Source organism: Plutella xylostella, chromosome 22, assembly GCF_932276165.1.
Source record: "Plutella xylostella chromosome 22, ilPluXylo3.1, whole genome shotgun sequence".
NCBI classification, from domain to species: Eukaryota; Metazoa; Arthropoda; class Insecta; order Lepidoptera; family Plutellidae; genus Plutella; species Plutella xylostella.
The window spans coordinates 11,740,958-12,007,536 of NC_064002.1; the positions used below are offsets into that span (position 1 = coordinate 11,740,958).

A 266,579-nucleotide genomic window follows, 5' to 3' on the forward strand; every position below is an offset into this window, starting at 1 on the left:
GCATGAATGAAGTTTACCTGGAAGGAGGCAGCAATTTAAAAGTTGTGAGAGACAGATGACAGAAATTGTTGGTCTTTGATGCTGCCGTTTTGCAGCGGTTCTTAATAATTTAATCAAACTCATGCTTCAGCCTGCAACGCATAACAATAAAGTGGTTAAGAAACTGCCACCAATCAAACTGTTCCGTTGTCATTGATTCCAATTATGTACTTACCATTATTTTGTTTTCCATAAAATTGATTGGTAAGTTTGTTTTATTAATCTGTAAATTAAAGTATCCAGCAAATGCTGTGTAATTTTTTAAAAAATATAAATTATCGTTGTAATTGACCTTTGCTCACAATCATCTTTATATGAAATCCTATAGTTACCTGGCACGTTTGTTACTAATCATTTTACTATGTCTAGAATATTGATTCCATGCTGATTTCATCCATGCTTTAAGTAAGCTAAATAAATAAAGAACTGTTTTAAAATACATCCCATCAACAGAGCCCGTCCAAAGAATGGGCCGGATGGGACGCAAATTGTTCCAACACCGTTACATTACCTCCTACTTATTGAGCCTTCATCCAAACTGTGGGAAATATTTAGACTTTCTTCTTCTGATAATTTTGACAGATTTTTTCGTCGGCTCCTAAACGTTTGTTAGATCACGTATACGTTTTTTGTGTATCGATTTTAAGGATCATTTGAAAGTGTTTGGGTCCTTCGTTTGCTGGGAACTTGACGAAAGACATTCAGCCCGATTGACAGTGACAGGTAGTTCTTAGTTAAAAGTTTTTGTATATTTTATCCTTCGCTGATTTACTCATCTCATACGTATACAGTGTGGTCTTCGATCCTAAAGAAAAAACATTTAATTCCCGTAAACATTAAATAAGCAATTCGTCCCACGTCGGAGAGTACCTAGTGAGAGTGAGTGTGAAGCACTCTCCGCTGGTCTACGAGAGGTCACGCTACGCGACTACGGGCTACAGCGTAGCGCTACGTAACGCCGTTAGATGAAAGCCTTCGCTACGACCACACATAGAAACACGCGGCATTCCATGCACTATCAACAAACCTTGACTGATAACAAATACAATCATAATTATTCGTCGTAAATACTAAAGATAACAGACCGACTGTCCGGTAGGTGATCTTTATCGGCTATCTTTCACGAGGAAAACTGAAAGAATGTTATCATAGAGATTCCTCCACTATCGGCCGATACCGGCGCCCGCGGCCGGCGGCGGCGCTAATCGAGCAATCGACGTTAAACCTACTAATTACGATCACAATAGCCGGTCCAGCTCGTAAATTAATCATCGTGCGAGATAAATGAGACGCGTGCAGGAGCGGAGGCACCGGAGACTATTTCGGTGTAGGCGGGGCGCTGAATCAGCGGCGGGGGCAGTCGCGCGCCGGCCGCGGACCTGAGCGCACGTGCGAGCGGGCGACAGCGGCGGCGATGGCGCCATGAGGACGAGCGGCGCGGCGTGCTGGGCCCTGCAGCTGCTGGCGTGCTTCACTCTGGGGCTCGCGGCTCCGCGGAGCCACTACTGCGAGCGCGCCGACGTGGCGTGGCGCGCCTACCGCGCCCCGGCCGCCTTCGAGGCGCGCGTGCAGTCGCTGGCGGGCGACCGGCTGGCCACGCTGCAGGTGCGGCGCGTGCTGCGGCGGCAGGGCGGCTGGCCGCGCCGCCACGCCGTGCTGCGCCTGCGACTGCCGCCCACCGACAAGGACGCCTGCACTGGACGATTTGAAGTGCCGTTAAAAAATAGACAGAACTACATCATATTCGCGGAGCGCGCGGGCCACATGGCGGTGGCGCTAGGCCCGCCGCTGCGGCGCACGCGCAAGCTGCTGCGCCGGATCCGCGCCGTCTACGCCCCGGGCTACAGTGAGTGTCTCAGTGCGAGTGAGTGTCGTGGCCACGCGGAGCTTGCAGGAACTTGGAGGAAAATCGAGGACTTCCAGGGTCGAGGAGATCCCCTCAAGAGGAGGTCTCCTCGGTCGCAGGTTGCATGATTTCGTAATATTTACCTCTGGAGAATCACATAGTTACACCATATCAGGGTAGCTTTCATCATTCATCTGCACCTCTCTGCATCACAATTCTCTTTCGTGTCAAGTTCTGTGTGGGCACGACACCCAGGTGCATGCCCCTAGACATAAGATATATCATGTACAAAACTTTTCCACTTATTTTCAGGAAATATTCATACTCTAGCAAACTACTGATACTACACAATTAATAGCAAACATACTGCGTTACAATAATCTTTAATCTAAAGGACCTATTAGCGTGTAATGTTCCAATAAAGTTGAACAAATACACAATAAAAGCAGGTGTATTGTAGAAACAAGCAACCATTATAAGTCCATTTTAGGCTTCAGAGTAAATACTTGTTGAGACGCATTCGAACAACGACCTTAACTACGACGTGCAGACAACATACAGTCTCAACTTAACTGGACAATACAACCAAGAACAACTATAAGAAATACAACATCGATACGACCTTAAAATATCACCGATACAACCCACTAATTGACCATAATGATAACATCTTCCCTATACAAAATCATAGTAATGCATACAATCTAGTCAAAATCAAATTTCTCGTTGTTATTACTACATCTAGCTAACCCACCCAACTTGCAAACATTATAGTAATTAAATAGCTTTCAGTCCTTAATTTAACAAAATTGTATCCAAAACCTGACATTGATGAGTTTATCAAACAAAAAAATTGTTTCAACCAAGCATTATAAGTGAGTCAAACGAGGTCAAAGCCGTAGTAGGCAGACTTATTAATGCACCCTTCATAAACGCTCAGGTGCATAAGGAAATGTAGCAAACGCCTTTACAAGCACGCGTGGCGAGGCGCTAGCAGGCTTGTTCAGACATTTTATATTTCACAATCATGATACAGTATATTATGTTGAAGTTTAAAATATTAAGGATTGAATGCAATCTTCGAACAGAGATGAATTTATTGTTATATTCGTCCAATGGTCTCTACACAATTAAATAACAAAGTGTGATCAATGAATACACCGATACATTATGCAAAGCACCGCGCCAAATAAACATAAACATATAAACGATTTTTAACGCCACCAATCCAAAGACAAGCAGCACCGATAGGTCGTTAACTATGCAATAAATATTCTACCCGATCTGCTGTGACTCATCGGTAGCCAATTCTATGAGAAATTAAATTATTTTTCGTCATCCTTGGTTAGGTATATGACCTGACCTCATCTGTAATCTCATTGTCATTTCAAAACAGGGTTTTGGTCAGAGTATGGGTGACGCTTCATTGATTGCGGAAATTAGTGCGGTGAAATCGGAAAGAGGTCACCATCCAATAGTTCTCTTTGTAGGTGTTCTGTTTGAGCATGGTTCATGCAGTGAGGATTAGCCACGGTCTTCAATGGCAGTGACGTCATAGGACACGCTCTGGTTCCGACCTGTCGCTGCTCAAATGTAGCGTTAACCTTTGTTACGTGAATCTTCTGTACGCTGGGAACGTCTATGATTTAATATCTCATTGTTTTTTTGGCACCTGCTCGTCTTGCTTCGTCGTTCGACGGAAGCACTTCGTCAGAACTGTCAAAATAAAGTTTTGATTCATCCATGTCCACTGTATCGCTTAAACTAGACTCGTTATAATTCACTTTCGTTACTTGCAAAAGCAATCGTGTAACAACTGCGATTAGATCACACCGCTTGGTTGGCTTAGCAAATTGATCAAGATATTGTAAGGAAATAGTACATGGGTTTAATTGCAGGCGCATCGTCGATAAATAGATGTGATTATGTTTGTTCGCGCGGAGTACGTCGATTGTAGGTTAAGCACTAGTAGCGGCGGAGTGTTTTCCTTGGCTCGTTGCTACTCCAGGGTGGTTCGTTGGCGATTCGCTATGATAATAATACTTCTCTGTTTATTGCTTTCAGTGCTTAAAGTTGCCTTTAAAATTTTAATAGCTATCTTAGAATTATCGTTACGCACCGGCAAATATCCATTATTTCTGCCACGGTCTGCCGGCTTCGTTGTCGTATTTATATTTTTCTATGTGTATATTGTTATATTTCAACATCTCGGACGATCTTATCATTATTTATACGTTTGCATGTGTCAGTTTATTAAAATCTCAGGATATTTGGGTTAATTAAAGTCATGTTACATGATTTATGTAATCAGCCTCTCTGAAACATCAAGGGGCTCAGCGTCATTGCATGTACGCCTATTTACATTCAAGAGCGATCATCCACCACTCAGCATCCCTGAAACACAGATCATCCACTGCATTGATTTTGCTAGGCGAAGTTCTTCACTTCTTCCTTTCTTTTTTCATGCATTTTTTGAGGCAAACATTTTATACATCAGTTTTGCATTAGCGAGCGCTGATTTTAAATGGCTTTTTCGATCATATATTTATTTGAGGCATGTATGACTTTGTTTTTTTTTTTAATTCAAGCTCCATCTATATTTTCTATGTATTGGTAGGTACTATATAAGTATTGTTACTGAAATGACTGTCCGTATTAAATTTTTAACGTTTTATCTGAGTTTCAGTAATTCTGTTTATTAAACTGACGTAGGTACGTTTTTAATGTTTACTTACAGGGTTTTAATATTATTAACCTGGTGTATAAAAGAACCACCTTCTAAATCCCAATAGTAACATATCAAACTATATCCTTGTTCACAAAACTTATACTTTCATACTAAATAATCTCCATAATTTCCCAATACGCTAGATTTATCCACTCAACATTTATCTACGTCTAGAATAGTAATACAGTTTGATTCACCCATAGCCATAGCATCATGAGGTCCGATATGGGTGTCCCCATGCCTACGGCTGCCCGACACCCGATGACAATGGCTTGATGGGATTATAGCTGTCATGGCCTTGTTATTGATCCGTACATCCGCGAGGCCGCAGGTTCGACGCCAGACTGGATCCATTTTATTGCTTACCATAATGATGAAGCGGCAAATTAATTAATGTGAAGTGTCGCGGCATCACTTTGTGTATTGGTCTAATCATATTATACTTAGTACTTATTTTATCTTAGTAAGAAAATATCAGATGGACACGTCATTTAATAGTTCAGCAGATACTAATAAAACATAGCATTGTAAACGATAACAAATCACTCATTTGTACAAATCAAAAATAAAATCTCAGAGTCGTAGAAATCAGCGCCAGTCGCTAATAGACCATTTCCAACACTCCAGGCGGATTCTTGAGGAGTCGGAACATTCAAAACACATCATCTAAATAGTTCCCGTGGGTTTTTTGTGCGTCCCATAACATCGTCTCACACGTCTCTCGATTGCGACATTGTCACCTCCGCAATTACTCTCTAGTTTACGCATATCATCTAGAACACTTATTGTCACGTTTCTAGAGTAAAAATATATCGTAAATGCCGCGAGAGCAAAATTTATAAGTTTATCTGCTTCATATTTTCCATGTTTTGGCGAAATTACTGCTTTAAAATTTCATCTGTCAACACCTATGATCTATACATCAGCGTTCTAATCCAGGCAAATCTGAAACATGACTTTTATAACTTTGGTTCTGACTTCTGAGTCAGAAGTGGCCGCGGCCCGCGGGCCCGCGTCGCTCCGTCGATGTAATTTATACGCGGTGTGGAATTTTTATCTGTCACATAACGTCGTCGCGGCATCTCAGATATTCCCAATTAGATGTTGGGAATAGATGAGGCTAGACTGTGATCGTGATTCAGCTAGTCCCTAGGTAGCCGGTAGCGCATTTTTGGGGCAGAAATGTTGATCTATGTCTAGCTTTTCCACTGCCGTTGTTTTACGTTAACATCCTAGCTGATAAACCTACATCGAAATATGGTAAATTATGAAATTATTAACCCAATGCTTTGAAAGTTTGAGTCCCATGAATGTATTTACTTAAAAACGCATTCACCCTTTCCAAACCAACATTAAAGTTACACAAGTCACTGTAACAAACGTTGAAAATATCAGTAAAGCTCATCAGCCAATGGCGCGCCGCTGCCACTCTACACGCGCGGGCTAATAGTAGCTATACGTTCTACGCGCCAGGAATAAGTCCGTCTAGTGCGCACGCGCAAAAAATACGCACCACCGACACCGTCTGTCCGCCGTGTGTCAACGACTCGTGAGTCAGGCGAGGTGGCCCGGAGTGGCCCACAAGAAACGAACTTTGAACCGATTTTATTTCTTACGCCATTTTGATAACTGTTTGTTGCTACTGTGTTCGATAGGTTCTCTAATTAGGTAGGGTACTCGTAGATTATCGAAAAATACTGCTTAAATTATTAGCTACTTACCGTAATAAATTTGATTCAAGTAAATTAGAATTTAGTTTTCTCTAATTTACTACTATCTATGTATTAATTATCAAACTTACAGAAATGTTGCATTGAATTAATTTCATCAATTAAACTACAAATTAGAGTCTACAATAGCAAATTAAATTTTTAACGTTGCAATGTACGTAATATCAAAAACACACAATAATATTCAATTTCAGGAGGAAAGTGTCAGTGAGTATTATGATGATGTAACGCGGAGGGTTAGTCATGTTGGCAAGCTTTCAGGAGTTCAATAACTTTATTTTTTTATGAAATATCCCGTTTACTGACCAAGTGACCCGCGTGCTCGCGTCTCAGGGTGACATTGTGAAATTTTCAGAACGTATTTCTCATCGTCAGTTTTTTTTTATATAATAGTGATACAAGTGTTTTGGGTAAGGATGTTATGGGAATGGATAGACGGCCTTATAGTTAAGCGATCTCGTATCATATCATACTTATGAAACTTCAATACATATACGTACTGTCCTTTAAAAAATAAATAATAAATAAATAAAAGTAAGTTTCACTTAAGTAGAGTGAATAGAGTTGAGTAGGGGTAAAACCTCCGACTAAAATACTAACTGTACCTCACCATTAATTTACCGAAAATCTGACGACAGTTTTATACATAAATATTTATAATATAAGCAAAAAAAACATCGCTGACATGAAAATATATCTCGTTGTTGTCGGATAGCATGCTATTTACGCGTTTGCACATGACGAGTAGCATTCGAACAGTCACTAGGTCCGTTCGTACTCTATACAGTAAACATTTGGTAAGAAAATGATTAATAGTGCGATAAATACAATTTTATCTGAAAAATAAACCAAATATTCCGACAGATTAATTCTGTCCCTTTCAGTTTGGCAAACGACAGGTTATAGCCGCGTTTACACAATGAGTATTCTCAGGCCTTGTCTATAACCTATACCCAGTTCGTATGAAAATAGCGTTACACATAACGAGTACCATCCAAACAGTCACTCAATCCATTCGCACTCATGTACCGCCCCTGAGATGCGAAGTTCGCAGCTAAAGGCGCTGCGCGAGGGGCTCCCACCTGTAGTGCATTAGCGAGGGCCACCCGCGCGCCGCCTCATCAGCCTGCATCAGGCACTACTGAGACTGCGGAGTTCAGCAACTTGGGGCCGGTTTTGATCCGATTGTCCCGCCAACAGAACGATACGTCACTTAATCGCGGGACAATCTACTGTTAATGAACCGTTCGGAAACTCTCAATTTAATATCTGAGATTAAAAATACAGTGTTTGTTTAAAAACCGGAAAAATTCATACGTATGCAGTGTTATACTTTGTGTTGCGTCAGTTTGTCCAGCCAGCCGAGGAGCTGCCTGCTGGAGGGGGTGAAGAGTGGTCTGTATGGAAAACACTAAACCGCCTCCGGGCTGGCGTTGCCCGGACGAAGGACAATTTGAGGCGATGGGATATGCTCCCAGCCAATGCCAGCACTCTATGCAGTTGCGGAAGCTTCCAGACTACGTCACATCTTTTAGAGTGTCCTAATGCCCCAAAGTGCAGTCAAGGAGACCTGATGAAGGCCAATGATCTCGCAATAAGAGTAGCAAAACACTGGAGGAAGTTAGCTTAGTGTATTCACACGATCGAAGAAGAAGAAGTGTTATACTTGACACGTGACTGGACTAATGGTTAGTAGTGAGTGAATACTCGTATCACGAAAATTAGGTACACTCGTATAATCAGGTGGACCAGTGCACTATAGTTAGAATAGTTAGTTAGAAGGACAATAAAGGTGAAATTTAGCTGCGGTGTCAGTAGTAAAGGTACACCTATTTGTACTGATGTTTGTAGGGAGTTTGATAATTGTAGCTTTATTCATTTTCAACAATTGTTTACTAACGACTGAAGGTAAGAGATTAAGATAATCCAAGACTTCATTTTTTAAAACATAATAACTGACATTATGTCATACTCTTTTTTATGATAAACCTTGCAAACTCTACCCGTCTCAATAACAATTTCATAATGACAAATAAGTCCAAGTCGAAAGTCACAGTGGTTACACCTCACCGCATAAAGCGACAGGCAATATGAAAATGTATGTAGTTAATATCATACCCTGATGAGAACAAAATGTCTTAATACCGAAGAGGAATGACACTTAACTCACACGGCTTCAAATTAATAATTTTATAACATTACTTTAATACTTACTTAATATCTTCCTGGTTTCATAATGTCACCTTGGACAAATTAATCAAGTTATTGTGGTTATGTTTCTTTTTATTTGAAGCGTACTTAATACGCTAATAGGAACTTTTTGCCTTAGTATGTTGGATTTGGCTAATCATAGATTTACAATTCCACTTGTTTGTTAGATGGATAAACTTTAGATAGATAGACAGTATTCTTAATTTTTTTCGTGTTATTAATGTTTTTGACGTGTTGTGTTCAATGTGACTTTTGATTCATGTTCATTTGTTTCAACTATAAGCAAACTTTTCCTTCACTCTGCGTGAACTGTCCAAACTTACACTCGGCATACAATATTTCACGAAGATACATAGACCAATATCTCATTACTTGTCAGCGTTTTTAAGATGGCTACAGCGATCTGTCCACACTCTGCCCTTCGCCTCGTATCAATATGTAAATGATAACAGCAGGTACTCTTGCGCAACAGAATCAGCCAAGTTTCATCTTAATTCCCAACCCGTTCAAATGTCGAGGTTGTGCCCTACCTTTTTTGGCATTTAGAATTAATTACACGAGGGGTCAACTCGAAAGTGTTGCGGTGAAATTGTCAGCGATAACCTTTTTCGATGACTTACCTACTTATACTCTGAAATGTTAAATGAACTTTGCTGAATGGAAATGTGAATTGTAGAGTAGGTAACTCTACAAATAATATGCCTACTTACCTACCTATACATACCCTACATAATATATTATAATATCAATCAGTTTTTTAATAATGGTTATGAATGTTACGGTAACTTTTGTACCGATTTTATTAAGACATTTACAAGATTATGAGTTCATGGTTCATGCCCTTATGTTCTGATAAGGAACCACTCTTCAATCAATTTGCGACCTTTACACACACCCTGCATGATTTATGCGAGTAATTAAAAACTTTAATTCAAAATGTACCTACTGGTTTGCAATTAGGTACCTACTATGAATTAATTTATAATCTAGTTATTTTATATGTAGGTAGAGTTTTATTCGGTAGGTTCTGATTATTATATTCTGGTAACTCTGGAGACCATTATTTTACAAAAAGTATTTAATTTGCAAAATAAAATAGCTTTGCATGCATGTTTATAAAAACCTTGCTACTGATTTATCCTAAACTTCCCCTCATAACTTAAAAATTTCAAAGTTGGTATTATTATAACGTATTTATTTATTTCTTTACTAAACAATGCAGTGTTATATATTACAAAACAATTCCCACAAAACCAATATGTTTCGTTTAACTGTGGGTAAAAGTTGTCAGTTTCTAAAGTATTAGTGACATAGTACAGTCAGGAGGAAAGGTAACCTGATCCCTCAGATACATCATCAGAGGGTCAGGTTTATCTGTCCCTGACTGTACCTAACACAGACAGACAGACAGACATCGCGATGTCCTCCGCCGGGCGCCATCGCCGTAATAGGACAAGTGGTTTTCCGAACGAATGGAATTCAAAATAGTGGATTTGCAACGCAGATTTTTAGTATGCAGTTGTCAATTCACGTTTAAAAGGTCTCAATAAGAAGGAGGTAATTAGGTAGGTATGTGATTATAGCTTTATTGTGAATAATAAACGGTTAGGTGAAAAAAAGACAGATTCATATTTTTGTGGCCGTAGCTGAGAGAATAATACGCTGTACATTAAACGTAAATACATTTAAATCTAATTCGTAATATACAATAAGATGTTTCAGTGTTGTAGAGGTGAAAGAAAATAATAGGAAAACAAACATTTAGTTTTTCAAAGATAAAGCTCTACTCAGTATGTCCTCAATCTCCCTTCTAGCCACTTTCAGCTTTTTTTCTTCACCACACACAAACAATATAATACAAGTAATTTCAGTTATCTAAAAAATCTTATTCATTCCAGTTATTTCAGTAACCCTGTTGATAGTGAAAATGTGTAAAATCAATCCCAGTCAACTTTGCTTTATACTCTCTCTAACTTTATAATTATACCACGAGTTACGTAACTGAAGTGGCTCACACTAAAATATTATTTTAGGAGTTCACAGACCGACTGACTGAGGCTCCACACCCGTACAAATATACACCTTATGTATATGGATGTTAAGGCATTGTTTTCTTTCCAATTTATGAGAGGACTTGTGTCTTTTTGGGCGTGAAAAGGCGTCATATGTCGCATATCACTCAGCGTGCAGCTTCCTTTGGACAATAATAAAGAAAAAAGTTCAAGAATGCGTTCGAATTGAGATGCTTTTAATATGATGGCTTAAAGGTGCTTTTTGAATGTTGTGACTGAGTGAAGATTTTTTGGTTCCGAAGGAAAATCCGCTAGCGATACTTGCATACAGTCTGAAGCGACTCAAAGGTACCAACAAATTTCAACCCCAAATCAAAATATTCATTTATTAAGTCTGAACTCAGCCTATGGCACAAAACTCCCTAACTTCTCTTTAAGTTTGTTTTAGCTATTTTATCAACATTAAAACTTTATAATACATAATATGACACGAGTTAGACTGTGTTGTTTCTAATGTCTACGGACATGCCCTTAGCGTAGAACGCTGACCGACTGTGTGAACTCCCTTACCCTATAGATTTTCACTGCACACAGTCACTGTAGTCAGACTTATTGTATCTCACTCCGTCTATATGGTCTTGGCCTCTTGGATAAACCATTATTGGCTGGATGAGGAAGACCGAGGACAGTGGAGGATTACGGGCTGATAAACACACTGCTCTATGAAGCCAACACGGATCCAAAAACCCACAACCTCAAGAAGATTTCAATCTCAGCATTCACTTTACCATGTATCCGTGACTCTTGGTCCGCACCGACCGAATAAAACTCTTAATCCTTCGCAATATAGTGCACATTAGCGGAGACGTTAGTAACGGGTCACGACCGAGGTATGTGTTACAGAAGTGATGAGAGGAAAAACTGGTCGATTCCTTATTTGAGGGTAACGATTATTGGCTGCTCGAGACTTGCTGCCAGTAGCGGCCTGACCGGAGGCCTTAGCAGGGACCATTTGACGTATTCGATTCGAATTTGAATCCATTTCGTTGTCAAAGACTAAAACGCCTTCTGTAATGTTGAAGCTTGAGGCTAAATAACTCGTAAGATTGACGTTATGTACTCGAAGAAAACTAATGTAACATTATCAAATTGTGATGCAATATCGGTTATAATTACGATAAGTTTTTACAAAAAACACACTTTGGATAGCAGTTAAAACTGAATTGAAAGCTGAAATTGGCTGTGCAGCCCTGAAACTAAGGATTTTGCTACGAAGTCGATATTTATTACCGATATGTATACCTAATTAAAAAAATTTAAAAACCGACTTCAAAATACCACTAAAATGTAAGAAATAATTTAAGGTTTACACAAATTCTACTCGTATGAGACAGTACAAATATACCTAAGCAGGAACTGTTCTTTTTTTGAAGTCGGTTAAAAAACAGTTATGGCGTTCAGAAGTTATAAACTAACAACTTGGATAGTCCACCAGAATAAAGAAAATCAACTAAAAATTACCTAGCTACCTATGTAGTTTCTTTAACATGCGAACTTAAATTCCGATCCATATGTCTCTCAATCGATTCCAACACGTCAAGTTATAACTCTATAAAGGGTTTATTGATTAGTGCCGCGACAGGGCCGAGGGCAAGTCGCATTAGGACAGCGCGTGCGCCAGTCGCGAGACGAGCGAGTTTGGCGTAAACGAGGCATGGATTTTCCACCTGAAAAAAAAAATAACAGTCCCTGGCATTCTTGAAAGCTTTTTGTTTATGTCAGGTCATGACATAAGTGTCTGAAATAAAAAGAAGGTTAAACATAATTTTTTTCCATATATTCTTCTTCATGGTATCCTTGTACCCCCTGTGGGGCAAAGAGCAGACACAACAGTTTTCTATCCCTGTCTGTCGACAGCAGCCAGCTTAACATCGGACCACGTCATTCCAACATCTCGCATCTCCGTATGGATAGAGCGGCAGTTTGTAAAATTTCCCTATGCCTAACTACTTTGAAAAAATATAGCTAGAGCCCTATGATATTTAATTTTACATTAATGTGTTCAAAGGACTCATCCTACATTTCATAAATTATATATTTTTTCTAAAGATTACTATGTCCATGTGTATCTCAATCTACCGTTGCAGTTCTCCTCACGATGTTTTCTTTCACAATGAAAGCTTTTGAATTTCTAAATATTAGATTGTTTTGAAGACGGAACGGAATAGCTATGTATACTTGTACAACAAGTCTTAATACAAGGAATCCCTCCCGCTATGACAGGTATATCTTCATAAACTAACACAAACCATAGACTAAACAAACGCCTGTCTGTTGTAGCAACAGCCGCTTCCACCAACTCACGTTGAACCGGATTAACTTATGTGTCGTTAAACTTGTTAACTCAATCTTCCTTAATACAAAACTATATTAATTTTGTAAGTACAATTGTAATTTTATGGTAAAGGAAAAAGTTATAGACAGATTCTATGGGTCAAATACATGTCCAAAATGGCGACAAGTTTTGCTGAAAATTATGGCAATTCTGCGAAAAACAAATGGAAATATTACCCCTACCACTTTTTGGCCATTAAAGATTAAAAGCATAAGCAAATACTAAGCATAGGACTCGGACATAAATACAATAATCTATTAAAACCCAAGGGATGGTGTTTATTCACATTTAACAATCTTATTTAAGATAAAACGGTAAAATCGGACCTGAATTTGAAAATGTATCTTGAAAGTTTCCTTTTCAGTACAATAATTTCACTCGCTATGATTTTCTTGGAAGTACATTTACAGCTATTGAAATCGTTAGAGCCGCGAAAATTTACACCGACGTGTTTGACTGATGCGATGTTTGCAGTAGTAAATTACATTTACGAGTTAATTTGGAATAATTTTGATTCTGTAATAGATTTTGATTAATCTGTGAGTGTATAAACTGATACGGCTACAGTAATGTAATGTACTTAATAAATATTGTTCAAAAGTCATGTACCCTGACTGACCCTGTTTCCTATTGCCCTGTATACTTGACTAGGACTACATGTATACATTGCTTCTTCCTACATCACCGCTTACGTTTACGGAACACGAGTACTTTTCAATGTGATCCCAATAATGTATATCGTGAACATATTAAACCAATTTATGTTAACAGCATCTATAACTAACTAGGATTTGATCGTGTGCCAACTTCACGCCAGTTTCTTAAGTGTAAATATAGAACTTATAGTTTAGGAGATATATGGAAATAGGAACAAAACAACACGATGGTAACATATTTTCAGTGTCTGGCTGTCTCTAGCTCCCAGATTCCGAAACGCTATGTCGGTTCTTATTCAGTTAAACATCGATTATAAGATAACGGTCTTCTAGTTATTACATATATTTTTGCTGTAGACGCTATAGTGTAAAGTTATAATATTTTTTATTATATATCTTGTCTACCTGCTTTTTAGATACATACCTATTTCTTCCGCTTATAGCTAACCCCTTTCTAATGTTTCTTTCTTATAATCAGTAATCCACTTTAGTTTTTATTGTTTAATTCGTCGTAATCGTTGTGATACATAGTTTAGTTACAAATAATTTTAAAACCTTGCCAGACCTGTTGGCAGCAGTAGAGTCTACGAACCTTGTCCAATTGTACTTACAATGTTGAAAAAAGATTAAACCAGTAGCTATGCAATTAAATAATTAAATGTTTATAAACAACTACGTACTTACATAGTATTTTATCAACAATAGGTATTCATCACTCGTACAAAAACTTTTTATCTCGAAGATTTGAATAATTTTGACAAGTTTATCATGCGTAAGTAAATATTGAAGACAAATGTTAGTTTTAATAATACTTTTGTCGTGAATTTGTCATTATCAAATTGTAACATCCTGTAACTATAAATATCTCAAATACTGAACTAGATTTATAAGGAAATTCGCGGAAATTTTAACAAACAGTACCTTCTAAACTAAAATTAAATAACGTAAACAAAGTTGGAATTACTAAAAGGGACCTGATGAATTTATGGTTCTATAGGTAATATCCACTATGTAAACTTGTGAGGTCATTGAACTGTCCAGTAACTTTTACGTCAGAAAGCTTTGGATGAGTTTCAATTTACGAACGATTATTAGGTAGGTAATTATATTGTTATAAAAATCAAGCTTCGCTTTGCCGTTAGAAGTTTGCTTTAAGAAATTCAAAAATTATCATTCTTTAAAATTACGACTTAATAATTTCATGTTCAGATGAACCTGTATCAATAAATAAATTCTTTATTTAGCCAAAAAAGTATTCACTGAAAACAATACACAGTGGGACCTGCACTAGGAAAAACCTGTAACCAATCACCAATCAATCGAAAACATGACAATAATATATTTATGCCCATAAATTTTTAGGTAAAAGTTTCTATTGACGGTATGGTAAAAACGAAAACTTATCATTTAAATATACCAAAACAACAAATTGAACACTAGATTCTCGGTACAAAACCGCGCTACGTTTGATGTTGTTTCCGCGAATGAAAGTTTCCGAATATTTTCTATTTGTTTATTATTGGATACCTCTTGGCGCCGCGTCTAGGCTCTGTTTACGCAACTACGCAATCTAGATAGCTCGCCACTTTGTCTATGCCTATTTAGCTAGATAGCTTTAGGGGAACATCAATAGTTTCGTGCTATCTATCGTGAATTAGCTGATGATAGGTGCATAGATTGAGGGATCGTCATAATATCAGAGTCTAGGTGTAATATAAAAAATTAAAGAAGTTTATCAGTACCCTAACCCAGAATATCATCGTCAAACGTATGACGTATTTATGTATCTGTGTAGATATATTATATCACCTCTCCGATATCCATAAACAGGCTCTGCCTAGCTTGAAGTCAGGTGGCCGTGTGTGAGATGTCCCCACATAGGTACAATTATTGTTGTTTTTGCTATTTATTCAGAATCGATAAAATATAAAGTATGAACTAAGGCATTATCTACCACCTATATATCAGCAGCGGAAGCATATATCACGTTAAAAAGGAGTTAGTCACTACATGCAATACATTATATACTGGGTATATAAAAGGAGAACTCTAATAAATATGTAACTAGAATCTAACCTTTTACAAATTGCTGCTTTGTTTAGTAAGAGACCACGCTAACTTTAAATTATATAAAATATTTTATTATATTTAAATGACCATTTTTTTTTCTTAGAATATGAGATATAGTATTTGAATTTAATCGCTTTCTTTTTGTTTTTATTTTATTCGGAAAACTAGAGACTTATAACAATGTATGTAGCTATATCTTAAAGTATAGTTTTCACTTTTAATGACTCCAATTGGTGAAATGCTTTTGCCATTCGTTTTGATACGAAAATTTGTAGTTTACAAAAAACTCAGAAACTTAATGTGTCACTCTTCAGCGACCCAAAAACCCCACAACAAAAAAATACGTCTTACTTACTCGTATAATATTGTACGTAGTACAGTGCAGATACAACGAAGTTCAAAATCACCGCAGTCAATTCCTTACACATTTCATTCCTAATCGGTAGTCGTATAGTTTATTCGAATCGTAAGTTAGTTGTTATAGAACCTGGCAGTTACGTCATTCATTTGTTTTATTGTATGTTTGACAAAAGCTTGTTTAAATGTACATAGAAATAATTTTCAGAGTCTAGGTGTAATCTAATTGAAAACACCGTAACATATTCATAAAATACAATATTGGAAATACTTTCTTGTGTTGTCCACAGTTCACACATAGAACATCGCTTTTTTTCGTCACAGGTTCAAAACATCATTCGATATGACAAGGACAAAAATAACCTGCGCAGGCTAACCTTACCTTTCAAAGCGCTTTATTTACGATACAGAAATGATCATATTATTATGTGTAATACCTATGCCCAACAACCCAGGTCACTCCAGCTTAAGAAAAACTAAGTCTCGGAGCGTTGTGGCACTAACTCATTGATTTAAAAGTAATTTTGACGTATAGTGTAGTGCTGTGGTGTGTGACCCTGATTGCTATGTTGAAGGTCCCGGGTTCCATCCCCGGCCGGGGCAGTTATTTGTAGGTATAAAAGACAGGTAATTGTACTCGGGTCTTGGGTGTCATTATGTATCTGTTTAGATTGTAGATATATCAACTGTATGATACGCATATTACAGGTTCTGCCTAGCTTGGGGTCTGATGTGAGATGTCCCCACATACTTATAAAAAGAAATGATTGCATGACACGAACTCTCGTTCGTTTTGTGTCAACCTAGAGTGACCCCCAGAAACTTAGCTAATAGAGGGTTATTTGCAAACGCTGATTTATGAAGTGTTGAGTATATCCGCCTGAATTCAGGTGGAGGTCTCGAAATGAGACGTATTATGCTCTATAAGTAACCCTATTGATTTTATGATCTATTAGATTTGACTGATTTATTAACTCGGTATTCAAAGTAAATAAAACTAGGTAGGTATATTTGCATGATAATCAAAACGTTTTTGATTTGATACGATAGTATACTATGTGATAATGAATAAGGCAGGTTTTTTTTAAAGCTGTTGCTTTCATCAGTAAATACAATATTGATGCATAGATGCCAGTAACTGAAAACCTATACATACTCGTAATTATAATACGGTTTTACAATTTCATTTTAAACGCAAATTTGCAAAAACCCTATTCCTACTTACAAAACAATTGCTGCCACACCCTGTATATTACACGATCTCACTTGTCTATTTGTAATCGCAATGTCAGAGCGTAGTCGGTAGTCACAAGTCGCACTAAGAATACACTCAATAGTCATCGGTGACTAAGGTGACAGCCATTGTTACTAAGCGCACTACTACTATAGTACTTACACAGAATTGTATCAGTTAAAAATATATAAAACCACCACGGAAATAAAATGTTTCTTGTATAAAAGTGTTACACGAAATCAATAAATAACTTGTGCTATTTTCGGCATATTTAACGGATACGTAACATTCTAAAACTAGAGTGCAGGTTAGGTGCGAACCAATATAAAAGCACATCATAACATATTAATTTGGGCTCTTATATACTACATAAGCTTTACTGTGTATCCTGTCACTAAAGTGTTGTTGTTGTACACTTGATGGCAATTAAAATATTTGATTTGATCTTATTATGATGGTCTTGACTATCTATCTATTTTGATGTGATGATTATCTAGATTTCAGGGTTGATGCAAACTTTTAGGAGTTCTACCGATGAGTGATAAATCTGAATGCAGCGTAGCATTTTCGATGTCGATTGCTAACGTTCTTAAGGTATTTCCAAAGACAGATTAGACTAGATAGAAGTTTCCTATAGGCATACTTAACACCGATCTATTTGGATAAATAAAGGGTTGATAAACTCTTTCATAGTTCGAACTCCGACGTCACAGGAGCGAGATCCCGGCCTCAAACTGATAACTAGAGCAAAAAGTATTTAACAAGATGTTAACCTCAACCTCAGGGCACGCGGCGCCATTATTACTGAACCCGAGCTTTGCAACGTATAACCACTAATACGTGCGGCTTAAGAGTTAAATTTGAACAAATAAATGAAGCTTACGGTGGCGTTCACTGTACATGTACATATTATATTTACTGTCCGATGACAGATCAAAGACGCATACAACATATTGGCGTATTTTAAACTCGTGCGCATGTGATGTGAGGTGGCTACGTGAGTATTCCGTGTTCCAAGTCTAAGTTTGATAGTTTTCACGGTAAAGAAAAAGTTGTTTTATTTAAATTTACAGCCCCTAGCCACTGTTTTTAATTAAAGTATGTTTTGGCACTTAGGTAAGATTCAGGCTAGGGGTTAAAACCATGAAGTATTTCACAGACTGTTGTTTTTTTCGCCGGTGTCTGCGGACGGTAGACAAAATAGACGTTAATTAGAGTGTGCAGACGCTCACGGCCGTCGACTTCCGGCCACAAACGACACTTCAGTAATCTGTGACGAGACGAAACACACAGAGTAGGTTAGAAATCAAATAAGTACTTACCTATTTAAATTTTGCTACCGCACCACCACCGGACATTCGCAATTCTAAGCAGCCTCACTCGCCTGTTAAACATCTGTCAGATCCATAAAAGTTACGTCAAATACCTACCATACCATTACCTATAACACCAAATTAGCGTTACGGATATAAACTTAGATAGTCTCCTCATTTGTACCATGAGTAACTTCTCGATTGAGCCACTCGATTCGAAATAATCGGTCGAGGACATTAACAGATCATCTGCATTCGAGTACTCGAGCACTGGCGCACTTGAGTATAGGGTAGCTGGCGATGTGATGGTGGTACACATGGATTAACAGCGATACACACAACATAGACTGATACGCCCGATATTATATTAGTCAAAACACCGAGGCCTTCGGGCAGCTTAAAAACATCGGGTTGACCAATTACTCGAAAACTGGGGACTTGTGGTTCATCAACCCTCACTAGGCTACAACTAAACAAGGCCTAAAACCATTCCAATGAAAGAAGGAGACCCGTGCCGCAGCAGGGTTGTTAGTTGTGATGAAAAACAAAAAATGTTCTAAATCCGCCAGTGAATGATACTGTCTTACTTGACACACACACACTACAAAACTATCCACAAATTAAACAGTAGTTTAAACGTAAAATACATACATACAGTTCAAATCTCTACTGTAAGTACCTATGTATAATTTATAGGTAGGTACTTACTCATATTATAACTTTAAAAAAGTACTTACTTAATTTAAAAACCCAAGCATCATAAAAACGAACTACTTAAAAAGTGGTAGTAGTCTAATGAAAAGAGTTTAAATAGCTCCTGAAAAAAATATTTAAATGCAATTTGGATAAATATTTTATTTTACTACGCCATTGGTGGTAAATATTCTAAGATCGTAAATTATACTGAAATACTTTCGTTTCAACCAGAAGCTTCTTTCAATGATTGTATTTAGAAATGATTGATCATCCTATAATACTTTACGATTTACGATCCCTTTTTATTAAGGCAATATTTATGAATAGATATAATTTTAACACCTCCAACCTTAATGTGGATGTCGACAATCTTTATTTTCCATACAAGCATAATAAAGCAACAGACTTCATATATCACAAATAATTTAAACTAAACCGACTAACGCAGTTTTTTAAACTAACTCAGAGGAATACACGATATTTGATACTTTATAACAAAATATACCTATCCGTAAGAAGTATTTATTCCAACGTGTAGAAACCAAAATTGGTTTTATTCTTTGATTTTTCCAATCAATATCAGCATTTAAAGTACAAGCAAAAACTAAGATGGCCGACTTAACACGTCTTTATACTTAACGCATTAGCATTCCGCCACCTAACGATCTTATCATCCAATGCATCTTTCCTTATTCTCTAAGGACGTATAAATTTACCACAAGTAGGTAAAATAATAAAAGTGCAAAACAGATATATCGGTCGCCTCCCCGGTGGCCATTAAGGCAAATTACGCGTTTTGGCTTTAATCAGTCTCTCGGAGGTTGGTTTATGGAGGGCATAAATGTCTGACGAGACGTGGTTCGCTGAACTTTGACGAAAACGTTTCAAAATAGAAAGGAGCGCTGAATGGCAGCTTATTTACTAGCTGATGCCCCATTGTTTTCTGTTTTGTTTTATCTTTCCTGAAAAGTTACAGTGAGATCTCTATCTGTACGAGTATTCAAACACAACTTGTATACCTACTATGTATGTAATAATAATAATGTGATATTTAAGTAATAGAATAATTTTATGTGGTAAGATTCGATAGGTAAGTACTTATGGATTTTACTGGCGGATTTAAGGATTTCAGTCGTGCCATGATTCTTATATTGATTACTAACATGTTAAACATAACACATATGCTATATATATATATATAGAGCAAATTTCACCAAAACATAGCAGCGCAAAAGTTACAACACATGACCCATAAGACCTTCGACATTGGACCCAGCGCAATATTCGCGGGCGAGCTATGCACCTTCCGACCGGAACAGAGATAAGGGCACGTAGACAAACAGCCAGACAGCCAACTATGCATATCAAGTGTCAGTGGGGTCACTCTACAGTCTACTAAAATCATTTTCCATAGTAAAAAGTCACGTGACCAGCAACTAAGTTTCCATGGAAAATGTTTTTTTTTTCACGAATTTTGAAATTCTGATTTCAGTTTTGGGCTTAGATATAACATGCGGCACATGTATGCGGTTTTCGGCTTAGTATACCCTTTTTGCAACACCCTGTATATGACGAAAAACGAATGTTCGAAGCGCTGCTGCGCGAGCCGCGACTCTTTTTCGTTCTGCCAAACGTGCCGTTTGCACCAGAGCTCTCGTTCGTTCGTATTTCGTCAATATAGAGTAACCCTTCAGTGCGCATATTCAAACTGTGTCTCTGGTATGCCGAGTGCGACCTACAGTACATTGTACAGTGCTAATGGCCAGTCTCAGTATCCTACGTGTACAAGGTTTGCATTGACAGTTCTTGTACTGTCAATTATATTTATAGTACCTATATAAAAATACTGCAGTAAAACGCATTTTTTCTTGTTTTGCTCGTATGTTCATTGGCAAATTTTACAAAGGTAAACAACAACAGAAAGTAAAGTTGGCAGTCAGAAAGTTAAGATAAGTAGGCATTTAAACACTGAAAGGAATAAATAAAAAGCACCTCAAAACTTGTGCAGACATGTTAACAATCCCGTAATGAAGTGTCGAAATTCGCTGCAACATAATCGTCGTTTATTTTAGCGCTCTTTTAAAATATTCGCTTATTTTTGGAAAATCTCTCGTGTATTTTTGCCTTATATTGTAAAGCTATAATTTTCGATCTTAATTTTAAACTTTGCGTTAACAATAAGTTTATGATTAAGTAATATACTCGTAGAATAGGAAAACCTCTATATTCCTATGAATACTAATTGACTCTTTACAATAACGGACTTGCAAAGCGTCAACGATGTACCCAACTACCCACACAAAATTTGTAACTTCCTCTTCAGAATCAAGCCGACTTTTGAAACAGCTATCAAATTTATCGAATCCTTTGTATGTTTTATGATTGCACGGGCAATTTCAGACTCTATACCAGTAACTAAAACGGGAAAATATGTAACTTTTCTGGTATATCAATTTAATAAGTACTTAATTAAAGAAATTAAAGAAAGGAAATGCTAAACCAGTAAGAAGCAGTAAGAACTCATCCATGTAGGTGTCGATGATTTCAAATTCCAAGTATTTCGTTGATGTAAGGTGTCAAAAATATGAATGTAGCGCGGCCGAAGCCGAGTCCTACCTACATTCATCGTTCGGCTGCCAAAACTCAACTCGCAACCTTGACCTACCTCCGCCAGTCCACTACTAATTACTACTGGCATTGGAATCTAAAATACTAGCTTTTCTAAGTCCTCATAACTAACTCACCTTTTCACTATTATCATTATCATACAATGATCATCCTCTCATGGATATGCATCTCAATAGACGCCCATTATCTTTCAGTCGTCGGACTACCACTTCACCATTATACTTTAGCATCTGTCGGTCCACTAGTTTACTCTGAAGGCCTAGCATGTGGGCAAGAATTTGTACATTATGTACTTAGATACAAATAAGACATACTTACTCTACACCCAGTAAATTTTATACATCAATCAATCAACGAAACGACCTATACATAAAATAATTCTACTATTCTAGTATACATACAAATATAACTTTAGACTATAAACGCAGTACAGAAGCACAAAATACACGGTGATTAGCTCGCATGTACCGGTATGAAGCGTTTTTTATAAAGACCATTGTTTCACCGCCATGTCACTGTCTTTCCCACGGACTAGACAACTTGACGAAACAAACAAAACTGTGCAGCGATTTTGCACCAAACACACATGTACAAAACGATTATTTTCAACTAAACGCACTGCAAATGTACGTTGCAAGGCGGTAAAATGTCCCAATTAGCAAAGAGCTCTTGAAAATACTTAACCTGTACAAAATAGAAGATCATGTGACTTTGGTGGACCATGAGAGATTTTTTGTTGAATTAATTATAGCTAGTTTAATAAAGATATGACCCGTGAATTTATGGGGTTATACACACATGTTTGATAACGCGTTGTTGTGTTACTATACAAAACTAACTATTCTTAAATTATTAATTATTACATTAAAATCAAAGCTAATTCAATTCATTCAGTACCAAAAACCAATAATAAAAAATATTAACATTAATTTGCCATAAAAAAAAATCATTTATTTGTAAACTCGTAACTTTCGCTAATTATCAACCGTACCGACTTATAAAAAAAGTACTAACCATAGACTGAGGAGTAGGCATCAGAATACGCGATGTCTGCGCAGGTGTAAGGCAGGTGCGGGCCCGCCCCTGCCCGCCCCCGCCCGCCCCGCGGCCCTTTCAACTCTTGTCTCTGGTCTATGTTGCAGCCATATTTGTTTATTGAACCTTGGGTCAACTGCCCTAGTCCTAGTGCGGAACTTAATTAGATTATAATAACCTTCTCGGTGCCCGGTGATGGTGACTACGGTATAGAATTCAGGCGCAACCATAAGTTTATGGAAAACATGAAAGATTTTTCTATGAGCTGTTCGCAGTTTCAATAACTGTTATACTGTATCGATGACTGGCAGATATTTACACGATCATGAACAATTTTGTCACATAAAACGTTATAATCGAAAGAGTTATTGTGCAGTATAATTACATAAGTATCTGGATCTGCGCCCTAGCTATCGTAAGTTGTCCAGTTAAAATATGTAGTGTAATTAATTCAACGGTTGTGCTAACATAGTATTTTCACATGTTCATTAACATTACGTCCATTACATTACTCAAAACAAACAAAAAAAGCAATTTGACTTGCATTTTTATTAGGGTTCCGTAGCCAAAATGGCAAAAACGGAACCCTTATAGTTTCGTCATGTCCGTCTGTCCGTCTGTCCGTCTGTCCGTCTGTCACAGCCGATTTACTCGGAAACTATAAGTACTACAGTGATGAAATTTGATGGGAATATGTGTTGTATGAACCGCTACAAAAATATGACACTAAATAGTAAAAAAAAGAATTGGGGGTGGGGCCCCCATGTAATGGCACATACATGTAACTGAGGGATGAATTTTTTTTTTTCGATGTACATACCCGTGTGGGGTATCAATGGAAAGGTCTTTTAAAATGATATAAAGTTTTCTAAAAAACATTTTTCTTAAAGTGAACGGTTTTTGAGATATCAGCTCTCAAAGTCGTAAAAAGTATGTCCCCTCCCCTCTATTTTTATAACTACGGGGTATAAAATTCTAAAAAAAATAGAGGTGATGCATGCTAATTAACTCTTTCAACGATTTTTGGTTTGATCAAAGTATCTCTTATAGTTTTTGAGATAGGTTGATTTAACTGTAATATTATATTTGCTGCTACGGAACCCTTTGTGCGCGAGCCCGACTCGCACTTGGCCGGTTTTTACACCTGCAATGAGTGAATATTATTTATTTATATGAAGAACGAGTTATAAAACAAGGTAAAGGAACAAAAGAAGAAAGAAAAGCTAATATGAAATTTCTGCCACGCTTCTTCCGTGTTTTCATGCGATTACGAGACCATAAAGATAAATATCTACATTTTTACCCCTCTGCGGTCAAATAAAGTTTTAATTGCTACAAACAAGGTAGCAAAAAATGCCGGTGCCAACCCTTTCTTCAGAACAGATCTAGATCAAGTTGCGCAACCCTAAAAGCTGAGTTTAATAGTACCTACTTAAAGTTTGCGAAGTATTCGGCGCGTGGCACCTCGCAGCTGCCTGTATCGCATCTGCCGTCTACTTACTGACGTTTCGCGCACGCTTCGCAATTCAAAAATATTATTCCATATTTCGATTCGTGTTGTTTTCTTTTTTTGACGGATTATTTTACTCGTTGCCAGTATTGCCAGCCAGCCATTGGATACGTAATTTATTAATTTAATTATTTATTGTACAAATATAACCATAAGTGTACACTGGTGGACTTACGCATTTTATTTTCTACCAGTCAAGCCACATAATAATTATATCCAATGAAAAAATTTAGGAAAACTCTTCCTTTGAGAAGAAAACTGAATCCTTCCAAACGCTTTACGCAATTGTATGTATATGTTGTAAGGGATTAACCCTTTTATCTTAATTTGGTCGTCCCTGATGGTGATTGGTGGATCGTGACTGACTCGGCCGAGTTGAAGCGCCACCTGTGCGCAGGCGCAACTGCTGTTGCAGGACTACGTTTGAAATTCTTTGCAAATGCCGAACAAAAGTTTACATATTCATAGAAGTTCCATTTGTTAGCTTGTTTCATTACAAGACAATAGAAAATATCGTAAACCAAAATACAAATTTTGATAGCGACGCGACGCTATCGCTAAAGCATACACTAGGCAACGTAAAAAAAAACACTCATTTCAAATTAAAGTTTCGATCTGACAGTTCTTAAATTAAAATGTACGCCTATAGGTAATAATAACTGTAATTATTTCAAGAGTAACCTCTGCCGACAGTCTGACAACAATGTTGGCGTGTTTTGATCTCACACTCGATACAGACTATCGTTATTGCTATTTTGACGCGTTCGCCCGAGTTCACTGCAGAGCCACTTCCTGTAAACAGTGCCGAAATGTTATGAAGTGAGACTATGCGACTAAATTGAAACTTGCAATGATATAATAATAATAATAGGCGTAATAACAATAACGGAAATATGCTATCATAGTATAGCAAATCGTCATGATTCATGCACCTTAGCATTTTTTCAATATTTTCGATTGGTAAAAAAATTGCTATTGGGATCCAATCGCAAGCAATTTGTTAGGTTACTAATTACCCATTAGGTACAAACAAACTGACTAAGGTCGGACGTTGAAGCCAGGTTTTCATTACGGTGCTTAGTCAACCCATCACGGACTGTCATCGCGACCTCTTCACACCAAGTAGGTAATACGCTTTATTTATAAACTTTTTACGCTGATAACCGTAACTCGCCGTTTCGCAACCGAAATAACTCTGGCCAATTTAAAAAGTTTTTTTCGAAAAGGGAACGCGGGCAAATTTGTTTTTTCGCCGAAGCATCATAACTGCAAACGTGTAATGAATGAGGGGAGGTATGTGTAAAGGAATTTTAGTAGCGTGTTTCATTAAGAAAGTATTAATGTGCACATGATAAATGTTTTCCTTTTCGTTGTTTTGTAAGCTAGGTCTCAGGATTAATTTAGATGTTTGAACAGGTCAGCAGCCGGCTAGCGGCTAGACACAAACACGGGAAACTCTAGCTTTCCTCGACACCTGTCTCTTTCCTACACACCCATTTCCGTCTTACTCTAAAAATACGTGCATCCCTCTCATTCAGTAGACGAAAATAATTTTCAGTCGCGATCCCTGATTTACGAGAGCGGCAAACGAAGCTAGGATGACTAACAAGTCTAATACTCTATTCTTACTTTACGTAATTTCGCGATGCTTAGTTTTGAAGCTTTCGTTTAAACCGTTGCCAAGATGTCGCGTCGATTAGGCATTGTTGTAAAACGTAACAGACACAAACGTTTTCAATTTTCGTTTAAATTTCGAACAATACAGATTAGGCCGGAGAGTTACGGCTTTAAAAAAGGAATGAACTCGCAACTGACGCTTCGCAAAAAGCCGATGGTTTGAAAAAACGTCGACGGGAGTCAGGAGTCGTCCTCATCATGTCCGATATGGAGGCCCTCGCAGCGCCAACAGGTTCTGGCGGCGGCGCCTTAGCGGCTGCACAAAGAGTCGCGAGGTATTTATGTAAATCGTAGAATCCGAAAAATGCCGCGCCCGCTTGCGAGGGCAAAAACAATGAGACGGACTGGAAAAAACCGTGAGAACACGCAGCGAAAGTCAACCGTTTTTGCCTTATATTTTGTTGCGAATCCCACTTTGTTTTTATTGATTTTTACGACGCACCTCACCAGTCTTACTGCTCTTGTTGCAACTAATTTGCATAATTATCTTTTAATGGCATTATCTTGTTAAACTTTACACCTAAGACCCGAATTCCGATAAGATATCCTTTAACTGACCTAACACTACATAATTGGTTTGAAAAATAAAGGATTAAGTTACCGGCGCTACTATAAGACAGTGTGCTACAGATACGCTCCGAAAGTCATTGTGGACCCTAAGGTGTTGGTGATAAGGTGTTTTAGCTGGTTAAGGGATTTTGTAGACAGTAAATTAGATTCTGACAGTTAAAATCCGCAAAGGTACCGCGGCTGTCAAAAACACGGCGCCGAAGCATCGAACGTGCTTTAAATAAAACATAATAAATTGTAAATTTGAAAAAAGAAAATTTCAACATTTTAGATTTAGTGCAGTCAGGCTGCGAACTGGTGCTAAGCCGACACTTCATTCGAAAAGAGAGGGAGAGGGAGAGGGAGATATCAACATACCCAAATGCATTTTTATCAAGTAACAAAGCTTAGGTAGTATCCACCTTAGGCAAAACTGCTAATGAAATCTGCTACAGCTCATATGTATGTATGTTTATATTATATTCAATAGTTTTAAATAAAATAAAATTAAATAATCGACTACCTATGACCAGTAGTAAACATATAATTGCAAACCCAGCAAGATCTAACCTAGTAAAGAAACAAAAACTAGTTACTTTTCATACAAAATATTTTAAACATTTGCGCAGTGATACATCAACGCAAACTTGCAGCGGCTTTCAGTAAACCGACTGTATGAAAGGAGGAGTCCTAACTTTAAACCTAACCCACGTCTAAGGTTGCCTTTTTGTTCGCGCGTCGGCGCGGGCGCAGGCGCCGGCCCGGATAACGGAATGCTTTTTGTTCAGCCCTAACTGGATCCTAATTTTATTTCTCTAATTTTGGCTAGCTTATTGTGTGTCTGTTGTGGTGGGGATTATGGAAATTAATTTTCGGTGCTGGTGATTAAAACTCCTTGGGAAATAAGTTATGATTGTTTAGAATATTATCAAGAAGCGTTATCTATGTATTTGTAAGTTCTTTTAATTCACTATGAATGAGTTTTCAGTATCCTTTACTCTCAAAACAATCAAAACACTGGTTCAAAGTCAAATATTTAGAGCATTCAATTTATTTTTGGCACAAACGTAACAATTCTGTGACACACTTTTAAAAAGCTTTTCGGTAAACAAAACATTAAAATCATATCTTATTCAGTCACGCTGGTTATGATATAATTTCTACAAACGAATAGATGCAGAACAATGATTTAAATGTATATTAATTCAGGGATTCGATCTATTAATTATTTTCTAAGCTCTAGGGACCTCCTGTTAGATTACAAACAAAAAAAGCGCTACATCAAAAATTTCTCGTAACAATTGTATCAATAGACCTCACAGCTACAGAAATTCGAATAATGTCATCAGGATACCACCTCAGCGTAGCCGTAGGTACCTCATCTGAGAAGCCAAAGAGACCGAAGCATTTCTAATACAAACTTCTCCTATAATATATTTCACTATTTGCTCAATACCTGATCAGTTTACCGCCAGCATAGAAACAAATGATGTAGAACGAGATAAACACACAGCGAGAGGTGGAGTTAGAAAGAGAGAAGACGAAACACTTGCTATAACATCGGTAAATGATGAAAGTGAGGCAGGAATACCAATGAGCCCAAGTGACAATGGCTCGGTATCCAAAGCAAACTGGGTTAAAAGGTGAACTGACATTACTGTAATTAGAGGTGTCGATGCTTTTAGTGATGCAAATGCAGGACGATTTCATTATTCTCAAAGGAATTTCTATGTTTATGTTACAAATTCTTACAGGACTTGAAGAACCCAAATAAAATTCGCCATATTTGTACAAAGGCAGGCAAAAAGCCTCATAATTAAAAGCACACAAATGCAAACCGATCCCCACCAAAAACACCTCATCAATTATCAAATAACCTCTTAACAAAAATGTCGAAGCATCTCAAGTCTAATTAAATGGATTGGTAAAAGAGGTCTTGAAATCGGTGGTTTTTGCCAGCAGGCCCATAATCGTCCTTAATCGAGCTTTAATTAAACCGATTCGTATCGATTTAGGGCCGTGGGAGATGCCGGCACGGACGACGACGGTCTGTGAGGGCGGATGACGCGTTTTGGAAAACGAAAGTATTTTTTGGGCTCATTATTTGTAAACCCCCGATCGACGAGGGGTGTTGCAAGTTTGTCGTGTGTTGGCTACAAAGACAGAAAATATTTTTTTGTATTATGATTTTTAGATATAATTAATAAATAACCATCCGTTGGGTCATACGTCAAAAGAGATAATGAAGTAATTTTGTTGTGTTTTCATGTTCATAAGTTTCTACATATTTTTTATGACAAATATACATGCTCTGCTATTAAAGTTCAATTAAACGAAATACGAGCGATTTATCAAAAGTCGCTCTCCAAGTGGCTAGAGTTTTATAACCCGGTGAACAGAAACACTCATCGGACGCACTAAATCCCGCATATCCTCAAGCTTTACCGAGTAACCCAAAAATTGGAGCACGATGAAATAAATTATTTTTAAATTTTTCTCACGATACTTTCGTCTCCGCTATTCAGATTCACATGACGATTGCTCCGATGGCTTTCTAATTCAGAGAAAGGTTTCACGAAATCTTAGATTTTATTTTTATTGCAATCAAATTGGTACGTCCTGTGAAAGTTTCGGCATAGCAACATGTGTTGCGACCTCTAAAACGGAGTCATCGAACTCAGAAATATTTACAAAATCGGGTAACGTACCATCTAACACGCGAAGCCGTCTAGACCCGGTGCATTCCCTGGAATCCCTTATAAATTATACAAAACCTTGCTACCATGTGCATGCTCTAGAAATGTTTGAATTATAAACAAAAGCCCTAGAGGCGGACAGCCTAATTGCGGAGAGAATGCTACCACGCATGACGTCGACATGTCTTGAGTGAAACAGTGACTAATGCCATAAAATTACTATCGTGTTAAGTATCCCAAATATTTTATGTTAAGGTAAACTTCGGCTGCATCTGAATCATTTCTTCATCTCTGGATTGCTAATCTAAATTATTATCATCTGCATACTCTTTTGAGGACGAGTATGTAGAGCTAACAAAATATCGAGTAAACGTATCTAACCAAGGGTCAATAGTCGTCTCTGCCGATGTGACGATCTGAGGCTGTTCGAACGGAAAAGTTTATTTAACATCGAAGAGACTGCCATGAAAACGGCAAAGTAAATAAACCCCACTTTTACTGTCTATAGTACGTTGGTAGTATTGCAATGCGCTTATCGTATCCTCGCCATGTGTGGACGAACAAAAGATTGTATTGATTTTGCCGACTGCACCCTGTTCGATCGATTGTGCGGCGGTCGCATCGACGATTAGCTACGATCAAGGATATTTTGCCCATTTATTATGTCACTGCGTATATTTATGGTATAAAAAACAAATGCGTAATAAATATGTCATTAAATTTTGTTTCGTCTATGTATTGATTAGTAATTACTAACTATAGTGACACAATATACATAAAATTGTAGAAACAATTGCAACGCTGAACAGGTTGTGAGGTTAGGCTGATGATTTTAGATTAAGCACGATACTCGACAAGTTTGCAATATCAACGATAAATAAACTAATCCAAAACACAAACATGCAAAGCCGTATGTAACGTTACTGCTGCAAATACTGTTTCCCAAACACAAGTCTGAAAGATACTGCACCGCAACTGGTCGCACACGCGTCGTGCGCGCGCGCAGCTCGCAAGTCTTCATTTAAAAACAATTCCGCGGGGTTGCCTCTCTTGTATAACTGTTTAAGGAGCGGTCGCACCAAACTGGGCGCTAACTAAAAAACCGCGACCGAGTCTAAAGGGAACCCGAATGTGGTAAAAAAAGCTCCGCCGTATCGTAGTAGAATGCCGCCCCGCGCCCCGCGCCTTCCCCGCTCTCTGTATAGTACTACGGCTTTTTTCTTGCGCCATGTGTGTGTATAGTATTGCGCTTGTACGCGTGCACCTGTTTTGGTCGTGTGGGGTGTAGTCTAGTTGTGAGTAAGAGGAAAATTGTGGTGTAGGTCCTTGCTGGCAGTGATGGGTGTGAAGCTATGCAGTTTGATTCGCTACTCGTGATAAATAGCGATAGAGTTCAAGAACTTACATAGTTGTATCAAATAATTGCTAGTATATTGAGTATTTAATGCTGTGCTTAGTTACTTAAATAGTTTTTTTTACATTGACTTTGCATGATTAGTTGATTACCGTTACATTGCAGTGGTTGAAATTGTATTATAGCTTAGCAGAGCTGTTTGCCTGTAAATATCTAGAGCAATTACTCCATAATAGTCTTTGGATATTTTAATTCATTGCATATTTTTCTTTAAATCTCGAAAAACCTACATACTGGCAGGATCGTGACCATTGAATCGGCAAACGACTTAAAGTGCCAAAGAAATTGAAAATAGCTAATTGAAATGCAAAAAGTATTCTTTATTTTCATCTGAAAACTGTTCTCATTTGGTCTCGAGATTTAATTACGACAGAGACATAATACCAGCTCCTTTGCCAATATACACAAGAAAAATCATTAGCCACCGTCAATCGCAACGAAAACAGTGGGACTCATGCGAATTTCTCGGGAAGAAACTGACTCATTAGAAGCACAATTTATAGGAGAATACCTTGGAACAAGTGAAAACGGAGATGAGGAATTAAAGTTCTTTGGTACTTACCAAGTAATATTAAATTATTACACCTTCGATCGTGTAATAATAATGCCATGAGGTTTAGCCGTACTTTTAATATTTTTATATTTGTAACAAATACTGAACTGTTTTGAAAACGATTTTCTAATTACTACTTACTAATTACTTCGTGAATGTTATTTCATTTTGACTTCGCCATAGCGCCTCATGTGAAATTCATATGCGTTTCTGTTCTTGTTGAGCGGTGACAGAGTGTTCTAAAACTTCGAAGTTCTAACTCAGAATACCATCATCACAGTCGTTATTTCTTTACTGTTTCTACTAATGTAGGTATCTAATCCGTTCCAGTCTAGTTTTATGTTTAGTCACTATTTACTAGCACAAAATTTAGAGCACCGGTTCTTTTCATAGCCTTTAGTCGCTTGTTCTGCCTTCAAGAGTGACTTCAGATTCAGTTGGCAAAAGACGGTGATTCTGCGGTCACGAGTTATACTGTTCCGAAGGTGATTGGAGATTTATTGGGATCGCATTAAATGTCTGTTTCTCTTCCACAATTAATTTGACATTCCTACACTTGGCGCGATCTGAAGGTCCTCCCAAGATAGGGCTTTCGATGGTCCATCCATTTTGGTTGGTTATAAGCGTGCTATGGCAACATCTATCCTTAGGGCTCCTTTGCGAAATGGTTGACATGTGATTATGGGAATGGAAAACTGTCAATCTTCACTAGTATATTTAGCACTGACACTCCATTTATTTCGTATTAAAATGTCGTTGCCTACAAGGAGTATTGGGTCCGTACTAACGTACGGATGATAATAATACGTAAAATATAGATTAAAAAAACAGATCAATTTCCACTTAAAAAACCGGCCAAGTGCGAGTCGGGTTCGCGCACAAAGGGTTCCGTAGCAGCAAAATTACAGTTAAATCAACCTATCTCAAAAACTATAAGAGATACTTTGATCAAACCAAAAATCGTTGAAAGAGTTAATTAGCATGCATCACCTCTATTTTTTTTAGAATTTTATACCCCGTAGTTATAAAAATAGAGGGGGGGGGACATACTTTTTACGACTTTGAGAGCTGATATCTCAAAAACCGTTCACTTTAAGAAAAATGTTTTTTAGAAAACTTTATATCATTTTAAAAGACCTTTCCATTGATACCCCACACGGGTATGTACATCGAAAAAAAAAATTTCATCCCTCAGTTACATGTATGGGGGTCCCCACCCCCAATTCTTTTTTTTACTATTTAGTGTCATATTTTTGTAGCGGTTCATACAACACATATTCCCATCAAATTTCATCACTGTAGTACTTATAGTTTCCGAGTAAATCGGCTGTGACAGACGGACAGACGGACAGACGGACAGACGGACATGACGAAACTATAAGGGTTCCGTTTTTGCCATTTTGGCTACGGAACCCTAAAAAACAGCAAAGTACCTTAATCTAGATAGCCTGGTAGAAATAGATGTTAAGTAGAATTGAGACGTATAACTGAGACACCTGTAAGAATAGCCTATTCACACTTGATTTACAACTTCTTTAATCAAGTGCTTACACATGAATAGCGTCCAACATCATAATTCCTCTTGTGGTCAGGATTCCAGTAATAATAATTGAGTAAGAGCTTTTAAATTTTACGACTGCCTCCGAGACCGACTGCCTCCGAAGACCACCAAGTTGGCTGGGAGAAACTGCTGTTGGCACTTAACTTTCATTCAAATTTGGTTCATTCACCGGTAGATTCATGAGGTGTATTTTTATCCCTGAGCATATAAGTATACATGGAACAAGACGAGGAGAAATTAAAAAAAAACAACAAAAAAACAATTCGACAATGTTATGTTAGTCCCAATGTAATAGGGGGCGGGCCTATTGCCATTGCTAGGTGAAATTAAATCATGGTAAAAAATATATCGGCACTTAGGAGTATATAACATTCATTGTAAGAATTCGCTTACTAACTTTGGTCCTCCTCCCCAGAAGAGATCACTTTAAGCTATTAGAGACCTATTGTTAATCATGGTGCACAATACTTATAGTTACAAGATGGCAAACTCGACTTTTAACTGCCGCTCTATCAGTAGTAAAACTGTAGGTACTTGTTATTCTATGGTAGTAAAGCTTTATTAAGTTATTTTATATATTTTTGTTATTGTATCTAGACTAAACAAACAAAATATAATTACACTTCGAGTCAATCAAAAGCTCGTTCCTCACGTGCGCGCGTTTAATGAAGCATTTTTATACGTTACAAATAAAGTAATAAATTGGGAACCGACGCGGACGGTCCCGGCATAAAAATCATTTTACGACCATAAGAAAATGCTTCAGAAAAGAACACACAAGTTGATGAAATGTTTGGGGAAAGCTGTTCAGTCGGTAAGGTATTATAAAAGTAAGAGTTGATAAATCGTTACACTATAATAGCAATGTCACAATCAAAGTGCTTTTTATGCACCTAGTCTTTATAATGAAGGAAACCCCAAAGAATTACACGAAAACTCCTTTCTGTTGCTACGTATCCAGTAGCCACTTTAGGTACTCAATATCAAAGGCTGACTAAAAGTCTATTGTACAGTGATTATAAATAAAGGTTTATTTCCGACGCGTCCGTCTGTCTGTCCCGTCTTTAATTACCGCGCGTATATTTATATCTGACAGAACACTAGCGCCCTCTTTATTTTGATTGCTGGATAAACAATTAAATTCTATTTTACTATCGAGCTTTGAGTGCTTCAAATGTTATTCAAGCCATAAAAGATGGGAGAAAAATAATATTTTTATAATAATTACTGTTGTTGTCATTTACTTTAAAATTGTTAGTAGAGCCATGCCATCTAGTGGTGAGTAGCGGAAGCTTGACGAATAACTTAGTTTTAGGACCCGGAATCCTAAAGTAAGGAAATATAATTTATTATGTACATAAGTCCGTTCTTAAAATAACATGTTATTTAATAATTCTATATACACAATGAATTTTCAGTTAGTAAATATTCAGTAACTGAAAGAGTGAACGAATTTTCATCATAACCCTTACGAGTATACGTACTTAGTTTTTTATAAGGTAGTTTGCCTACTCTGATTTGAGGCACTTAAAGTTTGTATTTAATAAGTACACAAGTTATGAGTCACGGCACTTCATTATTGAGTAACGAGCTGAAAAGCGTGAACACACACTCACACGACAACCACCGATTTTCAAACTTACGTCTTGAGTGAAAATTTCACCGATATCTACAGTCATCTCATGCAGTACTTAACTATTTTCAGAATATAATATTTTGGTTTACAAGGTACACCATCAAGATAAAGATGATCAAATAAGACATATATTATGGACTTTAAAATTTACCCTCATCTCCCTCTACCACAGTAGAAAACAACCCAATATGCTCCCATAACACTGCAAAGACGATTCCAAAATAGGTGTAAGTGCCTCAACATGCCGTCAGACAGACAGAGTCCACAGTTTGGAAGGCATTGAACCGGTGCAGAGGCCAAATCCAACGTTGGCGAGCCGCCAGCGCCGCTCACCTGGCCGGCCCACTTCGCCTTCCGTTCAGATGCAATCGCTATCCAGTATCCAACATCTTCGAAACGCCTCGTGGTTTTGGATTGAAGGTTGGCTGATACAGACCAAGGGATCTTTGGAATAATTAGGTTAGAGATAGGTTTATAGAAGCGATGCAAGTACTCAATCTGTCATGTGTTAAAAGAGTTTTAAGAAGATTGAGCAGTAAGCTATGGATAATAAACTTAAAGAAGACTGCAATAGCATCAACATAGATGTAGGTAGGTATCGATTAATTCGTTTGATAGTCCTACGCGATTTCAGAAGTAATAAATCAAGCATTTTAGTCATATTTAGCAACGGAAATACCGAGATTAAACCACTTGACGTCATCAGCATCGCATCAAATGTCATGTCCCAGAAATACGGCGAAAATCCCGATTCATCACTTTATGAATGAGTTCTCGTCATGTCATTCCATGGCCTTAAAACGTAGTATAATAGAGAAATGTACGAAATTATGAATGGAACAAGCATTACTAGCGCCTCCCACGCCGGGTAGGGAAATGAACTTAGTAGGTGGTGTTGTATGAATGAAAAACTGACGCAAATATGACATCACAAAAGTGAGGGATGACGGCAACAATCTTGAATGAACCCTAAATAGTAGTACTTGGCCAAATGGGGCGAATAGCTGAGAACGAGTGGGCCGTCCATTAGTGGAAGCACGCCGTAGGCGGGGAATCTCTTCTCATGCTAATATTAAAACTCATCTATACTGTGCCGAAGATTGCGATTTCACTAGTGACGTCAGAAACAGACTGACTCGCCAGTTTCTATTTCAATAAACTCAACTGAAGCAATGATATTTCAGAAGAAAGTTACGAGATGATATGAAAGTTACAAAATCTGTACTGAAAACTTAAAGTAACATGTCTTGGGTGAGATCTTTCAGTAATTAAATGATATAGTATTCTCGGTACATGTTCTTTTTTACGCACTGAAACGGTGCCAACGATTTTTTGTCCCCTGTTTGGCCGCGTGATGTTTATACGAATGACTGCCGTTTAGATAATACAGGTTATTTCCGATCTTACATATGTTAGTCGTCACAGTGAATAATAAGGCCAATGGCCTAATGACAGGGAAGATTTATTTTTAGTTGAGGACTTTTATAACGCGTCTACTTTAAGTAGACGATTGCGGTAAACTTCGTTCCGTCGGGACTTTATGTTAGGCGTTCGCACATTCTGTTTTTACGAGTATTGACGTTCCGTCTGTCTGCCGGTTTCAGTTTTAGAATTAGCGGCTAGACTTTTTGGCAACTGTCTTCAACTTCACTGTCAGACTAGTCAGCGGCACTTTCTTTAGTACTTCCGCGTAAGCTTTCGTTATTCTGACGCAATACTCGATAAGTACTTCAATCTACCTAATAATGTAACTCAGTCTTTTTCCTAAATGCATTTTGTAGGTAGGTAGGGTTCGACCCTGGATGATGCAAATTTGGAACCAGGTTTACGATGGTTCTTTAATTTTGCCATGTCTGTTACACTTTACGTAAAACCCTAATGGTTTTTGCATAGTACACCAATAAGATATATCTTACAGTAAATAAAGAATATTCACCAATTGTCCACAGTTCGGCAGGCCAAAGTGGAGCCGATGCACTCAGTACGGACCACGCCGGGCAGCGGCGTGCGGCTCGAGTGCCGAGCGACGGCGCGCCCGCCGCCCCGCATCACGTGGTACAGGGACGGCCGGCCCGTCACCGAGATCGCGTTGAGGAGACTTCGAGTGCTCAACTACAGGTGAGTTATGCTTGCCTGGTACTTGCAGATGTCTGGATAGAGTTAGTGGAGGGCGACGCTACATCCCCGGATCACGTGGTACAGGGACGGCCGGCCCGTCACCGAGATCGCGTTGAGGAGACTTCGAGTGCTCAACTACAGGTGAGTCATGCTAGCCTGGTACTTGCAGATGTCTGGATAGAGTTAGTGGAGGGCGACGCTACATCCCCGGATCACGTCGTACAGGGACGGCCGGCCCGCCACCGAGATCGCATTGAGGAGACTTCGAGTGCTCAACTACAGGTGAGTTATGCTTGCCAGGTACTTGCAGATGCTACATCCCCGGATCACGTGGTACAGGGACGGCCGGTCCGTCACCGAGATCGCGTTACGGAGACTTCAAGTGCTCAACTACAGGTGAGTCATGGACGCCTGGTACTTGCAGATGGCTGGATAGAGGTAGTGGAGCGTGAGGATTACTGACGATTAGGGTCTGTTGTGCATCTTAGAAAGACAGGCAAAATATGTCCAGTGGAGCGTTATTCGCTGATGATTTAGATGATGATGACTGAATTTGAAAGATATAAACATCTTCCAATGTCTAAAGACACTCCAATGATAATAAAATTATACCTACATTTATAATACCAAGATTATACGTATTATATTATCTGAAGCAGAACACAAGTCCAAGCGGTTAAACTATCAGTTGTTAGAAACGACACTCACCGATTCGAAGTGCAGCAACGCTTCTGTAAAAACGATTAGTGTTGACCTGACGGTTGGTTGGTGAACCGCGAAATTGCCCGCTTGATGATAATTTATTGCCTCCAGTGTCCTGCAACTGCTCCTTTGAACTTTATTCTTACTTGCAGCACTTACTTTAAATTCAATGATTCCATTCGTCCTATACTTTGTTATTATTATGATTTTGTTGCCTGGGTCATCAGAACTTCGTCATACGAGTACATAACTTACATAAATAGTCCCCAGTACTATCGAAAATTAAATTATATTGACCATGCACAGTGATAACAGGACATAGAAGTACTGAAAGAGGCTAAAGATTTCAAATCCAAATTCATAAAACGACGACGTTCATTTTCGAATCAAAAATACTAACAAATCTTCGAAAATGTTACTAGCTACTACTAGAAACCCTTCAGTTACTCAAGTAGTGAAGACAGTGTAACCATAACCATGTCAGTCAGTTAGGTCGGTCAATGACAGCACTGCGTATACGATTAGTGTCAGTATAATTGCAGTTTAGTGCACTAAGCATGCGAAATGCGCGCAACATATGTCTGTACGGCGATTGTTTGGACAACGCCATGTTTGCCCCAGATATCGTATGGAATCATACCAGGGTCCTTTAGTTGATGGGTCTTGTAATTGCTGCAGCTGTCTTCTCATGGTTGGGATACAAGGTTTTATTTCTATTAACAATCAACCGTATAGCAATTTGACATTATCCTTTCTTAACGTCCACAGCCTATAGTGCAGAGTATATACTATGTGAATAGTTTTTATCAATACTGATTGTAATAATACTATTGTTGTGTTTCAGGAGGCGCTCAGTGTTAACAATAAAACACGCGAAGCTCGCCGACTCTGCGACGTATGAGTGCAGAGCGCAGGGCGCGATAGGGCCGCCCGCCATCACCTCCGCCAATGTCAGTGTCCTGCCGCCGGCACCCGACAGTAAGTACCAGACTTTATGGCAACATTTGAATATATTTGGACGACATATTCATAGAAGCTAATGTTTGAACAAATTGGCCAGTGATTTTATCAAAAATACTTAAATAATAGCAAGCCCTTATAATTGGGTCAGTTTCCTCAGTCTTTATGAAAAAATACACGTATAAAAAATATAGGTAGGTATAGTTTTTCCACTCAAGCTTAAAGTATCTATTGTATACCTGATTGCGAATACGTCATTAAACAGTAAAGCGTAGGTACTTCTCAATCAACATACTCTTCCCAGTATCATAATAGTGTCAGCATGTGTTATTGTTTAGTTATTTACCGCGTTGCAGCACCGTTGGACGCCAACACAAGGTCTTACCACGAAGTGTGTCTACCACGTTCTTGAGAACCAATGCGTTAAGTATGTGTATACGAGAATTGTAAACAAATCACTTTTTGTCTTGCGCTTTATTTGGCAAATCTCATCGTAGTGAACCGCTATAATGGCGTGCGTTTATAACTAGGTGCACATGCACACATTGAACTGTATTACATTTCTATTAAAGCTGTTTGTAATCGTTTCTTGTGTGAAAAATTTACTTAGCTACTTACTACGTTTTAGGTACTTTATATTTTTTTAATCACTCCACAGACCGTTTCTTTGAAGACGTGTTCGTACAAAATTTTAATTTTTGTTCGTTTACTTGGATGATATATAGTTTTACTGTTATTCTCTCTCTTTAACATTGACATCTTTATTAAATAGCTTATATTTTTCTTTTCCAGTATCTTACAGCTCACCATGTCCAATGCCAGGACCAACGACGTTTTGCCTGAACGGAGGCACGTGCCTTTACTTCGAGCAAGTGCAGGAAGCAGCTTGCAAGTGAGTTCAATATCATCATTATTTCATCCATACACGTATACTTTTGTATATGAACGAAAGGATAAGCCAGATGATTGCCGACCTCCGATAGGTACCCAAAGAAGAAGAACAAAGGATAATACCATCTGCAGTTCCAAAATTTTATTGGAAGGTTGAAAGAAATCGAAAAACAAAAGCTAAGAAGTCAAGTTAACCGCTGCTGCCCATTTTCTGGTTAACGCAGTCTAAAAACAATCAATCTCTAAAGCATTAGTGTTCTCTATCTCTTGTCCCTTAAAAAGTAAATAAAAAAATTAACTCTCTGAATTTCTTCCTAATCCAGGTGTCCAGAAGGTTTTAACGGCCAACGTTGCGAGAACAAAGAAGCGTCAAACAGAAGTAGTATGTATAATATCTATACGTGCAAACTGGGCCTGTCTACTTCATTTTACTGCTAGCAGGCTATTCTGCTATAATGCTAGTGAGCAAGTAGTTTTGGTGCATTCAGACAATTTTAATCGAAATTCGAATTGCCAATATGGCTTGTGAAGTAGTGACTTGTCCGCCATCTCAATATTACATTTTTCCATGGATTTGCCTTCTAAGGTAGCATTTTTGACAGCTTTTTATGGCGATTTGTACCATTGTTCCAAATGGCTGCTAAGTTATTTATGTTAAGTTGAGGGCCAGCTTCTGTGGTTCTTTTATTCAATACTTTGTAGTATTATAATTTTGTAGTATCATCAAACATTTGAAAAAGACTTCAATGGAAGTTCAGAAGATACGATTTTGCGTATTGACGTCAGCGGATAGGCTGGCTGAGATTATAGCTTTTAAGCTTTTCTATAATAGAATTTTACTTTGATCAAAAAATCATCATGTCATCATCCAAATATCAAACATCTTAGGAACTTCCTTCATTGCAGTTTTTTTTATCATTCACTTATTGTTAACAGAATAGCTTATTTATACTATTTGTATTTAATAAAGTTGTAAATATTTTAAATATTTTTATAACTCTTAACTGAAATCTATTATTATTATATAATATTTACTAAAATTTGAGTGACGCGTAGCCTACATGGTTTAGGAGCCTAGAAGTGAAGACTTGCAAATTTTGTACATATCTATAGGGTAAGGTGTTAATTTCCAATGTAATCTAGGATATTTAATTCAGTATAGAATACCCAGTTCCATCTAAACAAAGAAACATGTAAATATTTAAAAAAAACTATCACCGGGATTTGTAACACATGCTAAAATTGCTAGGACATTACGTAAAGTTTACTCTGATGATATTTTTACTAGCCCAATGTTTTCCACCTAGTCAGATATCAGTTTTAATTGTTTAGCAACTTAGGTAGTTCTTTAAATATTACTTAAGTAACTATATATTTAACTTTTATGAGAGTGGTTCTAATGATAATTTTGAATGGTTGAATATTATAGCATATAAGTTTCTTACTTTATTCAATTGGGAATGATAACCTTAATAATTTTCATTATTTACTCGATAAAGCGGTCTTATGACTTTTTACTTCTTTATTTTTTACTTGCAGATTTTCACTTTGGGACTGAGATCTTTTCATACCAACTTCACTTTCATTCATAAACACTTATTTAAATTTTGTAGAAACATTTTCTTATTTTGTAAGTTTTTTTATTTATATTGCATAAATGACTAGATTATGTTATTTATTTAAAATTTGATTAATGAAGGGCTGTTCGTAGGTCTTATTTTGATCCCCTTACGAATGCTAAATCAGTTTTTTTTAAAGATTACTTAACGACATAGTATATACTTAATAATGATTTTTATATACTTACATAAAAATATAACTTTTTTAACTCCTTGGTAAAGTTGTAATTCCGAAACACCTGACCGAGTAAAGGGTTAAAAATTCTTGTCCTTATAATTTTTCTTCGATAGAATGTATAACCGTGGTCGATACTGATTAGAATTGTTTTTAAAAAAAAGTACCTTAAAAAAAGGGAGTGCTGTGTAGCAATAATTTTATAAAGTCATTCTAACTTTTGATTGTAGTCTCACAACAAATACTAAGCCCGAATAGATGTATTGAAATGTCATTGTTTCGGTTTACTCCAATCACAATAAAAGAATGAGTGTGGGAATTAACAGAAAGCTGATAATGTATGTTTTTTATTTCTTTTTCTTTGCAATTTACCCTTGAAAATCGATCCCTTGTCAAGAAACACCAAAAAATATAATGTTTTGTATAAAATTAAGTTTTTGTAATGGAGGGAAATTTACATGGTACGTATTTTCCAAATTTTGTATTTTTTGCACATAACATTATGCACATTTGTTTTAATTTATGAAAAAATGTAAAGAGTACCTATACCTAACTATTCTATTAGTATCAATGGAATAGATATACAAAGTACGATGTTTAATTCGATAAGTAAACATTATAGTAATGGGGTTGGACTTTACAAAGGACAAAACAATATAATTTTACATTTTTTCATACAAGTACCAACATTAACACTTAATTCTTGGTGAGAAAATATAGTAACTACTAATGCTTTTTATAATAGCTTTTTGATAGCATGTGAGGTGTCAGCATAAGTAAAGTATGTCAAGTCTATTTTAAATCTTATTATTTGTTGTGAGATTAAACCAAGTGGCTAGAAAACTTGTAAGACATTTGTTTGTATCAACCCTTATAGGTATACACAGAGTCAAATAAACTATCTCGGTTCTGTTGCGACAGCCAAAGTTAGTCTGTATTGTTTGTACAAAAATAACTTAACCAAAGTCTGGTTGGACTTAACGGGCTAACTTTGGACCGGAGCAGAACTGTAAAAGCCAAAATAATAATGTAAAATAATTTGTAGATACTAAGATTTAGATTACATTTAGATATCCTCAGGGCCTCTTTTTGCTTGCATGCTCAAATTTTATTAATTTTAATATCTTTAACTTTTATATATATATTTCTTTCTTTTGCAGTAATGGAGGGCAGCGACTAATCAACGAATATGGATCCGACAATGAACGACTCGACGCGAATGATGAAACGGTCATGAATTTTAAGCATTCCTATAATTTAATCGATTCGAGCTTCGACCTATGTAAGACATCTTAACACTGCAACTGGGCTAGATTCTTTGTGCGTCAATATTTTTAGAACTGTCAAAAAGTGATCATACATTTTAAATCATACGTATATTGGACGTATTTTACTGGATCTGTATGTAATTTTAGTAATGACAGTCTAAATTAAAGTTTTGTGTGTTAAGAATTTACCCTGTAAGTAGTATGGAGTGGTTAGTGGTGATGTAACGGTAAAATTTTAATTTTACAAACTTCATTGCTAACTAATGAGGAGTCCGTTGGACGAATGGAATTACCATGGTTTTTAAGATCATTGTCTGGTGGATCACAAAATCCTATCCACATCCTATCTAATGAAATGAAATATTTGAACGGCAAAAATCTACATGTATCAAATCAATGATCGGGACACCATGTAAAACTATATCGTCTTCAAGACGCCTATTCTATTTCCGCTATAGGATGGTGCGGGTGACATCATAATCTGTCATCTAGACATATGTACATAGGTACAGTATAAGGCGGATAAATCTGACCCCTCTCAGAAGCATTGTTACTATGGAGGGGGGTCAGGTTTCTCTGCACATGACCGGTACCATCTTATAACGCGCATAGTGTAAAACCAACCAGAAATTAGGAGATCTATGCAATACTAAATTATTTGCAAATAAAATGCCTAGATACAACTAGGTTTTTTATATTATTATGTAATAAAGTGGTGCTTTATAAGAAATGCTATTCGGTTTTACAAGAAATCATGTTCCTAAATAGTTAATTTAAGGCGCGGAAGAATCTCTAATGACAATAATTTTAATACTTTTAATATGTATAAAACTGTATTGTAATTGTACATCTAAAATCTTTTTTGTATGACAGTAATTTAACACAATAAAGCACCGTTCGCATTTTTTCAGTTACTGTTATGTCTTGTAATTTGTTTATAAGTCGTGCTGTTAAAGTGTGAACGGCTCATAAAGATAAAGTACCCACTTACTTAAAACGCGCAAAATGCCACCGATCTTACACCTGAATAGACGAATAACTATAACTTTTAGCTTATATTTATGACAAACTTTATAAGATAAAAACTTGTTGCTTTATATTATATCCCAGTTTCTGCTATACCCCTGACATAGGTACATAACAATTAATATTTTTTGGCTTCCTTGTAATTTTAGGAATTGTAGGAGTTTTGATGATACAACCGAATTAAGAATTCCAAAAACCCGTTTGAACTCTATAAGTATAATTTCTACACTGTAAAAGTTTCGTCGTCAATGTGCCGAAAACACTGCAGTGGTGCCGCTCGATAGTCCACTATAGTAAGGTACAGTCGAACTATAAAGTCCTGAGAATAAATAGTGCGATTTTGCTAAGACTTTTTATCATTGTCAGTTATTTACTTACTTTTACACTCTTTAACAATTAGTTAGAATCCACTTCCGTTTTCAGGACTTTAGGTACTTATAGTTTTACTCTACCTACAGTTCGGTCCAAACAACCTGACAGTTCTGAATTTGGCAGCGAATACACTTTTGTACTTTGTAAAACTAACAAACCATCATCTTTCAAAGAAGTTTGTTAGTTTGACAAAGCACAAAAGTGTAATTACTGCCAACTTCGGAACTATCAAATAATTTGAATCAAATTGTACTATCGGTAAACAGCAATAGGTACCTATCGATAGTATCTAGGCTAGAATCGAAGTAACTTTTGATGCGATGCGTTCGGATACTTACGCGATGGCGGCATATTACGGCCTACCTTTATTATACTTATATTAATTATTGTAACTATGCTCTACGCTCGAATGTATGCCCAACAAATAATACTCATCCCTGCCATTCGTCTATTCAATATTAAACATGAAATTGAAATGTTAAGTTGTATTAACAATAATTGTACAGTATTATTTGCTGAATAAATGTTATTTATTGTAACTTTTAAACTGCTATTTTGTAAGTGCTTAGTTTGTTATATTAAATCAATAATGAAGTATAAGTGCTTATTTTATTTCCCAGTATCTTAACCTCCAGGTATGGGGTGCACGAAAAGAGCCATCCAGAGTGACGTATCGACTGGATCCCTTTCTCCTGGCCCTGTAGCACGGGGCGCTATTAAGACGTGGCAATAGTTCTCCGTCGCGCTCGCTCTTGAGGCCGCGCGATGTGAGTGAGCGCGATGCAAAACTTTTGTCACGTCTTAAATGCGCCCCATGCTAGCCCTTCTGGTCACAACATGCAACACTAAAGCTGGTATACAAATAAGATGCATTAGAAATTGTCCAGAAGGGGCGAATCTGAGACTATTTACCTAAAAACAATTAAAAGTAGGTAAGTAATACTAATTATGAAGGTATGTCACTAGGTAATGTCTAGATGTTACCTGTCAGGTGTAGGCAGACCTCTAAATGCCCTACAAAAACATATATTATTTTATCTGAGTATGAATAAGATATGGTTCATCTTTTAGCAAATAGTGGTTAAAATAAATGGTCCGTATTTATAATAGTAACTGAAATTTTCTAGTGTAGTAGTGAAACAACAAAATAAACAATGATTACCATTAAGTTTATTGGCTGATCAAACTGGATTAAAAAAGTTAAAATTAAGTGACCTTATGCTAGCCTCACATAACTTACTGACTATTTACAACAATACTGGGACTAATATCACTGGATAAACACACACATACACTTATATTTTGAGTTCATGATTTAATCAGGTGGGCCCATAAGTTATAAAAGTATAACTTTTTCTGAATTTATGAACTAACTGATTATCATAATATATAAAAGATTAGATTTACTGTTTACATAAAGAGATTGTTGCTAAAATGTAAAATATTGAGTTATATGTGATGTTCTAAGTTATATTAACCAAGTTAATTGGTGCCAAAACAAATTATTATATTAACGAGTAATTACCTGGGTATGCAGTTAAATAATTATTGTAAAAATGTATGGCTTTCTTAAAACACAAACAAGTGCCACTGTTATTCTTAGGATGAAGAATAACTTCCTAAGCTCAAAATCCATTTTACACACAATATACCCAGAAATGACAAGTGCTGCCATCTATACTTAACTACATTACAACTAAACTAATCCGCTAACTTATAACTAACAACTGTTTCCATTTTGTGAAGACCTGTAGAGAATGATTTGAGTTGCACATTTTGTGCATTTGTTATAGATATAGGCTCTGCTTCGGACCATTTCTCAGGGACATCACAGTCAGGTTTCGCATGTATCAGGATGTCAAAGGAGCATCGGCAGTCTAACAGTGGCAGGTAGGATATAGTAGCAGCAACCTGGAGCATTACGTCACGGATTTCCTGTTGTATTTTTTTAAGTTCCTTACCAGTGACAGGTTCATTTTTCTCCTTGGACATTGCCATGTCTCCGTCTTCATACTGCACATTGAAGTCCCAACATTCTAGGACCTCCTTGTTGGCTACATTCAGAATGATCAATGATAGTTTGCTCACTTGCTTGTTGAGTATCCATTCTGAAACAAAAGGATTGGTGGCTTTAGAATTATATTAGTTAAACCAAAAATAAGGTTACAATTTTAATGATATCTAATGAATTCTGAATAGTAAGGTGTATCAGTTACAACATTTATTACTTAGCTATAAGCCAAATGCATTGGTAAGTATTTTTATTTCACTTCACAATTCAACAATAACAAACAGTCAGAAAGGCAATACTTAACACCAATGGTACATGATTAACAAAGTATTCAGAATTCCAATTTGGAATATTTTGGTACCTCCTTACTACTTTGAAAAGCAACTTACCTTCACTTTTGCCCAGTATGTTAGTGAGAAAACTTTTGATCTGAGGATCTTCAGACATTAGCAGTGTAATTCCATATTGCTGCTCCGCCTTGAACGATTCAGGAGGATACAGCCCTCTTTGGAATAGCACTGAATTCGTTGCGTATTCTGAAAAGGCCAATTATGAGTAAATTAAAGTATTACTTAGAAAAATCGTTATTTTTATAGACACTAACCGGCATGGGGACTTACTTAAGTATTCGCAAATTATTTGTGCAGAGCCTCGTAAAGTGATGCAGTTCTTAGTCTGTTGTTGGGACATGATATTTCTATTTAATGTGTAAAATTATTAACACAAAAACACTGATGAATTGACGGTAAACGGTTTATTTTCAAATCAAAACTTTTTGCGTTTTGCGAGTTGATTGTATCGAGCGAGTTGAGTTGGGTACTCTGTGTGATTGTGCTGAACGTCACTTTGACGTTTGCCTGCCATTATTATTCTGAGTTTATTTTTACACAGAACAAAGTGTTACGGGACTGTACGGGACAGGCTGATGAAAATGATGATGGAAGGCTATATTAGCGGCTTAAGCTGTGTACAGACCTGCCAAACGAACGCTAACGAACGGGTTCCGTTGACCTTCGTTGCTGCAATCTGCCCTGTATTATGTATGATAAATATCCATCGTTGGGCGTTGGTTGGGCATTCGTTGGGCTGGTCTGTTTGCAGCTTAACAGACGCGGCTGTCAGCCACGACTGATAGTGTGCACGGTCTTTTGGGACAGTTCAGATCGCTCTCGGACGTCTTTGTCGTTCAGCTTTCAGACGTCCGAGAGCAATCTGGCACGAGCTGTCGGCCTTTATTCTGAGCTTCAAGTAATCAGAAAAAATACTTTGTGTTTTAAGCAAACTGTCAAATTTGTCAATGTCAAGTTGACTGATAGATCAATTCATGAAAATTTGCCAAATATTTATTTTGCGATAAATCTAAATGTTTTTTATTTTACAAACAGAACATCCACACAACTCTCAAGTATTGTAAATAAGAAGAATCCAGACATGTTTTAAAATTTAATCACTCCATTGAAATGGGTCGAACGCGAAGGAAAAGGTCAAAAAAGAAACCAAGATGTTTTACAACTTGTGATCACAATGAAGAACTCATTAATTTGAACTCTTGGCTCGCTGCTCAGGGATTGTGTCGCAACGACAAGCTCGTCCTAGCTTCTTTCAACGACACAGGCCGTGGAGTGATGACGAAAAGGAAGATATACCCTGGAGAGGAACTTCTGAACATGCCCCTAAACTTGACTATCAATGTTACCACAGTACTCATGGATAAAACATTCAATCAGATATTTTGTGAGAACAAGATGGATTGCCTACAAAAGTATAAACAGTCATTATCATTCCAATCCCTGCTGGCATTCTATCTGGTCTATCACAAAGTGCAAGAATCGCAGTCCCTCTGGTATTTGTACCTGAAAAGCCTACCAAAAGAATACACTGTGCCATATTTTCTGCCAAAAGATGTCCAAAACTGTTTGGATGCAAAAATGCAATCAGTGATATCAAAACAAAGTGATGTTATAGACTCTTCATATAATATTTTTAACAATATTTTAAATAATAATTTTAGTAAGAATGATATTTTAAGTAAGTTGAAAGAGAGTTACTCACGCAATCTTTATGAATGGGCCTATTTTACTGTGAACACACGGTGTGTGTACATGGACTTGACTAAAGTAGTGGACATGAATAACTATCAACACAGTTTACTGAATCTAATCAATGACAACACAAAGATAGCACTATGTCCCTATCTGGACATGATAAATCATAGCCCAAAAGCCAGAAACGAAACCAAATTAATTCTTAATAGTTGTTCTGATAACATAAACCTAGACAATTTGGACAAAGACTTATTTTCAGATATTCGATTTTCTATTTACACTAACAATACTTTTGAACCTTTTACACAAGTCTTCATTTGCTATGGAGACAGTTATAATGTAAAGTTATTGATGGAATACGGGTTCATATTACCTAATAATGAGCTGGATTACATTCCATTTGACTTTGATGTAGTGGAGTTGTATTTAAAAATGAAAGAACTGAAACTTTCTAAAGATCAAATAACTTTCATACAAAATCATGGGCTTAATAAGGATCTGTATGTAGATCAGAAAGGCCTAAGCTTCAATTTTTATGCTCTATTAATGGTAGTGAAGTTTTACTATAAGCAGAACTCAGATGTAAGTAGAATTATTTATTCTTCTATGAATGGTGTAACTGAAGACAGTAATTTTAATGATTTAGTTACACCTTTAGTGAAAGAGAAAATTGTGGATATTAGGAAATCTGTAGATCAATTAGAAACTTTTGGAAATAATAATGTTATTTTGAATAACTGTGTAGAGCTTATGTGTCACTATATCAGTATCTTGGAGAATTTTATTAAATGTTAGAGATGTGAAAGATTGTCTCATTTATTTATGCTACCTTCCTGTGTTCATATTGATGCAGGTAATAATAATAAATAATACTTCAACACCTAAACGACAAAATATTAAGAGTCACATGACTGATTGACTGGGTACCTACTGGTAATCAACCGAAAGAAGATTACATTGTACCCTAGACTCTAGGGCCTAGAGAAGTACTTAGGTTATAGCAGGTTATAGTCATTGATTGTACCTAAAGTGCCACTGCACCAGTCTTGAAAAGTAATACAGATAAGTAGGTAACTTATCTTACAACCAGAGGACCACCAGTATGTCCCGGTTAACTTGCCGTCTTCTACGAAAATACTATAAGAAATTGATGTAGGTACTTAATGGGGAGAAAAGTACGCGCCAACGATCAACGACTGCCAATAAAGTGATTGGTCTCGCAAATTACAGGTATTATATGGGTATTATGTTGCCAAAGTTTCGCCTGGTTTTATTCTCCATTTTAAAGTTTATCTAAAGACTAATTTCCGCTTCCTTTCAGCCGTTGTACCTGCATAGTTCAACCATGTAACATTACTGACTATGCGTAGCAGGGTAGAACTCATAAGAGAATCTGTTATGTTGTTTGGCCTGGGAGTTGGACCACCCGGTGGATGAATGTTGAGGAGGATTATTGAGGATTGATCCCTCTTTCTCCTGCAGTACAAAGGCTTAAAATAATCATAGTCAAGGTTCATTTACAATCTAAATCGATTTTTTTTACATCACTATTTTATCCACAGATACTCAGCACAGATAGCTGTTAAACTGTCAGATTGTTTTTTTTAGTGTCATTGTCAAACGTGAACATGGCGGCTGTGCTGCTGTCAAATAAGAAAATAGGAAAAATATTTTTATATCACAATAAATTCAGTAAAAATGGTTTAGTTAGCAAATACTTTATTTTAGACAAACAGAGCAGTTATGGGATTGGTAAAAATTGCGCGGCTGCCTGTTATTTTCGAGTAAGTTACTTTGTTATTGCAAATAGTTAAAACTTTTTAGTGTTTTTGATTATTTAATGATTTTAAAAGACCAGACTAAAATTATTAATACTGTAATGGTTTATCTGATTGTAGCACTACTCGACCCCCGCCCCTGGTAGTTCCGGTGGATCTGATACGGCTAAAAATGTATTGGCGGCAGTTTTGGCCAACAAACCAAAAACGGGAAAAATCCCGGTCGGTAAGTTATGTTAATTACATGGAAACTTATAGACTTTATAAGTTAATGTTACCACATGCCTTGGAACCAGGAAGTAGCCTGCTGTTTCACATGGAATATTACATAATATTTGGCATGGTAATGACCTTGTAGGTAAATTTGTATCATGTTTACTTAACGTATGGATACTCTTTAGGTACCTATTCGGAAATGATAACAAACAGCCACTTGTCTTGATAAAAATTGTTAGCACTCATTGTCTGTAATAACAATAAATAATGATGAATATCAATGTATGTATCAGGATTGACCTCATGAACTGATAGTAAACCTATAAAAAATTATCTCAGTTTACGTTACTGACTTGTGAATTTGGCACTCATTTAAATTGTGCAACGGCATACCTATGCCTACTATCTAGTACCTATTAGATTCACAAATATGATTGAACACGATGAAACACATAATCTCACACTTCACTTGCCATTCTTTATCAGATGACTTGAAAAAATATCTAAATAGTAAAGCACTTATGCCCAGCAAAGGATGAGACAAAATTTGTGTAACCCTAAACTCTCATTGTCAATCTATGGTCAATATACTATTCCCAGTTTCAGTTTATGTACCCACCAACATTTTTCCTGTATTTTTTGTAGTAAAGTACCTATTATTTGTCCAAACAGCACATGTGCATAGCCATGTTGCCCTTCTCCTTACGTCCATTTAACCACTTTCAAAACTACTCATTTATATGCAAATTTCTAATTTACTTTTGTGTTGCTAATCTGTTTTTACCTCTCACAGCCATGTTGTGTTTAATGCTTGGTTGAAACGCAGTTCTTTCGTTCCTATCCCGCACGCCTTCCCAGTTATGTCCGCTTCCATCCTCACCATCATCCCTACAACTCTCTCCTGATTGGTCAATCCCTTCCTAGGTATCCATAAGAGAGACTGCTTTCATCCAGGCGCATCTGTTTTGTCTCGTGAAGATATAAACCTGGGGGATGCGAAGCCGGTCAGCGGTACAGACATGATCAGAGGGATGATGGAGTATGTTTGGCCGAAGGTAACTCCAAGTTTCTTTCTGTTGTCTAAAATGTTAATGTATTTTTGCGGGTGGGTTATGTGGGTGGGACAGATCATATCAAAAATGTGATTTTTTGCTGAGTGTCTCCAAAAGGTTCATGTTAAACTTTGCAACTTTTCAGCAATATTATGAAGCTTATTTGCCTTATCTAGTAAACAATTTAACTAAACCCCACAACAACTTAACCAACCAAATCCATAGCGTAATTTACATCATGGTGAGCTGATTTTCCGCATTTAAGCGTAATTTACATTCAATTCCATTTTCAGGATGACAAAGCAATCCGAGACCGAGTAGTGATGTCCCTCTCACTTCTGTTTGGTGCGAAAGTGATGAACATATCCGTCCCGTTCTTCTTCAAGTATGCCGTTGATGAAGTGAACAAGGGCATGGCAGTGGCTAATGGAGGAGAACTGATACTGGGCATGGAGACCGTCCCGCAGGCTGTGGGCACTACGGTGTTCAGCCTTTTGGTTGGTTGTAAGTATTTTGTCAGTCTTATGTAAAGTGAATCGAGTTTTAAACTTTAGTTGTTCTTTCACCAATCTCAAAGACAAACTAATAAATCAATCACTATTGTTTATCTACCAACTAGCTGCCTGACCCACCTTGTAAGTTTTATGTTACATTATAATTATCGTCCATAATTGTCTTTAGCTAGACATAGGCCTCTCAAGAAGCGCCACAACACTCTGTCTATGGCATATCTCATATTATAAGTTGATTTCAGCATTAAATGTAAACAGGATTTAAGGCTGTTTTAACAGTGTGCGGGATCCATTACGCATCCTAAGGTGGTCAGTCCAATAACCGCCACCCCTATTCCCAGACGGCATAGCGCGCGCCACCGCCGCCGGCTTCAACGAGCTCCGCAACGCGGTTTTCGCGCGCGTCGCCCAACACTCGATACGCAAGCTGGCGTGCAACGTGTTCACTCACTTACACAGCCTGGACCTCAGCTTCCACCTGGGCAGGCAGACTGGCGCGCTGTCTAAGGTCAGTATTGTACAGGTGTTCACATTTACTGCTGATTTCACGTCTGAAAAGTAAAGTCTCGTTCCTTTGGCTTTTCAGCGAGTGGGTAGCCATGTAATTATCATCAGCCTATAGCAGTACACTGCAGGACGTAGGGCTCTTCTAAAGCAGGCCACTGGATTCGATCTGCTATTTAAATATAATACTAATACGGAGAGTGGATCCCGGTCCTTACTGGGACCATAAGAGTGGGGACTTATCTCGTTTAATCGCCCATTCTGTATTCCCTTGGCCACTAAAATACTGAAACAGTTATTTTCCTAAGCAATTTCTGAACATAATGACAACAAACATAATATTATATTATCTTCTTTCAGACGATAGACCGAGGCTCGCGTGCTATAAACTTCGTTCTCTCTGCAATGATATTCAACGTGGTGCCCACAATATTCGAACTGTGTCTCGTGTCGTCCATACTGGGGCTAAAAGGAGGGCTTGCTTTCACTGGTAAGTTGTTTTAGTTATGTTTAGTCTGTTTGTGCTGCATGTAATTGTGTTTGTTGCTTAGTTATATCAGTGGAGTGGTCACTGGTTTGAATCCTGATATATTTGACGCTACCCTCATCGTTTAGTTTGCCAGCAAGTTTAATAGTAATCCCAAAGGGGGTGACTCAGGTTGTCACGAAACGTAAATATTGTCTTTTGGTGTAATAACCTTATGGGAAATAATATGTTACTACTTACAATAGCATTGTGGGCAGCGTACATTCCACAATGCCCCACTTACTAAAATATTTGTTTTCTATACAGAATATTATGCTAATGTGTAATTAAGTGAGAAAGAAAATTAAAATATCACTGTTGCAATATTGACACAGATTGTATCTCTGAATTCTCAGTGCAGGGAATATTAATTAAATAGAAACGACGACTTCTATTTCCTTAAATTCCAGTTGTTTTATTAGTAGCTGTAATGCACCTCGGGCTGCGTACTAAATACATGCGTCTTTTGTCTCTTTTTTCTACTGTCAACTTCGCAGAAAAAAAGAGGCGATCCATTTACGTTACGGTTATAATATGAGTGGTGACCATCAAGGTGTTTTGGGATTACCATCATCGACATTATAACAAAAGCCACAACACTCCCATTCGCTACCATCTCCCAGTCAAAGGCATGAATTACACAAAAAAAGGAAAAAGGCGAAGGCGCGGTGCAGGCATCTTGCCGCTTCAAAACGTTTCAATACAAAATGTAGGTAAGCGGCAGGTTGTTAAGAATACTCAAGCGGCGTGGCAAAGGCATGTCGTTTCGTCGCCGCTTACCTTTTGAAGCGGCAAGATGCCTGCGCTGCGCCTTCGCCTTATGCCTTTTCTGTGTAATTCGCGCCTAAGGTTATCGGTTGGAGCATCGCACTAAACGTTCTTGTTTCTGTTCTGTCTTTATTGTTCTGTTTCAGTGTGTCAAATAAATGTTTCTTTCTCTCTATTCCCCAGGCCTAGCCTTCGGCTGCGTAGGCGTGTACGCAGCCTTCACTCTGCTAGTGACGCAGTGGCGGACGCAGTTCCGCGTGCACATGAACCGAGCGGAGAACGACGCGGGCAACAAGGCCGTCGACTCGCTCATTAACTATGAGACTGTCAAGGTGTGTGGTGGTAGATGAACAATGGAGAGAGTGATGGAGTGTCAGTGTGTCTTGACAAATAGGTTTACATATATAGATGTCGCAGGCAACTGGTTTAATCTCCTGTTTGATTGAACCACTAGCCCGTTCATTGGATGGCGCTATTCAGTTGTATGACTAAAGGACAACTCGTCAAGTCGTTGATTGTAACGTTCGACGTCTTGACTGAACGTCATTCAGCGAAGTCGTTGAATGGGATATAGTATAGCAACTTTGTAATGTCTGGTTAGGGTGAACATCACCAGACAAGAGTCAACAAAAAGACTTTGTTACAAAGCTCTTATCTCACAAATTAACTAAACAATAACAATAAACGTACCTTCATATTGTTGTTCATAATTATCCAGTTTCGCCACTTTTTTTCTTTGAAACTATCCGCCCGCGGCGTAATAATAGGTAAATCCATGTTTTCACACTATTTTAACACAAATAACGCACTTTAAAGGTTAATTTATTTGCAAAAAACTAACAATATAGGTGATTTAAGAGTCAGCTGTTAGCTGTTAGACGCCATATTTGTTTTATTCACCACCTGACTGATTTTAAGTCAGCTAACTAGTTGGACGTTTTGTGACGCTTGTACAATCAACGTTCGGCCTAGTCATACAACTGAACAGCGCCATCCAATGAACGGGCTAGTGGTTCAATCAAACAGGAGATTAAACCAGTTGCCTGCGACATAGATACATAATACTCGCCACTGTAATCCCCGAAGGGGTAGTCAGAGGTGACTCGCAAGTGAGCCACCTGCTGTACATTATTTTTACTCATGTTATAGGACGCGAGCCGTATGTCCGTTTTTGAATGAGTTCAATGCACTTAGGATACACATTTAAAATATAGATGTGTAGGTTTGCTCACGATGTTTTTCGTAGGTAATGGAATGGAATAATAACTAATTGTTATGAAATATATAATATAATAGAATTAATTTGAATGGAAGTAATTCATGTATATGCCAATATTTGAACCCATGGCCTCTCGAACAAAATAGACCTTCGATCTAAAAGAGTCAAATCAGCTGTTATAATCAAAATATATTTTCTTTCCATCCACAGTACTTCAACAACGAAAAGTACGAGCTCGAGAAGTACGATGAGAGCCTCAAGAAGTACGAAGCTGCTTCTCTCAAGACGGCCTCTTCACTCGCGTTGCTGAACTTCGGACAACACGCGATATTCAGCGGCGGGCTCAGTCTCATCATGATCATGGCTGCTAATCAGATTGCTCAAGGTATGGTTTTAATACAGGGTGTGGCAAAAAGGGCAGAGTAAGAAAGGGGCTGCTCGGGGGTTCATTCTGATGTACTTATGTTCTTCATCTTTGGAAATGTATGAAACAAAGTCTTCCATTCCGGCTAACTAAAAGTAATAAGTTGGTCAGTGAAGTGGTTTCATAAGGCATGACAAGACCGTTATAATGTAGATGAAACGTGATACCTACTATGAACACAAAGATATCAGAGCTGTTCCATTCATTTTATATCAGCATGTACACTCATGAGCAATGAAAACGTTCCAGTGACATAGCCAATTACCTAGTGGATGCAACTTTTTCAGTGCTCGCGAATGTATTTAACTTTAGTAAAGAACAGCTATCTTATTTCAGGTTTAAAATAGGAGCTTCAATGACCAATCTTTAACCTACATTAACATAACCACATAACCTTCCAGGACACATGACAGTAGGAGACCTAGTGATGGTGAACGGGCTTCTCTTCCAACTGTCCATCCCGCTCGGCTTCCTCGGCTCAGTGTACCGTGAAGTGAGACAAGCACTGATAGACATGCAGACCATGTTCACTCTGATGACTGTGCAGTCGCGGATTAAGGTTGGTTGGCTGGTTTATAATTACTTTAAAGAGGTAGGAGGGCTACAAAGGGATAATAATATATGTGTGACTTTACATGTTGTGTCTTTAAATAATGCAATTGACGCAGATTTTCATCAACCAAAGTCAAATCATTAGCCGCTATGTTTGTGATATTTTAACTCAGTCGTCTACAATGTTTCGGCTCAACCAATCACAGTTCGAAGCAGTATCTCGAAGTCAAAGTGAAAAAAATAAGTCATGTAAAAATAAACTGAACAAATAACATGTGTGTAAAGCGGTGTCGTTATGTTTTGTAGCTTCAGCTAGCTAGCAGAAACAGACTTATTAATATCTCAAAAAACAATATTTAATTAACTTTCAGGAAAAGACCCAAGCTGCCCCTCTAATAGTGGACGCGAAAACAGCGACGATAGACTTCAATGATGTGAGCTTCAAGTACATCAATGGAAAGCCTATTTTCAACAATTTGACTTTCTCTATACCAGCCGGGAAGAAAATCGGTATTGTTGGAGGATCAGGAAGTGGGTAAGCAATATTTTATAGTCTTACATATTATAGCTATGATTAACCTTGTGTGTTTTATACGAGTAAGATAAACTAGCTGAAAAAAAAAGAATTATGGTTCGAAAATGCTTAAAAACTACGACGTAAAGTGCTATATGTCAATAAATACATATCTGCAGTTTGGAATTTCATTAGATGATCGGATGCCGGCAGCACTGTATGCGAAACATTGAGAATATAGTTTTTATGTAGGTATGGTCAGAGGCAGAGGAACCTGACCCCCCTCTCATAGTAACAATGCTTCTGAGAGTGGTCAAGTTTCTCTGCCCCTGACCGTACTTCCCTGCCCTGTACGTCTTTTTATTTTTAACATTTTGGTACTTTTATTATATTTAATATATTTTTCTCTCCACAGTAAATCGACGATGGTGCGCCTACTCTTCCGTTTCTTCGAGCCACAGTCCGGCAGCATCTCCATCGCAGGGCAGAACATCCGCGACCTCGACTTGATGAGCTTGCGGAAGTCCATCGCTATTGTGCCTCAGGTAACATTAAAAAAATCTCCTAGAAAATTGCATACATGGTGTTGCAAAAAGGGTAGGGCTTAGTATACCCTTTATAATATCCTTTCTTGCAACACCCTGTATATCATTATTAGCCCGCAAAGCCACCAATGACGTTAGAACGTCTCTACTGTTGTCTATGTATTTCTACGGAGCACCTAAACTCCTCATTCTTCCTCAATTAGCCACTACAGGATACCTGCCTAAGGTCTTACGCTACGCTTTTCGCTATATCAACGTCATAAAAGCTAGTACGGGGCATTTAAGACGTGACAAAAGTTTCGCATCGCGCTCACTCACATCGCGCAGCCTCAAGAGCGGGCGCGATGGAGAACTTTTGTCACGTCTTAATAGCGGCCCGTGCTACAGGGCCAGATCGCATATTAAGACAGACAAAACCGGCCAAGTGTGAGTCGGAGTCACATACGAAAGGTATTGTAAGTTTTCTACCATAATTGATGGTGCGCCTGCTGTTCCGCTTCTTGGAGCCGCAGTCCGGCAGCGTCTCCGTCGCGGGCAGCACATCCGCCACCTCGACTTGCAGAGCTTGAGGAGAGCTATTGCTATTGTGCCACAGGTAACATTATTGTGCAATAAAAAAGCCATTGTGCCATAGGTAATATTATGCAAATTAAAAAATATCCTAGAAAAATGCATATTTATCATTATTAGCCCGCAAAGGATCTACTTAGCCGCCAATGATGTCGGAACGTCACTACTGTATTTCTACGGAGCACTGGATACTTGTCTAAGGTTTCATGCGACGCTTTTCGCTATATAAACGTCACGTCAGAGCGATTACAAGATTTTCGAACCTCCGTTAACGTTGCGTATCGTCAACTGTCAAATTTGTTAGTTCCGAAAGTGACTACGTTGGCGCTCTTCTTTTTCCATATGTTTGTGTAGTATCGTACAAGGCTAGCTTATTGCCACACGTTAGCCTGTGACAGGGGCTCAGAACACATATTAAGACAGACAAAACCGGCCAAGTGTTACTGCCAGTTTCTATATCTCTATCTATCTATAACTGGTAGTTACTTTCATACGATTTTGACAGATTGTTACTTTTGATTATGTCAAAATCGTATGAAAGTAACTACCAGTTATAGATAGATAGAGATATAGAAACTGGCAGTTACTCGGAGTCATAGACGAAGGGTTATTGTACCATTATCGATGGTGCGCCTTCTATTCCGTTTCTTGGAGCCGCAGTCCGGCAGCATCTCCATCGCGGGGCAAAACATCCACGACCTCGACTTGCAGAGTCTGAGGAAAGCCATCGCTATTGTGCCTCAGGTAACATTAGTATGCAATTTAAAAATCTCCTATATCCCATTCCACATCAGATACAAACAAAAACTACCCTTATTCGAATGTAAGAAGGTTCTGTCAGACGTCTTTCCCCGTGGAATGGGATATAGCCGCCAATGACGTCGGAACGTCACTACTATTGTCTATGTATTTCTACGGAAGGCCGAGGACAGATGCTTAGCCTTCCTCATTTAGCCACTACAGGATACCTGTCTAAGGTCTTGCGCTACGCTTTTCGCTATATCAACGTAAGAACACATATAAGACAGACAAAACCGGCCAAGTGTTACTGCCAGTTTCTATATCTCTATCTATCTATAACTGGTAGTTACTTTTATACGATTTTGACAGATCGTTACTTTTGATTATGTCAAAATCGTATGAAAGTAACTACCAGTTATAGATACAGTGAAACTATTAATTCATGAAATTAATGTTTGAGGAACTAAAATTTTCAGGAGCCTGGCACCATTAGAAAAGAAACATAAAAGTCATAACAATTGTTTATGGCAGTTGGCGGTTGGCTGTTTTTTCAATTTTCTTATTAATTATTAGGATAATCTAGATAAAAACAACTATTTACGCTTGTTTGCAATTAGGAAGGAGAAGAAAAATATTCGTAGTCAAGCTAGGGAAGTTATTTATCGAGTTTATATACAATGTTTAGCGGAACATGAAGCTGGACACATTTTGTCGAATTTTGAGCATGTTTACGCTCGTACAGCGTCTATGACGGGTATGTAACATTGTACAAATTGTAATAATTAATTTTTTATCAGTACCAAAGCTTCATTTATCGATAAACCTAGGTTTAGAGCCCAAGTCGAACATTGTTTACATACATGTAGGTTTGAGTTGGTTTAAGTTGAGTCAAACCATAACATTTTGATACTTGAAGTTATATTTTTTGTTTACTTACTAAATTCTCATTCTGTAACTCTGTTTTTCTTAACTTAAGGGTAGTTTCAAATTAATAAGCATTTTTTATTTTATTTTATAGAAGTATCGGACAGTACCGTCTGGGATATTGCAAAAGAGGGCTCTTTAATGGAATATTTCTAACTCCTGGAAGAAACAGAACAGGCCGTCTAAAAAGAGAAATTGATGTTTTACTAAGTGTGCCCTTCGTCAACAAATCCGGATATTTTATACAGTTGTATAAAATATCCGGAACGTTATCTAAATAAATATTTATTGGTTTCTCTATTAGCCTTCATATTAACACCTTCTAGCTTGAATAATGAGCTTTTTTGTGGATGGTAAGTTGTTTTTAAATACAGAAATAGGGTAGGTAGTCACAGGCAAAATTTCAAGTATCAAAGTCAGTTTTGTTTCACTATATAGGGTTGCTACATGAAAGATAGCTGCCTCATTTAATTTCAGGACTTTATAGTTTCACTGTAGATAGAGATATAGAAACTGGCAGTAAGTCTACGCTTTTCGCTATATCAACGTCAGAACACAACATATTAAGACAGACAAAACCGGCCAAGTGTGAGTCAGAGTCACACACGAAGGGTATTGTAAGTATTGTACCATCAGCGATCTGTTCCGCTTCTTGGAGCCGCAGTCCGGCAGCATCTCTATCGCGGGTCAGAATGTCCGCCACCTCGACTTGCAGAGCTTGAGGAGAGCTATTGCTATTGTGCCTCAGGTATGGTTGTTCATCATCACGACCCATCACGTCCGATGAAGGAAGAGGAGAGGAGGAGGAGGAGAGGAAGAGTTTGGGCCTAGTCCACTACACCACAACTGGAAATGTATATTTTTTTAATTTATTTGTATCGTGTCTTGTTTCACTTATCTGTTCCGTATTCATATTTATTTATTTATTTACACATCATACATAACATTACAGGCTAGAGACCTATGGCGTTACATATGGTTATTTCTAAAAACACAAACTACAAATTGTAAACTTATCATTATACTTATATCTTAACATCATTTACTATACCTAACTATATTACTTAAGTACGTTTACATAATGGACGAACCTTTCATTCCGATCTCTGCCATACTTTTACACGCTCTCAACACGGTGTTGAGTGAGTCGGCAAACAAGTCGACAACGGGCTGAGCGGCGAGCAGCCGGGCTAGCAGGCGCCGGCCGCGCGGCACCGGAGACTCCCGGTACAAGTTGGTGCGCGAGGGTGCCTCTGCCAAAAGCATGTGTCTCCTTGCTCTCATAAAATTGTTAGGTACAAAAAGCACTAGGATATTGTGGAGCAAGTCCAAGCAGTCTACCTTATTCCTTATGATACTCAGAATAAACTTTGCCAGTGCCATGTTTCTTCTGAGTTCTAGCGAGTCATACCCTAAGTAACCTTCCAGAAAACGCGTTGGGTACATAAATGGGTAGTAAGTGTACTTTTTCTTGTACAGTGACCTCAAGAATCGTTTCTGGACTTGTTCCATCGCTAAAATGTATTTGTCCTGATGGGGACTCCAGGCCACCGCCGCATTTTCCAGGATACTACGGACCAGTGACTTGTATATGGTTTCCGTCGCTGCATAAGTGAGAGGGGCTGAGTTACGCAGCACGAATCCCAGCCGCTGGAAAGCCGTTTTCGTAACCTTCTCCAGGTGAGGGCGGAAGGTTAGTTGCGGATCAAATTCAACGCCTAGGTCCCGTACCTGCCACACTCTCGCTATAGGAGCACCCTCCATGGTGTACTGGTGCTGGTACGGTGATTTTGACCTGGAGAATGTCATCATCTCGCACTTACTGGGGTTGAAGTATAACTTATTCTCTTGACTCCATTTATGCAAAGCATTTATGTCACGCTGTAGCTCTAGAGAATCATCCTGAGAGTTAACTGCCTTTATCAATTTGACATCGTCAGCGAACAACAGTACCTTAGAGTTGGTGACTACATCTGGCAGGTCGTTTATTAAGATGACAAACAAGAATGGTCCCAAGTTTGATCCTTGACTTATTCCTGAGTGAGTTCCATAGGGTCTCGAGACATATGGGCCATATTTCACAAATTGTTGTCTATCCCTGAAGATGCTGGCGAATAGTTTCAACAACCTCGGCACGAATCCCATTTGACTCAGTTTAATCAGAAGCGTGTCATTGTCCACACGGTCGAAGGCCTTCTGGAAGTCCAGGTAGATGACATCCACTTGGTTACCTGCCGCTGTGTCAATCTCCTGCGCGATAAAATCTAGCATAGTTACCAGATTTGTCACTACCGACCGCTTTGGCAGAAACGCGTGCTGAAGAGGCGTCAGATATGGTGCACACTGTGGTAACAGACTGGCATGTAGTGTCATTTCAAATATTTTTGCCATTGCACATAATATAGCCACCGGTCTATAGTTCTCCACTTCAGTTTTACATCCTTTTTTTGGGATCGGTGTTACTCGCGATTCCTTCCATGTACTCGGGTAGTCACCTGAGCTTAATATTAGGTTAAAGATATAAAGTATCGGATGTTTTAGCTCACCTATGCAGCCTTTAATTATGTAGGGGGGTATGGCGTCAGGGCCAGGTGAGGTTCGCCCTCTAAGCTTACGCACTGCTTGCAAGAGGTCTCGCTCAGTAAAGGCGAGCACGTCCACGAGCCGTGAGGGAGGCGCCGGGGCGGCGCTCGCGACGTTCGGGTCCAGCGCAGGCCGGTCTGGTAGGAACACAGACTCAAAGTGCTCAGCATAGGCTGAGGCCGCAGCTTCCCCACTGTACTCCTTACCTTCCTTCGTCACTTTCGGTTCGCGCCCGCCTCTGTTCCTTAGTGAGTTAACGTGACTCCAGAACTGCAGAGGTTGTTTGTGAAGCTTTTCCGAGATAGCTTTACAATACTCATTGTAAGCCACTTTTATATCTTTTCCCAATTTGCTCCTAAGAATTTTGAACTCCTCGTAGACCTGTACGTTACCTGTTCGTTTCCATGAACGGTGAACACGTGCCTTAAGCTGAATATTTTGTATTATAGCCTTATTGTAATACACGGGATAGATCCTAGTATTAGTTGGCTTACGTTCTTTTTTTGGAATACACTGATCAAACACGTCATATATTTTATTATAGAAAAAATCTAAAGCGGCATTTACCGTTGATAAAGCATATAAAGGTGTCCAATCAATATTATTAATAAATTGGTAAACGCCTAAGAAATCAGCTTTAGCAAAGTTCCAATCTCGCGATGTGTTGATATTAGATGGAGGCAACACCGTGTCTTGTTTGGTGAAGGCATACGTCACCTTCACGTCGAGCGGCGGGTGGTAGGGGTCGATCTTCGTGAGCTCGGCGCCGGGCGGCACCGCGCGCACGACCGCCGCACCGCTCAGCTCGGGACTTGTCAGCACAACATCCAACATTCCATCTCGCATATTGGTCACGCTGTTATACTCACAAAGATTAGTAAGACTTAAAAAACAATCATAATAATTTAATGTTTCGAAACTTGCCGTATTTAAGTTAAAGTCACCTAGGACAATTACTTTGTTAGTATTGTGACATTCACATACAGCTTCAATGTTCTCGAATAAACTAATGTATGACTCATACTTAGAATTAGGACGTATATAAACAATACATACATAAATTACTTGTTGCTTGTCTACCGAGAGTTTCGTCCATAGCGCTTCATAGTGTTCTGTGGCTCTCTCGTACCTAGCCATTCGCTCGAGCGTGAGGCCGGGCCGCGCCATCAGCAGCGTCCCTCCGCCGGCGGTCTTACGGTCGTGACGCAGCACCGTCCAGTCCTCGGGACAGAATTCAGCGTCGCTAACTGAGCTATCAAGATTAGTTTCTGTAATCGCTATCAATTCGTATTCTGTTGAGAGCTGGACATTGGTTTTGAGGGTAAACAGCTTGGATTTGAGCCACCTGGCATTCTGGTAATAGGTTCTCAATATGTAGCTTTTACCTCCCGTGCCTCTTCGCTGAGTATTTTCAGTCCCGTTAGGATGAGATATTGTTCGGATTGTTCCGGTTTCTGCTTTTGTGAAACCAAATCCACTCGCCAAACTCAACATTAATGGGCCAGATATTAGGGTCACATAACTTATCGTATGCGCTCTCCGGCACTCCTATAATAAACGATGAATAATCCCTCTCCGATTTCATTTTTACTTGTTCTACTTTAATACTATCGCATCCTATTTTCTGACTTTTTATGTGTTCCTCTATTTCGCTACAGGATGTGTTCTTCTTGAGACGCCACACATGTAAAAACTTCTTACGCTCAGTTCCCTGAATTTTCGTAACCTCTCTGTTACCTCCCTTTTTAACCTCAGATAGAATACTTCTCCGCTTCTGCACCATGGTCCATTCTCTCTCTTCAACATTCGACTGTCTCTCCGTTGGCTGTGATGCGACTCGGCTATTAGCATTCGCATTTGAAAATTCCATAGCGGTTGAGTCATCGCGGGACGCGAGCGTAGCCGCAGGCACTTGCCCCACCGCCGCCGCCCCCGCCCCCGCCGCCGCCGCCGCCTCGTTCCTCAGTCTCGGCTGCGACTGCTCCGCGAGCTGTCGCGTCCGCTCCTTCGTCTGCTTGGGAATCCCGTGCGCCGCTTTCGATGCATACGATGATACAGGTGGTGATACCGTAGCTTCTAATGGCGTGGATTGTTTAGTGAATAGCTTTATGCAATTATCTTTTGCTAGGACCGCTTGCTTCAATTCGCTAATTTCCAGAGACATGGAATCAACCTTTTGTGTGAGAAGTTGTATTTCATTCCGGAGTGGTATTATTTCCGCTGACTGATCCCGCAACACCTTCAGCTCTTTAAGTATGTTCGACATCATTTCTTCCGTTTTGCTGCTGTTTACATCCGTCCGTCCTCTTTTATTCATATTAACATGCATTTCATCCGATACTGAATCATTTAATTCCTGCACAAAAGTAGTATCCCAGCCAATCAATGAAGTGCGAATCGGGGTATGGGTATTTCCTACTTTTGGTCTAGTGCATATGCATTCTGGGCATGACCAGTTGTTCTTTGCTTCTTGCGTAAATGAATCAAAGACAGTGAGGGTGATATTCACACAGTCCAGATCATACAGAGCCTTACAACAGGAACATTCCAGGAAGTTAAGGGTTTGTATCTTTTTTTTACACCCATTACAAGTGGTAGCCGTTGTTGTCATGCCTAGTTACTTGCGTATTGTTGCTGCGAGCCGTTGGTGTCGAACACGTCGCATACCGCACCGGTCGTCGACCCCAATTGTGTGAGGAGTCCGACCGTCTTTTCGCGCCCGCGAGGGACAAAGAGGTCCGATGCCTGCGACTCTTGGACGTTAAATTTTCAAACTCGCCGTAGCAGTAACGATGACAGTCTGTGCACTTCACTGTTAACTCACAGCACTATGAAATACTGTTCAAAATCCTTTAGACACTATTTAATTAATTTATTATTTATATCTTCATACGGTTAACACGTCCGTTCCGATTCGATTGTATCCGATCTACATATTAAATCATGTTCATCTATTGTTCCCAGGACTGCGTTCTGTTCCACGACACGATATTCCACAACCTTCACTACGGCGACTTGTCTCGGTCGCGGGACGACGTGTACAAGGCCAGTCAGATGGCCGAGCTACATGACTCTGTTATTACTTGGCCTAAGGTTGGTTGTTATTATTATCACCGTCATCATATGAGGAAATAGTACCCATAGTTGTTAATAGAAAGTAAATAGTACATAAGTTATCAAATTAATAACACCAGCTTCCTAGTATACAGAAACTTGTATGTACAAGTTTTTTGTCATATCCTAACTAATATTATAAATGCGAAAGTAACTGTGTCTGTCTGTTACTCTTTCATGCCAAAACTACTGAACGGGTTTGAACGAAATTTGGTATATATATGGTCTAGACCCTGAGAAAGAACATATTATGCTACTTTTTATCCCGGAATTCCCACGGGAAAACTTTTTAAGGCGAAGCGAAGCTCGCGGGGACAGCTAGTAATCTATAAATCTGCCACTATTCAATCAAAGCCACATTCGATGCTAATTAGTCAGTGTTCAACATCATCATCAATAAAGAATCATCCACTTCTAGACTGGGCCTCCACCACTACGCTTTATTCTCGGCCTTATTCATCCAGCCGCTGTATGTCTAAAGATAAAATCGTCTGTCTAGAGTCGGCTACCCATCCTATTATGACCTGTATGTCTAAAGATAAAAAAAAAAATCGTTGGTCTAGTCTAGAGTCCCGTCCTACTTTTATTTATTTATTTATTTATTTACACAAAAATCAATTTTTACATGGAAACATTTAAAAACATAGCTAATAATTTGCGCACAAAGGCGGACTTATTGCTAAAAAGCAATTTCTACCAGCCAACCTTTCATTTTTACTTCATTATAGTCCTTCCTCTCCATATCTCTGCCAACCCAACAGTTATCAGTTCTTCGACAGATATTACAATCCATATTTTTTTAATATTTCAGGGCTACGAAACCCAAGTGGGCGAGCGAGGTCTGAAACTTTCAGGCGGAGAGAAGCAGCGAGTGGCGATCGCGCGAGCTATTCTGAAGGACGCGCCTATTATCATATTTGACGAGGCCACGTCTAGTTTGGACTCGCTTACTGAGCATGTGAGTATTATTTATACAATAATTATTAGTTAGTGCGTTTTTAGTACAATTCTACACTAAATTCTAACATAATATTATGAACGGATATTGATGATACCTACTACTTTTGATCATCAAAAGCCATTTTAGGTAAAGTGAGACTCGAGGTCAGACAATCAATTTTGAGCTAAATCGATACAGTGTTTAAGATTTTAGAGTAAATTGAATTTATATTTTAATTTTTATTTATCCCTCAATTACCATGGAACCTGTACCTAAATCACAATAATTCTAACTCCCATTACCATCCGCAGGCAATCCTACAAGCGCTAAAAGCAGCGACCGTCGGCCGAACCTCAATCTGCATCGCGCACCGACTGTCAACAGTGGCTGATGCAGACGAGATACTAGTCCTAGAGCACGGGACGATCTCCGAGCGAGGCACCCACGACCAGCTGATCAACAACCCTAGCTCGCTGTATTCCAGATTGTGGGATAAGCAGAATAAGGACGCGAGTCAACTGCCACCGCCGCCGCCGTCGCCAGTGCCGCGGCGATAGTGGTTAAGACATCACTTTCATTAACGTGAAAGGTTTATGTCACATTTGACAGCGTGACGCAACGATACATTAAAATGTCAAAGTGACAGCAAGATAACTTGGAGCCCAGTGTGAGTTTTGATCACCGTTCGAATCGTATAAACGAGAGTTTTCAACGTTAGATGGCGCCTTTCCTGTTCTATACAAATTCTTGTTTAGTTTGCACAGTTTACCAAATGGTGTAAAAATTCCATCTATATTCCTCAGTCCGTACAGCTACAGTGTTTGATAATTTGTATAAACCAAGAAACAGATAATACCTATGCGTCATTTATTTTACCTTGTATGTACACAGTATTGCTGTTATAAGCATAAGTAAGTGATGGACTATTCTGTTAAAGTTGTGTGCGTCTCGATAAAAACAGTGATATAGTTTTGTAAATAAAAATATTACTGTCAGATTATGATTGTTGAATAACGATAATAGAAATATTACGTTGTAAAATATGCAAAGTTCAGTCATTCTTTGTATTTTTAAAGTATAATTATGTATGTGTATTGTACAGATAAGTAATTTGATTAAGTAAATATATTTGTTACGTTATGCTTTGCGTTTAATTTGTTATGCATGTCTCCCATTTGTCGATTCAATCAGACGATAAATAATCACCTTTGTTCGGTCAAACAAACTTTTTTGCTTTGAGTAGGGTATATTGGAGAGAGTCCAAGCACTACTGGATAAAGCCAAGGTAAGCACGAGGTAAGGTAGTAAGAATATATACCTAGGTATTATGAATAGCAATTGATACATAAATACCCGGTATGACGTCCGCTCTGGACTCTGGTATTCCGCTCAAGCACAACATAGCGGAGACACTCAAACGTTTAAGTGGAATGTAATCTTCTGTAAACAGTGCACGAAATAAGGGTTTTAGAGGTTCCCCCCTTATTCATAGAAATGTATAGTGCGACAAACTTATCTGTTCCAGTGAGAACGAACTAAATTAATCCATATCTCATTACTTACTAATAAATTGTATATTGTTAAAGATTCGATGGGTTTTTTACCACCGCAAGAGCGAATTAACAATACGAGCAAACATAAAATCTTGTAGAAGAAGAAATATTAGACATTTATGTGAACTTTCACCGGAACAGATAAGTTTGTGGCACTATACACTCAACCACAACGAAGGCTCCAATCTCCAATTATTATTTTTTTCTCTATGGCTCCCTTGTTCATCTATCCTCTATGGTTTGTCTATGGATCCAGTGTGTTCGCGCGGCAAAGAGGTGATAGGTATATCAATTTCGACCTCCTTAGTTAATCCTGGCTGAATAAAACCGATTGCTTTTTAAATATCGATTACACCGTTGTCATGGCAACGCGATCACAACAAAACAACTGTCAATAACTCTACAATATTTATGTTTGTCGGACAACGGTTTTGCGTTCCTAAATAGCTCATTTTACGGGCTTTATTTTCTATTATTAACCCAGAAACATGGCTGTGAATTTGTGAGTTTAATTTCATTGTCTTGTGTTTAGTGTCACAGGGTACGAACGATTATAAAGGTTAGGTCTCATCTGTTATTTATGTAATCTGTTTACTTGGAGACACTTATGTTAAAGCGTCACTGTGGTCATGTAAGAAGTCATCCAGACATAATTTTATCCTCTAGAATGTGTGTGTATTTCAGAAAGGAAAGCCTAGAGTCGCTTTATAGCAGCGGTTCCCGCCTAAGTTTGCTGCAGAAGCGTAAGAGAGTGAGTCCTTTATCAATGGACATGTCGCGGTCTTCGAGTGGAAAGGGAGTGACCCAGCGGTTGCTGTCGGCAAAGACGCACAGGGTCAAAGCATTGCAGAACCAACTGGCTGATGCGCACTATCACTTACAGGTGAGTTTAGGTGCACAAAGTGTTTGGAGGCTTAGTTGGAGTGTAGTTTACCTACTTACACGAAAAGAGCTCAAACGGACCGAGAGACTGTTTAGTTTAGATGCTACTTCTACTAATTCCGAGCATGGACAGTATAATCATGCTTTATTTTCATACGGGTGGTCTAAGAACGTACTATTATCGTTTATAACGTCGATGTTATATACCTACTCGTTTAAAGTCTGATTCACACATTGTTTAATGCAAGAGATTAAGTAGTTAGTACCTAGATGTACAATTCTCATAACTTTTAAAGTTATCTGACCAAAGTTATCCCGAAGTGTACTTCTACTAAGCGCTTGCACTAACAGTGTGTGAGTCAGCCATAAGAGCACTCGAGTCCGCATTGTATCGTACAGTACAAGTTAACACGATATTATTATGTACCCGAATGCCTAAAACAGACCCTTTACCAGCGACTTTGATAAATAAAATAAATGTAGCTACTTTATTATTATAAGTCACATTTTCACGACAGTGTCTATAATTCATGCATTTCACGAATAAACACGCTGGCGATTTATTCATCAGCCTTAAAAAAGCGTACCTAATTAGCGTATGCCTGTTGTCTCTTTGTAGCTAGTTACACTAATGAATTATGCCATTGGTGTAGCCACTTCTAAGGCAGTTGTCCCACCGCTGACGATAAACGAGTAGCTATTAGAGCTAGAAATATAAAGACTACGATGTAGTGATGGCGAGTTTACTTGCAGTGACATCACACAATATTGCATGTAACTTTTTCTTCTGTCTTTCAAAATCAATAGAATTCGTAGACTTAGTGGCTTTTATGAAAGGCAAAAAGCACACTTACACGACTTTGGCACACCCCAAAAACCTCATGTTGTTATCTCATTTTCTACTTAATTCCGCCATTGTTTCAGTAAATAAATGTAGCAATCCTACATGTTTAACGATTTCGTTTCCTTGGTTTGTTTTCTGTTACCCTTTTAATTTGGCTGGGTGGCAAGGTGTAAAGATTCTCCTTTATGGTAGCACATCGTAAAACATACAAGATGTTGCAATAATGATACCCCTTTTACCTAAGCTTATAAGGGTCCCACAGTAGTATGAGAGACCGCTACTGAAGTTCGAAAAACGGAATTGCGAATTACTGGTATCTGATAATAATACAAATTATTCAAACAACAATAAAATTAGTCATAATAAAAAATATGTAGGTCTCGATATTTTGCCAAGTGGGAACGGAGCCTAATTATGAACTTTATAAACTAAACAAGCACTATAGTATCCCCGAGGATCAAAAAACCTTTATCCTTCTAACTAATTCAAATAACGTGATCTTGTAAACTTCTGTTTTTATTCCAGCCTTAATAATATGTTTTGCTTAATCCTGTCTTAAGTTTTGTTGACTTTATATACTTACCGGCGTAGAGCCCTTATAAAGTTTGTTCAAAGGCGCTCAGTAATCTTTAAGAGAAAACAAATGTAGAGTGTTTTTTTCGTGTCTTCTTTGAGTGTGTATTCCTTTCTACATCTTAGCGTGTGGTAGTACCTACAAGTGAAACAGAAATGGCTTGAGGCTACTTCGGATTTTTACCGCCTACTCTTCTATTCTGTGCATTGTGTGTTTGTTCTGTGAATATTCATTGCTGAACCCACATAATTAAGGCTTCAGCAAAAATATTTTATAACATTGATTTGGAACCGTATCTTTCATCAGCAAACCATAGCAATAGAAATAGAACCAAATGCATTGCTACGCTGCGCCGTAGCCATCGAACAAAATGCTTTGCTACGCCGTAGTCAGTTCGTTATCAAAGGTTTCTTAGAGGATTTAGCTCTGTGGTTTACCACACACGCCGTAACTATTGTGTTGTGTATACGTAGTATGTAAGAATGTTTGTCAATCTTTCACATAAACAATGTACATGATGATGATTCTTGTACAATAAATAATTAAATAATAATAATAAACCTACTAAACGGATAGATAAGAAACTTACTGCATCTACAGAATAATTCAATCCTTTCAGGCACCCTTTATTCACGGATTTCTTACGAGAAAAGGGTAGGCCAGGCGAGTCTCGCCGGAAAACTCAGTTTTATTATTTATTCTACAGTAGGTATATTTTCTTATTGATAAATTTTCAGGACAGTAATAGCTGGCAACATCACACTGTAACTTGTAAGCCGCTTGAAACCTGCGAGGTGGCCTAAACGAAAATATTTGCTAACTATTTGTTTAGCTATGTATGAAATTCTCACAGTTACCAAATACTTTCACTTATTTTGTATTCCAACACCTCCACTTCAACCTTCCGCACAAATTCCATTCCATACAATGAGCGCTAACCATAACCTTACGCTTTTAGTTCAAAATTATATCTTACGACCTACGAATTAAGAGTGGTGACCTTTCACCACTGATGTTACAGTTAATGAAACCCCTGCTGTACACAATAACAGTATAGTGAATACATTCTCGAGTGCCCTTCCGAGGGTCTGTGGGTCACACGAGGACTGTGTCGTTCTGTCACCACTGTATACAGAGTGCTCGGCTTATGGACCAATATTTTTTAAGGTGTGATAGAGATTTTTTTGTGCATTTGTAAAATTTCAATAATCTGTGAATTCTCCGCACTTTAAATTCACGTGACTAAAAAAGTTGTATTTAGAAGCGTTTTTAGCGACAAAAGTTTTGAAAAAATACGTCGTTACATGCTTCAATCACCCTGTATAAAAATGTAATATATTTTTCAGGAACTCAGCAATGAGAATCGTATACTGAAAGCTGTTCAAAAGAAACATGAAATAGCTCTACAGAGGTTTGTATTTTTTTGGCCTGGCTAAAGTATTATTTTTGGGGATTTATCATATTCAAACATATCAAGTGTTCTCACAGCTCTTAAAGATAGTAAAAAACGTGTGTAACAAAATAGTGTTGTAGGAAAAACGATGTGCGTATCGATTTAAATCACCGTATAATCCTCATACTATGAAATTGGCATTTCCAAAAGAAACCATGATTGTAGGTATTATGAACATGAAGTATTTTAAAGAGTCGTGGTCGTACCTACAACATTTGTTTAGAACGACCACTTTAAGTCACTCTTTTCCAGCATAGTTAGATCTCCTTTGCAAGACACACACATCATCACACTGATTAGAAATAAAAAGCTCGATAGTTAATAATATTAATATTTTCTAGAATAGGTGTTTATAAAATTATCTAAACCTAAAACATATTCATGCAGGCCAGGCTATTTCAAAAGCTAGTTACAAAACAGTGTAGGAGCGTGATTCAGCGTATCAAGTTGGTGGAACTAAGCTGGTTCAGCCGTTTATCACTCGACGCTATTCAGAATGATAATGACGTGATAATGCGCGATAGAATGCGGTGGTAGCTCAGTCGGTAAGCGCCCGCTTGTCACGAAAGAGATGCGGGCTGAAATCCTGCTCAGACTTGTAATAAAAGTATTGTAGAATGAGTTATCGTGGCTCCTACAGTGAAGGAAAACATTGGGTGGAAATCTTAACGATGTAGATTAAGCACATAATATTACCAACTCGCAGCGTGGTAGGAAATGGTCCAAGCTTAGGAAAGTAGAGTTTAGACCTTGGGGATATACTCAAAAAGGTTCCATCCACGTGAGAGCCAGGTGCAGGTATTTACAGCCCCACAGAGAATAGAACAGAATAGAACGTGATAATGAGTGTAATGGGTGGCTTTGTGGCAGGTTCACAGCTCTTTGGAACGTGCTAATTGTATTAAAGTGTAAAACGAACTTAATACCGCTCGCGTGCTAGGGCTTACAAGGGCAGGTTCACAACTACGGCGTGCATGTTTTATCTTTTGTCAACTTAATTACAAATTATTCTAAGTGCTTGTCCATATTGAACTCGCGGGCGCAGTAGCGGGCGCGGTAACACTTTTTTTATTAATTTTTTCCTTTTTGAATCTGTCATCTGTCGCCAGACTTTGTGCAGAGATAATTGATTTTCAGAGAGATCTGAATTCTGACTATTGTCGGAGTACCTGAACTACGGAGTACTTAAACCTGTGAATCAGGCTAGATGATTCTAGCAAGTTAGAACCTAGTGAGTAACTAGGATGATTTGCTAATCGGAGCTTGTACTTCATTTTATAAGAGGCAATTTATTTAAGAGGTAATATCCAAACATACAATGCCGTGATATGAAAGTATTTACATATAATTAAAGTATTAGTCGAATAGTGGCAGTATTAAACTACTCTAATACCTTCACTAATTTATAAATACTTATCTCATGTACCCATACCATTTTTACATTTATGTTATAAAGCTTAGCACTTTATGTATACCTACTGACTTTTTTGTGAAATATGTACTGTATGTACTTACATAAATATTACAATTTACTCACTAGAAGTGAAATGGTAGGTATACTTTGGAGGTCACGGTTATGTATCTCGCGTTTTTGTGCTAAAATTCAAACGGATAACTACTGAAAGGTCTTTCCACGGTCTTTTATACGGTCACGAAATTCTGAAAGGGTAGGAACTATTTCATAAAATATTAACCATGTATCGGTCACTAATGTGGGTAAGGCTGTGGCCACTCAAAATGTTGTTCAATAATTTCAGCGCAAAATGCTGGCACATTTGCCAAGCTAAATTTTGAAATAGAAATGTTGCTACGCGGATTTATTTTAAACAAATATATTAGTTCGGCAATTTTGTGCCTTTGTTTGGAAACACCTCTGTACTATCAATTTCATTTCGAGAAGTATTTACTGTTTACAGCATTTTAGTGGTTTTAGTATTTTGGACCACGAGTTTAAAATTCGTTACTGGATTTCGCAAAATCATTGTTATATTTTCTGTCAGCAAATTACAAAAGCTTGTTGGGATAAACGAGTCCTCAAATTAACTTACACCGACTTCTAAATAACCGAATAAATAAAACACAATAAAGTTATCTACTACTGACTATCAAGTACCTATCAGCAGTGATGAAATTAACAAAATTCACCCTTATATCTTCAGGTATGAGAACTCAAACGCCGAGCTGCCTCAAGTACTGAACTCCCACAGTGAAGAGATGCGCGTGCAGCAAGCCAGGTTAGTTCCTTTGTTGATTTACTCAATTCTTCTTCTTCTTCTCAAGTCCTTTAAGTCCTAGTAGAGCATAGGGCCGCAACTACAGATTTCCATTTCTGACGATCAGAGGCAGCAGCCACAACTTCTGGCCAGCTCATGTTGATCGACTTGATCTCCTGGAATTTACTCAAATATGACCATCCATTTTGAATCGATTGCATAATCACACATAATACTTAATTAAATAAGATATGGTGTCAGTATAATCAGACCGACTTGGCTTGGCGTTAAAATATATTTTTTTTAATACTGATGGCGTCCCAATGCATTATGTTATGACTAGTAATAACGCAGAGTGGACCACTATACAGCGGGTTTTATTGACTACATGTAGCCGGTACTGGTTGGATGGGGAAGATCGAGGACAGTGTGACTATAATCCTTTTAACCTTATGAGGCGATTTTTGTAGCGACAAGCAGGTGAAACGTCTATAGTACCTATATTAATTTCTCAATCCCTCCCGCTCGTAGGTACAAGCAATTGAAGCAGCAGTACAGAGAGGTGTCTCAGAGGCTGAAGGAGCGAGACTCACAGCTTCAGCAGCTGAGGGACGAGCACCAGCACCTGCTGGACTTGAGCAAGGACCGGTGAGTGGGAGCGAACGGTACGGTGTGGGAGAGCGAAGGGTGCGGTGAGGGAGAGCTAAGGGTGCGGTGAGTGAAAGGGAGTAGTGGAGAGTCGAGTAGAGGGAAAGAAGCGGTGAGAGAAAGCGAATGGAGCGATGAGTGAAAGAAAAAGGATCGGTAAGAACAGGATAGGAAAGAGCTCTGAGTTAGACGGGTGACAACGACTTCCTGGTATATTGAGGAAAGTCAAACATAAATGTAGTCGTGCACTGATAAAATTCCTCTTCTATAATTATATTCATTTAAAATCAACTGTAATGGATACTGGCTCACACGAGTCCAATAACCATAGTAGTAAAGAAACCAATAAACTTGAGCAAACCTTCGGGACCATAAAGTTGAAGAGTTATGGAGAATTTTTACTGTCTGTACTTCAAAGCTAATATAGGAGAGGTGTATATGTCGCATGCATCTGGTTGAATCTCCTTTTTGGTTGAATCACTGGCGCGTTCATTGGATGGCGCTACTCAAATTGTATGGCTAAAGGACAACTCGTCAAGTCGTTGAATGTAACGTTCGACGTCGTTGAATGGGATATAGTATAGCAACTTTGTAATGTCTGGTTATGATGAACATGGCCAGACAAGATTCAACAAAAAGACTATGTTAGAAAGCTCTCTTCTCACAAATTAAGTAAACAATAACAATAAACGTACCTTGTTATGGTTGTTCATAATTATCCAGTGTCGCCACAATTTTTTCTTTGCAACTATCCACCGGCGGCGTAGTAATAGGAAAATCCATGTTGTCATACTATTTTAACACAAATAACGCACAAAGCAAATTTAGTTGCAATAAATAAGAATACAGGTGCTTTTTGTGTCAGCTGTTAGCTGTTAGACGCCATATTTGTTTTATTCACCACCTGACTGATTTTAAGTCCGCTATCTACATAGTTGGACGTTTTGTGACGCTTGTACAATCAACGTTCGGCTTAGTCATACAATTGAGTAGCGCCATCCAATGTACGCGCTAGTGAGTCAACTAAAAAGGAGATTCAACCAGATGCCTGCGACATATACACTCGGAGTACCCGTAAGTCGGGTATGGCTTAGTGCTTTAAAGTTCAATAGTCTATTTCTAAAGACACAATGCTCACAGCATTTTTAATGCTCGATCGTAAGAATAATGGAGTGGTGTAAAAGACAGGTAACAACCTATCTATTTAGGTATGGCGACATGACCCACAGATTGATGAAAAATTATGTAGGTACATAAAATACTCACAGGATGTTATAAAAGGATTACTAAACCACGTTTGTAAAATAGTAAAACATATTATTCCTAAGTAGGTAGGTATATTTTATAATATGTAGAAAAAATATACAAGGGTTCCCTGATACAATTTCATCCTGTTTATTAATATGAGTATTCTAAAAGTGTCGTAGAAAAAATATTAAATTAATAAACATGGCGTGTACGTTATATCGATATTACTTTTTATAGGGGTCTAGAAGAATATTTATTACATTATTCAGAAAAAACTTGCAAAGTTGTAGTTGGGTCCTACTTTGGTATGCAGTAAAGTGTCAATTTGTTGAGCCCAGACTCATCTCATGAATCATAAAAGTGAAAGTTAGGACTCTACACTAGTACCTAACTGCCTGTGTCAGACTAAAAATGTATGAATACGCGGTGCAAAATCGCTTGATTTTCCCGAAAAATGTAAACACGTCGAAATACATGTAGGTATTTTTTGCATGTGTTTTTTTCGATTTCTCATGAAAAATTACACCACAGTATAATATAAAACCTTGCATGGGAGATTAAAAATAACGATATTCCTCGGGAAAGATGTTTAGTTTGACCAGTACGAGGATAGAATTTACACCCTGTATTATCTGTAAGAGCTAAAAATACGACAAGACAAGCAGTTTTTCTCAATATTTATAAAAACTCTGCTTGTGCAGGTTAGAATACTTATTTAAAACGTGCAATATGATTGAATTTTAATCTATGTAAAGTTATGCAAAGCTCAGGGAGCTTAGACCATCAGGGGGAATGCATTTAGGTATAAAGGTTACATTCACGGTCGGGTGCAGGGCGAAAAACTAAAGAAATTAATATAATGTAGAGTAAAAATTGTATAAATATACGAGTACTTACTATGTGCTTTACTCGTTAGTTCGAAACCATCCTTTTTACTAATTACTTTATCTTATGCAGTTATGAAGATACTGCAATTCTAAAGTATTGTTCTTATCCTGGCAAGCTTTTATTCATCGTAAAAATATGAACGAATTTTCTTATGAACGTTATATCTTTACAAACTACCCGATTGAAAATGGCTCTCATACTTATTTATAGTAACATAACATAAACATCCTGTTGTATTAATCCCATGCTACGTGAGAAGTAATCCCGGAGGTTTAGCAACTGGGTCACGTGTTCGAATCCCAATCTTGTGGTTGTCGGCAACCGACCCTTGTCAGCTCATCTGTCAGTCTCTGACTACAGTTGTCAATGTTGCCATGTTTGATTGCTCTGTTGCGTTGCAGTCAAGTAATTTGTCCGATTATCGGGTAGATGGAGCTAACTCTGCAACAGAAATATGTGCCAATAATTATAAATTTGGGCAACAATTTATTACTGTAAATGTCTCGCTCACTATTAGGTATGTAGGTCACAATTTGTACTACGTACTTTAAGCCTCGTAAATTGCTAATGCGGCTGATATGCAGTTTACGCCATCGATACGCCGTCGAAACAAGCAATGGTAATTGCATGCGGTGCTGCGCTTGAAGTTCCTCAAAATAATAATATTATGGAAATTTCAATAAAACATTTTACGGTGTTTATTACCCTAACTCCTAGATATGGGATAATGGTGTAATTATAAGTGCATACGGCACAGTGAGGTACTATAAGCTCTCGGCTTATCATAGCTATAACTTTTTAACACCCTGTAGAGTAGACTAATGCACATTTTAATTTGTGCAACGCGCCAGCTTTCATGAACTGAGTTGTAACCAGAGCCTTTAGAGCGTGGGTGTGCCCATAAGTTCCCAATGACTATGACGTGCTCATTAAAAGAGGTTTTTTTTTGTGTAGCTCTCATTAGTGGTGTTCATTAATTTTCTATGACGATTATAACGTACCAACCTATTGTTTTCACTAATTCATAATTTAACGGGCTTACTAAGGACTATAAGACTCCTAATAGAAGTGCAAGGTTAGGTGACGTAGGTACAGTTGACGCAAAGCTAAAATGACAAAACTATTGGTGCTTGCTACACAGTCCATCAGCATCATCACGACCCATCTCGTCACCACTGCTGGGGCAAGGGTCTCCTTCCAATGAAGGAAGGGTTTTAGGCTTAGTCCACCACGCTGGCCTAGTGCGGGTTGGTGGACACAGTCGCTACACAGTTGCTCAAACTGAATTTAATTCTTACGAATTAGAAATTAAAGAGTTCAGCTGTCTCACTGTACATTTCGTGGAATATTACGACGTAGTGGGCCCTCGTTCATATTTAATTTTAGCAAACAAAACACTTGGCGTCCTACACGGGACTAATGGCTGCTCCCAGCATTGTATTGTCAAATTAATCCGAGTTCGAATAAACTGGAAGGCACGTCATATGAACACGGTACTTATTTAAAAAGTGTACAACAATTTTATTTATTTCAGCTTTTCTTATTTTATTTTTTATGACTGATTTCCCGCGATGGAATTACTGAAGTTTCTGTTTACCATTCGTACGACCGTATTCGTGAATTTCTCATATTTTTTAAGAGGCAAAGTTGTCTAGAATGACGAGTTGTGTGAGTATATTTCGGATGTGCACTTTAATCAGGGACCGGCGGAACATTCTGTCTGTGTAATTTAAAAGGTCTGAACGAGTTATAAATTAATAACTACTGCTGTAATAAAATAATTAACGAACACCACGAAAAGTTATACAGGGTCTCTCGTTATCTACTAGAGTCTAGAGTTAAAGTTGAGGCCTAACAAACTCTATTATGAGAATATTTCAATATTCATAATAATATTGAGTAAGTACATGGTATACGATAGTATTATTTGTTCTGTGAACTTTGACGAGAAATAGTAATATTATACTGCTGACAGAATGTTGACTTTGATTTTCAATGTAGATTCAGCCGAAAAACTTTTCCATTGTAAAATTTAGTGCACAACAGAAGCCTCCACGAGTAAGGTTGTTTTTTTTCCTTAAATGTATAGGATGTTAAAAAGTGGTGATTTGATTTTCAAATTTCTTTATTATCAATAAGTGATAATAAGTGGTAATTAAGCCGAAACGGGGTGACTCAGGGTTTCATACTTTCAAAACGTATCTACATTGACCTCTGTAATGCATTACGATAGTTACGATGCATATGTAAGTACTTACCTACTACTGAGTGTGTTTTACTCCGCCTCATTAACTTATCCCTCAACAATATTTTATTTTATTTTATTTTAATTTATTGCATGGAAAACCAACAGCTTTATACTAATAACAAGTTAATCTTATTTAAACATAAATAGACGAAAAGCTAATTATAGGTTTTCGCATATGGAGACGATATAACAATAACAACACATACTCACCTAATAATAAATTCTACTTAGACATATATACAGGATGTTACAAAATGGGTATACTTCGCTGAAGCACCCCCTGCTTTAGAAGTCGTAGCACAAAAGTTATACAGAAAGACCCCCTGAGTCACCCCTTTCGGGTTATGATACCACTTTTGCAACAGCCTTAACACAACAAATCCCTTACTCTCCTTCATTCAGGAACCTTCTAGAACGGGAAAAACTCCAAGCCCAGCTAGCGGATCTAGCGCTGAAGGTGCAGCAACAGAACGAGACTATCAGCACGCTGCAGCGCCGTCTAGCGCTCGAGCAGAAGAACTTTCGACATCAGCTGCAGAATGAAATCAATAAACATAAGGACACGAGGCATGACTTGGACCTGGCGATCACTAATGCTGACAAGCTGTCCACGATTATTGAGGTTCGTATGCTGTTGATATTTTTATAGCTCTACAGTCCGACAACGCTTTCTTTACCACTGGTAAAGCTTTACCACTGATTGCGGTTTTTTTATTATTTACTAGCCCTAAATAAATGAAGAAGAGTAAGACAAAGTTGCTGCCCTGTTATTTGGTGTTGGTACTTGATTTGTTGCCAAGTTAGTTTTGTAGTACTCTAGAACTATTGGGGTATCTGCTGGTGGCCTAACTTAAAACTTAGAACATTATATTTAGGCGTATTCGAGATAGAAGGAAGAAATAACGCACTGTCGCATTTAAGGGGAAAAAAAGAAAGTCGCTGTCTTGTCTATTGTCGTATCTCTAAAACATCGTCCAAAAATAAATTATTCGTAAATCGTTGCGTAAATTAGATTTTCCATATTCCAATTTAAAGTTTTGGGTAGTTGAGAGGTCTGAAACTAAAAGTTGTGTCATAAGAATCGATCCTATTATACCCGGTATTAAACAAACCTAGATTGTTCTAAGTTCGAACCTAACTTTGAATCCCACGCCTTTTTATCGCTTAGGGGATCAATATACCTAATAGCTCCATTTACTTTACGCAAATAGTCACAATTGCGCGTGGGGGCTAAATCTCAGGGCGGCATTGCCTAATTTAGGGTAAAATACTTTGTGGTGAATGCGAATTTCACACATAATATTGCCCCTTGAGTATCTAATTATAATATGTACAGCTAAAAGGTTGAATACGGTGGAATGCCTTCGTATTATTGAACTTCCGGTAAAATGTAGAGCAGAATTTTATCAATATTCCGGTCAAAGGGTCGTAATTTTACTGAAGATTTTATTAGGATGGAATTTAATCAATTACAGGTTATCCTAAAATATAAAAATATGTAGAAACTATTTTGTTTCCCTTACACAATTCACAATAATGAGGGTCGTCGTAGAATTTAGGTAGGAATAAATCCACATTGTCCTTTATGTTCATATTCTTCCTTTATGTTCATTGTCATTCCTACGGATACGACGAAGAGGACATCATCATCATTTCCAATATGGGGACCATTGACCCTCAGCTCGATCGCTGATAAATTGCCACCCTGTCCGCTCACCTCGTTTGATTTAATTGGCGTTTTCTCAAATTGCTTCGACGAACACGCTTTTCCGAGTGACGAGGTCCTTTGATATCGAGATATTTTGATACATTTTTGATTAAATTGAAAGTCGGAATACCCTCTTATTTAAATCTTACCTTTATTGGTTAACAAAGGCTTCCTCATTTAGCCGAGACAATGATGAGCAGGCTCGTCGGTTGATGCCGATTGTGCTTTGCCAATAATGCGGAATGCTCGTTTTAATTAAGTCTAAGTGTGTCCCGTGACCCGTGTTGTGTAAAGTTCAGCTACAGATCCACCATTGTTCGCAGCTACAACTTATTTTCTTTGAATAGGTCGTTCACCTTCGGAACGTGATGGATTTTCACGGCGATTAGACGGATCTCTGCCGAAGGTATCGCTCTATTCTTCTTATAAATTATTCATAGATTCAATGAACGCACTGTTCTTTTAACGATCGGATCAGGGGGTGTGTTTGTGCGGAATGACACTGAATGCATAACACATAGACCCGGGTTCATTTCTTTGTTTTTGGACCATATTGATGTACAAAGTTACTTCATAAATGTTAATAAGTATGAGGATATGGTTGCGCCCATCTGTTCATGCCTACATTGTGATAAATAATTGAATTTACAAATTACTGAATTAAATAAATAAAATGCCGTGGTATCGAAATGCTGAATGATACGTATTCAGGGTAAATCTGCGATTCTAAAGTGAAAGCGATAGTAAATTGATGATGTAGTGGTTATACGTAGTAGATATCTGGCGAGGAACCCGAACGTTTTTTCTGGCTTATTGGGTGATGATGACGAATTCATGACGTCACTCACGCCATCGCATAACCACCATTGTCAAATTCGAGTGAAGCAATACGGGTTGCGTCGTCGCAACGCAATGATTTCAACGCAGATCTCTTATCCACCTCGTCGTCGTGCTCTCCTTGTGCGTTGCTGCGTCATCTACAGAGTAGCAATGCAACTCCAATCCACTGTCGCTGTATAATCGCTGCGTATTACATAATACGGAGGCCGCGGTCGCCGCTCGTGCTCGATGGCGACTGGCAGATTATCCTGCAATCACTATATGGGTTTGTGGCAGGCTCTTTTGGCTGAATCCAATTATAAAAAAAAAACACTGTTCCCGGAAAATTTGATAAATACGACGTGCAGGTCGCATCAGATTTATCAGATTTTCCGGGAACAGAGATTTTCCTTTTTTTATGCCAAATTTTGTGTAGTAGTTTCTACTGACAGTAACTAATAAATACTTACTTCGGGTAAAAAAAGTCGACCCATTTTCATATTGGCCTGCATTTTCATAGATATCTATTGTTTAGTCAGAAATGGAATTTACACCAAACTGGTACACTCGTTATTTGATTAAGTTGACATTGCTAAATTATTCTGTTTTACCCAGTTTTCAAAGAAAGAACCATTGTTCAGTATTAGTTCGCAAATTAAATTTACAAAAACTTACCTATTTCTTGTTCTCCCAACTCTTTCCTTATTTAGGGCCGGCTTGGTGGGTCATTTAAGATCACAGCACACATAAACGTAACGTAAACGGATCGCCTTTCGCTCCCGGCGTTCCGTTTACGTTACGTTTATGTGTGCTGTAAGTGCTGTGAGCCTGTGACCTTCAATGTCACGCCGTATTTAATTTTGACTAACCCAATCCGAATTCCCTAACGGTTTTCAGATGAAGGAGAAAATGCTAAGTTCTGTTTCCGTCGCTCGCAATGCCAGGTCCCCGGTGAAACCGCCGCCGCCGCCGCTCGGCACTAATAGAGCTGTCAGCAAAACAACCCGCGCCGCGTACGACGAACGAGCCAGCGTAAGTCAACCCAGTGGTGGTAGTTCATTTGATTTTTAAGGATTGAAAACTGGTAAATTACTTTATTGGTTTAAAATAGGATGATAAATGGGTTTTTGATCCGAGGAATAGTTTTTATCACAGACACGCTGATGAAGATGATAAACCATGCATATCTGAATTCCATATAATATAATATCAAGAGTTGCAATGCTGCATTATCTTTTCGTCGATGTTTTATGTAATCTCAGTAAGAACGATCATTTCTAGTTGAGATAATATACTGACTGTTGTAAAACTTGTGTATTTTTTCCTATTATAGGGTGATCAACTATCAAGATTGTGCGAAAACTCCCGCAGCCTCAGCAGCGCCTTGTCTCATGATGAAGAGACTTCCTCCTCGGCCGAACCAAAGTCGCGGTACATACGCTCTAGAACTAATTCGAGCAGCACCAATACCAAATCCACTCCTAATCAAACTAGGAAAAACTCCAAAGCATCAGATGACATGCTGGAAATGGCTAAAACCGTACAAGAAGGAATGGCCGGATTGTCGTTGTTTGAAGAAGAAATTGATTTCCACAACACTGCTCACGAAGATGTCCAAAAGAAAATAGAGAGCATGAAAATTGACTTTATGAATAAGATAAAGAATAATGAAGATCCTTTATCCAGGAAAGCAAGTCTAAAATCAGGCTCAGAAAAGGATTCTATGGAAGAGAAAATTGAAACTAATCAAGATGAAGAAGAAAGACCTAAGTCTAGAGGACGACGAACCTCACGAGTTTCTTTATTAAATGAAACAAAAGTTGAGGAAACGGTTGCGTCACACTCATCTAATTACAATAGAGGAAATGAAATGAAACTGAAAAGAGAAAACAGTATCGTTGACAGGAGAAACAGTAAACCAATCGACAAATACTGTAATAATATAATGCAAGATATTGAGAAAAGCAGTCAAATTATAGACAGACATGTGAAAGAATTCAATACAACGAAGTTTGATGGAGAAAAATTGGTGCAACAACTTCATGCTGTAGACAAAATCAATGAGTACGTCACAGCAAATGGCGACATACCCGATGAAGCTTTCGAAGAGTTGAACAATAACTTTAAAATGTTGACTGATCAGGTGATGTCGGAAACGCTGCCTATTGCCAAGAAAAGAACGCTCTCTGGTCGTGGAACCAAAACTGAAGGCAGAGGTAATTTGTTTGGTGATTCTAGCATGAGCAATCAGGACCTGTTGGATGATCTTCTAGGAAAGAAATGACACGCAACTAATTTCTCGAATGCAATGTTGACTTCGTGATTATGTTGACATTATGTATTTGTATGTTAACATTTGGGGATTACTTAGGAGTATTTGAGTAGAAGATTTGTAGGCTAACAATGTTTTCTATTTCATTTTATTGATAGTTGTGTACGTTATGGCTATAAGTTTCCGTCGGGACCATTCGTCATTAAAATTTACTACCAAAGTATTTACAAAACCACATTTATAATTAATGTGGTAACATTTGATTACTTTATTATACACGAGACAGCTAGCCAACGACCGCGACAGATTGACCCTTGTCGTACTGATTTCATATTCAGTTGTTTTATGTTTCAACAGATTGGGCTTCATTAATAAATCCAGCTCAGCTACCTAGTGGCATAACATAGGGATTGATTGGAATAGAGAATTACCTAGATTTAAATGAATTAAATACCACTGTAGAAATAAACATACTTGACAATAGATCACTTTACTATCTTATACAGTTTTTGTATGTTTTAATTTGGATTGATAGACTAAATTTAATATTGCTGCATAGATTTTGTATGTACACAAATTCAATACAATCAATTTTGCAACGGTTATTGTTTGGAGCGAAGTAAATATTGTAAATAGCGAAATCGACATACCTGTCTGAATGCGAAAATATTTTATAGTTCACGAAACAGTTTTTGGATAGATGTCTTTGCAAAAGGCACAGGAAGATATTACCTAATCATGTGAAAAGCATTTAAAATGTGTATAAAATATTTATTTTTAATATTTTAACCATCCAAGTTTTCAATAGTAGTAGGTACTCGTACTACAACATTGTTCCTTTTTTATAAATCTATGGTACATAATGTTATACATTGTTGAGTTAGATTTCATTCGAATAACATTTGCTAATTGAATTAATGTGTACGTTGTATTTTAGTTGAAAGGAACTTTTATGTGCCTATGACAATGTTTGAGATTGGAATTGAATTATATTTTTTAAATAATAAGTAAATGTTTTATTTTATTTGTTACCAGGCTGGCATGTGGTTTTTGTCTCTTAAAAATTATTTCACAGATCCATATTGATTAAGTAGTGAAATATATAATCTGTGAACATTATCACGTAAAACAATGGCCACATAGGTAAAAAAAAACTTGCACTTAAGGGTGCCCGCACACGACCGAGAGGACAGAACACATAAAAACTTGCACCTAAGGGTGCCCGCACACGACCGAGAGGACAGAACACATAATCGAGCCGATTTTTCGACTCTTTATCGGACGTATGCGTTGCACTAATTGCAATCAGTACGTTCTATAAGTCGTGTTCGGACACCCTTATACTCGTATAAGGAACGTCAGTCAACGGAAAATCTGGCAATCAAGGGTATATCACTGGAATATCCACTGGAGCGGAGTAGGTTGACAAAGCGGCGAATATGGTAAAACGGCACCAAAAGATTTAATAACTACGTTGCAGCCCTAGATTTCTGACTTTCAGGCATCGATGATTGAAGCTACAATAGGTGTTTTTCTTCTACTTCACTACTCATACTATGGCTATTGTTTTTTTCTTGAATATTTGGTAGGTACCTATTGTGAATGATGTTTTACATTTGAAATTAAAAGCTTAGTTACAGTTACCTACTTTTTATGCGTAGCTTATAATTATACGGTCTTGAATATTCACGAAACAATTATTTTTGCCTCACGTTGGTTTCGCAAATACGAGTTTAGCAGGCTTTTTCATTAACTTTTCTGAGAATCATTTTCAGTATATTAATAATCTGACGCATTCTGTAACTCTGTAGTAGGTACTACCCTTGTACCTCTAGAGCCTACAGTATTGAGCAGCCATTTATCAAACAATCAAGACACTTTATATCATATCAACGTGTAAAAATAAAGGGGTTAAAAGGAATTTAAAATAAAAATTCAGCTTATAATTTTAAATTACTTTATTGTTATGAATTAATGACATATTTACATCAATTATTTAACATTGTGGCATGTAACAAACATAATATTTTGTATATTACTATGAAACGCTTTATGGATGAAAGTTTGACATAATTTAATTTTCCTCCGTATAGCGAAATGAGAACTCAATAAGCTTGAAATATTAATACTAAACTAACTTTATACATTACGTTTATGTACATTTCTTATAGTACAATTTATTCGTAGAGTACCTATGTGCATTCAAATTATACATCTTATTGTTTAATACAAACGTTTTTAGACTAGACATAAAATTATTACAAAAGTGACTAGATCTAGAACTAAAAAGCTACTCAGAGTAAACATGAAAATTCTAATCTGAGTTGAGCATGTTTTGCAGCTTTAGGTTTATCATGAAAAGGAAGTGTCTTTATTAATTACACTTGAGCTTTACAGTAACAATAGGAGCGGCTAGCAGCGAACGTATTTACAAAAACTTTAGGACGATTTTCATAAATAATAAAATATTATAAGTAATAACCAAAATAGAGAGAGAAATAAATGTAATTTAAAAATAATAAATAATAGGTTGCTTAAACCGTTGCCGCTATCAAATTTTGATGAAACATTAATTAGAACATTCAACAAACATAATAGGTATCTCATACAAATACAGTTCGACAAAGTTATAACTTTGCAACGGGTAAAATATTTAAGATATTTTTTTTATGAAGAATAGTAGTACCTAAGTAATAGGCAACTGAACACTAAGGAGCCACCTCCACAGTCAAGGAAATCGCGACGGTATTATCGTCGTGCCACGCATTTGACCACGATGAAATTACTCGTATAATCCACCCTTAAAGTTTGTCGGGTCCGAAAAACAACACACTGTATACTCTCATAGAAGGTGTCTCCACACGTCACGGCGATATTATCGCTGCGATGCGCCGAGCGGCGATTCGTTGCGATTCTTTTGCCTGTGGAGACGGGCCCTAACAGAAACCCTCATCTCAGCTAGGAAAATACACATTTAAAAATTACAAACACATCTATGTCCCCCAGTGGGTTTTCCGTTGTGACCTATTTCTATGATGAGATTTTAGCACGTTTTTTTTCCATTTGGTTTCACTTTTTACTGAGTCCTAGTAGCTCTTTCGTTGTCGTCGACACAATAATAACAGTGTAATAAGTTTCATAGAAGGTAAAAAATTTAAACATGTACTCAACCATGTAGGTACGGGACTGCTGCTTTTTCGTGACCAACACATTAGTTATCAACAATCCCCATTCATCTGTCTACCATCTGTGAGTTCTATAAATGATTTCAGTTTAGATAGCTTGATTGCTAATGTGTGGTGGTTGGTCCCAATTGAACCAAGCACATTTTAGGTTGCATTAACACTTATACACAGACACTCTTATTATTCAACCCTTAAACGGTTATTTTGATGTGTTACCCTAGAAAACACAACAGCGGTTGGATTCTGGGTAACGATTAACGATTGTGCGAGAATTTACATTACCCTAATTTTGTTTTTGTTACCTGGGCAGTTCTTCTTTTTAACCTACATAACTTAGTCTCCATCAGTTGTGAAGAAAAAATCATGAGTTTTTCAAATATTTATTTATATTTCAGCGTGCATTGTACTAAAAACACAACGGCTGTGCACGTTTACAAAAATATAAATTTATATTTTTGTATTTAAAATTACGTTACAGAGTGGTAAATCCGCGTGACAGAGGTGTATTTCATACGAATCTTGGCTGTCTCCCGCCACTTCATCCTGCGCATATTCGATAATGTTACAAAAAATATATATGACGACATAAAATATAAAAAATTATTTAAACTCCAGAAGATATTACCTATTTAGTAAAACAAAATATATATTTTTAAATGATTTCAGAAATATTTTAAAAAAATGTTGAAAATTTGTCTCTTACTACCTAATGTTTTAGTAGTTACATTCTGTCACGTAGGTTGCCATTTAAAATATTTGTTTGAGCCACTCGTCCTTATTGCCATCGATCAGAGTTTAGGTCTCCTTTTCCCCTTGGTAAGATTTCCCCTTTGAGATCCAGACACCGCGTATCGGCCACCCGCAAAGTGTGACAGGAGGTGCGTGTGTTTATTCGGCGACAGCTTCGTCACGTAGGTAATTGTTAAAATAAAATACAATTAAATTATTATTTTGTTGTTTACTCATTGGTAATAACAATTACTTTGCAATCAACATGTGAATATTACACTTTATGTTACTGTTTAAATGCTAATCGACTTTGCAACACATTTTACCCCTCTGTCACACGACAAATCTGTCACATTCTTACGAAACACTCCAACCTGAGGAAATTCATCAAAGAAAAATTGAAGAGAAACTACACGTTTTGGTTAAAGTAAGAAGCGAAAGGAACGTCCAATACACTTGCGCTGCATTAATAAAAAGTTTCGTTTGTGAAAAAGGTAATTTCGTGCTATTGTTCTCAAGAACAGACGATGAATGTGGTAGACTGTTTAATATGGTGGAGAATGATTTATCGGATGTTTGATGATAACATTAAAGTCCTTCCAGCTTCTAAGGCAATTAAAAAAGGAAAGAGTATTTTTTTCAAGTTCTAAGAGCCACTGCTGTATTTTCGAAATATGGCTGGTTAAAACTTTAACAAATTACGTAATTTTCCATTAAGGTACTTAAATTTTAGGTTGCCGAAAATATTATTTGTGCAGATAAACACTATTTTATGTAGTTGGAACAAATTTGTCCTTTAAGTTCCTGAAATACGGATATTTCACTCTCCAGAGGTTCTCAAGTGTGATTTCATTAGTTATACTAACAATAAAGATATATCCAGTAATTTTTTTGACCAACTTGAAACCATAATGATTTATAAGTAAGTTACTAAATTATTATTTTTAAATAAAACTGTTTTAATTCCAAAACGCTGCCACATATTTAATAGAATAACGACTATGTCACATCGTTTACCACTCTGTAACGATTGGTGTCTCCTGGTAGTCAACTTATTTTTGGTCGTTTATATGTTCTGTTATAAATAGTGCAACTTTGGAAAAATCATATTAAATTTAGTCATTGATGTTAACGTCTATACTGTTAATTTTTGACTGTAATTAGTAGCGAAAAAATATTTATAGCAAAAACAAGCTTCATTTTAGCTGAAATTGTGACAGAGTGGTAATAACTACTTAATAAATATTTTGTTATTACTAAAAATCCATTCCTTCATATGTTTTCTAAAATGGTATTTTGTTTATTAACGTATCAAAAAAGTTTCATTTTAATCGACGAAGACTATTTCGATAAAAAAAATAAAAGATTCTGTGATGAAGGTGTAATTTTCTTTGCCTTATCCACGTATTATGTTCTGAAAATCTTGAAAAAATACTTAAACTTCGCGGCCAACCACCTTTTTCGATAGAATAGAAATGTAGCTATCATAAAAATTATTAGAGTTCACCTAAAGTAATTTTTTTCAAATTCGGGATAATTTTTTATCCATTATGTAGGTTAAAAAGAAGAACTGCCCACCTACATAATAATAGTATGGTAAATTCTCGGAAATACGGTTCCCAGAATCCACCCTTGCGAGAATTTTAGGGCACCAGCTGGCCACTATATGGGTTCGTTATTGGCGTAAATAAACGTCACTATATCGCGAATCGTCATAAATACGGCGATGTGATTGGCAGAACTCAACGAGTTTATCGACATCGATAATGAACCCGTGTAACGACCATAGAGAACCGTCTCTCTCGGTACCGTCAGAACCACCGTCTACAGAAACTGCTGGTTCTCCTTCCTCGACGGCTGGCGGGTCCACACGTCGCGCCGGCACAGGCTGCCCGGCGCCGAGGACCGGTGGTTGCTGCTGCCGTGGTTGCTGCTGCAGTTGTTGCTGCTGCGGTTGTTGCTGTCGCGGTTGTTGCTGCTGCGGTGGTTGCTGCTGCGCACGCTGCGGCAAGTAACCGTGGTGTGGGTGCGCCCGCTCGCGCTACACATGCTGCATTTTTGACGTAAATCGCGCATCTGTGGGGAGACAGCTTGTTGGAGTAGGTTCAGGGTGGCAAGGGAAGAAAATAGTGAGGTGAGGCGGTGGTAGCTTAGTCGGGTCATGCTGGAGAACCGGGTTTGGATCCCGTCGCTGACTATGTAAGGAAAATGTATAAGTACCATCGCTCTTAAGGTGAAGGAATACATCGTGAAGAAACCTGTTAGTATAATTATAGATGTGGCCCAACCCGCAATGGACTAGCGTGGTGGGAAATGGTCCAAGCTTAGGAAGGCAGGTTAGACCTTGGGGATATGCACAAAGTTTCAGAGAGAGAGAGCCAGGTGTAGGTAGGTACTTACACCCCCACAGAGAATAGAATAGAATAAAGGTCAGGGTACGTTTTGATTTGGCAAGGGAAATTAATCTGACAAATCACGTGCAAGAAATTATTAAAATGCTTTTAGCATTAAGTCCACCCTTTGTACCTTTATTTGTAATATTTGTACAATAAAGAGTTAAATAAATTACCTATGAAGCAATGAAATGATTAGGTACTATTTATAAATGTTGGTGATGATGAGGATTGTCGTTATCAAGTGTGAAATATTCTAATAATCCTAATCCTAATCCTAACTAATATTATAAATGCGAAAGTAACTGTGTCTGTCTGTCTGTCTGTCTGTCTGTTTGTCTGTCTGTCTGTCTGTCTGTCTGTCTGTTACTCTTTTACGCCAAAACTACTGAACGGATTTGAATGAAATTTGGTATACATACGGTCTAGACCCTGGGAAAGAACATAGGCTACTTTTTATCCCGGAATTCCCATGGGAAAACTTTTTAAGGCGAAGCGAAGCGCGCGGGAACAGCTAGTAATAAATAATAAATATGTGGGGACATCTCACACACGGCCATCCAACCCCAAGCTAGGCAGAACCTGTGTTATGGGTGTCAGACAGCTGATATATCTACACAAATACATAGATAGATACATACTAAATATAAATATGAACACCCAAGACCCGAGTACAAATATCTGTCCTTAAACAAATATCTGCCCCAGCCGGGAATCGAACCCGGTACCTTTTTCATAGCAGTCAGGGCCACTAACCACTACGCCATTCGACCGTCAAATTTATCTGTGTGTAATTAGGTAACTCAACATTACCTAAATTATAAATGTTGCAATTATGCTATCACGATATGCTAGATAAATTATGCAGGGTTTCAGTTGATTTTACATTAGGCACTTTTGCTACACCCAGCAGTAAAATCTGTACGTATTTATTTTATACTGGACGAAATTACACTGCTTACTACGAGCGCTTCCTTTAAAATTTAATTAAACTGCAACTTGTAAGCCTCCACCATTGTGTGGCTAACCTCTATAAGATTTATTTGCTCTCCACACGTCAATTTTTCCTCCACCAGTCCTTTTATTATGTTTTTGGCTTTGAAATAAATACATTATTATTAGTCATTAGGTCTTAGCAACTGCATAGAAACTTTCATACTAAACGTACCAAGTCAACCAAAATTTTTAAAAATAAAACAGTACAGGTATTTTTTTTTCGATTTTAGTTTTGTTCCCATTATAAAAATTGCTTAGGCATATTGACATGTCGATAAAAAGTACACTGATGAAACTCCACTGAGAGCTGTAAATATTTCTGGTAAGCTGGTTGAGCGAGAATCGTTTGCGTAGTTCATGAAAATTCATCCAGTCAAAAGTTTATCCGGAATTTCATAGCCCGGCTTGTCGCTGTGACACAAGTAGGTACAGTCACCTCCATAAATATGTAGCAGTATTGTTTTTAAATGATCTACCTACAAGAGATGTTATCTGATCCTAACTAATATAATAAATGCGAAAGTAACTGTGTCTGTCTGTCTGTCTGTCTGTCTGTCTGTCTGTCTGTTACTCTTTCACGCCAAAACTACTGAACGGATTTGAATGAAATTTGGTATACATACGGTCTAGACCCTGGGAAAGAACATAGGCTACTTTTTATCCCGGAATTCCCACGGGAAAACTTTTTAAGGCGAAGCGAAGCGCGCGGGAACAGCTAGTAGAAAATAAATGTAATGTACTTTAATACTTCGGCTGTCCCATTTTAAAACACAGTAACAGCCATGAGACAAAATGTTCAGGAGAGCCAAAAAACGTTTTTGTACCTTCATTTCAATGCCCTGGTAAAACTATGATAGATATCTGAACAAATGTAAGCTTAAAAGAAGCGGCAGAACCTAGGCTTTATATACAATACTATTTCATTTAAATATGACTAAAATTGTTGCTGTAATGCACAAAAGAAAACACTTACTAGGTTTTATATGGTTTTCTCACCCTAAAACCGCCCTCACTGACCATTTCATAACCTAGTAAGGGCCATTATTGTGTCATTTAAGACAAGTTAAGTATATTGAAATTGCAATAATTGCGTAATAATTTCATTTTTTATATGTTTGGGATCCTTCACATATTATAAATCCAATTTTGCAGCACTTTTACACGACAGCACTATAAGTAATAGCTGAAATACGGGCATATTTTTATGTTTGTTTTTTTGTTTTATGTAAATGAATTAAATAGCCATATTCAGAAGGCTCTAACATGAAAATTATTTATGGCTGCCTTCAATTAGACAATATTTCCTAAATTTCTATCTAAAAATCAGTTTTATAACTTGTTTTTTTTTTTTTGTTTATGCAAAATAGGGCTAGTAGAAAGGTTCTAACGAGAAAGGTCTCTATAGCTTTTATAAAGAAGACAAAATTTACTTATGTTCTACTTTTAATTCAACTCTCTAGGTTTCATTGGTGCAAAGATACAGGTTCTGAAATGTCTGATATTTTGTTCGAAAAAAGTGTTAGTAATAATGTATGCCATTTGTGACTTACTAAAATTAACGGACGAAAATTGTCCTTTGCTGACCATTTCAAAACCTAGTAAGCGCCATTGACCATTTTAAAACCTAGTAAGTCATTTTCACTTACTGTGTTTTAAAATGGTTGGTGGCTCTTACTATGTTTTGAAATGGTTTTCGTGGCATTTTTGATTTCGCAGGGTGGAGTTACTAGGTTTTTAGAAATTTTATTTTCGTTTCTAAGCGGTTTTTTGATATTCTGACAATGCAGTTTTGTGCGGAATCGCCTAAAATAATGTATAAATCAAAGACCCGTTTTTTTTTAAAGTTAGCGGTTACTGTGTTTTGAAATGGGACAGCCGACTTAAATTAATGATTATTTTTGGACAAAGTCTACGTACGGTCAGCTGCATAAGTCGCTATACACTTTTGTACCTTGTCAAAATACCTACATATCCAACTGTCAATGTTTGAATAGGCAGTTTGTGAGTTTTACAAGGTACAAATGTATACAGCTACTTTAATTATGCAGCTGACTGTACCTACAGTTATTTTTAATAAATTGGGCATAAATCAACCCCCTTCTATATATTTTTTATTTATCGTCTGTATTTTTTTCAAATATTCATAGCTGCAGCTTCCCGCTAGCTTAGCTTCGGCCTCGATCTACAGTCATCGGTGGGATCTGCAGGCGTCCCACGCTACGTTCGCCTGTTCCTCCACTCGAGAACTCGTCTACCCCGACAGCTCTGCTGCCTGTAGGCACAGCTCTAGGTACTAATTATTAATTCAAGTGCAAGCAATCCAGTGACGCTCCGCATAAATTCACAGGAATTGTGACGCAAAAACTAAGAGATGAGTGTTTCAACACGACCGAGCAGAGCGAGCGGTGTCAGTTCGGATATCTGCGTTTCTTTCACTCTTATGGACCATTGAATTTATGCATCTCATTATTTTTTTGTTAATAATTATGGTAAATAGGTGTGGTATTTTTTTAGTTTGACACGGTACAAAAGTATACTTATTAACTTGTTTGTATCAAACTGTACCTTTTGGTAAGTACAGACGTGAGCATTGAACTAACAAGGTGTTTTAACTACTAAAACACAAACATACATTGATGTTACTAAAAATAATAAGTGCTTAGGTATAATATCTTGGCTTCAGCTCAGAATTAATTTGCATACATTAAGATCCAGAGGTTCTTCTTCATTTTAAATATTCATTAGTCTCTTGATGCAGACACGTTTCACCCAGATTTTATCACACGAGTGTGCCTCTAAGTAAATAATTAAATTTCTTCGAAACTTTATTTTTATAATATTTCATAATGTTTGTGGAACTCGTTTATGTTTATACAGTGTCGTTAGTTATAATTTGAATTTATTTTTACAAAGCCTTGTCTAGACATTCAGTTATCAGAGGTACACAACAGAGTCATATAAACAATATATATTATCAAAAATGGGTATAACGTATGCAGGTCTCTGGGATATGTCCTAGGAGGACGTTATTGAATAGCAGACACGAGTCTGCGCGACTAAACTATAATATTAAGAGACAAGTATAAGGCTGCCTTCCCAGTAGACAAACCGCCCGTTACTCAGGTCCAAACCAGCAGACGAGACCGTAAACACTAGGCATACTAAACCGATAGCTAAGTCAGTAGACGGTGAACAGTTTGCTTACTGTGCACGCATCATCACAGAGAAAAACACTACGTTATACCTACGCTTAATTTATAAGGAAAAACGCACTATCACTCATGCCATACAATATACGCACACACACAGCATTATAGTTCACTGCGGAATATGCGCTTGTGTAGAAAAAAATACATTTCCTCATAGATAAACTATTTTTTTATATGTAATTTTATTGCAAAAATTAATTTGATACCATAACAATTACAACGAGGGTAAAACAATTATTTTGTTTCCATTTCCGTTTTCTTGTATGCCGATATCCGATACGAAACTTAGTTTCCACTGCTAACTTCACGCAGGTTCCAATTGATGTTTATATTTTTACGTTTCATATATTCGCAATGTGCGCATAATTGGTTATTTATTTCCTCGAATTGCTCGCTGCAGTTTGGTTGCCCAACTTGGCCACGGAATTAAAATAAGGAGTATTAAATAAATAGTATTAAACGCCTTGGATGACAATGTATATAATATTATTGTATACTATTTTTGGCCTTCTCCTGGCTAGAAGCCAGAGGCTTCCCATCCGAGGTCGTCCCACGCTCTGTTTGCTTACTATGCTTTTACACGACCGAAAATTAAAATATTAAGGTTTCGTAAATGACTCATGAAAAGGAATACCTAGTAAGTATAATTATTAACTTTAATGAATACTTTTGACCGATGCTAGTACTTTTAGGCTTGAATAAATTTCAATATTCAAATAATTTTCCTTTAAATTAATAGTTGGGTAGATTTAATTAAAACTGTTCTGCAAATATTGAATTATGAAATTAAATTATCCTAGAGAAACAAACTTGATGAATAAACCACTTTCAACAATCCAGATCCAGTGAGCTTCGGACAAACTAGTAATTGTGGGTGTAAACGTAAATAGTGAGAATAGTAGGCAATAAAAAGGTACTTAAATAAAATATACAGGATGATTGCTAAGTCTATATGTACTATATTCCTTAAATGGATTGCGGAATGTAAAACTGTACAAAAGTAACAGTTTACCAATGGAGATTAGTAAGTAGTTATAGAGAGAGCATACTTAGTTTCCATCAGCCTTTAATAGGAAATACTATATTTCCTGTCCGTACCTTGTCGTGATCGTTACTATAACAAGCAGTACTCGCATTGTTGAGACCGTCCATTCATACGGTATGCACTTCAGATGGGATGGTATGAATCATACCATCCCATCTGAAGTAAGTAAGGCTGTGCTACACCGACAGAGTGCTTTATTGGTTTTTAAATTAAATTTCCTGGTTCAAAGTTTCTGAGAAATCAGGTTTAAACTGAATCCAAGTGCCGCGCGAAAGTTTTTTGAGGCACTCGGAATATTTCATTTTTCCGTTGACTATTCCCAAGTCTTTAAACTCGTTTAGCATACTTTCGTACGAATTTCATCGCTTCGAGAATCCAATTTTAAGGTAAATATTCGCAAAGTTTGTGCAATTAAAGTGCAGAAAATGGTATCATCTGTCTTTAAGGGCGACTTGCACCAAAATATTAAATCTAGATTTAGTGTTAAATCTCGATTTATGTCATAAATATATATGGACTGACGTTTCTTAAATCGAGATTAGACACTGTTTTTGTCATTGTTTCACAATGTCTGATAAATGGCTATTAGGTACTTGTTGGATAAAATACATGCTGTCACTCTCTGTAATTATGTTTCAGACATTGTGAAACAAGCCCTAAATTTAGATTTAAGATTTTTGTGCAGGTCACCCTATCATCACAACCCATTATACGTCCCCACTGCTGGGGCACGGGTCTCCTTCCAATGAAGGAAGGGTTTAAGGCCTGGCCTAGTGCGGGTTGGTGGACCCCAACACAAGCAAGTTTGTGCTGAGAGAATTGTCGGGTAAGTGGGCAACTCGACTGTCAGTAGTGGTACTCTCGACGCGCAATCCATTGTGTCACGCTTGCCTTCGAGTCATTTGGCACTCTGGAACACGATGGTGGCGCCACCTTGCCTACCGTATTTGGTGGTTTTCGGGTGAACTAGTCTAAATTCGGTTACGAACGCAAGTTGGTACTCTTGACCGCCATTTTGACAGTTGTCAATATTGAACAAACTGGATATACGCAATCGCTAAGGCAAGAAGAAAAAACCGGCCAAGTGCGAGTCGGGCTCGCGCACAAAGGGTTCCGTAGCAGCAAATATAATATTACAGTTAAATCAACCTATCTCAAAAACTATAAGAGATACTTTGATCAAACCAAAAATCGTTGAAAGAGTTAATTAGCATGCATCACCTCTATTTTTTTTAGAATTTTATACCCCGTAGTTATAAAAATAGAGGGGGGGGGACATACTTTTTACGACTTTGAGAGCTGATATCTCAAAAACCGTTCACTTTAAGAAAAATGTTTTTTAGAAAACTTTATATCATTTTAAAAGACCTTTCCATTGATACCCCACACGGGTATGTACATCGAAAAAAAAAATTTCATCCCTCAGTTACATGTATGGGGGGCCCCACCCCCAATTCTTTTTTTTACTATTTAGTGTCATATTTTTGTAGCGGTTCATACAACACATATTCCCATCAAATTTCATCACTGTAGTACTTATAGTTTCCGAGTAAATCGGCTGTGACAGACGGACAGACGGACAGACGGACATGACGAAACTATAAGGGTTCCGTTTTTGCCATTTTGGCTACGGAACCCTAAAAAGTAACTTTATTACTTTTATTTGTACTTGTGAGTGGCGATTTTGTGTGGTTTTGTGTGGTACTGGTATTTGAGACTAAAGATGCTGTGTTATGGCTTATTTAGCACTACGAATAGCGATTTAGCGCAATGCGCAGCGAAGAGATATCTGAAGGCGCAAAAATCAGCGGCGAATGGTGAGATATTTGGACGAAGCAGTGGAAATGGGACAGGCGGAGTTCGTCGATAATTACCGCCTCACAAAAGAACTTTTTGATGAACTATGTGGAGACATAGAGCCCTTCATGAAGGAAGGGTTTAGGCCTAGTCCACCACGCTGGCCTAGTGCGGGTTGGTGGTCCCCAACACAAGCAAGCTTGTGCTGAAAGAGTTTATTTATTTATTTGAAGATCAACAAATGATACACTTGTTACATACATCAAGGCTACATAAATAAAATACAGTACAGGCCTCTGACTAGGATTCTTCTTCTTCTTCTTATCGTGTCGACGACAAACTAACAAAGTCGCTAAATAATACATGCCCAAAACTGGGCCACTGATACTGCACCGCTAGTAGCGGTCATGAGCTCTTCCCGCGTACAGGTGTAGGGACACGCGGGGCATGAAGTGAGGTGCACCATAGTTTGTGGCGCTTCACACAAGCAGTTCAGGTTTTGTGCATCCGTGAATCCCCACCTAGCCATATTGTCCTTACTACGACCGACCTGTGTTCTAAGTCGGTTTAAAGACTTCCAGGTCTCCCAAGGCAATTTATGTCCAGGTGGGAGGTTCTCTGACGGCTGCACAAATGGGGTTGGAAGGGACACTTTTTGACGCCAGAGAGCACACCTCGCTTGCGCTTGGCTAGTGTTCAGTGGATCAACACATTTCATAAAGCTGCGTCGGCTTGGCAGTCTTTGCGGCGCAGGGACGAAGCCATGCATGGGATGTCGTGTGTAGTCCATTTTGACTAGGATTAAGGACTGCTGCCGAAGCAGCAACCGGGTCCCACAGCTTAACGTGCCGTCCGAAGCACGGAAGCGTCCAGAAAAGAACCAATTGAAATTGGTCACCCATCCAATGGCTGACCGTGCCAGTTGTTGCTTAACCTCAGTGATCAGTTACGATCACTGAAGCCCGCTCGACTACAGACGCTTCGATAGTGTCAACTTGACACTATTCACGACAGTTTTTGTTATTTTTTCCTTTTCATTCATTCTTTCACAAAGTCGATAAAACAGTTTCAAACAATCATAACCAAATTTTAAGTGAAACCGAATTGTAACCAAATAGACGTCAAGAGTACCAAATCTAAATTGAAATTGGTTCTGACTCGAGCACAATATTAACGCAATATGAATAACCGTCTTGCGTATCAAGAGTAGCAGTACAGATGTTTTCAAGCAGATGACTAGGCTTAACGACTGCTGCCGAAGCAGCAACCGGGACCCACGGCTTAACGTACCGTCCAAAGCACGGAAGCGTCCAGAAAAGAACCACTTGAAATCGGTCACCCATCCAATGGCTGACCGTGCCAGTTGTTGCTTAACCTCAGTGATCAGTTACGATCACTGAAGCCTAACCTGTACCTGTCAAGCTAAATACAAATAAAATGACAATGGGCGTTTTGGGACCTATGTCCAATAAAGACGAGACATACATCGTTGGATAGCTCTTTTCAAGTGAGCAAAAAAGTATTATGACGACAAATCCGTATAAGTTGTCCATTTTGAAATATATTCGTCGGAAGGAAGTATTTTTCTATGGCATTGCACTCTCTCTTCTGATGACAGTTAGGGCGTAATACGCGTAAACACGTATTATTGAAATAGGAAAAAGTACTTTCAACTGGTTTTATTTACTAAGATAATAAACAAATATAATATTATATATGAAATATGATCATTGTGTTATAAAAATTAAAAATGAATGTGAAAAACTAACAAAAACATTAAAATTACAGAAAGAAAATATAAAAACTTTCAAGGTACGATTATTCTAATTGGACAGTGAATCAAGACTAGCGCTTCCGTTATTCATATTCTGCTAAAAAATACCTTTTCAACGACGTATCACACATTTCTATTGGTGCTGGTCCCAGCTTCCATATATTGTTGCCCATCATCATTTGGACAGAATAATAACCAATAATAACCTAGTTATAAAAAAATACGTTTACATAGTTTTTTTTTCTTCAGAAAGTTAATCTTTTGTACCTAGATAGATATTGACGTGATAGAACCGTTCTTTAGATTGGATTGGGGACGATCATAGATACAATTTGTAAATTTCATCACAACCGTCATCGTTTCCGTAGTGTAGTGGTTATCACGTGTGCTTCACACGCACAAGGCCCCCGGTTCGATCCCGGGCGGAAACAGAGTTTTTTTTTGTATATATAGACACATTTTTGTTATTTTTTTTTACTTCATGGGAAGTTTAAAAAATCCCGAAATATCTTCCCAACCCCATAGAGGTCACGCGTGACCCCAGTTATTTGGTTTGGAAAAACTCGAAAGGGTTTATTTTATAAATATGATTAATAACGAAATGTACTTATGACAGAATGTGCCGGATAATGTTTCCAGCATGATAATAATTATAATTCCACAATCCTATAGTACGTTATACAGGGTGGGATTTTATCAGTGAGATTGTTGTGGCAGATGAAGTACTTAAACGGGTTTTTAATTTACTCTAACTGTAAAACTTGTACTAAGCCTGCAAAGGCCTACTGCGGGTTTTGGGGGTTTGGTATTAAACATAATTAAAATTGCGTATAACAATACATAATATATAATACTTATAATAAATACCTATGTATGATTGTATAAGTAGTTAGGTGTAGGATGCTACGTATGTCACTACTTATAATGAGTATGAGTACTAGTGTCTGATACCTAGACAATACAAGATCTAGATTCTATATTGTTTTCTATAAATACAGCGAGGAAGATTTATGCTCTGCACATAGGGCTGGTCGCATCGCAAGCCCATTTCCTGTCAAAAGTTTCATGATAGCTTCCGCTAGAGGCGCCACATTGTATGCGAAAAACAAAAACACAGTTTGGAAACTTTTGACAGAAACCAATTGGGACCGGGTAAATAGTAACTAAAATCTGACTGATTAGAACGTTCTATTAAACTATTTTTTCTCTCTATATACCTAAAACGTTCTGTGAAAGATAGATTATGGTCCTATTTACCCTGTTATACGGTACTGGGGTTACCACCATCACATTCGCAATTAACAATCCTCAGCGCCTTTATCTTATCAAATCTGACGAAACTTGTATGGATTTGACAGATGTTTGATAGGCGAACGACGCTGCTTGTATGAGGCGTTTGTTAAAAAAAAAAAAAAGTTCCTTTTTGGAGAAATAGATGGCGTTGTCTGGGGTTGTACCAACTTTCAAACCCTCAGAACACACTCAGATCACAATATGTTATTCTGTGAGGCTAACGAAATGTGAAAGTGACGTAGGTAGGTAGAACATTGACAAAAGAATAAAGAGGACTTGGCATAAAAATCGGTACTTAAAAATATATCGTCGTCTCTTTTTAACTTATTGGTGTTATCGTACGTAAAAAAGGACAACAGTAGTTTTGTCTTTGCCTAAAATTACAACATTGCGATCGGTCGCCATGTTGATTGACCAAGATTGACATCCAAACACAAGGTACTTCAGCTGTCAAACAATTTGTTTACATTTTTCAAGAAAAAAGCCGCCATTTTAATTGACACCAAAGTTTAGGTAAGCGCATTTTTTTCGTTGATATGGCATGTCCTCTCTTTATTCTTTTGTCAATGAGGTAGAATTGTAGTATTATTTTCTCTATGATGTCGATGTCACTGTTGCTTCAGCGTTCAGTGCGATTGTGCGTACAGCCGTTCTTTTCAAGTTTTCTCATCAGTTCTCGCACGCAGCACCCGTTCAAACGGCGCGCATAGAGAAAAGAACACTACGTGACGGCGCGGGTAGAACTATTCACAGAATACTTAGCACTATCCCAAGCCACATGCAGTCTGAGCCTCGGAAGGATGGCTCGCGCTACCACCCGACATTTAATCACAACTAGTGAGTTCTTATTCTGAGTTTAGTACTCTTTGCTCTCTATGTAATTTTTGACAGTTGGTACACTGCGTTTTCACGCCATCTATCGGCTTACCCAAAAGCTCAACTGACAGCTGTCAAGGAAAACGGCTCATTGTTAATGGGGAAGAAAACCAAGTGAAACTATGGCAGGAAAATCGAGTGTGCCTTTCAGAAACAACCAATTAGAACTGGGGAATCGGGCCTTTTTGACAGTGGCGACATCTGAAATTAACTTTGCGTTTTCCTCCCCGTTGCTACCCATTGCTAATGACTGTGTTGGTGGTGTTACGATAGCATAATGCGTTGGGATCTTGCGATACAACCGGGCCCTATGTCAGCAGCTGACAGGCCACTACTTACATGAAGATGAGTACTAGAGTGTATGTTACCGGGGTCGTGGCACAGCAGCTTGCGCAGGGAGCGCCGGAAGTTGCGCGTCATCAGGCAGTACACGATCGGGTTGATGGCCGAGTTTGTGTGACCTGCGGGGGAAGGTTATTGGTTAGGTGATAAGAGGATTGTGTTGGTAGTTTAAATTTAATGAGCGATGAAAATGTTCGTGCATAGAAAGTGGCGCCTCTAGCGGGAGTTATCGTAATAATTATCGTATCAATATAATTAAATAGCACTTAGCCCATGGAAGTGATAAGTACCTACTTATGTACTACTTATTACTTCCATGACTTACCCTTGTTTTATAATGCAACTAAACAAAAAGTTTCGGTTCAATTATATCACTGACTACTTTCTTTGAGTTTTATCATAGTTTCCGCTAGAGGCGCCACTTTGTAAGAAAAAGGAAACTTTCACAGTTTGTGTAAACTATGAAAACTCATAACTAGGCATAAGATATCGGATGAAAACACAAACATTTGAATTTGCGTAAATGACACATTAGTTATTTTAGCCTAAAAGGCGCAAATTTACGAAACAAAACGATAGATAAAACAAATATCCGCCATATATTAGCGATAAAAGAATAAAGTCACAAAGATAACGAATAAAGCGATACATGAGAATAAGACGGAATAAATGACCAACGAATGTAATACTTCGTAGATAATAGTTAAAAGATAACTGAAAGTAATGGCTGGTCGATTGGCACTATTCCAGTCCAATCCATTGGAAATTATTACACCCATTTAAAATTGAGAATGCAAACTGGGTAGAAGTTTATAAAACCCATTTTAAAAACAATAATTATTCCATATTAGGTAGGTAGAGGTACCTCTAGGTACATATTCATAACTTCATTCCTCTAAAATTTTAATAAATTCTTCTTCTTTTTTTTTAATGTTAGTTTCTATGAATCAAACATTGATAAAAAACGTATAAACACAACATATTTTTTACCCAATTTTATTTATAAACAAACCCTTAAGTTGGCATAGGAAGATGAATGCAATTAATAAGCTACGTGACTTCCACCTAATTGATACAGTTATCTAAGACTTACGGTAATTGATTTACTATCTGTTGTCAATAAGTTAACCCTTGAGTCGAGAACTATTAGCTCCAACTCAATTATCCTGTTATCACGAGAGGAAATACCGGTTAGTCGGCCTAACCGCATGCTATCAAGATAAGCTTCGTGTCACAGGCAAAACCACATCAATAGCTCACCATTTCATTCTTATTGATGCATTTTACTGTGATTAGCACCATAGAGCCTCACCAAAAAACGTGACTGTACTTTATACAGGGTCATAGAGGGTGTTGCAAAAAGGGGGAGTGACTCCGAAGGTCATTTTGAAAAACTTTTGTTTCACGATATTAAAATTCGCGGATAACTACTAAACAGTCGCGCAACCAGCATAGTTTATATTTTAGTAACCTGTATGAGTCCGGTGCACACTAGGAATTCATCAATAATTGATGCAAATCTGACTTTCCCTTTTCCTCGATGACAAACGCTTTACCAGCATCAGTTTGTCACCGACACACCTTAGCCTTCTTAAATAATAAAAAGATGCATTTTACCTTGTACCTACCTACCTGTGTCTGCAAGTGAAAAGGAAATAAAATACTTCCACAGTATTTTTCCCGACGTGTCGAGAGATAGTCTGAGAGGATATTTTATCACGTGCAGGGTTTGCTTCCGCCCGCAGATAATACCATCCGATGACAACTAGAGTGCGACTACGATAACTTTACCACGGGTATAGAATGGGAGATTATTATTTTCTCTAACTTGTAGTGGTAGCGAATGAAGAACCACGTCGGTATCAGAAATTAAAGTACCTACCTATTCATATATTTCTTGTCAAGTTAATAAATTCTTCTTTTGTAAATTTTTGCCCTTATAAACTTTTGGTGTCAACAATTTCTGTTGCAAAGTTAGCGCAGCCAGCCTCTAGTCTCGCCTTCTCGGCACGTACACAAGTTGTATTGCCTTAGTTCTTAACTTCACCGCCGTAAAAGTGACATTTGAACTGCAACTGTGTTTCATTACCGATGTCCATTGTGCAAGTTACACTTCCTGAATAACACGATACGATCCTACAGCTGTTTGTTTTACGACACAAGTTAAATTTACTTGGAGCATGTTTCAATGCTGTTACAAGAGTGTGAATAGCAGAAGTTAGGGTAAACTACCCAATTATTGACACTTTAAGACGAGTTGTCTGCAAAACTGGCCATAAATACGCATAAAATATTAGTATTGTGGTATTTTTTTCTGTAGCGGTTTCAGGTGTATATTCATTTATAATATTTTTGACAAAACAATGACCCTATTGTCTTAGTTTTTTATTATCAGCTATAAATTTGAAAGAACCCCTATTTCCCAATTATTGACACGCGTTTTCCAATTTATGACACCTCCTGTACCAATTATTGACATGCTTGATATTAGGTAATAAAAACCGTTCTTAACAGGAATTAAACCTTTGGGAGGGTACCATGGGTCCGGTTCTCTATTTGGTATATCACGGTGATATATTGAAACACCATAAGTGTCACATACCATAAGTCGTCAGCTAGTTATCTGACATACCAAATGTACTGCATCTAATACTGATGCTAGCAGACTAGTCCCACTGAGTTAGGCTGCTTCGTATCATGATCTCCTGGGCATTTCTCAAAGGTTCCAGCCAGTGCGTCCTGCTGCTGATGCCATATGGTTCAGAAACGTGGTCACGGCTGGGCTAACAGGTCCACTGATATAAAGTCGTAATGCGGACTGAAATGGGGTAATCAATCCATCAGAGAACCAATATGAGATGCCAATAGGCCAGCCACCCAAGAAGAAAGACAGTTGGAGTAATCGAGTTCTCGAGTGGAGGTATCGAACAGGCATGCATGACATAGCACGCCTTTTGGCCATCAGGACCAAGGCTGATCTTAGACATGTACCTGGTAAGTAGCTGCTGGAAGAGAAAGGCCAAAAAAAAGTGTGGTGTAGCTTTGTCACATCTGTATTGATGAAGACATCATGAATCATGAATATGCCTCTGATATCTCCAGTTTATGCTCGCAGAACTACACGTAGCATCCTTGAGGGTTGGCCTGTAGATAAACATGTTCAAGACTAAGGTAATGTCCAGTGTCCCAATCGAAACGAACGATACCGCTGGATATCATTCAATTTTGTGAATCTTAACACCTATCTTGATCATTGTTTACCCGCCGGGTCAGAATCCCAGTTTTAATAGATTACGAGGTGGATTCAGCTGGGTGAAAAGTGTGCAGGACACTTTTGGACAGGCAAAATGATGACAGGTGGACGTAGAGCAGTTGGCAGGCCACCTGCCACTGATAGTCAGACGACTTCGTATAGGTTGCAGGAATGCAGTGAGAAGTGAAGCAGGAAAAGTTATTTTTTGAGTGTCATAGTATAGTAAGCTCCCATAAAAATATTTATCGTTTATGAGACTAATTATTGACACTTTGCCTATACATATATAGACATGTCAATAATAGGGAAATAGATTACTGACACTATGTCGGTAATTGTATTTCACTGCATTGACACTGTGTCATGAATTGGAAATTCGTGTGGGATAAATGATTAAATAGTGTTAACATGATCATTATAGGATATACTACCGGAAAAAGCAAAAATATTAACATCAAAACAAAAAACATTCCTTCCAATTATTGACCCAATATGTCAATATTAGGAAAATATACCGAAAGTGCTACCTATAATTGACACCACCTAAATTCGAAGTTATAACCGAAAATAAGTGGTTTTTGAGGTAAGAAATGGAAAAGGAATTTTGTTCACTTTTCAGTCCAAATAACAAATTTATAATTTTTTAAAAGAAATACTAGCAAATTTCTTCTTATAGCAGCCACTGTCCTTTGCAAAAAGCGATCCAAGATGGCGGAATTTGAAGAAGCAACGGAGAGGCACGAATTGTCTATGTTTTATTGGTCAGCCATTGCTGTAAAAAGGACTGCCGAGTGTTACCATTACAGAATAACTATTACTGCTGCATTCAAAGATAAATATCACTAAATAGAACGAAGCGTTGTCTTGTTTTCTTTAATTATTCCGCGCTGTGTCAATAAATGGAGGGGTGTCAACAATAGGGTAGTTTACCCTACTTTTACTCCAATGTCTGATATGGCTGAAGTTTGGCGCAGTCTCTTACATGTCTTGTCTAGTATGTTATTAAGTTGATAAGTTATTAAATATTCAGCAAATACAGCAATGGTTTCAGTACGGATTAAAGTGTAATTTTTCAATGCTGTCGCGTCTGAATGTTTGTATTAGACAGTGACAGTAACAATTTTATTCCTTACATACACTGATCTACCGCACTCAGATAACATTTATAATAATTTATGTTTATTGATAAATCTGCCCTAAGGGAAATAAGAAATATTGAAAAACGAATTTTGATATAGGTAGGATATTTTTTTGTATTTTTATTTAAAAGGTAACTCGTAACCGGCTAGATGGGGTGACGACTTGCGAAAGGTGGCTGGTTATGATTGGATGCGGAAAGCTAAAGTTCGCATCCAGTGGCGTGCTTTGGGAGAGGCCTACGTCCAGCAGTGGACTGCTATAGGCTGATAATGAACTACTCGTAACGCAACGTAGTAAATCACAAAATATAATAATAATATTATTCAGGAGCGTGTGCATTGTAAACAGTTTGATTGATTGATGATGACGATAATTACCCATCATCAATAGGGGAGCTGAGTCGGGGATCGCACCGCTTTGTACGAAGAAATATATGGATCTCACGCCACTGTGTGGTACATAATTATAGATATAGTGAACCGTTAAGCATAATAATATATGCTGAGTGTTTTGGCAAATCATGGATCAATGCGGTGAGTAATGGTGCAAGCTTAGCTAAAAGCACCCGTTATAAAAGGGGATGTACAGTAAGGGGCAGAGAAACCTAACCCCTCTCAGAAGCATTGTTACTATGAGAGGGGGGTCAGGTTTCTCTGCACCTGACCGTACTTACAAAGAAACACTTACTTGAAACACAAGAATAATTAATTTTTACATTGAATAAAATTTAAAAAAAACGTTGACGATGTAAAAGTTTACAGAGCTCCCGTTATGGAATTTGTACGTTTAATTGCACTGAAAAAAATTAACAGCTATAAATAAACAAGCCGCTGCTATTTACAACCGAGTAACTTGCTTCGGAGGGAGCCTGCAAAGTTTGTTGCTAAAATTATACAAGTCAACTTTGTTAACGTATGTTGGTAATGTTAACCCAGTAAGTTGCTCAAAAATACGTATACAAGATTGGTTTCTTCTAATCTATTCTCTTAGTAAACTTAACAAACCTATTTTCTATAGTAAATCGAGTTACTTTGTTAAAAATACTCAAGCTTCTTAGTATTACAAATCAATTCAATCTGTAACTGCAACAACTAACTTGGTTGAAGAAATGAACACAACTGTCGCCACAACCAACGGGCTTTGTTGTGTTTAGCAAAGTAATTTAGTAGGCTCAAATATGTCGCTTCGTAAAACTAGACAAGAAGCTTGATAATGATAATCAATTTATTGGGTAGGGACAGCTAATCTACTTGGTTATTTCTACTCAATTCATATTGGTATACGTAGCCAAGTTACGGGGTACTTCCAATCTAATACACTATGTTCTTTCTAGTCAATTAAGATTGGTATATTTAGCCAAGTTACTTTGTATTCTTAGGCGGGTTTACTGGGTAACCATAGCTAAAATACTTTGTTGCAAGTACCATTTTAAACGACACATACCTATTATGCTATATATTTTCAGTATAAGCTGAACTATGACTTTACGTAAAGCCATTATACAAGGTCAGCTCATACTGAAAATATGTAGTTAGATATGTGGTCGTTTAAAATGGTACTTGCAACAAAGTATTTTAGCTATGGTTTCCCAGTAAACCCGCCTAAGAAAAAAAATGAAAGAAAATTATGTACATACGAAATTAGCTTTATTCAGTACACCATACAGTCATTTCAGGTAACAAACTACTCTGTTATAAGAATTAATCTTAAAACTAGTACACAATATCAAGAAACTGTGTTTGTTAATACATTGTTTACATAAAAAAACAAATGACAGTTATTGTAATGTTACTTTACATAAATTTATACTTTTAGTTGATTAGCCAGAACATAAGATAATAAATATAGAATAAGCTAAGATAATAGGTATGTAATGACCTAACTTTTATACAACCCAATAATACCGTCATATAAACTTTTAAATAGATCTAAATCAAACATAATTCACATTCATCATCGGGAAAATGATCATAAATGCTACACTCTAAACAGTTTTTACACCAAAAAAAATTAAAGTGCAATAAATTCTTTACAATTGTTCGTTTTCTATTATAAAATGTTCTGGTTGAGCTTCATTACAAACCGTCAAAGAATCACACCCAAAACACTTACTAGACAAAATAAAATGTGTCTTAACCCAAGGCCATTTTAAGTATTTCAGTAATTGGAAATGATTTTTAGTTAAAAAATTGTCAATATCTATGATCATCGATATCTTTGATGCGTAGGTCATATCAGGAATATATCGTACCTAATGTAATTTACACATTAAAGTAATATTAGACAATATTTTGCTTGATGAGAAGTAACTTAAGAATACAATTTAAACATCCATGCATCAATGGATTCACCGACAATAATTATAAAAGGTGACAGTGAGCCCATATTATAGAAATTTTGTTAGCTTACTTGTTACCATAGTACAGATATCGGAGTAACTTCTGACATGAAGAATAATACTGGCCGTGGTCTCTGCTTTTGAAGGACGTCAAATCTTTTTTGCTGCGTTCTTCAGCCTTAAGGGTGGTGGACGGTGGTATGAACAGCAAACATGCTATGTTTGATGTCTCCTCTGAACCTGAAATATAGATTATTAGCTATTATTTAGTTTATACCCCTTGTATATTGGTTATCACATAGGTATCATTTAAACTATAGTGCCTATGATGCTTAACAAAATTCCGTAAAAAACATAGGTAAGAATGAGAAAACATAGGTATTAGAATTTTTATACGAGTCGGGTAGGGTAGGGGTAGAATAGATAGACGTATTCAAAAGTACTTAAACTAAAGCAGACAAAAAATAAAAATAAACTGAACTCACCAGGACATATCCTTTCGGTTTTTAAGAGCAGCATATTCATTGAAGTATTGAGCTGTGGATAACTCTTTTGAAGCAATTATCCTTGTCTCTGTGGTCTCTTCACACCTTTGTTCTACAGCTGTCCAAGGCCTAAGCGTAATTGTGAAGCCTTAACAGTTTGTCTTCTTCATCTTTCTTATTAGTCCGTCTGGTAAACGAAAGCTTGGAGATAGAGGTGAAGACCTCCGCCTCGGGAGGAGCTTCAACAGACACGTCCGTCACGCGACTATGATTTGGGAGAAATGGCCGAAATCTCAGGCTATGTAGCCGATTCCTTGTTTATTTTTTATCAAGTTACTCGGATATAAATAGTATTCGCCCACTCAATTGTTAATTAATGAGCTGTGCTTATTTACCAATATATAGGTGGCACGGTTACATGCATCATAGTGAGTTATTTAATTTTAACTACGTTGATGTCTAAAATTAAATAAATTACTTCTTATCATTAAATAATAATGTAAGCTTGTCTATTTTTAACCAAACTCGTAACTGAAAATTTTAGCCAACTATGATTATATCCAAAATTAAATAACTTACTTATTATGAAACAATAATGTAAGCTTGTCTATTTTTAACCAAGCTCGGTGTAAACTATAGCCAACTATGATTATGACTAAAATTAAATAACTTACTTACTATGTAATAAATATGTAACTTGTTTAGTTTCAACCGAATATGGTTTTGGTAATTTTTAGTCGAGTTGGTAATTTAGAAATAGACGAGTACTTTGTTAATAATAGCCAAGAATATTTAGCAATACTTGCTTGTACAATATTAGCTAAGCTTAATTGCATAATTTAAATATGTCTTGATTGAATGCAGCTGAATAATTTTTTACCAAGCTAAATTGGTACTTTGCTAAAAATTATTTTTTTCAGTGTGAACAAGATAGAGGCGTGGTTAGTGCATCACGTCCACAACTTCACACAATAGGTAGTCCAAGTCCGATACTAACATCCCCTCAGACAATAAACCAGAATGCGTGCCAGCTGTTGTAACATCCAGTCTAGTTCAAATTTACACGGGAGCCAGGCTGGCTGTGCTCAAAACATGACACGTACAAAGGTTCCACTCGAGAGAGCCACAAACAGATGTTTTCAAAAATACTCTTGTTTTCAAAAACTGAAGTTTCAGAGCGCTTCAGCACTAACCTCGACTGTATCTCATTGTATTGAACGTACCGATTTTGCTTGATAGCTCTCGTTCGCGTTTCAACAAGCGTATTATAGAGACTATAGAGGAGAAGACATGTCTTGCAGAGGATTTATGAGCCCTTTTTCCATATCGAAAGTAGTTTATTTAGTAATTTGCAGAAAAAATATTACAAAGAAGTATAAATATTCAGAAACTTTGTTGGTAACGTTACTTTTTACTATGGAGAATATATATTTTTTCGCGAATTTCGATATTCTGTTCAACACCCTGTATAGTAATAATAATAGCCGATAGGGGGTGACTGATCAAATTTGGCTCTATTTTTTTTTTTTTTTTTTTAAATCCATAGCACTACTTATTATTTAGAATATACTCCTGAATCACCCACTTTCGGCTTGCCATACCACTTTTGCAACACCCTGCATATTTATGTCAACCCAAGTTAAAGAAACAGAACTGGCGAACCGCATCGTGTGTAATTTATTGTTTACCTACCAAGCAGTAGTGTGAACGGCATCATATCGGCCACGGCGTCGGGGTTCACCGCGTTGATGTCGATCAGCAGCTGGATGATGTTGTAGGGCAGCCAGCACAGCGCGAACAGAACTGCTAGCAGGAGCAGGATCCACGCCACTCGCTTCCTCTCTCGCACCAGCCGCAGCCTCTGTGGGAAAAGAGGGATGGATATAGGGTTGTAAGAACATCATCAGCACTGTGAGAAGGAGCAGGATCCACGCGCTTCCTCTCCCGCACCAATTGCAGCCTCTGGGGAGGGAGAGGGATGGATATAAGGTTTTTTTTTTAAATCTTATTTATTTATAGAGGACATTGTACATAAAATGACGATGTAGCCCTCGTAGGTGGATATAAGGTTGTAAGTTGAGGCTTTTATTGTAGAATGGTGCTTTGGTGTGTCGGTGACAACACTAGAGCTGAACGGCTAGGACGGGGTGCAAGACGTGCACGTCAAGACGTGACAAAAGTTTTGCATCGCGCTCTCTCACAACGGGCCCCGCGAGAGCGAGCGTGACGGATAACTTGTCACTTCTTGATGTGCGCGTCTTACACCCCGTGCTAGGCCCTCTGGTCGAGTGTTTATCGCCGCGCGTTGGATATAAAGAAAAAGTTCAGTTGACATGCCATCGCTCTATTGAAAGCAATATTCGTCTCTATTCGTCTAATTTTGTACTGCGATAATGATTCGCACTGAATCCCCTCTTTACCGTCACTAACTCTATTTATATCACAGTCTACAGACCCAGAGACAACAAATTACCTCGAACCCCCCCTTGGGGGAAGTACAAACGTGACTGATATTTCAAACTAGTGTGGAAGTGTTACGTTGCTTGATAATGACCTAACTATTAGCCTATTAGGAGTAACTTGATACTCAATACATTAGGTGCCGAAATACCTAAAATTAAACAATATCAATCCTACTCTTACTAATTAGTCCAGTCAATAAATGACTCAAAATTAGGTGTAGAGTGCGTGAGCAGGTAACTAAGCGATTACTTCAGAAACTTGTTCAGGGGGCTTAGGTTTTTAACATACCAAAAGTCCTGACTCCTAGGTGATGAGCGGGGGGGAGGAGGGGGGGATAAAGGTACGAATTTTTGGTTTTTAGCTTATATCTCGAAAACGGTGCATCGGAGAGAAATATTTTCAACTAATGAAATAAAGTTCTTAAAATTATCTAAAACTTTTATATCATATGTTTTTTTCTAATTCCTAACCGTTTTCGAGCTATTACCCTCGGAAAAAGTTGAAATTTACAAGAAAAATGTATGTTCATGTCAAAACATTCATAAACATTGCATCATATTGTCTAAACCTATTGATAAATGAAAAAAATGAATAGAAAAGAAGTTATAGATTTTTAAATTCCCTTTAGAATATATATACATATGCTGGTTAATGTCCAACCCACCTAAAGGTACAGCTATTTTACTCACACTTAACCTTACTAATTCGGTGAGCTATGTCAGTGACTTTACCAAAATGCAAGTTTAAAATAGCTCTAACTTTAGGCGGGTTGGACATTGACCAGCATATATAATATATTCTAAAAGGGAATAAAAAAATCTACAACTTCTTTCCTCTTCATTTTTTTCGTTTATGAATTGGTTAAGACAATATGATGCAATGTTTATGAATTTTTTGACATGAATACTTTTTCTTGTAAATTTCATTTTTTTCCGAGGGTAATAGCTCGAAAACGGTTAGGAATTAGAAAAAAACATATGATATAAAAGTTTTAGATAATTTTAAGACCTCCATTTTAGTACCATATAATATTTGTCTGTGATGCACCGTTTTTGAGATATAAGCAAAAAACCAAAAATTCGTATCTTTATCCCCCCCCTCCTCCCCCCCGCTCATCACCTAGGAGTCAGGACTTTTGGTATGTTAACAACCTAAGCCCCCTGAACAAGATTCTGAAGGAATCGCTGAGTTACCTGCTCACGCACTCTACACCTCATTCCTTGACTGGACTAAATATCATAAACGTAAAAGTATGTATAGACATTAAAAAGGAAAAAAAAATATTGACAAACTTTTTATTTACCTAGACGAATTGAGTCATTCCATATTCAAACTTTATATCGAAAACAATATTGAAGAAAAATAAAATCATTTTTATATAGAAAATCTAACAACCTACTCATATATATTATGTAAAATGAAATATATGTACCTAGAATTCTAAATGACTTTTGTTTACTAACGTTTTGCATGATGTGTAAACATACCTCGGTAGTTGATTTTGATTTTATTTACAAACTCTAAAACATACACAGTTTAAACGTACATGATGCATTTTGCATAATGACTGTTTTGTGTACAGTATAAATAGGCAAACTTTAAGGTAAGATTCCTTCGAAAGGGCGGAAATTTCTCTGTAAAAAATCCCCCTTTATTCCACTACGAAACACCGGTAGGTACGGAAATTCGGAACTTTTTGCGATCTCTTTTGATAAGTTTCACAGCACATATTTTATCTAGGTACATGGTCTTTCAACGCAAACATCCTGTAATGTAACTAGCATGAATGTAGAGATTCGACGTTGGTCCTTATGTAGGTAGGAGTATGAAAATCTGTTTTTACAGGTGAATTCTAGTACAGATCCTACTGCAGTGACTTACTTCACATGTAAAAATGATATTTTCCTTTATTAGAATCTCATGCATTCGAAAATTGTCGCAGACAGTCGTCCAACGAAAAAAAATCTTTTATTACCTACACAAAAAAATTGAAGTAAGTATTCAAGTAATTTTACAAGTCATGAAAAATATTGAAACCTTTTTCTCTATACAAAAATGAAACTTGCAAAATTTAGGCAAATCTAAGTATGATTATAGTCCATGATAATATTCCACATATTTTTAAAGTCCCTCCAAAATGCTCATTTCTTTCAAGTGAGGTAGGTTTGTATACATGGATGAGCAGTTTTTAATAAAAATTAGTTTTCCGTTCAAAATGTGAGCTAATTTACTCCGTTGTATGTGGTTTTATACAGAATGTAATTAATTCTTTCCTTACAGTGGAAACGCATTTTATTCTCTTCAATGTTTTATGCTCCCTATTTCCGCCCTTATTAAATTAAAAAAAACCGGCCAAGGGCGAGTTGGTCTATTGCATGAACGGTTCTGTAACATCTATATTAAGTATATTATATTTTTTTCATTTCAAATACATTTTATTTTTAGTCCTTGATACCTATAGTTTCGCATAAAAGTGGCTGTGACTGTGACATACGGACAGACCGATATACATTACAAATCCATAAACATTCAGTTTTTTTGCCATTTGTCCACTAAACCGACTAGACGGCCGAATGGCGTAGTGGTTAGTGACCCTGACTACTGAGCCGAAGGTCCCGGGTTTGATTCCCGGCTGGGGCAGATACCTATTTGTTTAAACACAGATATTTGTTCTCGGGTCTTGGATGTGCCCGTAAAATGGCAATAGGCCCGCCCCCTATTACATTGGGACTAACATAACACTCTGGCGAAAAGTGGGTGCAGCAATGCACCTCTGCCTACCCCGCAAGAGAGTACATTAGTACAAGGCGTGAGTGTGTGATTTGTCTACTAAACCCTTAAAAGGAATTTAATTAGAAACTTGAAGAGTCAGTTAGTAAAGAGCTCAAAAATTTAAGTAAACAACAAAATGTGGTTAAGACTGAGTTTCAGTTTAAAACCAGGGACTTACCTATGTGCATTCTATGTTATAATATGTAATATCAAATATAAATAAGGAGTACTACGTACGGGTAATTATTATTGTGTCAATATAAAACTATCTCTTCCATCCTCAAGTTATCTGATAAAGCTTGCTATAGAGCAATAAGGTTTTTTGCTGTTTCATTCATAGATATATTGTTACTTTATATTCTTTTCTATAATTAAAATGTAGCAATTGACTTTTACACTTACACACACAAAAACTCTACACAGAAAGTTTATTTGCTATCATAAAGGGAAATTTGACCAGAATTACTAAATTGTCTCTACATACATTTAAGGTAAGTATATTCTACTCACGTTATTGGTTATCAGGTTGAGTTATTATCCCAATTTATCATTAACAAGGGCAGGTATCGACTACACCCACAGTCAGGTAAGTACTTAGGTATATATACTAAATAGTGTGCACAAGAGAGGCACTCCTTGATTTTTTACGTATCACATGTTGATATCAATTCCCGACTTGACCACGGTGCGTCTAATCGGGGTTGGAACTGTAATGCATTTCCACTATTTAACCGGTTAAAAGTAAAACTATTTACCGTTATTAGTCCTTTACTATTGGAACAATGGAATCGCCTCCTAAACTCCTACCGCTGCCACGATAAGTACAAATTGACGAGACCGCCATCAAGTTGCGTTACCTTTCTCATCCACCTCCCATACACAACACATGGGCTATGTACAGACAGCAAAAGATACACGTATTCACCCCCAGGAGTCAACACTTATACACTCACGAGCAATAAAAAGTTTCAGTTACGAAATATCGACAGCAAAACCAAATGAGCCCAATTTTTTAAAACATTTCATTAGGATTTGAATGATTTTATCAAATTAGGTATTCAAGTATTTAGTTGTTAATATTCTGATGCGCTGTTAAATATAATTCAACATTGCAGACGACGTCATTAAGCTTGCCTTTTCCGTTTAGGTGTAAGTTGGTGCTATTGTCACGGAACTTTTCCGATTAGCACTAATTTGGTCATTTATTTAGACACTTTATTGTATACACAAAATAAAGACAAAAACATGAAGACAGAAAAAGTATGAAGTACACAAAGGCGGGCTTATTGCCAAGAAGCAATTTCTTCCAGCCAACCCTTGGTTGGTGGAATACTAAAGTGATATTCACACGAAACTCTTTTATACAATCATAAAAATAAAATAAAAAAACAATTTATGTCACGTTAACTTTTTCATCGCTCACGAGTGTATAATTATTATTCTCCATGTCATTTATGTATCTTTCACCTTTGACTAGGATGAAACCACAGGGGTATAATCGTGACAGTTCTGACATTGCGAAAAAGAGACGCTTAGCTACATTAAGCGTAAGAAAGAAACGTTAGGCTGTAAATGTTTTTTGTCCTTTTTGCTGTGGCGCCTGTTTACGTCAGTTCTCTGTGCCAAACAATGAAACAAATGAAAAATCTGTGCCAAACAAAGGCTGACAGTTACAACAAAATTTTCTAAATGCTATTTATTTTTGATTTGCTAGTGATTTGTGGGTGTTTATTAAGTTTATTAGACTATTATCATCACTTAACGAGTGTGTGACATGGGTGGGTGGATTTTGTTCGGTTGTATAAAGCATATTGAACGAAAACACGATGGAATGATGGATGAGATATATTTTCACATGTAAGTAGATACTATCAAGTTTAACAAGCTTACATTCATCATAGTACTATCTATTGGCTCGATTTTAATATAAAACGATACTAATTTTAATACTGTAAGGTCTTTTAGTATCAGTTTTAAGTAAAAATTACGAGGTACCATATCATAACAAATCACATGGTGTTGCAAGTTATTGAAAATTTATTTTACCCACAAATATTATAGTATGCAAAGAAAATACTAGAAATTGTAACGGACTCGGGTTGGGTTTACAAATGGGGCGCACGAATTCGGTTTTTGTGAAGATTGTATTTTGTAGAAGTCATTCTCCTCTTTCAAATGAGGTGCCTCTCATTGTGAGGAAACGTTCGTTTCTTTTTTTTTCTTCCATGTGTGATTTCTTCTGTATAATATAAAGTTTATTGTATTGATACGAAATACGTGTTTCCTTTAAAAAAAACCCCATCACATATTTGGCCCACGATTATAATGCTCATGCTCATCCATTTATCTCTTTCATAGGTTTCCGACAGAAAAAAAAAATATCAAAAAAATGGATAGACATTACCGGTCGCACAAATTGGGAACCAAGGAAACATAGAAAAATTGTGTTCGGCACATTTTGAAGAGGATTGTTTCGATTGGACGAAGACAATGAATTATACAATCCACTCAGTTTGTGTATATTAAATAATTATATTGAAATCAAATAAGTATGAGTAAAGTTTTTTTTCTTATATCGTCGGTTGACAGGAAAAACTCACTAAGGCTGGTTTTTCAATATTCAGATAAATGTTATCTGGGTAATACAAACATTGAGAAACATTGAGACGCAACAGCATCAAAATTATTTCCCAGCAAAACTTTTGTCTGGCTATTGAAAAATTAGCCTTTAGTGTCTTTTTCCTATCAACCGACGATATACTCAAGTTTTGTTTTTGTTATTATGATAAGTTAAATTTCCCCATATTTAGGTTTTATTTTTTTGTCGGCAACATCTATGGTTTGAGTGAGAAAGAGAATAGTGCACACGGCGATTGCGAATCTATTTGTAGTTGATCTGAGGATGAAACTGTTTGCGTAGGGAGTGAACATGTATCTCTTTTGTTGACTGTACAGTCTGTGTGTACATATTAGTATAGTACAATATTGAAACACTAATGTGAGTTGACATATCGGTACAACAAACATTATTTATAATAAATAATAATAAATGGTATTGAAGATTGGAGGGACCTATTGTAAATAATAAAGGCACTGTTTGTATACTTTTAGATTATTGGAATAAGTATTAGGTACTTGTATTGGTTTTTGAAAAATACTTTCGTAGTAATAATAATTATAAGTCTGGGGGCGCACATCACATTTTGTCGATTCTAGACTTCATTCTAGATATGACTGTGTAGAATGATGCAGAATTACTGCTGCGGCTACAGGCTGATGATGATGAAGATGACAGTGAGTAGGTACCTGCTGGCTGTTGGCGCTGCCCTCGCCCTGGTCGAAGGGCGGCAGCACGGAGCAGAGCCGCCGCCCCATCAGGAAGTACGACACCACCACGATGCAGCCTGCGGGCGGGGAGGTGGATTAAATAAATAAGTAAGTATAAGTATCGTAAAATGACATTGCGCCTGGCCGGTATCATTAGATTATCAAATTAGTGCAATTATAAACTGATAAGAGTAAAAATAAAAGCTAATTTAAAAATCAATAGAAAGCACACTTGGAAGTAAGAAAAATAGTACTGCGTTTACTTATTTTTGTAGCGTCACATATAGTTATAATGGGTCTCAAAACTAAATTATTTCCCACTTTTTAGTGATTTTTGAGTCGGTGTATGGGTCAATGGGTGAATTTTTTAAATAAGCTTTTATTTTGCCTAGTTCGGCTAAAAATAATTCTAAATTCTATCAATATTGCGTGATTACATCAATAGCCTTAGTAACAAAGAATATCTCTTTTAATCTGTGTTGAGAGAATCGATACTAAATTTAATTTATGCGCGTTGTAAAAAGTGAATGAAACAATGTTTATTGTACTAGCGGAAGCTCAGTACGAGTGTTGTCGGAGAGCCAAGAATACTGGAGGGTTACTTTAGCTTACCAAAGGACGAACTAACGACAGTTTTCATACAATCGGTAAGTACAAACCTACTATTGCTAAAACGGATTAGATGATCTCTTTGTAATATAAAATAAAAATAAAATAATAAAAAAATAATTTTGTAAACAATGCATTCTCAAAATGTATAATAAATTTATTACTAATAGTAAAAGCCAATTAATGTCACGTGCGTGTTTATAATTCATGCGAATATCTGTTTTTTTTTAACCTTCTGCTTATTTTCTGTAAAAAAGATATAAATTACAATTTATGAAGGCCAGAAATAGCTGTTACTGTAAATAGCTGTCGCTTTGATACTGCTGAGGAGATAGGTAAGTATTTACAAACTCGACTCTCTTTGCACATAAAGGGTAAGTAATGAAGTTTTAGTTCTTCTTCATAGTGTGCCGGTGACGAACACAAGAGCTATTTCCGTACCACCACCGAAACACTAGATTAAAAAAACAATCCATAAGCATCCTCGATTATCTGTCAAGCATCTGTCAGATATATAAAAGTTACGTCAGATGTGAAAGGCGACTGACGCTGATTATGGATTGTTAATTGCTAATGTTCGGTGGTGGTAACCCCACTGGTCTAGGATTGGTCACTGTGGTGCAAAGAATATCCAGTCACATTAGCACCAGTCGCTGTTCGCCCAGGGTGAACCCGACGTACCTATATAGATAGCTTCACCATTATCAGTCGAAAACCAGGGAAACTTATATCGCTATCGAATAAATAAATAAATAAAAACAATTCAAGCAGTATAAATATAACTTAAAATAACAACTGCAGTCTCGTGCAACTGTCTTACCCCCTGCGCTGTCCTCCTGTGTTGATGACGTCATCATAAGGGGGGAGTCTCTTACTATTACGTCATCAACACTCAGCCTTGTCATCGCCACCACTAGCGCTTTATTCTGGACAATATAGCAATTACAAAGCGATCGAGAAAAGGAGCAACTTTAATAGGGCTTTTTTGATGACTGCACGGTATCGTTTACATAAATTGCGTTGGTCTGCGAAGACCTGATAACCTGGACGAGGCCCTAGAATGGAAACCCCAGGAAACATTAATTATTAGTGATATGGTGTCCTGTCAAAAAAAAAGACGACCGCTTATGAAATGCTCTGGGTCACGCTGAATATGATACAGAGGTTCTTATTTTATTTCTGTATCCATTTGTCTTGTTTCGATGACATAAATAAAAATGGAAACTATGTTTCTTGCTAAAACAATATGAATTTAATAGTTTTTTTGGTTGTGTGACATAACATGAGGAGATCATATCTTATAAAAACCCAAGATTATGTCACTGATAGCATTATGTTATAAAACACCGTTATAGATCAGCCGATTAATAAATATTTTGTTATGTTACTGATAGCGTTATGTTATAATATACATAACACAAAATTAATCATAAACAACCACAATCTATTTACATAAAATTTTGCTAAATAATTAAATTAGCTTATGTTAATTCAATTCAATATTATTTCTCTTTCAAGTGTTGTAGTAATGTGCTTAAAATTTGTATCCAAAAAGTCAGTGATGATTTATTTTATGAATCAAAAAACTGTAGATTGACTGGTACACAATGTTTTTAGTATTAAGTCCACCTTTGGTACACCTATATTTTATACTTATTTTGGTAAAACTAGGTATAAAGTATATAATTATTGTGTGGTGCGAAACCTAGCATGTGCGAATACTATTCTTATTTTTACCGGTTTTTATTTATTTATCGTACACCTGTTACACCTACATTTATGTAAAACGTGTTTTAAATTAGTTGCAGCTGGCTATATTGCGCTCGCGTTAGAACGCGTGCTGCTAATAAACGGATTCTCAGAAAACTCACTAAATACTTGCTTTGCATCGTGTTTCACAGAAATATTTTATACCAAATTATTTGTTTCGGTATTGCATCATCATACTAATGTTATGAATACGAAACGTTGCATAATGTCAATATTACACAGCCTATCGAGCGCCTTACGAAATTACTCTGAGTCCGCGGCACGGTCTGTTATCGACGTCGATAAACTCGTTTAATGTACGTTCCACCAATCACAGCGCCGTATTTATGTTGAATCGCGATATAGAGCCGTTTATTTACGTGGATATCTAATTCATAAAGCGGCAGCTGGTAGAAATTTATTAATACTAGTTGTTCCCGCGAGCTGCGCTTCGCCTTAAAAAGTTTTCCCGTGGGAATTCCCGGATAAAAAGTCTAGACCATATGTATACTTTTAAACGTTAAAATATTTACTTACTATGTTAATATTGTTAGGATTCTATTAAATTAGAATTATGAAGCCATGCGCAATTTATGCTTGAGAACAAGATGCCGGTAAACGTCAGAAAACGCTCAGTCCATAGACAAGACATGTCATAGACAACTTTCTTCTATTCTGTGTTATTCCTCGAGATAAGAGTGCGGCCACCAAAGCTGTTGTGAATAATTCCTTCTAACAATACCAAATTTCATTCAAATCCGTTCAGTAGTTTAGGTGTGAAAGAGTAACAGACAGACAGGCATACAGACAGTTACTTTCGCATTTATAATATTAGTTAGGAAGTTACGATATTCTACCAGGTCTTCTGTAGTCGTATTTTATTGAAAGTTCTTGCCACACCGAGTCCTCTTTGTTCTATGGTTCTTGTATAAAGAACGCAAACCGCGATTAAAACAATATAAGGTAGTCAAAGAGAATATTTCATTGCAACAAAACTTAATTACTACGAAACTAATTATAACGGTTTCTTCAGTGAGGTGCAGAAAGAAAATAAGTTTACATATAATACATACTAACATAATATTTTGTTTTTTATCTCTGGTCAAGTGTTCCGTAGTTTTAACCTACTTATTCAAAAACAATATATAGGTACCTAATAGAAGAAGTTTATAAATAAGTGTTTTTATTAGAATTCGTAAAATTAGATATTACGAGTACAAAGGTAGGTAGGTACCTCATTATCAAAATTAAGTCGAGCAGATAGATGTTTGAAACGTTTGCATTTAAATCGCAATCAACAAAAATGTTAACAGGATCTTGACCAATCAGGAACAGGGTAGACCAAACCCCGTACTATAATAGTTTAGAATGATACAGAACCCTACAAGTCCGACTCACACTTTGCCGTTTTATAACGATCTTGTTATGATTTGATTACGTATTGCAGCAAAAAGTTTTTTTTCCAATTAATGTTTGTTTTTAATCATCATAACTCTATGAACAAGACAACCTGAAGCTGTAAATAGAGTACTACGTAACACAGATCATATACAGGGTGTCTGGTAAAGATAAGCAATACGTAAACAGCAAGTTAGGTGGTAAAAACAAACGACAAGCGCTGATGTCGTGATTTTAAAACAAGGTTTATAAATAGCGCTTTACAACAGAATTTGTTAGTACTTTTTTACATAAATAAACTTTTTTGTTTGATCAACCTTCATTAATTTTCATTGGCTAATATTGGTTTTTGTGAAACATTGGCTTTTATAATTAAGTAATAATTAACTTCCAGTTGTCTGGCCTCACTTTACTTACGTACTAAATATAGGGTGCCATACGAGCGTGGCCTCAAATTAAACTGAATGTTTCTAAAGATTTGCAACGTCACCATATAAACTGTATTGCTATACATTTGCTACGCAGACGATGGTGTCGCTACGCCGCGCGGCCGCCGTTTTCATATAGTGCTACGCTGAACAAGTAGCGCTACGCCATATGACTCACTACGCATTCTACGCAATACTTTGCCATGGACATAGTATAAAATCATCATCATCATCATCTCAGCCATAGGACGTCCACTGCTGAACATAGGCCTCCCCCAATGATTTCCACCTTGTCCGATCGTAGGCGGCACGCATCCAGTGCTTCCCCGTATAAAATCGACCATAAAATATTTTTTTATATTATGTAGCATACGACAGTAGATTAATATAAGTCCTCTCATTAAATAATCCATATAAATAGATTGTGGTCGAATCAAGTGGGCATGCTCGGGGTATGTTTGCATGGTTTTTATTGGTTTCATTACTGCGCTCGTCACATCAAGATGAGGATGTGTCCAGTGCAGCCTTATTCAGAAGTAGTAAGGCGAAAATGAAAGTGAAAGTTTTACATGACATTGTAATCAGAGTAGGTATTAGAGAAAAGCAAGCTGAAACAATACGAAAAAAAAAGTTTTTTTTTATGTACCTACTACACATTATTAGGATATAAAAAATAGAAAAAAATTATTAATAGGATATAAAAGATTTTTTTCATGACTAGGTAGGTAGTTAGATGTTGCGATATTCCACATCGCAGGGAGAGAGGCAGAGGTAAAATTTATACGAAAGAGACATACGAGTAGGTATTTTGTCACGTTTCTTGTCCACCGTGAACTTGTCGATGAATTTCTTACAGAATCATCTAGCACGTGTGTGCGAAGAAAACCTTGCTCAAAACTTCAGCATAGATGAACAGTAACTACGCATCAAAAACGTGTTGAAAACTCCGAATAGCACTGAATATGGTTCCGGGCCCGGATTCATTACTGGATTAAGAATAAGAATAAGAATAAGAATAATTTTATTTCCATAAAAATGTTACAGTAACTTGTTATACAAAAACAACAATTGAGTATGTCTCTACTCCCTAAAGTAGGGTGAACCCTGTGTCTTAGGATGAGTAGTAACACTTCCCGAAAAATGAGAATTTATGCTAACAAGTCTCAACAACAGCAAAACAAAGAATTATCCAAAAACTAAAAACAATAATAGAAAAAAATAAAATAAAGTATTTTACATGCATATTTATCTTACTATTTAATTTAGATACAGAAGATAAAAAAATAAATAAAAAAGTGATGTGTGTAGATTTGTGTAAGTTTTAGAGAAGATGTGGAGTGTAGTGCATGTATGTAAAGTGTATTTATAGTGAGTGTTAGTGTAAAATGTATGTGATTCATTTTCAGTCAGTGGTTTATATTTTAAGTAATATAATTACGATGTGACTGAAATAACTCTTTCAGTTTCATCATAGTTTTTAGATTTTAGCCAATCAGTTATAACCTTTTTACATTCAAAAAGGGTTTTTGGGTATATAATAAGAACTTTATTAAGTGTGTTATATATGTATGGTCCAAGAAATCTGAAAAATCTCTGTCTGAAACAAGTTCGACCAATATTTGTTTCGCAAACAATATCCTTTCTGCGCTTTGAGATATGTTGAAATACAAGTTTATTATGCTGTTTTAGGACAATATTTTGAATAAAAAGTTGTCTGACAGTTAATACGTCACAGAATCTGTAAAGCTCAGAAGTTGGATGAAGGATTGGCTTGAAAGTGCACACCTTTAGAACTGCTCGCTGTGCACGTTCTAGGACAATAATGTTGGATTTATGTGCACCCCCCCAACAGCAGATACAGTATCGCAAGATTGATTCACATAAAGCATAATATATTATTTTTAATAAATTTGGATCAGCTACGTGTCTTAGGTTTTTAAAAATATGGATCAGTCTTCTTACTTTGGCACTAAGCAAATGAATATGTCTTTTAAAATTAAGATTTTGATCGAGTATGATACCAAGGTATTTTATCTCAGGTACTTTATCAAGTGATCTGCAGGAACATGTTATTTGATCTGAGCAATCATGTACTAACAACCTGAAATCACTTGTTGGTTGGGTGGAGTTATTGATGGAAAACGTTACCTATATAGTTAGTCTTTTGAGCGTTCAAAGTAAGTACATTAGATGTGAGCCACTCTGTTACTTTATTAAAACCAACCTGAGCGATATCAAAAACATTAGACCATGATTTGCCCCTGAAGAGTAAGACTGTATCATCAGCATACGTCACAATGATTCCTTGAGATAATTTAAGTCCGCAAAGGTTATTAATATAAATTAAAAATAAGGTTGGCCCAAGGATACTACCCTGGGGCACGCCCCATTCTATAGCTTGAGTGCAACTGATATGTTCCCCTATTTTTGTACACTGATGTCTGTTTGTCAAATAACTCTCAAACAGATTATGTTGTGTACCTCTGATTCCAAGATGTTCAAGTTTATTTAATAGTAGTTTGGTCGATACAGTATCAAATGCTTTAGCAAGATCCAGAAATATTCCCAAGCATCTATCTCCTTCATCCAGGCTCTGCACCACAAAATCAATAACCGTATGGACTGCATCGGCTGTCGACTTCCCCGAACGAAAGCCAAACTGGTTCTCGGATAATATATTATTTCTTTCCAGATAATCAATAAGTCTAGAGTTTATTATACGTTCAAGTATCTTGGACAAGGACGGGAGAATAGAGATTGGTCTATAACAATTGACATTAACTTTATCACCCCCCTTATAAATAGGGATAACGACTGATCTCTTAAGTGCATCCGGAAAAATTCCTTGCTCAAGACAAGCATTAAATATATGACACAGAAGAGGAGTAAGGATATGTTTATATTCTTTTAAGATCTTGTTTGTAATATTATCCCATCCAGCAGAGCACTCATTTTTTAGATTCATAATTATATTGTTTATCTCTTCATTATCCGTTTTCATTAATATAAAGGAGTCACGCTTATTGAATGTAACAGATTCGACATTCGGTTTCGGGTTTTTATTACAATATTTATTGTTAACTTCTTCTGCCAAAGATTTTCCCACGTTTACAAAATGATTATTTACTAAATTAACTGATTCCGGAAAAGATCCTCCCATTTTGAGTAGCTCTTGTGCGTTATCTCTTTTTATTGATGTTGAAGTAATATTTTTTATAGCCTTCCAAAGTGTTTTACTATTATTACCAGCTTCTCTTAATATAGATTTTTCATGCTCTCTTTTTAGTTTTTTAATTAAGTTGTTACAGTATTTACGGTATCTGGAATACGTAAGCTTGATGATATCGCTATCTGGATTGGCCATTGATTTTTTATGCAGTTCATCTCTATTTCTGATACATCGAAGCAAACCCGGAGTAAGCCAAGGTTTAAGTATCCGTTTGCGCGATGGTACCCTAGATTTTGATGAATTTTTATCTAAAATTATCTGAATGGACTCTATCAATTTGTTAAGTGCTATATTAGGATCCTGTATTTGCAATATATCGCTGAAATCGTTGCCACTAATGTCTCTTTCAAATCCTTTATAATTTACTTTGACATACTCAGTAGGTTTTAGTTTATTTATTGAATCCAAGCATATACAAAAAAGAACAGCCTTATGATCCGTTACCGTGGAATTCAGAACTATAGTGATTATTTCCTTTTTTGTTTTAACAAAGACATGATCAAGGCAAGATTTACTGGCATCTCTTGTTATAAAGTTATGTCCAACAAGAAAACCATGGTATGCAGTAACATTTAATAAACTTTCGGCGCTTGCATCATTGTGGTCAGGGTTGATATCAATATTTAAGTCCCCTGTAATAATTATATTTTGAAATGTCGATAAACTTTGTATTATGTTGCTCAAAGAATTAATAAAGTTATCCGTATTTTTAAAGGATGGAGAGCGGTAAATAGCAATAATAGCTGTTACGTTATCAATGTTAATTATTAAACAGTTTCCATCAGTACATTGTGGTTCATGAATGGATATACTAAGATTTTCTCTATAGTAAACTGCAACTCCATCATTCTGGTTCATAATTTTTTTATTTGAGATTGATTTGTAACCTTCAATAGACGGCAAAATCGGGTTACAAGACAACCAGCACTCAGTCAAGATAACAATATCAAACTCCAGCTTAACTTCATGTAGAAGAGCAAGAAATCCCGCCAAGTTGCAACCAACGCTACGTATATTTTGTGTTATTAATTTTAGAATGTTACTTGACGAAGGTACCAGATTACAACAATTATCTGTATCAGAAATTAACGACTTACAAGTCAAAATCTCGTCAAGATCATTCATTATGTTATTTTGAGTATCGAATTTTATTTAATAGCTCTAAATGATCTGTTGTAATTATTTAAAGAAAATTCTCTAAATATATTTTTTGTGTAGTTTTTGCATCGTAATGCGACAATTTTTATATCTGTTTTGTGTAAGCGAATGATTGTGTAGTTATGAACTTTAAGTGTGGATGGTTGAATAGTTTTGTATGTGTGTGTGTGTGTTGCTGTTTTATAAATGTTATACATTATTACAAACAAAAATGTTTTATATGCTACGAAGTGAAGATGAATACTGAGAGCATATATAAATGCTATAATAAAAGGAAAACTTAAATAAGAAAATAGTCATTTGCACTTTTTCAACTTCTCTATATCGCTTTCGCTCATCACACGTATATAAGGCATATTCTCGGCCTTCCTGAGGTAGATTAGTCCGTTCGACGTCCAGCAGTAATTGTAACTGTACTCCTTGGCAAATTCACGAGTTACATAAAACAGACGCTGAGTTTTGGCTGTAAGTGTCTCAGAAATAAAAACACTCTTTTTAGGCCCTTTAAGATTCAGATGAAGAGTATTTAATTTATCCGAGTTTGATTTATTTTTGTTAAAATCTTTTACTGCCTTAATCACATCTTCCTTTTTGATGGCGCTGCAAAAATCAACTACTATTGGTCGCATTGAATCTTTTTTAGCAGATGTTCTATATATATCATTTACATCCGACTTTTCAATTTTAATGTTTAATGAGCTTGACAAGCTTTTTACAACTTCACAAAGCTCATTTTTTGATTCGTTTCTTTTGTATGCCTTGTCAACTTGCAAATCAGGTATATTGCGTATTTCAATGCAAGTAGAACGTGATTTTCGTTCATAGAACTCTAGTTTGTCTTCCAGTAACTGTAGAGCTTTTTTATCCTCGCGTTTTTCGAGTTCCAAAGCCTCAATTCGTTTTAATAGTTCATCATGTTGGTTCGACATAAATTCTATACTTTTTGTAATTTCGGTATTCTGATTGGTTACAACCTTCAAGCTTTCGTGTAGTGCATTAAGACGAAGGTCCATATCAGTGGAAAGTGATGAGAACATACTTTGCATGGTTTTCATGAAATCACGCCATTCATTTGCATCATCAGTATCATTATGCTTCCTTTTGCAAGCGCGTACCGTTTTGATATTTAAGTCACTCTGCGTACCTAATTCGTTTAGGTTAGGACTTGAATTAGTGCTTTATCTTCGACACTTCCTGAGTTCGTTTAATAGGTATAGTTGGGTTATCCTTTTTGGTGACAGGGATGGCAGCATCATCATTGCGGTTTGTAACAGTAGCCGTATCCATGGTAGTGCCATCGGCCACCCGAGGAGGCGCATTTGAGCTCTTAGAAGTACTCGAGCCTATAGTGGCAGGAGGAGGCGTGCGGTTTAACTTCATATTAAAATCTTTCCAAAGTACCAGGCGATCAGAAAAATCCAGGAGTTTAAATCAGTGCGAGGTCAGCTTAACTGGGCACCGATCGACAGAATCGAACAAAGTCGCTTTCCGTCCACTCTAACAAGACCTCCGCGTACTAATTTGTTAACAGGTAATTATTACTCACGCGCAGGTTGAATGACAGCAAGCAATGTGGGCGGAGCTTAGTTACAACTTGCCGTTTTGTTCATTGATGAGTATGCTTTGTAGTGGTGGAATCTTCGGGCGGTGACACTTATTGTGATAGCTCCTCTGTATTTCTGCGCTCCTATTTATGTGTTGAATTAATGCAAGCACAAATTGTTTTTAAATATTAAATAAAAGAATTACTATAACTTGAGACAAGTCTGCTCAGATATGAGGTCCGGGGGGAAGGTATTACCAGCTAATCATAATAAGGAAAAGCCGATCACAGTGAATTACTATACAAACGTGTAGCGTGACGTCTTAGATTAACGATAAACAAACTAGATATCGCATACAAAAACATAGCTAAAACTGTGCGCATTTTGTTTACTGTCAAGCCATTTTAAATTCAACCTAATGACCATCGTAGTACCATTGAATAAAGTCGAGATAAGAGCTCAGTGGTAGAAATGGGGTGTTATTTGTCGATTCTTTGCACTGACACTCCATCTTATTAGTTAATTGTTAATCTAAGCGTGACGTTGATAAATGCGACCGGCAACATAAATCTCAACTCACGCGTCCAAAACTGCTAGCAGCAAATTTTAGAAAGCCTAATTTATAAAGTTTGTGTTGCAGAGATAGGTTTTTTAGGCATTCGACAAGTTGCAGATATTGGTGTGGAATAAAGTGGACTTTATTGAGTGACTTTTACACACACACACACACACACACACACACTCACGCCTTGTACTAATGTACTCCCTTGCGGGGTAGGCAGAGATGCATTGCTGCACCCACTTTTCGCCAGAGTGTTATGTTAGTCCCAATGTAATAGGGGGCGGGCCTATTGCCATTTTACGGGCACATCCAAGACCCGAGAACAAATATCTGTGTTTAAACAAATATCTGCCCCAGCCGGGAATCGAACCCGGGACCTTCGGCTCAGTAGTTAGGGTCACTAACCACTACGCCATTCGGTCGTCGCTTGCGTGGACTTTTACAATACACATTAAAATCTATTGATGTCTTGCTCTGTCACTATACTGTCTAAGCAAGCGAGCAATAGATTAACGTTTAAAGATATTGTACAACCACTGTACAAGTCACCATTTGTCCCATTTTGGCGAATATCAAGAGGCGCTAGCACGAGTGGCAAAAGTTTGTAGCAGCAGTAAGTATATATAATGTTGAATAACAAAACAAGAACAAAACAATTCTCAACAAGATAACATTTGACTTATTTTGTGGTTCAACTTATAATGTATGTACGCTGTTATGTCACTAACAGCTGGCGCGTGGCGGGAATTCTGAATAATGTTGGTGAAAGAAACGCTTGCGAGAGAAATATTTATGATAAGTAACGGTCGAAACTTATTTCATTATGAACCCAAAACCAGCGTCAGTTATTCCCGTCAAACCGCATAAACCGCAAAATTATGTTAGCATACAAAGTAATATTTTAAACCCTCGACGGAAAAAGAGATGTGTTATAAATTTTATGTGTCTGTGTGTCTGCGTGCGTGTGTATCTGTCTGTGGTAGCGTAGCTCCCAAACGGCTGGACCTGGTTAGGTAATATCGCCAAAGTATTTTTTTTTTTAGAATTATCCTATTAGTCAACCCTCTACATTTACCCGTTATGTATTATCGAGTTGAAATACCAAAAATATAAATAGGTAAAATACTAAGGTGTGAGGTATTATTCTGAAACAGTGATCGCAAATCCTTGCACGAAACGTAATATTCTATATTGTATTTGTTTGAATTTTATATCTAACATTAACCTTACAGACTCCATCAGGAGGTCGTATCAAATTTATTTTATTTTAGTGTTATTTTCTTCAATATACGTACTTACGTACCAAATTATGAGGATATGATGAACCCTCAGTTTTCATTGCATAATTAATACACCCATGTCAAGCTGTCACCAGGTTTATGAACCGACCCGGCCGCGTATTAATCACGGTAGGAAATGTACCTTGAACTATCCAACAGTTGCCTTAAATTGTTATTATAAAACCTTATGAGGATATATTTGAAGGAGGTATGAAACAAACGGGCATACATTTTATGATGCAATAAACTACCTGTTGACTGCTAGCTTTGCTTAGCTATAATAGATTTTCATGTGAGGGAAACCGTCTATCAGTCTGAAAAATATATTTTCTTACCTTTAAAACTTTTCTGGACTAATAATTTAAAACTAAAGTTACCCAAAACTCAATCTTTCCAGCCATTCTCGAGTTTTAGCCATACTAACGAACGGCAGTAAATTCTTTTAACAGTGTTAGTCTTTGTAAAGTAGACATCCATAGCGAATCCCTTGATAGCGGGTCACCACTCTACCTTTTGAACCACTATTGTTCATAAAGTTCATATTGAACCGATGTGTTCTTTAAAAATTCGCGTATGTATACGCTATATTCAATAGAATGCTTTACGCTCCATTCAAAATCATTTACTCACGGTACGTTTTAGAATTGGGAAATGAAATATTATTTTACACTGATCACAGCTTTTTGTAAATAAATAAAATTAATTTACTTGGAGTCGTCTCGTAGCTTAGTCATCTTACTAGGTACATCGTCAATTTACTAAATGCCAAATTTAATCAAAATTGCTCTGGTAAATTTTCCTGTGGCATAGTTACAATAATCCATATATACGTTTACAATATTACTTTAAAGTTAGTAGCTTACATCAACAATATACAAACAAGATGGAGTGTGAGTGCAAAAGAAATGTCGAGAAAATCACCCCAGTTTTACCACTGAGGTCTTATTGTGAATTCGTTCAGTTAGAAGATTTGTGATCTTGTACATTGATACAATGGTTGTCATTAGGTTGAACTTAAAACTGTTCGACAGTAAACAAAATGCAAACAGCTTTTAGCTCTGTTTTAGTATTTGACGCACATCTTGTTCGTATACATACATTTAATCTAAAAAAAAATATTTGAGCATGCTCAAGGATACAAGGCTTAAGGTAAACTGAATAAGCTTACCCGGTATAGCGTACACCAGCACGAAGCTGCAGGCGCCGTAGATCTCCTTGCGGATGGAGTCGGGCCACTTCTCCGTGCAGAACTCGATGTAGCCGTCGCGCCCGCCCCACTCCTGCCAACAACATACATACAGCGTCATTCAATGAACGAGCTAGTGATTCAATCAAAAGGAGATTCAACCCGATGACTGCGACATTATACTCTACTAGGTTTTCCCACGAGCTGTCACTCCTGCCAACCTACACTAGTTGTTCCCTAGCTTCGCCTTAAACAGTTTTCCCGCGGTAAAAAGCCTCTGTGTTAATCCAGGGTATCAGCTAAATGCAAAATTTCACATATCGGTTCAGCAGTTTTGAAGTGCAGAACACACACACAATAATCAAAAACTTTCGCCTTTATAATATTAGTAAGTAGGATTACCATTATCATCAACAGCCCCTAAAGGTAACCGTCCTTTCCTTTCTGGTGGGAACATAAAATTAAGCCTGTACCTTTGTACGCTTTCGCCTAACAACAATAGTGTATTATTCACATTCTAACAGAAAACTTTTTTAAATATGCTGTGTGAATTGATTTTACTATCAATGCATCCTTAATAATAGATAGCGTATGGCGTATGGCTAATTCAAAAAACCTTGCCATTTTCGACTTTAATTCAATGGGTTATAGTCAAAAGTCCAAACAATACGGAAGCCATAATATTCATTGGACCATTGTACTCAATAAAAGGTTAGAACGCGTATCAATAACCTTCCTTCCGTCAGGATGATTGATCACCGGCGGCGATCTATCTTTGCGACGGTCAAATTGCTTACTGCGGAAGGAAAACACAAGTGTTTCAATAAAATCGTATTTAATAACTACTACCTGAAATAGTTACTGAGAAAATAATATACATAATATATATTATGTTCAGAGCCTAATTTGACATATTTATAGGTGTAATCGTTAGACGTGGAAGTACTAAATATTGTATCGTACTAAGTTTTGATGCTAGCGCCTTGGTGAGCTGGCAATAAGCATCTAGAAGTTACAAAGGTTATGGTAAGTTTGTAATAGGTATTAAAGGTAAATTTTAATTTAGAAATTGATTTGACGACTGGTCCAGCTTGCATATCAGAAATATCCTCTAAAATGGTTCCGTAAACAACAACATGGACCCCAACCGAAGCATTCCGGAATCTATCACTATCAAACCGCTATTTCTAAGATGCCTATAAGTTAGTGTATGACATACTATGGACTTACATTACATAAGTAGCAATCATTATAAACGTGAGGCATATTTATAAATAAATCAAATCAATACTTAATTGGTGGTAGGTATATGTTCCGGAGGCATCCAAATCAAGAATTTAATATTTATTTAAGTTGTGACCATAATCGGGAAGAAATGTGTGGTACATCCCCTGTAGCCACCTAAACTGATGACCTTATGACAGAAAACCCACCTAGGTACTAAGCTAAATAGATATCTTATTAAGAAAGGGTTCAGTTCAAAAATTAACTTCTTAGCGGTGTGAAAATGTATAATATTAGGTATTATGATAGTAAAGTGATAGCGATAGATATAATAACAACCAATAACCCTCCAGGTGCACATTGAATATTTGATACACAATACCTCGGCCGGGAGCGCTCAGTCGATATTTCCGAACTAGTAGATTTCTATTCGAGATTCCGGGAGGTATAAAAACCCACTTTTCTTCAATATCGGAAATTTGGCTTCGAGAATGGCAGTTTGTGCCGTTGCTCTCTTATCCTTTACTTGAGAGTGTGGCGACATCTATAATGAATACGCGCAAGCATAGAAGTCAAGATATAGATCCAGCAAAGAGATATCAAGGACGACCAACAGATGGCATGGAAGAGTGAAAGCAAAATACCAAATCCTACATCGCGGTATCTAAAGAATTACAGCTACTCAGTATATATACAGAATCCCGACATGTAACCGTCGGGCAGTTGCCCACCAAGCTAAACCGCCCAGCTTGGTCGGAGGATCCTCCCTTTTCAATGGAGGAGTGGCAACACCTTCGCTCCTCCATATTGGTGACCCCTACAACCTGAACACGACCTGATGATGACCATGCAGAACAGCAGCAGCAGAACATCTTCCACCATGTCGATGACCTCACAGACGATCAGCAGACCTTCCAGCAGCTACAAGATGAAGTCCAGCAGTACCATCACCCCCACAGCATCCTTCAGCAGCTACCCGAGTCAACCAGCTTGCAGATTCCATGGGCACCGTGACCACCAGCTTGCAGCGGAAATGCGCGAGCCTGGTCACACCCTCGAGCAGACAGACTGCAGCGACCTTGCAGTGCACTTCGGCCAGCCGTAGCAGCGTCGGTCCAGGGTCCACCTCTCCTGGTCGAAGAAGCATTGGGGCAACGCACCGGAACAGTCGTAGCAGAGCGATCCTTGCAGTCCACTTCAAGCCGGTACGATCGAGCGTCAACTCTCCCGGTTGGAGCTGGATTGGGGACATCGCCACGCGCCTAACCATGCACTACTCTTCAAGCCGGTACGATCGAGCGTCAACTCTCCCGGTTGAAGACGAAGTGGGGTTACGGCGAATGAAGACCGCAGATAGTCCTGAAAGGCGGACTAGCGGCAATCTGGCCTGGTGAACAAGACGTATCACAAGCACTGAAGAATATCGACCTACGGTCTCGGGGGGGAGTGATGTGGCGACATCTATAATGAATACGCGCAAGCATAGAAGTCAAGATATAGATCCAGCAAAGAGATATCAAGGACGACCAACAGATGGCATGGAAGAGTGAAAGCAAAATACCAAATCCTACATCGCGGTATCTAAAGAATTACAGCTACTCAGTATATATACAGAATCCCGACATGTAACCGTCGGGCAGTTGCCCACCAAGCTAAACCGCCCAGCTTGGTCGGAGGATCCTCCCTTTTCAATGGAGGAGTGGCAACACCTTCGCTCCTCCATAGAAATTATTCCGTTTAATAGAAATTTCGGCTTCGTCAAGGTAGTTTTATACGAGTAAACTAGTTAGGTGTAGAGTGTAGTACCCAGTTTGTACCTAGGTAGGTTTATTTAATTCTATTCGTTGTCATAGGACAAAATAAAACGCTTACGATCGGACCTTGGCTTATAGCGCTAACCGCTAAAACTCACGAACGTTATTAGTCGGAAAAAAATAAGAATAAGCGAGATTGTTATTATTCTGAATACTATATAGAGAGAACATCAAGTGCGAGGCCGTTATTATTCTGAGGATAACATAGTAAAGCTCAAAGAGTATGTAACAGCATATCCGAGAAGTTACTGATTCATCCACATTTATGACAGATACAGAGATAGCTAACTTTGTTTACAAACTTTATATTTTCCATAAGTATTTATAGAGTATATCAATAAATCTGTGTCTTTATAATAAAATCGAAACACAATATTTTAAAATACCCAACATCAGCCGCTCAAAGCGTTATATTAAAGTGTACGCAAATAAAAGTGGAAAATTAAACACGAACTGAAGTTTAAAAAAATACCATTACGTATGATTACGAATTAAAACATTCAGTGATTGATACAAATCCAGTGGGAGTAACGAGGAAACAATTTATTCCATATTCGAGGAACTCGTAAATCAGAGTATTTACCTGATGTGGCATGATAATTATAATAAAATAAGGGGTATGTAATACTCAAGGATACATCCACGTTGCAGCAACTTTTTGTTGCGGTTTAAGTGCAGTAAAGATTCCCATATATGTACGACAGAGCCAGAGAGGTACGGTAGAGATAATTGATCATCGGCCAATCCAGAATCACAGAAGGAATGCAACAACATGCTTATTAAAATTTATTTGCGCAGTTTTACTCGAAAACTCTTCCGTAATGGTCATGAGTACAAAATTATACTTACCCAACACAATATTTCTCCTGAAACTCAATACCCCTGCTGCTAAAAATATTCACTAATAACTGAACTTCTACATGCCAGGATTTATTTGACCAAACATTTTTCCTTTTTCAGGTACTTATTCATTCCTTACCTTTTAAATTCCAATCATTCCTGAACAAAGCAACAATGTCGGGATACGGGCCGGACGTCAAGGTCCGCATGGTAGAAGACTTCTGTGGCGTCGGAATGTGCTGTCTCATGGTGATGGTTCGCTTCTGCATGACTGTGGCGGCCATGAGCGAACACATCCTACGAATGTTCCTCCAAATGGTCTACAACCTCTTCGCCACTTGCTTGCAGATCTTAGCTATTCTCCCCCTATGCTGCGTATTCGCTCTGACATCTGGACTACGAGGGTTCATCTGTTCTTTATCTGGCACAACCGGTATTTGGAGTTCTATTGGCTTCTTCTTTATGATATATCTGGTTTATAAACTACTAGTGGCTATGGATGAAGACAACATCAAGGGGGTTATTAAGTCGATGCGGGATTTGTGCTATACAAAGGACTTTGAGAGCGATACGACACTAGATTCCGTTCCGGGCACAGAATAATAATTAGTAGTCCGTGCAGTGAAGTTAGTTATTTATAGTTGGAGTGAGAATTGTGATCAACGTCGGCGCGTGACGTGTTAACTTATTCAAAACTAGTTTTGCGTCATTGCAATTCATTGCATAGTATGTTGGTTTTCATTATTTACGTAAGATTGTTTTATAAGTATTTTAGTAGGTAATTAACTGTTTCTAAGATTTCCTATTTATAAACTTTTAACCACAGAAAAACCTGTTTGTTATCTCTGTTGTAGTTGTGTCGTTACAATTAATTTATCTCACCCTAAATGAATAAGTAAACATAGTAGGTGAATTTGTGTGAGTGTGTATCGGTGTATCTTTTTCAATTTGTAGTCGCGGCTCGTTTTGAAAAGGTGATACTCTGCCAACACGTTCTATAATAAAAACCAATTCCGCTTTGGATCCTATGATACATTATGTATTTTTGAGGTAAGCCTGATCGAATGCGAATACGATGTGGTTATCGGGGATCGGCGCTTTTTTGGCATTGTTTAAAAGTCAGTTTTACTAGTTTTGTAACAGAGATTTAGAATATATAGCACCCGCTTGTTTATTAGTAGCTATTCCCTTGGCAGGTGAATGTACTCGTTATACTGGGTAACTTTCATTGTGGGACCAACTCTGAAATCGGGAAAAATTCAATAGCTGTTCTATAGATACATTCTGATTGAGTAGGTATTTAACATTACTATGAAAGAGCTGTTTTGTTTTCTAAATCTCTGTTACAAAACTGGAAAAAATGTATTTTAAGGAATGACAAAAAGCGCCAATCCTTTATAACCACTTCGTATACGTTTTACACAAAAAGGTACTTAAGTACTCATTTTTCTACACCTATAAAAAATCAATGTACATAATGAGGTCTTATATCGCTTTAAGCGATCTATTCCAGAAATCCTAGGTATACTAATAAAACTGTACCCAGTAGAGGAAGTCACATGCGGAGACACACATTCGCAATATAATATTATCATGAATCATCCCATGCATGAAATTCTCACAAGGCTCAGTGTGAATATTATGCCAAATTACAGCATTGTGAATTATGAATAGCATTTGAATATTTTAATATCCAATGTTGATTTTACTACACATAGGCAGGTAGTTACAAATTTTGCTTCGACAGAATTTAAACTTGCCAAATTTCTTCGGAATTTCTACGGAAATATAATTATGCATAAGTATATAAGGTTTATGTAATATGAAGTGGGAAATACCTAAATAATGAGTACAACGTCCTGTAACTGAAAATAAACTTTATGACCGTTTTGATAAAGACTTGTTTGAAACAACAAAACGCTTGTCTTTCCCATTAATTAAGAGACAGGTAAATTATTCCAATTAGCTAAGTTCTTGCTCCGAAGTTTTCAAGTATGCAATTGTAGGTAAGTATATAGAAAACAAAGTAATTAGTTAGTGGGCTAAATCTATTTTAGGGTGACTTCAATCTCTTCGTGAATACATGACCTTTGTGGTCCCGACTGCTAAACCTACTTGTATAAAGTTAATGCAACTAAAACTAGAGGTAGGCAGTTCTCGGGATCCAACACAAAGAACCTCCAATCGTCCATAGTTTATGGATCTTACTTCATCTTGCCTTGTTTTGGACTTTGAGCCCTTGAGTTGAGGGCGAAAACCAATTAAATTATTTGATATGGCAAAGAGATAGTAAACCATTTAACTTTAACCCGTAATAGTTTTAATAATAATAATATAAATGTTTTAACCACAGGTTTTTACTTAAATAAACTCTAAGACGAATTATCAACAATTTATAAAACAGTTTCATACATTTATGAGCATGTTCACGGTTTTATGACTTAGTGACCCATATTTTACAATAACACAAGGGGCTGTAGAAAAAAATAAGCCTGCGAAGGTAAGAAGCTGCCAGGCGCGGCGGGTGGCGAGGCGCGAGTCTGCTAATCAAAAGTAACAACCTAGATGCTTTGCCAAACGCTAATTTAAAATTTCACCAAAATGTTAAACGTTTTTAGTTAACGTAGTAAATACGTTTAACATTTGGAGATATACCACCACCACCTTAGTACAAGTCAGTTAACTGTCAAACAACTTAACTCGCTACTGAACTTATTGAAGTGTAAATCGTTCAAAACAGAATAGTAGAATCCCATGTTAGTAAGCCTTTTGTATTGTTACGTGAAGTTACCGAGCTTCTCTTTGTAAGTGCCCCATTGTTCTGTATGTGTTCTAGTACATATATATATTATATAATGTACGTGTTAATTTGTGAATCCACGTGGATTTATCCCCTTGAATCCTTCCTATTCTCGTAACATTCTCCGACAATGGGAAGTTAGCGCAAATGAAATAGTGCGAATGCAAAAAACACCTACTACGAGTAACGCGAATGGTACGTTCATGCAAACAATAGTGAACAAATTTTGAGGAAATTATGAATGCAGGCCGAAAACCTGCGAAGTAAGTAAGTATCTACCTAAAAGTAAACACATAGGTTACTTTTTACCTCAAAATTCCCACGAGAAAACTTTTTTAAAGCAAAGCGAAGCTCTTGGGCAACGGGTAGTAATATAAACGCTAAAGTTTGTGAACGGGACGTTTTTTTACTCTTTTACGCAAAAACAAATGAACGAGTTTCGATGAGATTGGTATGCAGGGAGTTGAAAACCTGCTGCATAGTTTTTTTATCCCGGAATCTAAACGCAAAAACTGTAGGTGTAGCCACGCTCACGGGAAAAGTGAACAATAAATACAATACGAGGATATCGACGTCGTTCCGGATTTGCTCACTCAATCTTAGAAATAAATTATGTATAGGGACTACACGTATGGGAGACTGATTTTGGCTTTTGCAAAAGTATTCGCCCTGCTCAGGAGAAGCTAATTCAATTAATATCGGCATTCATTAATCATTTGTGGCATAACATATTAACTGCGTCGTACTGTGGGTCTAGTGGGAGTTTTCTGACTGTTCGTGCGGTAAAAATTTAACAAGAATTTGTAGCGTGGAAGCTTAAAGAGTTTTCAAATGGGGAATAAGTGTAATCATAGCGCGGGACGCCCTCTCGCTCGCTAGACGTCTCTCATCTAATAATACAGGTCTGGTTGACAATAGTCTTTCACAGTTGAAGAAGCTTATGCTCAGCAGTGGATGATTGTGCACTGATGATGATTATGTAGTCCATCGCTTATACTACTAGTTTGGGACCCTTCTTCGTCCCTTTTCCATTTTCGTTTACTTTTCACTGTTCGAACGGTGTAAAATCTCCTACTAGAGTACTGTCTGCGTTGTCGTTTCGAATATATCATTAATCATCACTATCGATAAACCGAGAGGGCTTCAGAAGTTAAATTAAAAGTCGTTTATGCGTAGCTATCATTGAATCGTAATTTTTTATTACTTATATTTATTGTTGATGTTAGGTATTACAATAATTATTTTCCTCCTAGCCGAATGTCGACTACGGCCGCTAATCTCATCAAGTGTTTATGGCCATACTTCCGTCAATTCAGCTAAGTGAAGTCAGGAGCTTTTTTATAATTTCCAAAAATAACACACAAGTAAGTAATTTCTATGTAAATAACGCAGCCGCCCCGTTCCCGACATCAAAGTACAGTTCTCCCATATTAATAATGCACATGCAAATCTTCGCAAACTGTCGTATTCCCGGAAACACCCGAATCATTGAATCGTAAAAGCACTTGCATTTTGATCCTTGTTCGAAAGAAATAGTAGTCAATATCATGTGACACATAATCGAAAACAATTTGGGCGGTCGGTGGCTGTCACCGATCAGTCAAAGGTCTCAAGGTCAAGATCAGTATTACTTTTGTGGAATAATTATAAAGAGCTGCAATTACACATCGTTCTTGTTATTTTTTTCAAATGTGAAATTAATTTCAACTTTAATTATTTTTGACGACGCCATATTATGAGGCACATTTAAGAATAAAATATACGTCACATTGATAGACTTCACTTAGCCAATAAAGCCACACCCAAAAGACCAAGTTCAATAGCTGTTCTATAGATACATTCTGATTGAGTAGGTATTTAACATTACTATGAAAGAGCTGTTTTGTTTTCTTAATCTCTGTTACAAAACTGGTAAAAATTTATTTTAAGGAATGACAAAAAGCGCCAATCCTCGATAACCACTTCGTATACGTTTTACACAAAAAGGTAGATAAAGTACTAATTTTTCTACACCTATAAAAAATCAATGTACATAATGAGGTCTTATATCGCTTTAAGCGATCTATTCCAGAAAACCTAGGTAATACTAATAAAACTGTACCCAGTAGAGGAAGTCACATGCGGAGACACACATTCGCAATATTATCATGAATCATCCCATGCATGAAATTCTCACAGGGCTCAGTGTGAATATTATGCCAAATTACAGCATTGTGAATTATGAATAGCATTTGAATATTTTAATATCCAATGTTGATTTTACTACACATAGGCAGGTAGTTACAAATTTTGCTTCAACAGAATTTAAACTTGCCAAATTTCTTCGGAATTTCTACGGAAATATAATTATGCATAAGTATATAAGGTTTATGTAATATGAAGTGGGAAAAAGCTAATACTTAAATAATGAGTACAACGTCCTGTAACTGAAAATAAACTTTATGACCGTTTTGATAAATACTTGTTTGAAACAACAAAATGGTTGCTCGGCTATGTTTTTGTCTTTCCCATTAATTAAGAGACAGGTAAATTATTCCAATTAGCTAAGTTCTTGCTCCGAAGTTTTCAAGTATGCAATTGTAGTTAAGTATATAGAAAACAAAGTAATTAGTTAGTGGGCTAAATCTATTTTAGGGTGACTTCAATCTCTTCGTGAATACATGACCTTTGTGGTCCCGACTGCTAAACCTACTTGTATAAAGTTAATGCAACTAAAACTAGAGGTAGGCAGTTCTTAGGATCCAACACAAAGAACCTCCAATCGTCCATAGTTATGAATCTTACTTCATCTTACCTTGTTTAGGACTTTGAGCCCTTGAGTTGAGGGCGAAAACCAATTAAATTATTTGATATGGCAAATTACGGAAAGTAAACCATTTAACTTTAACCCGTAATAGTTTTAACCACAGGTATTTACTTGAATAAACTTTAAGACGAAATATCAACAATTTTATAACACAGTTTCATATACTTATGAGTATGTTTACGGTTTTGTGACTTAGTGACCCATATTTTACAATAACACAAGGGGCTGTAGAAAAAAATAAGCCTGCGAAGGTAAGAAGCTGCCAGGCGCGGCGGGTGGCGAGGGGCAAATCTGCTTTTCAAAAGTAACAACCTAGATGCTTTGCCAAACGCTAATTTAAAATTTCACCAAAATGTTAAACGTAAAGTTAGTTAGTAGTAGTTAAGGGCCCGTACAGGGTGACGTACCGCGCCAAATTTGGGTTTTCAATGCTCTTCACACAGCACACGCAGTGACACGCACACATGTAAGTTTGCACAGTGGCCCGATAAACTTTTACTCGCCAACATTATTGACAATTATGTTTTATTATTATTATTATTTATTATTTATTTATCAAATTATTTTACAGAATTATTGATTACTTATATCATTGCATCACAAAAATCACAGAGATTTGTCCGTGATGAATCATTCTACGTAATTAGGTACTTAATAACTAATTATACTTATTTATATTTTATACAATACACAAACTTATACAATATTACACGTTAATTAAATAAGTACAATAGTGGGTAGTTTAATAATAAACCATCAGCCAAACATACAAGATAGTTGGTTCATATTCGAACAGTGTTAAGTTAAAGTAATGATATACAGTATGATTTTATTTTGTGCTTGATATTTTTCGGTGTAATTAGATTTCTAATATTTTGGTCCATTTTATTAATAAGTTTTGGCATTAAATACGCACAGTGCCGTTCGCCGTAAACATTGTTTGCTCTAATCATGCTATACTTGTTTTGTGTGACCTTTCGTGTATGTATAGGGTGAGATACTTTTTTCAGGTGGTCTAGACAGAAAAATTGTTCCTTGAGGAGGTTTACTTCTACTTTTTGGTAAATTGGTAAGACGTTACAATGTTTGAAGAGTTTTGGTGGGTTGTCATCATATTTAAGTTTAATCTGGGGCGAAACAATGAGTTTTAGTATGCGGTACTGCAAGTTAAGAATTTTGTCCAGGTATGTTTTATACGTTCTGCCGTAGCTGCTGAGGCCATATGACACAACAGAATCTACCATAGCGTTATACAGCGTGAGACGAACTGAAAATGGAATTCTATTTTTAACCACATACAGTTTAGCCAAGAATGCTCTCAGTTTGTTGCAGACACTTTCGATGTGCTTACTCCAGTTAAATCTATCATCTATAGTTAGACCCAAATAGGTATGAGCTTCAACCACTTCAATCATGTCGCAGCAGGCATCACATACGTTCGGTGAGATGCTATGTAGGCATTTATGGGAATGGGCTTTGAGCTGAGATGTAAGGTCTCCTTTGAGATACGGAGACTTTATATGCATAAGCTTAGTCTTTCTCGCGTTGAGCACCAGTCCTGAGTCATGACACCACCTGCATAGGTTGTCGAAGTCATCTTGCAGCATACTCAGTGCAGAATCCACATCGTCATTGGCTAGGATTAGGCAGGTGTCATCTGCGAACTGATACACGTTACTATGTATCATACACAGGCCCATATCGTTTACGTAGGTCAAAAAGTGTAAGGGACCAAGGACCGATCCTTGAGCAGTACCTACGCTGACGTTTTTTATGTTCAAGTACATTTTGGGTGATTTTAGGGTAAGTATAATTTTTACTTACACTGGTAGGCACCAGGAAAGAGTAGAAATTAATAGGGGTGCCACTTTACTCCATACTCGGAACCCGATTAGCTTTCTCAAACAAATGTGGTATTTACTTGTAGAAAGGTAACAACAAGTATTAAAGTGTAGATAATAAGTTTCGGAAATCCTCCAGCCAAGTGAACCCCGACCACAAAGCAATGTAAATACAGAGTGTCGCAAAAGGGGTATACTAAGCCGAAAGGGGATGACTCAAGGGGTCATTCTGAACAACTTTTGTTCTACGAGTTTTGTAAATTCGCGATAAAAAATATTCGTTTTCCATGGTAAAAAGTCACGTGTCCAACAAAATTTCTATGAAAAAGGTTTTTTTTTTTTGTTAATTTCCAAAACTCGTAGAACAAAAGTTCAGAATGACCCCCTGTCTTACTCCTTTTTACCCAACTGCCGAAGGAGGAGGGAAATGTTTTTTTATTGTAATTATGTATGTATGTTTGTCTGTTTCTTTGATCCCTCCTGTAGCCTAAACGGCTTGATAGATTTTGATGTATCCTACGATACTATCCATTAACATTGGGACTTGTTTTCATCTTTTTAGCGTGCAGTCGGGTTTTTTCTTTGTTTATAATTTGTATAGTATATACCGCTTTTTCAATACCTGTAAGTAAATTTTTTGGTAACAGCATAATAATTTTTCTTATTTTTAGGGTTTCGCACCTCAAAAGGAAAAAGCAACCGTTATAGGATCTCTTTGTTGTCCGTCTGTCTGACTGACTGTCTGTCATGTTGGTTTTTTGGGATTATTTAGGACAAAATAGTGAAACAGAGTTTAACGCTTTGTAGAAAGATATTCGTTTAATCAGCGTTTAATTTTCTTATAAGTAATAAATTTATATTATTTTACAAGGAAAGAGAGTGGGTCCGCGTCTGTAGCTGCTTATATAGGCTTAGGGTGGCGAGGTTCAAGCAAGTCATTTTTGCCAAATAATTTACAAATACCAACATGTCACCGCCCTTTTTTCAGAAACAGGTAAAGATATCAAGCTAATATTTCGCATAGATGGGGAGTACCCCAAAAAAATAAATTGTGGTACTCCCTGTCCCATACAAGTAAATTAGGGCTGATATTTTATCCGGTTATTTTGATGGTGTAGGTAGGGTATCGTTGAATAGGTCTTTTAATATAATAGGTATAAAAAAGGTTAAAATATAATTATTTAGCTTTTATCCTTAAATGTGGGGATTACACCATAGATAAAACCTAATTTAAAAAAATGATTTCAATTGATGGCGTGATTTTATACTGGGTAACTCAGAATAAGAAGTGATGATATCTCAGAATAATAATGGTTAATGGTGCTATTCCGCTGAGCACCGTACCCGGTGGGACAGTAGTGAAATCATGGTCATGGAAATGCACCAGGGTAGACCCTGCTCCTAGAACAAGGTATGAGTTTGTGATGTGTGTGCGTGAAAAGCGAGGATGGAAACTTTGAATGTTTTCTTGATTTAATAGCTCAGCTCGCCGATCAATCAAGCGCTGTCCACAGCTCATGCTGCGCTGGTGCCGTTTCGACACTCCGGACAGCAAGCCGGTGCAAGCAAGCAAGTTGTGTTATTGTTTTGTATTTTGTCTGTATTTTTGTTTTTGTCTCATGTTAAATTTTTTTGTCCTTGTTGTTTTGTATAAGTACCTATGTATTTCTTTTCTTTAAATCTGTATTTTTCTTTTTGTTGTTGTTGCTGTCTATGTGTCGAATAAATGTATCTTTATCTTTATCTTCAAATCACGCCATCTATCGTTGGTTTTTTTAGTGAAGTCTATAGAAGAAATTCCGTCATTGACAATTTTACGTTACGAATTTATTTTTATTTATTTCATTTTTATTTTTAAATTTTTTGTGGAGAACCAACAGCATTTTGTTAATAAATAATTATTACTTATGAACACATAACAACTTGATGGCATTAACAGAATGAACTTAGTAAACCCAGTAAACCTAACTCATCCAGAGGAAACATAAAATATCTTTCTCTCTCTCTCAAAAACATACTTAATAGCCCAAACTCAATGCTTTTAGCTATTAACATCTTTGAAATAAAATTGAGCCACCACCGTGTTACCATCAGATCCAGAGACCATACCTCAACCAGCACCATGAGACTGTGTTTTTGATGAATCCTATTCCTAACCTAATGTTCCTACGTATTGTCATCACTTAGATCCATTCGCTATATTCCTGCTCCTCATCGGACCTTTACGAGACTGTAATGTCACGCGAGAACATTGCCCACTAACTAATTTAATTTAATGTATTGAATATAGTGTAAGAATTATGCTTCCTCAATTTCAAATCAAATTATGTTGGTGTCATAAAAGTTGAAAAAGTGCAATGACAACCAATGTGCAGTGATTTTGTATCTGTACACGAAAAGATCGCGAGCTGTCAGTGCTGCCTAAACCGACGTGACCCTTCTTTGGAGGCCAGCGGCCGACTGAGCATAGAGAAAAATAAACAATTGTGAAAAGAGTGCACTCTTGAGGAGTTTTTTGTCATACTCTATACGTCATACTGAACAGCACCATCTCTTTATATTTCTCAGCCTCATTGTACATACATACAGGGTGCCCTGTTGGCACACCCTGTATATATAGATATTGTTATCACAAGTTAATAGCCGGATCTCCACCAAACGATCCAATGCGATCCGATCGCCCAATCCAAGAAGTTTAGTATGTAAGATTCCTTGGATCGCGCGATCGGATTGCGTTGGATCGTCTGGCGGGGATCCGGCTATTAACTTCAATCTATAAAGATATAAGACATATTTGCCTTAACGTAGTTACACCACACAACAGTTATTACATTTATTAGCTAAATGTAAGTTCAATCTATTTATGTACCTACTTACATGCAACAATAAATAAAAAACAAATTATTATATAATTCTTTATTACCTCGCATATAACAATGTTTCAGTTCAGTTTTGTTCATGTCACTTGTAAAATAATATGCGAGTGGGTGTGTGTATTCCTTTTTTATTCCTTTCACCATGAAAACCAATTCATGTTTTGCTAGTTTATGTTTCCCAAGAGAAGCAAATCTTGTCACTTGTGGTGATAAAGTCATTTCGTCCAATAGTGCATCATTTATCCTCGCGAGGCAAATCTTTGACGACATTTATCAGTTTGGTACACATAGTATTTTAATCTTCAGCGGATATGAAGATGTCGATCGCTCTTTGCCAGTGCCGCCATTTCAGCTCGGTCCCTGTGGAACCACATGGAACCTGGATCCATATGGAATCTGTCAGGTCACAAGAATTTCATAAAAACACTTTTTGCGGATAAATATGCTTTTTCTTGACACACCATGTTTATTTTTATTTGTTGGTATATAAAATTTATAAATATTGATATACCGAGAGTATAGGCTTTTATTACAAAAATGTTATTTGCGAGACATTGTAAGACAACTGAACTGACACTGACACGCAATTTCTTCATAATAGCCATAGATCATAACAATGTTAACATTCAAATACTACTTATCTATGTGTCTTGTTATTGTTCTATGGTCTTGTTCATAACGCCATCTTACATCTTTTTTGGTAGTAAGAGTAATATAAAGAGATGGAGCTACCTTCTACTGAAAATTCAGCCATTAAGGCACTGACCCCCCCCTGCGACTGAGTCAAAGTCGCTTGTGTTTATGATTTTATAACACAGAAAGCCGCCATAGATATTTGTATGAAGATTTGAGGGAAAAAAATTGCCCAAGTTTGTTATTAATTTACACAAAATAGGTGTGTGTTTATTTAAAAACAAGGTATTTAGCGCCTAGTCCAAGCATTTATCTTTATAATTTGATAAGAATCATATGAAAATTCTTGATAATTACGACACAGTTGTTACAATACGGGAGTGTGATTTACTGGTTTTCTGAAATTAATTTACAGTTATCCATAAGCATTTACTTAAATTCGAATGATTCAGCACCTAGCTAGACTCTTCGGCTACCTGTGTGATTTTTTTCAAGGCTGTAGAGCATCATTTACTATATAATTCTATGACAATGCCAACCCTCGATTCCCTATTGCCGACCCTTAACGTAGTGAATACGTTTAACGATTGGTGATAGTCAACCTTAGCACTTGTCAGTTAACTGTCAAACAACTTACTTCGCTACTGAACTTATCGAAGTGTAAATCGTTCAAAACAGAATAGTAGAATCCCATGTTAGTAAGCCTTTTGTATTGTTACGTGAAGTTACCGAGCTTCTCTTTGTAAGTGCCCCATTGTTCTGTATGTGTTCTAGTACATATATATTATATAATGTACGTGTTAATTTGTGAATCCACGTGGATTTATCTCCCTTGAATCCTTCCTACGAGTATTCTCGTAACAGCGGGAAGTTAAGAAAATAGTGCGAATGCAAAAACACCTACTACTAGTAACGCGAATGGTACGTTCATGAAATAGGCAGTGAACCAATTTCGAGGAAAAACAATAAAGTAAGTAAGTACCTAAAAGTAAACACATAGGTTACTTTTTACCTCGAAATGCCCACGAAGAAAACTTTTTAAAACATAGCGAAGCTCTCGAGCAACAGCTAGTAAACGCAAAAGTTTTACTCGCAAAAACAAATGAATGCTTTTGCTATTTTGATGAAATTGGTATGCAGGGAGTTGAAAACCCGCTGCATAGTTTTTTTATCCCGGAATCTAAACGCGAAAACTGTAGGTGTAGCCACGCTCACGGGAAAAGCGAACAATAAATACAATACGAGTATATCGACGTCGTTCCGGATTTGCTCACTCAATCTTAGAAATAAATTATGTATAGGGACTACACGTATGGGAGACTGATTTTGGCTTTTGCAAAAGTATTCGCCCTACTCAGGAGAAGCTAATTCAATTAATATCGGCATTCATTAATCATTTGTGGCATAAACTATATTAACTGCGTCGTACTGTGGGTCTAGTGGGAGTTTTCTGACTGTTCTTGCGGTAAAAAATTAACAAGAATTTGTAGCGTGGAAGCTTAAAGAGTTTTCAAATGGGGAATAAGTGTAATCATAGCGCGGGACGCCCTCTCGCTCGCTAGACGTCTCTCATCTAATAATACAGGTCTGGTTGACAATAGTCTTTCACAGTTGAAGAAGCTTGTGCTCAGCAGTGGATGATTGTGCAGTGATGATGATTATGTAGTCCATCGCTTATACTACTAGTTTGGGACCCTTCTTCGTCCCTTTTTTTTTCGTTTACTTTTCACTGTTCGAACGGTGTAAAATCTCCTACTAGAGTACTGTCTGCGTCGTCGTTTCGAATATATAGATAGATAGATAGAATATTCTTTATTTGTACACACACACATAAAAGAAACTTACATAACTTAAATACTATAAACTATGTACAAAAATGGCGGTCTTATCGCTTAAAGCGATTTTTTCAAGACAACCTTAGGGTGGAAGGATATTTTCATTAATCATTACTATCGATAAACCGAGAGGGCTTCAGAAGTTAAATTAAAAGTCGTTTATGCGTAGCTATCATTGAATCGTATTTTTTTATTACTCATATTTATTGTTGATGTTAGGTATTACAATAACTATTTTCCTCCTAGCCGAATGTCGACTACGGCCGCTAACCTCATCAAGTGTTTATGGTCATACTTCCGTCAATTCAGCTAAGTGAAGTCAGGAGCTTTTTTATAATTTCCAAAAATAACACACAAGTAAGTAATTTCTATGTAAATAACGCAGCCGCGCCGTTCCCGACATCAAAGTAAGTAAATATTTAAAATAAAAATTCCATGTATTCACTTGGCAAGCAGCTGCGTAAAATTCATTGCATCCATTCCAAAATGGTACCGTAGAACGTCAAACTCAAAGTCAAAGTTAAACTCAACCCCATTTATAAAAAAAAAACTAAAGATAGTTCTGGTTTACAACTGGTTAGAGTCCAGATATTCTATACAAATCCGTAGTCTAACGACGGGTTTAAACCAGAACTATATTCAGTCTTCGTATTATCCATCCTTACTAACATAAAGGCGAAAGATTGAGAGTATTTATGTGTGTATGTTTGTTACCTTTTCACGTCAAAACGGCTGAATCAATTTTAACGAAAATTGGTATTGAGTTAGCTGACACCCTGGATTAACACATAGGCTCCTTTTAATCTCTGAATTCCCATAGGAAAACTTTTTAAGCCGAAGCGAAGCTGGTGTTTAAATAAATTGAGGCGGTTTGGTGTCAGCATTTTGTAAGTGGATCTTTTACACTGCCCGTGAGTTTAACAACGGGTAACATTTAGTACCCCGCTACTCACCGAGTCATTCCCCCTCCCCGGCAGCGAAGATGAGCAGCGCGACGGCCCACAGCGCGGCGAGCAGCAGCAGCGCGCCGCGGCGGTTCTTTCTTTCATTCATCCATTCATTCGTTCATTATTTTTTTCATTCTTTCGTTCGTTAGTTCGTTAGTTCGTTAGTTCGTTAGTTCGTTAGTTCGTTAGTTCGTTAGTTCGTTAGTTCGTTAGTTCGTTAGTTCGTTAGTTCGTTAGTTCGTTAGTTCGTTAGTTCGTTAGTTCGTTAGTTCGTTAGTTCGTTAGTTCGTTAGTTCGTTAGTTCGTTAGTTCGTTAGTTCGTTAGTTCGTTAGTTCGTTAGTTCGTTAGCTTCGTTAGTTCGTTAGTTCGTTAGTTTGTTAGTTAGTTCGTTCGTTCGTTCTTTTTTTCTTTCTTTCTTTCATTATCATTATTATATTAAAGAGCAACATTTTACCGAGTCATTCCCCCTCCCCGGCAGTGGCTCCCGCTGCACGCTGGCCACGGCGAGCAGCGGCGCGAAGATGAGCAGCGCGACGGCCCACAGCGCGGCCAGCAGCAGCAGCGCGCCGCGGCGGGACGGCAGCCACGGCGCGCGCAGCGACTGCGTGATGGCCAGGTACCGGTCCACCGACATGGCCGTTATTGTGAACACGCTTGAGGCTACCGCTACGCCTGGGGATGGGGGGTAAATGTCAATGGTGGGATTGTTATTGACAAAGTACCTAACTGAGAGCAGTCCGAGAAGGAACCATTTAAACATAGATATAAACATTTAAGATATACAAACTGTTCAAGAAAGATGTACAGTGTAGGTAGATAATTCTTTATTGCACACAAACAATAGAATATGCACAACATAGACGGTACAAACGGCGGCCTTATTACTAAGAGTAATTTTCTGCCAGACTACCTCGGAAGAGACAAATTTTACATGAGAAAAGTGGAAAGTGCAAAAGTGCAGGGAGTGTCCAGTAAGTAGGGATTGAATTACTATATTTATGTATTTAATTTATTTTATTTTATTTTAATATTGTCGGATCACTAACAACTATTTATTACTTGGTAGCCACTATTATAGTAACAGCGAGTCATTTAGATGTGACTAGGGCATGCAATACCGCAATACCGGTATTGGGTAATACCGGGATCCCGGACAAAATCCACGCTTTTTTCAATACCGGTATTGAAAGTTAATACCGGTATTGAAGTAATACCGGAATCGGACATTTTTTAGGCTATAAATCAAGCGATTAAGATATAGTTAGCCTTGTGCTCCTATATACTATGAAAGTGCACTTGTTTTCAACCGTTACATGCGGCCGGTTTGGCCTTTAAAAATCTACTTATTGTCCATGCATTTTAAAATTTTAACTCTAATACTCAATTCTCGTAAAAAATATGACATAATACAGAATTTGATTGCTTTTAATTGTTGTATTTTGCCCTATACGACCTTTAAACAAAATATATGCCATTTATAATAAGGAAGTCTAATACCGGTATTAATACCGGGATCCCGGTATTGAGTTCTAATACCGGAACTCAACGGAATTACCGGTATTGCATGCCCTAGATGTGAGCACTGTTAGGAAAAGTAAAAATAACTTTTAAGAAAAAGTAAAAATAAAGTATGATCCTCTTTAGCGTTTCCTACATGAATAATGCCTTATAGTGATCCTGAGCCTTATAGTAATATTGTGAGGTGAGGCGACGATAAACACTAGAGGTTGAATGTGAATGCCCACTCACATTAAGTTAATGCGTCAGTTGCTGGCTATGACTTATTCTGTTACATAATTATAAATTGTTAAAAAGGAAGCAATGGAGCATTTCCTATACTCGTAACCGGATTGGTTATCGGGTTTTCAGCTGAAGGACTAGGCCACCGCTACTTCAGTTGAGTAACTTTAGCAGCAAAATTAATGGTTGGTTAAATTTATCGTTTTTTTAAGTGCGGCAGGGATTCAGTATACCTCCTGAAGTAACTTTTTATAGGGTTAGGAGTTATCCCGAAATAAATCATGGAATTTATACGAAATAATCTTTTAGTACGGTGGTGGCCATTTTCTAGTTATCTTTTGTTGGATAATTTTCAGAAATTAAAAGTTTCACAGACCGTATAAAATATGAGTTAAGTTAATTCAATATTTAATAAATAAATAATATTAAAAGTAAATAAATAGGATAATAATTATATATATTTCTGTGAACTTAAAAATAGAGTAGAATAGAGAGACTTCAGAGTTTACTGCTGCTCGATAATAATATCTCAGTGGCTAGGTTTCTGAACCATAAATATCAATTTAACGAGTATTACTGCTAGAAACGACACACTTCTGCTAACCTCGCGGGACTATGAACTGCATTGCGGCTCTGTAAGTTTATCGGAGAAATAAAAATCTAGTACCAATAAACCTACTGTCTTAATCTTATAAAATAACCCCATATACGTAAATAACTTAGATGAAATTAAATACTAACGAAATACTCCATTCGGAACAAGCTATCCATATGCCAAAATATCTCAGTGCACCACTATAGTTTCCTAAAAAATAATATTGTAGAGCCTATACATATGAATATATTCTATTCTTTTTTGCTTTATGTGTGGCTTGATATTGTTTTCCAAAGCTGTCGTTCCTAAAACATCAGTTGCCAGTACTTCGTTAAAGATTTAAAGGAATAGGTATTTTCATGTCCATCAATATTGGAGATCTCTTATAAACTCAACTACTACCGGCAACCTGTGTAAGGCCGCTGGTCATGTGGGTCTACACGCTAAATTTGTCTGTTTAATTAATTGCGATGGTATTTGCAATATACCCAAAATAAATAGCGATTTACGAATAGCGGTTAACATTGCAAATTTAAAAATACCTACCTTCATTCAATCCAATTTTGTTTGGGTTGCGGTGCGGAGTACCCACAGAATTTTTCCAACTAAACGATGAGAATTATTTTGGTAATCAACTGCACATCTGTATTTTACCAAACGAGTTAATTCAAGCGTAATTTTACGGTAATTAAATAATTTCAATCGAAAGTGTAGCAAATAATTAATAAAACAGCTTGCTTTTATTGAGCCAATTCACTGGAAAACTTAATCAACGGTTGGTTTGTCATTTTTAAGTACCTACCTACGAGTCGTACCCAGATACCTTAATTCATTTGTAAACTATGTGCCTGTCTGCGACCTTGAGACATTACCATTTAAATACATTTAATACCAAAAATATACATAAACTCAGCCGTAATAATGAAATACAACTAAAGAGTTTGCTGGATAATACTGCAAAAGTAGCTTTTGCAACTTGAAAATGCTTGGTATAGAAATCTGTTAAGGATTTATTTCACAGCTAGCGTCATGTAGTTCCGAGTCACATCAATAGAAACAATTATGAAACAGCCCCATTGCTGCGGTGACATGGCATGCCATCAAAAATATTTATGTAAAAACAATGCAGTGCAGCAATGGGGCCTCGCCGTTAGTGAATTTGTACATTCGACACGTCGTGGTTTGTTGCAACGTCATCTTGTCCGCTAGTACCAATTTACACCTTCATGTATCAAATTATAACACCCTATACATATAAATACAATAGAAAAGCTCGAAGCTCCGGTGAAAAGGGAGTGGAATATAAATAAGAATTTCCTTTGTGTTTTTGAACATCAACCTTTAAAACCAATACTGACTTTATAACTCCCTTTGTACTCGATTGTCAGTGAAACTTTGCAGTTGATGCCTTCATACGATTTCAGTGTTTTTGCCAGTTTTATTTTAATGAATTTGCTTGCTTTCACCAAATTTCATTATTTGCTTCTATAATTTTAAATGTTTCTTTTCATTATTGCCAGGGAATTATTTAAATTAAAACTTTTAGTTACAGATCTACTAATACGATTTGAATTCCTAAGTTTAATACACTTGAGAGATATAAGAAAGTTCCACCTGCCGTTCCATATTATACCACTTTTTCATTGCTCGTGAGTATAGTTGGTAAACGGACTGAGTTTACTATGCATAATATATGTAGGTATACTTAAAGTATGATTCCACGAATGGTCTCAGGCAGCCAACAAAAAATTAGAGACCTACAGTGAACCCAACAACCGTAGTGGAACAACGGCTGGAAATGTTCCAAGTTTAGGAAAGGGAGTTCAGAACTTAAGTACCCCATTGCTCCTTTTGAAATTGTAATAAAAAGTAGTTTACAACAAATACAATATTAATTTTCATCCATTCTTCCCTGCCCTTTTTTACACCCGACAAAAAGGTTAAGTTTTGCAAGTTTAACGTGTTTGTGGATTTGTCTAAACGAATTTCCGATTTGTTTCTATTGATTCATGACTACCCCGAGTTTTTTTAGCCATTAATATTATCAAAATCGGTTTAGCAGTTCAAAAGTTATGCGACTTTTAGTGTTGAATGTCGAGGGTTTTTAACGTTGGTTGGAGGTGAAGGAAACCTGCACAGCACATCTAGGTTCTAGATGTGTACCATAAGTGCATTATAGGTACCTACTCACGGCTCGCGACCTATCACGTGAGTACAAATGTACAGCGAAAGGTGACTTGCTTGCGAGTCACCTCTGACTACCCCTTCGGGGATCATACAGTCGCGTCGTGAGCATATAAATGTATGTATGTAGGTTAGGTAATTATGACTATCACTGACCTTGCAGAAAGTTGGCGGTCTTGCACATGACGTCCCCGAAGTACCACAGCAGCGTCACCGACTTGGCGATCTGCAGCGGCATGCAGCACAGCGTCACCAGCAGGTCCGCCGCGGAGAGGTTCACCAGGAATATGTTCGTTACGCTGTAGGGGATAAGGACGGTATTAGCGTGGAGGCTATTGGGTAGTTCTGTTCGGGTTTACCAGGGAGATGTTTGTTACGCTGTGGGGAATAAGAGCCGTATTAGTGTGCAACCTATCTCTGAGCTAGGCTGGCTGAGCCGATATGCCAGTTACGTATACAGAAACTTCGCCGCCTCTCAGAGTAGAATAGAATAGAAACAGTGTGGAATCTATTAGGTTGTTCTGTTAGGTTCACCCGGCATAATTATGTTCGTTACGCTGCCGGGGATAAGGAAGGTATTAGTTTGAGGAAGATATTGATGGTATACATTGTATACTTCCTTTCCTCGCCTGTGGAGACGGGCCCTAAGCTTACGGCTGTTTTGTTCTGGAGGCATACTTTGGTTTGTCAAAACAGCTGACTAGAGATGTACGGTGCAACGGGAGAGATGGGTTACTCTATAGTGACAAAAAACGCTCAAACGAGAGCTCAAGTGCAATGCATGAGCTTGGGCACGTTTACTAAAATAAGAAACACTCGTAGCTCGAGCAGCAGCACTCCGAAACTTAGTTTTCGTAATTATAGAGTGCATATAGAGTGACCCGCCAGAGTCGCAGTTATCACAGGAGAACTCCAAAACTTAGTTTTTCCGATGTAAGCTTTTGTTATAAGTTTTTGTTAAAAGTTCACCCATCTCAAAACAACCTCTGAAAAATCCATTTCCATCAGACAAAAACTCTTTAAGATAATAATGAATGAAGTCCTTTTCAGGAGGTTTGAGAATTGCCAATTACTGAATACAAAAATTCTATGAATTTGGCGGCCATTTAAATTTATTCCAGGATATTCAACAATGGTTATCAATTCCTTTGAGTCTGAAACAATAAACAAAAGAGGATCGTCAATAGATTCAAAACTTTTTTTAAACCGCTATTCTAAAATAGTGAGTTCGTAAGTTTTGGTTGTTTTTAAACCATAAAACCAAATATACATTTATACGAGTACCTTGTCCACTAATAAGGTCCCATGGAGTACGGAACATCGGGAAAATATACGTTAGAGAATTAATGTGAGTAGTAAGATGTCCGGTGTTCAGCAGGGCGATCATGAAAAACAGAGCTAACGTAAAGAATCGAATGCGAGTGCGACAACTGTCAATTTTATAAGTAAAAAGTGTTCGAAAGTGCTGTCAAGTTGACATTAGTCGCACTCGCATTCGATTCTATATTTTTCGTGATCACCCAATAAAAATGCTGCAGATACGTCCAATAAAAACCATCGCACTATGAAAGCTTCCGTTTCGAATAAAAGTGTTATGATAAGACCTTATAAGACGCACCACTGGTGACTGACTTAAAGTAAATAAATAGTGACGAATAGGTTTTGCCGAGCTGTTTGGTCGAGATAGTGTGAGCAAGTGGGTAGTTTTTCTGTTCACTGGACTGGTCAATCTGAGGTATTTGTAGTTGGTCCCGTCAGTTGAAGACTTTAGACAAATTGAGCAATGTATTGTCTTATAAATTATAAAACAGTAACGAGAAATAAAGGATTCAAATAATATAAGATACCTACTTATTAATGTAATACTTAATTATAATTATGTTTTTGAACAATAGAATACACTTTATTTGCACCAAGAACAAAAATTACAAAAAACAAAACTTTTAACTTCGCCTATCCACTGTTAACCAACTTAATATTACATTATGGTGAACGTAATTAATTCATAATATAATAATGAATAATTATTATGTTGGTAAATTTGGTGGAAGTACCTGCTTTTGAATGTTTGGTAAGTATCTTTAATAATGCTATATTTTATTAAGTACATTCTAGTCTATTCCATGAATGACAGAAAGAAAAATTTTTTAATGAACCCTGTAACGACAAATTAATTAATTTCATTCATTTGGAAAACAAATAAAATACGACAAAAAATCTTTTTTTTACAAAAATTATAACTGTCCTTTTTCTTGACAGTGGCTAAAAACCTAGACTGCAAATTATTAGAAAGGCCGATGTAAAGTAAATTAAACTAGTCTAGTCCTATTAATTGTTTGCGTAATCACAAGTTTTAATTGAATCTGAGCTTTTTCATAGTGCGATGGACTCTGGCGGGCGGGGCCTTATTGAAACACAATACTGTCTACGGTACACTCACGAAATAATAAAAGCAGGGCTACAGTAAACTTTTCTCAATTAAATTAAATTATAATTGAGGAAATTAAACTTAAACTAAATTGAAATGAATTTACAATGTGGTCTAAACGTGAACAAAAGTGGTAGGAATAGTCAGTCTGCACAATGTAAATAATAATTATAGTAACACTTTCTGCAACAACCTGTATTTGAGAATTAGTCTGCTTCAGCGATGAAAAAAATTATAATGATTTTACAGTATTTTTTTCTTAGGCCAAAAATTGTGATTTTATCTGAAATTCCTGAGGTATGTGCAACGATAATAATTCATGACGAACAAGATGTATACTGTCGGTACAAAAGAAAAGTCGCCATAAATAACAGCTCACTTTGCAAGTGAGCTCTAATATTTAATTAGTTCGGTTAGAAGATTTTGTGACTGTTTAATTTAGCTCCAATTTCTCCATAGTCGGTTAGATTGTAACCTAGGAAAGGTTAATCAATTTTATTATACTTAGGGCCTGTTCCACAATGTCTGGTTAGCGGCTACCTGTAGGATAAAATGCATGCTGTCACTGTCAAAAAAATTATAACAGAGAGTGACAGCATATATTTTATCTTACAGGTAGCCGCTAACCAGACATTGTGGAACAGGGCCTTAATCTTCAAATTAAATTCTTGACAGATGCGTCAAAAGTCAACCGCTACTCCCTGGTTATGCTCTAACTCTAACCGACTATGGAGAAATTGGCAGTTAGTGTTTCAATGGTTGACAAAATACTGTCACACATTTCAAGTTCAACCTAGTGAGGTTGAACTGGAACTGTGTGACAGTATTTAGTCTTGTTTTTGCATATGACACTCCATCTATTTCTTATTATAAATATGAAAGGTATGTGAAAGATCTGCTCCTGTCGTTAGATAACATTGTGTTTTTCCGGTGCGTTATCTCTGACTAGTCTCTGTTGTCTTGTCACATCTCAGTTTACGTCTGGCTGGGTCCGGATTGGCCTCCAATTAATAAATGACAAAGAAACATGACTACCATCTCCTTAGATTAACGATATGCGATCAAGATGGAGTGTCACATACAATAAACTGTCTGCATTTTGTCTTGTTTACTGTCAAAACGTTTTACGTTGAACCTAATGACAACCATTGCATTGTACCAATGTATAAAGTCACAAATTTTCAAAATAAGGCATCAGTGGTGGAAGTGGGTGTTTTTTGTCGAGACGTTTCTATTGCACTGACACTCCATCTAGTTCATATCAAAATATATTTGACTATCTCACATATTGATGATTGCAGCAGCTCTTGTTTTGTTTATTTACATTAATTTATAACATTGACTCTCCTCAGATTCAGGCACTGGTTAAATTCTACCCTGTTTACCAGATATTTTAGAAGTACGTGGATTATAGCAAATTGTTAACGTTTTCTTTATTTCTTTTGCGAATACTTCTGTATCAATATCAAAGAAACTTAACAAACCATTATTTTATAAGGGCTTTCAGGCTAACCAATGTTTTTTTGAATATTGTAATTCTACAACAGAGGGAAAGATAATAGTAAAAAGTATTTGTAGGGTCAGTTTCATTGGTATTTATAGACTTTGTACCATGGCAGACTAACTAACAGTGAGTTTTGTTTGAATTAATAGAATATAAAAAAAAAAAAAACACGCACTCACGCCTTGTACTAATGTACTCCCTTGCGGGGTAGGCAGAGGTGCATTGCTGCACCCACTTTTCGCCAGAGTGTTATGTTAGTCCCAATGTAATAGGGGGCGGGCCTATTGCCATTTTACGGGCACATCCAAGACCCGAGAACAAATATCTGTGTTTAAACAAATATCTGCCCCAGCCGGGAATCGAACCCGGGACCATCGGCCATAGAATATAAAATAGGCGGTTCATTAGTTTGACAACTTTGAGAAGGTACAATTAGTGTAAAGGTTCTTATGAAGCTGCATAAATGACTCTATCATAAATGATATATACTTACACTAGTGTATAGTGTGAACCAGGGATAACCGTTATAATTTTAACTTAATTTCATTTTAATCATGCCATGTCACACTGAATTACTTTCATTACGTCGTCAATCGTGAAATTCTCTACATTTTATTGCGTGCGTTGTATTTAAAGTAGATATGGACATTTTTAATGCAATTCTTTAATAAAGTATGCTACCGGTTCGGTAATTATTATCAGTTCTGTCTGTAAACTATCGATCAATAGACTCATCGTCAAATATAAAGCCCCTTCCATAGATAGCTGTTTTAAAACAGCTATTTTCGTAACCATGAAGCGTAGTAGGTTAGGGGATAATTTTATAGCCACTACTCACCACGACTCTATAATATATTACACTCAAGGGCAATGAAAAAGTTCCACTCACAAAATGCCGACACCAAACGACCCCAATTTTTTCAAACATTTAATAAAAAATTTGAACAAAACCGTTGTTTTTAGTTGATGTCCTGATGCTCTGTTAAATGTACTTGAATATTGCAGAAGGCGTCACTAAGCTAGCCTTTTCCGTTTAGGAATAAATTGGTGCTTTTCCCAGTGGATCCTGAGTGTAGTAACTATGTGTAAATACTTACTACTATCTAGTTCGTATTAAAACATCGTTGCCTGTCTAGATCGGGTGATCACCAAACTGTCTCGAAAGGGCTATGAATATCTGTATGATTAAAATGTCAACTCAAGACACAGGGTTTGAAATGGATATTTTGCCCATTTCATAATTGAATGATAGTTTAAGATTGACTCCGCTTAACGAGATCAAATTCAGTGGAAATAGATACCTACGAGTATAACTACATGTATAATCACGTCAAATATTAACTAATGATGACGTTTTCATTTTCATTTTTCATCCCTTGATTGCCCTGGTAAAACTATGATGCATATCTGAACGAATGTAAGCTTAAAAGGAGCGGCAGAACCTAGGCTTTATATACAATACTATTACATTTAAATATGACTAATATTGTTGCTGTAATGCACAAAAGAAAACACTAACTAGGTTTTAAATGGTTTTCTCACCCTAAAACCGCTCTGACTGACCATTTCATAACCTAGTAAGGGCCATTATTGTGTCATTTAATACAAATTAAGTATATTGAAAATGCAATAATTGCGGTGGCGCTACATTTTTTTATATGCTTGGGATCCTTCACATAATATAATTCCAATTTAGCAGCACTTTTACACGACGGCACTATAAGTAGCTGAAATACCGGCATATTTTTATATTTTTCTTTTGTTTTATCTATATGAACTAAATAGCAGAATGAACTAAATAGAGTCCCGCAGGGAAGTGTCCTAGGACCTACACTATTCCTAATATATATAAATGACTTATGTAACTATAAAATCAAGCAAGGTCACATATTCTCATATGCTGATGACACAGCTGTGGTGTTTACGGGAGAGTCCTGGGATTATGTACATAAGGTAGCAGAGGCTGGCTTGTCAAAAGTTAATACCTGGCTAAAGCAGAACCTTTTAACATTAAACACCTCAAAAACTAATTATATATGCTTCGGTATTATAATAGCTCACAACCTAAAATGTCTAACCTTAGAATACACGACTGTAATTGTTTGGGTAATAACTACTGTGACTGTCCATCTATCGAAAAAGTTGCCTTTACTAAATACCTCGGTGTTATAATAGATCAAAGACTATCCTGGCACCAACATCTTGAGTTAACAACCAGTAGAATAAGAAAACTTATTTACACGTTTAAAAACGTCGCTGAACGAGATCTTCTAAATCAAATCTATTTAGCACTGGGGCAATCCATTTTAACATACTGTATTTACATTTGGGGAGGCGCTACAAAGGTAAAATTCCTTGAATTAGAACGAGCTCAGAGATCCTTACTAAAAGTCATGTACTTTAAACCCTATAGATTTCCTACGCAAGACCTATACCATAATTCAAAATTACTAACTGTGAGAAAGATATACATACTAAACTTACTGATGCAAAAACATAAATCATTGACATACAATCCCACAAGCAAAAGAAGGAATGACATAGTTGCTTCCTGTAGTGTTAAAACAACATTTGCTATGCATCAATACAAAAAACAATCCGTTTTTATATACAACAAAGTAAACAAAGTACTTAACATCTACCCTATGCTGTTATACGAAATGAAGAAGAAAGTCACCGAGTGGTTATTAACGTTAAATTATGAAGAAGTGGAGGAGCTGTTCAAAGTTATTGAATGAATTTTTAACAACTATGTAACTATTACCTTGTAGTAGTTGTGGCTAGGCGTTTGAATATTGATCTAATCTATATATACATGTATTTGTTTATATATGAACGTTACTATATATAATATACTTATCTCCATTTATTATATATATATATATATATATATATATGTATATATATATATATATATATATATATATATATATATATATATATATATATATATTTATATTATTATTTACATACCAAATATGAGTCTCGTAGCTGTAAAGCTGGCTAGTAGCTAAAGTTTAATTTAATTTAGTATAATCTAAAAAGTTAAGTTAGGTTTTATAAATGAGTTCCTAGATTGCCTGTAACTTACCTGTAAACATGTAACTTGACCTAACCTTATAATAACCATATTTTAAACAGTTCCTAATTTATGAAAGTTTGTAAATTACTTTTTTCTTTATTTTATATCTTCTTTATCTTTATAGTCTAAATTTGAATGTAAATACCTAACTACATAGTTTAAAACTATCGTAAACTATTTAAAATGTACTTAGTATATGGAAGAGCGGGGTATCCTGGCACAGGTACTTTATACTTAAAAGGATGCCCCATCAACTATTGTAACTAGTATGTAAGTTTACGAAATAAAATATTTTGAATTTGAATTTGAATAGTAAAAAGGCTCTGACATGAAAATAATATATGGCTGCCTTAAATTAGACAATATTTCCTTAATTTTGAGTTAAAAATCAGTTTTCTATGTTTTATAAGTTAAGTTTTTTTTGGTTTTATGCAAAATAGGGCTAGTAGAAAGGTTCTGACGAGAAAGGTCTCCATAGCTTTTATAAAGAACACAAAATTTCCTTATGTTCTACTTTTAATTCAACTCTCTAGGTCTCATTGGTTCAAAGATACAGGTTCTGAAATATCTGATATTTTGTTCTAAAAAAGTGTTAGTAATAATGTATGCCATTTGTGACTTACTAAAATTAACGGTCGAAAATTTACCTTCGCTGACCATTTCAAAACCTAGTATCAGCCATTGACCATTTTAAAACATAGTAAGTCATTTTCACTTGCTATGTTTTAAAATGGTTGGTAACTCTTACTAGGTTTTAAAATGGTTTTCATGGCATTTTTGAGTTATTAGGTTTTTAGAATTTTCATTTTCGTTTCTAAGCGGTTTTTTGATATTCTGACAATACAGTTTTGTGCGCAATCGCCATAAATAATGTATAATACAAAGACCCGTTTTTTTCAAACTTGGCGCTTACTAGGTTTTGAAATGGCACAGCCGAATTACCTACTGTTAACGCCATAAACTACGAAAAAAATATGTAATAGTTATCGATATACTTATCTTTGAACCTAAATAGTTAGCAAAATGCTATTTGTGTGAGTAGGTACTTATTTTTAGCGGAATATTTACTTTTATTAAAAAATATTATATCTTTAGAGTTTATCTACCAGAGCAAAATTCTGGCATCATCACATTTGAAAAATATCAATTTTAACACTAAGAGGACCAAAATTCATATGAATTTACAGGCTTGTGGATGAGCATTTTCTCCCAGCTGTGCGATTTCACACGGAGCTAAAGATTCCACTGAACTGATAAAGTAAGTGCAAGATTTCAATATCTATGGTAATTTTCGTACTGTCAGAGTGCCGGCGCTGCGGGGTTACTCTATCTCTATACTAACGAAAACCTAGATTTAGATTTGTTTATTGATAATTATTCATTACATGTCAATATTAAAAGTTATACATCAGTAAACCAAAGTTAAAATTAAATAATTATATCCAAAAATTGTCACAAACAATGTCAAGATAAAATAGAATAATTACGAAAATTCAAATAGTTTCAATGTCACAGTAACAAATAATAAAATAATATAATATAAAAACAAATTAAAATTATCACATTCTTCTTCTATCGTGTAATTATCACATTGATAGGTACCTACATTATTAAAATAGAAATTGTCAGATAAAGAGACAATCATTAATTCTACCTGTCGATGAATTCTCCTACCGTGTAGAATGCCTGCGTAGCGAGCCATTTTTTGAGTTTGTATTTAAATCCTTGTAGTGTCTGCATACTTTTTACATCATTAGGTAGTTTATTGTAGATTCCCGGACCACACACATACACGGACTGCTCGCTCCTCGCGAGCCTGTGCTGCACGTCGAGCAGCTGGCCGCGGCGGCGGGCTCCCCGGCACTCTTTATACAAGTGCAGGTTCTTCCGCACAAACAAGGCTACACTAAGTATGTACAGTGATGGACACGTCAGTATCTCTAGAGAAACGAAATACTGGCGTGCCGACTCATCTGACTTAATTCGAGCCATAGCGCGCACTGCCCGCTTCTGCATTACGAATGCCCGGTGCCAGTCCGCCGCGCGGCCCCACAGCTCGATGCCGTACGTGAGGAGGGATTGGATCGTCGCAAAATAGCAGGATCTGGCCACCTCGCGCGGCACCGTTCCTGCAAGTCTCTGGAGAGCGAAGCAAGCGCCGCCCAGGCGTCCGCAGAGCCAATCTATATGGTCACTCCAGGACAAGCCACAGTCGACTTTGAATCCGAGGAAGCAAGATGTATCGACCTGGAACAGGTCTTCGCTCCCTACTTTCACTTGTAGCGGACGGCTGAGTCTACCGGCCAGGTTGAACAGCATCACCTGAGTTTTTTTAGGGTTGAGTGCAAGCCCGTTAGCCTGAAACCAGTGTGCTAGCTGCCCAGCGACCAGACACAGCCGCCGCTCCAGGTCGTCGATCGAGCTGCCCGTGACCGTCGCGGCCACGTCATCCGCGTACATGGTGACTTGGGCATCAGGAATGGAATTTGGGAGGACTAAAGAGGTGTCGTGCAATCGGCACGTTTAAAAAATACAACGAGATACAGTCGTGGCTAGTTATGTTATGTTATAAACACTGACACCTTGTACTAATGTACTCCCTTGCGGGGTAGGCAGAGGTGCATTGCTGCACCCACTTTTCGCCAGTGTTATTACAGTGGCTAGTACAGCAGCTTTTTGAAACTTCGTTTTTCTTCATAAAGAGTGACCCCCGTGCGGTCGCACAACGCAAATCAGAGCCGAAAGGAAATTCAATTTTGAATTTTCAACGATTTTGTGTTTCCCAGTTGTGTGCGTAAATAGATAATGTTTGGTGTATAATATCAAATCATAATTTCAAAAGGCCGTGCATAGGGTTCTACGAATCAAGCATCAAATATGAACCTAAAGGATATTATTTACTTACCTTCTTTACTATTTCAGTCCTATTTACTGAAACATTAATATCCATTTCAATTTAATGACATACATTGACGTTAGTGGAGCTTTTTGCAACGATTTTTCCATGTTTTTTTTTATTAAGACATTAAATTATTTTACGAAGTGCAAAAAAACTTATGTCGGTATGTTATTTCAAGATTGTGATTTTCAACGATACACATTATTAGAACATGTCATAGAATAAAATTTATTCCTGTTAATATCGATGAACTTAGGTACCTAACTTAAACACCTACACCATACAAATAAAAAAGACAAACATAAAAAGACACAGCATTATGTAAAACAAATAAGCTCTAGAACAAGGATCATCTTGCTAACTTTGAGCTACACGTTACTGCAATATTTTCCCAACTCGCTTGTTTATTTAGTTTAAAACATGAGTGAACGCAGCCCGAGTTCAACGAAGTTTGATATATCACTGACAGCAAGCGGCAATCTTTGGAGCGGTTTCAAACTGGCGTTCTTATGACGAAACGCTGTATACACGCTTAATCCTAACTTAATATTATAAATGCGAAAGTAACTGTGTCTTTCTGTCTGTCTGTTACTCTTTCACGCCAAAACTACTGAACGGATTTGAATGAAATTTGGTATACATATGGTCTAGACCCTGAGAAAGAACATAGGCTTTTTATCCCGGAAACTTTTTTTAAGGCGAAGCGAAGCTCGCGGGAACAGCTAGTAACCTATATAAACCCTCGACATTTAACATATATTACTTTTGAACGGCTAAGCTGAGTTTTTCTGAACACTCTGGATAACAGCAACCGCTACGATAGGACCCAACAAATAGAAAATCGGTTCAGACAGGTACCTACATAAATTTTGTAAACGAATTCTGACTTATTAGCAACGTCGTGAACTTCTGTGGTTAAGGATCAAACGATTCAAATTGGGTTTCTTTTAATAGATAACTACTTTGATCAACATTCGTTTAACGCATAGGTCATCAAAATCGGTTGAGGCGTTATAAAGTTAAAAGCTTTCTTCTCTAGCGCATTATGCCCTCATAAAATTTTAATACCAGTAGTTGGAGATACCGTCAGAATGGACTGTAGAGTCTGTAGATATGAATGATAAAAGCATTGACTATATAAATGGTCGAAGGATAAAAGATACTTAGATTTTAAATTTTATAATAATAATACCTGTAAAGGTTTTATACCCTTGCATCGGTAAAGACAACTTATTAATAAACGGTATATTAAAAATAGTAAATTCATTGAGAAAAATGATATTTAAGGTACACTTATATATCGGGTTTTATCTGCCTCTTATATTAGTCTCTCGACAAAGGGCAAATTCCACGAATTACTGAGAACAAAAATAAATAATAATATAGCCTAAATACGACGACTATGGGAATGAGAGATGAAAGTGGATTATAACTTGAAGCATCCAACACAGTGCTGGGTCATGAACGATTCGATCGTTTGAACCGAGTCAGTTGATATATTGATACAATCGTTTGTTTTCAGTGATACGGTTAAACGAATCATTTCTATAATAATAATAATAAAATATATATGCACATCTCACATATTAAAACTAGGCAGAGCCTGTAATATGGGTATCGAAACGGTGATACATCTAAACAGATACCTACATAGTTACATAAATTATACACATTAACACTCGAGACAAAATATCTGAGTGAGTAAAAATATCTGTCAGATATTTAACGAAATCTGGCTTGGCCGGGAATCAAACCCGTAATCTTCGACACAGCAGTCAGGCTCATTGACCACTCCATCATTAAACGATTTTTTTTTATTATTGGAAGTCTTTTTAGGGTCAAGTGAAGCTCGGGGGATTGGTTAGTCATTAATACGACCGGGTCATTTCACGAATCAATACAAGAATGATCGAATCACAAAGAATGAACGGTAGGCACAGCTCTACCCCACAGCCCTTGAATGAAAGTTTTCCTTTGAAGCTGGAGCACTGTGGGCACATGAATGTGATACTCACCTTAGCAACCGTGTTGTGACAATACGTTGAGAAATCAAAGTTTTAATTGAAATCTTGCAATATGTGTAGTATTTTTAGTATGGAATGGTATATTTCAGTGCCAAGAAAGATAATATTTATTTGTAAACTGATGCGAGATGTGCGGCGTTGAAACAATGCACAGCGGAATAAGCATGCTATAGAGGTACATGTACACAGGTTGTTAAAAAAAGGATATAAGTATATAGTAATTCGAAAGGGCGTGACTCAGACACTCGTTCTAAACTACTTTTGTAAATCATTGAAAACAATATTCATTTTTCACTATATTTTTTTTCAAAAATTGTTTAAACCTAGCGCTGAGGCACTCTCTTTCGGCTACTTATAACAATTTAGATAAACCATCTTTGCTAGCTTAAAATAAACCATTTGAAATATTTTTCTTTCATTCTAACACGAAAAACTCATAATAATTACGATAGTGCTGCCGATAAAAGTAAAAGCACCTTACGAGATATATTATTCTGACTGAAAAACGCTATTTCACTATAATCGTGACGTCGTGAAAGTTTGACAGCGGGCACCAGTTGGCGAACACATAAAAATATAAGTTATTTGAATGCAGTCTAGTCTGCTAATATTATTTCATCACCCACACAGCTGCAATATTGTAACTAACTATGCTAAAACACGCTATATGGATGGTAGCTAATGTATGTAGTGATGTAGCTACATAGATATTCCAATCACCCTACCAGCTGCTGCTTCACGGTTTCGTTATCGACAAAGATTAATTTCTCTAGATCGCGATTCGCCATAACGAGTTTATTGGCGTCGATAACAGACCCGTGCCGCGGCCTCTTTTAGGAATCTCTAGATCGATTTTTGATGCTAGACGGTATAGTAAATAGTTTTTTTTATATTTTTGCTGGGCTTTGATTATTTTAACTATAATACCTAAGTAAAATAATATTTTTCACTGTATTATAACATCAACATAGCATAGTAATTGAACAAATAAATAAATGTAGTCATAGTTCATGGTATGAAACATGTTTTTATTGGGCCAGCTATATTAATCGTGAGATGTATTTACACGGCGTTACGAAGTACTATCCAATCTTCGTTACTCTGTTTATTTAGATGACCTATTTCAATCTAGCTAGGTATTATGCAAACAGTTGGCCGAAGAGGGTTTGTGCAAATAATATCTTCGAGTCATCTTATAAATATAGTTAATCGAGGTTTAAATTTTAAAATTAGCAGATACTACCTAAGTATATTTTGCTTTTTATAGTTCGGGATTGAAGAAAAGTGCCTAAAGTTTAAATTAGTCTGTGAAGCGAATTTCTTTCTGTTGTTGTAAAATTAAGGTACGGAGTAAATTGTATTTTTGGCCCAAAAAAGTTGAACAAAGAATATTGTTGAGCGTGATCTCATTTCAGTTTATTAAAGGTATTGTTTGAAAATAAGATTTTGTGTAGAAGCCCTAATTTGTGAATAATCCATCGCATAAGTGACTTTTAACTTTTATCTCTTTTTGATTTTCTATTTTACCTATTGCGCGTCATTTACATAGTTTAGTAAATATTTTATATGGTGTGATTTTTTTTGGTTTAGATTATTTCACAAAGGATTTCGTTAATGAATGACAACACTGGAAGTACCAGCTTTCAAATAAAAAAGAGTTGACCAAAGTTGTGATTGAACATAGAAAATAAAATAGAAATCTCCCTTTTTTGAAGTTTGTCAAATATATACGAATTGAATACATTGAATTCATGCATCCTCCATTTATAAAATCCGTTAAAATATAAATCGATTTTTAGTACCTTTTAGAAAAAAGTTTAACGTTTGTAGAGTCCTTGTATATATATTGGATTTTTAGTGTCAACCAAGCAACGTACATTTTTATAATTTCCAAATTAAGTTTATGACCTTTACCATCTTACCTAATCATATTATTTCAAGCAAAGGTTTACTTAGGTAGCGCTGGCATTTATACCTGGCCTACAGCACGGGTTGGTTTGCTTAGTTACTACTAACTACCCACTATTATAATTAAATACAAAGTTATTGTAAGTACCCAGATATCATCATCAGCCAATAATCATCCACTACTGGACATAGGCCTCTCCCAAGGAGCGCCACAACACTCGGTCCTCGGCCTTCCTCATCCAACCACTACCCGCCACCCGCCTAAGGTCGTCAGTCCAGCGGGCAGGAGGGCGTCCCACGTTGCGTTTGCCTGTTCCTGGTCTCCACTCGAGAACTCGTCTATCCCAACGGTTATCGGTTCTTCGGCAGATATGACCAGCCCACTGCCACTTCAGCTTGCATATTTTGACAGCTATGTCGGTAACCTTAGTCCTCTGACGGATAACCTCATTTCTGATACGAACCATCACCAGAGAAACCCCAAGCATAGCTCTCTCCGTAGCACGCTGAGCGACTCAGGTAGATATCCGTCCTAAAAAACACTCGCGATTTGCATGTGAAATAATGCACCTACTTTTACATTATGAAATAGGTAGGTTTTCCCGCAAAAGTATGACACAAGGTTGAAAGAATGCTCTTTTCTAGTCCTACGTTCTTTTTATGTTCTTTTGACGTAAACCTGTCAAGTATTTCCCCCATTCGCTCGAGAAATTCGATAATGATGTCACTTAGCAGATTCCTCATTATTGAATGTATCAAAGAGAAAATAAAATCCGTCGCTTGGTTGTTACTTGAGAGAAACATATTCAACGAGATATTAACGTATTAAATAGAAAAGATAACCGTTTACGTTTTCTTCCGTCATCGTCACACGTTTTCTGTCATAAGTCCGCATTTTGCATACGAGAAAACTGTTAGGGTCAATTCAGACGTACCACAACCACACCACAACCACGCGGTGTGGTCGGGCGTATATTTTGTATTGACAATGAATAATCCAATTCACACGTGCCACATTTTGTCGTTGTTATCGACCACCTGTGTAATACGACCACATCGCAACCACAACGCAACCACATCGCAACGGCAACTCCGCCACGCGGCGGCGGCACCGCGGCCACCTCCTCTCCCTATTAAATGCACACGACGACGTGGTTACCACATCGCAATGACAGCGACAACGCAACCACATCGACGTTTTGTCGCTGCCACAACGCAACTGCAAAAAGCTGCTGTCACACAATTCACACGTAACCACAGCTTGACCACATTTTGTCGCTGCGACGTGGTGTGGTTGTGGTACATGTGAATTGACGCTTAATGAACATAAAAGTCACCAATTCTGCATATTTCTTATTTGAGCTTCCTATCTCTGTGCACATAGCCCAATTTATTATTTATAGAAATTTTCTTCTTATTTATTTATCTTATTTCTTTGAAAAAATAGTATTTACATTTATTTATAACCTGGCCAATCTGAGAATAAATCAAGTTTTATGTCCTGATGAGAATCAATTACCTTTTATGGCGGCCATTAATTCAAACGATACTCAACGACTAGACAAAGAAAGCTTAAGTATAATTCAGCTGCGCCATCCTAGCCTTAAATTTTAAAGCAATTAATTTAAACAATTTTATTTGCATACTTTTATATAATTAATATAGTGCAGATACTAAACAGAAATATAATTTAAAGTTTTTTTTACTTACATGAAAGTTTTTTTTTAAACTTTGCATTATCTAAATTTTTTTCTTAAAAGTTTCTTAGCACCAACTTTTTGCATGTGGCGCCCTATTTACGGAGGAGGAGGGTAATGTTTTTCGATTGTATGTTTGTATGTATGTATGTATGTATGTAACTATGTATGTATGTATGTATGTATGTCTGTTTCTTTGTTCCCTCCTGTAGAATAAACGGCTTGATAGATTTTGATGTTTGAGGTATCGTTAGAAGCGTATGATGGACCAACTTGACCGCCACACTAGGTAGGTATCTACCTATCTAAGTAACATTCAGCTAAATGGTGAACCCTCTGTTGGTCCCCGCCTGCGATACTTTCCATTAACATTGGGGCTTGTTTTCATCTTTTTAGCGTGCAGTCGGGTTTTTTGTTTGTTTATAATTACATTTTTTAACTTTTAAGTTTTCACAAACTATAACGATATTTTTTATGGATCGGACGGATTGTATACATTGTATTTATCAGATTAACGATAATGGTTGCTACATTATTATCTATAGCAAGACTGAAAGAAACAGAGTTTATGCATTTGCGTGATATTCAAATAAAAATGCATTATTTATATAAAATATTTTCTCTGAATAAACAAGAACTGCTTTGTAGGTTTGTGGCTAAATTGTTTTTCACAAAACGAAGATCCTTAAGGAAACAAGGAAATGAAATGGACCATTAGCCTGTCCAATGGCAAGGAAATAAATGGTTACTGTACAATGTTTGTTTTTCCCTAATCCATAAATTATGGGGTTTTGTATGCCAATGATATTTTTAACGTTATCTGCAGTAGATAGGGGAGATATAAATTTTACAAATTTCCAAAATTCGTTAAGATAAAGTGATTCCGAAGGATGAGCTGAGTCGGTATGAACTTTCTGCTTACTATAATATTGTGATAATTAATTTAATTTAATGTTAATTCTAATGACCTGTAATGCTTATTTATCAATAAATGAATATGAATATGAATATACCACTTTTGCAACATCCTGTATAAGACTGAGGGTGGATTCTGCTATACATAATTATTACACAACAGATGTCTCGTGATTGTATCCCGTAATGCAATTTGAACAATACAATACAGTAGTAATGAGGATTCCTTAGTTATCATATAGATTGAATTTCCCAGTAAAGTGATTCATACGTAACAGTAACAAAGTGACAATACTCAAGGTTCTATTTGGAAAGCGAAATTGGTTAATTTCCTGTTTTACATTACACCAACAAGTATTTCAAGTGGGTCAAAGCCTCTGGATAAATCGTTCCGTAATCGAGTTTTCTTGATGCTTTTTACCTGGATTAGGTTTGACGAACAAAGTGTCTATAGTTATTGTTTTTTTATATAATGACGAATGATGATTTCAAATATGAAATGCCAAATTGAAATCAATGCAATCCATGCCATATTTAACTTACCTATATTTGAGATTTCTGTTTTTAACTTCAAAAGTGATGCGGTATACGTTGTTATATGGAAGGTAGTTATTATGGCGATCAATGGTATTGAAGATAATAAAATAAATGTCAGAGGTAAAGTAACTGAGCGCACAGTAGAGTATATACACGAGATGTAGGTACACGCACCATAGAATTTTTGTTAAGTGTCAAGTTAAAGTACTCTAAACTCGAGTGTTTTCTTTTAATTAATTTGGTGCAGACTCTTCACGTCTTCCACCTGTGTTAAAATAAATTTCATTTGCATTTTAGATATAATATAGAACACATCATACTACATTCTATTTAATCTATGTCCAAAACCAAAATTTACCACTTCATACTCCCTCTTGGTATTTAAACTGGGGAGCTCCAGGAATACAAAATAAAAATGAAAGCTCGGTTTACACCAATAATGTATGGCTCTACCTGGTCGTATATAAAATCGGTCTACTTCTGCCGAAAATAATAACCTATAAATACACGATAAGTATCTATTTAATGAGTACTTGAGGGAAGGCTGAGAGTGAGATTATTTTGGCCAAAAACCCAAGTTAATGGCATTGATCGATCATATCTGGATTGTGATAAATGTGAGTGAAACACTCCAACAGACATTGACTTGACTTTTATTACAGTGCCAGGTTTTTGGACTAGGACTATGTAGTACGTACGGTGTGCAACTATAAAGTTATTTTCTTATATTTCTTACTGTCGGAGACATACACAGGAGCTGGACTAAGGCTCGAACCATTGGATAGTCAAAGTAACGCCAGCTACTGGATAAGGAACAGGTTAATTGAAGATGCTACTTTTGTGCTCAACTAACCGCAAACATTCAGTTGTCTAATCGCCGTTGATTCTTTTAAAAAATACCAGTAATAGGGGTACGGGTAGTGGTGTTTTTGTAGCAAACAATGGTGATTAGACGACTGAATGGTGTTGTGGTTAGCTTACCCTAATTGTTATGCCGAAGTTTCCGGGTTCTATTCTCAGCCAGGACTGATATTTGTTTCAAGAACAAATTCTGATGTTTGTACTCGGGTATTGAGTGTTAATGTGCAATAATAAAATATTATCATTCACAATGTAAAATATAGCGTAATGTCCTTGGGTAATACGGTAAAAAAGTTTATTTCCGTTTCTTAATAAACATTGAAGCTAAGAAACACACAATATAGACATTAACACGTTTAATTACTTCATTAATCTATTTTACGGCAAAACACGGAATGCGTAGCAACTTGAAATTTTGGAACATTTCCAAAATGTACGATAATATTACAAAATTCATGATTAATGACTGTTTGTCAGTAGCACCAGTTATGCCTTATTTTAATACAGGCAGCAGGCACCATATAAATAATTAAAATTAAGCTGGTATAGGGGCTGATACTGAAGGCACTGAATTTAACCATAAAATATAAAAAAAATACATATTATTATGTTATCAAAAAAAAATTGGCAAAAAGGCGACTAGTGGTGGTTTTTATTAGTAGTTTAGTTTCTAATATGTACCTACACCTCCACAGATAATAGAATAGAATAGAAGGGCACAACGGATATGATGTAGAGTATCCCCAGCCAGCCATATTATTGTCCTTACTGCGACCGACAGGTGTTCTAGTTGCAAACACTGCAAACACCTATATGTAGGAAGTGCACCTAATGCATATGTAATATTTACCAGATGGTAACAATGGTATGTTATATGTAAACACATGCTATTTGTTCAGGATCTAGAAATACTTAAGTACAAACAAGCGCTACGTGTTTAGTGGTGAGTTCAGTACATTAAATTATTATAGAGGTAGAGAGTAACATAAAGTTTGTTACAGTTTTTTTGTGGGTCTGAAAAACATTAAGATTTTCCTTTTTAATTAGATCTATTTATTATACTCATTTTTGATTACGTATAGTTTATGTGTACTTGATTATAATTTTTGCAAAACAATGGTAGCAGGCCACGTCTGTCGCATGCACCCGGACCGGTGGGCCAGAATTGTCACCGAGTGGGTGCCCAGTGATGGACGTCGGCGACGCGGAAGACCCAGGCGGAGATGGCGGGACGACCTCGACAAGTTTTTGCCTCAATGGCCGAAGGAAGCACATGATCGGGAACGGTGGTCAGTTTATAAGGAGGCCGTTGCCCAGCAGTGGGACACGACACAGGCTGCATAAAAAAAAAAAAAAAAAAAAAAAATGGTAACAGTATTAATCATTAAATACTTTATTTCTAAAGAAAATACACATACAGGCAATACAGTACACTTTTAGCTTATTTTTACTATCCAATCAAGATTTATTTTTAAAAGCTATTCCTATGAATTTTATACCATAATCTTTCTGTTTCATGTTGTAGAATGGTTGTTGTTAGATAGGTATTGTTTATTAGAACAAAGATATTATTCTGCTTATATACATTTTCCCTCAGGGATCTTGTTGTAGCGGGTTCAAGCCACTTTTTTTTCTTGCTGGTATCAAACCAAATTAATAACATAGCTCTTTATATCTTTCCAGTTAGGGATTATCTCATATTTTAAGTAAGTACCTAAGGCCTTCTTTTGTTTTTATTTCAGGGGATGGTATTACAAACGGAGCTCGTTAGTATTTTATTTTAATATCTGATATTTTTAGTGGTAAAAATGCATAGTATTTATATTGGTATTCACGGTGTAAATAATGTTTTTTTTATTAATATTTATTTATTTGTTAGCCAAATAAATAAAAAAATAAAAATGTGAGGGCTTACCATAACGTAGAATGTTACTTTGTTTAATCTCCTTAATTTCAATATTAATTTGAGAGTTTGACAAAAATAAAGGAACACAAGGAACTATAAGTAGGTACCTAGCCATTTTATTCAGTTTAAAAACTACACTAACAATACAATAACAACATAATAACGTAAACAAGAAAAGTATCATTGATATAATTTTTCTTCCAGGATTACTAGAAATAGTGAATCGTGAACCGAATCCTAAGTGAATGCTGATTGGTTGAATTCAAATGAATTCGCGACCGGATTCACGTTCAAGGAAACAGGAAATTCCCCGCAAAAGAAATTACCGTTTTATCTTAGAGCAGGCGGTGTTGGGCCACTTTGAATACAATAAAACCCCTAAAGTCAAATTACCTTTGATTTAGATTCCTGAGCTTGTGGTCTAATCGGGTCGATCCACCTCAAAAGGATTCCTCTAGCCCTAGAATGCCCCATCTTCAAAATCAGATATTTTGTTTTTAAGTCATGTATTTTTTCTACGTAGGGACACCTCTAGAGAAAACTTATGTACTCGTATGAGGCTAATTAATATTGTTTGATCTTTTTAACATGTTTTATTAAATGAATAAAATAAAGAAGATGATAGATGTAGATAATGTTCAAACTTATAACTGCCTTATTTTGGACAGATTGAAAAAATGAATGTAGATTGTGGGTGACTAAGTAATTAAATTAAATAAATGTAGAATGCAATGCAGCTGCTACCCTAGTATAAATTACCCTTTTAGACATTAAAAAAGGTAAAAAAATTCAAATTGACCTCCAAAAAAGTCTTAACCCAAATGTAAGCGGTGAGACTTAAAAAGATATTGTAAGGGTCCAGTATATATAATGTAGTTTTTTCTGAAATATAGTGATAATAAGTATTGTACATATATATGCATTATACATTCCCACCATGTACTTATTTTCATTTATTTCACTCACAACAATTTTAATAAATCACACAAAATTATATCAACTATCCTCTACCACGGTTCTATTCTGCGTGATACAAGTAAAAACATACCTTATTCCACTGTGTTACAGGTAGTATTGTGTTACATCGTGGTAGAGGAGCTAGGTGCAACATTTCATTCACCAGCTATTCTCTGTGTAAACTCACGAAGAACGTATGACACGCAAGTTTACACGTGCGGCGCCAAACCGATATTTTAAAGTATTTATTCATTTACCAAAATAATGTTACAGTGTTTTAAGTGAGCACTGAATCCTGAACGAGTATAAAATGTATTTCAGGAGTCAGCCTCCTTTCGATCTAGGTTTAATTGGAATTCTTTCATACTAGCTGTCCCCGCGCGCTTCGCTTCGCCTTAAAAAGTTTTCCCGTGGGAATTCCGGGATAAAAAGCAGCCTATGTTCTTTCCCAGGGTCTAGACCGTATGTATATCAAATTTCATTCCAATCCGTTCAGTAGTTTTTGCGTGAAAGAGTAACAGACAGACAGACAGACAGACAGACAGACAGACAGACACAGTTACTTTCGCATTTATAAAATTAGTTAGGAAGTTAGGATAATTATGTATACGAGGAAGAAGCCTAGCACTTGGAGCTAGAAACATAATAAACTTAAAAATAAATTTAGGAAAAAACGACAGCTTAAACCATTGGAGTAAAATATTTGTCGACGGAAGGCCAGAAATAGACAAACATAGCGTGAAATAAGCATCGGCCACCTGGAATGCAACTGCAAACAAGGCAAAATTATAATATATATAGACCTACATACCTATAGAATTATTGTAAACATGTATTAATGTTTTCAATGATCTATACTTTAGTCGGCAGCGTACATAATTTGCTTGTAAAGCGATTCAATGGGTCACAACCAGCCATGACTGATGAAGCGTGAAGTAAAGAACCTACAGGTTTAAAGGGTAAACGTTTAAAGGTTCTTTCTGCTTCTTATGCCGAGTAATACTCGACATCTACAATAGTTAGGCTGGTTAACGATACGTGAATGTTTCGCAATTTAGTTCTTAGTATGCAAATGTAGGAAAAGCTAATCATTATGTTTAAATTCGAGTTACTAGGTACGCCATTAGAACTAATTATAACTTATACTTCACTATGCTATCTCTATTCCTAACTATTCGTTTCTGCTCTTCTTGATCAGATAACTGTTGTAAAAAGTTTATAAATATGTCTCATTTCATTAACTTAGGTAACATAACATAGGTAACGTGGTAACGTACCACTCAGAATACGAGTAACATTATATCAAAGATTAAATCCCCATAGCTACAGCGAATGTTGCTCTCGTAAAACGAATCATTTCAAATCGTTTCCTTCTGTTTGCTCGCCTCATATCAAACAAAAGGACATGAGCAGGAATAAGAATAATTTTGGAGACTCGCAATAATTGAACAATTGCTCTGTCTGACAATGTTTACAAATGGCTCATTTTTGTTTACTCTCGCTGAAACAAATTGCGTTTATATTTGATTTCCTCGTATTGCGAGTTTGTGGGTAAGTAGAGGTATATCAACCTTACAAAGACACACTATGAAATTGCGACCAAATGTGTTGTAAAAATATATTTTTGTGTAATATTAAGGGACCAAACTGTACCTACTGTTATGTTTACAGATTCCAAATAGTACTTTGCACTTTAATAACGCGCAACTCAGGGGATCTATCTGAGCAACTTCAGCCTTTTACTTTGACCAAACTATAAAACTATTTGAATCAACTCACCTTCGCATATACTGGAACTTGATGACAATGAAAATGAGCAGCGTATTTGCCGATAGCGACGTGGTGAGTACAACACAGTACATCGCGATGATGACCCAGTCCGGCCGGTAGAACAGGTCCAGGTCCAGAGCCGGCATACTGAAGTTCTTATGCCACTCTGAAACCGCTGACTCATTCAAAGTCCTTGTTTCGTTCATTTCGGAAGAGTCTTAGTCTCATAAAGGCGTAAGCATTTTTATCGACTGTTTTTTATCTAAGCGGACACATGGTTGCGAATACTTTCAACTTTACCGGAATGTCGCATTTGCTTATTGGAAACCTTCCGTGATTAAGTGCCATCGTTTTGAGATTATACGGTTACACTATTGATATATTCCACTAAACCACTGTTTTTGTGTTTCTCCTTCACTGATTCACTCGCCATTTAATTGAATACTTCACGACACTGCGCTCTTTGCTCCGATGTGAACTTAGGATCTGGGAAAAGAGAAAATGGAGTTAATACAGTGTTATAAGATTAGTTTTATTGTACGGCAATAAAATTGTAAGGTTATGTTGGTAGTTCCATTGTGTGTCGTCGGGATTATTCCTACTATCTCTGTGCTCTATCAACAAGGGTGTTTGCTAATGTGTTAGGAACTAGCTTTATTAGTATTTCCTATTCTGTATTTATTACTGCCCGATACGGTTACACAAAGTATCAAGTTGTTTATGCAGTCGTATAGTATTATTATCAAGTAATTAATTCTTAAATCTTAAAACTCTCCTCTCCCTTTTATACTCAAGATAACCGTAGTGGCAATACATAGCGTGAAAAGCACGTCAAAATTTATTAATATTATTTTTATTATTAAACCATTTATTTCAGCCAACAAGAGCCATAATTAAATTTGTTAGTAACAATGTTGCTTATTCTATGTTAGTTACTTACAGCTAATAATAATGATCACACTTTACTCTTTTTTTGAGTTCACTATGCGATTTATGAATGGAAATGTAATGTGTTTATATTGAAGCTGAAGAATGCGGCTCGTTGTGTAAACATGGCAACCACAGTTGAATGAAAATAATAAATTGTAAACAAATATTTTTCTTTAGCTCTCAGCTTTTTTCGTGTTAACGTTGATTCTGTTAAGTAACAAAATGTGGCATAATTACTTTTACTGTTTGCTTGACTTTACCAATTTTTATTATTACGCAAAATGTATTTTAGAACTTCATTTAATTAAATCTGCTATCCTAACTATATTATATTATAAATGCGATAGTAACTGTGTCTGTCTGTCTGTTACTCTTTCACGCCAAAACTACTAAACGGATTTGAATGAAATTTAGTATAAATACGGTCTAGACCCTGAGAAAGAACATAGGCTACTTTTTGTCCCGGAATTCCCACAGGAAAACTTTTTAAGGCGAAGCGAATCGCGCGGGAACAGCTAGTTTTATATAAATTTCTAAATTTCTGATGAAAGCATAGCGACACTACTTATAACGATTTTCACACAATAGACACCCTCTCTGAGGTCACAGGTTGAAGTCCCTAGACTCAACTGAAGCTTCTATGTATCACTTCTATGAATCATCGTGACAAATGGTCACACGTACACAAGCCTGACAGAAGCACTAGATCAGCGCTGTTGGAAGTGGTTCAGACTTAGGATGCTTTTCCACCAGAGATTTCCTATGCTATGTTGCTATAGATACGTTTGATATATATTCATTGGTCCACATAGCTTTGGTGGGAAAGTATTTCTTTCAAATCATCAAATAAATAGCTGTATTGCTACATATCGCGGGCTTCATGGCAAAGGGGCGTATGCGCATCGACCCTACTTTTCAGGAGAGCAAAAAAACATCATAACTTTTTAAATAAGTAATCTAGCTTGCTATAATTTTGCATATACCTTAGTTAATTATTTTTTGTTTTAATTAAAACTAAATTTTTATAATATCTATGCTTTAAGTACACTTTATGGCGTATACGTCTATCTGCCTTGACGGAAATTATTGTATTGCTATCCTTTTTTTATCATATTATGTATAGGAATAATGGGCGTATAAACAAACTTTTTTATTTGTTATCCAATTATATTATATATATTTTATTTGTTTTACACTTAAATCATTTAATATACTGATAGCAAAATATAACCAAAAATGTAACTGCTTCTATTTTTTTCGAATTTCATACGCCCCTTTGCCATGGCGTAATTTAACGGATGTTCTCAATTTAAGAGAGATGATACGCCTATAAAAAAATAACAATCTATTTAAGTAACTATTTAATACATAGTAAAGCTGTAAAAAACACAGAATAATTTATTAGAAACAATAAGAGTACAAAATAAAACAAGAATTACTGTTAAAACAAAATTTACTCTTAATTAAGTGAACATAAACTCAAAAAACTCCTTAAAGAAATGACAGAGGGCTGAGGCTGGAACTTCGCAGAATGCAGGAGCTTTCCTTGATGAACTCTTTCTTCAAAAAGAAGCCCCAAAGAAGGTGGACCTGGTGCAAGTCGGACTCTGTCACGAAAAATGAAATCGATTTCATCATCATGACTGATTAAGAGGCACATATTCAGATATCTCAGGTCGGTTTAATCACCGTATACTCAGAGGAACTCTGAATATTGACCTAAAGCTTGAAGAACGGCGACTGATGAAGTCCACCCTCTGACCAACTCTGCGCCAGACCACTGCAACGACGTGATCAATGCAATACAGAAAGATGGCACTAGGTTCTATGCAATGTAAAACACGGGAAGGAAGTCTAAGCTTTCAGGGGGGACTCTTAGACTTACGGAGACCAAACGGCATGTGCTGGACCATTCCGTCAGAACTAGAGGCTCTCAACAAAATGATACGCAAGGCTATTTTCATCGTGACCTCCAGTGGTTTAACACACTCCGGATTGAAGAAGCTATTAAACAAAACAGGGGATCGAATGTCTTTGCCAGGCGACTTGAAGGGACCCTAACGAAAAAATTGACAACCAGCCATAGCAGAATCGTCGAATCTGAGCCGGAATGCACGATTGTACGTTTCTAATGCGCAACAGCCAGAACCCCAGATGTGTAGGTCTATTGTTTTTCAAGAAAGGAGACAAATTTGCTCTTAAAAACCTATAGACTGATCACACTCTTGACCACGTGAATAAGATGTTTATGTACATTTATAACAGTCATCACGAGACTTGATTTGATGAATTTCAGCCGCTAGAGCATGCCGAATTTCGTGGGGGTTATAGCACCGTAGAACACATACACACAGTTCGGCAGATTATACAGAAGAAGGAAGAATATAATCGGCCTCTGTGCCTAGCTTTCGTAGACTACGAAAATTTTTACTCTGTCGAGATCTGGGCTGTTCTGGCATCCTTGCAGATATGTCCAATAGATTGACGATACATCGAGGCGCTGAAGTGCCTAATGACACTGAAACGATTACTGTCCAAGTATAGAACCAGCCACAAGATCTATCCATAGGCAAAGGGGCGTGAGGGAAGAGGACGTAATTTCTCCGATACTGGTCCGTGATGCATTGGAAGATGTATTAAAACTCTGGACTGGAAAGGACTAGGCATCAATATCAACAGTGAAAGCATATTGTCATTTTATTTTGTTAAAAAAATGCACATACGTCTATATGACATGGCGATAATTATTTGAATGCGCCCCACTAATTCTTATACGCCGTCTATACGCCTCTCTGACATGGCGAAATTATTGAAATGCGTCCTACTGATGTTTATACGCCGTCTATACGCCTTTTTGACACGACACAAAATTATTGATACATCGTATACGCCTTTATGTTATTTATGAATATCTCAAAATCTAGTTTACTGAAAATTTCAAAAAAATTACAGAACGTGTATTACTAGTATAGGAATCGATTGGCATGAAAAACGCAAAATCGATTTTTTGCGCTTACGCCCCTTTGCCATGAAGCCCGCGATATACATTATTTGGTGGAAAGGCGCACTTTTTATAATGGACAGTTTACAGTTTCAGAGGATACCATGTGAGGTTCGACGGGTAATGACACCATAAGGTCGGCACGAAGTTTTCATTTCCCTGGGGGGTCATTCTATACGACTAAAAACTAAGTTTTGGAGCGCTGCTGTGCGAGCCACGAATCTATCTCGCTGTAGTAAACGTGCCCATCGTACGACAGCTCTCGTTAGTTCGTTTTTCGTCAGTATAGAGTAAACCTCCAGCACTCTGTGACTGCGGAGGATTAAACTGTGGAACGTCACATATTATAATAAAGTTGATGATGTTAGACGCCACGAGTATCCCAAATTAAACCTTATTATTTCCTCAAAGTACTTACCTGTTTCTACAAATTGGACTGCACCAAATTTTGCGAAAAGGTTTTCTGTAAATTCCGCAGTAAGCGGATTACTGAAAGCTACAGGAAAGACCTTTTCCAGAAGTCCAGGCTATATTCGAGTGGCTTTAATTTAAAAGTTATGTTGTCACCATCCGCTCAGATTTTCTATTTGTTTAACTTTTTAAATAAATGACTAGGGCTAACTAGCGCCGCCGAAAAACTGTTCTGTTTAGAAGATTTTTTTCCAAAAATTAACAAGACAATGGTACCGATTCTGAAGGGCGCACTTCCTAATTTTAAAATGAGCTAAAATCTCTAAATTTAACTGACAGCGCTAATTTTTGCTATTCTGAAGGCAACGATTTTAACAGCCAACTAAATTTAGAAGGCTCATTTGACGTCTTTAAAATGAGTGTGGCCATGTACTTAAGGATATTACAATCGAAAATATCGATTAATTTTTTTAACCTTAAAGTACTCCAAATAAATTTAATTATCCTAAATAGTAGTTGAAAATAATTAAAAGAATTAAATACCCTGCATTTATATTGGTTTTCATGATAATTTCAATTATTGATGTAACATATTCATAATTCATTATTTCAACTGGTAACTCTGGCTAGAAAATGCTTCTATGATGTTCTATGGCCATTTCCGAGTGATTTAAAAAAATATAATAGAGTAGAGATGGGGTAAGTTGATAAAATAGTGAGAATAATCGAATATAATCGATTATTGCACTGGAATATTTTAAACAATAGTTATTCAGTAAAGTATGTAGGTAATAAGTTCTACGTCTATGTGTTATCCACAATATTTTATGTAAGTACTTACTTAGGTACTTAAATGTTTAATAGTTGATTATGATGATACGTTAAACTTAAGTAGATGACTGTGTAAGGGATGATATTCATATAAGAATATGAAAAGTATCGAATACTTACAAAAGCACAAATACTTTATCAGTAGGTACTTACTTAAGTATTTCCGATGTGTACGTATTTATATTTACCAAAAATGCATATATGATTATAATAAAAGTACCTACCCAGGAATCGATATAGCATCGATTATTCTTTCATTCAAGCATAGTTCGGAAGCAAGTAACATTGCACTAGGTACATCTCTATGGCGCATGCGCGCTGGACTGCAAGAGAGGCGCGCCGCCGGCGCGGTGCCAGCCATCACCGCCATATTGAATTTTCCGCCGAAAAGTTTGCCGCTATTTTTTTAAAGTATTTTTGTTAAGTCTTTACAATACAAAACAATCATCTATTATAAATTATTATGTTGTGTTTGCTATATGCAATTGTAAAATCGATAAGGTGCTTGTGTGCAAGTTTACGATTTATTTTAGGAAGTTACCTACGTAAAATCTAAGTAAATATTTTTATCAGTAGGGCACCTGGTTACTAACTATCTGGTTACTTATGTTTGTGTTCTAGCGTTTTCGTTTCTAATAGTTAAAGTTTTGTGTAAATATGTACCTATAAGGATAAGCTTATTCTGTCAACTATCCATACAACTTACCTATACTTACTTTATTTTTCAGTGACAACAACAATGAAAATGAAAAATCAACCACACCCATAAACTAAACATGAAACGCTGGATACAAGATATTAATTCCTCTCTGGGACAACAATACTAAAACGACCATCAGACCACCTAGTTACCTACCTACTAACTAGAAGGATAATGGAAATAAGATACAGAAATGAAATCAAGCAATTGTGTATATTGGTGTCAGAAAAAATACTCAACCAGTGTGTGTTGTGTGTGTTATTCACCCAAATAAAGTTTTACGTCCATAAAATGTATTTCTTCTTTCATAAAAAGTAATAGTATAGTAGTAAGTACCTATATAGTTTCTTAAAGTCAGGCATATTTTTCAGGTAAAAGGTAACCTAGGTAGGTATAACTTGTTTTTTCCTGTAACAAAATAGGTAGTTAAATATTTGAGCTATGTAAGAATATCTTGGATAAGGACACTAGCCCAGGAGATCAAGTCGATCAACATGAGCTGGCCAGAAGTTGTGGCTGCTGCCTCTGATCGTCAGAAGTGGAAAGCTGTAGTTGCGGCCCTATGCTCCACTAGGAGTTAAAGGACTTAAGAAGAAGAAGATGTAGAGACCACTTTGAGTAAAATATTCTTACAAGTTGAAAGGGGTAAGTAGAGAGTTAGATAGGTACACAGGTAGGTGAGTTAAGGTTAAGGTGTTCCTCATGTATGTCGAGCCGGTCCGTTTGGAAGAGGAAAGCCGAGGTGTTAGGGCTAGTGTAATGCTGAAGTAGATCGGTAGGTGTGTTGATTAATTTTTAGACCAAGAACAATAACTTAAGTTGTTTTAAGCAACCCGGTTCATGCCTACCTTGTCAGTAACACGTTTTTCAGTCATTCAGTCCAAAGATCAGAAATAATAATATGACAAAACAGAGTCACTTTCACATCGTAGTTTCGCAAAAAATAATAAGTTAGCGTCGTTGCAATTAGCTTTACATGCTTAAACAACACATCAGCTCTAAGTTAAATCCATATTTATGCACCTACAACAACAATTTCCCATATATTTCACGGTTTTACTTTTAGAAATTTTAGTATAATTTTAACAGGCACCTGTTTAGACCCCTTTTAAATTTAGGAAGAAAGTTGCTAATTTTAAGTTGACAGCGCTAAAAATTGCACCTTCAGAATACCAATTCGACCATCTAACCTAAGTTGAATAGTTTTAACGCTGTCAGATTCAAAATTTAAAGTGACGTCTCTAATTTTGGACCAAAACGGTGCCTTCAGAATGCCAAATAAATTTAGAGAGAATGTAAGCGTTTTTTGACAGCGTTAAAATTAGAATGTGCCCTTCAGAATCGATACCAATCTGTTAGTTAGTCTAAAAGTAATTTTAAAAACGCCAAATGCGGAATTAGAATTTACTGGAAATGTAATTAACGTCTAGATTCTCGGTACTAGGTAGGTATTTGTGTATTTTCAAAAAAATGGTATTAACATGACAAACGAATTCTCCTGTCACTTTTAAAGCCCCATCCATACGCTTGCTGTTTGTCACAAACACGGCAAACAGCAAACAAAGTCACAAACACCAACCACAATCACCGAACACAAACAGCCATCCACATGCTCGGCGAACGCTCATAACATTCCGAACCGGCAAACACGGCGGACGACGAGCTATTACTTTCGGGTTGACATATTTTTATTATATAAATTAAAGCAAGAGAAAGAAAAAAGGAAAATAAGAAGAAAGCAAAGACGATGATGGGATAATAATGATAATTAAAAAAAAATTAAAAACTTCTTTTTAATTATTATTTTATAGGTATAATAGTTTTTAGTTTATTTGAAATAATTTTTAATCAAAAGTAAGATGCAAATGATACCAAAAAGTCCTACTAATCAATACGAATCATTCAAGCCTAAACACGAGGTAGTTGCTATATACCGTTGAGGAGTTCCCTTGACTGCCTTCCGTTTCCATCATCAGATCAGCTCAAGGTCACCATTATATTTTTTTGTTACAAGAACTATATTTATGTTTTTAATTTCATTAGAATCGGTTAATATGTGTCCAAAATGGAAATTCATACCCTGTTTTTACCCCTTTACCCACCCTTAGGGGTGAGATAAAATTCTGAAAAAAAAATGGAACCACTTGGGAGCTCAACCCAATACAAAAAAAATACAAAAAAAAAAGAATTTTCAAAATCGGTTCATAAACGGCGGAGTAATTGGTGAACATACATAAAAAAAAATGCGCGCTAACGAAAAAGTGTAGCAAGTTGATACGTCCGCCTCCCGCAATGCTAGCGCGCATACTGATCGCTGCCAGACGTGTGGATACGTAGCGAACTGTTCGCCGAACATCCTTTGATCTGGCAAGAAAAACCGACACCGATGCCGAACACTGGCGAACACAAACACAAACAGGCAAACAACGACAAACACCCATCCACACGTCAGTGTTTGCTGTTTGCTGTTTGCTGTTTGCCATTGTTCGCCGAGCGTGTGGATGGGGTATAAGAGTTAGGGTATACGAAGATAGCTGCCACGCTTTAATTTGCGGACATAAAGTGCTACAAATAGATTTATTGCAAATAGATTTAAGGTCAACCTTAGTTTAAAGTTCATTTCAACTTGGCAGTGGAACAGTTCCAACGGTACCTATGTACTTTAACATACTTTTTAGTTAGTCTATAAACGAATGTTTCTATAATAATATATGTTATGAGCTTTTTAAATCATCTCACATTTTTCGTAACACCCCATAAAAACAAGTAAGCAAGGCTAAAATGAATTTATTTACCTCAATTTAACAAATAAAGTCAGTAATATATTAGGATTACGGATCTACCACAGCCGGTGACGAATGTCCGTTTGTTATTCACACCACGTCACGACACGCGCGTATACGTCACGAGCACACACTTCATTTCCAAGATGAAAAAAAATTGGGTCAAGTTTATGATGCGACTTGACTTTTCATAATTGAGACGGCTTTCTATATGGCTACGTGGCTACAGTCCGATAGCGCTCATTTTGTAATGTGTTGATATTTTTGTAGCTGTTTTCTTTTTCTTTCATCGAATGCGGAAGAATTAGAATACGTCTATATTAGAAATTGCAAATAATAATTTGTTGGGTCTAATAATATAATTTAATGTTCAATTAAGTAAAGACAAGAGAAAAATAACAAAAGGCTCCCGTATCGCTACGAGCGATCTCTTATTTTATTTATTTATTATTTATTTATTTTAAAATATACAATAGCCAACAGGCGTACACTAAACAAATATTACGAAAAAAAATACAACTAAGATTCAGTGTAAACCCAATTACAGGCTATCACAACATGCATGACAATACCTAACCTAATAACTTAATATATTACATTTATTTCTTAAAATAATTACAAATAAGTAAGTACTTATACCAAATCTTAAACATATAAGTAAACATTCATAACAATTTATGAACAAACTGGGTGAGATCTTTCTTAAACTTAACCAGTGAACCTGATAACACATCCAGAGTCTGGTCATGGTGAAATAAGATATTGTGGTTTCGACAAATCCGAGCTATAACATTATTAGCGCCGGTGTTCGTTCTATAAAAAGATAAACTAAATGGATGGAAATTAACAATGCGGGCATTACTACGAGGCACTGTGTAATTTAAGCGCTTAACTAATTCGGGACAGTCAATGAGGCCTCTAACAATCTTAAAAAGTAGCACTTGATCTGCAATCCAGCGACGGTCATGTAAGGGAGTCAACTTGAAGTGCTGGAGGCGACTTTTACTTGTTGTAAGCACAGATTTTTTGTTTTGGTGCACAGTCAGAAAGAACAAAAACCTCTTTTGAATGCCCTCAAGTCTATCAATATGACACTGATAGTGCGGATTCCAGATAGGAGAGCAGTATTCAAGTAGACTACGAACCAGCGCATAGTACACTAACCTTAAAGTGGTCCAATTCTTAAAAGCTTTACAGTTCCGCCATAAGAAACCCAACATTTTATACGACTTTTTTATTATAGAGTCGATGTGTGGGATAAATGTTAATTTGCAGTCAAAAATAATACCCAAATCTCTAATTTCATATACCTCTTTTATAAGCGTGTCAACTATGTAGTACGACGTGGTAATAGGGTTTTTTCTTTTGGTGAATTTTATATGAGCACACTTATTAATATTTAAAGGTAGACGATTTTCATATGACCAGTTTACTATCTTCGACAAATCACCCTGTAGCAACATAGAATCATCAATATTATTTATAATTTTGTAAACTTTTAAATCATCCGCGAATAAAGAAAATGTACTATTAATAATAACGTTAGCGAGGTCGTTTATAAAGACTAAAAAAAGTACTGGCCCCAGATGCGAGCCTTGCGGTACACCAGAAGGGGCTAAATATGTTCTCGATTCATGACCGCTGACAGATACTTTCTGAGACCGACCATTTAAATATGAAGAAAACCAATCAAGCAAACTTCCGTGCACTCCTACCGTATGAAGTTTTGATAAGAGAAGTTTATGATCCACTCTATCAAATGCCTTACTGATGTCGGTATAAATAACATCAACCTGCAGGCCTTTGTCTACTGCTTCAGTGATATCAGTCACAAAAAGTGCAAGGTTAGAAAGAGTGGATTTTTGGCTGCGAAATCCGTGTTGCTGAGGCACCAATATTGATTTAAGATGTCCCGTAATGACTGGGCAGACCAAGGACTCAAAAACTTTGGCCAGTATAGAAAGTAGACAGATTGGTCTATACTCCTCAACAGTGTTTATATTCTTACCTTTAGGAATAGGCACCACATTAGCTAACTTCCATATAGCAGGGAAAGTACCAGTCGATAGGGAATGATTAAATATTATATGTAATGGTTCAACTAATTCGTTGGCACATTCAACAAAAAATAATGCTGGAATGCCATCGGGCCCAGCTCCAAGATTTTTATCAATATTTTTCAAAGCTGTTAATATAGAATAAGAAGACAATTTCAAATTACCTATAGAGCTATGGGAGGCATTTCCATAATTATTCGAAGCACAAGTGTGAACAAGGGAGCAGTTACAATTAGATGGCAACGAGTAAACTGAAGCGAAATGGTCAGCAAATGCATTGCAGATGTCTTTAGGGGTAGAAAAGGTACTTCCATTTGAGACCATTATACTAGGAATGGACTGAGCACCATTACGTTTTGCCTTTATAAAAGACCAAAATGCCTTTATATTGTTGCTATGGATTGACGATTCAATTTTATGTAAGTAATCAGCATAACAACGTTTGATTGCAACATGACAATGGCTTCTAGCGACTGAAAAATCTATCGAATCTAAGGGATTCCCTGTTTTTTTGTACTTTTTGCGGAGTTTATCTTTTTCATTTAACGACTTAATAAGGCTGGGCGTATACCAAACGGGATACTTCCCGGGTATCTGGTGACTTTTTGGAACATGTTTTATCTTAATATTTTCTATAATTTGGTAAAAAATGTGAAGCATTGCGTCTACAGAGCCCAAAGGTGTTAATGTCAATGGCCAGTCTATCTTAAGCAGTTCATACTTTATGCTTGTAAAATCCGCTAAATGGAAATTAAATCGGTCCATACTTACCTTTTTTATAGACCTTGGAACAGGAAATTCAATTTCAATTAACAGTGGTGGATGTGCAGGGTCAAGTTTTGAAAGCGGGTCCATTACGAGCGAAGTTTTAGCATTTAGGCAGGAAGTAAATACGAGATCTAAAATATTACCGGATATATTTTTTATTAAATTGAGTTGTGACAGATTGTTATTTAGAGCTAAAAAGTCCGATAGGGCATAAAACATTTGACTGTTGGTTGACTGTGGTATGGCAGTTACGCAACCGTTAGATGTAGGGGAAGCAGAAGGGCACCAAATGATTTCACTTATATTAAAATCCCCCAAAACCATGACATCTCCGTCCACCATGGCAAGAGCATCGCTGATATGAGACAACTGATTAGCAAGTTTTACATGATTTACTGGTGGAGGAATATATACAGCGCAGATATTTAAAGTTTTATCACCTCTTTGGGAGCCAGTGGAGACTGAAACCCAGAGATCCTCGAAGGAACTCTCAAATTCCAATAGTCGGACGGAGCTCAGACGTTTCAATACAGCCACTAGCACGCCACCGCCGTCAACTTTAGATGTGTTATCAAGGCAGCGGTCCCTACGGTGAATACAGTAGTTGCTATTTAAAACCTCTGCGTCAGTTACACTGTCATTTAACCAAGATTCTGTGAACACAATAACATCATAATCAAAATTTAGACTAGACAAATACAAATCATTTAATTTACCTCTAATACTTCTTGTGTTTTGATAATAAATATTTAACGACGACATTGTTTAAGTAATACCGAACAACGTAACACACTAATATACCTGACTTAATTAAATAATATGTAAAAGTTTAAACAGAAGTAGGGTCCGGCTTCAGACTCTTTAAAAATTCCTCGCTTTTTATCCATAAAGTCGCTGATGACTCGTCTTTTTTCATTAAGATTCTTCCGTTGCGAATCCATAGAAATTTATAGTGGTTGTCTTTTTTAAAAGATCGAGCTTGAGCGTGGAGAGCCCGGTTATTCGGTGACAGGTGCTCAGACACATAGATAGGCTGCTTATCACCCGCTATCCCCAAGTCAGCACTGTTCAGTTTATTAGTAGAGTTAGCTTTGTTGTACTTCCAGCATGAAGCAAGCAGACTGTCTCGTAGTTCAGGGGAAGAGAGCTTTACGATAATGGCTCTGGGTCTCGATGAGTTGGGATTAGACTTTGCCACTCTAGTGCAAGATACAATATTAGTTTCTTTTACAGGCGCAGTAACCACACTACTCAATTGGGAAAAAGTACTTATTAAGTTTTCCCTCGGATGTTCCGGTACACATTGCAGCTCAATATTGCTCTCACGAGCCTGCTGCTCCAACCTCGACAATCTGAAGGTCATGTCCTTCATCTGTTCCTGTAACTTACTGTTTTCAGCACGTAGAGTGTTAGTTTCAGAGCGAAGACTTGAAAATTCTTTGTAAATTTCGTCGAACTTGGCGGACATGAACTCGACTGACTGTGCCAGTTCAGACAAAGCACTTAGATTTTTCTGCTTTTTCTTACAGGCAACCATACGCTTCCCGAGGGTACAACCGAGTCCGCGTTGTTCTATGCAGGCAACCTTCCGTAAAAGAAACATAACTTCCGTAAAATTCGGGCTCTTATAGTGAAACTTAGCTTAATATCATCGAAACGATAGCAATCTATTATGTATTTCATATCGTTATATGTATAAAAAAATATGGACAAAAATATTACCAGTTTCATAACATCGACTTACTGCAGATTTTATTTTTATTGATAATCCGATTAAGTATTATGAAAGAATCTGCCATACAAGCCGGTGCGGAGGCGGGGTTGATATGAAATACATAGATAGATCAGTAAGTAGTGTAAACATAAGTTCCTATTTCATAAAAAAAAATTATAATATATCATGGATTACGTTGGATTGGCTATCAAATAAACATAACAATTCTTACTTAACGAATGTCTAAAATAAGTCAGGTGTTTATTACTATGGTATACGTACTAAGGGCACATAGTTTATGAGTTATGACTTATGACTGAAACACATAAAAAAATATTTTACAGTCAGTTTTGTATACACATCTGGAATACTGTAATTACACGGAATCATAACTAGTTTACTTTTCTTAAATAAATAAGCAGTGACAGCTTTGATGTTCGGCTCAAAATGTGCCCAGACGGCACTGCGTTCATATTTAATTTAATAACATGGAATGACGGAGTCAGTCGCTAAGTATCAGGGCCTCTAGTACGGGTTTTTCAAATTACGGAAACGAAAAACGTTTAGGTTTTCTTCTGTCATCTGCATACATTATTTGTCAAAAGTTTAATGATAGTTTCCGCAAGGAGGCGCTACTTTGTATGCAACAAAACGTAAACCTGTACTAGATGGGCTGATGTGACTAAAGTCTTAAAAAGCTGACTCTGCTATAGAAATTATGTGCCAACTCCAGCGAAAATGTTTTTAGGGCAACAGATTTCTGACACTTAGGTGGTAAGATTCTATCACGTTAAATAAATAAAATAAATAAGCGTGACAACTCTTGTTCGTTCGTTCGTCGATTTAGAGAGTGACCCCCAGAAAGGCTAGCACGGGACGTAATTAAGACATGACAAAAGTTCTCCGTCGCGCTCGCTCTTGAGGCTGCACGATGTGAGTGAGCGCGATGCAAAACTTTTGTCACGTCTGCCTTCGCGGCGGCGGATATTATAGCGTCCCTTGGGTTATAAATAGGATTTCCAATTTTGTACTATATAATAAGCCACTACTGCCTTAGTTATTATCTGTTTTGCAGATGACAAGAAACAGGATCAAATTGAACAAACAAAATTAATATTGATATTGACATTGGTACTTTTTTATTGCTCGTAAGTGTATATTATCAACTTATATAAATATTATCAACGTTTATGGCGCCACATGACGAAAATATAGTAGTGGAAATGAATAAAATGTGGAGGTAAACTACGTATGGTCGTGAGGAGTGAGCTCTATGACAAGCTTGGCTCGGTCGTCTACTTGCTCTGATTAAATTGAATATCCTAGTGACCATCCGTTTCAATATTATATATGTGGAAAGATATTATAAGAATATTTTATGCCGTATTTTTATTTATTTATGAAACCAGTTGCTTAGCGTAAAATAATCCTTGAAACAAATCTTTAAATTACAAATTTTGAATTTTTTAATTTGAATATAAAGAGTATTGCAAAAGTGATATAGCAAGCAACGCAGCGTGGGACGCCCTCCTGCCCGCTGAACTGACGACCTTAGGCGGGTAGCCGGTAGTGGTTGGATGAGGAACGCAGAGGAACGAGTGTTGTCCAGAAGTGGATGATTATTGGCTGATTATGATAAAGCAAGCTGAAAGAGGGGGCTGAGGGGGTATATTTGAATAAGTTAATTTTAAAAATTCTCATCAAAATGGTTTTTATATTTTTTTATAAACTTTATGTCACGACACGTTTTACTATGAGGAGAAGATTTTTTCTCACGAATAACCAAAAAAATGTTTTAAACATTCTAAACCCTTTTTTACATTCTGTATCATTTACTTAAGTACATACTTAATACATTTGTAGATACTAAACATAATTATTTATAAGCTCCAAGACGTCTTACTTAGTACTAATAATTATAATTGCTTTTACTCCCAGACGAAAACTTCCAAGTAAATCTGTGTCATTAGCGTAGCTCTAAATATATTATAAAACGATTAAGGGACTATTTTTAATGTTAGTATATAAATTTTGCAAGAAATATGTCACAATTCTAAATATAAATTATTAATATTCATACTACGGAATTTTCGAGCGAATCTATGTACCAATAAGGCTGGCAAAGAACTTTGTACTCCTCTAACGAAGGTTTTAAAGCCACATCGACGTTGTACAAAAAGTCATTGCCATCACGGAGCCTAGACTATTTCTCGGAATAATAACTCGCTCGCTCTTAAACACTTTGCTGTGATGGTCCTTTACTACGAACTGATATTATGAATGAGCCTTGCCATAGTAACAAACTATGCAAAGCGATCACATAATAGATTTACGATCTTAAAGCTGTACCTAATGACATAATTTATGCTCTGTCTATGTGTTGTAACCACTAGTGCAAAGAACACACACATAACATCGTTTAAATAGGGTTTATTAAGCACAAACTAATAACTTTAAATATATACAAAGTGCGTGAGCGCACGGCGCCATAGCAACCAGAAGCCCCGTCTAAAGGTTTTATTTATACAGTGTGGTCAGTAATAATTACTTTATGATTCCGTATTCTTAACAACAATATGACCTATGTATTCTTATTTAAAGTATAAAGGGCTTGTCTAGCTAACTTCTGAAAATCAGTGATTACGTAGCTTTGTCTTAAGTTGTTGGACTTTATTACTCGATCAGGCAAAAACATCGCGGAATTGAATTTGAAACTCAGAATAAAGATATAATCAAAGCCTACGGAAATCCATTGTGTGTTCAGAACGAACTTTTATTGAAAGGACATAATTGATAAACTTTCCACTTGATGAACATGGAAACTTGTTGTTAATTAGATTTATTTACCATAGACAAAATGCTTGTTTGTACCAAGACCTGAGACCAAGACGGATTAGATTTCAGTCAGGCTGTCTAATATGTATCTTCCAGCAAGCGCCCCTGCTGAGTAATCTGGTTACAACTTACAACCTCATTTTGGCAAAATGTATCTATGTTTATAAACATGCGTAATTCTTTTTTTTTTAATGTTTTATTTATGCATACCTACCTGGTTTTGCGGGTTAGTTTTTTCTATATTATATTTAATAAGCGGGCTTATTTATATCTTAGTATATACTCAGGTATAATAATAATTTAACCTGCACCTAACAAAGTCTCATGACTCAGGGTCACAATCATCATGAATTCTGTTAAAGTGGTACTAACTTGCAATTCAAGCACGTACTTATCTATATCAGGGGAAAATAGACTTTTTACTGTCCTTCATACAACGACATAAGAGTTCGATTTAAACGGCAAGTGTAACAACGTGTTGCATTGATGTTGCTGTACGACAGACGTAGATTTGCCTAGATCCCGCAAGTCTCAATCGTTGTGTAGATTTCAGATTTCACCATTTATTAAATGTAAAATTTAATCATTACTTGTCAAGATTATGAGTCTACCACCATTTCACAAAGGCTCAGTCACTAAACACAGAAAGAAGCTATACTTAAAATAAGCGTAAGTATCATTGTTTTTCATATAGATGCGGTCTCCAGGCTTTAAGTATGTATGCTACACCAATGCAGAGAAAATTCTTTCATGGCTGTAGAACTGCAACACTGGTTTCGTTCACTTGTTCGTTATGTTGGTAACAAGAGCAAGATATAAAGTCAACTGAAGTTAAAGCCCGATATAGAGCCATTTTCGCTGTAAATTTATACTCATGTGATATGCAGCCAACCGTATCACCGTTTTAGAATTTCTATCTAACCAAAATGCACTTACAGTGCACACATAGATTCTCTACATAGATTCTGTACGTATACTATATACGTGGTGTATATAAGTGACATATTTCTTCACGAGCTGTAGGTATTTTGTTTTATTTTTAAGCATGCAGTTACTCATGTATTAGAGCTGTCTCCCATTATCATCATTGGGATATCTCAGTTACGTCATTTGTCAGTCGCTGACTTCCACCACATCTATAAAACACGCTCAATTCGGTTCATCTATTCGGGACTGTAACAGACAGAAATAGAACCTTTGTTTTAAATGGCCTGTGAAGATGGCCGGAATGTCCAAACCAAATACGTAGCAGGTACAGTCGGCAAAAGAGATAAATATCCATCCCAAAGGCGAGATGATAGACGGCATGAATAATACTTTATCAAAGACAATTCGTGTGTAATATTCTTCAACTGTAGGTATTTGACTTTTAAGATCAAACTGTTTGCACTTATGTTAGATTCTTGTCTTTTGTTGACTGTACAAAACGACAAAAACAATCTCACATTGAAACAAACGATGTTTGTGGCGGGAAGCTATTCTAAAAGTTCGGACCCCGAACAAAAACACCAGAGTTCATCAATATTGTGTCTGTCTGGATCTAGATACTCAAAAGTGTTCCAAAATGAATTGACAATACCTTAATTAATCTATAGAAGTGTCCGAAAGGACCTATGCCTCCTCGAGTGACGTATCACCTGTTCCTTATTACATAACTTCTTGTTCATAATACCTACTTTCCGACATAAAAAATCACAATCATACTTACCTACATAGATTTTTATTTAATTCGTGACTGATATTTTTGTTTGTTAACTTTCACTAAGTATAAACAATATTGCTCCGATGCATAGTATGGGGAGTGCGAGTTTCAGCTCCGTTCACGATTTTCACTATCTGATAGGTTAATAAAAACCTACAATTGGCCCTCTGTACAAAACTGGTAAAATACCTACAGCCTAAAACAGAATTTAATGTTTTTCTTCTGAACCTGAGCTACAGAAATAATATCCTATAGTCAAAATGTAGAGTTGATAGTATCTAAACACGAAACCCTTAATGCGCTGAAACAACCCGTATTTTCATGTTAACAGAGCTCATCCCTGTGTGTAAGTAGCTTTTACCCTTACGTTATGGGCTACGAATAAACAGAATGAACCTCGATTTACAGACATCTTCATCCTTTCTCATTTATTCTACGTCATATAATTTCATGTTTTTTATGATTGTAATTTGTAACGTTTATGGAACACTTCAGTTTGACAAGGGTTCTCAGTCTGCCGAATGACACTCGTATTGTTTAGGGCATTTAGTAGAACACAGATTATTATGATTAAATTAATTAAGCAAGCCTTTATAACTAAACTGGTATCTGTATTCCATTTAGAGAGACTTGCTTTAAAATGTTATTAATCCTAAAAGTATTTTTATAATAAGTGCAGTGTTCTTTTTTATTTAAAAATGGCACGAAGATAAAAATATCAATTCATAATATTTTGAAATGGTTGACTTTATTATAAAGCTGTATTCGTTGACTGCAAATGCATTTCTATACAACCCACTTAAAGGAACACATCGAATTAGCAATTACTCTCTATGATTGTCTAAGAGAGATATTGAAGACATATAATATTATTATGACATAGGTACTGTGTGAATTGGCGATACGGCTCGCGACCTATAACGTGAGTACAAATGTAGGTACAGTGAAAAGCGGGTGACTCGCTTGCGAGTCTCCCTGACTACACCTTCGGGGATTACAGTCGTGAGCATATGTATGTATGTATGTAGGTATGTGAATCGTTACTCGTTAGTTCCGTCATTGGCCCTTCGACCATCACATTTAAATGTCAAACTTCGGTATTCACAGGCCAATTTGCCATGCAAAAGGGCCTCCCCATCTATCCCTATCAGCTAAGCTCTAGCTGAAACCACATCATATATTATGTATATTGTTTACAAAACGTACCCTACTGTGGAGCCATGTACACACTATCCAATTAGCTCAGGACTGGATGATAGATGAGAATAATTAATTATTGCAAGTAATTTATTATTTTTTATTACAAATTACATCCATTATCAAGTTACTTCATGAGCACTCTGTGCTTGACACTAGTTATAAATCAGAGAGATGTGTGTATATTTTTTTCTTCGTAATTTTCAGCCTCATTTGTTTGTTTTATAGGAAATTTTAAAGAAATTTTAGGTGGGATAAAAATTTGTATAAAAACTTTATGTCACTGTTTAGGTTAGGTCTTCCCAGTTGACAATCTGTTCGTTGATGAGGAGTGAGCGGCGTATCGGTTTCTTAGTAAGCCGAGTGTTTATAATTTTGATAGTTTTGCGCTTACTTGTAGAAATTTTCTGCGTTATGCGTGCCTGGTAAGGGACGAACAGTTTGCCTACTGGGAATACAGCCTTGATTTGTCATCTAACTCACAAAACAGCCATTTAGTTCACGTCAGTGCCATTTAAACGGAAAAAACAAAAGCTTCCGATTTAAATAAATACGTGCTTTTGACCACGAGTTAAATTTAGCTCAGCACCGGACATTCTAAACTACACAATGCTAAAAATAATGTTTATTTTAAAAACAACCAATTTCATTTTATATTTTTTGTGTCAAAAATATCAACACAGAGGTGTGGGAATGTCAGATGTTACCTCTAGTTAGCTGAAATTACAGAAAAAAATATATTTGCATATTGAGTTTTTTTATTGTTTTCTCATAAGGACGGTGTATTGAATATCGTAGTGTGATATAAGTACTGATGGTTAGAGACGGATGACAGTCTTATAGCCCTTTGATACCACTCCACTACGTGTTGTAAAAACTCTACACTCGTAAGACATTTTTATTAATTCCTGCAATATTTTAAGCCAATAATGGTGTTAAATATAAAGCCCCATAGTAAATCACTGTTACTTGGAGGAACCGAGCGGCTGTTACTCAGCATTTTTGTGAATAAAATATAAGCGGAGAGGAAATTTTATAAATTAATACTTCAGAAACTGGAACGACAAAAAAGGGATAGCGTAAAATGACAAAGCTATTAAAAAGGAAATTACTAACAAATATTATAATGCTTTATTACATTTTTCCAAGGGCTCGGTTAAATGAAGACAGTTTGAGGAACATTTTTGGCGTTAATATTAGCATTTTCCCGGGTTTAAACTTTGCCATTGACGTCCTTATGACTATAAGTTTTGGAAGAAAATAGAGGTTTTATAAGTTTGACGTGTATGTCTGTGCCATTATAATGAATATGTATACAACTGCTCTTTATCTTCCAACAAGGAAGGAAAGCTAATTTACATAAATACTTCCGAAACCTAAACAGAACGATGTTTCTTCAAATACTCACGATACTTGCAGCTAACGGAACGGAACCCTTTTTGACAGGGGTTCATTATCATCATCGTGGCCTAGCAGCATAGAACAACGCGGACTTGGGTGTGCTAGCAACCATCCTCTTCAGGACAAACGATGCAAATCATTAACCTAGTCACAAGTCTCAGTCCTAGGTAGGCCTTTTTCCTCGTTCCCCAATTGACGTATCAACTACATGTCATGCGTCCGGTGCACACTGGTAGTCAGTGACTGCCAGCTAATCCTTTCTTTCACCACGCCACGGGGAAAAATTCCAGAACGTGGTAGAAGCTTTGCATCGGGCACGAGTATTTTTATTTCTTTAACTGGTGACCCTATATCATAGAATAATGCGGACTTGGATACGTCAATGAATGAAGAAGAGTAAGACGTACGACGTCAGTGTCAGAAATTGCAAAGAATAATTGTTGACTCCAAATGTGCTACAACCAGTTTTGTGTGTTGGTGTTGGTTGGCACTTGTTTCTAATGCAAAATTTGCATTATCGGACTTAAGGAAAATCCTAAGAAAAGCCTATAACCGATTGAATTCCGTAAAATCATCTATTCTGTATATGTTTTTTGTGTAGGAAGTGCGATATCGCGACTTCAGGATGCAAAATACGAAACTAATCAAGAATCCAACTATTCATAAAGTTTTTCACGTTTTTTCCAAAATTTGTAAATACCTAACCGTCAAAAAAGTTTACTCACCCAAACTTATAATCAACCTCCACTAAACTAAACCAAAACACTGAAACACCATGAAAATCCCTTCAAAATAACATTAAACATCATGGAACAGTACTTAAACTAATATTTTTCCGTGCTAGTACAGTTTGTAGAAAGTTACGATACGCGTAACCACGCTCAGCGATGTGGCCCGCGCCCGCCCGCCCATCAGCAGAGATCCGCCTCGACTGAAGTGAGGACCCGTCTCGTGGCGGTCTGTACACGCAACAAAAATACTGAGAAGTTAAATAGTTGGTCCTAAATGTCATAGGTGGAAGATAGATGAATCAAATAATAGTTTATCGATACATCCAAAAACTGCATTAAGTTTTGTTTTCATACCATCTATAAGACCGTCACTGTATTTTAAAACTTAAGGGTTTTTAAGTTGGGGAGCATAAGATATGTAAGTAATTTTTAACTGCACATTCACCTATACTCTACAAACGAAAAAAACAGGAGTGGTATTAATAAATAAATAATAAATAATAAATATGTGGGGACATCTCACACACGGCCATCCGACCCCAAGCTAGGCAGAACCTGTGTTATGGGTGTCGGACAGCTGATATATCTACACAAATACATAGATAGATAGATACTAAATATAAATATCAACACCCAAGACCCGAGTACAAATATCTGTCTTTAAACAAATATCTGCCCCAGCCGGGAATCGAACCCGGGACCATCGGCTCAGTAGTCAGGTCACTAACCACTACGCCATTCGGTCGTCATTATTCACGTCGTATTAGTTTGAAGTTACTATCTGTCAGCCGACCTGAGTCCAAATGTTCGTCTCCAATACCTTGATTGATATTAATCGTGTTCTTTGGCTCAGTTTCATGAACCTTAGACCCACTCAACACTCAGCGACCATTTAGCTTATCATATCAGTGCATTCCTTACGCAAGTTCTGTTTAATTTTGCGTACAAAAGTTCGAAACAGTAAAGTTTGAGACAGTTAGACATCTTTTATGAAAAATACATTTAGAGTTCTAAAGTTACGCATTCAACTTTCGTAAGAAGTGAGATAAGGAAATGCGATAAGAAAGTTTTTTATCTACATACATATATATTATGTGACATGAGATTAAGGTATTCCATTGGTGTGATTCGTGCGTATATGTCAGTGTAGCTTGTAAAAAGCTCTATTTTTATTAATTTTTTAAGAACGCCTAGACTGACACTAGCATCTCTTCATCACAATCCAATGCAATGTTTAATTTAAATGGACAACAATCTATCCTTGTCTTTCATAACCAAGCTACTGTCTAATGTCTCGCTCCAGCGCGTAAGTTAATTAAACATTTGAAACTTTCCCAGGATTAGTATTTAGTATGGAAAATTACTGGACACGATTGACGATTGAGGGTCAATTTCTATTAGAATTACATAGTAGATACATTATTGAGGTCCATTAAACGAATATCGAGCTTTATTTTGTGATCTTTTAGTGTGAACGGAAACTCGTTAAAACGAACACAGTGCTACCGCTAGAACATGAAAAAGCTTTGAAGAGACCGCCCAATGTCGATTTACATGAAACGAACACAGATATAGCCTGCATTCTTTGAAGGCTATTTGTTTTAGCTCTAGCTATAGAGCTAAAAATATAGGTTCGTTTGGTGTGAATGGGCCTTCATGTTGACATTCGAAACCAATGCCGTCACATTTTGACGTTGCAAAATTGTTGCTGAAAGTTTCTTAAAAGGATATTTATATGAATAGGAAAATAAAATGAAATAAAACAATATAAATCAATTTTATTTAAACATTATACACCGTCAACCCAAAAATTATAACCGAGTGGGTGCCGAGCGACGGACGCAGGCGCCCAGGTAGACCAAGGCGGAGATGGCGGGACGACCTGGACAGATTTTTGCCGGATTGGCGTCAGGTGGTCGACAATAGAGACGTGTGGAGTAAACATGGGGAGGCCTTGCCAAGCAGTGGGACACTGAAATGGCTACATAAAAAAATATACACCATTTAGCCAAAATTGGCTTACAAAAGTACATAATTTATATACATAATGTGGTGATGGTTACTAAACACAGCGAGTTAGTTATCAGCGCATTAAGCGTAAGCGACAATTTAATTTAACTTATTTTCTACACAAGAAATAATTAAAATAGACGAATAGAATTAGAAGGTTTTATAGCTCACAGGTACTCGTCTAGATAACCTTTTGAAATTTCTAGAAACAAATTTATTGACCACAAGTAAATTGGTCCTAAAAACTGTAAAATTAATTTAGAAAAATACTTGGTCAAAGAGTAACAATGTCCAACCAGTTTCATAACCACATTGTTAAAATAATTTTAAACAGTACAGTTACAAAGGAAAGTTTTTCGATGTCACTGTTTTGTTTTTGTTGGCAGAACATTTTCCAGAGCAGAGTTGTATCTGCACGGCTCAGCATCGCAACGCAAGTTCTGATGTGCTTCAAACTTTTCAATTAAATACTTATTTATACCTACTTAGTGAAAAAAGCAGTGATAAAATTATTAAAAAAAAAACGGAATCGGCCGGAGAATGCGCGGTAAAAAAAACAATGTGATGTTTGTTGAATCGATTGAAAAAATATGATATTATTGCTTTAAAAACGTTACCTTCGCAACGGAAGAAAGGTGTAGCGTTGTTTAGTAATTTATATTTTCTCCTTAGACCTATATCTATGCAATTTAGAAACCACTTATAAAATACCAACAAATTGTCTCATTTTTATTTATGTTTTCTTTGCACGTGAGCAATTGTTTACAGTGCAACAAGTACTAGACATGCAAGTACAGATTAGAATAGAATGGATCTGAATTTGTTTACTTAATTTTATGAATTCATGCATACCGCTGCAGTAAAGTGGCCATAACTCTAGAGAGCTGAACACTTACTGACGGTTAGAGTGCACATAAATAACGTTTACGGATTCGCTACGCTAATAAATGAAACTTGTCGATTCCTACGTTCGATACGAATTTCATAATTTCTATTATGGAGATCTTCTTGTTAGGGTATCGGTGACACAAGCCAGAGTTGGGATAGGAATTGTCACTTTGGAAGTATAACCGGTTAGAGTATAACCATAGAGAAAATAACACAACAGCAGCAGTTTTACTATTTCTTACTTATTTACTTATTATTTCTTGACTTTTGATACATCTGTCAAGAATTCAATATGGAGATGACGTATAATTGATCAACCTTTCCCTGGTTACAATCTAACCGACTATGGAGAAATTGGAGCTTAGTCAGTCAGAATAGCGGCAGTCACTGACTGGCCAGGGGAGGGCTGTGCGGTGTTCGTACGTCACTCAGGGAGGTTCTTATAGGAAAGAAAACGAAATGGGGAAACAGTCGAAATAGGAAAGTATTCGAGGTGCCACTGAAAGCTTTCGTGCCCCCTCCCTTGGTGACGTATAATGTGTACATGATGTATTATATACTAATCTTTGAGAAATAGTTATTTGAATGGAACCTCTATGCTTAATATTAATTCTTAAGATCTAAATATCTGTGATCTTTAGCTTTAATTATTATCTGGACCGTTTTGTAGGTTTCACGATGTTTTCGCACTTTTGTCGTATGATTTCTGTCTGTCATACGCGCAACTTTAATTAGGCCGCGGTCTCCTATTTACGCCGAAGGGCGCGTCCAGCGTCACGCCGCAGGCCGCGTCACAATGCTCACTATAGAAATGTACTGATGCGGTCTCCCTCACACGCCGACGTTGGCGCGTAGATGTAGTGACAATCGTGACGCGGCCTACGGCGGTGACACTTGACGCGACCTACGGAGTAAATAGGAGACCCCGGCCTTAGCCGACTAATGACAGCTTCAAGTAGGTAATTAATACCCGTCCAATGACGGTTTTGTATTTGAGGCTGGGCGGCTGGGCGGCTGGGCAAAAATATAAATAACTTGCTGTTACCGCGAGCTTCGCTTCGCCTTAAAAAAATCCGTGGGAATTTCGTGATAAAAGGTAGCCTATGTGCCAGGATGTCAGCTTACTCCATACCAAATTTCATTGAAATTGGCTTAGCCGTTTTGACGTGAAGAAGTAACAAACAAACACACTTACAAACTTTCGCCTTTATAATATTAGTAGGATGGTATTCTATGCTAAACTCGGCGAAAGACGTGAAAAACTGCCGCTACCCGGGTTCCTTATCTACTTATATAAACGTCACTATATCGCGATTCACCATAACAGTGTATCGACGTCGATAACGAACCTGTGTAGTGGCCGCTGACTTTTCAGTATACACTAAAACGACGTATGCTGACTGTGAATTAACACTGTACTTATATATATTTTTTTACCTTTTCGCATAAAATTTCATGTAAAAAACCAATGAAGTCATCGACAGTATCCGAATTTATATTTTGACACGATGACTGTATTACTGGTTTTACCATAGAGTATATTATAAACGGGAACGTATATTATAAATGGGTTTTACGATATAGTGTGCCTTGTCTAGTCATAAATACATCAACTAAATACAACAGTATGATCTGCATAAAAATAATAACTTGAGATAAGTTGATGTACTATTATTATTAGTAACCGAACCCTTTGAGATTGGTTTCAGTAGAATGATTCTCAGTAAAATCATTTTGTTACTGAAATCAAATGTTTCGCGAAAGCATTTCTCGAAATCGGTGTTAAATTGCGCACAATGCCAATCAATCAACGAGTCACGTCTGCTGCTGCAATGACCGAGCGCCACGCCATCGTCACGCCACTGCCACACCCATGCCACAACACTACCACGCCTTTAAGCAATCTTACAATATATATTTTCGTTTCCTGGATAAATACTACAATAAGTTGGTACCTATATAGACAAGTTAATAATAAATTGATCCAGTATCAAAAAGCTTCACTAGGACCTTTTTCGGGGGTAGTTGTGAAAAAAAACACAATTAACTGAATAATTAATTTAATTTATATAAATAACTAAGTAACTTTATTTAAAATATTATAGTCATTCATTACGCTCAAGGGGTTAATAAAAAGGCGAATAGTATTAAAGCTTTGGCTTCTGAACATAACCCACACAATGCATTAATTCTAAACGTTTTTTTAACGGACCCTCAAAACTTCGGGTAAATAACACTTTGTGACAGTTTTTTAAGAAGGAGAATTGACTTACAGACTCTCTAATGTTTGTCACTGACACGCTAAGAAGAGGAATTAGTAGACTGGTGGCACAGGTAATTAGAATTATTGAGGCGAATTAGCGACCAATTTTGTATATTCGTGTCTGGAATATTCACCAATATTAATTGAATGTTTCTGGAACTGTACCAGAGCAATTCGTGTTAAATTCGACATCCTTTTATAGCCGCACGATAACTAAGAGCTCTATAAATTTCATATTTGCCCATAGCCTTAAAATTTGCCCCATTTAGGCCCTGTTTCACAATGTCTGGTTAGTGGCTACCTGTGAGATAAAATACATGCTGTCACTCTCTGTTATTATTTTTTTGACAGTGACAGCATGTATTTTATCTCAGAGGTAGCCACTACTCAGATATTGTGAATCAGGGCCTTAACTATTAAATTAAGTATATTTACTTAAATACGAGTATTTTTAAACTTTACTACTGTATATATAATTTAAATGTGGATTGTTGACTATTAGGTTGCTTTAACATATTTGCTACTTTTGGATTTTAGTAAAAGTAGCCCAATTTAAACATGTTTTTTATTAAAATGTTCGGTACAAAACTTTGCAAAACTGTCACAAGTGTCGAATTACCCTTTCGGAAAGTGTAGTCAAACAAAATTTAATTTAGCTTCTCGGCCCAACAATTACGTTTCAAATAAATTATTACAACAGCAGGGAAAACTTTTAAATAAAGGATTTCCTAATCTGGGAATGTAATTATTGTATCCAAATATATGTATGTAGATACTATTAATTACCTTTTGAGATCAATATATTCACGCATTACATAAATTAATACTTACTCCTTTTTTTTTATAAGTTTTATTTTTCAGCCCTATGAAGTATATGCCATAAAATATTAGACAGAACAGAACTACAAACTACAATGTCGTCCACTTGTGAGCCTGCGACAAACACCCACACACATACACATACACACACACACGCATACAACACAGCCAAACACACACTTACTAATGTGATCCCGTCGGGAAGGCGTGTTTTGTACCTGACTAAAAGCTGACTACTTATTGAAATATCCCGCTGTAAAAATTCATAAACTAGAAATATTTTCGGGAGGACAGCCGCAGCCGTGGTCAATTTAACACTGGATTAATAGAATTTACTGGAATATATATAAGTACGTAAGTACTTATTATAGAGGTAGTATTTATCATAACTTTCCCAGCAGTAAAACGAAAAACAAATAAAATGTACCAATTATTAGTTCGTATCGGAACATCGACCTGACCTTTCGTCGTTTACGATCGCCAGTACAAATCCGCTGTTTACTGGCGGCTCAGACGACAGCCAATCAGTTTCATTACTGGAGGGTTCGTGCTTGACCATATTTGCTAATTGTCACACTTGACGTCTAGCGAAACTAATGTCGACGTGTGCGATACGATGTTAGGGTTCCGTTGTGGACTATCTGAATCGTACAAGGGTTTGTTTTTTTTTCATTTAGCTAAGGATATTCTGGATGTTTGTATATTTTTTTGTTTAAGTTGAAAATTAATTACATAAATATAAAGTACTTACTTACTTCCTGAACTTCTATGTTTAAACTATTAGGAATTTTATTTATTTTTAAATTTATTTCTTCAGAATCGGTACCTCACTATAAATAAGTCTAGTACTATTTTCAAAAACCGTATGGACGTCGCCATATTGACTATTTTGTACTTCCCATAATCGTATTGTCCATTTAAGATGCTAATTTTTTAAATCAAGTTATAAAATGTTGTTGTAGTGCTATAATGTCACCCTATAGGTGTGAGGGTCTCCACTAACGTCCGTCACTTATCCGTCCGCCTATCTTCGGTTGTATTGTTGGCCTCGCTCCAGCTTAGTCCTTCTTCTTTGGGTACCATCTCCTAACGGAGGTCGGCAATCATCTGGCTTATTCTTTCCTTCGAGACTGCTGCTCGGAACAAGGATGTGGTGTCGGTGTTGTACCAGTCTTTCAGATTTTGGACCCAAGATGTTCTTTTTCGACCGGGTCTTCGACGGCCTTGAATTAGTCCAGCGGCTCGCAATTCGTTTTCAACGCTTATACACACAGGTTACTTTTGGTTCTTGGAAATCCCACGCCCACGGGTAAACCTAGTGGAATGGAGACAGATTGCTAAGGCAAAGTGGCAAATATGCGTATTTTTAGAACGGCCTGAACGGCGAACAAATTTGACATAAAACTGACATTTATTTACTCCTATTGCTTGTTGTCAGCAAATGACGTAATAAATAACCTTGCCTTCCTCCATCTCATGCTACAACACGGAATAAGGCGAAATTAAACAACTCACACTTTGACTGTATTCTACAATTTTTCCGAAGCAGTTTTGTAAAAAAAACTGATATTTTCCTGGGCCTAGAGGGTTACTCTATACTGAGGATGATTGACTGAATAAGAGCATTCGTGCAATCGGCACGTTTTATGCAACAAGATAGAGTCGTGGCTCGCGCAGCAGAGCTTCGAAACTTAGTTTTTCGTCATATTATAGACAGTGGCGGCTGTATCTAAAGTGCGCCCGTGCAACGCACTACCATTTAAAAACCTTCTAAATATGTACCTTCCTTCTGCCTATACCATACTAGGTACCTACATCTAAAAAAAAAACTTCACAAAAAATACCAATATAACAACCATAATACCTACCCCAAACAGAAATTACAAACTAAACTAAAATTACTGATTATCGTTACGACTTAAATTAAATCGAGCTGGCCTATTTTGATTTCTACTGCGTAAGAATTAGATCTTATTTTTGCTTGAACAAAAACGGCCTCGTGCGCTCGGATTGTCGCACGGAGCGAGCTCCTACATGTAGTATGAAACAGGATGGAAATCGCCCGGCGCGTGAGACGGAAGATGCTCAGTACAAACTGTATGCAGTTCTAGGATAAATCCGTGCGCCGCACGCGACCGGAAATTGCCGAAATAATACGAATGATGCCACGGGAGTCGGGAGGCGCGGGCGGCGGCCTTGACCGGTGGCGGTGACCTACGAACGATGCACTTGTCATGTCATTGTCACAGTTTCACCTTTCGAATACGTAATTAATTTGTTTAATTACTTATTAACTAAGAAAGTAGTAAAGATTTCGTGAGTGTGTATGTGTGTGTGTCAGTGAAAATGAGTGCAAAATACAATATTGACTTCATAAAAAGCAATATTAGGATATTTCAAAATAGACTGGACATTAAATCTGCTGGGCCGCCTCGGCCTTTTCTCATCTTAAAACAGGAGTGCAAAACAAAAAATAAAACTTAGGTATATACCTACCAGACTTTTCAAAAGTGAAATGTACAATAAAAAGAAATGGTTATGTGAATGTGAGAGACTAAATGCTTTATTTTGCTTTCCGTGTGTTGTTTTCGTTTCGGCGGAGAAGCTATTTCGCGTCAAAAAAGGAACGCAGAATTGTATTAAAATATAAATAAGGTAAAATATACTTATATTGTTTTTACTTCTAATTGTAATAATCTATTTTTCTTCCAAAATTTACTAAACCCATAAAGTGCACCACCGGGTATCTGAGGCACCAGCCGCCACTGATTATAGAGTGAATCCCCGGGTTCTGTACTCATTGGTGTACAATTGTACATGTAGGTACATGTACAGAAGCAGTGTTCAAAATTCAATCACTTTTACAAACAACTCGAGCACTTTCACAACAAAAATTTACGATTCAATATTATATGTGTATAAAAACATATTTCACGGTAAACAAACACCGTAAACAGATTGAATATTTAACTAACTTCATTTGACATGCTTAATGATGCCCTAATACGAACGTATTTGATTTTATGGAGCAAATTGATTAAATTCTGATAGTAAAATTATATTACATATAAATAATGGATTTTCATTTTCATTCAATTTTTATTTTCATTGCTTCTAGATCGGGTTCAGTGCAGTCATGTTTGGAGTCAAAATCTTTCTTTTTCTTGCAGCATTCCAAGTTTCGTCGGCCACTGCCGAACAGTTTGTTTTTAAACATGGTAAGTAATTAATAAAAAAATAGTATTACTTAGTATTTTCACAAAAAATTAATTATGCTCTGAGATTATTTACAAATAAAAAGGTCTCTCGAAAAAGCTAGTGTTGAATATTATTATAAACTTTCAAAAAATATATATTTATATTCCAGGCCAGGATCATCCCAGTTTCGTGACGCTAGGTCAGAATAACGGAGACCTAAGTTACCAGCCAGGAAATAAAATTTATCTGGATATGCAATATGTATGTATTTCTCATACAACGTTACTATAATAAAAGAAACCCCTCTCAGGATAAGTAGGGTCACTCACCATATCTTCGACAATTATGGATCGATTACACCTAACGAGTACAGCGGCGAGTCAGTGTCCTCGGCCTCGGTCACTTGCTAGCCGTTCATTGGTCGAGGATCGGCCGAGGATACTGTCTCACCACTGTACTAGGCTACGTTAGGTGTAATCGACCCATTAGCACGCTTATTTAACGATATAGAGCCGTGGTTAGCGCAGCGCTCTCAAACTTAGGAAACATAAAAAATTACTCTCTCAGTTAAATAGTTTTACTTGGTAGGGGTCAGGATGCTTTCGCCCAGACTGTAGGACCTACCCCTCATATTGAAAGTAACTTAATTCTGTTTCCAGAGTGAGAACCTCAGCAATGACATCCGCTACCTACTCCTCGTCGTCAACAGTGACGTGGAGCCGACTGTACTTTTCTACAGCCAGGAGCCTCGCCCCTATGTACTTGTCACGTTCCCCTATGGCAACGAAAACAGGTCTTACCAAGTGCTGTATAAGGGCACAGTGATGCCGTGGTGAATACTGGCCTATACTTCGTAACAAATAGCATTAGATCCAAGGTTTAATTAAAGCATTATGACGACCAATAGAGTCACTTCATTTTGAGTCTTAATTTATATAATTCCTTAATTTTAACTTGATACCTATTTTAAATAAACGAAGTATAGCTAGCATGAAGCTTGAGCACACTATCTTGTATATTTATAAAAACTCATTACTTTGAGCCAGGAACATTCTAAGTTTGTTCCTTTGCATTATGTACCTACGAACATTTTTCACAAAGCTGATATCGATTTAATTTATTATTAAAGAAAATGAACTTTTCATCATCCCATTCTGTTTGTACGGAGCAACAACGTCTAGATTATAAATTTATGTAGCCAGAAGAATATATTCATTCATCATCGCTATCATCGGGGGGAACTGCGTCGACTAATAGTGAACCACAACCATCGTCTATGAATATTACTGTCAGAAAAACTATCAAACCAATGGACATGAACGATCCCGCTTCCAAAGCCCCAAATCAGGTCGATAAACTACCGGCAGATTTTCGTAATGATCTGTTGCAATTTATCAAAGACGAACTTCCCACAATTTTAAGAGATGCTCTAAGTTCCGAACTCAGGGGTTTAAATACCCAAATGGTGGAGCTTTGCGATAAGGTAAACGACATAAAAGAAGCCAATGAGATGCTGAGGTCTTCTGTGAAAAAATGTGAGACCGCAATTACTAGCCTTCGTACAGAAAATACAAAACTGACGAACCTGTGCAAGGAACTTGAGACCCGTGTCACTGCGCTCGAGCGCGACGGACAACAGCAGCAGCAATGGGCGAGACTTCAAAACCTTGAAATAGTCGGTGTCCCGGAGTCCGAAGGCGAGTCAACAGTGAATATTGTGCAAAAAATTGCCAAAAATGTTGGTGTTACTGTAAAGACTGAAGACATTGACTTTGCCCATCGTATTCAACCATTCCGATCCTCCGGTGGCAAGCCGCGCTCTATAGTGGTCCGATTCAGGCAACGCCATGTTAAGGATGCGCTCTATGCCTCAGCGCGCAAATCACGGGATCTTACCACTGTCAGTTTAGGCATGGGTGGTGATTCAAAACGAGTCTATGTAAACGAGCATCTTACACTTAATAATAAAAAACTATTGCAAATATGTAAGGCCAAAGCTAAAGAGTGCAATGTCCGTTTCGTATGGACAAAAAACTGTCGTATTTACACTCGCAAGAACGAAAAATCACCGCCTGTGCTTGTTCTGTCGGAGTCCGATTTAAGAAAGCTTATATCTTAGTAAATAATATATTTCTGTATACTTTAATTTTGTGTTTACTGAATGCCTTATATGTAACTTTCTCCTTGTTGGTACCCATCTATAAAGCAAGCAACCTTAACAGCATGTTATTAAATGAGTTAAATTGTTTAAACTTCATTGTAATATTTGTAACAGATGTAATTGTCTTTGGCGAACTTAAAAAAACAAAATACTTTATGGTCTACTATGACATGAGTTTACAGACAATTCTCTTCCCTTAATATCTACTACCAGAATGTTAATGGTTTGAGGACAAAAACAGCTAACTTTTTCAATAATGTTGCCGCTTGTAACTATGACATAATTCTTATAACCGAATCTAAGCTCTGTGATGGTTTCTTTGATTCAGAACTAGTAGATTTAGAAATATATGATATCATACGTCGCGACCGTGGGGCTGGGGGGGCAGGTGGCGGAGTTTTGGCTCTATGTAAACGCCAGTTGCAGATGCGACCGCGCCACGAATGGTGGTGCGATGATCTTGAGTGTATTTGGTTCACTATCCCGAGTAAATCTTTGGGCTCCTCAAGAGACTTGCACATATGCTTAACCTACATACCGCCAGATCGTAATCTGCCTGACCGCATGCAATGTTTTATCAGTAACCTCAGCGATGTTACACAAAATAACTCCAGCGACCACTTCCTGCTGATTGGTGATTTTAACTTACCTTGTTTGAATTGGGATTCCACAGAGCCATTATGTATAAAAAAGGGTTCCGTTGAACTTCAGAATTCGGCTAGCAATCTTGTTAATACTACTAACTTTCTCGGTTTAATGCAATATAATAATTTCAAAAATACCTGCGGCAATGTACTAGATCTAGTATTTTCGAATTTAGTCCTGGATATAAGTAAGCCAAGTAGCTCGTTAGTCGTTGAGGATCGTTTTCATCCAGCTATTGAAGTAGATTTGAAAGACATTGGTCTCCAGCATATGCAACATACGAAATCTTTTAAATTGTGCTTTAGAAAAGGAAATTATAATGCCATAAACGACATAATAGCAGATTTTGATTGTTCGACACTGTATGAGGGCACAGTAGATGATGCACTGTCAGCACTGTATTCGTGTATTAATGAAGCCATTGATAAACATGTACCAAAACAAATTATGGGGGGGAGACATCAATACCCAATATGGTTTACACGGGCGCTAATTAATATGATCAAAGAAAAAAATAAGTATCACAGGCTATGGAAAAAGTATAAAAATCCTCTCGATTATAATGTTTTTGCCCTTCTCCGCACAAGACAAAAGTCTTTGCAAGAAGAATGCTACCTAAATTATATAAAATTAGCTCAAGATGGGATAAAAACGAATCCCAAACTTTTTTGGTCTTACGTAAAATCAAAGCGAAAAGGTACATCCAGCTACCCTAAGGATATGACTTATAATAATAACACCCTAAAAAATGAACAAGACACCTGCAATGCCTTTAATGAATTCTTTGCCAGTATGTTTAGATTGCCAGCTGACTCATATCCTGACACTACTTTGGTAGATCCTCCCTATAACTCAGTTACGAGTGACATAGTAGTCACCCGCGACGAAATACTGCGTCTGCTACGTAGTCTCGACAAAACAAAGGGCCCTGGTAGTGATGGCATTCCACCAGTTCTAGTTGTTAACTGTGCTGACACGCTAGCCGAGCCATTAACAATTATTTTGAACAGATCGTTTCGTGAAGGGGTGGTACCAACAGCATGGAAACTAGCCGATATCGTACCGATTCATAAAAAAGGTTCCAAAATACCGGTAGAGCATTATAGACCCATATCTGTACTAAATGTTTTCAGTAAAGTGATGGAAAAAGTGGTCCATAAACGTGTATACAACAACATTTCGTTGAACATTCCATGCGAACAACATGGTTTTGTCAAGTCTAAATCGACCACTACAAATTTAGCAGTATTTACAAATTCGGTTCTAAGGGATATGGACAAGGGAGGACAAGTGGACGTCATTTATACCGACTTTGAAAAGGCGTTTGATCGAGTCGATCATACGATCTTACTAAATAAAATTGAGACATTGGGAATCTGCGGCAATCTACTGCGCTGGACCGAATCATACATAAAGAACCGCAACCAAGCTGTTAGAATAGGCAACTGTAGATCAGGTGTAATTCATGTGCCATCTGGCGTCCCACAAGGGTCTATTTTGGGACCACTTCTTTATGTAGCATATTTATATGATATCGGACACTGTTTTAAAAATTCGAAATTTCTTCTATACGCCGATGATAAAAAGGTTTACAAGAAAGTTGCATCAATTGACGACTGCGAACTACTTCAGGAGGACCTGAATCGTCTTTCAGTATATTATTATAAGAACAGAATTAACGTGAATGCCGATAAATGCACCTACATTAGTTTTACTAGGAAAACGACACCTGTTTCATATTCTTACTCCCTAAATAATGTTCCACTGAAAAGAGTGTATGTGATGCGAGATCTGGGTGTGTTATTGGACCCCAAACTAACTTTCCACGACCACATTGAAAGCATAGTCAATAAGGCATTTAAAAGTCTTGGTTTCATATTGAGAGTCAGTAAGCCATTTAAGGACATTAACTGTGTTTATGTTTTATACTTTGCCTACGTTAGAAGTGTCCTAGAATATTGTTGCTCTGTCTGGAACCCACAATACACCATTTATTTGGATATGATTGAGCGAATTCAAAAAAGATTTATAAACCATATGAATTATAGATCTGGACTGCAGGATGATTATGAGTCTTCTTGTTCTCGCCTAAAATTTATGACCTTAAAGGATCGTCGTATAGTTTTGGACATGAAACTACTATATAATGTATGTCATGGCATTGTGGACTGCCCTGAACTCGTAAACATAATGTTATCCCTGAATACACCATCCACCCGCACACGTCATACTCGCAAAGCCCTTTTCCACATACCCTTAGTGCATACAAACTACGCAAGTAACTCCATAAGTTGCCGACTACCTAAAACTTATAATAAACAGTTCTCAGACCTTGACATTTTTCATTTAACGCAAATGAGCTTTGTAAATAGAATAAGGGAATGGTTTTTCGCCAAGGACAGTTATTGATTTACAATTTAAAAATTTAGAATTAGCCTCCAAATTTAAATTTTTGGTAACTTTACGTCTTATTTTTTCTTATTATTTTTTTTTTTTTAAATGACACGCTGGTAACTTTTGTGTTTAATATACATGAGTCAACTTTAAATGAATTTTTGTTTATGTTTTGTTGCTTGTAATTTTTTATTGCTTGTAATCTTTTGTAATTTTTTGTGTGACTGTATTGTAATGTAACCTAAATTTTGCATGTATTTTTTATACTTTATTTTCTGTCTGATGTAATTTGTGATTCGTTTGTATAATGTAAGTCCGTAATTGGCCTATGTATGGCTTATATAATACCTAAGCTATTATTTTGTCTTGTGCTGTGGATTTTGTGAAATAAATAAATAAATAAATAAATAAAATAAATATTATCTAGAAACTGTAAATCTTGCGAATAAAACTAACAAGTATCGAACTTGAAGTGGAACTTATTTATTCCATTGATAAATGCAATAAAATGGTACAGGATATTATAAATACACCACTGTGTAATTATTTACGTAAGATAAAATTTTATACATTGATTTAAATATCTAAGCAATAATAAAAATACTACACTAACCTAAAATTAAAATATTGGACGCCGACGAAAGAATGAATTGCAAATGTATGAGAGTTTTTCCCGATATTCCTGTGTACTAAAGGAAATAGATATACTTACATTATTTTCTAAAAACTCTATCTTTGATCCAACCGCTACCTGGCCGGGCACCTGTTACCCTAAACTAACCCAAGTTTATAGTTTATTTACACCTACTAATAAGGTCTGCAAGGTTCTGTAGTGTACTAAATGTAGGATATGTTCAGCTATGTATAATGTACACCAGTCATTATCATGTCTTTTGTTTTTACTTTGACAGCTAGCGTGCGAAGTTTATTTGCAAGCCTAATAAGAAAATCGATTAGCTACCGTTTTCCTTTGTTTAGTCATTAATTATAGGCGAGGTTTATTACGAAGGTATGTTTTTCGGTTACTAACTGAAATAATACTTATTATAAATTACCTCTATATTATTTTACAAATGCAGTCCCGGTAGGGACAGCTAGCTGTCAAAGTAAAAACAAAAGATATGATAAATGTCCGGGTGTTTAAATATATAATTTATGTTCATTATAACTGTTAGAAATTGCTACAACTTTGCATTATTTTATTATTTCAAGTAACCTACAACGGAAAAAATATAAATACGGAATACTCCTGTATACTATAATAACTCACTGGGATTACAAGACTAAAGAATAGATTACACCAGATTGTACTAATCCAGATCGTTAACTCTTCGTCAACATGAAGAATCCCCTCACTATAAATCAACGAATAACTTTGAAGTAATCCTATTGTAAAAAATAATATAAATCAAGCTTATAAGCTATAGATTGAGTCATAGCGGCCCTTAGGTATATGAGGTACTAAAAAGTATATTCTTATACTTCATTTATGAGATAATATTCAAGGCAACCATTTAAATATATCCGGTTCTAGATCAGATATAATAATATATTTCAAACAACACAATAAATACAGTGTTAGGTCGCGTTAAATACCAGCAGCACTGATTCGTATGTGTGAAAACTTGTGATTATTGCCTGTTATTATTTTAAATTATTTTACACAATATTTTGCTGTAAGTGTGCGTATAAGTAAATACTAAATGTGCACTTACTTTTTCAGTTATATTGTTAGTAGCTGATTGATTGTCAATGTTATTACAAAAACGGAAGAACTGGCGGCTTCAAATTCAGATTCTATTTTAGAACCAGACAAACTTCAATCATAATTCCTTACACATTAAGGCCCTGTTTCACAATGTCTGATTAGTGGCTACCTGTTAGATAAAATACATGCTGTCACTCTCTGTTATAATTCTTTTGAAAGTGACAGCATGTATTTTATCCCACAAGTAGCCACTAACCAGACATTGTGGAACAAGCCCTAAATTTCTTAAATAAATAAATATAATAATCACGGCAATGCTTCTCAGTAATAAATGTAACTCGCGAAGTGAAGTAGAAACTCTGTGACTCGCGGGAAAACCTAGTGCTGTATGAAGCACAGAGAAGCAAGCAATAAATAAATGTACCTAATAGGACTCGCTGCATATACTTTCAATAAGATGTAGCTCATGAAACTCAGCGAAAATGTAAACGAATAAACTTGAAACAACATTGTTTTAGTTAACGATACAACCTGATATTTCTATCTCAGAAAATGTTTCTGCAAAACCGGTACTACCTATAACTAGGTACTGTAATAAATAATTGAAGGCGTCTTATTTTAATTTTACAAAAGATTGTTTTGATGCAGAATTTTTGGAACAATTTATATTTTTAGCCATTCTAACATAACACTCTGGCGAAAAGTGGGTGCAGCAATGCACCTCTGCCTACCCCGCAAGGGAGTACATTAGTACAAGGCGTGAGTGCGTGTGTGTGTGTGTGTGTGTCTAAAAATATGCACATACCTAGGTAGGTTTTATATTAAAATTTCATTCGTAATTTATAATCAATACGCCAATTTTTTTTTGTACTTAATTATATTGTGTCCCACTGTCCCAGTGTTGGGCCAAACCTCTGCCAAGACGCATTTGTAATGAATGCTTATCGACCTGAAAAACAAATAAATAGACCTTGTTAATTAGAAAAAAGTATTTTATTCAACATAGCTGTTTCCGCGCGCTTCGCTTCGCCTTAACAAGTTTTCCCGTGGGAATTCCGGGATAAAAAGTAGCCTATGTTCTTTCTCAGGGTCTAGACCGTGTGTATACCAAATTTCATTCTAATCCGTTCAGTAGTTTTGGCGTGAAAGAGTAACAGACAGACAGACAGACACAATTACTTTCGCATTTTTAATATTAGTTAGGATAAAATTCACTGCCTGCAAAAAGTATGTAAGTAAAAAGTAGGATCACTTTTTTCAGTCGGATGACCGTTGTGGTAGAAAAAGTTCCAAACTTCCAAGCAACGAAGCCACGATATGCACTGTATTTTTTTATTTTTCTCGTTAAATTCAGACTTTCCAGCTAGCAGTTTTTGCGGCCAGGATTCTCATGCACTTTTTAGGTATTAAAATACTGCACGTGGGATGTTTATTATTATTATTTCCACTCTACACGAGGAAACAACACGCGGGCAACAATGGAGGTCAATTTAAAAGTGTTCTGGTCAGTAGGTGAGTGTTGGACTGAGGGGCTATTCATAGTGTTCATCCCGGGGGGCGATTCTAGTGACACGGGAGTAAATGTTGAAGGTCGATATTATTTTTTACTTTTCACTGCCGTATAAATTATAGTCCGTCTTCATTTTTATTAGTATTAATGTTAATTAAATTTAATTAATTATTTAGTATATTCTATGTGTGTCTTTTTATTTTTAATAAAATACAAACAAAGCGATCTCCTCCAGGCAACCGTTGGGTAAATGAAAGCTTTTACTATTATTTAACATCCTGCATACGAACGATAGTAGGGATCAGAAGGGCCTGAGGATATCCGTGTCTCCACATTGAGGGTTGCGGTCTTCAGGCTCACAGCTCCGTGGATCTCAGGGGAAATCAGATACATTGATGGGAGAATATGGACGTGGCAGCCACGCAGCAAAACAATACAACATTTGCGCAAGAAAGGTTAACTTTCTTAAAAAGAAACAGTACAAAAAGGCGGCCTAATTGCTAATACCAATCTCTACCAGGCAACTTTAGGAGGTAAGAGTTAGTTTTCAGCACGTTGTGATGATATCGTTGTAGATTTTCAGAGCACATAAGATCATTTTTACTATAACTCAGGGAGGTTATGTGAAAAGTTAAGAATATGACGCGCCATCTATAAAAAATAAACCTTATAGCGTTCTCATCACCTAAAATCACAAGCTAAACAAGCTGTCAAGAGGGTTTCAGACGCTTTACAAATAGATGGTAATACCTAGAGAAATATTTATGTAGATAAATAATTTAACTGTTGAAATGATTTTCAGTTATTTTTTCACACATTGAAAGAGAGTAAATTATAATTTCATGCCTTCAGAATACCTGCCTTATTCTAAACATTCTTTATTCAAAGGTTCGCTGGACGAGATGCGTGTGTACCTGCCGACTTCCGGTGCCGACCACTTCCTGTTACTGGTTCGAATTTTAAACAATAAGTTTCCGTTTTAATTTCCTACTGCAACCTCAGCCACTTCCGGTGGAATTTCGGACTGCCTTCAGGTGCTTCAGTGAGAAGAAAACCTTGAATTTAAACCATAAATAGAGGTTCAGCCATGATTTGATGTGTTGTAAACAGTTGATTTGTGAAATGAAAATGTTTACGGATCAAAAGTTTTATTTCATAATTTCTGATTAAAAAGTCTTTAGTATGTTATTAAAATAGTGGCGGGTATTCAGATTGCTACATATAAACTTTTTTTGGTCACGTCTTTCTCACTATAGGGAGTAGATTTTTTTAATGAACTCTTTAGTAACTCTCTTTTAGGACGCTGAAACTATGGGTATATAGTTAGACTGTATCACGTGGAAAGGGTTACCCTATAGTGTCGAGGGCAGAAGGGTTACTCTATGCTGACAAAAAACGAACGAACGAGAGCTGTGGTGCAATCGGCACGTTTAATACAGCGAGATAGAGTCGTGGCCTCCGAAACTTCGTGACGAAATCATATTTATTATTATAGAGTGACCCCCCGGGTCTGGTGTGTTGCGGTGGTATGCAATTTTGAACCGATTTTAAATAGTTTAGTTAATAACCCACAATTTATTACTATAAACGTGAAACATGTGGGTTACTATTTTAAAGGCAAACGGCTGACCCAATCTTGATGAAATTTTGTATGTATGTATGCTGCCACCTTGGATTAACATAATATAGGCTACTTTCATCCCAGGGTTAATACGAAAAAGTCTTTTAGGGCGAGGCGGCTATGTTCGGGAAAACCTCTAGTTGTACATTTTTATACTGAACCTAGGTATATTTTTTGTTTTACTTTGAACCGAAACATTGACTTGTCAATGTAGACGGCGTTAATTAACCAAGGTTCCCTAGTTATATCTGGGATAGCCGTTATTTTGTAAAATATGTCATGAATAACCTTTGATTGACAAATGCTTATTTCTTAAGCCGGGTAAATAAAGTTTGTTTTACCTGAAAAGGGAACCAATAAAAAATAAAATTTATCGATTTGGCATCTGCCATAGGACTTGTGCTATATTTTATTAAGTACCTATAGTCGTGGGACGACCTGTGGAATTTATAAAAATAAGGTTCGAAGCTCCATCTATTGAGAAAAGTAATCACTAACTGAAACGATCCTGAAGCTAGGGATACAAGTTTAGTTTCACAACTTTAGCGGTCGCGCCTCGTCAACTGCAACTTTGTTCCTCTAGATGGCGCTATAAGTAATAAAATATAAATGTTTTAAATTCAGCTCTACATTTTTTTATACTTTATAAACTTATATTTTCTTTGTTTTTATTTTAAATACAAACTGTTACTTTAGATTTCCCTCGTTAAAGCAGTGCAAAAGTTTTGGGTGACTTAACGTATTAAAGTCACCAACTTTTGCAGAGGATGTTGCCCTCAGGGCCAGTGGGACCATTGCACTATATTCATATTTAGTAAGTACTCTCGGAATAATGTGGATCACTGAACACGGTTTGTCAATCTAGAACACTAGCGTTTATTCCTACGGGATACAAGTTCGTACATTCACTCGTGACTGCAAGTACCTATGTATATTTACTGAAATTAGCGTTTGTAATGTTTCTGTATGCACTATGCTTTTTTAGCCTGATGTAAAAACAAGGAAGGTATGATGATAGAAAATTTAATTATAATTTTCAGCTTTTGAGAATTTTATCCACCTGTAAAGGTATCCTCGATTTAAGGTATTATAAATTCGTAAAACCTTTGTTTAATGTATTTTCTACGTAACATTAGTACCTATCCCATTTTCGCTAAACCCTATCTAATAATACATCTAGATATTATTACAAACTGGTTCGGGTTACTGTTCTAATTAAAGTCTGACAGTCGTTGTTTCTTCTATGCAAATTACTGAGATGTTGTTATTACTACTAACAACTAGTGCTGAGTCAAATTGTTGTTTGCTCAGTAAAGTACTTAACTATGTTTGGATGGGTCAGAGCAGGAATACCCTAAAGGGAGTATAGAGTAACTCTAAGTGTATTTAAAACTATAGTGAATATTTTACTTGTATCTTTGTGATGCTTGCATACATTAGCAACGAGAAAAAATCTTATTATTAATTTATATATTTTTTGCACCAGGTACCCTTCTTTACCCTTGAACCTCCCGCAGGTTGACTAGTAGATAATGCTTTTAGCATTAAGTCAAGCCAATTTTACATCCACCCTTTGTAAACTGTGCAATTCAATTTATTTATTCAAGGTTATAATATAAATTAACATTTAACTAATGAAGACTAACCTAATTGTAAATAAAATTATGAAAAATGAAGTATAAGAATTAATTAAATTAATTAAATTATATATTTTTTATAGTGTGAAATACGTAGAATTTCTTCGCCCAACTCAGTGCAAGAGAGACAAATAATTACGTCTGTACTTGTTTCTGACGACCGAATGGCGTAGTGGTTAGTGACCCTGACTACTGAGCCGATGGTCCCGGGTTCGATTCCCGGCTGGGGCAGATATTTGTTTAAACACTGATATTTGTTCTCGGGTCTTGGATGTGCCCGTAAAATGGCAATAGGCCCGCCCCCTATTACATTGGGACTAACATAACACTCTGGCGAAAAGTGGGTGCAGCAATGCACCTCTGCCTACCCCGCAAGGGAGTACATTAGTACAAGGCGTGAGTGCGTGTTTTTTTTTTTGTTTTTTTTTTTTTTACTTGTTTCTGAAAAGTAACTAACATCTTGATTATCTTGTTCTGTAGAATTAAACAGAGGAAATTATGAAACAAATTAAATAAACAATTATTTATATTACAGTATGAATTAAGTTGTCTCTGTATGTGTATTTTTCTTTGTTGCTTCGTGTTTCATTGTTGTGTTGGGTAGTAATAACATTTTTCAGTTCACCGTTTTTTACTTGCGTATTTAGGTATTTATTCATACATGCCATGATAATGTAAATTGTCGTAGGTTTTAATATGTACCTAATCATCACCATGCATTTATAATAATATTTTTTTATGAGAAACATTGTTTCAATACCTAATAACCTTAAAAAGAATTTCCTTAATTTCGTTTTAATAACGGCCTACTAAAAGTGTAATATCATCCCCTACTATTAATCACTGGAAGCTCAACCTCATAAAAGTTCTTGAAAGCTTTAGTGGTTCAACTAAAACAAAAGTTTTCATCCATTAATATCACTGATACTTACTTGTCAACTCAACGTGCTGTATTGCTCTGCGAGGCATAAAATTGAGCGCAAAAAAATTGTAGATCCCATTTTAAAACAATATATCAAATCAAATCAGAATGAATTTAAAAATTTGGAAGACAATAACAAAACGTAAACTACTACATAAGTTCAACGAGTATTGCCAGCATTCCACAATGCACGGGATCATATACTTGTACAAGAGCGGTCGCTGGGCGGACCGGGCGGCGTGGCTGGCGGTCCTCGGCGCAACCGCCTGTCTCACCGTGTATCTCAGCTTCATGATCTGGCAGCAGTATGTCATTGATCCCACTGTCACTGTTGTAAGTATAAGGGTGGGTTGCACCATTTAACTTTAACTATTACAAACGTCAAATCCCTTGACGAGAGAGATCAATTTTCAAGAGATTTGACGTTTGTAATGGTTAAAGTTAAATGGTGCAACCCACCCTTAAAGTATACTTCTAAGTTAAAGAGGGATGAATGTTATTATTCATTTAATTTTTTATTATATTTATTTTAAAATATGTAACTATGAGATGGTCAAATTTTATAACCCGTGTAAAGTGATTAAAATGGCGACACTATTCTAACAAGATTGATGGCTCGCTTGGTAGCTCCGTAGCGCTCGCGTAGCAAGCGTACTACTACGCCGTAGCATACTACGCCGTAGCAAGTGTACTACGCCATAGGCCGTAGCAGAATAAGGTAGTATACGATATACGAATTCCCTTTATCATTTCATTTTGTTAACTTACATAGGTAATACGTATGTATAATTTTATGCTATTGATGTTACAAAGTAATACGTGGATATAATATTATACCATTGATGTTGTAGTGGTTGCGGTAATAAAGTCAATAATATGACAATGAGATGAAACATTACGTATTACGCTGAATAATTAAAATACAATTATGACTGTAAATAACTTTTACTGGGAATCAACCACGTTAATTTAATTTATAGTTTTAATAAATTACGAATAGTACAATATTTAATTTATCAAATAAATGCATGTAGACTAAAATAATATCAGCACCTACCATAAAAACAGAGCCTTTTCCAACTAAATGTTACTACTAAAAACGCTCATTTTTATTTCTACATGGAGAGAAAAAAAATCGATCGGTTTAGAACACGCTTCTGTATAGCAGTCAGGGTTACTAACCACTACATCATTCGGTCATCTAAACAATTTTATTCCACACTTCAGCTACCGTACCACCACCGACACATTAGTAATAAACGTGTCACAAAAAAAATGTCACAACCCACAGGGGTATAATCGTGACAGTTCTGACATTGCGAAAAAGAGACGCTTAGCTACATTAAGCGTAAGAAAGAAACGTTAAGCTGTAAATGTTTTTTGTCCTTTTTGCTGTGGTGCCTGTTTACGTCAGTTCTCTTTGCCAAACAATGAAACAAATGAAAAATCTTTGCCAAACAAAGGCTGACAGTTACAACAAAATTTTCTAAATGCTATTTATTTTTGATTTGCTAGTGATTTGTGGGTGTTTATTAAGTTTATTAGACTATTATCATCACTTAACGAGTGTGTGACATGGGTGGGTGGATTTTGTTCGGTTGTATAGAGCATATTGAACGAAAACACGATGGAATGATGGATGAGATATATTTTCACATGTAAGTAGATACTATCAAGTTTAACAAGCTTACATTCATCATAGTACTATCTATTGGCTCGATTTTAATATAAAACGATACTAATTTTAATACTGTAAGGTCTTTTAGTATCAGTTTTAAGTAAAAATTACGAGGTACCATATCATAACAAATCACATGGTGTTGCAAGTTATTGAAAATTTATTTTACCCACAAATATTATAGTATGCAAAGAAAATACTAGAAATTGTAACGGACTCGGGTTGGGTTTACAAATGGGGCGCACGAATTCGGTTTTTGTGAAGATTGTATTTTGTAGAAGTCATTCTCCTCTTTCAAATGAGGTGCCTCTCATTGTGAGGAAACGTTCGTTTCGTTTTTTTCTTCTATGTGTGATTTCTTCTGTATAATATAAAGTTTATTGTATTGATACGAAATGCGTGTTTCCTTTAAAAAAAACCCCATCACATATTTGGCCCACGATTATAATGCTCATGCTCATCCATTTATCTCTGCTTCATAGGTTTCCGACAGAAAAAAAAATATCAAGAAAATGGATATACATTACCGGTCGCACAAATTGGGAACCAAAGAAACATACAAAAATTGTGTTCGGCACATTTTGAAGAGGATTGTTTCGATTGGACGAAGACAATGAATCATACAATCCACTCAGTTTGTGTATATTAAATAATTATATTGAAATCAAATAAGTATGAGTAAAGTTTTTTTTCTTATATCGTCGGTTGACAGGAAAAACTCACTAAGGCTGATTTTTCAATATTCAGATAAATGTTATCTGGGTAATACAAACATTGAGAAACATTGAGACAGCATCAAAATTATTTCCCAGCAAAACCCTTATCTGGCTATTGAAAAATTAGCCTTTTGTGTTTTTCCTATCAACCGACGATATACTCAAGTTTTGTTTTTGTTATTATGATAAGTTAAATTTCCCCATATTTAGGTTTAATTTTTTTGTCGGCAACATCTATGGTTTGAGTGAGAAAGAGAATAGTGCACACGGCGATTGCCAGTCTAGAGGTAGTAGGTCTATGTCACAACCATACCAGTTACATCAGATTTGACAAGCAAGCGACGCTGCTTATGTATTGTTTTGATATTATTGTTAACAGCTAATGTTCGGTGGTGCTAACCCCGCAGGTGGAGTCGACTCACTACCCGACGAGCAACCTGCCGTTCCCGGGGCTCGTGCTGTGCGACCCGCACCAGGTGTACGGGCCGCGGGCCGACACACTCGTCGAGATCATGTGAGTTGGTACAGTATGCTCTCGTGTGTACGAACAAACGAAGTAATAAGACTTAGTGCCAATTTCGGTCGGTTAGAGCATAACCAGGTATTTGTGATTGGCTTTTGACATATCTCTGAATAATTTTATATATAAATGACTTATAATTGATAACCAATCCCTGGTCAGTTAGATAACCGACTATGGAGAAATTAGCACTTAAGTTCACAACAAAATGTTAAAGTTGACACCAATTAAGTTTAAGTAATTCGAAAAAAATTAGTTCGCGATAATTCTAGATATATCTGTAACCACTTTACAGTTTTTTGAGTACCATGAGATTAGCACAAGGTTTTCAGGGTTGTTAATTTCAGAATAAACTACTCTTGGAAGAAAAAGCATTGGTAATTTTCGATACATCAACACTTTTCAGACGTTTCATTTTTACAGCGGTTTATAATGACTTTATTGACATGACAAGGAATAAATGAACAAAACATTATTAAAATTGTTGATGTCCGTATTAATAATTATCATCAGTTTACAGCAAATAGTTAAACATGGTTTGCGAAAATTTCATTTCACTGGCAACACTGGAACAAGTGCGCACGCGTTTTTGTTTTCGTTGTTAAAATGGATTGCCAAAATTGTAAAAAACCGTTGTCTAAAAGAGGACCGCACTTCAAATGTGGTGGAATATGTCAGGGAACATTTCATAAAGCTTGTGTGAAAGGTCTTGCAGCTGAAATCAAGGCGGGAATTGTTCGCACCCACTGCAACAATTGCGACGACGCCGCCGACTTCGAGCAAGAAGACAAGATGGAGGACACCGAGCAGTTTTCGAGTTCGAATAATAATGTGCTAAAGGATATCAACAGGAAGATAGGTATGATAAAAGATGTGAAAATACAGCTAATATCACTGACTCAAAGTATTGACTTCCTGTCAGAAAAATATGAACTTCTTTTAACTGAACACACTAAGACTAAGTCTGATGTTGTAAGGCTAGATAAAAACATAATTCAGCTTACAAATAAATGTACATACTTGGAAAAATGTAACGGTGCGCTGGAGGAAAAAATAATGGACATTGAGCAGAAAACCCGGCGTCATAACCTACAAATAGTCGGCGTGGAGTGCATGCCGGACGAGAAGGTGTCTGAACTCGTTAAAAAACTAGGGGATCTAATTGGTGCCACCACTTATCATATCTCCAGTGTGAATAGGATGCCGGAGCGCAGCAAGAATAAGACGGCTTCAATTCTGGTTCGGTTCAACAATGACGAACTAGGTTATGCAGCACGGGAGGACTGGATGAGTCGGCGCCACGCCGTGTCGCTCGACAGCAGTGCAGTGACTGGCGGCAGCGCCACTCACAGGATCTACGTCAACGAGGACCTCACCAGGGACATCCGGAATCTACTGTGGAAGGCGAAGACGGAGCTGAAGGGGATCTACCAGTACGTGTGGGTGCGCCATGGCCGTGTCCAGGCCAAAAAGGATGCTGAGGGCAGACCAATCTGGATCCGGTCGGAGTCTGATATAAGTGAGCTTAAAGGCTAAAAGTGTAGTGAGCCTACGAGGCGTCTCTCAGTGCAATAATTATTACCAGTGATATCTAGTGCTACTTAAATTTCCAATATGTCACATTCCCGGATCTACAAGACATTAGTTTCATAACGGATTGTCAGGACACTATTGTTAATTCTGTAAGTAATTGGATATCATCAATAGGAATAACTAAAAACTTATATTTATTACATACTAATATTAGATCTCTTCGTAAAAACTTTAATGATCTCATAATAGCAACTAAGGATAACCTTCAGCAACTAGGAATAATAGTTTTAACAGAACCTAACATAAGTTACAGCGAATCATGTATGTACAATATCACAGGATTTGATATAGTAAACAGTTACAGTAGGGATGGACGTAGGGGAGGTGGTGTCTTAGTGTATGCTAGGACAGACCTCGTGGCTCAGCCATACCAGCTACCATTTACTATCCTTTCAGCTGAAATTGTAATAAATACTATAACCATTAACTGTAATCTGATATACATTGTCTCTGTGTATAGACCACCTAGAATAAACAAACAAAATAAAGTATTAGAATTTATAGCTGACTTAAATAACTTACTTAATTATCTTCCTAAAAATAGTAATATAATATTGGCAGGTGATATTAATATTGATCTCTTAGACCAGAAAAATTCTAGTGTTATTTCATACCAAAATACATTAAGTTCTTTTGGGTTCACAAAATGTATCAGTAATGTCACAAGGCGTGAAATATTGAAAGAAGAACTGGTGGAGTCCTGTATAGATCACATATATGTACGGTGGCCATCTAGTCAATTGTATTCAAGTGTAATAGAGCATAAGATATCTGATCATTACCTTACAGCACTGGCAGTGCAGTTGTCTCCGGCACCAGCCGGGGGGTGTGCCGGCCCACAGGTCGTGCACCCCCCCCGACTGGGACCGGACCCTCTATTACCACTTACCCGTAGGGTCTTAGATAATAGAAAGATTCGTGAATCCCTACTTAACATAGATTTTTCTACCTTCATGGATATAGATTGCCCACTAGATTTGTATAACAAAATTAACTCTACTTTTACTTCTGTTTATGAATCATCATATAAGTTTAAGAAAATAACAGCAAGTAATAGGGATAATAAGTGTTGGGTAAATGATAACTTAAAATGTATGATATTAAAAAGAGATACTTTATTTAATTTATGGTATAATGATAGCAAAAGTATGGAGAAAAGACTAACTTATACTAGGTATAGAAATAAATGTAATAAAGCAATTTCAAAAGCCAGAAATATGCATGAGAAGCAGGCTGTCATTGACTGTAATGGTAACAGTAAAAAAATATGGGAAAGAATTAATAGTATACTTGGTAACAGTAAGGTCTCTCCGGATATCACTATAATGAAGCATATGTCTCAAATAGGCACACCTAAGGATATTTCAGATTGTTTCTCAAATACATTTACTGATGAAATAGAAAATATAAGGCATCATTGTGATAATAAATGGCTCGATAGGAATAACTATGTAAACCCTGCTAGTATGTCTATGAGATGGCAACCAGTTACTGAGGCTTATGTTTCAAAGATAATTCAAACAATGAATGATAAAAAGTCAGCTGGTTGTGACCTCATTAGAATGTGTGATATTAAATTCATAAATAATAAGATAAGTCCTGTAATTGCTAAACTAATAAATATGTGTGTGGCCCAGTCAAAGTTCCCAGATCAATTAAAAGAGGCTATATTAAGACCAATATATAAAAAGGGTGACCATAAAGTATGTGGAAACTATAGACCTATTGCTATACTATCAAGTATAGAAAAAATTATTGAGAAATGTATAATTAATCAAGTAGGTAATTTTTTAAATACTAACCAGATACTGCATAAATCACAACATGGTTTTCAAAAAGGCAAAAGTACCAATACATTGTTGGCTAATTTTACACATGAAATAAATACCTATTTAAATAATAAGGACTTTGTAGTTGCAATATTTTTTGATTACAAAAAAGCGTTTGATACACTTGATCACGAGACATTGCTTGGTGCCATGGACGAGTGTGGGGTGAGGGGGCCGCTGAACGACTGGTTCCGCGACTACCTCACTGCACGCTCGTACCGGGTGCGCGTGGCCGGCGCGCTCAGCGAGCGGCGGGCGGTGCGCTGCGGGGTGCCGCAGGGATCCACGGCAGGGCCTGTGTGCTACCTCACCCTGGTCAACAGCTTATGCAGGGTGCTGCGGCACTCCTCAGTGTATATGTTTGCTGACGACCTGTGCGCGCTGCGCGCGGGCAAGGACATGGCTGAGGTTAGCCGTCTCATGCAGGAAGATGTCGATAATGTAGTCAAATGGTCACATGATAATGGTATTATACTCAATGCTGATAAAACTCAATTATTAATTATTCAATCACCTTATACAGCTCAACCAAATTTGCCTTGTCATATTAAAACCCACTCCTATGAGTGTTATCATAATAATTTAAATATAAACTATGTATGTAAATGTAAACTTCTTAAAAAAGTTAGTGAGGTAACCTACCTAGGAATGAAAATTGATGAGAACTTTGGCTGGACCAAGCATATTGATTATGTATCGAATAAATTAAGAATACTGCTGTGTAAGTTTTATCAACTAAGTTTTAAAATACCTAAAGATGTTCTAAAATGTATTTACCTTGCTTTAGTGGATTCTATAGTAAGCTATGCCCTTGACTGCTATGGTTTATCATTTAAAACTTATATTGATAAAATAGAAGCTCTTCAAATAAGATTTCTTAAACTTCTAGTTGACAAAAAAACACAGAGAAAATGCCAAAATGATTATAGTCAATTATTCAAAATTCTTAAAGTATTACCAGTCAGCCTTAAGCATAAATATTTATTAGCAATGAACAACCATGGCAGTACGGAGCATATAACACAGCACCAGCATGGTATAGGTACTAGGATGGTTACTCAGGGTAAATATGAAATACCTAGGGTTAATAACTTCTATGGAGGTCGGACCTTAACAAAACAATTACCTAAATTATTAAATGATCTACCTACTGAAATAAGGGATGAAACAAATAAGGCAAGATTCTCAAGATTGTTAAAAAAACATTTGTTAAGTAAAGTATAGATACCTATTGTCTGATGTTTAAATAAGTTAATTTTATTGTTAAGCACTAAGTTTCTTAAAAATAGAATATAATATAATTAGTTTATTAAGAGTGAAGTCTGAATCCACAGACAAACCAGTAAACTGGTTTTGTGGGTCATTGTCAATTGTAATGTGTTTTTATGATTACTTAATAAATACATTGAAACAAACAAAACAAAAAACCTCGGTTTGTTAATAGAATACGCTGTTAATGTTTTGTTTTTATCATTGAAATACAAAACTCAAATGAACTTTTAAATTTCAAATGAAGTCAGAATAACATTACCATTTCAATTAACTCAACGAATGATGTAGATAAAGGCACAACATTTATTTTGGCCATGTCCAACAATTAACGCTTAACCTTAAAACATAGACAGTGATGTTAAACTGATTTTAGCGCTATCAAATGACTTATAAATTTGTCAAATATTCTTTACATCCGTTAGGCATTTTTAAACTTTTAAACTTTTTTTGTGATTAATTCAGTAAATTTTTACAGTGCAAAATGGTAAAAAATCAAAGAATTTAGAGTCTATTTTTTATCAAAGACTTTTAGGTTTTTAGCACAGCGGTAAATTTGTGCTTTCAAAATCGTTACAGACCTACCACTATCTTGAGTATTGTTAGTAAATTTAAGTTTAGTTATTTCAAGCTAAATAGACGCATTTTTCCTGAAATAAAAATGACATATTATGTATCTAGCCTATCTGAAACCTAGTTAAACATTGTGAGATTTGGCGTTTCGACTTTCTCCGTGTTCGGCATCATAAGGGTCACAGTGACAGTTAAATAAAGTCCATTTTTCTCTCCACCTTTAGTTTGCAAGGTGCGGGTGCCTATATAAATAGAGTGAGTCGCCCGCGCGCCTCAGTTGTAATATCACCATGCAGAAATGACTAGGTTTCAGATAGGCTAGATACATAATATGTCATTTTTATTTCAGGAAAAATGCGTCTATTATGTAGTCTGAGCCTATCTGAAACCTAGTTAAACATTGTGAGATGTGTTTATTATCGCATGGTGGAGAGAAAACCAACTGTGACCCATAAGCTACTGATGAGTCTATCAGTAGATAAATATTTGAATCTATAAATTTATAATGCATAGATTTCTAGGTAATAGATATACTAAAAAGAAAGGTATAAGTATACATAAGACTTAAGTACTTCCTTATTATTCCTGACTTGTCAGAAAGTTATGGAAGGTATGTACCTATACATATAGGTAGGTATTTATACATATGGATACACACAGTGCCTCTTCGAAAGCAATACTTATTAGTAATTATTGATCAAAATCTTGTTATTGTCAAGGCAATATTTTTAACATACACTAGCCGAATGGATGGAACCAGTGAAATACTTTGCAACAATATTTAAAAGCTGTAAAATGTAGAATATCGATCCAGGCCGCTGGGGCTCAGGTCAGCACATGCTGACTAGGGTATGTAATTCTGGACTGACCTCAGAAATGCAGCAGGCGACCCTGGAGCCTCGAGGACCTGCTCAGTCAGCCCTGTACGAGGACACGGCCTGCAACACCTGGCGCGGCATCTAGTCCTTGGAACGAGGAGTGGTGCTTGAAGGGAAGATAATTTTACTAAATATCTCAGCCTCATCAGCTCTGGAAAAGATTAGATGAAGGCTGTGACACTGGCGGATAACTAAGTAAGTATTCAGTTTTTCAAAACATGATGCAGGTTACTATATTCATATTCTATATTGACAAGTACTCGTAACACACAGTTTAATTTTGTATTGTAACTAACTCGGCGGTTAACGAGTTCCTGTGCAGTCCTACTAGGAAGGAAAGTTATTTTATAAGCCTTTGCACTGATTTTGTGGGCTACTATCATTCTGTATCATCATGTGTGAATATTATGAGCTCTGGCAGCATTCCTTGGTAGATGACATCAATTAATAAAGATTGATTAACACAACAATAGCAATTATAATAGTTGATAAATGAAACCCGGCTAACATGTCTTAACTGGGTAAGTAAATGATCAGTCATGCCACCAGGATAAGTAAAATGTTCAGTACTTCATATGAAAAACATTAACAAGGTCACCTTTAGGTATGTTCGTCAACACTAAGGGCAGGTCTCGGCCAAAACCTTAAGGCTTCGCCTTGTTGCAACTTCAAAGGTACGTAGGTAGGTACCTACTTACATTGTTGTAGGTTCGATTTTGAAACCATTAAGTCAACCTGGATAAAACAAAATAAAATAGCTCGATTAAATAAAGATGGTACGTAAAGATGTTAGTTGTACCTGATCAGACCTGATGCAACGATAGCCAACATAGACTCTCTAATCTGTGGAAGCAACAATCATGGTGGCGGGAACATGGACAGTTGAACGAGCCACCTCGAGCCTGACTTATCAATCAGAACTGACAGTTCGCCAACAGCAGATAGCTTGCGGCTATCTATAGGTAAACTTAGGTAGTTAGCTATACCCAAGAAAAAGTCCTTGGACATCGATATGACAGTGGAACGGCGAATAACTGTGACTTTCTTGAAAACAAAAAGGCTTGTTGTTGTCCAGCTAAGGAAGGTTACCTACTTCAGCGACCTGGTATTGCATTCTGAAAGAACTGCGAAGAGTTAATATTATGACTAATAATTATTACTTATTTAGAAAGTTTTCCGCAAACTCTAATAAATCAAGCAGCTAACACGTCACCGCTGCCCGGTTATAACTCTGTACTAGCTTAGTAGATATATATACCAGTTCTAGCCTTCAGCTAGAGGCCAGAGAGCTCCTAAATGTGATGCGAGTACGAGCATGACACAAGTAATTTTTTACTTGGTAACTAGTTACGTAACTAACTGAAAGATCCATAAAACAGTTGAGGATTACTCAGAATGGAATTGTGAAAACGGCACGTCTGCATCTTAACCAGTCAGTCTAAGTAGTTTCAGCAGATACAGTGTTGAAAAATAGTTATGAAACGTTTGCGCCAGAATTGAATTAAAAATACATTTTCATTAGAGAAGCCGTCTAGGCATGAATAGGTACTTTCACCCTTTGGATTGTGCTCCAAATGATGACCTTCGAAATTCATAGAAATTTAATGACGACTGCCATTGTTTATTATCTAGCCCCGTACATTGAGTAGGGCCGCGGCTACACGTGATGTGATACACAGTACACAGTAGGTATATGCATGTTCCCAGAATAGTGGAAGTTATAATTTTACCAAAAGGTAGTCGTCTCGTGCAAGAGCACCGTTACTCGATTTATTCGATACACAACTAGTAGACAGCTGCTGCGTAGGAGGTTCACGCATTTTTCAACAAAGAGCTCGGATTATACACACTCACAATCCACTGGAACATAAGGAAGACAGCTAATATGGTGCCACTCAGAAACCGCGATGACACTCCGATCATGATCACCCGACAGTAGGATCATAATAAATTCGGTAACTTGTGAAGCGGTATGGTATAGCAACAGCGACTTTCACGAAATCAGGAATTAGCTCAGTGCTTTTAGGTTGAACACTCGCCGGTGGGATTCACTTTGCTCACAGCCGAGAAAAGAAAAGACTCAAAGCTGGAATCTGCCGATGTGTCATGACACTTAAGATAGTGTCTGGGGGTTCACTTTATATGACGAAAAACGAACTTTCAGTGCACTGCGGCGCGAGCCGCTCTATCTGTTTGTATGTATTAAACGTGCCGATTGCACGACAGCTCTCGTTCGTTCGTTTCTCATCAGTATAGAGTAACGCTCCTGTACTTACCGTGCGTCACCATTCCCATGAGCAGTCCAATGATCTTTAGGCAGTTTAGAACAAAAGCTGCATTAGACAGTTTCTTCAGCAGAGACATCGAAATAAAAAATTGATTGCACAACTATCCCCAGGAGCAGTCTACAGGTCACTTCGGGGAGTTCAGAAGAAAGCTGCTTTAATAGAATTCCCTACCTAAGCGGAGGCATCAAATTGAAGTACTATAACACTTTTAGAAGCGGTAGGGTAACGTAACGTACCTAGGGACATTTTCGACTACCCCAACTTTGAATGAAGCTATCGCAGCGTACAACTAAGATATTAATGTGAAATTTTCTTTATTCGGTAGGATATATAATCTATTATCACTAGTATTTGTGCTAAAGCTTTAGTGACGCCAGATTTTATTAAATTAAGATAAAAGTAAAAATGCTTGTTTTGACCCAAGGTACGTTACACGTTTGTACCTTGGGACACTTTTTCCTATAGCTTTGTACTATGGAAAATGCAAACTTCTAAATAACGCCTTATATCTCTGTTATTATTGATTTACTGCATCTCTCTTCTGTCTAGTTTCACTCTGGCACTAATAAGAACAGAGATATAAGGCGTTATTTAGATGTTTGCATTTTCCATAGTACAAAGCTATAGGAAACAGTGTCCCAAGGTACAAATTTAATCGTGTCCCAAGGTACAAAAAAGCAATATTTGACCAAAATTTAAATATCTTTATTTTTAATGAATAGGAATCTTTCAGATAATTGCCATGTCATAAAATTAAATAACTGAAAAGTTATACGTGACATCCATGTCTTTATTTTGAGCATGCCTCAATGAGATAAAGCAACACAAAAAACTATACAAAAGCTAATTTTGACTCCAAAAAACTTCATATTGTCTTCACCACACACTCGATGCTGGTATGATCACGAGACTCACTAGTTTTGCCAAGCGAGTAATATACTATGCCTAGGGTAGAATTTTTATGTGTTTATTTAGCCGGTTTTTAAAATACAATCAATGTCCCGAGGTACAAGCGTCCCAAGGTACGTTACGTTACCCTACACGTTACCCGATTTGTCGTCATCCATGCCGATGCGGCTACGGCGACTGCAGGTGGTTACTCAGGCTTCGTTGGTGTGCCCTTGTATGGCTAACATGACCAACCTTGGCAGTAAACGTTCGTCTGCATATGCCAAAATCACTGATGAATAGCGCACGTTACTCGATACCTTCTAAATAAGTCACTCATAATGATGGCTGATGATGATGATGACCGTGCTAGCAATAGTGCAGGCGGTTCCGCTGAGCATAAAATCTCTTCCCAGACAGGGGGCGTTTGGATCTGGCAACCAGAACAGGAGTGCCAGGTGTGCGCAGCGATGCAGGTGGGACAACACAGCCGCCAGGGCAGGAGTACATGGCTGGGTCTATGGCTGCATAGTGCAGGTAGCACAAACCGGTGGCCAGGGCCAGGACCGGGTGTACGCTGCGATGCAGGTGGCACAAAACGGTGGCCAGGGCCAGGACCGGGTGTACAGCCGCCAGGGCAGGAGTGCATGGCTGGGTCTATGCAGCGATGCAGGTACCACAAACCGGTGGCCAGGGCCAGGACCGGGTGTACGCTGCGATGCAGGTGGGACGAGACGGCGGCCAGCGCAGGAGCACAGGGCCGGGTGTATGCTGCGATGCAGGTGGCACGAACCGGTGGTCAGGGCAGGAGCGCAGGGCCGGGTGTACGCTGCGATGCAGGTGCCACGAGACGGCGGCCAGCGCAGGAGCACAGGGCCGGGTGCAGGTTACACGAAACTTTTATTTCACCGAATCGGCCTGCCTACCCTCAGCGGGTAGGTAACGGCGGATCACATTACTCGCCGCACATGCCACAATGTCCCAACATACTGAAACTCGGAGCCACGTGCTTCCTGTAAAAAATCCTATGACGGTCCTGGAAAGCTCCTGTTTGTAAAGCCTTACATAAGCTATAATCAAGTGCATTATTGTAATAGCAAAGTTTTTATCAACAGTTTTCTAAAAATATTAGAAATTGAGGGTAGAAAAATAATAATTAAAAAAAATAAAAAACCGACTTCAAAAAACCACTAAAATGTAAGAAATAATTTAAGGTTTACACAAATTCTACTCGTATGTGACAGTACAAATATACCTAAGCAGGAACTGTTCTTTTTTGATGTTGGTGCGGTGACAAAGTAATCTAAAGAAATATGGCACCAACTTCAAAAAAGAACAGTTCCTGCTTAGGTATATTTGTACTGTCACATACGAGTAGAATTTGTGTAAACCTTAAATTATTTCTTACATTTTAGTGGTTTTTTGAAGTCGGTTTTTTATTTTTTTTAATTATTATTTTATTTTATAGTTTTTAGTTTATTTGCAATAAATTTCAATCAAAAGTAAGGTGCAAATGATACCAAAAAGTCCTACTAATCAATACGAATCATTCAAGCCTAAACACGAAGTAGTTGCTATATACCGTTGAGGAGTTCCCCTGACTGCCTTCCGTTTCCATCATCAGATCAGCTCAAGGTCACCATCATATTTTTTTGTTATAAGAACTTTATTTACGTTCGTAATTTCATTAGAATCGGTTAATATGTGCCCAAAATGGAAATTCATACCCTGTTTTTACCCCTTTACCCACCCTTGGGGGTGATATAAAATTCTGAAAAAAAATGGGACCACCTGGGAGCTCAACCCAATACAACAAAAAAAGAATTTTCAAAATCGGTTCATAAACGGCGGAGTAATCGGTGAACATACATAAAAAAAAAATAAAAAAAAAAAAAAAAAAAGATGCCGACGAATTGAGAACCTCCTCCTTTTTTTGAAGTCGGTTAAAAATATATTTTTATTATTTTTTCCTGTATAAAATTAACATATGCTTTACTTAAAGCGGTCATTAATGTAAGTATCTAGCTCAAGCGCCACTAGTAGGACCGGAATATGTGATCAATCATCACCACGACTATTGAATCGGACCCTACTGCGTGGGATAAAAACCCCAAGCGCCGGAGCATTATGACCAGTGGCTGAGCTTTTAAAAGCAGTAAATAATAGCATTTTACTCACGGCTTATCAACTCAAACCTTCGTTGCGAAATCCTCAGCAATGGCTGCGTGCGCAGCAGCCGGCAGGCCCCGCGCCGCCTGGTCCGCATCACGCTACAGCTCCCGGCAGCAAGGACTCCGCAAATTCAATATTATATTTTTCCCCGTCGGAGCGAAGCCGACGAGAACCGTGGCTACATTGAGCCATTTTGCCGAAGTGTTCACTTCAAAAATCAAAAACCAACTGAGGCGCGCGGGCGACTCACTCTATTTATATAGGCACCCGCACCTTGCAAACTAAAGGTGGAGAGAAAAATGGACTTTATTTAACTGTCACTGTGACCCTTATGATGCCGAACACGGAGAAAGTCGAAACGCCAAATCTCACAATGTTTAACTAGGTTTCAGATAGGCTCAGACTACATAATAAATCTTGTCATTTTAAATACCTGAGCCCGCTTTGTTCTATGTTTTAAAATAACGTTGATAGAAAACTCGGAGAAAGAAAACACATCTTTGTGTTTGGGCAATAGTTACCAGCGGGCAACGCAACGGTAGAATTTCTACGTAAGAAAAACATTGTGTGTGCTTTTTTCCAGAAAATATATAAAATCACTAGTTATTTTTGAAGTTTTTTCAAGGATTTGAACGCTGTAATGATCAAAAATACACATATATGTATAGTTGAATTGAATTGAATTGATATTTTATATAAGCCACATTCAATTCAGAAGTTTTAACAGAATATAATAAATCTTTAAAACTTAAGATATACTTACATCAATCCCACAAAACAAAATACTAAGGTAAACATCGCCACGCAAGGTAATTTTCGCAAATTGGAGTTTATAATGAAGTAATATGAAATATTAACGTCAATATAAAGTCATTTAAGGCTCTTAAGAAGACGGCCCACTTCAGGGACGAAAAAAATACAAACTCGATGTTTATTAATTATGTTGCTAGGCCAAAATTATTATATCCTACATCTCTCATTCAGTTGGAGCTTAAATAGTGATCCATTTTTGTACAGGGATTCAGTAGAATAGGCTTAAATGAATAAATAAACCTACATGGAAAACCGTTTAACTTTTTCAGAACTCGAAGAGGCTTTAAAAAGGAGAGCATATTTCATTTTTTTGACAGCATATTGAATATTTTAAACCCAAAATTTACGGCCGACGCTTCTGTTAATAACATTTACAAATTGTTGGATAACGCCGGGTATCCACTGCTCGATCTTCTTGATATCGTAAGTGTTTTTTATTGTCATTAATTCATCAGCCTGATACTGTTAAGCCTAAGCTTATAACATAAATCGACTCAACCACAACACTCTGATCTTGGCCTATCGTATCTTGTCAATGCCGCGTGTTTTGAAACTATACAAGGCCAGAACGCAGAGGTTGGGACTGCTCGCGTATATTTTCAAATTAAAATGGTGCCATGATTTACTTGAAAGTATACCAGGCCATTACGTACTAATCGCGTATATTTTCAAGTAAGTTGGGCCAAAATTATGGCTTGAAAATATACTGCAGCAGTTACCACTGCGTACTAATCGTGTATATTTTCAAGTGCCAAGTGGCAATGCAAGCACTTGAAACTATACGTGATTAGTTACTAGGTAGTCCTTTTGAATTGTTGCTCTCTCTTTCTTTCATGCGAAATAGTAATAAGTCTATAGCTTTCTAAACATTGCCTCATCATTCCGCACTTGGAATTGTTTTCGTAACGTGTTTTTTGTTTACACCGTACAGCTAAAAGTAAATTGATATTAAACTGTAGAACTGTTGTTAATAGTAAAAATGATCTGAGAAGAGGGTGTAGAACAATTCATAAAAGACAATTACGGTGAATTCAAAACTATCTATAGGGTAATTACCCACTACACTCACGAGCAATGAATAAGTCCAAGTAGCAAAAAGTCAACACCGAATGACCCCAATTTTTTAAAACATTTAATTTAGAATTTGATCAAAATTTACGTTTTTAGTTGGTTATAATAATATTATGATGCGCTGTTAAATGCACTTTTATATGGCCGACGACGGCGTCATTAAGCTAGTCTTTTCCGTTCAGGAGCTATAGTCACTGGAACTTTTTCATTGCTCGTGAGTGTAGTAGGTATTACTCTTAATTCATATAAATAATAAAATATTAGGTCCTTACATATGAAATTGGCGTTTTCTATAGGAGGAACATAAAGTCGTTTTTTTTTTTTTTAAATGAAATATATTAATTTAATCAAAGTATGTACCATTGCTATGTTTGCACTTTTGCCATCTCATAGGTAGTTCATTGATCCCCTTACTAAAAAAACCATTCGGGCGGGAATCAATAAAATCTTTGAAGGCGGTTTGGACTGCCCCATCGGAGTTGAATTTTTTTCCTTGCAAGTAGTTATCCAAATTGCGAAAAAAATGGTAATCTGTTGGAGCAAGGTCCGGAGAGTACGGTGGATGTCTAAGACATTCTAATTGAAGCTCCTCTAATTTGGTAGCCGTCTGTTGTGCAGTGTGTGGTCTAGCGTTGTCCTGAAGCAGCAGTGGCCTAGAGCGATTGACTAGCCTCGGTTGTTTAGCAGCTAGCTTTTCCATCATGGTTTGCAGTTGCTGACAATAGATATCTGCCGTAATCGTCTGGCCAGATTTAAGAAAACTGTAGTGAACGACACCGGCACTAGTCCACCAAACACTTACAAGCAACTTTTTTTTAGTCAATTTTCGCTTAGGGCAGGATTTGGCTGGTTCGCCAGGGTTCAGCCATTGCGATGAGCGCTTCCGATTATCGTAGAGGATCCACTTTTCATCACAGGTAATGATTCGATTTAAAATTCCTTCATTATTGTGCCGGTTGAGTAACGTAACGCAGCAGTCGACGCGCGTTTGTCGGTTTGCTTCACTCAATTCATGAGGTACCCACCTTTCAAGCTTTTTCACCTTCCCAATTTCCTTCAAGTGGATTAGAATAGTTTTATCACTAACACCGGAGCCTGCAGCTAACTCGGACGTGGTTTGCGATGGATCCGCTTCCACAATAGCCTTCAATTCTTCATAATCAACTTTGGTCTCCGGCCGTCCACGAGGCTTGTTCTGCAGGTCGAAATTTCCAGAACGAAAACGTTGGAACCAAAAACGCACTGTGTTTTCTTTTGCGACACCGTCACCATACACATCATTAATCCTTCGAGCCGTTTCTGCAGCACTGGTGCCACGGTGGAACTCATACTCGTAAATAACGCGATATTTCAAGTTTTCCATTTTGTAAACAGAGTGACACAAAGAAAAAAAAACAAAAGAAGAAAAAACAAATGAATTAGGGGGTTTGAAACACAAATGCATGAGTAATTATCTGTATGAATTTGAATTTGGAATTCCTAACCATAAAGGTAATATTTGAGATCAAAGTGGCCAGTACGACAAAACGCCAATTTCATATGTAAGGACCTAATATTAGAATATTCTAACTTGCAAGTATGATTGCTATAAATATCAATTTATCAATTAAATTAGAGCTTGTTCATCTTAATTTATTAACATTCTATAGTTATGACAGGCAGAACAAGTCAATTGTAGTCATTTAGATTTACCGAAATAGTTAAGTAAATCAGAATCAGCATGTAGGTATAAATTATATGCGACAAGTACGCACAAATCGTGTATATTTTCAAGTAAAATATTATTTTTTTTCACTTGAAACTATACAGTGGTAGTACACTATGAGTGCGTTCTGGCCTTGTATAGTTTCAAAACACGCGTCAATGCCGCTTTAAGTGATAATTAATCATTCTTTACAATCATTTTAATTTTCGAACCACCACGAACATTTTAGCAATTAATAACCCCCTGAGTCACCTCATTTTTCTTAGTATACCCTTTTTGCAACACCCTAAAGATTCAGCATGATTTCAGTTGTCAAAGCCGTGCTCTGTGCTGCTGGTTCGCTGCGTGTGGCGCTCGCAGGAACACAACTGCTCCGACATGTTCCAGCGCGTGCTCACCTTCCGCGGCTACTGCTGCCAGTTCCACATCGACCACTTCAGGTACTGCTGCCAGTTCCACATCGACCACTTCAGGTACTGCTACCAGTATCGACCACTTCAGGTACAGGTCACTGCTGCCAGTTCCACATCGACCACTTCAGGTACAGGCTACTGCTGCCAGTTCCACATCGACCACTTCAGGTACTGCTGCCAGTTCCACATCGACCATTTCAGGTACTGCTGCCAGTTCCACATCGACCACTTCAGGTACTGCTACCAGTATCGACCACTTCAGGTACAGGTCACTGCTGCCAGTTCCACATCGACCACTTCAGGTACAGGCTACTGCTGCCAGTTCCACATCGACCACTTCAGGTACTGCTGCCAGTTCCACATCGACCATTTCAGGTACTGCTGCCAGTTCCACATCGACTACTTGAGGTACAGGCCGCTGCTGCCAGTTCCACATGGACCACTTCAGGTACAGGCTACTGCTGCTAGTTCCACATCGACCACTTCAGGTACTGCTGCCAGTTCCACATCGACCATTTCAGGTACAGGCTACTGCTGCCAGTTCCATTCCGACTACTTCAGGTACAGGCTGCTGCCTCCAGTTCCTATCGACCACTTCATGTACAACATCTTCTTACTCTTCCAAGCAGATGTACTGCTTTCCATGGTGCTAGATTCTACAGGTCCTCACGGATACGTCCACTGATGTCAACTTTCCACGGTGCCGCATGCAGATTTATTTCCCTGTTCCGCGGCTACTGCTGCCAGTTTCACATCGACCACTTCAGGTACAGGCTGCTGCTGCCAGTTCCACATCGACCATTTCAGGTACAAATCTCCTTACTCTTCTTACATCAGACAGAATATTAAATTATGACTGAAACGTTTTATTTTTATTTCAAACAGATTAAAAACTTAATTCAAAGGTGTTATTTGTACGCTGTGTATGCAGCTATCCTTTGAAATCGACTTAGCCGTTTAAAAGTTTTGTAATTTTAAGTGTTGAATGTCGTTTCGGTTTTTAACATCGGTTAGGTGAGTTTATATAATAATATTAAGTATAGATAGTTATTTTAATAGATAGTTAATTCTTTTTAATTTAACTTATTTGTTTTTACGTGAATTAATTAATGTTGAAATTAAGTGTAGTTTGACACAATCATACCTAGTGTGTGACATGTTTGGAAATACAGTTAAAGTACATTGATATAATGATATTTAATATTATGCTTTCAGTTCAATGCCACATCATTAAACCTTTCACGGATACTTAACCCGTCTGTAGCCATTAATTAATTCCTGTTTATACGTTGTTTACTCTCGTTTCAACATAAACAGGCAGTCAAGAAAATACCAGATACTTTTGTGTCTTTATTTTGTACCGTTTATTTACTTTAAATTTTATAAATATTTAATCTAATTAATGTAATCTACGGTTTAAGAAGTACCTATGTTTTTTTATTAATTTAAATTTGTCAAATGCTATCGCTGAGCCTGAAATCCATTTTCTCATTCCTATTTTTAATTTTTAAATATTAGTACAAAATGTTTTCAGTAATGATAAATCTTATATTTGTTTTCTGCCATCTTCATTAGTACTACTGTCTTTAAAATAATTGTATTTTACTTATTTTTTACAGTAAATACCTATAGGTAATTAAGAGTTACTTCCTATACCTATAGCAAAGAGATTATTTAAATTGTTTAAATACGTGACTTGCATAACTGGGTCAATTTACCCACTACGTTGACAGAACACTAATCCAAGTGATTACTAATGCTTCAGTATAATATTATACAGGGTGTTGCAAATATGGTATAGGAAGATAAAAGGTTACTCAAGGGGTCATTCTAAATAACTTTTGTAAACAAAGATTATTCAGAATATTAGTTTATTGTTTCATTGCAGTGGCTTTCATTACTCATAAAAGAAACTTACAAATTTTATAAGAAGAACTCTGATTAAATCAAAACTTTTGATTAATTATTTTTTTTCAAAGCTTGCTATTGTCTAGAGAGGCCAGCAGACGAGAAGTCAGATAGTTATACTTAACAGCAATAGGACTGCAATATTGCCAGGCTTTATAGCCTATCCATTACGAAACGTTTATTGCAGCAAGCAAAGCAAGCAATGCAATATCTTGTACGGTCATGGCTATATACGGTGAACCTTGTCAAACTAAGAACGCTGTCTGTTGAATGTTTTGAATGAAATATGCTTTGTGAGTTTTAAAAGTGTATAGATAGGTACTTATGAAGGACTGTACATGTACAACATCTGTAAAAAGTTAGTATCTAATAAATAAATATACCGTGGAAGTACCTATTACTTATGATTATTTATTTTATTTTAGACATCATGCAGGAAACGACACAAATATGATCACGTATCCGGATAGAAGTCGCGCCATGGAAATAGTATTCAATGGTGTGAAGATATCTGCTGATGGAACTCAGACTTACGGTGACACTGAGGTGACTACATTTTATTATAATTATAAAATATCTATTGCACAAAATATAGTTTAAGGCAAAATTTATGATAGTAGCATTCTCTACCAAATTAACCTTGGGTGATGTTGAAAAGTCATAGTGCGAAAGGCTTAGAGGATTGTATCACTTACCAGAGCAATAGATTCATAGGAATTATATAAAAGGTTTAAAGGTTTATAAAATGATGGAGCTTCATAGATTCCACGTAAAAATGCACATGTGCCTCGCACTATATAGAATTTAGTATCGACAAAAAAAGGTAACAGTAAAAAACGTTAGCGCTACATAGGTAGATAAGCCAGTCATTCGTCAGGCCCACAAAATTTCAGACATGCCCTTTTTAACTTATTATAATTTCTGAATAATTATGTGTTCACGTAGGTACCTACACCTAGGATCTAGGATGACCTAGAAAATCTAAGCGGCACGTTCTCCTATAAAATATTCAGCTCATGCGTTACTGGCTAAGCATAAAAAATCTAATTTAAAAACATAAAACTCCGTCACGAGGCCAATAAATGGAGGAATAGGATTCCAATAGTCCCGGACTCTGTTCCCGATGCCATCATTGCTTTTTCTCCTTTGATAGTCTTAAATGTAAAACGGCTACTCTTTTTATATACTTAAGAGGAGAGCATTTTAATGAAAGTAGTAGTACTTTTGAGTTTCTGCATTTATTCTAAAACTAAAACCTGACCAGTTTAAATTGAAACATGAAGAGGTATATGCGGTCATATATGTAGGCATACCAACATAATAGGTATATGCCTAATCCCGTTGCCCCTATTTCCCTTTAAACTTTCTAAGCTGGGCCCTCATTTGTATGGAGATTTGTACGCTATCATGATCGCTAGTTTGACGTTGATTTGATAGAATGTTTGGGTCCAACTTTGATTAATACGGAGAACGGAGATGTTATGATAACTCGGTCTTATAAACATACTTCGCCACATATTCGTGTAAAAACACCACAGGTACAATTTTAATTACATATTTGTTTCAGCTCTACATTTTTGACCCCGAAGACAGCTTGACGATAGTGGATACAGCCTTCACCCTCGTCTCGAAAGCCTACTTTGACGTGAGGATTGACATGTCGGCGATGGACGCCTCTGACGGGGTTAAGGCTTTGGACATGAGTGTCAGGAAATGTATGCTGCCCACTGTAAGTATTTATTCAACTTTTTATGCAAATTGAAGGAGTTTTGTCATGAAAAAACGACCATTTTGGTCTTTGCGGCACCACTGCCCTAAAATACGATACATACGAATTTACAGCCCATGTAAATCCGGCCCTAGCCTAGGTATCTTGTAGGATTGGAGCATTATTTCCATAATCTCCATAGAAGGCATGTGACATAATAAGTACATCACACAACATAAACATTTAACATCCAAGACCCGAAAAGCAATATCTGTCTTTGAACAAATACGTTACCTGCCGCGGCCGGAGCACAAACCAGGGACCGTCGGCACAACATTCAGAGCTGCTAACCAATGCGCCATTCAGACTTTTCATTGCCACTGCCCTTCCAAGTGGCGTCGTAATGATGAATCTTGGGGGTCGTTCTACTCTATATAATGAAAAACTAAGTTTTGGAGGGCGCGAGTCACGACTCTATCTTGTTATATTAATCGTGCCGATTTCACGGCACCTCTCGTTCGATTTACGCTATTATAGAGTAACCTTATGTATCATATCATATAATGTGGCAGGACACAGTGAAGGGCTCCAGCTTCTACAGCGGCTGCCTGGCGCACAAGCTCATGTTGGAAGTAGTCCGCTCCTGCCGCTGTATGCCTTACTTCTTCTGTAAGTATTAAGGGTTCAGAATGTCTGGATAATGGGTAGCTGTCGGATAAAAGACATGATGTCACTGTCTAACTGCCAGTTTCTATAACTCTATGTATCTTTAACTGGTAGATACTTTCATACGATTTTGACAGATTGTTACTTTTGATTATGTCAAAATTGTAAATGAAAGTAACTACCACTTATGGATAGATAGAGATATAGAAACTGGCAGTAAAACATAATGATGAATAAGTCCAGTGGGTTTCGGTCACGGCGAGAGTGACAGCATGTCTTTTATCCCACAGGTAGCCATTATCCAGACATTGTGATGCAGGCCCTTAGTGAAGTTTCCCTACACTTCTGTAAGTTTTACACGATACTTGGAATCGTCACGATATATGCGATCTTATAGCACTGGCGACATCCGTCTCGACTATGCAATAATCATCATCATAGGACATAGGCCGCTCTCTAAGAGGGCAACAGCACTCTATCCTCGGCCTTCCACATCCTACCAATACTGGCTAAAGTTGTCTAAAGTTGCTACCCTTGCCAGTTTGTGGTCTCCAGTTGAGAACGTTTATCCCACTGGTCATTGTTTCTTCGGCATACATGCAGATTTCAAAAAGTAAGTATGGTTGACCAAAATATTATTATAACATTATAATGTTTTAAAATATGTATGTTTAAATACTTATGCTTACTTTTGTACTCGCTACTTATTTTGTAAAACATTTTGAAATAAATTTGAAGTTTAAGGAAGTAGGTCTATCACGTTTCAAGTGTCTCGTTTACAAAAGGTGCGAAGTTTTAACTAAATTTTGGAAGTATTTGTAAAACTCGCTCACGTTGGCTCTGCAATAGTTAGGAAAAAGTTTCTTCATTTACGAAAAAAACTCGTAGAAAAGTAGATTTTTTGTTATACGAGACACTGGGGCCGAAACAAAAACTTAAACTTCATAAATTTACTGTTCCTTATCATATTAAAATATGGTGCACAAAATTAAGTTAAAATGGAGTGACGTAACAATTTATTTGAGTATGGGTTTATCACATTGATTGATTGATAAGTTCGTGCTTGTTTTTTCAAAAACATTTGCCATCTCTCGTGAATGTAGTGTTCATTATTTTATTATACTATTTAATCAATTCTTTATGTACTTATCCGAATTAACTAAACTCGCACGTCTCAGACTATTATAGAACTATGTAAGTACTTAATTACTTCAGTTACAACTTTCCCAAGAACAACCAACTTAATAATAAAAATATTATTGATATTTTCAGCATTTCGAACCGACGTCGAGTATCCGAACTGTACATGGGGCCAGTACAAGTGCGTCATGCAAACAAAAGGTACCTTGTAAAGTATGTTAAACTACGTACCTGCAAGTAAGAAATACCTACATGAAAAAACTTCATATTGATTTTATGACAGACACAAACTAAGAACAACACTACCGACTACTTATTTAAGATCGTTCAGCAAAAGAAACGCGACGACAGAGTGTTGTATGTCAAATTTTACAGTGGATGCTTACGGGCGTCTGATGACGACCGAATGGTGCAGGTCCCGGGTTCGATTCCCGGCTGGGGCACATTTTTGTTTAAAGACAGACACCTATCAACTATCTGATACCCACGTAACAGGCTCTGGCTAAGTTAAGGGTCGGATGACCATGTGTGAGGTGTCCCCACATATTATTTAACTTGCAGAAGACTTCGCGGGCAGCGCGACGGAGCTGCGCGCGTTCCAGAACTGCTTCCAGAAGTGCGACTACGTGCAGTACGGCGCAGAGGTGCGTTGAGTCTTTGTAGGAATTGCAAGTAAAACTTGGGATTTCTTATCATCATCATCAGCCTTCTATCGCCCACTGTTGGGTAAAGGCCTTCTTAATTGTACACCAACTTCTCCAGTCCTGAGCCGCTCTGGTCCACTGCTTCCCCGCAACCCTGCAGATGTCATCGGACCATCTAGCAGGTGGTCTGCCAACAGGTCTTTGTCCATCTCTAGGCCATCATTTTGTGACGGCCTTTGTCCACCTTCCGTCCTCCCGACTTCTTAAAAATAATAATTATTATTTTATGAAATACACACGACAGCTATAACACGAGGCGAAGACAGATTCCATATAACATAATAATATTATATCATTCGTAATTCAAACTATAAACTTTTTTTTCCAACAAGGTGGAGTACGTCGAGCTCACGTCCAAGCTCACCGCCAGGATACTGGATAAGTCGTAAGTCATGTAAAACTTTTTATTTAAGTACCTAAAAAAATACAAGTGTGGGGCGCACAAAAAGAACATCACCGAGCAACGTTTAGTCCATCTAAAGTCATCTATTGTCTCGCGATTAAGTGACCTATGAACCGTTTAGAATATGTCAATTTACTGCTAGTTTCTATAACTCTATCTATCTATAACTGGTTTATGGTGGTATGTATATATTATGATTTCATACGATTTTGACAGATTGTTACTTTTGATTATGTCAAAATCGTATGAAAGTAACTACCATAAATATATGGATAGATAGAGATATAGAAACTGGCAGTTAGTAGGTACCTGAGATTAAAAAAAACCGGCCAAGTGCGAGTCGGGCTCGCGCACAAAGGGTTCCGTAGCAGCAAAATTACAGTTAAATCAACCTATCTCAAAAACTATAAGAGATACTTTGATCAAACCAAAAATCGTTGAAAGAGTTAATTAGCATGCATCACCTCTATTTTTTTTAGAATTTTATACCCCGTAGTTATAAAAATAGAGGGGGGGGGACATACTTTTTACGACTTTGAGAGCTGATATCTCAAAAACCGTTCACTTTAAGAAAAATGTTTTTTAGAAAACTTTATATCATTTTAAAAGACCTTTCCATTGATACCCCACACGGGTATGTAAATCGAAAAAAAAAATTTCATCCCTCAGTTACATGTATGGGGGGCCCCACCCCCAATTCTTTTTTTTACTATTTAGTGTCATATTTTTGTAGCGGTTCATACATACATATACATATTCCCATCAAATTTCATCACTGTAGTACTTATAGTTTCCGAGTAAATCGGCTGTGACAGACGGACAGACGGACAGACGGACATGACGAAACTATAAGGGTTCCGTTTTTGCCATTTTGGCTACGGAACCCTAAAAACAGACTTTATAAAGTCATGAAATAAAGAGTGCTATTTTGCATCTAAGTCCTTTTTTCATTGTCAGTTATTTACTCAAACTTGAATACCTACATGTAAAAATTTAAATAAAAATGGATAATCTCTTTTGAACGGATTTGTGCTATTCATATCCATTTATTATTAAATTTGTGATGTGTGCTAATATTTTCACCACGATGAGAAATCCTAGACAAGCTCTGGTGTTTGTTACTGATACGCTAAAAAGAAGCAGAAGTCATCATGACAAATCATTATTGGATGTTTTGCTGTGAATGATAGCCAAATGAGGGAAACATCCTTGACCGCAGGGCTTTAGGCGAATGTACGGCTCATTAGTCATACATAGAGTTACTTGGCGATAAACAGATACATACTAGGATTTCATAACACCATCTCAAAATAAATAGGTACCTGGTCGAATCAAAAATATCAATATTGCCAAAATATAAACATGGAACGATATTTAATGTGAATTAATAGGGCGAATGTTTTTTTTGTAACATGAAACTATAATGGCCCAGTCCCGTAGGCTATCCAATATTCCATACCAATATTATTATGTGTCCAGCAAACTCGACACAGCTTGTAATTATGGCTGACTTGCGGTCATGTAGTTAAATGTTTAAGTATTAAAAGAGAATGAAGTTTTAAAACAATAGTTTTTTCGTTTTCTACAAAAAAGTCGCATATTTTGCAACTTTTATTTCATTAATAATTTATTTTTATTACTTACCTGTTAATTAATATATTAGAAAAAGTTTTTTTTTTCATAATGTTGGTAACATGGTATGTAAGGTGCAAGTACTTATTTATCTACTTTGTATTTTTAGCGCAGAAAGATAAATCAACCTTGTGTATGTGTATATGTAACTTTTAAAACCTTAAATCTTGGGCTTACCGCGTCGCGAGTTAGAAACTGGGTTTGGAAGAGTTTGAAAATAAACGATTTATCCGGCTTTTACTTATTAGATTTTGGTACGAAATGGTTGGAAATTAAAAAAGTTTGTTTTAAAGTAAAGCTTAAGCTAAAAAGGGTTTTCATGTCAATTCATTAACAAGCTAGCTTTTTTTAGGAGAATATAGTACCCATATTATTATAATGTACTAAAAACACTGCTGTGAGGTATTAACATTAACCCCCTACGGAAAAAAACAGTTAGGTACGGAAACACTAATCTTTGAAGTTCAGAGGTAAAAATACATCAAATACAAAATGCTCACATAATAGTAATAAATAAGTCTTATTATTAAGAAAACTCTCCCTCAGGAAACATTTTAGTGTTTCTTTAATGGGCCAGTAAATTCAGAATCCCACCTATTTGTTTACAGACTACAACGAGCCAACATAACTTGGCTAACTCACCGCATTCACATAGCTTCCGTTCGTTCTTGCTCCAGCAATATATTCTCTGCAAAATGTTTCCCTTTCCGTATAAACGGCAAACGATATTAAAAGATAAGAGAACGAATAAAGCACTTTAGGAATCTCACGATAGTTTTTTTACAGTTGTAGGATAAAATTGTTACGAAAGAAAAACATTAAGTATATTTGGTTTCAAAAGTCAATTCTAAGCTAGATTTAAGTATGTTAAGTCTACGTTTTATAATAACGGGGTATATTATAAAACGCAATAGTAGTAACTCGACTTTGCAGATAATTTAATAAGATTCACCTTATTAAAAAACGGGCGGCTCACCCCTTACTTCCCCTTCCGGATTACAGTCGAGAGCATATTATTATTATGTAGGTATGTGTAAGAGCGGTGGTGGCGTAATGGATAAGGCCTCGTCCTCTCAATCGAGAGGCCGTGTGTTCCAATTCTGGCCTGTACCAATGAATTCTTCCAATTGTGTTTTCAATTAAGGAGTTTTAAGTACAATAATACCACGTGCTCTTACGGTGATGGAAAACATCGTGAGGAAACCTGCACATCTAGATTGTAGATGTGTATCCTAAGTGCATTGTACTTATCCCAAAAACGGCGATATGGTTCGCAACCTATCACGTGAGTACAAATGTGCTGCGAAAAGTGGGTGGCTCGCTTGTGAGCCACCTCTGACTACCCCTTCGGGGATTACAGTCGTGAGTGCATATATATGTATATGTAGGTATGTGTGTATGTTTGTAATTATGTATGTATCATTCATCTTGTTGCGGCGCCCGTTCCTCGGGAAAGGCCTATGTCCTGCTGTAGACGAGTATTTATTCACCTTAACACTTTCAGAGCTTTAAGAGCACTTACGTTAAAATATATATTAAAGTACTCCTCGGATTAAAATAATCTTCTCCGAATTTGCGAAACATCAAGGATTGTTTTGAACCCCAACACTGTTGTCTACCAAAAATAAAACAAGAAATAAAATGTAGGGGGAAGTAAAAGAGGATAGATCGTCCACGGAGGGCACTGGAATATAGATGAAAGGGATCACTTCATTAATTTTACAAATTCGCCCGAGATGTTTGATACGATATCTGATTGATTTCCTTTGACCGAGTATATTGCTTTTGTTGGAAATGTTTCATCAATAACACAGGGAAATAAAAGGATGCAAGAAATGGACACAATTACCAAATACCTTTTTGTTTGAGTACCTATCCTTTTCCTTTAGTTTACAATATTGGTGCAGAGTAAATAGTAGGTAATTTCAGACCAAAAAGTAACAAAATGCTGTTTCACCTTTCTGAGGATAAACCGTTAGTTCCTACTGTGTTTGGCAATAAAAAATTAAAAAAAACATTTTCTTTTTTTTTTCATAAAGAAAAGTTACTCGTTCATCATTTTAATGATTTCAGTAAGTAATTATTAGGTAATCAATTTTACTTTGCAGACTTCAGGAGAGCCAAGGTCTAAGTGAGGTGTCCATTCACATAGCAGACAGAACCTGCATGAAGTACCGCCGGGAGGTGCTGTTCACGTGGGACCAAATGCTGGGTAACTACATTTACAATCTTTAATAGGAATATGTAACTCATGATACAGTGACTTATTGGATGGGTGACCATATTCACGTGGTAGTTTTCTGGACGCTTCCGTGCTTCAGACGGCACGTTAAGCCGTGTGTCCCGGTTGCTGTTTCGGCAGCAGTCGTTAAGCCTAGTCAGAGGCCTTCGGGCGGCTTGAAAACATCTGGCAGTCGGGTTTTCCACTTACCCGACAACTCTCTCAGCACAAGCTTGCTTGTGTTGGGGTCTATCATTCCGCACTGGGCCAGCGTGGTGGACTAGGTCTAAAGCCCTTCCCTGGAAGGAGACCCGAGCCCTAGCAGTGGGGACGTGATAAATAAATAAATATGTAAATATGTAAATATGTGGGGGACATCTCACACACGGCCATCCGACCCCAAGCTAGGCAGAACCTGTGTTATGGGTGTCGGACAGCTGATATATCTACACAAATACATAGATAGATAGATACTAAATATAAATATCAACACCCAAGACCCGAGTACAAATATCTGTTTTTAAACAAATATCTGCCCCAGCCGGGAATCGAACCCGGGACCTTCGGCTCAGTAGTCAGGGTCACTAACCACTACGCCATTCGGTCGTGATGGGTTATAATGAGGTAGATGGTAACCAACCGTCCCTTTTCTCATTAATCATCACGTTGATCACTGACAAAAATTTACCCTGATATAGGTAAATGCCCACTTGAGACACAATTTAAGGGATAAAGCGTATGTTCAAATAATCCAATAACGAGAACCCTTACAGACATGTGCCCTTTTCAACGTGTCGCGTACACTTGAGCAAAAAACGTTTTCACAATATATTACAAAATCTTAGAGCGCTCTTTCACCAGAGACATGTTGTTTTACTGTTTTAATCTGAGTCTAAAGGTTGTGAAAGAGTGATTGATAAGTGCTTGCTTTATTAGCACAGCACTGTAATCCACGATGTTTTATTCCATGGAGCGAAGAGCTTATATACACTGAAAATGATTTTTAAGTAGCCGTCTTGTATACCAGTTCATACTACAGTAATTCTGCTGAAAATAAATATGTAAATAGTAGGTACATAATTATTTAGATTTCAGTGCCAGACTGTACTTATTCGTGTTCGAGTGGGATCCCTCTATATGACGAAAACCGAAGTTTCGGAGCCCAGCTGCGCGAGCCACGACTCTATCTCGTTGTATTAAACGTCCGATTGCATGACATCTCTTCTTTGTTAGTTTTTCTTTAGTATAGAGTAACCCTTGAGGGTCAAATTGAGTAACGCAACACACACCCTTCTCGCGAACGCTTCAAGTTACAATTATGTTTACAAGTAGCTAGTTATACTTTGGTTCTTTGTTTTTCCTTTGTAGAACTATGTGTAGGTCGAGTTGTAGTGGACGTGGACCAAGTCTACTTAATTAGGATACTATAGTATAGTCAACAAAAAAAAAACAAGACCCACCCCCAGCAACAGTTTGATCCAGAGACTCAAAGGTGGAAGATGGGTTGACTGGTTGGGTGGTCAACTGTTGTTGTTGATTGATCAGTCAGATGAAGATATTTCAGTATTTTTAACCGAATCCAAAAAGGAGTAGGATCTGAATTCCTCAGTATAAAATATGTATTTTTTTCAATGTTAACTACCCACCCGTCTTCGCGTCGGCGGATCTTAAAAATAAAATTGTTTGCTGGGGGGTATACATAATTTACTACCTTCTAAGCTGACTGTATTCACATACGATACGATTTAGTGTTATGAAAAATATTACATACCTACAACCATTTTTATGCAAACTGAAGTGCTTGGTGCGTGCAAGATCAATATAGTAGTCTAATTAATTGAAGAACCAAGGTTTCTATTCATAAATGTATTTGATGTTACTCACATTTTAATTTTATTTAATAGGTAACTTACGTTAAAACTATTATAATTGACTCAAATTGGTCTAGACGAGTACTTAGGTATAAAAAATTTAGGTAGCTTTATTATTGTCTGGGAATCATAATAATTACCAACTTAAGGTGAGCCTCCACCTGCCGGCATCGAACGCAACGGACGCATCGCATTCAGTATTCTTTGTATAGGAATATACACAAGTGCGTCCATTTCATCGGCATTGCCGACGCCGTTTCTCCATACATTTATGACATACTTACTTCTTCTCTTCTTCTCATACAGATGGGTGGACGCTTACCTCTACAGTGTGTGTTGTTTTGTAATTAATCTGATTGAAGGTACTTAGACCCCCACATATGGGGGTTTTTTCTCGATAAAATTACTCGTGGAATCCACCCTTAAAGTTTGTCGGGTCCGAAAAACAACACACTGTATATTTTTACTTATTTTCATTTTATTTTCCAGCTAATATCGGAGGTATATTCGGCCTGTGCATGGGCGGTTCCATCATCAGTATCATCGAGATTCTCTGGCTCATTCTCGATCTCATCTACATTATTATATCGGACAGTTTCATGATGAAAATATACCGAAAGCCCAAAAAGGTTTCACCGATTGCTCGCATCGTCACTGTTGGAGAGAAAAATGCTTTGAAGGTATTTAACAAGTATGAGAACAAGGCACAGGTGTCCCGGTCTAACGGGAGGTTACTGCCGTTTATACATTAGGTATAATAATAGAAAACCAAATACAAAAGCTCAGCCTGAATTAATCCACTGAATATGAGCCTCCTCGAGAATACTTTTAGCGACAAGGCCGCCTATTGTGTTTTAGTTATAAGTTTGAATGTGACCTTCAGTGTTTTTATGTACAATAAGGGTTGGCTGGAAGAAATTGCTTCTTGGCAATAATCCCGCCTTTGTGTACTTCTTTCTTTTTCTGTTTTCATGTTTTTGTCTGTGTATGTTTTGTGTACAATAATGTGTCTATAAATAAATACATAAATAAAGTTGTATCACTACTAATACTACTACTTTCCAAGTCTAAAGGCTTATGAATGCAAATTCTTAGTTTAACAATCTTTTGTCATAAAAAAAATATCTACATCAGCCGGGGATCGAACCTGGGACCTTCGACATTGCAGTCAGGCTCACACACCGTGACTAATATTCTTCCGATTGCCGCTAATCAAATAATCATAGATCTAAATGGTTAATGGTTATGTCAGTTCCATTTTAATGAGTTTTGCTGATAGTATTGGTTAATGTTAATTAACAATGTGAAATGTTATTATGAAACTAAAACACCCAAATACCTTGTTTCTATTTGTGAATGTGAAATACGGAATGAACTGAAATTCAGGGTTTCTCATTTGTTTTAAATGTAGGTATGTAGAATAAGTTGAATAATTAACAATGTTACAAAATATGAATAAGTGTAGCCATAAATATAAACTAAACTGTGTAACCAAAACTTTTTTTTGGACCTAACTTCTCGTTCATAGAGTTTCTGACCTTTTCATGTAATTAAAATGTTTTATAAAGTATAGCTATAAAATATTTCTCACGTAACTGAAATACATAATTACTTTGTCTGCGAATATACACCTGACATAGGACCGGTTTTTGAGTCGTTGTTAACTAAAACTATTATTAATCTGAGTCACGTGTATACGGTGGTACGAGTATTATCGCGAGACAATGATAATTTGAGATAGGTTTTAAGTATAATCATTTGTGAGCCACAATACCAGTTCTTACTGCGATTAAACATGCTGAATCTCGACGGTTGTATTTGCGTAGTCTCAACCCGACCGCTGTCCGGACCTCCCGGGTATTTGCATAGCGTCTATTAATTGTAGCGTAGAGTAATAATAGACCTCTTATCTTCAGCTATGACTTACTAAATGAAGCCTAGATACAAGTCCTATTTTGAAAAGGCGGCTGAGAAGTTTCTTGCCTCCGTTCATCTCTAAAAACAAAAAGCTCTTTTTCGAACTAAAACTAAAGCTATTATCTAGAAATACTCACAACATTATGTTTAAGTATTAATGGAGGTTCCAGAATTACAGTTCAATCACATTACTGTACCCCGAGGGTATTTGCTTTTCCTTGTACAGAACGTTCCTTGTACAGCCATCAGAACCGTTCGATTATTTTTTGAACATAGTTTTTTTAGGTACCCAAATAATAAGAACCTACTTAAGTATTTAAATGTATTATAAGGAGCAAAGAACACAAAGTTCTTTTATGTTATTATAATTTAAAATCTCGACAATTAGATAGGTAGGTATTTATAGCAACGGGTTTACTTGTCGTTAGTATACCCGAGACATCTGTTTATAAATTTATTTCATTCTACAACTTTCTTAACATCAAAATTATTTAAAAATAATGATGTCTAAGCATTAACGCAGCTCTACATAATGTAATTTTTATTATTTTGTAGAAACAACCGAAATTATCTGAAATGTCTAAGTAAGTACATGTTTTGACCTCTTTTGTGTAATAAAACATAATAGATTACTTTTATCATCAGTTAGGTTATACAATACACTCTGGTTTTGATTTATCTCCTTTAATTTCAGGCTTCTTCGACTTACAAAGCTTTTAAAGCTAAGTAATTCAGCTGTCGTCCTGACACGCTAATTAGATTACCGCTTACTTTTCAGAAAATCACTTTCAGGGATTTTGAAACCTTTTAGGTTTATTCTTGAAATACACAATATTAACTTAAAATAAACATTTTCTTTATACAGAAGCTATTGTAGACCAATCTATTGTGTTGTGCATTAATAAATAGGTACCTTATAAAATACTCAAGTAAAGTAATTTATTTAAAGTAGGTATATTATTATATTTTCATGTGTATAAAAGTATCGTCAAACAATTTGTTGTAGAAATCTCACAAACAAAACAATACTAAAATGCGCCAAAATGTGATATTGTTTTAAATTAGCATAATTTTGCTTCAGCCAACAAGGCGAGAATATAAAGTAACTTTTTGCGCCATTGCCACTGGAATTAAGGGCAAAAAACCTACGAGCATTCCGAAACTGAACATTTTCATATGGAATGTGTAATAGTTCTTTAGAAAATGAGTGAAAGGGTACAATTACACAAGCACGTGTAATTGTGTATGTAGCCCCAATACTGTGAAATGAATGAACCGATATCCTAACTAATATTATAAATGCGAAAGTAACTGTGTCTGTCTGTCTGTCCGTTACTCTTTCACGCCAAAACTACTGAACGGATTTGAATGAAATTTGGTATACATATTTAAAAAAAAAAACAAAAATATTTATTTAAACACCTATGAATTTAAATGAGTAAGTACAATATTATAAAATTAAATTGGAAGTGTGTGAGTTAGTAAATTTACGAGTTTTGGTGGCTTCCACACTAGGCTCGGCCTGTGTCGTGGATGCCGGTGTACCGGTTATAAAAGGTATAATATTAACAAAGAAGGTAGCACTTACAGTAAAAACAAATGTAAACAATGTTTAAATTACATGTATCCCGGAATTCCCACGGGAAAACTTTTTAAGGAGAAGCGAAGCTCGCGGTAACAGCTAGTATTATTATAAAAAGTACTTTTGCTTGAAGCTAAAGTTTCATGGAAGTTCAAAAGATATCATTTCTCATGAATTTTATTCTAAGGTTGTTGAAGTGAATTCACAACTTCCGGTCTTCCATAAATATTTTTCAATTGAATGTAATTTTAGCTTTTCCTACTTATAGCTTTGTAAGTACTTCAGAAAGGGCATAAATAGGTAGGTATGTTATTTAATTAGGTTAAGCATTTTTTAGTCTTTAAATAAGTTAAGCTGCAGAAGAAGATCTCGATTGAGTTGCGTTAAATTGTTATCCGACAGACTCTTTGACTTGAACAAGTTACCTATGTATTACGTGTATTTTCTAACTCATTATAAATTTCAGCTTTCTTGTTGCTAGGAATGATCCATGTTCGTATTTAAAAAAGGTAGGAAAAGGGTTAGTAGGTACTTTTTTAAACTCTGATTTTTTATATCATTACCTCCCTGTCTCTCGTCAACTTATATTGTGCAGAGGCTATAATTATTTTTCTAATTAGACCCTCATCCATCAGTGTCTCCTGGCCTGAAATTTTTCTACAGATTGCAATTAAAACATACCATATACACCGTACGGTCATTTCCAATCAGCTATGGCATGGTTATAATATTACTAAAAGACCTTCTTCTTATCGTGTTGGTAACAAACATGCCTAATAGTGATTCAAATCGTGGTGAAGGGATTATCTAGTCCCTATCTAGTATAATATATATGTATAATAATATATTCTAATAGTAGGTACATGTATGGCAATTATGAAAGTATGAAAATGATAGGGTTCCATATCTAGTATGGGGACCCAAACAAACATATTATGTGATAATATATTATGTATATATAAGTTCTGTTTTGACCAATGCATGAATAGGCGTGTCGACAGTATTACATTATCAAAGATTTAATGACTTTAGAGGAAAATACACATTCAAAGGATTTAAAAAACTGATTTAGTTTTATTTAAAAAATTGAGATTAATAAGATTTTCAATAAAATAAAAGAGTAAAATACTGCAATCGGCCATTTTGACTGAAACGCCAATCACAGCGCATGACGTCATACTTATGTACGCTTTACTGTGTTTTGATTACCTTACATACTGATTGCGCGTTACGATTGATATATATTTGTTTTTGTGATTTATCGACTTTATAACACGAACCTATCTTTAACAATGGAACCAGGTTTTGTTAAGGCAAACAGTGCAAATTTGCCCAGGATCGATTTATTGATGTTGGGCGAGTTCCTTGTAACAAATAAAGAATTTTGCTCTTCCGAATTTAGAAACGTGAAAACCTCTTTGTAAGTTTATTTTATTACCCCCTTATTCATAGAGAAGTTACAGAACGTTTTAACTAATAAACTGTTTTGTCCCTCTCTGTAAATGAACAAATTGTTCTTTGTCGGAGAGGGACAAAACAGTTTATTAGTTAAAACGTCTTGTAACTTTTCTATGAATAAGGGGGTTAGTATTTATCTTTAACTCTCTCTCTCTCTCTCTCTCAGCCTTCTGTAGTCCACTGTTGGACATAGGCCTCTCCTAACGATCGCCACCCCAAACGGTCACCCGCCATCTGCATCCAGCGGCTTCCCGCTACCTTCCGCAGATCATCAGTCCTACGGGTTGGGGGGCGACCGACACGCCGTTTGCCGACACGGGGTCTCCACTCCAGAACCTTTGTACTCCAGCGGTCGTCGGCTCTGCGGGCTACGTGACTAGCTACGTTATCTTTAACACTAGATATAAATATGACTAAGTAGCAATCAAACTCGTTTTAAACTCGTAGAAGTTTATTTCACCGAAGAAGTTTGTTTCGTAGAAGTTTGTTTCGCCGTGCAAGCTTTAACCATTCATCTCTTATTATTTTCTTGTATGAGACATGTACAAACACCTTGTTGGGTGTCGTTATTGATGTATTTTTGCACTGAGGCACTGGACACCACTTATAAACTTTAGAATTCATTTTTAACACAAAAAATACGCAGTGTTTACTTTGCTGTCTAGCTTCGCGTAAACAAATTTGACGTACGTACGTAAGTGTGACGTCACACACGACGCCATGACACGGCGAGCTGTTTTCGCGCCGTATTTAAAAATGATTATAAAAATGGCTTTAAATTTCCAAAATCTTAAGTTTATTACCGAAATAAAGGTTTTGTTGTAAACAATAGATGGTTATCTGCATTACGGAAGAGGATTTCAAAATCTTTCGCCTTGCCTATTATATAACCTACATTATGTACCTACAGGTAATTTTTACATAAAATGACTCAAGGATACATTCAGTCGTAAAGGACGCACAATTTAACACAAAGCGTCAAACCTTTTCCATGAAAGAGTCTGTCTGTTGGGGCGACGGTAAATTTATTAGGAATAAAACGAAATAACTCGGTCAAGGAACATCGTTCGCAGAAACGTACAATGGTAGAGAGAGGCGAAGCCGTGGGGGTATAATGGATAAGATCCCGTTTTCTCATTCGAGGGAGAGGCAATCAATTAATATCAATAAAATATAAAGAAATTATTAAAAGTTTTTAAGTACAACGTGCTCATGCACCAAAGGAAAAAAATTAGGAAACCTACACATCTAGATTTAGCGCATCTAGACAAGTGAACCCACCACCAATCCACAATGGACCAACGTAGTGGGAAATAGTTCTTAACTTTGGATAGCAGTTCAGACCTTGAGATACCAAAGTTTAATTCAAGAGGGCCAGGTGCATGTACCCCGGCAGAGAATAGGACAGCGGATTCACGAAAACCTTATTTGCAATATTTAATCAGAATTCGATTTAATCAAAAGTTTTATAATAATAACGGGAATAAGGTACAGCCCACAGGATAGGAAGAACCAAGTCACTCATATAGGAAAAATCTCCATTCCAGGAAAATCACACGGAAAAATATTTCGTTATATTGGAAATACCTAAGCTAAGTACAATGTTATAATATTTCGCGCAAGTACGTATGACATGGGTAAGTGGTCGCGTCCCTGTTATAATAAAGGTCTACACTATATTATGTTATGACTAAAAGCGTTCCACAATGTTGTTGTGTGGCCATGTGTTGAACCTTTTTGGTAACGTTTCAGTAGGGAGTCGGGAGGATTTTTCACGAGTTTTTAAAAAGGGAACCAGAATTGTTCTGAATAACGAGCTGAGTCACTTTATTTCAATTTAATGTACGGTCAAGGACAGAATGTTGTGCCTCCTTGGAAGAGGCCGTCATGCAGTGAATATTTAGTACCTAGAATCTAGAGGTTAATTCTGCTTTCCGCTAGAAACAACCGTTTTACAAAGTAAGTACATATAAGTTCTCTAACTCTGCCTAGTGGTTGTGTACAAATAAAAAAAGAACTATCTTCCTATGTAATGCAAAAGAAAAAAAAAATTTTTTTAGCAAAAAGACACATCGTTATTTGTTTTCCTTTACTTAAATACCTACTTTGTGGACGGGGCATAGAAAGATAAATTGTACCACACAAAAGTACATTAAAATGACAAGGAGGGCTGTTTGTACGGCGTTATTTATTATCTTTTGTTAAAGACGTCGCAGACAGTATTCTGAGGCTGACTACACGGCCCAGCGGCTCTATCGCACTTGTTTTGACCACGACAATCAGAGTGAATTACTAGAAAATGCCTTTTTAAGAATCTGTCCCAATAATAAAATCATTTTGTAATATTGCATAGTTATTTTTTATTGTTCATCTTATGGTTATTTTATTTATGCTTTTGCATAATAGATAATTTAACAATATTAATAACGAATATAGATTTACAAAAAAATAATGTCATAATGAGTTCAAAGCTCAAAACTCTTCAGGATGTACATAGGTACGATCAAAAGTTACTAGCATAATAACTATCGGAGTTTAGGGGACCTTACTGGTACAAGGTCTTAAAAAAAGAAATAGTAGCTGAACTATGGTCGTAGATTTACATAGTAAATTATGTAGTTTTACATTGCTTGTCTGTCGTATAGAGGCTGAATCTTATCCTCAATGCTGACAATACATAAGAAGCCAATAAATACGTGATCTCCACAAACGTCAAAATTGACCCTCCGAGACATAGTGAAAATACACCGCCGTAGGTACCTGCAAACAAATAAATATAATTAAGTACTATGTATATTTTATTATACAAGGTTATAATTATAATAAAAATTAAGTAGGTAATTATTACATAATACACGAGTACAAATCCAGGGGTTAAATAATCCCAAGACACAGCTACGTATCCATATTTTTTTTAAATTTCAGTCGTCACGTCGTCATAGAGTCACTACTTACCAAGCAGCCGATTAAAATCTATAATTATAGTTTTCTTATAACAATTGCACGTTGATTTCCCAAAGTACACCTTCAAAACGCTAACATCATCCACACTCACGTTTTTGCTAAAAGTAAAAAAAAATTATACATAATTTTCTTTATCAAAACTATAGTACTAATTATTATAAACTATACACTACTATTATATACTTCGTATAAAAAAAATATAGTAAATGAAATATACAAATACGTTTACAAACTTGTATTACTTACTGCATATTTTTCGGCAAATTATTTGTGGCAACGGGCAGTATGTTGTCTTGTGCGAAATATTTTTTATCGCTACACTCGAGGAAACAGGGACATGGTTCCTTTGTGTCAAAAACTGAAATGTCAAAAGCATTTTATGACTTTTTTGCAAAAGTTAATTTTGTAGGGCCCTAATTTTAATTAAAAGAGGCCCTTTATACATGTATCAGAGAGGCATCCCCGTGGGGTTACCACCACCGAACATTAGCAATTAACAATCCGCAAAAACCAGCGTCGCTCGCTTGTCAAATCTAACGTAACTGAGTCGTGAGACTCGTGAGCACAAGTTTCGATCCTCCATTAACTTTGCGTATCGTCAACTGTCACTGTCAATATGTAAGGCAAAGTTAGTTCCAAAAGTGACCTTTTTTCCATATGTTAGGTGGAATTTCACCAAACGCTAAACGTATTTAACGTAGCCTGTCATACGTCTGTCAGTTAGTACAAAGTGTATTTAAAATTTGATTTAAATACGTTTAGCGTTTGGTAAAAGTGACCCTTCGTGTAGATTCGAAAATAGTATCGAATCCGGTGCTCGCTGCACAGGTATAGATTTCACAGACGTTTGTCAGGCAGGGCGATGCACGCTGCTTATGGATTGTGAATTGCTGCTAATGCGTTGGTGGTGGTAACTATCCTGGTCAATTTTAGCAGTGGAACGTCGTGAAATGCAATCCTTTATTGTATTTTTTACCTTACAATTACACAATAGTTATCCTGTATACAGAATGTTGCACAAGTGGTGGTAACTTTTGGGGTTTCTTAGGGAGTCATTCCAAACCACTTATTTTGGAAATTCTCAAAAAAAAAAAATGGTTACTACGCCATTTTCGCAACAGCTGGTATATTTTAATTATTAGTTTTATTTAGGTACACGGTTAGTTTTACAATCTAGGAGCCGATGCTAGTAGCTGGAAGTGGAAGTAACTTACCGACGACATTGTGAATACATTCAATATCAGTGAGTTCACAAATCCGACGGTCGCTTTCTGGAAACAGTAATAGAAATAGCAACATAAATAATATTGAAATGATTCTAGGTACATCGGAGGTAGACAATAATAAGTCCACTTTATGAAAAAAGTGGTTCAATTATTTATTATAAAAAGTGTAAGTACATAAATAAAGAAACTGCCATAAAAATACTTAACTGTGTAGCTTTGATGATACAGATTGAAATATTCTTTTATCACTACCAGTGTAAATTTAGATTATTAGGTACTATACCAGCCGATTTAGATCTTACTTATAAAACTTAGTTTTTTTTAAATATAACTCTCTCTGTGTTTAACATATTATCTTTAATATTCGTTGAGTTGTCTAAACTTTAAATTAGCTTATGAAGCTTGCATATTAAAAGAGATGCGATTTGCACGTACCTATTAATATTATGAAAATAAGGCTAAGCCCGCATTGCCATTTCAATCCCATCATATTTTTCTCTCAGCCGTGTTCGTAGACTTCGTAGGAGTATATTGTCAGTGGGCTGATACATCCGATATGATATACCTACGAGCTTTACATTTATGGACATCGCGATTTTATAACCCGGCATCACAAGAAATGTGTTCTGTTTGAGATGAGATACGTGTATATATATGGGAGTAATAGTAGGTATATCATGGGATTACTGTAAACCATATTTGTCTTACCCACCGATATCTTTATACGGACTAGATGGAATGTTAGTGCAAAAGAAACGCATCGAGTGTCTCGACAAATAACACCCCACGTTTATCACTGAGCTCTTACTTAGTATTAGTTGGGTTAGAAGATTAATTTGTGAATTAATTCATCGGTAAAATGGTTTTCAATAGTTCGAACTTAAAACGGTTTGACAGTAAACAAAATGCGAACAGTTTTTTTGCTTTGTTCTTGTATGTAATACTCCATTTTGTTCGTACATTGTTAATCTAAGGCCGTACCTGTAGGATACTTGTAGGGCACGCACCCACACGCGGCGATGTACGCTCGCATCCGACACTCCGTCTGACACGTCTCGTAGCTGGAACAAACACAATGTAGTACAGGAGCCCTATCGCGAAGTCAAAACAATAATAAATTAACGAAAAATTGTCGATGTCAAAATCCAAACCAGTCCACGATATCCGGGGCTGTTTGTATGGCACGTGTACCGAAAATTGTTTTTTTGGTAATAGTAGGTGAAGGGGATTTCTCACTATTTAAGTTCTTTATCGACTAGATTCAAAATATATCGACTACATTCAAAATATGGTTAGTAATTGGTTGGAGGTGGAAAGGGGATCAAATAATATAATATGGGTCTAAATCTATCAGAGATTTAAACAAGAATGCTTACATCTTACTAATTCGAATTCAAATTATTTATTGCAAACTAACCCCCTTATTCATAAAAAAAACCGGCCAAGTGCGAGTCGGGCTCGCGCACAAAGGGTTCCGTAGCAGCAATTAAATCAACCTATCTCAAAAACTATAAGAGATACTTTGATCAAACCAAAAATCGTTGAAAGAGTTAATTAGTATGCATCACCTCATTTTTTTTTAGAATTTTATACCCCGTAGTTATAAAAATAGAGGGGGGGGGACATACTTTTTACGACTTTGAGAGCTGATATCTCAAAAACCGTTCACTTTAAGAAAAATGTTTTTTAGAAAACTTTATATCATTTTAAAAGACCTTTCCATTGATACCCCACACGGGTATGTACATCGAAAAAAAAAATTTCATCCCTCAGTTACATGTATGGGGGGCCCCACCCCCAATTTTTTTTTTTACTATTTAGTGTCATATTTTTGTAGCGGTTCATACAACACATATTCCCATCAAATTTCATCACTGTAGTACTTATAGTTTCCGAGTAAATCGGCTGTGACAGACGGACAGACGGACAGACGGACAGACGGACAGACGGACATGACAAAACTATAAGGGTTCCGTTTTTGCCATTTTGGCTACGGAACCCTAAAAAGTTACTGGATGCTTTAGCTATTGAACTGTCCTGTCACTCTCTGACAGAGAACAATTTGTTCTTTGACAGAGAGTGACAAAACAGTTCAATAGCTAAAGCGTCTAGTAACTTTTTTACAAATAAGGGGGTAAGTGTGTACATGGCATTACATTCTTAATAATAGGCACTTACAACTTCATACCTTTTCAGGTGTAGCAACTAATCCTTAAGACTTACCTGTACCGGTCAGTGTGTGCCAAGTCCACCTCATCATGGAACCAGCAGTTCCTCTGCTCCACCGGTATGCGTCGCAGCACGGGGTCGCTCGTCACCACGATCGGCTCCACCACCACGTCCATGCTGTCCCCCGGGTTGATGTATCTGGTTAGGACGGTCGTCTCGGGGAAATCGTTCGGGTCGCTTATGAGGATCTGTGATTTAAATTTAAGTTAAGTTTCTTGAAGTTTAGATTAGTTAAAGTTTTTTTGTTTTATTTTATTTGTATATTTTTGGTATGTTATTTGTTTAGACACCGAATAAATAATTTAATCCTTGTCTTTTATCTTTGAATAAATTTAAGAGCTAATTAAGTTTAATTTATTGTTAAAAATTAGGGTATGTGACCTTTATGTAAAAGCACATTTGAAGATTTTATAAGGTTAATATTCCGTATTTCCCGTCAGTGGCCGTCTTGTCTCTCCACCCTATAAACGTCAGTTGCACAGTGGGCAGTCAGGAAATACTTACATCTTCGACCATTTACAAATCAAAGACTTACATATATTAGCAAAAAATATACTCTTCGACTTACCCTTGCACCTTCAAAGGTAAAGTCAGACCATGGAGGATAATCTTCGACATGTACATCGAACACCACTGTTAGTCCCGAGTAACTGAAACATAATATTTCTGCTGTGTCTAACAAAAGGACCAAAGGATGTCCCAAGAACAGAATAGAATAGAATATAATTTTACTTAACGTAATATTCGAAAAAAAATCACCATTCCACAAAAACTTACTGAAGGAAAAAATCGCAACTCTTTTAAAGTTTTTGCCTATATAGGTATATCTAGTACAATTTATGTATAATTACATATATCTATTTCATTTATCCAACAGCCTTAGCTGAGGTGGGCAAATAGTAGTTAATGTTATGTACCTACCTAATTAGAAAACTGTATTCCATTATTTATAAAAAAATAAAACGACACTGACCTGCCTGATTTAGATGTGGAGATGATGGCTCCAACTTTCCTATCGTCATAGAATTCCATATCATCTTCTGCATCAAAAAACGGGCTGTGAACAAAAAATACGCAACAACGAACGTATTGTGAAAGAACATTCATTTTCAAATAAATTCGTTACAATATTTGTTGTCTGGAGTCTTTTCATGGAATGGAATGGAATGCAATATTATTAAACTGTGCGTGCTGCGTTTTTTTTTATTTATTTATTATGTAAGTCCGTGAAACACAGAGGAAATTATAATGATATGCGCGACTTAAGTCCCAAAAAGTCACGCTACTAAAAATCGCTAAGTCCTTATTACACCTACCGAGTGAGGCTATATACTCGGCCGATCCTCGACCAATGAACGGCTAGCAATTCTCGGTACGTGTAATCGTGGTCACTTACTCCTCGAACCCATCGTTGAGAGCCGCGTAGTTAAACGCGCAGCAGTAACCTTCCAATGTTTTAATGAGTTGAAACATTTCATTACATTTCTTCTCTTTCCGATCATACTGACAGTAAATGAGCAGATTTGAACATGGCTGGTGGATCTGAAAGGAAATTCATATTTTATTTGTAAGTCCAACTGGCTCTAAGGCCACGTCCACGACGCTAGCGGGCGGGGCGGTGGCACAGACTACCTAAATACTAGTATTTTGGTAGGTATAATAAATACAGAATATATTGAATTGGAAGCTACAATAAGAAACCTCACCTCTTCCATAATAGTATCTACGGTGAAATAATGACTTTTCAGTATTTCCATTATATCTTCGAAACTGTCAACTTTGTAATCCCATCCGAAGTGAGTCAATTGAGTCATCGCAACAAAAAACGAATTAATTTCTTCATCAGAGCGGCCGTATTTTTGTCTGAAACATTGAGAAAAACCATTCGGTCCGTAAGCATTTTTTTAAATAACTTATTTCAAACTTCGGGTAGGTATCATAATCTGTTAGTGACGTAACAAATTGAAATTTAATGTCTAAAATTTCAAATAGATTGTAACAATTCTTATTAAACAATTACCAAATCCTATGCAGGTTAACTTGAAAACAAAATGAAATGTCAAAAATTATGTCAGTAAAGCGGAAACGGAAAACAAATAGGTGCTTACAAAATGCCTCGAATATTGTTCGTTTGATTCAACGAAACGGAATTAACGTTGCAAATGATGACGGATGGAAATGGAACTTGGCTGATTCTGCACGTGGCGTCCACCTGGCGGTTATTACAAATATTTATGTCATTTTATACGTTAGAAATTAGCTAATTAGATATCATCATCAGCAGCCAACAATGGTCCACTATGATGGACAAATCGCTACATTACACTGTGCTAGTTCATGTTGACCTCACGGTCCACCCGTCGATTCATAAATGTATGAAGAAACTGCTCAAACTCAAACTCAAACTCAAAATTTTTTATTCATCGTAAAAATATAAAATTTTCTGATGAACGTCAATTTTTACAAACTACTCTCCGTTCGGATAAGGGGGGCTCTTTCTGTCTAAGGAGAAGAACGGAGGCAAGAAACTCCTGAGCCATCTTTTCAAAAAAAGACTTAATACTAGTTAGTATACAATACTTATAAGCTTAATAATAATTATAATAATAATAATAATAATATGAGCAGAGCTAACTATTTATCACAGCCATCCATTAACGTCCTCTAAGTAATCATCAATTTTATAATAAGCTTTTTTACAGAGTTTCCCTTTAATGTAACACTTAAACTTATTCTCTGGCATTTGAGTAACTTCTGTTGGAAGCTTATTATAAAATCTAATACAGTATCCTAAAAACGATTTATTAACTTTCGCTAGACGCATCGCTGGAAAAGCCAGCTTGTGCTTGTTCCTGGTATTAATGTCATGATTACTGCCAATTGTATCAAAAGTTGAAATATTCTTTCGTACATACATTAAATTGGAAAAAATGAACTGACATGGAACTGTAAGGATGTTAATTTCTTTAAATAGTTCTCTCAATGAATCCCTGGAACCAAGTTTGTATATGTCGCAGGCAACTGGTTTAATCTCCTGTTTGATTGAACCGCTAGCCCGTTCATTGGATGACGCTATTCAGTTGTATGACTAGGCCGAACGTTGATTGTACAAGCGTCACAAAACGTCCAACTAGTTAGCGGACTTAAAATCAGTCAGGTGGTGAATAAAACAAATATGGCGTCTAACAGCGAACAGCTGACACAAAAAGCACTTGTATTGTTATTTTTTGCAAATAAATTAGCTTTAAAGTGCGTTATTTATGTTAAAATAGTGTGACAACATGGATTATTACCTATTATTTCACCGCCGGCGGACAGTTTCAAAGAAAAAAATGTGCTGAACCTGGATAATTATGAACAACAATATCAAGGTACGTTTATTGTTATTGTTTAGTTAATTTGTGAGATGAGAGTTTTGTAACATAGTCTTTTTGTTGACTCTTGTCTGGTCATGTTCATCCTAACCAGATATTACAAAGTTGCTATACTATATCCCATTTAACGACTTCGCTGAATAACGTTCAGTCAAGACGTTGGACGTTACAGTCAACCACTTGACGAGTTGTTCTTTAGTCATTCAACTGAGTAGCGTCATCCAATGAACGGACTAGCGGTTCAATCAAACAGGAGATTAAACCTGATGACTGCGACATATATACTGCGGCGGCAATGCCGATGAAGTGGACGCACTTGTGTGAATTTATTTACAAAGAATACTGAATGCGATGCGTCCGTTCCGAACGATGCCCATACGTTTATCATGCACAAGCGCTTATATAATATACGGGTAGTACATGTGTATTATAAGCCTACTACACGTGCGAGCAGAGCCTAGGGCATAATCTGGTCACCGGAAATGATTAGCGCGAGTCAAACTTTCATAGGGTGTGTTCCGTATGTTCCATGCAGTTCATATACTGGCAGAATCTATTTAGAAATCAAGTTATTTTTTTATTAATCATTCACTTAAATTCCCTTATTAAAAAAATCAATATCATTATTATTACGTATGTATAATCATGAATTAACCGGATATTTTCGGTCTATCGATAATTCTACTCCTATACTTCTTTTTAGCATGTCGCTGATAATCATAACAGTGTGAAAATTATGAAATTATCTGTAAATTCTATGATGAAAATGTTACAATATATTATAATATAGTATGTCTATGTCCACTGAAAGATACACCTTGCAAACGGGACCCCAAAACGTCAAACCGACACTTTGAAAGTACCCCAAAATAACTTGATAAGTACTTGTTGTATAAGAGGAAAAAAACGAATTCACACTCACGACTTACACGTGTATAAATTTGGCTGTTTTCATAGCGATTTTTGACGACATAAATGAGGTAAATAGTTAATACAACATTTGCAGCCATCACCGCGATCCAGCCGTGCGTCCGGGAATTTCTCGGAGTCAGGTAAACCGTGCCGTGTAGCGTAGTCAAATTGTCTAAAACTGGTCCGGTTAACGGTTTTCCCTTGTTCGCCTTAGGCACTCTCCAACGCATTTTGTATCTATTCAATTAACTAAAGATTTCTAGAACGTAGCAAAGGGCGGTTTTGATTTAGAAGGAATTATTTTGTGTCTATAAGATTGTGATTGAGTTTTAATTAATTTCGAGAAATACGTCGAAATGCCGTGAGCGTTCGGGGTTACAAATTATTTTCTCTTGTTTAGGCTTGTAAATTTTCACCAACTGAATTCAGTTGTTCCGAGAACACGACAAACAAAGCAACAAGCAACAAAACAAGGTTCGCTCCGATTTTTATAAAAGAAAGGCTCAAAGGCTCAAAAGGGTTTAATAATTAGTTACAACCATAATTATAGGTATAAAGCCTCAAAACAAATAAGAAACGTACTGTGAGTGATTTTTAATTAACAAAGTTTTTAACAAATAGCATTCTATTTGTTATGGACAGCTTTCTGAGTGCCTGTGCCTAGTACAGTCAATGCAATAATAAACTCCTATAAATATTTTGTGTCCTATGATTACCGTGAGTATAAACGTTAAGCCGTTAATTACCCTATGGTATTGTTTGTGTGTTTTAAGTCTAGTTTTTAAAAGATACAAAAGGTTAAACGTGTGTAGTACGATGACTATTGTAGGTACATGTACAAATTGTACATGAAGTAGGATGCACCACATTATTATTTATGAATGCGAGGCCGCAAACCCGGGATTGCCTGTTGGCTGAATTTTCGCAGCGCATTTCATGAACATCCTAATCACAATGCTTTAGGATGCCTCATTTTGATTCACTCGCCTAGTACCGTATGCGTTTAGTGGTTCTAAGTTTAGACTTGTTTAGATAGGTACTTGATTACTCTGTAGGCTCGCTGTCGGAAGGTTGATTGGCCCCGATGGCGAAATTGTGTTGATAACGATTTTCAGATTGAACTGTATTGAATTTGATGAATTAATTACTTCGTAAAGGTCAGGTTAGAAACGTGCTACTGTCGGGTAAAATAAACTAAAAGTCCATCACGACATATTCATAGGAATCTTTTCAAAATATTATTATGAAATATAATAATATATTGATTATACCTACCTACTTATAAAATCTGTTGATTGGAGAGAAAACCTAATAAATTCCTCGATTTCAATCCAATCTTGGCTAAAATTGAATCATTTTAAATGAAATGTCTGAAATAAATTTCTGCAGATAAGTGAAATCTTGGAGGTTCAACAAGATTAGCCAAACAGATTCTAGCTCTATTTGACGAGTTATTCTCTTTTCAGATTCAAATTTATCTGAAAGCCTACAAAATACCGAACTAACGATACCGAGAATTTCATTCATATTTGTAATTAGGTTACCCTTGAGTCTCGCGAAGGAATTTTATTATATGTACGTAGGTATATATTTATTGAAAAATACTCTCTTTTAGCCAAAGCAGTGGTAGCTATTAGTCGGGTAAGCACTCGCTTCTCACGCCAGAGATGCGGGTTTGAATCCCGGCGCTGCCATGTACACTAACAATGAATTCTTTTGAATTTAAGTAGGTGAAGATAATCTCATCGAGAGAGCAGGTCTCTTATTTCAAAAATCACCACACAGCCTTCCATGGCATAGCACATAGCCATATACATTTAAATAATACATTGATGTACACTGTTGACTATTGGAATTGTTCATGCAGTCGAATGAACATGTAAAGCAGACAGTCCTGGGAGTCTAGCTTACATAAAACAAAGCTTCAGAGCTCTGCTACGCTAACCTCGACTCTATATCGTTGTAGTAAATATACCGTCAGCTCTCGTTGGATAGTTTTGTTGTTAAGTCAGAGTAACTCTGCTGCGCCTAGCTCTCTCCAACCATGCCATCATCATGGCATGTCATGAGTTATAAAGGGTGATAAAATAAAGAGTGCCTTGTTTACTGTAACGTGTTTCGATACCGGACTAAATTTGCAAGACCTCAAATTTCTGGTCGGGGGTGATAAATGATAATATACCGTTAGAAATCAGAATCGGAGCGTGGGACTTACCTGTCCATTTAATTAATAAGTTATGGGTATTCATCAACGATAGTTTAATACGAACTATGTAGATGGTTTGCCAGTGCACTTCTACAACTGAGTTTTTATTTTGAACTAGCTGTTCCCGCGCGCTTTGCTTCGCCTTAAAAAGTTTTCCCGTGGGAATTCCGGGATAAAGAGTAGCCAATGTTCTTTCCCAGGGTCTAGACCGTATGTATACCAAATTTCATTCAAATCCGTTCAGTAGTTGTGGCGTGAAAGAGTAACAGACAGACAGACAGACAGACAGACACAGTTACTTTCGCATTTATAATATTAGTTATTAGTTACGATTACGTTTAGTTCAGTGAGAAGATGTTGTCATTAGGTTGAACTTAAAACGGTTTGACAGTAAACAAAATGCGTACAGTTTTTTGCTTTGTATTTGTGAGTGACGCACCATCTTCTTCGTATATTGTTAATCTAAGGTATTCATAGTAGGGGTGTTAGGGAGCTCCGTAACCGTAACCGAAACTATCGGATATCCGATATAAAAAATCATCCGTAACCGTAACCGAATCCGAAATGAAAGTTTCGGATAGTATCGGATAGGGGCGGAGCCTAATTGAGACACGTTATGACAAGTTGTTTGATCGGCCGGCCGCTGCCAGTGCCGACACTGCCGACACACAAGCTGCGCGCATTGTTTGTTTTTTTTCTTCTGAATTTGTATAAAATGCGTCCTAAGTCGAGTGCAGTTTGGTCGTTTTTTAATGAAATGACCGATTCCGCAAAATGTAAATAGTGTGGTAAAAGCTTTTCAAGGAAAGGAGGTGGGACTACGTCGCTAAAACTTCATCTTAAATCACAACATAGTTTATTAGTATTTTACTTTTAAAATGACTGAAACTAACGGATAATCCGAAATAATTTATTATCCGTATCCGTAACCGTATCCGGTATAATAATCATTCCTATATCCGTATCCAATCCGTAACCGAAATTTCATATCCATAACATCCCTAATTCATAGTATACCCTCTGTTCAGTCTTCTTGGTATCCTATGACCCTCCGGTGGGACAGAAGGCAGACACAACAGTATTTCTATTCAGTAGGACTACAAATTAAATTCCGTGTTAGCTTTGACGCTGGGTGTTTCGTAATATGTGAGTTAATTAATCAAATATCTGTATTCAGAATACTAGAGAAGGCAAAATGTGTACGATACAGTCAGCTTATAGCACCTTCGTTATATTAAGTACAGTCAACAGTAAGAAATTGTATCCAATTATTAGGAAAATAGTAATATCTGTAGTAAATATTTATTTCAGATTGAATTAACCTAAGTCAAATCTTGTCCGCTCACAACTTCCTTTTTCTAACGCACTGTGTATAAAAAAGTCAAAGTAGATAGTTAGATAAATATCTGTACGGTAATCGAATGCAATCATGATACATTGTTATTTATATCACACATTTGCGGCCT

The 266,579-nt window shown here is 36.8% G+C and overlaps 9 protein-coding genes, 2 long non-coding RNA genes and 1 other non-coding gene across 17 annotated transcripts; 9 read left to right on the top strand and 3 right to left on the bottom strand.

Moving 5' to 3' along the window:
• Positions 1 to 1,299: 1,299 nt before the first annotated feature.
• Positions 1,300 to 44,274, top strand: LOC105380607 (protein vein). 2 transcript variants are annotated; one of them, XM_038122475.2, is made up of 6 exons: positions 1,301 to 1,885; positions 36,496 to 36,664; positions 38,211 to 38,344; positions 39,119 to 39,218; positions 39,541 to 39,599; positions 42,172 to 44,274. In XM_038122475.2, exons 1-6 carry the CDS (start codon positions 1,462 to 1,464, stop codon positions 42,189 to 42,191), a joined length of 906 nt encoding a protein of 301 aa, XP_037978403.1. In that variant the 5' UTR covers positions 1,301 to 1,461; the 3' UTR covers positions 42,192 to 44,274. The 2 variants fall into 2 exon arrangements, with proteins under 2 accessions (XP_037978401.1, XP_037978403.1); XM_038122473.2 differs by lacking the exon at positions 42,172 to 44,274 and having other exon boundaries at positions 1,300 to 1,885; positions 39,541 to 41,345.
• A 551-nt stretch (positions 44,275 to 44,825) lies between these two features.
• Positions 44,826 to 46,525, bottom strand: LOC105380616 (mitotic spindle assembly checkpoint protein MAD2A). Its single transcript, XM_011550210.3, has 3 exons — positions 46,309 to 46,525; positions 46,078 to 46,224; positions 44,826 to 45,785 (listed from the first exon to the last, which is right to left on the bottom strand). Exons 1-3 carry the CDS (start codon positions 46,376 to 46,378, stop codon positions 45,379 to 45,381), a joined length of 624 nt encoding a protein of 207 aa, XP_011548512.2. The 5' UTR covers positions 46,379 to 46,525; the 3' UTR covers positions 44,826 to 45,378.
• A 462-nt stretch (positions 46,526 to 46,987) lies between these two features.
• On the top strand, positions 46,988 to 48,538 carry LOC105380625 (SET domain-containing protein 4). The gene has a single exon (XM_011550220.3). It carries the CDS (start codon positions 47,149 to 47,151, stop codon positions 48,526 to 48,528), a length of 1,380 nt encoding a protein of 459 aa, XP_011548522.3. The 5' UTR covers positions 46,988 to 47,148; the 3' UTR covers positions 48,529 to 48,538.
• An 803-nt stretch (positions 48,539 to 49,341) lies between these two features.
• Positions 49,342 to 65,776, top strand: LOC105380614 (iron-sulfur clusters transporter ABCB7, mitochondrial). Of its 3 annotated transcripts, none has more exons than XM_048629147.1 (14): positions 49,342 to 49,517; positions 49,632 to 49,737; positions 50,652 to 50,782; positions 51,073 to 51,283; positions 51,633 to 51,799; positions 52,156 to 52,285; positions 53,273 to 53,421; positions 54,519 to 54,693; positions 55,134 to 55,291; positions 55,656 to 55,819; positions 56,214 to 56,343; positions 64,126 to 64,254; positions 65,087 to 65,233; positions 65,527 to 65,776. In XM_048629147.1, exons 1-14 carry the CDS (start codon positions 49,362 to 49,364, stop codon positions 65,770 to 65,772), a joined length of 2,199 nt encoding a protein of 732 aa, XP_048485104.1. In that variant the 5' UTR covers positions 49,342 to 49,361; the 3' UTR covers positions 65,773 to 65,776. The 3 variants fall into 3 exon arrangements, with proteins under 3 accessions (XP_048485104.1, XP_048485105.1, XP_048485106.1); XM_048629148.1 differs by having other exon boundaries at positions 50,682 to 50,782; XM_048629149.1 differs by having other exon boundaries at positions 50,706 to 50,782.
• A 1,288-nt stretch (positions 65,777 to 67,064) lies between these two features.
• Positions 67,065 to 83,572, top strand: LOC105380569 (lebercilin-like protein). Of its 2 annotated transcripts, none has more exons than XM_011550150.3 (8): positions 67,065 to 67,270; positions 67,453 to 67,651; positions 70,415 to 70,479; positions 72,681 to 72,755; positions 73,266 to 73,382; positions 78,169 to 78,388; positions 81,191 to 81,325; positions 81,627 to 83,572. In XM_011550150.3, exons 1-8 carry the CDS (start codon positions 67,257 to 67,259, stop codon positions 82,575 to 82,577), a joined length of 1,776 nt encoding a protein of 591 aa, XP_011548452.3. In that variant the 5' UTR covers positions 67,065 to 67,256; the 3' UTR covers positions 82,578 to 83,572. The 2 variants fall into 2 exon arrangements, with proteins under 2 accessions (XP_011548452.3, XP_011548453.3); XM_011550151.3 differs by having other exon boundaries at positions 67,066 to 67,327.
• Positions 83,573 to 88,216: 4,644 nt separating this feature from the next.
• LOC105380613 (neuropeptide FF receptor 1) lies at positions 88,217 to 194,998 on the bottom strand. Of its 2 annotated transcripts, none has more exons than XM_048628873.1 (9): positions 194,805 to 194,998; positions 173,759 to 174,235; positions 151,418 to 151,560; positions 147,197 to 147,414; positions 129,108 to 129,219; positions 115,962 to 116,059; positions 109,113 to 109,281; positions 100,202 to 100,323; positions 88,217 to 88,555 (listed from the first exon to the last, which is right to left on the bottom strand). In XM_048628873.1, exons 2-9 carry the CDS (start codon positions 173,953 to 173,955, stop codon positions 88,304 to 88,306), a joined length of 1,311 nt encoding a protein of 436 aa, XP_048484830.1. In that variant the 5' UTR covers positions 173,956 to 174,235; positions 194,805 to 194,998; the 3' UTR covers positions 88,217 to 88,303. The 2 variants fall into 2 exon arrangements, with proteins under 2 accessions (XP_048484830.1, XP_048484831.1); XM_048628874.1 differs by having other exon boundaries at positions 88,409 to 88,555; positions 100,231 to 100,323.
• Trnav-cac lies at positions 98,052 to 98,124 on the top strand. Its single transcript has one exon. It is a non-coding gene; the product is annotated as a tRNA-Val (tRNA).
• On the top strand, positions 132,419 to 133,826 carry LOC125490257. The gene is made up of 2 exons (XR_007267574.1): positions 132,419 to 132,780; positions 133,124 to 133,826. It is a non-coding gene; the product is annotated as an uncharacterized LOC125490257 (long non-coding RNA).
• Positions 194,999 to 205,450: 10,452 nt separating the features above from the next.
• LOC125490304 lies at positions 205,451 to 206,107 on the top strand. The gene has a single exon (XM_048629138.1). The coding sequence runs from the start codon at positions 205,451 to 205,453 to the stop codon at positions 206,105 to 206,107; it is 657 nt and encodes a 218-aa protein (XP_048485095.1).
• Positions 206,108 to 220,106: 13,999 nt separating this feature from the next.
• On the top strand, positions 220,107 to 221,036 carry LOC125490305. Its single transcript, XM_048629139.1, has one exon. It carries the CDS (start codon positions 220,107 to 220,109, stop codon positions 221,034 to 221,036), a length of 930 nt encoding a protein of 309 aa, XP_048485096.1.
• Positions 221,037 to 240,546: 19,510 nt separating this feature from the next.
• On the top strand, positions 240,547 to 241,500 carry LOC119690421. The gene is made up of 3 exons (XR_007267600.1): positions 240,547 to 240,615; positions 240,976 to 241,058; positions 241,451 to 241,500. It is a non-coding gene; the product is annotated as an uncharacterized LOC119690421 (long non-coding RNA).
• Positions 241,501 to 254,612: 13,112 nt separating this feature from the next.
• LOC105380612 (sodium channel protein Nach-like) lies at positions 254,613 to 260,478 on the bottom strand. Its single transcript, XM_048629248.1, has 10 exons — positions 260,328 to 260,478; positions 260,018 to 260,163; positions 259,595 to 259,678; positions 259,190 to 259,271; positions 258,616 to 258,809; positions 257,374 to 257,453; positions 256,381 to 256,437; positions 255,413 to 255,524; positions 255,158 to 255,264; positions 254,613 to 254,962 (listed from the first exon to the last, which is right to left on the bottom strand). Exons 1-10 carry the CDS (start codon positions 260,433 to 260,435, stop codon positions 254,814 to 254,816), a joined length of 1,119 nt encoding a protein of 372 aa, XP_048485205.1. The 5' UTR covers positions 260,436 to 260,478; the 3' UTR covers positions 254,613 to 254,813.
• Between the last annotated feature and the right edge of the window lie 6,101 nt (positions 260,479 to 266,579).

Bases quoted from the DNA above. Each gene is read 5' to 3' on its own strand.
- LOC125490304 (XM_048629138.1), top strand. From the start codon at position 205,451: ATGGTGGAGCTTTGCGATAAGGTAAACGACATAAAAGAAGCCAATGAG.
- LOC105380607 (XM_038122473.2), top strand. From the start codon at position 1,462: ATGAGGACGAGCGGCGCGGCGTGCTGGGCCCTGCAGCTGCTGGCGTGC. The intron at 38,345-39,118 runs GTAAGTACCAGA...TTTCTTTTCCAG, and splicing joins CCTGCCGCCGGCACCCGACA to TATCTTACAGCTCACCATGT. The intron at 39,219-39,540 runs GTGAGTTCAATA...TTCCTAATCCAG, and splicing joins GTGCAGGAAGCAGCTTGCAA to GTGTCCAGAAGGTTTTAACG.
- LOC105380612 (XM_048629248.1), bottom strand. From the start codon at position 260,435: ATGACTCAATTGACTCACTTCGGATGGGATTACAAAGTTGACAGTTTC. The intron at 258,810-259,189 runs GTAAGTCGAAGA...TTTAAATCACAG, and splicing joins TTACCTTTGAAGGTGCAAGG to ATCCTCATAAGCGACCCGAA. The intron at 255,525-256,380 runs GTAAGTTACTTC...TTGACATTTCAG, and splicing joins ATGTATTCACAATGTCGTCG to TTTTTGACACAAAGGAACCA.
- LOC105380616 (XM_011550210.3), bottom strand. From the start codon at position 46,378: ATGTCCCAACAACAGACTAAGAACTGCATCACTTTACGAGGCTCTGCA. The intron at 46,225-46,308 runs GTAAGTCCCCAT...TGGCCTTTTCAG, and splicing joins AATAATTTGCGAATACTTAA to AATACGCAACGAATTCAGTG. The intron at 45,786-46,077 runs GTAAGTTGCTTT...CTTTTGTTTCAG, and splicing joins CATACTGGGCAAAAGTGAAG to AATGGATACTCAACAAGCAA.
- LOC105380569 (XM_011550150.3), top strand. The intron at 67,652-70,414 runs GTGAGTTTAGGT...TATATTTTTCAG, and splicing joins ATGCGCACTATCACTTACAG to GAACTCAGCAATGAGAATCG. The intron at 70,480-72,680 runs GTTTGTATTTTT...TTATATCTTCAG, and splicing joins CATGAAATAGCTCTACAGAG to GTATGAGAACTCAAACGCCG.
- LOC105380625 (XM_011550220.3), top strand. From the start codon at position 47,149: ATGGGTCGAACGCGAAGGAAAAGGTCAAAAAAGAAACCAAGATGTTTT.
- LOC105380614 (XM_048629147.1), top strand. From the start codon at position 49,362: ATGGCGGCTGTGCTGCTGTCAAATAAGAAAATAGGAAAAATATTTTTA. The intron at 51,800-52,155 runs GTCAGTATTGTA...ATCTTCTTTCAG, and splicing joins AGACTGGCGCGCTGTCTAAG to ACGATAGACCGAGGCTCGCG. The intron at 65,234-65,526 runs GTGAGTATTATT...TACCATCCGCAG, and splicing joins TGGACTCGCTTACTGAGCAT to GCAATCCTACAAGCGCTAAA.
- LOC125490305 (XM_048629139.1), top strand. From the start codon at position 220,107: ATGGATTGCCAAAATTGTAAAAAACCGTTGTCTAAAAGAGGACCGCAC.
- LOC105380613 (XM_048628873.1), bottom strand. From the start codon at position 173,955: ATGAACGAAACAAGGACTTTGAATGAGTCAGCGGTTTCAGAGTGGCAT. The intron at 109,282-115,961 runs GTACCTACTCAC...CTTTTCCCACAG, and splicing joins GCAGCGCCAACAGCCAGCAG to AGGCTGCGGCTGGTGCGAGA. The intron at 100,324-109,112 runs GTAGGTAAACAA...CTTCCCCCGCAG, and splicing joins GCCGTTCACACTACTGCTTG to GTCACACAAACTCGGCCATC.